At 33.6% G+C, this 205,353-nt stretch overlaps 1 protein-coding gene and 1 long non-coding RNA gene across 2 annotated transcripts; both read left to right on the forward strand.

The window, feature by feature from the left end:
* The first annotated feature begins 45,108 nt into the window (after positions 1 to 45,108).
* Positions 45,109 to 155,710, forward strand: LOC118181520 (annulin-like). Its single transcript, XM_035350687.2, has 17 exons — positions 45,109 to 45,265; positions 67,086 to 67,423; positions 116,809 to 117,033; positions 122,817 to 122,953; positions 124,558 to 124,702; positions 125,407 to 125,525; positions 126,689 to 126,799; positions 127,828 to 128,002; positions 128,857 to 128,995; positions 131,742 to 131,848; positions 134,677 to 134,842; positions 136,971 to 137,050; positions 139,254 to 139,399; positions 143,625 to 143,772; positions 148,742 to 148,902; positions 149,906 to 150,045; positions 154,347 to 155,710. The coding sequence occupies exons 2-17, from the start codon at positions 67,279 to 67,281 to the stop codon at positions 154,534 to 154,536; spliced, it is 2,334 nt and encodes a 777-aa protein (XP_035206578.1). The 5' UTR covers positions 45,109 to 45,265; positions 67,086 to 67,278; the 3' UTR covers positions 154,537 to 155,710.
* A 25,658-nt stretch (positions 155,711 to 181,368) lies between these two features.
* LOC146993739 (uncharacterized) lies at positions 181,369 to 201,242 on the forward strand. The gene is made up of 4 exons (XR_015038272.1): positions 181,369 to 181,484; positions 182,660 to 182,769; positions 198,711 to 198,753; positions 200,885 to 201,242. It is a non-coding gene; the product is annotated as an uncharacterized LOC146993739 (long non-coding RNA).
* The last annotated feature ends 4,111 nt before the right edge of the window (positions 201,243 to 205,353 follow it).

The following is a 205,353-nucleotide window of genomic DNA, read 5'->3' on the forward strand; positions in this document are numbered from 1 at the left end:
TTCACGAATTTTTTCAGCTACTTCGTATTTGGCTGCTGTTCGTCAAGGACTGGTTTTCTTACATAAGCAGACTGCATCCTAAAACTGCTTCACCCACCGTTCGATGTTCTGACGATGCGATGGTTCTTAACTGACGATAAACAATGATATTTTGGCGCACTCAAAAACACAGTACATTTTCTTATTATTATACTAACACTTATTTTAAGAAGGTGATCAAATGGATGAAATTGCCTTAAAATAGTTTTTCGAAGTTCTTTTTCTTTCCGCTGGACATAAAACAGAATGTATTTTAAATGTATTTTATTCTCAGCAAGAGCTTGGGATATTTTTATCCAATGCAAGAACTAGCAGGAGCTAAGCAGTATAATATCTGGTTAGAACATGTATCATATGATTATCTGATTAAACACTAATACAGTTCGGATACTTATGTGTCTGCTTATAGATATTTGCCGCGGCCTAAGGTACAGGATAATTAGCACAGGCTTCAGTGTGTCTGGCGCAAATAACCATTTAGATTATGTGGAAAAAACTCAACCAACCAACCACTTTCCTCCAGAATTCGTAATTTAGACTTAATTTAAGTAAAATTCGCACATTTTTTATGATTTACTTTTAGAATTGTATGTTTAAATATTTTTTGTATTATAACCTCTCTAAAATTTTTACCATCATCTTAAAGTAGATGTATTTCTAACCCTACCTGCAAAAAATTATAGTTTTTTATTCAAAATTTACGAAGATATACGTGAATTTATTTATTGGCGAGTTTTGAAATTTGGCATATTTGTTTAAAATGATAATGACATCAAATATGGTTTAGGCACTTTGTTAAAATTATTTGAAAGAAGGAACGATGTTTCTTTTTTCCACTCCTGCATAACGGAAGGGAAAGGAAAATAGGTTGCCATATAATAAGTTCGCCAAGTGAATTATTCTTGGCGTAAATTGAAAAAATTGCGCCAAGATAAATTATTGAATTTCTCCGTAAATTTCGCACCAAATGTTACAAAATTTAATATTTAGGCATAATTTCAGTCTTAGAATCGAAATATGGGAAAAAGTGGGTATGCTATTTCAGAAAAAGTCCGATTTTGTGTCAAAATACCTATGTTAGAACAATGCTATATATAAATCTAATATATATCCTACGTCGCGCTTTCAAGACATGAAAAACGCAATTTGAATTTCGTCAATCGGCCAAATAGAACGAGACATATAGAACTGCCCCCCTCTTTTTTGCGCAGTGTTCAAGAATATAAAATTTTAATATTTTTTCTACATCATCAATCAAACTGTGCAAAATCTTTCCTTTCTAAAATAGCAAAGAAAACTAACATTTAAGTAGCAACTTATTCTACGTAGAATCATGCAGTTTGAGAGAAAATTCTTTTGGTTTCACTTCATTAACTGTAGAGTTTATTAAAATATTTCTTAAAAATAATGAGTTCTATAAGCGTTATTTATATAACTATGCAAAGAAATATGTGTACATCCTACTATACGATATAATGGGCATATGTCTGTTTCAGAGTTTTCTAAAGAACAAGATTTAATTCTTTGTGTTTCTAACGATGTTTCTGCAATCGCAGTCCACTTGAGCTTTTAGGTCACGAACTCATTAGGTCAAGGACAAAGTTAAAGCATCCACTTTCCGTACAGCAACGCCTAAGTTTCCATTAAGAAGGCGCTTTCTTTAACAAGCGCGCATTGAATTGCAACAATACGAATACTCCGGTCCAGGAAATGAAAATAAATGTGATTTCAGATCGATAACCCGTTATTTTAAAATTACATTGAGAATGAAATTATCAAACATTGCTCCCGAAATGTATTTCAGGAATATATGTTGCTCTGCTTTACTTTATTTTACATTATTTTTCAAGGTGTAGAAAAGTCGGGAAAAATTTCAAAATTATTTCTTTAAGTTAATCTCCATAAAACTATTCTCCTTTGAAAGAAAAAGTTTGATACAATAACGAATCTTCTAGATCCTTTTAGTTTGCCTGATAGTTATCTCGAGTCTAGAAACAAATCCTGTTAAGGAAGCTTTGATTTCAGTCCGCGCTTTTGAATAGTCAAGTTAAACGAAGATTTAAATAACAATTCTCAGGCCCCCGAGCGGTAAAGTCCCCGAACACTGGTAGTTCGGTCCGAGGTTCGAATCTCATGAACGAGCCGGTTTCCCTTGGAAAGTCCTCCAAGAAGGCACCCCTCTTCCGTGTAGTACCTTAAGGCGGAACACATAAATAATAATAATAATAATATACATAACAATTCTCTTCACAAAAAAAAAAAAAAAAAACCTGATGAATAAAAACAACAAAATCTGATTTCTTTGTGTTTCTGTTTCAGTCTATTGTAGCCGTGCGGTAAAGTCGCAGAACACAAGTAGAACGGTTCAAATCCCAGCGAATGGGCTGGCTGCATGGGAGCTTTCGTAGTTTTCCCCATATGTAACGTGTAGTCGAGCCAGTTACCCTTAGAAAATTCTCCATGAAAGTTCTCCAGTCTTTATTCAGACAACCCTCGTGTGCTTTGCCATATTCAAATAAACCAACCCAGACATGTTGCTTCATGTCCTGTTATGTTTCTGACATCTAGTAGTCCGTCTGGAAATTTATATATTTTCAATGCATTTTAAAACTCTTTCTTTCTCTATAAACACAAAATTTATTGTTTCATTTTAAAATCTGCCAGTGATGTTCTTTTACAGGAAGTGAACCCGCATTCATGCAAAATAACATTATTTGTCTAATTTCATACACATTTGGATTAAATGCTACAGCATTTGTACATCTTCAAAGACTTAAAAAACTTAAATATTTATACATTATTCCACATTCTTGACAGTTTAGCTAACATTCCAAAGTAGTGATGTTAACATATTGTTATTTTATTTTTCGATCACTATGCTGGTTAATGCTGAATCTCTAAATTATACTTTTGTAACTATAAGAACTACTAAATTACTCTTGCTCACAACTTCTCACGGGTGTTCAAGTTTGGAACATCAGCGTGATCTACTTCAAATGTTATTCGTCTTTAACGTAAATATGAGATATTTTGACAGCAGCTAAGAATGATAGTATGTATCCATAGTGATAGTGATTCCTGCAATTTCTTCAACGTGATTTTCAGTTTTGAAATATTTGCAACTGGATGGCTCTGAAAACCAGATGGCAATATATGTTACTGCTTTTTATTTGTAAGCACAAAAAGGCGTAATATCAAACATCTTTTAATTTCTCAAATGGTATATCTTTCTTTGCATCATTTTCCGTTTTGGATAAAAATAATAACTTTATGATTTCTGGAGATTTTACATTATTTCCGAAGCAGAAAGCAATTGCTTAGAAAAAGTGTCCACTTCCTTACGTTCTTCAGATCAGAGCATGGCCTTAAAACTCTCAATTTCGAGTCTGTATATAGCAATGTAACCTCGTGCTATAGCTTAGATACTTCTATTCTCTATTAGCAGATTTGTATTTCTGAATATATTTAGTTTTAAATTTGTACCTTTTGACTGCAAAAATGCCTCTTGAAGACTTATACAATTTGTTTTCATTTAAGTTCCTCGAACATAAATTAACACACTGATGTGCCTAAACGATATTGAAGTACATTCAGAGACATTTAAAATATTCCATGGCTGTTATACAAAAAATATCTGATGTGTACACCACGCGATATTCGTACAGCATGTAATATATATTTTTTTCTGCACATACACATTTTTGGATGCACTTCATTTAACCTTGTTTCCTCGAATTTTATTAGAGTTATATTTTTCGTTTAATCAATTCAGTTCTCACGTTGTGACAAGGCAAAAATACATAAAACTCAAAACATCTTCATTAAATATTGCAATACACAGAAACCTAAACTACAATTACAGTTTTAAAAAATCAATTTTTACAATTAAAATCATTCAATTTCTACGCTAAATCAGGCAGTTCCGCCAAAGGGTAGGAAGACAAATTTTTTGGTGCGCAAAATTGAAAGTCACCTGTCTGTCCCACTGGGCAAAAACACACTGAATTTGGTGCACCAACTTATATAATTCACTATTTTACTAAGCGTCTCAAAAAAGCAAATGACGCCTTCATTAGGCTTAGCGCCACTCAGACATTTATATTGTTGATAATTCTACAACTACTGCAGGCAGATTAACAAAAATCGTAAAAACCTTAATCAGAACATAAGAACAACATAATTCAACCAATTTTAAAGCAAAAAAGGCACAATTCCCCAACTTTAAAGGAAAAAAAAATATTGAGCTCACTGATCTGGGTAACAGAGGGTGAGCATACATACACTGGTGTGCAAAAATTAAGGACGAGACTGTTTTTTCAATATAACTTTGTACAAAAGCTTTCCAAATCAACACATTTAATACCGTAAGATCCCCAATACGTAAGGACATGAGTAATGTAAGCAACACTTACTAAAAGAGAAATCAGAGGGATAAAAAGAAGCTTTATTGAAAAAGGAGCATGGAGCGCAATGCGACTGAAGGCCGAAACATCCCTGTGATGGGTGTCCAGCAAGAAACATCCGGTCTTTAATAGGGGATATGATCTCCCCTGACTGCTAGGCAGGTTTCACAGCGTCTGCCCATGCTGAGAATGAGGGTGTCAATGAGTTGTTGAGGCATTGCTGCCCATTCGTCTTGCAGCGCCAATCGAAGCTCCGGAATCGTTACTGGTGGTAAGGTACGAGCTGCCAAGCGTCTGCCTAGAAAATCCCATACATGCTCGATGGGATTGAGATCCGGAGATCGTGCCGGCCAATCCATACGTTCAATATCCTCACTCTCTAAGAGCTGTTCGGCAGCTACTGTGCTATGACATGGTGCATTGTCGTCCATGAAAAGGAACTGCGGACCCATAGCGCCTCTAAAAAGACGCACATATGGAAGAAGAATCTCGTTACAATAACGGGTCTCGTTGACTGAACCTGCGTCGAAGATGTGAAGGTCTGTACGATTACCAAGCATGATGCCTCCCCAAACGAGAACACTGCCACCTCCATACCTGTCCCTTTCAATGATGTTCAAGGGATGATTGCGGCTTCCCCGCTCTCTCCAGATGAGTATCCGATGAGAATCGCTACTCAGACTGAATCTGCTGAGACTGAATCATCCGTAAAGAGTACTCGTCCCCATTCATTGTCTCTCCAATTCCGGTGTTCCCGGCACCACAGAGAATGCCTTCTCCGATGGGCAGGCGTTAGAGGTACACACCGTACAGGGCGTCGTGCAAACAGACCACCACCGTGCAGTCTTCTGGCCACGGTAAAACGCGATATCGGTGTCTAGCGATTTCTGTGTCGTGTGTCTAGCGATTTCTCCCGCTGTCTGCCGCCTGTTTCTTCTGGCCTGTAAAGCAATATACCGGTCATCTGCGGGTGTGGTTCCTCGTGGACAACCACTACTAAACCCCCCGATAGCTGTTCCTGTAGTTTGAAATTGTCTCCAAAGTCGTGAAACGATGCTGTGAGCAATTCCGAACTCTGCAGCCACACTTGTCACATTGCGGCCTTCCTCCAACTTCCCTATGATTCGACCTCGGGTAAAAGCATCCAGATGTCGTCTAACAGATTGATTATTCGCCATTTCTCGCTGAGGCAGCAACTCGGTGTGATTTTAACTGCTATACGGCGTGCAATCTCTTTGCCAGAAATACTGATCTAACACCGACAACATGCTTTATACTACTCAGACACTCCCCCATTACGTCTACCTGCATATCTGCGCATGTGCTACCGTACATCACCTTACTTAATCTCCTGATTGGTCTTTCTGTTCGCTCTGCCTTTTCGTTCAGCTGATATGCTAATTTTTCGACTTCGTCCTTAATTTTTGCACACCAGTGTATGTTTGGTGCGGCCGATTACAACGAAACAGGGAGATGCACAACTGCATGTTATAGCAGATAATATAAAAATTTTAGAGCTGTCGTTCTACGACAGCTCGTTTTTGAGTTGTGCCAGATACATACATATGTAAGTACGTACGTACAGATGTCACTAAAAAATCTCTTTAAAATTTCAAGATGTCTCGGTAAATGTTATTATGTAAACCTCCAATTTCATAGACTTGATTACACAAACCTCAACCCACCTACAAGGTCAATTGCAGGCATATAAACTTCATTAAAATTATCTTTTTATGATATCAAAACAATATACCGGATATTCCCTGGTCTTATCTAGTTTTCTATAATCAGCTGTGAATCTCCACTGCCTTTTAACCCGTTCATCAACGGTGATTTTATTTTTGTGTATTACTATGAAATATTAAGATTTATCTGCGCTTTACTTTTCTTGCGTATCATCTCACATTACCTTTTTATGTTGCTGAGTGAGTTTACTAATTTTTTTCCCTCCTAACAAACTCATTCTTAATACTCACCAAAACGGAAAAAAATTCTATTTTCTTCGGAAATTTCATTAGACAAAAAACTTGGAAAATTTTGCCGTTTGCAAAATAAATTTTGTTTGATCTTAGTCAATGTTTTGCTTACTATTATGCAATTTTGACTTTTGTCATTTCCAAGCCGCTAGTTCATTTTCCAGAATTTTAACCTAAATCAAATTATTATTGTTCTGCAGTTATCACCACTGGTAGGTTTACGCAGTTCACAAAAGAGCCTGTTTTACATACTCCACAGCTGTATTAGATGAAATTATTTGACATTATTTCCGCCACGAATAGCGCCACCTCTGGAATACCGGCCCAGCGTGCAGAACCACTACACCACGAAGGCACGCTCGGAAACTGCGAAAAAACCTTATATGTTAAAGACATAATTTAAATTAATAGCTTGTAAGTATGAAACCCGTTATTTAGTAAAAAAAAAAGCATGGTCTATATTCTAGCTTCAAAATAGTATGTGGAAGAGAAGCACATTGATATCAGGTTTTAAATTAAGAGCAATTAACCTTACTCTGACAGTCCTTTAGAAAAACTATACTTATAAAAACCCAGGTATAAGGTAAAAGTACTTTGCTCTGTGGGCAGGAAGTAAGGTCATTTAAATGTGCTATAAAGACAGCGAGTGTAATCTGATTCCCATTTGTCAAAATTAAACAGGTCTAAAGTTCGTATTACGAACTCAAATCTTACGTCAGGCAAGGAGGAGAAATAAATTAATGTTAATCTTCTATAACTAATTATTTTACTCGTGTTTTCACTTCATTTCCACTGAAATCATATATCGGATCTCTTCCCACGTCCTTCGATATCCATCAAATTCAGTTGACGATATTAATTCCGATCCTGTTTCACTTAAAAGTATTAACTTGTTATTCCTTTGACTTTTCTGTATTGCTTGACAGATAGCCCCCATTGACAGTATTGCCTGTGCCCGTTTCATTACTTTACTTATTTTACTACCTATTTAATTGCTCACCAGCGGCAGAGCGGTAAAGTCGCTTAACACTGGTAGTTCCAACCTGGGTTCGATTCCAGGTGAACGGCTGGCTGCATGCACGTTTTCATGGATTTCTCCGTGTGTAACGTGTATACGAGCCAGTTTTCTTTAGAAATTCCTCCATGAAGGCATCCCCCCTTAGGTAGATAGCCCTATGTGCTTTGCTATAGTCAACTAAAATCAAAACCTGTTTAATAAGGTATTTCCTACCTACAGTGTATTGAGTGTAGAAAGTCCGAAGTTTGTAGTGCTACATTGCATTCAGGAATTGAATACTACTGTAGGTAACTGCTGTTTTGCTTTTAAGAGTACATAAGCAGGAGATGCGCATGGCCAAATTTTCCTGTTTAGTTGTTTTTCCAGCGATGTTCGAGGAGGATATAAATTCTCATTCTGTTCTTATGCTGGTGATACAGCTGGCGATTATTAAATCACTGAAGACCGAACTCATTCTAGTCCGCCCACCAGCGGCCGAGCGGTAACATCGCTGAACACTGGTAGTTCGATCCGAGGTTCGAATCCCGCGAACGGGCTGGCTGCATGGGAGTTTTCGTGGTTTTCCTCATGTGTAACGTGTATACGAGCCAGTTTCCCTTAAACAGTCCTCCACGAAGGCATCCCTCCCTTAAGGGAGATAGCCCTCGAGTGCTTTGCGATAATCTAATAAACCAAACCAAACCATTCATTCTAGCCCGGTTTTAGCAAAGTTGCAATATACTGAAGAGAGGTCGAAAAGATAAACATCATTACTCAGAAATCTAAAGCATGGTAGGAAAAGGCTGGTCGCCATGAACAACTTTCTCGAATACAAAGAATTAAATTCACCTAACTTGGAGTTAATTTTAACTTGCAGTTTACTTAGACTTCATTCATCAGTGGGGTTCGAAGCATATGTTACTGCTAGTAAAATAGGACATAGCTGGATAGAGTTTCCCAATTCAATATTCTTCGCATGTGATGATTATTGACGGATATTTCTGAAACTTTTAGATGTTAAACTAACATTTTGAGGAGTATTGAATGTATTCTGTGGTTTCTATGGAACAAACTTATCTACTGTCTACTAAATACTTCAAAATTAGCACAGCGTGAAAATTTTTATTGCGAAAATCAACGCGACATTCTGCTTCAAAGCTACTGTTATTGAATTTATATATTACTTTGATGCTTTCAGGTACGGAATTCTGATAAATACTTTTGCTCAAAGACCATATACTATTCATCTCCTCAAGGACAGTCTTTTGGTCTTCTTACAATAATTCATGGTCAAATTCAGATTTTCTGTTTGTATATATTATCATACACTTTTACTCTGCATTTTGTACACTTGTTGTTGTGCCTTATGAGGTGAAATACTCCTTATTTGCCAGACTTTTCAAGCCTAAAAAAATATATTGCTTGAGGTTACAAATACCTCATAAAATAAAAAGCTGAACTTTTGTTTAGAAAGACGAATTTCGAAGTTCGAGTTTCATTAGTAGAAGAACGAATTTAATCTTAAGCATGCTGAATGCACATCGAATTTGTTTTAATCTCTTGACTGTTGCAATGTTCTATAATTATACAGGAACTCACGTAAGTGCGCAAAAGAGAGACACGCTGTTAATCTAGAGACTTAACTGCTTCTATTTTGGGTTAAGATTCTTTTCAATTGCCAGACACTTTCAAAGTCTTATCCTCATTTTGATCTCAACAATAGTAATTAGCGATCTGATCTTTTAAAATCGCACTTTCTCCTTGCTCAGTTGCCAGGATATTTATTTTTCCCTTTATCCTTTGGAAAGCGTTCTTTGTTCCAAAGTTAGACAATTTTATGCCTGAAGTGTTTTATACGTGTGTTTCACTTTGCTGAAACAGATCCCTTTGACAGATTTAAAGAAATATTTTTCTAATGACTAAAGCCTTATAGAATACAAGAAAATTAAAATAGCAGTAGCCCTTTGGTACTTAATTTTTATTTGGTATACCACTTCTGTATTCTAAAAACAGTAAGCAGTGCGTCATTTCGAGACTAATCCATGTCATTTATTGTTATCTTGTCAATAAATGTCATGGAAGAATGGTTGCCAGAGCCTCAAAGAGGCTGGACTTCAACTTCCACCCCAGTTTTGAGGCAGAGAACCCCGGAAGGGTTGTCCGAGGGTCTCCCATCCTTCTCCCCTTCCACCAAAACCACACACCCATGCCTTTTCTGGGATTCGAACCCTGGCCCTTCGATTCAGTAGGCTTCCGTAACCATCATACCGTCTGGGCGGAATAAATGTCATATGCCATATGATTCTTGCGTAACGCTGGTGATATAAATAGAATCAAATGCACTGAAAACCGAAACTAACTCATTCTGAAATAAGATTTCATCCTGAAAACAACTGCACTTGCTTTGTACATTTCGGCTTAGCCGGACTGCTGCCTTCTGCTCTCTTCTTACTGCAAAGCTAACAAAATTGTAAACATTCTTAAATAGGCCTAGTTGTTTGTGACCGAAACATGTTTCTAAAATACAGATAAATATTTAATCTTCCTCGGCTGCCAGTTTTCTATTCGCTATGGATCAACAATTCAGCATTCTACTCCATCAGCATATTCTGCAATGCCATTACAATAAAAGTCTGCTTTATTACATATACATGTAAGTTCATATCTGAGTCTTGATATACAAGTTTATTCTGGTAAATGTGTGAACTGCAGTACAGTTTGAACATCATTAACGAACAAAATCCTCTCTTTGTTGAGGTTTGATTTCAAATGAAAAAAACTAAAGTTAGTTTGACTCCAAAAACGCCTTTAATTCTATACTTCCAATTTTGCATTATACTCCGTTACATTACTGTATAAAGGCATTTCTCATTCACGTGGCCTAGCAAATTTCAAGCAGTAAAAAGTGTTGCCATTCCATGTTGTAAAAAGTCTAATTTAAATTTAAGAATAAAACTATGCATTGCTTAAAAATTGAGTTATTTACTAGCAATTTATGTATTTCTTAATAGTTAAAATATCTTTTTTATGTTTAATAATGCAGGGTGGTTCTAAATTACTTTTACAAATTGAGAGGGGTGATAGTACTCATACAGATGAGAAATAATTACCGTAGAACATAGGGTTGCATTCCGCTCTGAGAGGCAGAAAAGAAGAATAGGAGAGTTCTAATCTGAACTTACAACAGTGTTGGGAGAGCAAATGAACCAGACCAAATGTTGCACAATCAGTTTAGTGGCAAACTCATAGAGCGTGCACAAAACGGACAAAACCGAAAACTTGGCGTGCGAATGTTAATTCGAGCTCAGACTTTGATTGCAAACACTCAAATGCACATCTTTGTTTGGCAAGGTCTCAACCTCGCAAACGATTGCAACAAGTTAATTATGTAATCAAAGGCTGAATATTATGAACTAACTCCAACGTCCGCTGCATGCCAAGATTAGAATGAAAAGCTCATGCTGCGTTCCTGCTGTCAGAACTTCGTATACCAGAGAAGGGCGCTTCAGGTAGAATGAGCGCAGCAGAGTGTCCAGGAAGACAGGATAGGAGATGGCTAAGAAAGAAACAACCGCTACCTTGATATCGATATCAAGGTAGTTTTTCCGCCCAATAGGATAATTTCCCTCTAATAATTTAGATAACTAACTTGTTGCAAGCATTTACGAAGTTGAGGCCTTGCCAACCAAAGTTGTGCATTTGAATGTTAGCCATCAAAGTCTCAGATCTAATTAACACTCGAACACCAAGTTTTCGGTTTTCTCCGTTTTGTGCACGCTCTATGAGTTTGCCACTAAACTGATTGTGCAACATTTGGTCTGGTTCATTTGCTCTCCCAACACTGTTGTAAGTTCAGATTAGAACTCTCCTATTCTTCTTTTCTGCCTCTCAGAGCGGAATGCAACCCTATGTTCTACGGTAATTATTTCTCATCTGTATGAGTACTATCACCCCTCTCAATTTGTAAAAGTAATTTAGAATCACCCTGTATATATGTAAGACAAAATTCCTTAAGCCTGTTTTTTTAATTTGGTTATTTCTCTTTTTTATCTGAAAACTATAATATCCTTAAAATATATTGCTTTAAAATGCGTCATTTCAAAATTCATCCTTGTTATATAATTCTTATATAACGCCCACGATGCGTGTACTTACATTAAAATCCGCGAATCAAAATATTAAATTACTGACAAGAATAAAGCAGAACCATTACTTTAATATTCCTAATCTAATATGATGCATATATTGTGATCTATGCATTTCTTCTTCGCTTTTCTGTGAAGCTCAAACTTCGTCGCAGCTTCGCTGTTCTCAGCGAAGGATATAATTCTGAGAATGGGAAGGAAACACCAGCGTCTGGTAGTGCTTGAATATGTTTGTCTAAAAACTTTAGCCTATAAAAATAGGTATGTATTTTGCTTTTTTACCGCAATCCCGTTTTCTCCTTCGAACTGTTCTTAAATTCAAAGGACATCACCTCATTAATATCTGGCCCTCGTTTAAGCAAAAGAAAAAATGATAATAAATAAATTAAAAAGAACTCTAGGACAGAAATATTCGAACTGGTTTACTTAAAGCGCTTTGTTAAGACCCAGCAACTTCGAAGAACTCATTCTGCAAATTAATTTATCTTAAGAGTGAAGAAGAAGATAAAGTAGGCGATCTAACCACTTAAAACACGGCAGTATTATTTCATCAGAAGTCGGGTGCATCAGGCTTTTGCCATGTGCGAAGGTCAAACGGGTATCCGACCAGCGATATTATCTAGCGTGTCTGGGCTTCGGTTTATGAGTCATCGATTAGTAGTCATGAAGTATGGTAGAACTCGTGACGTGTTTTTGCCAGAAACTGTCGAGTGATATTCTTCAAAAATCTTTGATTTAAAAATAGGTTGCTTTTAATAGTTCAGTAAGGTGTCTTTCACCAAAATGGCTTAAACGGCTTAACGAGAATTTTAACTGATTTTTTTTATTATTATTTTGTTTACACCATGCGAAAAGAAGCAAAAATTCACTTTCCTTACTCATGCATATAATAATATCAAAAGCTACTAAAAGTCTGGTCCACAAGTCCCACCATATATATTAGAATACTTTTCTAATTAACGTGAACACAAATATTAAATGCAAGTTATTTTATCAGATAAATTTTCCTTACTCATGCATATAATAATATCTAAAGTTATTAAAAATCTGGTCTACATATATATTAAAGTCCCATCATATATATTAAAGTACTTTTCTAATTAATATAAACAGAAATATTAAATGCAAGATTTTTTATCAGATAATTCTGTTTCTAACACACTGCTGGCCATTAAAACTGCTATGCGATGATGGAAACGCACAATATATCTGAAATTTGCAAAAATACGCAAACGATTAGTATTTCGCATATTATATGCAATGACACCTCGAAATAGGGTTAGGTTAGGCTATTTGAATGCAGCAAAGCACGTAGGGGTTGTCTGCGTATGAGAAGGATGCCTTCGTGGAAGGTTTTCTACGAGAAACTCGCTTATATTCAAGTTACATACGGAGAAAATCACAAATATCAGCCATGCAGTCAGCTTGTTTGTCTGGGAACGAACGTGGGCCGAACTTCCAGTATTCAGCGGGTTTAACCGCTTAGCCAATGCTAGGGCCTCATCTCAAACCAGTATGAAAAGGAAATGTGGATTTATCATTTGAAATCGAGTTGACTGTTTACTATTTATTTATTTTGCAATGTTTATGTTATTTTCGTAATTAAATACGCATGCTTATGGCTAAAGGTTTCGAAAATATAGCGCGCGTAAGGACTTTTATAGACATGTTGCATATTCACATTCAGAAGAAAATGAATTATAAAATATAAATCATGTTATGCATAGTCTTGAGTAGCCATTGCTCTGATTCTTTTGAGAGTTCTAGTTTGTACATGTCTTGATGATGTATTTAATAAAAAAAAATGGGGGAAAGTAATTCCCGTTAAGATATCATTCACTCTTGTTTTAATTCGGTAATGGTCATTAATAGGAAAATCCTTTTTTAATCCCCCAAATAATCATAAGTAATCAATTTTCCTTGACTTGAGCAAGCCGCTCTTATTTTCTTGTCCAAATGCATGCTGTTTTCTCCATAAATCTAAAGTTTCAGTTAATTTTTTTCACTTGTGAAGTGAAAAAGAATTGATTTTCCTTAAAAATTCCATCACGAAAGTATCACTTTCGTTTAGTTCTAGAGTGCTTTGCTACAATCCAAATAATGTAATCCATTCGATCGCTCTTTTTTTTTTTTTTTTTCCTTCAAAGAGTCAACAACACAGCAATAACAACACTGTGTGGATGGCTGGCGGCAAGTTTTCCCTTCTTATTCTGTATAATGATGATTAGTACATTTGTGAGGCAGCGTAATACTTACTGCATTTTAAACTCAAAACATATTTATTACAATGACGAGAAGGTCCTTTACAAATATGTATAATTCATGGATAGCATAGTATTGAAGTGAACAGGCGAGGACACTGCAGAAGAAAGTAAATATCGGTCCTGTAGTAAGAATTTGGCTAATATACATTACGTTTACGGATGAAAACAGGGAAGACACATGTACCGAGTGCGCTGTCCAAGCAGTCATCTGCGAAATCATACATTCCTTGAACAATTGTGCCGAAGTTTAAGTGAAATTGGAGCTTTCTGAGCAAGCAGTCCCATCAATCGGCAACTTACTGAATGCCCTTCTGCCATAGAGGAAGCTGTGGTGCAGGAAATCGAGAGGACTAGTTATGTTAAACTGCTCTGATATCAGGTAAGTTTTTTTTTTTTTTTTTTTCAGTTTAAGGTAGTACAGTTTCCTTCATGGCAGATGTGCATGTACGTTGTCGACCAGTGTATCCGCTTTCTTGGATATCTCCAGCCTCACTTTATAATGCAATAAAATTGTCCAAACCATGGATGGATTGGCAGGCGTTTGTTAGAGAAGCGCTCTCGGTATATGTCTTGTCTCGCGGGCTTGTCCGTTTCCATTCATGACACTATAAATGGACTACATATCGGCCAGTTCGCGTTACTGAACTGATGCATCATTTTACAATATACTCGCCTGAAGTGATTCAGCTCTCCGCTCTCATATATGCCTGTGATCATCGCCCTCCGGCAGTGGCTGGTCATGGTTTCGGACACAACTTCCTACGAAGGATTTGCTCGATATGGTCTAACATATGAGCACCTAAAGTTTGTAAGCGACTTTTTTGGGACACCCTGCATAATTTTAGCCCCAAAAACGCAGTACATAAATAGCAGTTAAATCAGTTTGATACAGTATTACATTAAAATGCCTTGAATATTTTTATGTACTAAAATACGAAACCTATGGAAAAGTTTAAGAGGCTTCTAAATAAACAGGGTTTAACTTTTTCAAGTATAAAATAAAAGACTAAGTGAAAAAAAGTAGAAAATGTTTGTTTGGTAAGGAAATTTTTAAATAGTTTGGCAAATAATAAAAAAATTATATAAATGTATATTTATTCATAAAACTAAAATATAAATAAAAAATGAAGAGCTAATTAAATGGGAGAAAATGCAAATAAATAATTTAATATATTAAAATATATCAAGAAAGAAATAATAATTATAAAAAGAAGTTAAGTATCTTATAAACAAAACTGAAAATACATGGGTAGGGACATACAGAAATATTAAATTAATTTTCTAAATAATATTTTTATCTTCCTTTTAAAATGTATTTTAAAATATTATCTTTCAAATTATTCCATTAAATTCTTTTACCTATTATGCTTATCATCAAGCGTTTTGTTTTCAAAGTCGTAAAAAATGAACATATTTTCCTCTTGAAGTACTCTTTTTTTTTAAATCAACAATGCGTTGCGAATTATAGTTACTGAACATTATTTTTTATAATTATAACTATTTTTTATACAAAAATCAATTATCTGCATTCATTTTTTTGTGTTTGGATAAAGTTTTAATACACTTTCTTATAAATTTCGATATACAATTCACCAACAAAAAACTGCAACTCTGCAAGTGACAATCCATAGTCTTTTAGCACTATCTTTACCATTTTTGTGTCTGAAGTGTGCGACCGATTATCTCTCCAAAATACCATTTTGTTTCCTCAGTTCTTAGAAACACTCAATATGACAGAGACAAAGAATGGAGATTTCCATGGAAAAAAATATAAAATAAAGCCCACTCGAGAGTTTTCTCCGGAAAATTAGTGATTCCCACGAACGTGTGTCGCGAATTGCGATTCCGTTCGTCTGCGTTTCGCGTTCCTTGACTTGATGGCAGCAATTGTTCTCGATGTCAGTTGTCATATCTATGATGCAGTTTATGGAGTGCGTTGCACTCACTAAGAATTCAAATTCGAAATTTTGAGGAAATTTCCGGCAAAGATTTTAGCTGCTAAAACATTACAGAATATTTGTGAGTATATGCTATTATTCTGCACTTCGTTGTAACTCATGTGTAATCATTCGTGCTTAAACGAAGGAGCTTAACACATTTATTATTTAAATAAGACAAACGCAAGAAAATATTTAGATAGTCATAATCTTCGTTTAATCCAAAATAACATTTTCAAGTCTTTAACTAACTAAATTTTTTTTAACAAATTGCATTACCTTGACAAACTTCATGCATAATTGCTGGCATTAGGCTTCAATATTGCAGGTAAACATTCTTGATTGATTTATCCTATTTTTCCTATTTATTATTTAGGATTTTCACTATCTTCACGCAGACAGAAAATACCATTTTCGGAAATTTCTTCTACGATTGGCACTGTATTTACATTATATAACAAATACCACAGTAGTGTAATATGTCTCCTTTTACGAAAACCCGCTTTCCTCCAGCTCGCTTTTATGAAAAATTTATATTATTATATTCTTAAATTTCAGGAATATTTTTTTCTTATGCAATGATTGAAAAGAACTATGAATTTAATGGAGAAAGAGCATGCATATTTGGGAAGTTTTACAGGATGTTTTAATTACCTTATAAGGTATTTCTCCCGCCTTCTTAATATGCCTTTGGGGTGTGGTGGTCTGCACGTTGGGCGTGTATTCCAGAGGTCCGCGGTTCGATTCCCGGCAAAGGCGCTGCTCATTTTTCGTCTTGGCTGCTTCCAAAAATACCTAATGTCTCTATAGCCTCAAATAACTGTGTGAGGACCGCCCAGACGGTATAGTGGCTAGGGCAGGTAAACCGCTGAGTTGGCTTCCTTGATATATCCATGCAGAATTGGTTACCAACCCAGCGGAAGTTAACCAATAGCTGCCAGGACGCAGCCCTGGGCAGCCCCCGCAGAGCAGACGACCTTAATTAAATACAAAAAAAAAAAAAAAAAAAGAAATATACATATGCATATAAGGTCTTTGAAGAAGAGTACAATCAAAATATATACATGCATATAAATAACAACACAGATACCGATATATACACACATTTACATATATATTCCGAAGCAAATAAAAGTATACATACTCGCACGCATTGTCATATATAGATCTATTCACATACTTTATCATGATAATCAAAGTTTACATGAAGCGTACTATCCGTAGTATAGATTAGGTACCATAAAAAAGATAATTAACATGTACGGATACAGCATTCAGATATAGTGCAAAATTTGTGTATAAAAACCTGCCTCTGCATAAATACAAAATTACATATTGAACTGATATATTACATACTCTGTTACTGACATATTGAAGTGATTGAAATAATGCTGAAGCTATACTAAAACAAACACAAGTACCATATGCATGTAGTTCTAACGTGCATACTGCTATGCTTTGCAGCATAGCAGTATGCAGAGAGCAATCTCTCTGCAGGTTAATAAATCTGCCACTTCAAGAAGAGTTAACGCCATACTGAAGGTACGATGTCTAGAACTGAGAGAACTATGCTTAGAAATGGCGTTGTTAGAATCTAACGTGTGTTAGATACGATACAAGTTTGTACTTTATGGCTACGATCTTCGAAAGTCAGAAGAGTAATTTCTAATACAAGTTAATTATTGTTTTTAATTGCCACTTGGGCAAATCTGCTACTTTGTGGATTCCGGAACCAATTTGGCCAGAATCTGACTCCTGACTGAAGCTGTAAAGCGCTGTGTCTGGGCAGGAGAACAGCATGATTTGTGTGTGCTGTGTTTTGGGTAGGAGAACAACACAGAAAATGGTCTGGATGACCTTCCTCTCCACATTCACAGTTGCCATCCTCTCTTAAGCCAAAGCGGCAGAGATATGAAGGAAAGGTTCCCGTGACCAGTGAGGAAATACGTCATGTAATTACTATTGGTTTGGATTGTTGTCTTGACCTCGGGAATGAGATTGTATACTCGTCTCCCTGTGGGGCTTGCTCCCAGCATTCTTGCCACATTCTTAGGAGCTGATGGAATGTCCTGCTCTTTAGGTTCGAAACTGAAGGTCGGGACTTCTCGTAAAGTGGATGAGTTCACTGCTTCCTTTGCGAGAAGATCTAATATCTCGTTGGCTTCTATGCTCGTGTGAGTGGCTAGGGGAGCCTACTGCAATACCGAAGGGCCCGGGTTCGAATCCCGGAGAAGGTATCCATGTTTGTAAATGTATAGTGTCTGTGCGGCATGGCGGCACTCTAAATATGCGGCCACATGAAATTCCTCCCAAGAGGTTGTGGTAGGGTAAGAGGGATGAGAGACTTCCCCCCCGACCAGTCTTCCCGTGATGCTCTCCATAAAATATTAGAGGCGAAACTGAGTGAAGTCACCTGTATGGTGTTGAATGCTCTTGCCAACGACAGGCGCAATTTTGCATTCCTTGCCATGATGGATTTCGTGGGATTGTTCTGATGTTTCTATCAGACAAGTGACATAAGTCACAACACAACAAAACAGCTATACACTAGAGGAAATTTCTCAATCTAAGTGATAAGCATTTGTATAATTCCAAATCTTTCACATCAGATACAGAAGTTGTAGGTATTATAACGATGTCATAGTTACAAAGTGCTATCTTTTCTCACCTATAATTTAGTCTCCTGCATTATTTATAAATCGTATTAGTACCCCACAAACTGACACTAGCTCTAAGACTTTGCACTCACGACGTACTCATGATCTTTTAAGTTTTTAGATGTGAAGCTAGGCTAGGTTCATTGATTAAGTATTATCACTTAACCAGTTTTCAGGACCATCGTCGCGTATATGCTACAATTCCACTCCTACCAGCCCAGCCTCCCGTATACGCGACGCAACGATTCTGCTCCTACGAGCCCAGCGTCGCGTATACGCGACATTAAAACGGAACAATTTATTTGAATTTTTTAAAGGCAATAAGTGGAGCTAAGTGGTAATTGTTTTCACATAGGTTGACGACATTTGACCTTCATGTACTGGCATTAGTTTCTGTTTTGTGCTTCTGGTTTTGAAAGATTTATTGAAATAAGCACACTGAAAATCACGTCTCTTTATAAGTTCGCCTGTGAGTTAAAGGGGCACAAGCGTTTTTGTTTATTTCATTAGGATTTTTCTTGTTCTATTTATTTTTGAAACTAAACATTAGCTTTCTTGGTTTCTTGGTTAATTAAAAAGTAACATTACAACATTATTACAGAAGGGGAAAGACTATGAGCTTTCTCGACGCGTAATGCGTCTTGCTCACATTTCTCAGGAAACAGCCAGCGTTTTTGTTTCTCTTCCTCGATTTAATAGTTCATTATATATAATGCCCTGAATGGTCATTTTATATAATGACACAGGCATTATATTTTGGTATATAATGTATTTACTTTACATATAATGTAATTATATATAATGTATAGATTGACATGATCAGTAACGTATATCCCGCCAGTGGGGGGTCTTTCCTTGATCACTTTCCTGTCATCGTGGACGCTGTTTTCGATTTAGAAAAACAGGAAGTTTTCTAATATAAACCTGACGTCACATAGGGCTTGAAGATGAAATATTTCTGAGTGTCTTTTGAAGAAGTTTTGGGACATGTGTTGGGGGTTATATTCAGTTTCATTCGTTAGCCATTGCTAAGAGACCTTACTTAAAAACTTAAAATTTTGTCCAAAATCACCGGACACTCCCCCTTTCTGTCTAACTGGAAGACAGTTTCCGAAAATTTACGTTGACGGAAAAGGTAATAAAAGTAGAAGAAGATACGTTGTGTGCGCTAAAACTAAGGAAACACGAAAGCAAACAACGTATTTTGAGTGCGAGATATGCAGTGTAGGACTGTGTGTCGATCCTTGTTTTGAATTATTTCACACACAGCAGAATTTTTAAATTTGAATTTAATTACCTAGTGGTAATTCTTTAGGTTTTTTTTTTTTTTTTAATTTCTTATTTGTAATTTTTTTAATGTTTATAGTAAATATTTCTGTGTGTATATTAATGATTTTAGTATTTTGCCTGTTTAATTTTACTTCTACTAATGTGATATCCTTTATATTAATACACATTGAAAACAAGTACATTAAATACTCAACTTCAAAAATTGAAGTCATAATATCAAAATGCTGATTTTATACGATTTTTTTTTTTTTTTTTTTTTTTTTTTTTTTTTTTTGTAAAATTAGCATTATTCTTAACTGCTGCAAATGCGCGGGCCGGTGGCGACGATCCATTTCAGCGAGTCCGGTCCCGTGACTGCGCTTCGTTCTCCCGACGCTGGGCCTTAAGGGGTTAAATCAGAGGTACTTTCATGAAGGACTTTCTAAGGGGAACGAACTTTTATTTATGTAATTAACCTTTCCCTGTAATCTGATCCTGGGACATAACCAAAAGTATTTAGCCGCCTCATTCGCTCAATAATTTGCACATTTAGAAGATGAAACTACATGGCATGCGCCGATCAGATGGGAAAGCGATTAGTGACTCTCACCGCTTTACCGAACTGCCCGGATTCGTATCGGCATCATCTGGGACCGTAGTTTAACTTGGATCCTCCATCTCCAACATCTACGCAGCAAAACAAATGCAATAGCTCTCACATCAAGGCAGTTTCAATCCACCAACTGGGGACAAAACCCGTACATTACCAAAATCTTTTATCAAACAGTAGTCGAGTGCATCGTCTTTTACGCTGCAGCCATCTGGTCCACATCCATGCAAGGACACAAACAAAAGCAACTTCAGATTATACAACGTCCCTTCGCCCTTATGATGTGCAAGGGCTACCGCACTTACAGCCACAAATGCTGCTATTGTCTTGGAAGGCATTCCACCTCTACACTTGCGAGCGGAGCAAGAGAGCACACTTACAAGAATTCTAGAGCTCCGCAGGGATGCCAATTTCCACGGTACCACCTACAGCCCTGCGACGTATGAACGCCCCAGCACAGCTCCTCACTTACATCCTGGTCCCAAACGAATCGGCATGCACATAACTGTCTCTACCAGCCAACCTCTTATGATCCCCGCAAATGCCGACACATATTACACAGATGGATCCAAAACCGAAAACGGCGTCGGCAGCGCTTAAGTACTCTCCCACCACAACCAACAGATCTCCAGCTAGAAAGGCCAACTCCACGAACATAATAGTGTCTTGGAAGCCGAAACACTAGCCATCCACAAAGCACTAAAGCAAACTACAAGAATCACACAGCATCCCATTTAGATCTGCTCCGACAGCCAACCATCTCTCCATGCCATCCTGAATCACCGCCACACATCACCAGTAATTACGGGCATACAAAGTCAACTTTACCACAGCGTACGAGGGCACAGAGGGCAACGAGGCGCAGACTTCCTGACAAAGGAAACTGCCAACAGAACCGATGCCTATCCAGAGAACATCCCAGCTCCGCCGTCTAATCTAAAATCAATATTGCATCAAGCAGTCCTCAAAGAGTGGCAACATGAATTGAACATAAGTGAAACAGGTCGCCGTACCTATATCTTCCTTCCAAAAGTGTCAACGGCCCGTCTCATTGCAACCTCACAACTCACAAGATATATAACTGGACACAGCCCCTTCCCTTCATATTACTTCAGACACCATATCTCCAACACGGACACTTGCATCTGCGGCCGAGGAGGAACACCTGATCATTACATCTGCCACTGCCCACTGACAACCTTAACGCATATTAAGCATCCCACAACAATAACTGAGGCCTTCCAGCGCTACGTTATTAGCACTAAGCCAACAACAACACAAATCTGCAAAACTATCGTCGCATTAACCTCCATCTGCCAAGATGTGTGCCAGCCATACTAAACCCTCGCCAGTTTCCCAGTAACAGCCCACCACATGATCTATATGAGCAACCAAAGAGCATCGACTTCAAACATTTTAGGTTCCATGAAACTACATGCAGTTGTCAAAGGATGCAGTACCTGCACTCCACTGTCACAACTACTACAAACTACAATTGTGCTACTGTGCAAACTACGATCTGTGTTTACCGAAATCACGAACTATGCAAATGCGCAAACTGCGAAACTGCAGTGTGTGTAAATGTGCATTCTCCTGTACTAAAATTGCCGCTATTTGCATCACTACAACCGCAGGCAGCTGCACTCTCCTGTTTCTTCCGTCAAAATTTTCGCAACGATCTGTGTGAACTGCGTGCTTATAAGTGCACGTTCGCGAGCTTTCAAGCAATTGTAAACTACGTGCAAATTATGAACAACACGCGCAAACATGGAATTATTGGCGACTATACACATGTGCAAACTGTTTACCTATGTGAACTACGCAACCGTGGACAACCAAATGTGCAAAACGCTTGTGTAATCTACGCCCTACGAACTCCTAGGATAGAACTCAACATACTGTGCGCCGCATGCTAGTTGAGGTCATTATCCTAGCAGCTTAGCTCCACACATGCTTTAATTATATTTCTTTTCATGTTTTAATTCTTGCTCTTGCTTTTTTTTAATTCTGCAACATTTTTGTTTCCTTACCACATTTGTTCAGTCAAAGTCTCTCCAAAATCTGTAAAACAAAACACGAGCGCCGTTGTTTGGCCATGTACAGCCTTTTTCGTGTCTCAATAAACTCCCGACGCAGCCTCCTGGAAGTTCCAGGGAATTGTTGCCGCTAGATAGGGGAGGGCGTGGGACATACGCCTGTTTACCTATGTTAAACACCAGGCATCCCCGTCCTTCGTAACTGTAACCTGTTTTTCTCTTCATAGGAAACAACGGTTGTCCACATATTAAGTGCCTCAATAATAAAGAGACCACCGCTTCCGGCTTTAGTAGTAGCCGGCCATTATTTCTTTAAAAATAATACATAGCGATAACATTTGGTCTGAGCATCCTTTCATTTGAAAAGTGATTGGACATGAAAGTAAAATGAACGCAAAATCCAAGATTGAGGTTCATACATTCAATTGCTTCATGAGAGCTGGTTTTCATAATAAGCTCATTCTTGTTGCATTTAGCATAATTCGAAGAACATTGTTTTGTGATTACGGGTCCGTAGCAGATAGAATGCACACAGAACCGAAGACAGCTTGATAAAATTTATTTTACTAAACTAAACATTTTGCACAAAAAATCCCGTGGGGAGAATACCCTGGTAGGGGGCCTTCTCAGCGTCGTGTAGTAGAAGTACCTTCCATTTCCTCGAAATCACTGGAAAGGCCTATACTGTTTTAAAGTTATATATGAAGGCCAGATGTGATTACAGTTACATATAGGGATCAATTACAGTTATTCAGCTACAGTATCAATTAGTTACACAATGTCCGGATGTCGTCAAATGGTCGTCAGGCTTGGCAACTTTTGGAGATATCTTACCAATTCAGCGAGATAACCGTTTGCCTCAAAATTAATTACATTTGGCCCTGTAATCTTATTTTTCCGGCCGAGTTTCGACTCTTAAAATTTTCATGTTACATTATAGAAAAGTTACTACAATTTTAAACATCACTAAAATTATTTATATGTATAGCAAAATTTGTAACAACATATTTAATGCTTATAAATTTAATATGTAGTTCTTTATCAAATACCTATATTAAATACTAAATTTGAGAAGTTTTGCGTTACTTCCTAACATATTTTTTACTGAAGTCTCTTCAGAGCTCCAAGTAAAGCAACTTTTCTGGTGTATCAATTTTAACCAAAATCTAAGAAGTTGATCCCATTAATATAAAAATCTTAATCTTAAAACTGAAAAGATTTGGATTATATTTTAATACAGTTTTTCCTTAAAAACTGTCATGGACTTCAATTAAACTGCTACTTCTGGTTGTCCATTAAAGATTATGATGTGCTTCTTGTTAAGTATCACTTAATGGTTGTTCAGTTTTGCCCAAAATGTAATCAACTCTTTATATGAATGTAGAAAGCTTAAATTCAGAAAATATATATTTTTAAAGTTTCATATAAGAATTATTGTAAGCGAAAACGTCCTCACACACATTTACACAGACAGATACTATTCTCAAAATAATAAAAACATGTTGTAGGGACACCAATTCGTGTTTATTTATCTAAAACTCACAATCGAATTTTTGGACCGAAAACAATGCATTTCTTACCTGTGTGCATACGATCGCGAGAGGTAGCAAAAAAATAGGCATTTATAATTGCACATTCATTACATAGGCATCACACAGACACTGAGCTGCTTCAGTGCAGTGCATGATTGTTAAAATGAAAATAGAAACCTCTTAGGAAAAAAAATAAATGATTAATAAAAAAATAATGATTAAAAAAAATAATGATTAAAAAAAATAAGATTGCACATAAATCTAAGCAGCTTTCGGTTTTCAAAATGGTGATTCACCGCCGCCTGCTGCCAGTGTTACAAGAAGTCATGAAAGTCTCGGATTAGCGGATGTGATGCTGACAGGAAGAAAGAATTGAGCGAAAATGAAACATTATTTCGCGAGAAGAAGCGGAAATACTTCCACGTGCACTTAATAGACGTTGCATTTACTTGTTCATTTGCTAATCTTGATTCTGAATGATGCGAAAAATTGTTACACAGTATTAGTATTACGTTTTCCTTTTCGCAAATTGATGATAAATAATTCGCAAAATCTCGTGCTTCGAGGATTTCCGCTGGATATCCAAAGGCAAAAATGTTGAATGGCTGTATGATAGCACGACGGCACCATTTTTTTTTTTTTTTTGTGTGTGTGTGTGGAATACCTGTCGATCAGTTCTTTGGTACCACATTAAGATTTTTAGGGTTTTACTTGTGTAGATGATTAAAGCAATGTCCTTCAGGTCCTACTGCCCTGACAAGCCAGTTATCGTTCCAGTCTATTAAGGTGACAAAAAGTCCTAGGAATGTTAAAATAAAGCTGGCACAAGTAATTAATAATGAGCTTTTAACGTCGGCTAGAAAAGAAATACAGACGTAACGAAAAAAATCCCTTCTGGATCCATTTTACCGTCCGTTTTGAAAAAGAAAAAAAAAAAAAAAAAGAGAAAAAAGAACAGTCCTGTATTTTGTTCGTACGTACAGATGTCATGCAAAAAATCGTTAAAATGGATTCCAAAGCGGTCAAAGTGGATATTTTCATTGAAATATGATACCTGAAATTTTTCACGATGACAATACTTCCTTTACTTCGTACAAGGACGTATAAATAGCAGTGGTGAAGAACTCAACGATGAAGCGATTTTTACTTCCAAAAGCAAAACTGTATTCAATGTTTTAGGTTTTTCTGTATTTTACAATTTTTAATGATGTTTCGAGTTTTTATGTATTTTTGCCTTGCCACGAAGTGAGAATTGAATTGATAGAATGAAAAATATATCTCTAACGAAATTCGAGGAAATAAGGTTAAGTGAAATGCAGCAAAATAATGTATATAATCTAGGCCGTCCGAGGAGGTCATGCGGTGTTCACATCAGATTTTTAAAATTAAATATTAACAGTAAATAGTAATATGATTGAATATCTATTAATAGTAGTGAATGGAATTCATTCTTTTAAATAAACTTGTTGTTATAAATGATTACAAATACAAATCTAATTTTTAAAATTAAAAACTAGTTCTTACAACACTATAGTTTATAACACCAAAACATGATTCTTGTTTGACTTCTGACTAAGACTTTTATTTGTTCGAAGTTAAAAAGTTATTATTTTACTTGCGATTCTAGAAAATCGCCTATTTAACTTATAATATTAGAAAAAAAAATTATTCGTCTTACGGAACACAATCAAAATTTAAAAAAAATATTATATTTATCACTACTGAAGTATTTACACTTTCTCACGCTGCACACAAACCTCGCAGTTTGGAAAAAGAAAAGACGCTTATAAGTGCACAGTAAAAGGCAATGTAACTTTGTGAAAGCACGGTATAATTATGTTGGCAAATGTATTTTTGAAGGATAGCCATACATTAAAAAAGCCCTTTTTTATATTATAATGACTTACGCTTGAATGATATATTCTTCCAGGAAATTCAGCCTGAGTTTAGTGACAAACCAACCTCTGTGATGATACAATGAAAACCACATTTTCCGGAATGTTTCCTTCTATTCTGTTTTTGGATGACTTCCAACATTTTCATAAGCCTCATTTAAGAGTTATTTTTTATGACGTTACGCCACATGTGCGTAACATAGTAGATACTGTTTATCACTCGTCCCTTCCCAACTTAAGAAAAGGAGAATCTCTCGAAGGGAAAGAACCTTTATTTTTAAACTAATTACACCTAAATATGCTTAGAATGGAGCACCGAGCAAGTGACTGACATTCTTTTCCTCAGAGGCTTTCTACTCGTTAGAATCTCTGAACTCGTAAAAATTATCATCTCATCTTAGCTGAAAATTTTCTAATTCACTAGTTTAAAATTTCATCATACTTCTGGCTCGTTAATGCTTTTACTCTCCTAATAACATATTAACACCTTTACTTACTTTTATTTTATTACTTTGCATAATTTTTATTTTATTTTTAATGGATTTACTTTTGCATTTTGCGCAGAATTTTTTGTTTTGTTTTGATTTTTGCATTTTGCCCTCACATTATTTTTCATATTTCCATTTTTCATATCAGGCATTGTTATTTCCATAGAAATATCTTCATTTTTAGATTTGGAGCACTTTTGAAACAGTCGTAATTACAAAAGCTTTCTCTGTGCATAACATTCTTAAGTCAATATGACTTATACCCTTTCTATCGTTTTTACTGCGTAACGTACACAGGTATAGGTAAAAGCATGGGGGACACCAGCGATGTACCATGGGTCAGCTGGTAGTGCCTTCCACAGAAATCGCACCGGGATAGAGACGCATTTGATCGCCCCGAAATTTACATAACGCATAGGTCATGGGAGACACGTTATTGATAACAGAGCAGCACGTATGCAAATCGGTAGCACCTTCCGAAGAAAAGAGAAAGTCTCTGTTAAATATCGAAGAAGGATGGACCGCGCTTTCTTGCCTGTTTAATACACAGACGGCCTATGTTATATCTCATCAAGCAATGCCACCAGGATTCCAACTTTGCAAGAGGACTGCTTTAGCCCCACCACCACCTATGGCGGGCTCTAGACATTTTTAGCCGTTGGCCACTATTAACCCCTTCGAGCCGGGTAGCGAAAACGCGCGCTTATCGCTGAGGCCGGCAGTGTCTTACGCGAGCGTCTCTCCAGGGCCGGGGGCTTTTTTGCTACTAAGCCTAAATCCATGAAATTTCCGAAGTATCAACGCATTGTTTAATAATGCTCTATAGAGTATTTAAACGGCTTATGCTTTATAAATATTTTTATATATATACTTTAATTACCTTATTTCTTGTTTAAATGCATATTTTACACATTTTATTTTAATTACTCACCATTTTATGAATTTTAACATTATACATCTGAAAACTAAATATATTACTTAAAATTCTCTTTTCGTATGAAAAATTTGAAAACAGGGATCTACACACAGTCCTACGTTACATTCCTTGCACTCGTAATAACTCATTTGCCGTTTTGGAGGATTTTTCCGGGAATGTGAACAAACGAAGCATCGTCGTCTCATTTTCTTATCAGTCTCTTCTGAACAAAGTTTTGGAAAATGTCTTTCAGTTAATCTTTCAGAATCAATATCAGAATATCAGAATTTCAGAATCAATATCTGAAATATTTTGCATCATTTCTGCTATTTCATGCTCTGTTAAACATTTTCGACGCTTCGACATTGCAACGGTAAAAACAAAGAATTCACGTCTAACAAGATCTAATTATTTTCTAAAAACTGAACTGCAAACCGAAATACTCAACGCTTTAGAGCAAATAAAACTTCTCTACTTACAGTAAACAACTACCACGTGCGAATAAAGTGCGATTTAAAGAGACGTCATAAATCACGCCATTAGGAAACATTTATTTCCCCGTTTGTTTATATAATCAAAAACACGTGTATGTGAGTCATGCTTCTCTCATTTCGAGTAGAAGGTCTAATTTACATGTATCTGAAACCATATGGACATACAGTGCCATCTTGTGGCAGAAATTATAGTTTGAAAAGCGTTCCAAAGTACTGGCACAAATACGTGACAGTCGGTAGAGAACGAAACAATCCTCTGGCACGCCTGCGTGTCGGCCGGTAGGTAAGTGTGTTCGTTGCTGGCACGTATACGTGACAGTCGGCGCGAAGGGGAGCCGGAAGCGGTGGTCTCTTTGTGGAAGCACCTAATAGGTGGGCCACCGTTACCTCTTATGAAGAGACGGACAAATTACACCCATAACTATCGCCGGGACTCGAAATTGAGTCACAGTCACTAACCACTCTCCCGCTTGGGCGGCGCAAGAGGACTGTATTATGCCGAAACTGCTTTTTACGAAATTAATACTCTTGTTGAAATGAATACGAGAGTAGTAATGCAAGAATGAAACTAGTGGATCGAGGAAGGATGAAAGAACTGGCATGGAGGTCCTAACACCAACAACCTGACGTCGAAGGTCACATCACTGATGCAAAGGTTTTGACTGTATTATGCCGAAACTGCTTTTTACGAAATTAATACTCTTGTTGAAACGAATATGAGAGTAGTAATGCAAGAATGAAACTAGTGGATCGAGGAAGCATGAAAGAACTGGCATGGAGGTCCTAACACCAACAACCTGATGTGAAGGGTCACATCACTGATGCAGAGGTTTGACAACTTGTGCGCGTCGCTACTAAAAATCATGAAGCCACAAAACAAATCAAAGCTAAAGAATGTAGATGTGTTGCCCAGAAACCAAACTCCTTGCCTATGGTTCGACTTCTTGTGCAACAACGGGAATTTTAGCAAGATTCGCGGTCTGCACCTATATGCAGACAACAAATGCCTGTAACTGCAGTTGTGCCTAAACACAGCGCATAGAGGAATCATGATGACAAACTTAGTGAGTCAGGGATTATACGTACTGGTCTGGCATTTGGCCGTATGGTATATAACATGTTTTTGGATACCAGTCCTTCTCGTGCTTACTAAGCCAAGCTTGCCAGTATGAAGGTGGCAAACGCAAATTTCATGTTAAACAGGTCAATGTTAATAAAGTAAAGCTAATAAAATAATCTCTTACAGTTTGCATATTTGCGTAATGCGGTTTCGCATACATGCGTCATCTCTAATTGTTTCATTTAATTTGCCCAAAACTATACTTTCATTTATCCTCGTTTTAACATGCATTCATCAGCGCTGAATGTTTGCTGACATCAGCTCTGGCCAGAAGAAGTCATCAATAATTTTAAAGGATTTCCATCCATTGAAAACGAAGAAATTGTCTGAAATGCAAAAGCAGTTGCAAGCGAAGAATTTGCAGATGTAGAAGAAGCCAGAGAATTAATTACGAAATGGCGTTTTCGGTTTTGGTTTATGTGATTGAAAAGATGTCTTCGTGGAGGGCTTTTCAAGAAGAAACTGGCTCGTATACACATTAACCATAGAGAAAACCAACGAAAACGCCCATGCACTCTCTAATTTTGCAGTGGAAATTGACCCAAAGGAAGAAAGACAAAAACATTTTATGGAAGCCATCTCTGCCCTCCTTGCTGCAAAAGCGCTGCTTTAGTCATTGTCCCAAGCAAGAGTCAACAGTTTTTAAAAATGTAATTTTGTAGAATTTGACTTTCTTTGGTAACATAAATTAGTAACAGACCATAAAAGACTTGAAGCGAATTATTGCTTGATTTTAAGTGACAACAGAGATAATGTAATATCTCATGTTTACATAATAGCAACCACTTGTAACTAACAACTATTATAAGTAACAATCAAATTCAAAAGTTGAACTAAGCCTAGTAGTCAAAGACTACACAACTGATTTTAAATTCTAAGTTCACTCAAAATTTCTAAGCGGCGTAAAATTTAAATGACGGCAGCAATAACGCAAAGCCGAATGAGTTCAGTCTCATCAGGCATATGCCAAGTCTTAGTAACATCATCTGGCAAGTCCTAGTAACGTGGCCTCTAGAGGCAGAAACACGCTCTGCCCAACAATTCAAAAACATCAGCTTAAATACTCTCTAACTCATTTACATCTCTGTCATTATCCTTTAATTTGGGCTACCAGAGTATTAATGACGTAACCCCCGGCATTTCCTCAAAAGTTGTTAATCTAGCAGTAACAACTGGAAATCCAAATTACACCTTTCTCTAGATTACGAAGGTTACTTTAAATATGCCCATACCCAAAAAGTTGGAAATGATTGACGTAAAGACTACATAGGAAATCGATTAATAGTATGAAAACTTTATTTCAGTTAATATATTATATTTATGTTAATTCTTTCCTGCACCTTCTATTTCTTCCATCATCCATCAACAGAATGCAAATTAGGTTGATATTAAATAGACAGTAATTTCATAGTTTAAAGAGAGAACTGTATCAACTCGTCAGAAATCAGCTTATTCTCTAATATGTTCGCCTGTGTACCATTCTGTTTCATAGTTAATGATTTTGAATTTGTTACGGTGTAAAAGCTGCGGTAGCTTCAGAAGTTAAGTAAGCGCTGAAGTTATCTTCTTTTTTATATATTTCAATCTTGGAATTTCTAAGCCTCCGAAAATGGCTACACTCTGCAGAATTTTAGTTGTTCTAATTTAGACTTCTAGGAAGTGCGAAGACGACAATTAATTTAAAGCATAGGAAAATAAGCAGGTGTAGTACAGATGTCAGGCAAAAAAACTTTACTTCGTACAAGGAAGTAAAAAAGTATACGAGCTGTAATAGTAAAATTATCAAACTAAAAGCATGAAAACCTTGACCGGAACATAAGAACCAAAGTTAGTAATACATAAATTGTTACTTAAAGCTTAGATATTTTTCTCAGTTTATGTTCTCAGTTAGTTAGTGTCTTTTATTATAAAGCTTAGTTTCTTTGAATATAAAAATATTAAATGGATGTTCACTTTTTGATTTCATGCAATTTATAAGAACTAGCAATCGCTTTATGCAGTGCACTGAAACTTTTTTTCACATCAAGATCAACATCAAAGAAAGCTTCCGTAGTGTGTTCAACTAAAATAAAAAACTAGCATAACTAAAATAAAAATCAGATTTAATCTTAACTAAAATAAAAATCAACTAAATCTACTACAACTAAAATAAAAATCAGATTTAATCTTAAAAATTAAACGAATTATTACGATACGTATTTATGTATAAAATGAAACACATCAATTAAAGCAAAATTATTCAGAACTCCGTTTAATGCAAATACGGTATGAACGATAATCAGTTAACGCATCTAAATGAAATATTATTCTCATTTTAAGCTAATGATTATTCAAGAAACGCGTTTTTTCCCCCGCTAAACGAATTTGTTTACCATCAGTCTGCGGCATCTGCGGCAGTCCTCAATGTAATACAAAAATTACTTCCTTAGTTTCAATAACGCAATAGATAACTAAATGTGTTTTTAAATATCACAGGTGAGCAAAAGAATTAATGAACCGGATAAATCTTGCTTGATTTTTTTTTTTTTTTTTTTTCGAATTCTTCAGCAGGAATGGTGTCCTTAAACAAGAAGAGCAGCAAGCATGTAAAGAAGAAGAAGATAAGGAACACGAGGAAAAAACAGATTGTTTTGACTAAGAAATTACAAGATTACAAGCAGTAATAACAAGCTTGAAACTTGAAATAACAATAAGATAAGATTGAAAGGTAGCTCAAAATTGCAGTCTTATTTAATAACATTAAAATCTTGAGCTAGTTTTTTATTTTAGTTGAACACACTACGGAAGCTTTCTTTGATGTTGATCTTGATGTGAAAAAAGTTTCAGTGCACTGCATAAAGCGATTGCTAGTTCTTATAAATTGCATGAAATCAAAAAGTGAACATCCATTTAATATTTTTATATTCAAAGAAACTAAGCTTTATAATAAAAGACACTAACTAACTGAGAACATAAACTGAGAAAAATATCTAAGCTTTAAGTAACAATTTATGTATTACTAACTTTGGTTCTTATGTTCCGGTCAAGGTTTTCATGCTTTTAGTTTGATAATTTTACTATTACAGCTCGTATACTTTTTTACTTCCTTGTACGAAGTAAAGTTTTTTTGCTTGACATCTGTACTTACGGAAAGAATAAAAGACTCTTTCCTTCAAAACGCACTGTAAAGTGGATTTAAAATGTATTCAGAAAATATTTCTTTCGTGACGCCTATATGTACCTATGTATCTCATATAACTAATTAAACGAGCGGCCGTAGCATGTTGAAATTTTGTACATTTTAACATGTAATTGTGCGCCTTCTTTTTCGTTGCAATCGAGAGCACCATACGTGTATCTATCTATCCAGCTCTCTTTCTCTCTCTACATATATAAACATATATTACGGTGAAACACCGAAATCTGGAAAATGTCGACTTTCACCGGTGAATGTCAACATTCACGTAGTCGCTTGGTGTATGTCCGAAATATTTTCCAAATACTTTTATTTCTGACTTACACCGGTCAATGTCGACATTCACCATGTACTAATGGTGAATGTTGAACATATAGCATTATTACATTTTCTTCTCCTTAATTCAGTCGTGAATAAACGCACTTGAAATAAGAACTTAAGAGCATGAGAACCTAAAACACACAATACATTCAAAATGAGAAAGGAAAATAATCGAAGTTAAAAACTTACTAAACAATGTGATTCAAATCTTATTTATTGCATAAACTATTATGACACTTTGAATTGCACAAGAGGCCCTTGCTTTTAAAATTGTATTTATTTGTGGAACACTTTCTTTTGCAATGACAGCGTGTACATATACTCCTCTCTTTTCGACCTACACCAAAGTATATCTGTGATGGTCGACATACACCGGTGAGGGTCCGAATGTACAAGAATGTAATGCAATATTCCATCTTTCACAGACGTATTTGGTGAATGTTGACATTCTCCGGTGAAAGTCGACATTCTCCAATTTCGGTCTTTCACGGTAACATATATATATATATGTATATATCTACATATTATATGCATATATGTATATATATATACACCCACTCTGTTACTCGGCTCGGTGAACTCAGTTTTCTTATGCTTATATGTTTATAAATTGTGCATTTTTTGCTTTAAAAGTGATTGAATAATGTTGTTCTTATGTTCCGGTCAAGATTTTTCATGCTTTTAGTGAATCTGCATGCAGTAATTATAGAATTATCAACAATTTAAAAGTGGTGCTAAGCCTAACAAGGCTACCATTTGTTTACATTTGAAACTCTTAGTAAAATAGTCAATACCTACAAACTATAATTTTAGTTGTAAAAATATTTTTTTGAACTCCATTTAATGTTTTAGGTTTTCTGTATTTTATAATTTTTCATGAAGATGTTTTGAGTTTTTACGTATTTTTGTCTTACTGCGAAGAGAGAACTGGACACAGTAAATGAGAAATATCTCTCTAATGAAATTCTAACAAATAAGTTAAAATGAATTGCAGCAGAAGATGGCGCAATTTAACAAGCCGTAAAAGGAAGTTATTTGGTGTCCACATCAGAAATTTTTAATTTACTCTTATGAGAGATATATAATTATAAAGTTATATTATTTACTACATTGCTGTTACTACTGTATTAAAGAGCATTTACATTATTTTGGTAAAAATATCAGGATTTTTATCAGAGTCTGAATCGTGAAAAATTAGCAGTGCCCTCAAGTGGGATTCGAAACCTTCGCTTCCCGATTGCTAGGTGGACGTGGTTAGCAATTACACCCCGTGGGTAGACAATGAGATCGGACTACATGCCTTGCAATATAAAGCTAATTTCTTTCGCTTTATATTATACTACCCTAATAAATTTTTATGTAGTTAACTGTTTGCCGATTTTTTATGCACTGTTTTTCAAACGAACTGCAGCCGGGAACGGTCTATTAAACGGTTTTCTCGTAGTCTAGTCTAAGACACGCGTAGTAAACTTATATGAAACTATAAAATCGGATCTTGTAGGAAAAAATATTTTTCATAGCTGGACAGGCTGAAGAAAAATTTCAAATATCTTTGAATCGTATATTAATGTTACCGACAGCCATGCAAGTAAGTTTCTGATTTGCAAACAATACATTTTAATAGCAAATTATATGGATTTCAAATTTACATATCTAAAAATTCTAAAATTTGAAATTTTTCTTCAGCGTAATTGAAAATTTATGTAAGCATTAAAATTGATATCGTTTACCATTCGATTTCACAAAAATTCAAAATTAAAATATCTGAGAATCGTATACAAATGTTACCGACAACTACGCAAGTAAGTTTCTGATTTCCAAAAGATACATTTTAATAGAAAATTTAACGGATTTCAAATTTCCATTTGTAAAAATTCTAAAATTTGAAATTTTTCTAAACCGTATTTCAAAATTTATGTAAGCATTAAAACTGATATCATTCCCAATTCGATTTCACAACAGAAAGTAGTTTAAATTACATAATTTTGGCAATGTTTTTGCTCACTATTTTGCATATATACAGCTAAACTACCTTCGAAAACATCTTAATGCACAGAAGAAGAATAATGAAAATGAAGTGTCATGAAAGATAAGATGCAACTTATTAACTGGAGCTTGCCTCTATGGGCACATAAATAGTATATGGAGATAGAGAAAGGAAAAGAAAAAGAGATCGTAGGTATATCTTGCAAGCATCCACAAATATGTACAGATTTTAGTTCAAAAATAATGAAATTAAACTGATCAACTTTCGAAACTCTTATCGTAATCAAATTTTGTGGTGAAATTGTTTTTTGCGAATTACACTTTCATCCATTACATGCTCATAATTTAAGCACTTCCTGTTCATTCCATACCTTTTCCCAATGTAAAGTGCGCTGCAGCCCTAGAGGTCGCTGACAGATCATCTTTTAAATCAAGTTCGTTAAATGACAAACAGGATGGAAATAACCGCTTCTACAGTACATAGAACAAAGCACCTGGCGTCTGTTCTGTGTGCGTTGTCGACAGATGAACCGGTGACAGAAGTAGAGTTTGCATCAGGCGGTGAACGGACTGAAATTTCCACAAAAGCTAAGCACTCCTGTCATGTGCAAAAGTCATTTTTTCTGAGAAGAATGAGCGTTGATTGCTAAGAGTCTAGGTATTCTCCGAACATATTGAATTTGACATCATTTGAAACGCTAAAGGGAAAATATTTGCAGACTTCTGAGATGCGTCATAGGCCTTCTAAATTCACCCTCTTAAAATTTATTAGTTACGCTATATGTGCATATTTATATCAATGATAAAATTTACTTGAAGGACCCATACAGTAGCAAAAGGCAAAAAAAAAAAAAAAAAAAAAAAAAAATTTAAATATAAAAACTGTCAGACGTTCTCCTCCTCATTTTATAACGAAAAGTAAAGTAAATAATTTATTTTGGTTATTATGTTGTTGTCGTTATCGTGCCAATGCTAAAGTCTTTTCAAATAGTGCCATGGGTGAAGATGACAGCCCTGGCAATCCGTAAATTTTATCATCGTCGAGGTTCGGTCTCTTACAGAAGACCCACAATTTTTAACAATTCCGCAAGGAAGGCCGGACAATAAAAAATATATGCAATTTGTCAGTCCTGTTGTCCGGGCAATTATCACTTCTATAGGTTTTCTTGCCCTCGCTGTCAAGTTTCAATCCTCTGTAATGGCCAGTTAAGTCGGACAATGGTTTTAGCTGTAAGTCGATCTCCATTGATGTTATGGAGCTGGTGCTTTATCGAAATTGAATGTTCCTTCGATCTGTATTTGGTCATGTCATTTGCGTCCGTGAGGGTGACATTTACGTTATAATTACTATTGAAATTTTGAGCCTCTTTTGCCAGTTTATCTGCGTTTTCGTTACCTAAGATGTTGGCGTGCATTTGATATTCTCTACCATTCTTATAAACATTAATACATACCCTAAATTTATTATAATATTTATTATAATTTATAGACACATTAGGTTATTTCGGAAACAGGAGAGATGAAAAATGAGCAACGCCTTCCCCGGGACTCGAACCACGGGCCTCTCGAGTACGCGCCGACCGTGCTGACCACTACACTACGAAGGTATGCTAAAAAGGCGGGAGAAATACCTTATAAATTTATTATAAAATGACCCATGAGACTTTTCTCCTGTATAAAGGATGTTTTTCCAGTTGCTTCTTTTAAGGCAGAATTATAAGTATGTGTATGGAGAAAACTCATAACGGGAAAACTTCGTTTACTTTTCTGTAAAACAATATTTTAATATATTTGTTAAGATAATCTCATAAAATTGTTACGACCTTCTAGACAGAAAATAAAGGACCAATGCTCATAAAAGAAAATGGTTCTTATTTAAACGCTTATTCCTTCGTATGTCTACGTCAAACGCGATACATTCCTTCGTGATGATGTGTCGCGTGTAAAAGAACGCAACGGATCTGTAATCAAAAATATTTAAATAGCTTTGTTCTTCTCTATCTCTGATATCAGATGGATAAAACCAGATGGCCAAAAATTACTGCACTGTCTGCGTGTGATAATTGGGCTGGCGGTAGGGGTTCCGCGCGGAATGCCGTCAAATTTCAAGGGCGCCCACTTAGTTACGGGATCTGCAGATGGAACGCCGCCGCGCCGCCGCGAAAGAAAAATGGATTGGTAGCTGGCTGAGCACGTGTGTAAACAGTGAAGCAGTGACAGGGCATTCGGTGACTATTTCCTCTCGAACGTCAACATTGCTGGAAAAGAACGTAATTGAACACGGGAAACGGAGTAGGAAATAAAAAAATGGATGTTGTCAGTTTCTCCCCCCCCCAGCGTAACGGGAAAGAATGAGCAGTATTTGCGTAATTTATGAGATACTATACAATTGTAATTTTTTACATGAATTCGAATTAACCAGCAAGCTACCACAGAGAGGAATATGAGAAATGTTATAGCGTCACAGAAAAAAATAATAAATTTTAAATCATCGTAGGAACAAAGAGTACTGGAAAAGTTCACTGGACAGATTTTTGACGGTAGAAACATCCTTAACCAAATCATTCCAAATTTGTCTTGATTGTTACGTTAAGTTGCGCTACCATGTATTTAGCATCCATATACCTTGACGAACAATGTTGTCATTCCTCGAAGCATTGCATATTGTCATATCGATGTCCTCCAACGCCATAGTTAGGGATGTCCTTGTTAGATTGTCCTTTTTAACAATTTTTTCAAATTTACTACACTGCTCTGTACGATGACCGATGTCTGTCACAATTTTTTCAAATTTACTACACTGCTCTGTACGATGACCGATGTCTGTAATAATTTTTTCAAATTTACTACACTGCTCTGAACGATGACCGATGTCTGTCACAATTTTTTCAAATTTACTACACTGCTCTGTACGATGACCGATGTCTGTAACCATTTTTTCAAATTTGCTACACTGCTCTGTACGATGACCGATGTCTATAACAATTATTGATATCCTTTGGTTTAATTTTGATGTTAAAATCACACTCAGCTAAATCTTTTCAAAACATTTCCCCTTTTACCTTACGTTACAGTTTCGTTGCGTTATGGTACCTTGCATTTATGATCCTTTGCGACTTGTCAAGTTTGCTGTGCTGCTGCGTGAAACATAATAACTGTAAATACCTTATTCTCTAAGAGCTAGTTCTGAAAATTTTGTCATTTCAAAACTAGTTATTTGAGCGTCTAAATTAAAGCGTAATATCATTAATGCATTTTTCAAATTTGATCAATCTATAAGTGCTAAAAAATAAGTAGATAAAATAATAAACGCATTTCTGTATTGTAAATATACTAATTTACTATTCCGCCCCTCAACTGTGAAACAGTAAATCATTTGTGACCATTTTATATCTAATTAATAAGCTGTTTAATTGATATATTTTAGATATACTAGTTTATAACATGTCTAGGTGGATTTTATCTGTTATAAATACGATAAAAACCATGCTATAACTTAGCCACTAGTTTTAAAATCCAAAGGAACTTTTATAAATGATACGCTTTAAAATAAAATAATTTTAACGAGCTTTCTTTTTAGATTATGAAATTTTGCATTAATAGTTACAGAACACTTAATTAAAATAATACATTATTTATTAAACGTTACATATAGCTTTTTTAAAAGGCATATTCTAAAAGACGATGTATCAAAGATCTATTTTCAGAATGTAATTCTGAAAAAATCGCTTATATGCATTTAAAATAAAGAGAATTTCAACGTTAAAGACATAAAGTAAAAACAATTACTAAACGTCTTTGCTAATGTGAAGGCTGTTGGAGTTTGGTACCACCCGAACGTCTTGAATTCAAATTCATTATAACGCATGAACGTTTTGATAGTTCCATCTTTATGCAGTAGGAGTTCTTAAAAGCCATTGACCAAAGGTCCTCTCGGCAGACTGACAATCACAAAAAAGTATAGTAGGTCCTCACCTTCTACTCCTCAGGGATTTTTCTTAATCACAAATTGGGTGATATAAGTCGGCTTGACCTCACAGACATTAAAGTAGTACATCCATTGATCCCCCAATGATTGCTCAAAAGACCATTCATAGACTTCAGATATGAGTTAGCAACAACAATAACATACACATATATCATATATATATATATCAGCTCTTTCGTTTTACTTTCTTGTACGAATTAAAACATGTATTATAATAGAGAAATATTTCGGGTACCATATTTCAACGGAAATATCCATTTTGACCGTTCCCGAATCCATTTGGACTATTTTTTTCATGATGTCTTTACGTGCGGATAGAATAAAGAACTGTTTTTCCCAAAACGATTGTAAAATGAATATTTTCGTGACATTTGTGCGTACGAGCATACGTACATATGTATGTATGTAGCTCGCATAACTCATAAACGATAGCCGTATAGCGTTAAAATTTTGTATATGGGACTACTACAGCATCTAACTGTGCATCAGCATACCCATTCTCTTACCCGGCTTAAAAGTCCGTACCCGGCCTTTATTTTATTAATTGTTGGTCATAGTCATATAATTTCAGTTATAGAAGCGTTTTAAATGACAAAAGCATGCCTATTTTGGCGAGGTCAAATTTAAAAAATAAATAAATTAATTAATAGTTTTCGGAAACTAACGAAATCTAACTTTTAATGCGATCTCATAGTTGTTACATTCACAATTGGAAACGTTTTATACTCGTTATGAAAAAATAAAATTAGAAAAAATTACCACAAAAGTTAAAAGCAATATTTAATTTCAAAATTTGCAATTTTTATGTCATTTTCAACTTTTCTTTAGGGATTGGTTAAGTTTGATTTAAAGATGTAAGTTCAGCAAAAAATGCGTGTAATTTAATAGGCTATACAGTACATGAAGTGAATACATTGAAGTACATGCAGTTACTTCCAAGTAGAATAGTCATTCAAGACTTTTCAACTTGATAAAAAAGAGCAAATAAAAGTTTAAAAGTTCAGCATTTTCTTAGCTTAAAGATAACAAATCGTTTACTGAAAATAAAAACTGTAAAGTACGCAGTCTTTGTTGTAAAAGAGCTTCAGAGAAAAAGTGTAGTTGAGATAGAGTCACCTCCAGGACATGCCATTGACCTCAGGTGCAACCTGATTCGAAACGATTGAAATATTCATCAAATGATATTCCCTGAAATTCAGTTACTTGAGTCTGCCTCTCGTGGCAGAGATCACGGACATCATGTCTGGGAATTTTCAATTTTAAATTACGAAACATTATGAACAAGGATCGTTTTGCTTCAATCGACACACTTTCCCGAAATAGAACACTTGTCTTTGATTTAAAGTACAGGCGTATTCGACACTAACGTCGTGCAATAGATAACAGCTACACTTAACTTCGGAAAAAAAGGGCTGATAGAATATTTTTTTAAACAATATCGTAGACCAAGTGTTTAATTAGTTAAATATTTTAATTTAAAATGTAACGGAAATCTTTCTTTTCAGTCTCGAATTTTATTAAATTAATTGAAATAATTTTCATAATATAATACTTAATACAATGTTCTGCATCGGGTTTTACTTCCTACACATAAAATATTTAGTATTAAAATTGTTACGACACATTTTCCATTAAGAAAGAAAAAATTAAAGCAACAGAAATGAATAATTCTTAGCCACATGGTATCTTTAGTGTAGTCTTCAGATTGTAGTAGCATTTTAGAAGAGTTATGATGTTCTTTACGAGCAAAAACTAAATCCAAACTCATAACATTAATCCGTGTTGTGGATACAAAATTCTTGTAGTGGTTTGAGTTCAATGCTGATTTTAATATGTAGAGATTCTTTTTCTCGGCTACAATTATTACAGAAAATCAGTGTTTTCAGAGAAACCTGCAGTTGAAATTCGGGTTATTTTTAAGACCATGGGAGACATTCATTTTGCTTTAAGTTCGTGAACACTGGAAATTTCAGAAATGAAAAAGCTGATGACTCTAGCAAAGCTAGCCGAGAAACGTCACATTAAATCTCCGCGTTTCTGTTTCTCACTGGAAGCACTTTATCGAAATGATGCTATCGATATATACAATAGAGAATGCCTGGCCTCACCAAAAGCACAATGGACCAAGAGTTTTTTTTTTTTTTCCTATAAATTTCACATAATAAAAGTTGGTTAGTTTTCGACAGATTTTAAAGGAACTCAATTTTTATATGGACATGATAATTTTGAGAGCTATTTAAAGCGATCTGGACTTGCTTCAAGTGATTTGTGCATCTTCGGTAGCGGCGATGAAGATGCTAAGCATATTTTTCTTCAGTGTATTCATCATGTCCAGCAGAGGAAGATACTTCAAGCAACTTCTGAAACACCTGTCTGTATCTTGGCCACCATAATCGTTCAAATGGTTTCAACAGCGGACGAAATGGATATTTTCGTTTAAATGCGACACTCGACAATTATCGAAATTACTTTACATCGCACAAGAAAGTAAAAAAATCATTCAAAAGATACCGAAACCCCAAGATGAAAAGCATTTGAAAAATAGCATTTCAGAAGCAGCACGTGTCTAATGCCGTTATGGTAGAGTTTGCAATGATATTGTTGACCACGTTTTAATAGCAATTCCTATTCTTGAAAAAGAGCAGCTCAGAACTCGGAAATATGGGAACTGGTACTTAGGAGTCACATTACCTCTTCCTAACATGTACTTTTATCTACGAGATTCAAGAAAGAAATAAAAAGCAGTTTTTAACCCTGCACTTTTACAACACAATAAATTTCTATTTTTCAACTAAATGCGGCAAAGATTTAAACTTCAAAAGGTTTGAATCGTTCATACAGTTCAGAGTGGTTTGGTTTATTTGTTTATGGCAAAGCACTCGAGGACTATCTGCCTAAAGAAGGAATGCCTTCAAGGAGGCTGTCTATGAGAAACTGGTTCGTATACACGTTTACACACCGGGAAAACCATAGAAACGTCCATGCAGCCAGCCCATCTGCACAGACTAAACTACCACTGTATAGTCTGTCTATCATAAGAAAAGCTCTCGCCAGTTAGTCTGCAGCTGTTTGTTGCAATAAAAACGAGCCTTGACTCATTTTCCGTAGGGGTGTCTTGGAGATTTACTTTTCAGTTTGCGATCTTGGCACATTTAAAGGTGAATTAGTAACCCTTGGTTCGCATCTATTTGAAATATACTAACCCTGTTGCTATAGCAACCACCACCCTCCAGACACTGTGGCGGAAACTGTTCTTCTCGTAGACAGATAGTACAGCGAATTTACCGCTCGGCGGCTGGTGGACCCATACGCTTCAAAAATAGCTACATTTAGAAATTTTCATCGAAATGTTTCCAACAGGGGGTAAAGACTATTGCAGTCACGACAAGATTTATTACGTCTTGATTTAAACACTTTCGCTACACATAACAAGATGAGGCTAAATTATATTTTTGTAAATTTAACATATATACAAAAAATAAAAAAAAAATAAAAAATTCAGTTATCTGTAAAATACATTTTAAATAATTTAACGATGAAAATTCCTCTATACTTACTCAGATACAGTGGAAAAAACATCGTATTTTCCATTTATCAAAAAGAATGCAGTTTCTAACAAAAAAGTTCAAAGAAGAGTTCACTTTGAAAATCGAAACTATCTTCATTATTGCAGATTCCGAAATTTTAAACACTACATTTTATGTTTTCAATTGTGCATATTTTTAAGAATGAACACAAAATATTACAGTATTTCTTATATAGACATAAATTTTATTCAGTATATCATAAGTAATAAAAGAGCATTAAATTACCTAAAATTTTAAATGCATTTAATTAAATTTTTCATGCGTTAAGTTCTTCAAATCAATAATTTCCTTGCAAATAAATTCAATTTATTCATGAATTACTGTATGTTTCTTATATCATGTAAGAACAAAATCACTGTAACTGGTGTCAATGAAACCAGAAGTATTAGGTGAATTAATTAAAAAAAGCGTTTTATTTAGAATCATTTTAATTCTTATTCACTGTAATTTTAATGGCAAAATGTTGCGTCAGAAAAATGATAATTCTTTTAAAACAAGCACATTTCTGTGTACTATAATTTTCGTTGAAATAAAATGCAATAAAAGAAGAAATATATTTTGTCACTTGTATTACATTGAACACATATTTGGTTCGCAAAAGTGCACTCCGATTATACTGATTTTTCGATTATCTGGAAACATTATGAATAAAATTAATACAGATGTTTAAAATTGAATACACAGATATTTTTGAAAATGTTTTAAGAAATCACTCCTATCACAGACTTTTTAACGACGAAAGAATTTTCAAAACGATATAACTGAAATTTCGTATTTTTAAAATGTTAAAATAAAATAAAATATATCATGAAATAATCTTCATTAAAAGCACGAATCTCAAATAAAATATTTCTTTGACTGTTAGTGTAAAACGAAACGTAATTTCCGTTATATATGATAATTCCTGTCGGAGAAACTTGACCTCACTCCAACGCTGCTGAGAAAGAACCGTCAAAGATTATGAGTCAAAAATCTTCCGGGAAAATCAACTGACGAAGAAGCTATTTAGCAACCATATTAAACCCTTTATCGTAATTATTGTGAACGTATCCTAAGACTTTTAGTCGATACTTAACCAATGACGTATATGGAATTCGTACCAAGAAACTTTTCACACTGCCGAGGCTTAAAAGATTTCCGTCGCCAAATGTTTTCGCCAATTTGGCTTTCTTTGCAAAATTCAGTAAAAATGCTTAAATCAGTTATGGTAATGTGAATCTCTCTTTACTTTTGTTTCGAATACTTAAGTATATGATAATTATGAAGGGGGGAAACGCGCATTTAAAAATGACCTTTTAATCGTGAGATGTATGCTTACGACTTACAATGATCGTGAAACACAGCCTTCAGATAATTTCATCGTGAAATACAGACAGTTGCAGAATTGCAGAATCCAGGTGGACATTTACTTTATAAATGTATATATGTAGAACCATTAGAATATTTTTTTGGAGAAGAAGACATGAAAAATATGCAGTGCCCTCCTCTGGACTCTCCCCTGGACCTTCCCCTGGACCTGGACCTCAAGAATACACGCCGAGTGGGCTACCGTTACACTACGAAAGCATGCATAAAAGGAAGGAGAACAATTTCATACATACTTCCCCTTTAGCGGACCCAGTCGCCAAATCTGGTGATGAAGAATCATTATTCACCACCTTTTAGTTCGGGGCTACTGTAGAGTTATTAAGAATTTTTGAAACAGGATACATGAAAAATGAGCAGTGCCTTCGCCGAGACTCGAACCTGGACCTTTCGAATATGCGCGGAGTGTGCTGCCGTTACACCACAAAGGCATGCAGAAAGGAGGGAGAAAATACTTTATGTATCGATGCATACGTGATGCAATCCTAAATAATATTCAAAATGGTAAAAATGCTTTAAACAAGTCAAGTAACGTAAGAATATCGCACATAGTTATTAAGAATAATGTAAATCAAAATAACAGGATGTAAAATATTGTTGCTTACACTGTACTGTTATGTAGTGAAACAATTTTTGTAAAGATTTAGGCAAAATTGAAACAGCTATCATTTTGAATCTGTAGATGGGTGTAGGTTCAGGTACAACTGAGTTGACACAGATATAGTTCCTCCCAATTTTGATGAAGGATATCTCCGAGGTAGCCCGAGGGTCTCTCATTACTCTTCTCTTTCCACCAACTCGAGGGATCTTTCGGGTCGCCCTGTATTTTTGTAAGATAACTTACAAACATCTACGCCTTCTTCGAGATTCGAACTCGATCCCAAATACACAACAACCAGGAAGAGTAATCAATGTAATGATCAGGAAGGGTCTACAGAAGGTCTCGCTAACAATTATAAGTTGAATAATTTGATTGTAAAAATTCGAGTATGAACTACAAGCACCTTTAATAGTGCGATGCTCTGAAAAAAAAAAAAAAAAGTTTCTGAATGGAATCGTAACCTATGGATTCTTAACTTCTTGTATTTTTCACCCATTGCCAGAAAATGCAGAGCTTTAAAATGATAGATAAGCAACAGTTATCGGAGGAATGACCTTATATCAGAGGGAGGTCGAAGTGTCACCCGTCGATGAGGCCTGCGAAACTTAAAATTTGGCAAATCACTCACACGTCTGGAGCCTATTAGCAACTTGTATTTTTGTCCTTAAAATCCGAATGTGTGATTTCTGTGAGATATGAAAGAAAATATGACTGAAGTTTTAAAAAACTGGATATTTAGTATTATTTTCACTCTTAGACGCTCTTGAAAATGCGCTGCTATTTCATTTTTCAGTGACCAGAAGTAAGAGGACCATTTTCTGTCTTTATTTGGGAAACTTACAAACTTGGATAGCTTATTGCAGTTTTCTTTTCAAGAATTATGTCACTGTTTTGTTTTGCAGTGACAACTAAACGTCATTTTAATATTCTCGGGAACTGTCCAGAGAAGTAAATAGGAGTAAAAGATTATTCACAACCGTGCAAAAGCAATAAAAACTTTTGGGGAGTCCTTGTAAAGCAATGCAAACACTACACTGTGTAGAAAGAAAAATCTAGTAACAAAGTGAAACGATTGTACGCGAATTCTTCTATGCTAAATAAAATAAAATTATTTAGTAAAATTTTAATTTGGTACTTAGAATAATTTGGACTACATCGCCAATAAAATTTTAATTTAGTACTTAGAATAAGTAGCCAAGTTGAGCGATAAAAAAATTTATATGGTAGTCTGATCGTAAACCCACTCTCATCCGCTGAAAGATGGAATGCCCGGATGATTTTGCAAAGCCTACCTTCCTCTCCCGCCTCTCCTACTCATTCTTTTTATTTCTTTATTTGCAAAAAAGCTGCGCGCAGTCGAAACATTCACGCTCGTGAACGTCCGGCGAAAGTTGCGTTAGCGGCGTTCCAAATCATTGAGCAAAAGGGATACTCTCTCAAACATCGCTCTCGCGCATCTCAAAGGTAAGATCTCTTTTTTTTTATAACTTATTTTTTATCCTGTTTTGAACAAATCCTTTGCGATTTTTTATTATATTAATTTTGTAACGTGTTGAACGCATATTTCTGTTTGTAACTTCTAAAAAGTTGCCAGATTTCAATACATTCCTTTTCTATCACGTAAGAAAGTGTCAGGATGTGTTGCACTGATAATTATTTCTTATAAATTTTATATGTCTCTGGATACTCTTCCTAGAAAGAAAAGGAAAAATATAAATTTATCCGTGAAATTTTAAAACGGTATCACAAAATTATTCAGGTGAAAAAGTTACAAAGAAATTTGAAGCGAAATATGCAACTTTTTTAATTTCTCTTTAAAAGGGCTTTTGAAAAATTTTAATTTATGCTTGAAATTTTAAAAAAGATTTATTAAATTATTTAAGTGAAACATTGACCCAAAAAGGAATTTATTCGTGAAATAACTTGTTCTTCGTAAATTTAACATTTTAAAATAAAAAATTTAATAGTCTAATTCTTGTAAAATAATTAATAAGGCACTTAAACTGTATTCACTATTTTTAAAGCAAGCTATGATTGTATAGGTGAGGAGATAAATAATTAAGTTTTCAGGATTTTATGCATATCCAAACATTTTCGCAGGGAGGAAGTGATTTAATAAAAAGGTTTAATCTGAAAGCTTTTAGATTTTATATTACGCACAAAGGGACTTTTTTTTTTTTTTTTTTTTTTTTTTTTTTTTCCCAAGGGGAATTGAAAACGGGATTTGGAAAGTATTACAGACATTCGAAGTTATTCGATGAAAAATAACCGTTAGACATTGTAACGTGTTTGCGTTGCTACGCCGCCAACATAATACCAGTAAGAAATGTAAAGAAACCACGCTGATAAAATATCCGTGCTTGATGATGCACGTGATATTAATGTTAATGGAACGCTTTGAAATCGTTGAGTTTGTTAATCGAAAATTCGGGAAAGTTTTACAAAATATGGAATAGATAATAAAAAAAAATTCCAAATTTGGGCTTCCAGATGCCCATATTCAAGTGGAGGACTACGTTATTCAGAATTTGATTATGTCTAGGTACCGTTGTTTTTTCGCAGTTCGAGAAAAGTACAAACATTCATCCAGATTCTTCATTATTTAATTTCTTTAAATATAATACAGGGCTGTAATATTTGGGGGCAATAATTTGAAAAATGAAACGCCGTTCTATAGTGAACCAACGCAAAGAGCCAAAACGAAATTAATAGCCCTTCCGGCTTAAAATGATATTTTTTAAATCTGTGGAAACGAATGTCTATCACTAAATTCGCTTTTTTTTTTTTTTTTTTTTTTTTTTTAAGCTTAGTTTATTTGAGTTATACTATCGCATTTTTGAATCTGCTGAAATCAGAATTACCTATTAGTTTATTTGAATCTATATTTGAATCTGATGAAATCAGAACTACCTATGTTTCGTTGCTAATGGTATTTCTAATATAATATTCCATACAAGCTAGTTTTTATAAAATATACCTTGCCCATTTCTGTATTCCCGATACCTGACAAACAGCAAAATGTAAAAGAAATAGATTTTTGCCTTTCTTTGTATATTAATTAATTGTAAATATATCCACCGTAAGCAAGGGAATTTTTTTTTATTCTGATTGTATCTTCAGAAGTTTTTAAATGATACTCTCGTGCCTGCTTTCCGTTCTGATGTATGTTCGAGAAAGTTTTAATTTTGCGTCCATTCAGTCAGACCCTGCAATATAAAATATTTCAATTCTAAATAATTGTTTACGGTAATTTTACATCTCGCAATAAATTTAAATACATACAGAAAATTTGAATGCGTAATAAAAATTTTAAAAATTATATATTTATTTTGGTAAATGCTAATTAGTTTCAGATAGCCATTGGAATATTGTAATACTAAATCGCTCCAGTTGTCAGTCTCAACACGTGACAAATTTTATATCTGATTATGAACTAAATTTCAAAAGAGGATTTTCTTTCAAATTTTATGAGTTAGTTGGAGAGAAAGATATCTTAGTGAAAATATATTTTCTCCTTATATTCGCTGATAAGATTTAAGTGTAAAAATTGACCAAATACCATTAGTGTGGGTATTATGTGCCATTAAAAATCTTATCGTGAAATAAATTGCCGAGGATGTTTTCCTTGTTAAGAAGTTATCTTTTGTGGAGTGCCATTCCGTTTTATTTTGTCTGTGAAAGAATCTTTCATTATATGATGCTTATTTGATATTGTGATGTTTTAGGTAAGCTGCATAGAGTTTTTATAACGAAAATGAGTTTCCCGCACGTTTTTTAATTGAATGTAATCAGATTCCATGAACAAATTTAATTGCAATTATTGATCCGGATAGAACTTTTGGAACTTTCATCTTTATATACTTTTACCTTTGTACCTTTTTACTACCTTAAAATAATTTCGGAAACTTAAGGTTAAATGGATAAAAGTCATTATAGTTGCTAATCTCTTTGTGTAAATGCGATTATTTAAAGTATAATTTTGATCATTTAAAACAGAAAGTTGTTGTAAATGTTTTTTTGGGGGGGAGGTTGAAAATCTTATCCTGCGAATTTGTTTATTTTTTTAATTTGGAATTTTCTGTGTTAAAAAGAAAGCATGTAAAACAAAAAGGTATAGTCAACCCTTTTTGTACCTACTGCCCACTTTATAGGTAGTAAACTTTCGTTGCCGCCAAGCGATTGCTTCACAGTAACTTAAGGGGTATCAGCAACCCCTATACCGACAATGTTAAATTGGCCATTTTCGATGTACCTATTCTCAAAATCTGCTGTAGATACACTCTTGAAATTTTTGGGTAATTAAAATATACCTATCTTATTATGCTGAAATGAGCTTTTGAAACATTTTGAATTTTAGAGTAATTTACAGAATATTTTGTTAAGCATAGTAAAATTTAGCACTTTCCTAACATACAAATTTTTTTAAATTGTTTTTCTTAGTTTATCACAAAAAGCTCATTTCAATAAATGTTAGGAAACCTAATAAATAAACCATAAAACTTTTAGATACCTGTAGGAGTAGTTCCTGAGAAAAGGTACATCGAGTATAAAAAAATCGCGTTTGGAGAAAAACGCTTTTTTACGTACAATTCCTCATGGGTCAAAACATTCAAATGATGAATTAAAACTAGATTTTTCACAGTTCTAATTTTCATAGAGATTAAAGAATTGTATTTTCAGAAAGATAAAAGTGTAGAAAATTCGAAAATGCAAAAATCCGAAATCACAATTTTTTGAAGATTTTTGGGTTCTAACATCCCTTAATTTAGCGGTAGTGTTTTCAGTGGAGGTGCGGTAATAAAATATATTGTTAAATTTAACATTTATTTATACTTTACGTATATTTATAATTAACAGAAAATTTTATTTAAATATAACAAATGCGTATAAATATATGGACACAGGAGAGCACATCGTGGGAGCTACGGTCAGGAAGCGAACTAAACTTTCAAGTGTACGTTTATATATGGTATACATTCATGTATGTGTGAGTGTGTTTCGATCTTCCTTGGTCTTCATCATCGAATAAAAATCTCTATTGCCCGCTGTGAAGTTTAACCGCCCACTGATAAGGACCAGGTTGACTGTCCCTGACGTAAAGCATACCTTTTTTAAGCAAAAGTTCGGTTTCCTTTTATCTCTTTCTGCTTGATTTTTGCATGTAAGACGAATGAATTGTCGGAAATACTTTCACAAAATGTAATTGTGAATAATATCCTTTAAAAAATGTTTCCTTTTAAAACTGAAAATGATATTTTACCTAAATGTATCCGGAGACGAACGCGTAACTCAAATACATTAAAATTAATATCTGTTGTTTTGTTAAAAAACTATTTTCTTTAATTTTCTTCAAAGTACTAAATTGTATGTTTGTATTTTCGAATCAGATGTTTTATTTGATAATATAATTTGTAGGAAACGGAGTATTTCGTTAAATTTTTAATGAATCATAATTAAAGACCTCTGTTTCTCAGTTTCTGTATTGTTTTAAGTGCCAGTGAATAATGAAATTTTTATAAAAAGAGGATTTCAAGATTATTTTATTATTATTTAAAAAATTTTTACGACTTATTATTTTTTTTCTTGTTATTGTTGTGACTAATCTCGCTTGTCTGATATCAAATCAAGCCCACGTAATCTATCCTGGCATGGAGACAAGATTGGGCGACAGCCTTGAACACCGTACAGGTGAGCGTACGACTTTGCTCAGTTCCACACACAGTTTTGTAGGAGAGCACCCCGGAGGAAAGGGTCCCAGGATCTTTCACCTGTTCCCGCTATTATCAAACTCTCGAGAGAACTTTCGGCTCGCGCATGTTTTGAGTGCCCCTATGCCGCACAGACACTGTGCATTTACAAATATCCATACCTTTTCCGGGATTCGAACTCGAATCTTTCAGCAGTGCAGTCAGATCAATAACCACTCTCTCCTTTGGGTGGCCATTATTATTTTAGATATATTAATGGTAAATTGAGTGCTGTTTAAAATGCGTAGATTAATAAATAATTTGCGTGAAGCTATCTCCCTGCTTTTGCTTTAAAAATTGCTTTCATGTGAAAATGGTGTATATAATTTTTAAAAGAAATAAGCAGCTAAGAGGACAAAAACACACTATGTTGGAGAAATTTGAAATGTATTTTTATGAAATTTTTATTTTATGAAATTTACTATTAAAAGCAAATTAATTATTTGCTTTTAATAGTAAATTTATAATAAAATTAATATTAAAATTTATTTATATTAAATTTATTTATGTAATTTATCATTTACTATTAAAAGCAAATATTCAATCAAGATCATATTTAAAAAAATATTTTTAATGAGATTTAGTTCTGCGTGCATTATACTCAGAATTATTAAGCATCTCAAAGTCTGCTTAATTCGTTCCACGGCAAAACAGAATGTAATGCTTTCTGAAGTGAATATTTGTTGCAAGTTTCGGGCGTTAGAAATCCAATGAAATAAATGCACTGCTACATCTTGAATAATTCTGTATTTTCTTTACCAAGTACGTGCTTAACACACGGCGTTCATTCCGGATGAAATAAATATTATGAAAGAAATTTATAGTGCTTAGTTTTACCTTATTCAACAACTCATTGAAAATGTAATAATTCATAATATGTAGTTTTTGAGGTAATAGTTTTTAAACAGTAGTCTTATTATAAATTATGAGCTTAAACCTGTTCCAAGTATTAAACTGAAATCTGAGCACCAAGATCAAACTGCAATTGGACGTTAGTACCATGTCGATTAGTCGAGCTATGCATCGCATAAACTTGACGTACAAGTTCAATGGCATGATCTGACTCAGATAACGACAGACGTGTTCAAACCTGCACGAGTCTGCTCGAATATCAACGCAAGGACTAAATTCTGGACCATATCATCACCTGTGATGAAAAGTAGATTTATTTCAAAAACATAAGCCAAAAAGGGGTTTGGTTTGCGTCCTGTCAGCCCGTCGGCAGCGTCACAAAGAGCAATTTGACTAACGAAAAGATCATGCTTTGTATCTGGTGGGATTTCCGTGGTATTCCGTGCTATCAAGGAAAACGTCGATTAGAGTTCCGACGCGAAAAGGTAATGTTCCATCAAAATAATGCAAAACCACATGTGTCTGCATTCACCAGCTGGAGTCTGTACGGACTGGATTGGGATCTTTTGTCACACCCAACATGTAGCCCCGACATCGCTCTTTCGAACTTCTACCTTTTTTTTTTTAAACCTGCAGCTACATCGTGCTGATGCTATAATCCATTCTGCACAGGACGTCCGAAATGAGGTTGATCTATTCTTGAACCCGCGGCCACCAAGTTTATTGGCCGAAAGCTTTGAATAACAACCAAACCGTTGGCAGAATTTCATAGATTATTACATGCACTAAAGGTACTACTTTCAAGTTTTCCCCCCTATTTTTATTAAGAACGTTTTTTGGCGGAAAAATTTCGTTATATTTAAAAATCGTTATATTTAAAAATGTTTAAGAGAATGAAGCCTGCACTTCTCATATAACATTTTATAAATTACGCAATCTTGCAGGTAAGATACTGAAATATTTTGCAATAGCTGTTAATTTTAATTAGTTCCTTATCAAATGTTTTTAAACATTTTTAAAAATAAATAGTACTTTTAATTGCATTGGACACTTACATTCCACATATTTCAAGGTCTGTTACTCTGTTGATACCAAACAAACCATCAAGAATATCAATGTACTTCCGGTTTCTTTTTTGATGCTTTGCAACAGATTGTACACCGTTGCTACTGAAATAGCTGAATGGAAAGAATATTAAATAACGTATGAGTAATTCTGCTATAAGTAAAAATGATTCTCGTTGTTTTAAAAGAGAAACCTCTAAAAATTCATATAGAAAAACTCAGAATATAAATTTCAATACATTTTAAAAATTTGTGATTTATAATGGTAATGCGGATATAATTATCAAAAGCCGATTTTTTTAAAGCTACATAAAGTTCTGTTTTATTAGTATGCCATTTTAGCTTTTGTCATGATCATTACGAAATTCTGCCCTTGCGGTAAATGAAATGTGTGAAGAATATGTAATTGATATTGTCTACATCTTTATTGCGAATACATAATTTTCTCGTTCTGGGAAATATATGCATATTTTCGGTAAAAGTTACGAACTACGATAGCAATTTTAGAAATCTTGTCACGTTTCTGTGCAAGTATGAATCAAGCAACGTGCTAAAGCAATAACATACAGACTGCCTTTCAAAATTCACTGACATAAGACTTACCGATAGTCACGTTCTAAATGCTTACCCTAACAAATTATCGTGCTGCTACTGAAATAGCTGAATGGAAAGAATATTAAATAAGGTATGAGTAATTCTGCTATAAGTAAAAATGATTCTCGTTGTTTTAAAAGAGAAACCTCTAAAAATTCATATAGAAAAACTCAGAATATAAATTTCAATACATTTTAAAAATTTGTGATTTATAATGGTAATGCGGATATAATTATCAAAAGCCGATTTTTTTAAAGCTACATAAAGTTCTGTTTTATTAGTATGCCATTTTATTTCTCTTGCCTTCCAGCATGGCTTTCGTATTGTAACGGTAGCACACTCGGCGCGTAATCGAGAGGTCCCGGTTCGAGTCCCGGTGAGGGCATTGCTGATCTCCTGCGTTAAAGTAACCTAATGTCTTTACAGTGATGCCCGAACTAAAAGGGTGATGGCCAATAATGCGTCACCACTAGAATTTGGTGACTTGGTCCTCTAATCCCCAGGACCAAGTCACCAAATCCTACTGGTGACGCAGTATTGGCCTTTTAAAAGGGGGAAGCTTATAGGGTATTTTCTCCCTCCTCCCGTATGCCGTCGTGGTGTAATTGGAAGCATATTCGACGCGTATTCGAGAGGTCCAGGGTTGGTGTCCCGACGAGGGTATTGTACATTTTTGACATACCCTGCTTCAAAAAAGTCTAATGACTCTACAAATAAAAACATATTTTAGTACATTACAAGTTCCTTATTTTCATATGTGTGCTTACATTTTATGGACTTGAATCGAACAGATTTATTTTATTGTTCTTCGTACGTTTATATCAAAACCCTGGTTTAAATTCTTGGTACTCTTTTGTTATCTTGACCAGATTCAGAAATCTATGTATGTGTGCACATGTGCGTGTAGGTACGTGCGTATATGCGTGTGTATACACAAACACATATATAGGTACGTACATGCATACATGAACACATCCATGTTCACTTTTCAAATTGCTGCCAAAAAATATTATCGCCTGGGTTATATTTAAAGAAATTTAAAATGAGGAAACTCCATAAATGTATGTATGTTTCTTGCATTGGGATAAAACAACGGTACCTATAGCCATCAAATTTTGAATAACGTAATCTTCTACCAAATATGGTTATTTGGAAGCTGGAAGCCCAAGTTTGGAATTTGAAATTTGTTTTATTATCAATTTCATATTTTGTAACACTTTAACGAATTTTTTATCAACAAACTCAACGATTTCAAAGCGAGCAATGGCAACACTCTACGGGGAAAAAAGTAAGGTGTGTCGGGAATTCTAAAGATATACTTGTTTTAAAATTATTTTGCAATATTGCTGTTGAATTGAATTTTATGGTTTAAGTGCAAAGAACATGATATTTAATAAATAAATGTAACACACAAAACGTTAAAGAAATGCCCCTTTGGGAGTAATGTAAAATCTGAAAGCTTTCAGATTTTTTAAAATTTTATTTATTGTTGCTATAGATATATTTAAAGACTTAACGATTGATTGATTTTTCTCTTGTTACCAATGTTTTAACTTTGGAAACATTATATACAATTCATACATTTTTCGCGTCTTCTTTCTATGTAGATGTTAACGGATTTTCCCTTTCCAATGAATAATATTGCTTATTTTACACTTACATATTTTAATACTATACATTTTGTAACATTTTTGTATTAATTTTAAAATTTCTCTTAGCAAGGCTCAAAAACGTCAAGCCACAGCTTCTTTGCAAGCGACATTTTGAAAAAAGATTATTCAAATTAACAGATAATAAGCTCTTGCTAGAAATTTTGATTACAAAACGTTTGCTTTTTTTAAAAAAAATTCTGTATCGAAATCGTTCTAAAATTATGTAAGCACCTCATGTAGCAATTTAGCATATTTTTACTTCAATGATAAAAGCATATCCGTTGTTCTTCATTTTTAACATAAAATAATTACTGCATTGGAATGAAATGCACTGCTAAAAATGTCTTTATGCCAGTTCATCAAGATTCTAATTATTGGTAGGAAAGATGTATAAAATTCTTTCAACATTTATAAATAGTTTTAAACTTTAATTACAATTTTCCTTTTTCCCGATTTTTATTTATTTCTGTCGTATAAAAAAGAATAAAAAGCTTAAAAATTTAGAAGCTTCAAGTATGCAGATGCAATGGATATTTAAGATTGCATAAATCCAAGGATTTAAAATTTTTGATGTGCTTCATTCTCTTAGGCTTACCACTCTGTAAAGCATGATTTTGCACCTTGCGAGAAGCTTCTTTTCTAGAAAAGGTCTCTGGAAGTTTCATCCCGGACGTAGAATATGTTTTACGCAGGATAAAAGAAAGTATTTTCTTCTTTGGAAGCCAATATTTTTTGGAGCGTGTTTGAAGAGGCTTCGAGTCATTAAGAAAATTCATCACTGTGATACAAATACATCACTGAAGAATTCTAAGCGGTTGATTTTTTTTTAAATTTTACAATTTTAACAAATATTGAAGTAAATTTAAAATTTATAATCCTGATAAAGGTATTCTTCTAGGTAATTAATGTCATGGTATAAGGGGAAACTCTTGCCAGGTGTCATAAAATTTCCATTGATTTTCTAGACTCTAGTGCATAAAACTTAACTTTCCATTGCTAATTAGTGAAACGAAATTAATTCATTTCAAAACTGTATATGATAATATTTTGATGTTTTATAGTAATAGTAAATTTTATTAAGATTAAGCCATTAACTATATGAAATGTGCTCTAAAATTATGAACCTCAACTGGAAAATTTCTTGCATATGAATCTATGTAACGGTTGAGTATAAATATAAATAAGCTATAAATTTTCGGAAACATTTTTTGAATTATGATCTATAAAATTTTTATTATTGCCTTAAACTAGATGTTTTTCTAGGTATACCTTCAAACAAAATAGGGATTTTTATTAAAAATTGGCCAAGATATACGAGAATTTATATATTGGGGCGTTTTGAAATGTGGCATTTTATTAAAAGCGATAATAACGCCAAATGTAGTTAACACACTTTATTAAAATTATTTGAAAGAATGAATGATGCATCTTTTCTTCTTCTCGTGCAGAACAAAATGGAAAGAAAAATACGTACCATAAATTAAGAATTTCGCCAAGTGAATTATTCTTGGCGCAAACTAAAAAACGTGCGCCAAGATAAATTTTTTAATTTGGCGGCAAGTTTACAACAAAATTTTACAAAATTTAATATTCGAGCATAATTTGAGTTGTAGAATCGAAATATGGAAAAACCATCGGTATGTAATTTTTGAAATGATCAGTTTTGTGTCAAAGTACCTATGCTAAAACAAAGCTATATATAAATCTAATATATGTCCCGAATCGCGTTTTCGAGACATGAAAATTGAAAATTAAATTTCGTCAATTTTCCCAAAAGAACGAGATATATAGAATTGTCCCCCATTTTGTGTGCGAATGTAAACAATTACTCATTTTTATTTTTAAATAATTAAATTTCGGCTTTAGGGTCACGTGACAGGGCTATCAAATTATTACGCCTTTCTTTCAGCTGCTGAATTTGAATAAATAAACTTCAAAATTCTTTGGGAGCCGTAACGTCTAGTTCTTCATCCTTTTTCATTAGGCGAAGCTTTTGAACATGTAACTTAGTTCATCAGTATAGAACAACAATTTGCTAGCTTCTCAATATTTCATGAAAAATTCTTTTGATTATCAGTTAGTTTAATTTTTGGTTGTGAAAAAATTCAAACCTCTTCAAGTCACAGTCTTGAATTCTGGTGCAGATGTTTGAGTCTAATGTCAGTTAAAATAGACAATTTATGGAAAACTTGGATGTATTTTACATTTTTTCTTAGAAATTACCTATTGTTTTCAGAAATTGTTCGGTCGAATATTCCAGATTAGTGTATTACAAATGACAAGGAAATCTTAAGTAAGAGGTTAAATTTCACATTGTCTGTCATTAAAGTTATTCGGCAGAGAAGTATGCTTAAGATACTTTCCTTCCTTGTCAGAGGCAGTAAACCCATTCCTAGTTGTTTGTGATGTAATATATGCTTCGCGGAGCAAAAGAAAAATTTCCTATATTCACTTTAATGGAAGCATTCCCAACACTTTGCTTGCATCGACCCTTTTCTAAATTCTTTATCGAGCTTCGACCTCCTTAACATTTTTCGCTATAATATACAGCATACAACATATGAGCCTTGAAAGTTGTCTAATTCCATTTTATATTATCTGCAGATATTTAAGGTTTTGTATTTGAGTGATTTGAAAAATATGAGTATACATTAATATACAAATTACATTACATTTAATGAGTATACATTTTATGTTTTTTTAAGTATTAAATTGATCTTAAGTTTATAATGCAGTCATTTTTGAAGTATTACTTAAAAGAAATTTATACTTTTGGATGACCTCAAATGGACTTACGCCGCTTTCAAAATTAACAAAAGATGACAATTATACATTTATGAATAAAATAAATAAAAGGGCTTTATTACAATATTTCTTCAGGTGATGCCATTTAAATAACTTTGTATATTTTTTCTTAATGGCCGACGCTTGATTTAATAACCATTAGACATGCGCCACGACAAGGGCCGAAAGGGGTGGCCATTTTTTTAATGGATGCATCTTATAGGTGGCCACCGTTGGGAGGGACAGTTACAACCATGCCTTATCCGGGATTCTAGGTCGGGCCCACGGCTGTCAGGGTCACTAACCACTGTAACGGCTGGGCGGCAATAACTTTATATTAATATATGCCATTTTTAATTTTTATTATTATTGGAAAGTTTTTTAAAATGGTCATGATGTATTTAAGGAATAAAAGATAATATATATCCATCATATCCTAGAATGTTTTGGCTGTGATGGACCTAGTATTTTAAACATATAAAAAAATGGGAGATAAATCTAGTATTTTAAACTCCGCATTTCCATCAAATAAAGTTTATATCACATTGCAAACATATCTTGCCACATATCTTCAGCCAATTTGCCTCTTCACCATTAGTATCTTTTCGTCTTTTTAGAATTTCTTCTAATGGTTTCGTCGAATAAAATCATCTCGTTTCGTGTGCAATAAACTTTTTATGATTTCCACATTAGTGTATGATGGTGTAATAATCTGCAGAAATATACAGTATATATTTTTTTTTCTTATGGACGTCTTGATAGTTCCAAAATCAGCCTCATTTAGTGATAAGAATATCCAGTACTAAAATTACAACGAACATTTTTATGCTGTAGAGTCATTATGTTATTTGAAGCAGCAATCGTGAAAAATGTGCAATGCTCGCACCGATATTCGAACCTGGACCTCTCAAATACGTGGCGAGTGTGCTACCGGTACACCTCGAAGGCATGCCAGAAGGAGGGCGAAAATACCTTGTATACTCCCCTTTTTAAAGGGCGACTGGGGATTAGGGGAAACAATCGCCAAATCTTGGTGTGACAAATTATTGCCCACCACCTTTTAATTCGGGGAACCACTGTAGATTCGTTAGGGTATTTGAAGCAGGAATCATGAAAAATGTGCAATGCTATGGCTAGGACTCGAACCTGAACCTCTCGAATACGCACCGAGAGTGCTACCGTTACACCACGAAAGCCTGCTGGAAGGAGGGAGGAAATACCTTATAATATCATTAACAGCGTTGCCACACATATGAAGCAGAGAAATTATGTAGCATAATTTTTTAACTAAATATTATGTCTTTGCAGAAAGTGTACTTAACCACTTTCAAAGTAATCATATTTGTAATTTCATTAACTACGTAAATTTATATTGGCGAAATGATGAAAATTTTGAAGGACATTTTTTTTGGCGGGAAGGGGGGCGGATAATAAAATACTCTTAGCAGATTGCAGTCATTGTTACCGCAACTAACTTTTTGTCAAAAATGTCAATGTCATAATACATATAATTGCGCATAAATAAATTAAACATAACAATTAGAATGAGAATATGAATAAACTTTTTGAAAAAAAAATAGTTTATTAAATATATAGTTTATTATTTTTGGGTTATTATTATTATTAATTTTACAAATAAAAACAAGCTTCGAAAACAAAATTGCGGCTTCCAATTGCACAAAAGTTCAATTATAATCAATATGACGCAATATTTTAATATTTGGCATAAAACTGCTTAACTTAATTTTTCAAAATATACAACCTGTTTCTTATCATCGATAATAAGTTGACTTGGCTAAAGCCTGCTTCCATAAAGAGGGAAAAAGTCAATAACGTTGGCTCAATAACAGGTTTTATTTTAAGATATTTCTCTTCAATGATTTTTATATTCGAAAATTTAGCATACTCATTTGCTCAGAGTAACACTTGATTTCGTATTATGTACCTTTATATCAAAGAACTTTTTATCAGTTTTATCACTAAATTTTTTGTACTCAGTGGGATATTGATTATGCTGATGCATTTTCGGCTATCGACTGTTATCCTGATATAAATGATAATTATTGGAAATTAACTCAATTACCTGTTTAGTCGCAGTAAAAAGATTTAAAAAAGCTCATTGTTTATGAAATCGATTTAACTTCTGGGCAGGTATTAAAGTTTTCACAGGTGTGTGTGCATACTTGTTTCACCTCCAGCTCCAGATATACGTTAAAGTTACGAATAAATTCCTTGAAAAGCTAAATTAATGACTAATCTATGACGCGCAGAAGCTGCCTACATATTTCCTTAAACGAAGCCACGACGCATATATTTTGTGATAGCTTTCCGTGTATGCATGGTTGTGGAATCGTAAAAGTGCGCATTTTTATTTTTATTTTTCTCTCCATAGCGTTCCAGCACGACGGCAACCATGACATTGGGTTGCCATCTCTCGTGCACTTGGCGCCGGAGCGCACTTGATCATATGTTTTGTATATTGTTCTCGGAATGTTGGCTCAGGTGTGTCGTCTTCGGGTGGATGGAAAACACAGATACACCTGGCGTCGATCCCCGGGAATATATTTCGTTTGTTTGGATAATTCTAGAATAGTTGTATCATTTTATCATAAGACTGTTGAGAAATTTTTTTCGTTATCAACTGTATATCAATATAATTTTTTTAAGGTTTATCAAGTGATAAGGTAATTTTTTATGACAGACAAATCTTCATCATTGTGATGTAAATTTAAATAAAAATCTGAACGTTCTTACATTTGAGTATTTTAAAGTCATCTGCTATTTTTGCTTCTGTTTCTTAATTGTTGTTAAGTCACTATATTTTCATTGAAAATTAAAATGCTTCCATGCGCTCAATAAAAATTTATTATTAGTAAATACAGGGTGTGCAAAATGAAAGAACCCTATTTCAAAGCTGCCTACAGGCCGAAATCAGTTGCCAGAAAATTGTGAAATTTTGTGGTGGTCTTAACAAAGGGATGGGAATATCTTTCAGTGGAAAAAAAAATTAGTTACAAATATCGCAACTAGAGGGCATTATTATAATAAATTACACATTTAGCCACACCTTTATAATAGTTTATAGTTTCACAAAACGTTTCACATGGTGGCCATCATTTTCATCTACCATTTCAGATCGCAAGATGACATGTTCCACAGTTGAACGATCTGTGTGCTGGGAAATACTGAGCACGTAGCTTGAAATGCTGGGATCGGATAAAGTTCTTGGATTGTCATAACGTACCTATGTTTCAATTGCCCCTGAAACCAAAAATCGCATTGATTGGAATATGAGGGTCAGGGAGGCCACCATTGCGAAAGTGCCGGCTGATGACACATCTTGTAAATTGACTTTAAGAACATTCGCAACACACCGTCCAATGTGTGGAGCAGCTCCTTCTTACGTAAAGATAGCGCGTCCGAGCAACACCTCCTAGAACTGGTGTTGGTCCAAGGCACTGACGTGCTTGCAGAGCCGAAACAATTTCATTCCCTAACAGCGATGCATATCGTTGTCCGGTTAACGAGCCTGTTACTAGACTCGTAGAACTTAATTCCTCGAAGAAGTATGGGACGAGAAGAAAAGAGACATAAAATCCACACCATACCATCACTTTTGGTGAATGCAACGGAACCTTTAGGTCGCGGATTCTCTGGTTTCCTAATTCGGCTATTGTGAATATTCACTGCACCATTCAAATGAAGATGCGCTTTGTCTGCCGAAAACATATTTAAAGGCTATTCTAAATCGACTTTCAAGACGATCCAGAAACGGAAGGTGGAACGAAAGACGAGTTTCAAAATCATATGGAAGCAACCGCTGTCCCAATGAACGTTTATAACAATATATCGGAGGATATACCACAAGATCTTATGAGACAGTCGAAAGTGGCCTATCCAAGTCCTCTTCTACATACTGGACATTGGTGCTAGCCTTAAAGTTTAAAACTATGTCCTCTGCTACCTGAAGCGCAATCTCCTGTACTGCTTTTGCAGACACGGTCTGCTTTCTCTTCCATGACGAACAGGGAAAGACCATATTTCTTCAGATTTATTTCGTTTACACTTTCCTAAGATTTTTTAACCAGTCGTTGAACCTCTTCGATCCTCTTCAAAATCCGAAATTTCTGTGTAGCAGCTACTGCAGAATTACTGTTTCGGTTAAACAATTTTGCTAACAAAGAGCTGTCTCCTAAACTTAACGTCATTGTGAGCAACAAGCACATTGAAAACAGTATTCTTATTGTTATCGGTATCGTTATGCATGCTTTACCCTGTCGACGCATGGATTCACGGACCCGTTCAAAATGGGCAAGCGTGTCACGGACAAGTCACGCTGCTTTCACGATCCTGGCGACGAGATCCATGTCCAATGTTACTGTCGTCTCCTACGGCATGGACTTGATGTATCCCCACAGGTAGAAATCCAGAAAAATCAGGTGGAAGAAGAATCATGGTGGCTATGCGACTGGTTCGCATCTGCCAATCCAGCGATCAGGATATGTCCTATCGAGGTATTCGCGCATACTGCTGCTAAAATATGCAGGCGCTCCATCATGTTGAAACCAAATGCTTCGGCGTGTAGCTGATGGAACGTCACCATCAGATCTAGCAACGCTCTTTATAAAAAAGGTGAGGTAGGTTTTCCTATCTAGGCGTTGAGGTAAGGGCCAATTAACATGCCAAGGATAATACTAGTCCAACCATTCATGGTGCAATGCTTTTGACGTCTATGGGTACGTTGGGTTTTCATGCGCTCACACGTGCTTGTTGTGCAGGTTCAGGACACCGTTCCATGTAAAAGAGGCTTCATCGGAAAGCAAAATCTACTATGGAAAATCCGTTTGTGCAGTTACCAGCTTGCGAGAGCAAATCGTTGGAGTAATCGTTATCGTACAATCCCTGCACTGTTTGGACGTGGTAGGAGTATAGCGTGTCCTCGTGAAGTATGTGCATAACGATGGAACGATGCACAAATAAAACGCATTCGGTTGCTCAGAGACTTGTTTGCGGATTCTTCTCAAATTCCTGTAACACAGCTTCCTCTACGAAAGGTGTATAGTGCGTTCTTGACCGATGTGGTTACTTACTTGGAAAGATCCTGCTCCACACAATCTGCGATGCAATTGTCCAAACAAAGCGCCACTTGGCTGACGTCTGTTTTCGAAGCACTCAAGTTCATCCGTACCGAGCCTCTTCCATTTCCATCCGCTACACATATCCAAGTATACACATATCGCATAGCGTCCAATACTGAGTTAGTAAACCGATTCAACTTCCTGCTGCAACGGCCTCGCCTAAATGATCACGTTTACCGCTCTTGCATAAGCCTGAGAACATTGCCTCTAGCTGTCACCGTTCGCATTATCGGACACGAGTTTACATGTAAATCTTGTTTGTAATGGTATGACAGACCGGCATGAAAAGTTTGGTGACTACCTTTTGAGACACCCTGTATAGCAAGCTACTATGGCGGTATCATCTCGACATTAAAATATCGAAAGGTATATTAGCTTCCTGCTATCCAATACACAAAAATTCTGTTGGATAGCAATGGAACATTAATATAAGGAATGCGAAATCTTCCTTGGTACCGTATTCATTGCAAAGCATTGCAGAATAAAAAAATAGGTTATGAACGTGTGCTAGGAAAATTGAAAACATTAATAACAGAAGTTCAGCTGGACTTAAGCTAACTGACTTTTATGTGTAATTTTATGCATCTGTCTTCTCTTTTAAGCGTATAGTTAATTTAATTATCGGTAAATTTATTTATCCGTATTCATCATACTACTACAAAAAAAAAATCTCTTCATTCTTTGTTAAAATTCTTACAATTCTAAATTGCCTCTTGTCCTTAAAATTTATCCCAATTTGCAATTATTTCATTTCGTCTATCAAGGTTAATCAGAGATAAACTCCTTTGAGTAATTCAATAATTTTAGCTCTGCGAATTATAGTGCAGATAAAATAATAATTCTTAATTATAAACAATGCCGTCATGAAGTTTTCTCTTTAACATAAGTGTCTTCAAGAACCTACCCTATACCCTACAAGGAAACAAGGTTACGCTAGAAGTATAAATAAGAAATAAACGATAAAATCATTTTGCTCTCTCCTACGCTTGCAACCCTTCTCAAAGGAGTTGCTGGTGTCGGTGTAGTTTTTGTTCTTGTTTCATCGTCTGGTTGACATTAAAACAAAAGTAATCACCGGCACTGAAATGTTATGTACTACGGAAACGGAGTAAATGTGATGCAATTTAAATTTATGAACAATTCCAGAAAAAGGAAATGTGTAGGAATCGATTACATCAGCTAATAAGCGGTGTAATTAGTAAACCGCCATGGTGATGGAATTATTTAACTTTAATGCATCTATAGAATCTTATATTCTTCAGAATGCTCCATATATTTCCCTGTTCTTCAGAACGTAACATTTACATTGATAATAAAGAAAAATCAAGAAAATTGTTATTGATTTACATCCAAAATAAGCAGTAAATGAGTGAATTGGTTAATTATTATATGTATTTCGCGTTTCTTGTCATCTAGGTTTACCATTTAAATCTATATCATGATTACTATTGATATCTACCAAGCTGTATCTCTGATTATAGATGCAGTCCATTTTAAATTGGTGTCAAATAATAGGTGGTAAAGCATTGATATTCTACTAAAACGTGCAGATAAAAACATAAATTTTAATTGCCGAAAGCATTCCATTACGTATTGATTGATGTAAAGACACGTGTTATACCAAATTATATTACTAAGAGGGCGGAGGACTTAATAATTATTACTAATTCAAAACTTCAAAGCACATTATCAGAGTTTCCAGAAAACTCTTCGAAAGCTATCGAAAGGAATAAATTTTTCAAGGGAACTAGCAAACAAGCCCGCCAGATGAACGGGCTACAATCAAAACAAAATTTATAAGTCCTATGTGCACCTGAAAAGAAAATGCATAAAAACATTTCAATATGATTGAAATCAGATCACTCTTTAAAAGTAACAACCAATTCCTAAATAATTTTTTGTTGCCAAGCCAGGAAACAAAAACTTTTGACATATCAAAAACAAAGAGATGAAACTTTTTAACTATTAATATAATTGATGGATTTTTTCATTCTCATTTATAAGCTTCATTGGCAATCACCCATTATATGCAATTTTTAAAGCTTTTTGTGGCAACAGTGAAGCTCAAATAATATGTGGTTTTTTTCCTTGTTGTCAAAATTTTTAAAAACATCGCAGTAAACATGCTTTACTGCAATAAGGAAAATGCTGCAGAAATATACTTTAAAACAATCGTGAATACATAAATATTTTACGTATTCAGCATTATTTTAGAGTATTTATGTGCATAATTCATTTTATGTACATAAGTATTTTATGTATTCATAAAATAATGCTAAATAATTATTATTTCTTTATATGTCGAAAACAATCAAGCTTTTGACCTGTCTTTTTTAACTACTTGTTGTTGTAGTATGTTACAGAGATAAAAATGGCGGAATATATAGTTTCAAATGTTTAAATGTTAGCGGATCCTGTTTAGTAATGCTAGTGAAAACTATTGCATTGGCTTATGAAACAGAATGAGACTAAACTTGAAAAAAGCGAAGATAATTTTTCTAAAACTATCGATTAATCATCTAGAGAATAAAACGGAAGTCGTTTTTATGCTCTAGTTTACATATGAATAGGCACTTCGGTTAACTACGGCGTTGTTATGACCGCGGCGATTGACGCAATGCAATAATTTTAACAGAGAATAAATATTTTGAAACCCTGATAAACGAAAGGACAGCTGTTTTATGCAAAAAGTTAATAAGAACTGGTGATCATTTCAGTAGGCAATACCAGTCTAGACCCAAGACTTTAAAGACCCAACTTGGCTCTTGGCTTTAGACCAGAGAGTCCTGGACCCAACGTGGCTTTGACCCAGAGAGTCCTGGAACAACATGGCTTTGAGCTAGAGAGTCCTGGAACAGCGTCCTGCCTCTAATCTAGATAGTGAGATACAGGATTAAGTGCGGCTGCTAATCCTTGTGCATATGCAGCAATAAATGCTTGCTTAGAATTTTATTGCCCAGTCTGTAAAAAAGAACATCCTCCCGAAATCTTCCGCTATATTTCGCTGGAGATTAGAACTTCGACATCAGAAATCTTACTGGCTTAGAGTATACTCTGAGGGATCACGTTCAATCGATTCGCCTGCAAGTTTTTTTTCCTTTCTGTACTATTACATCCAAACAGCTGTATCAGCTCTTTGCGATGCTCACCTTTTCCTAGAGCAAAACACAAATATCCTTCGGATATTCTAACCTAACATTTTGTTAATTATTTGAAGTACCTACTACCTTTACTGATCCAACATTTTTCACATTGCTGGTCTATTTTCATTCGTTTCATCTTTCTTCGCCTACTGGTGGCGGCTAAGTGAAATATCCCATTCTACCATTTTGATTCTTCATATTTTCCTTTTGTTGTTCCAGACATTCTTTTATTTGATGCAGAGTAAAAGCACGCTGTCGCGCGCTGTCACTCTCTTTCCATTCGACACAAGCAAATGGCAGTATTTTGCGAATTATTCGCATTTTATATTCCTGTCGGACATTTTGGAACTGCTCTTGATGGTGAGATAGCTGCTGTTAAGGAGCTACAACAACTTCTGAGTAGAAATTTGACTTTTGTTAAAGCTGTGAAACCGTCTGACTCGAAGGCAGCTATTCAGGCTATAGTTTCTAATGCTGCAACTACGTCTTTAGATGTATTTCAGTGTAGAATTTATTTGGGAAAGCTCGAAAGGAAACAAATACACGTAACCCTCCAGTGGATCCCGGCCCGCCGCTGAGAGGACGGTAATGAACAAGCCGATCTATTAGCTAAGAAGGAATCCATGATTTCACAGATGATTTTATCGGAAGGGATAAATAACGAATGGCGACTTTCCGGAACTTTTTTTCTTGTATTCCAAAAATCCAGCAAACTTAAAGAATTGCAAAGTGATTCTACTAAGAAATTCAGAATTCTAATTTGAATTTCTTAGTAGAATCACTTTGCAGTTGATATGTTTTTCCTGAAAATTCTAACGAAAAACAATGTGAAATTTATTTATATATGCAAATAATCTAAGAATTGTAGTAGAAACTAAAGCATAACAAGAAAAAATATCTGAAGTTTGCGATTTATTCGATATTTGCAGAAAAATGAAGAAATCTTTGAAAAAAATCTTGAAATTTTCTTGCCGCAGTAAAATTTCTGCCCGACAGATATACAATTGTTCGAAATGTTTACGTCGTCTAATTTCATAATGTGTGCAAACAGAATAAGAGGTCTTTTTTAATTTATAAATATTGTTTTGATTTAATAGATAAAATAATTGTGCGATGTTCCAAATAATTGTATATGTTCCAAGTATGATGATATATTCCAAATAATTATCGAGCTGTCGCCCAGGCGGTATAGTGGAAGTCCTCTACGGTAGCGAAGTGCCCGGGTTCGATTCCCGGAGAAGACATGGATGTTTGTAAATGTATAGTGTCGGTGCGGCATGGCGGCACTCTAAATATGCGGCGAGCCGAAAGTCCTCTCGTGTGACCCCTGGGGTGCTCTCTCTGAAAATTAGAATGTGGACAAGTCAACAACAACAATTATCAAGCTACCTAAAATATACCGATTTTGTGTTATTTCTAATCATACACTACTTAGCACTACGTCTAGATTTTCTTTGGATTATCTAAAAGGTAAGACCTTTTTCTAACCATTTTATGTGCTCCTTCCTAGATCCGCGATATTGTGGTAAAAGAATTAAGATCTTAGCACGTGATACAGATTGGAATCAAAAGTGGTTTTCGGTTTTGGTTTATTTAATTATAGCAAAGCACACTAGGGTTATCTGCCTAAGGGGAGGGATGCCTTCGTGAAGGGTTTTCTAAGGAAAACTGGCTCGTATACACTTTACACATGGGAAAAACCACGAAAAAGCCCTTGCAGCCAGGCCGTTTTCGGGATTCGAACCTCGGACCGAAACCAGTGTTCAGCGATTTTACCGCTCGGCCGCTGGTGGGAGGAATTAAAAGTGAGCTATTAGACAAAAAATATTACCACATATTACCATCTGCTAAAATCAGATGTTTAACGTTTAGTTAAAATTTTGATAAAAGGAAACATATAGCCATTCGTCATTTATATGTTGCTGTACTATTTTAATTATTATTATCAGATGTAATCCTATCTGCAGATAAAAGTTAACATTCTGTTTTCAGATAACAATGAAATTACTCTGTGACCCGCAATTGTTTCTACTAACGTCAGTCATCGTACCTATTCAAATACCGCTACCTCGGGATATACCTTTAATAAGTACATGTTTTTTTAACTTTTTTCATCTAGAATACTAGAGAATCAGACAATGATATTTGTCTTTAAACTATTAAATTTTTTCTCTTGTCTCGAAAAGGTTTGTGGAGAGGGCCATCACGGATGGTTGAACTATAAACACACAACGGACCACATGTTATTATCGTCTTAACTGTGTCCTTGGCCTAGTCCTCTAACCTCTGATCCTACACTCTCTCTTTCAGAAAGCAACAACCAGAAGACGCCTGGAGCTTCATCAACGATCGCAGAGGCTGAATCCAAGCACTTGCTCGACTGGTTCGACAACAACCACCAGACAGCATTTTCAGTTATAACTCGGACACATTTTATTTTTTCTTTCCGCTCTGTGAGTGCCGGCAAGTGATCACCACCCTGTAGCGAAAGATCGGGGTGAAGATGGGCAAGTGCTATTCCTGTTTCCGCGCCCAGTTTACGCCCCATGCCCAGGGTGGGAAGACCCAGGGGCTGCCCCTCACACCCAGAAAGCCCAGCAAGCCTGAGGTCCCAGGACTTCCTCGGCCTCCAAGCGTCGATAGTGAGAGTAAGCTTTATTTCTATTTATTTTTATATGAAGACAAATGTTATGTACTTTTATTTATTTTTCAGGGTTTCCATACATATTTGAAATGATTAAACGTTTTAAAATAAACTACCAATAGCACTGATAATTTTAAACTGTCATACTTATTACCTTGTTCTCTCTTGATCATATATTATTGGAAATCCAAACCACGTGACTAATCTCTTAGTCTAGTCTAGACTCCGTTTCGTAAACAAACTGTACAAGGAAGTAATACAAACTCCAATTAAGGAGCTAACGACGTTTGAGAGTTATGATTAAATTGAAGGTTAATAAAAGTGGGAATATAGTGCTTAAAGGGTCATATTTCGGTCGGTGTATTAGAGCTAAACAGTGAAATGTGAATTTTTTGGAGTTTGAAATTTTTTCGTATTTGGTAACATGTTTGTAATGCTGTTGTATGAACGGAAAGTACAAAAAAAAAAAAATCATTTTATGGCTCGAGAAGTTAATGCTGGTTTTAACAGTCTTAAATACAGTTACTTGAATTTTTTTTTTATTGTTTTTCTTTGTCAAGAATTGAAAATAGTCTAAAGAGCAGTACTTTCATCTTTTATGTTAGTTGTTTGCTTGAATAGCTGCAATATGAGCCACCTAATATTTCTGGTATAAGTCATTTTTTCCTTTATGCATTAGTTTTTAATGTAAAATTTGTGTTTCAATTTTAATTTTATGTACAGACATTTTATATGTTAAATTATTGTCGTCCTCTCAAATTTTTAATCCTGCATTATGCAAGTTTTTCTTATCTGACTTAAAAACTGAGATAAAAGCTCAAAACTTCTTTTGATCACAGAAACTCCAAATACATGCTTATCAATAATTAAACAAGAACATAATACTAAAGAGATTAAACATTTAGTTCACACATTGTTTCATTTAAGCCTGCCAGCTAAGCTGATAAGATTACTGAATCCTAGCAGTACTGTCCCAAGTTCGGTTATTGGTTAGATAAAGGTGACATAAACGTTTGTGACTTTCAAGGTATGATATAAATTCAAGCTAATTTTTTTCGGAAGTCATTCCACAGATGACAGATAAGCCTCAAATGAAATGTCATAATCAGAAATGAAAAATGAATTCTAATGAGATATATTATCGAGTTATCGTTGCGAAAGCTATAAATCATAAATAAATGGCAGTTTACGTAGCATAGAAACTGTTACCTGAAAAAGCTAAAGATACTGGAGTAAAATCTTTTACGGGGAATGATCGATCATTAAAGGCTTTTTACAGTATTTAAAAAATTGCAAAAGTGCAAAAGAGCGCAAAGATAAGCAGAAATTTAACAATGATATTTATTAATGCGCATATAATTTATGCGCATATAAATATAGAGTATGACATTGCCTTATGGTCTATACCTCTATTTAGCACAGCATCTTGATATGTCGGGCCATGCTGCAAATTACATTTTCCAGTGTGCGAAAGAGCAAACTTTCCCACAAATGCAACAAAACTCAACTGTGTCTTTATGCTTCGGGCGGCAACGTGAGCAACCAGCAACCACTGTTAATCCATCTTACGGAGATTTTTTTAATGGCCGGTCGCTTTATTTAATAGCCATTAATTACCCTTGCGCCACTCCAAAGCCGGAAAAGGTGGCCATTTCATTAAGGAAGCACCTAATAGGTGGCCAGCGTTGCCTCCTATGAAGGGAACGGACAGTTACAGCCATGTCTTCTCCGGAATTCGACCCCGGGCCCAGCAGTCAGGGTCTAACCACTATACCATCTGGGCGGCATCTTATGGAGATTAAATGGGATTTTAGATCTTGCAAATTGTAGAAGCGGAATCAGATTTTCCATACTATAGCTCTTCAGTCTTTAAACTCACTTGATACTATGCATTATCATTTAGAGCAGAGACCATAGCCTTCAGCTTCATGAAAGAACGAGACGATATTGTTTATATAGTTTCTCTCAATATATTCTGACATTCATGCTGTTGTTCCGAGCCATGTAGCACACTGTAGCCATTGGAAAAGATGCCTGCCCATATTATTACTTTGGATGGCATATACGGCATATGCGGATTCATTAGATGTTGCTTTTTTTATTTTCTTGAAATTATTGGTAAACTGCAGAGAAACATTAGATGCGTAGTTTAACTGCTTGTTCTTCAATTTAACACTGTCTGAATTTACAGTCATTTAGTTTTGACCAAAGGCCCCCAAAAGTGTACGGGCCCGTATTTTGTCAAATTCATTGTTACTCTTGAGAGGGTTGCTGTAGCTAATGGTTCCATAGTATTACTCTTGCTGTACGGTGGAACGGAGGTAAATTCGACATTAAGTATATCTGTGCACTGCTCTGCGCTGCAGGTAGTTTGGAATAAAGTGATTGATAACATTCGAAGAAAAAAATAATCTATCTGATTGCAGTTCTGACATTAATGTCAAAAATTTTAGAAACATTAAACTAAAATCATAAAACTTTAATTTTCTTTCAAAAATATGCTTACCTACCTTTGTTTTCGAAAGTATTCTTCATATAAGAAATAATGAGCTTAAACTTTAATATCTCCTTTTTTAAGTAGAAAACTAAAGAAAGAAAATTCTTGGGACCATTCCGAGATTGCTAGCAAAATCATTTGCAATAAATATCATGTACCCGTTTATAAAATTATTTTGAACAGAACGACAGACAACATTTAGAAAAATGTCTTTTCAACCATTTAAACAGTTTTTGTTGTGGAAAAAAAAAACAGAATAATAAGAGAATTAAAAATAAAAGGAGACTGGAGAAACCATCAAAATTATCACAAATATCAAAATCATAGAATCACAAATATCAAAATCATAGAATCACAAATATCAAAATCATAGAATCACAAATATCAAAATCATAGAATATCAAAATCATAGAATTATCACAAATATCAACATCATAGAATTATCACAAATATCAACATCATAGAATTATCACAAATATCAAAATCATAGAAGACCTTGTTCAGACCTCATGAATTGTATAGAACAGCTTATAGATCAAAATTCGTTAGAGTAGATATATAATAAAACGACTGCAATGAAAGTATTGAGAAAAAGAGTTCAGTGTTTTCTTATCACGGTGAAGCGCATCAGTATGAAAAGAATAGTAAACGTTTTCTTCTCGAAATCTGCAACAAATAATAAAGCTGAGGGAGGGGGAAATAAGTGTGAGAGAAAATGGCAGAAACTAATTCAACACCTTCGATTGAGCTTGTTAACCTCTAACACGGGAAAGAGCAAGAAAAAAATAGAATTAAAAATAGAATTAACTACAAAAGTATAACATTCTAGATTACTAGTTATGACTGGGAGTCGTATTCAATCTACAGAAACCATATCTAAAGTTTATTTATGGTTACTAAAGTATTGTAGCTATAGTGAAACTTTAAAATAAAATTTTAAACACTTAGCAGAAAAATTTAGCATGTAAAATAATTTTAGATATATTGCTTTTAAACACATTGCTATTGCGAATCTAGCTGCTATTTTTAATTGCGCTAAAATAACTATATCACCTATCTCTTTTATGTCCAAATTTGAAACCCATCTAATATTTGAAATTCATCTAACATATTTTGCAGGAGATACTATAGAATGCAAAATAAGAAATGCAAAATACTTCTTGAAAGACGACTACTCACGTTACTTGTCTGAGATTGGTGTGGCAAAATCAGACTAGAAGCTGAAAAAAATCTGTTTGAATCCTTGTCGAAAATATTAAACCGTATTTGAAAAGCTAAAATTGCTTTAATAAAATTGTGGAGATTCATTTAATTTATCTAACAGTTAATTTTTATTTTAAAGCAACTTCCCTTTGATCCTCATTCTCAACCCACGCTTTCTTGCCAGATTGTTAATAAGCTCGCACGCGTGTATTCAAATGAATTAGAAAGAAATATTTATAGGAAGGTTTTTCGAAGGTGGTTTTACAGTGTGTTATGCCTGCTTGAATCCACGTTGCTGTTGCTATCTTGAATTACTAGCGAATGGATTTCTGTGGCGTTGAGTGTTTCTAGCCAATAAGCTTGTTTACGCCGACTTTTACGAGTCAGAGCCTTCCTGCGCGTTAAATTATCATATGAGACGTTAGGCTACATTTAAATTTAAGTTCATCATTATCTGTCTGAGTTAAGCTTTGTTTGAGTTGTTGGCTTTTGTGTGCTCCCAAATAAACTTATAATGGGTAAATAAGGGGTTCTTTACACCTTTCTTTGGACTTGTTATACTTAAGACTTCAGGATAATTCTTCACACAGGATTATTATTATCCTCAAGGATAATTCTTGAGGACAATTCTTGAGAATTTTTTGTTATGTTTATTTGATAGTACAAAGAGTGTCTAAATCCTTTTCGTGGGCACATTTTGTCTCTAACAGGAATTTTCATATTTAATTTCAGTTTATCCTGTTACTGTTTTTGTGAAATGTGTATAAAAGTACCAAATACCTAAAAAAAATTCAATGTCAGTTATTAAAAAAATTTGTTGTAATTGTTAATTGTCTTATCTTTAGCAAAGGCATTAATGTCTTATTACTTCTGTGTAATATCCTATTTTTTACATAGAATAAATTTTCTCACGTAACACGAGCTAAATATTATACACGAAAAGTTATACTGTTTCTTATTTAAGCCTAGAGGTTGTCAAAAATTTGTCAGATTTCTTCGTATGCACTTATTCAAAAACAGTAATAATTTAAGTAGCCGTAATTTACAATATTTATAATTACTTCGTGCAAAGCGATTTAAAATTACAAGCTTCACTCTCGCCGTGTATTTCTATCACCGGTCCTTTCAGATTTATTTCAAATTAATTCTAAGTTCAAGTTTGTAGTTTGGTTGTGAAGTTCTAACAATGCAAATACAATTTGAATTTTTAAATCGCAAGAGCATCAAATGTTCTAATTTAGCTAATAATTTATTGTGACTGCATATTCCTTTTCAGAAATCATCCACAAAGAAGAAAATATTAAATCGCTAACGAAACTTTTCGCCTTTACCAACAAAAATTCTTCCTGAAAGAATAGTTTGCATAACCTGATCGCTGCATACCCTCCTACGGTGTACCCACCTAAAATGCAATGCAGATACTTTTATTAGGTTCTTTCTAACTTCGAGAAACCGGATGAAAGAGAAAAAAAACAGAGCCGCAGCTACAACTTATAGTTACTTTTTTTCTACGCTTGAAATGACTACTGCTCACTAACATAGCCCTGTCCTAGAAACTAGGTTTTAAAGATAAAAATGGCACATACTTACTTTGGGTTTATACCGCAAACATTGCTGTTCAACGTATAAGCAGCTGTTGCTGCATAATGTGACATCCTTTGCAGTAATCTTTTTAACGAGATTAATTTTGAAGGTGGAATTCTTAACGGAAATGTTACTTTAAAGAAACAATTGTGCTTATTAATGGAGGATAAGGAAATGGAAGCATTACTTTATAGGAAATAACTTTTGTTAAAAGTAGTTAAATGTATCTAAACTTCACAGAAGGATAAGTAGTGAAAACGAAAGCGTACTGAAAACACAGTTGCTGTATTTTGGATGGAAAAATATTTTTTTCACGCGGATAAGATACCTATATCCATTGAGATTTTTTTTTAATTTTCAGGCTACCAACATTCTATTTATTCAAACTTTTCAGGCTAAGAATGTTCTATTTATCAACTTTTCAGGTTAAAAACATTCTATTTATTAACTATTTGTAAACATTTATTAATATTCTAATTTTTCAGGCTAAGAACATTGTCTTTATTAACGAATTATTAACATATGTTAAAACTAAAACTCTCCAGACTAAGAACATTCTATTTATTAACTGTTTATGAACCTTCTAATTTTTCAGGCTAAGGATATTCTATTTATTATCTATTTAACATTTTAACTTTTTAGGCTAAGAAACTGTTGATTGTAGTATATGTATTTGCATATTCATTGTAATTTTACAAACTTAATAGTCACTTCTGAATAATCTTGTTCATTCTGGTTTGTAGTGCTTGTAAATATGTTAACTATTATATTTAAACCTAAATCATACTGTAAAACTTTAAGGTAAATGTACCAATCGTGGGCCACCTAAGGACATTCAGTCAGTTATCATGCAAACGTTAGAGAATTCTAGCATTAGTGCATCTTTTTAAAAGTTTCTAAACTTTAACTTTTCATAACTATCACATTAAATCTCAAACATAATTATATAAAAAATTTAAATCTTTTAACTTTTTTTCGCGTGGAGGCTACTAATGGGCATGTCAAAATTCTGAAGCACGTATAGTGTGTCCACCATTGGTCATCTGAAATGCATAAGATTTGAAACACGCAAAGTTGCATTTCGCATGTTATTAATTTTCATTAGTATATTTGCTAAATTATATAAAAAAATAATTAAAGCCATATTTGGCTACATTACAAATTATTTTACAAGATATTTTCAGGATTGAGTGAGTTTCAAAATTACGTTATCTATATATTTTATGTTACAACTAATTTTTTATAAAAAGATCAGTTAGAAATAGGGTCAGTTTTAATGCCTAGCAGGCATCAAAGATATATTATTTGGTGATATTTATTCTGAAGTGAGGTTGCTCTACTGTGAAAGGATATCTGAAATTTTCATGCGAAAATCATTATTTTCCGTGTTTTTTTATTATTTTATTTATTTACTTTTGAATACCAAACTATACTTTTCATGTAGTTTTCCTGTAAATTCCTGTATTTGTATAATTGATTATAAGAATGATACATGACCATTGATACATGAATTCTTCCCCCTCAGCTCCAAACACTTTCAAAAGAGGATACCGTTTCCTCCCCGTTTATCCCTAAGTTCATCGAAAAGCCTCATTTTTCAGATATGGAAACTTCTAATGAGAGAGGTGGAAAAAGGCGAAACATATCTGGTTCTCGTTCTTCTTCTTTCCTTTTCCTTCTTCTTCTTTTCTATTATTCCTTCAGCTTTTCTTCATCAGTTTCGCAGCTTTCATATTCTTAATATTGTATTTTTTTCCTCATAACATTGAAGCATTTGAGAAGTCATGAGTATGGGAAGCTCCTCTCGCTGTCTACTCGCTGTATTCTTATCATCTTCTACTTCAGGCCATAGAAGAGTTTTCTTGAAAAGAGAGGATACAGTTTTGGGTGGTTCAGCAAAGACAGTGTTCAGTGATATTGCGTACACTGCATTGTATTCCTTCTAGAATTGCGGATCCTCGTCAACATATTCATTGACATTTTCTTTATGCTTCGAATAAGTAGGTTCAACTGATTTTTCACTGGAAAACTGTAGGATTAAATCAAAATTAATGATCTAAATTTATTCAACTAGAGCAACAAAATTTCAAACATATTTAACTTTATACCACATTATCCCGTCAAGTTTTCTAACTGTAGTGGCAGCAAAAGAGAATTCTAATTAAAATTTTAATCAGTCGTACAAATGTGTTTACCTTTTTTCACCGCGATCTTTCCCTAATCTAGGATTTAAAAATAAAGCACTCTTATAACAGTTTAAAGCCCTCTATGGATTACATAAAGCAGTTTCAAGTTTCCTGTTGTTGTTCTTTTGTTACTAATCTTAGTTGTCTGATGTAATCAGCACAAGCTCACGAAATATTGCCGTATCAAAGGAATACAAGATTGCGTGTGTCTCTGGCCAGAGCCTTCAGCGCCATTTAGGTAACAGTTCGACTTTATGCTTCGTTCTGCCCCTGTTTTGAATGACAACACTCCGAGAGCGGATCTGAAAGTCTCCCAACATCAGCCTCTCCAGAAAACTTTCGGCTCGTTGCATGTTTTGAGCACCTTCCATGCCTTACAGACACTTGACATTTACAAACATCCATGCACTCTCCAGGTTTCGAACCCGGGCTCTTCGGTACGGCAGTCAGCGTCGCTAATTACTTTCCCGTCCGGGCGGATCACGTTTATTGTATTTTAAATAAGCATCAACGTGTAGAAATTAGCCTTTATGGGGGGAGAAGGGACAATCTTGATCTGACTGTAGTCAAATTTCGAATCTTTCTGCGTTTCTTTAGAACTGAGCCTATTATTATTATTATTATTAATACTAGAACAATAGAAATAATAATCGAGAAGTGCACCTGTCCTCGAAATTAATAAAATATTCTCTTTATGCGTTTTGTGCATTTTGAGCTTCTTAACATATAAAATATTAAATATACATTAAGATAGAAATAGGTCATTTTAGAATAAATGTAAATAATATATACATTTAGAGAAAAAATTCTTGAGTGAAGCTTTATCTCTTAACAGAAGAAGTAAGAATATACCAAAAACGTTCTTTCGTTAAACAACTTCTAATTCTTAAATTATCAAGCTAAGATTGTGCTTTTCAAAAATTGCAGATAAAGGTATCACCTAATCAATTGTTATTGTATTACCTTGTTTATGTATTTATAATATTTGACATAAAAAGGTAAGGCAATGCACAATATGTATTTTAATAGGCAGTTATATTTATTTAGATTGATATGCAAGGCCATGTAAATTTCCTTACATATTACGCAAATACGTAGCCTATAAACAATTGCAGTGGCATAGGTATATAAAATTGTTGTTCTTTGTTTATACTATAAGTCATCGCCCGGTAAGTAATTTTATTATTTTGTCGCTTTACGTTAATAAAATTAATGCTTTAATTCTGTGGAGTTTTACTTGATCTGAAACTGGTAATTAGTCTAATAACTCCAACAGACGTGAAGCAAATTATCGCAGTAACTGCAAGTCGTGAGACTGTGTTAAATATTTTTTTATTTAAATAGAATTTATAACATAAACGCTTTCTCTTGTGAAAATAATAGCTACAGCTCAGGTTAATCCAACTAAACAGAATAGTCGAATTTAAGTTAAGAACAATAGTCAAAGACTGTACAAATTAATATTACTCGAAGCTGGCTCAGTAATTTTTTCATTCGTTTTTGATCGTTTTTTGGTGTTTTTCATTCGTTTTTGATCGTTTTTTAGTGTTTTTCATTAGATTTTGATCGTTTTTTGGTGTTTTTACATTCGCTTTTTGGTGTTTTTTTCATTCGATTTTTGGTAGTTTTTTATTCGATTTTTGGTATTTTTTCATTCGTTCTTGATCGTTTTTTTTGGTGCTTTTTTCATTCGATTTTTGGCCGATTTTTAGTGTTTTTCATTCGATTTTGATCGTTTTTTGGTGTTTTTACATTTGTTTTTTGGTGTTTTTTTATTCGATTTTTGGTGTTTTTTCAAAATCAAAATATCGGCAGCGGTAAGAACGCGAAGCCGAGTTATTGCAACTATCAGAACAGGCAGGAAACTAACGCGTAGAGTGGCAGACCGAAACACGCTCTATCTCAAAATTCAAAAACCTCATTTTAAATACTGACTATTTCATTTGCACTCTGGTGAGGAAAATGGAAAGTAAATGTTATAGTATAGGCTGTTTGATAATTATCGCATAATAACATGTTTATACTATTCATTATTTCATTTCCGTAATTAAGTATTGTTGCAAATATTAATTTAGGAAATTACTAATTTAATTATTCACAAAAAGCCGCAAAATAAAAATATATATATACTATTTTCTTCAATTTTGTTTATTTCGTTATCAGTGAATTTTATTTGTACGACTTAACTTTATAAGTAACATTCCACGATAAATTACTCCAATGTACTTCTTATTATAATTTTAATTATCATTCAATAACATTGTGAAATTATTTCAACTCTTTATTGTACCATCAGTGTCACTCAATGGTGTTACGAAATTTCTTCACCTCATTTACTGTAGCCGCACCATTCACTGGTGTTGCAAAATTATATCGAGACGTTTACTTAATAAAAAACACACATTATCGGTTTGAAAACTCTGCGTTATAAATATAATCAATGTAAGAATTAGATCAATTCTTATGTTGGAAATCTACAAATTGGTTACAGAATAAGACAGAAATTCTGAAACGCCTTCTTGCCGTTAACGATAAGTTCTCTTGTTTTCGTAATGTTACGTTATTTTTTTTCTGCCGGCAGTTGTTACGTTATTTTCTTCGTTCATGTTCGTACGGGGTTCGTGAGGATTTGGAGTGAATAACGGAGACAGCACTTGATGAAGTATCGAAACACACTTTATTTACCAATATTAATCAGGACAGCTCCAAAGTCACTTTTTACAGTTGTCGAACTGTTATAAACACGCTGACACGATCAACGACACAGCTTTCAGGATATTAAGCTATCGCGATGGAGACAGCTTCACTGCAAAGCACCAGAGTACAGCTCCCGACTCTGCCCGGTCGTTCTCGGAACTCCACGTACTCTCGAGATTCTCCACGCTACAATTCGCGATGCACTCGACGACACGCAGAGCGTAGCTCCTGACTCTTCGGTTCAGTCGTTCCCGGAGCTCAACACACTCTCTCGACGATGCACTAACCGCGATACACTAAGAGACTCTTCGATGTACTCGACTACCAACTCGGCGCTAGACTTCGAGACGCTCGCTCAATGACTGACTATCAGCTCACTAGACGAGGCGCACACTCGATAACGATCTCTCTCCGCGTATCAGAATGGTTTATATAGCTTTTGGCTGGTGTTCGAGAACATTCTGGGCTAAACCGGTAAGAATTCGTTCCAGAAGGTTCTCCATCCATCCATGGCTATAGCCAATTTTGTCGCAAATGGGCGATCTCTCGCCAAATGTGGCAACTTTGCTTTCCTTGCTATTTTATGGCAACCTAAAACTGCTTTGCGGGGAAGCCATCTTACCGCGCCTGTACATTTCGTAGCAGTAAATTGGTTACAGAATAAGAGGGAAATTCTGAAATGGCTTCTCGTCATTAACAATAAAGTCTGTTGTTTCTGTAAATTGTTCTTAGAATAAGACTGAAATTCTGAAATGGCTTCTTGTTGTTAACTATAAGCTCTCATCTTGTTTATGAGCAAAACATTTGAAAAGCAAAATTTTATGCTAGAGTGATATCAGATATTAAGTAACGCTTTTTTTTAATGTAACATCTGGCAGCAAGATGTCAAGTTAATATTATGCAACCAAGTAATGTTATGTGAATACCCCTCCCCCCAAAAATAAATAATTCAGTTAAATATTTTTGAATTTTAGAAATGCAGTTCTTTTATAAACATTCATAAGACGATTTTCTATATAGAAATTTAGTTACGTTGTGCAGAAATCTACACGAAAATAACGCGTAAGAGAATTCTTTTTGCATTCTTTTACACACCACATGGCCAAGAACATATTTTTGAACGTGAAGTAGTGACGTTACAAGCCTTCCGCTTCTAAAATAATGCTTCGTCTGCTTCTTTGCTTTCAGTTAGCAGCTAGTTTTATAACCCATTTCTTCTGCGTCCTCTTTGCGATCTGTTCCGCTGAGAGACGGAATGGTATCTTCTACTTTTCAGGCATAACTTTTTTTTTCGGCTCTTAATTTTCTTGCGTTTTGAATAGAGATAATTGGCGTAGACTTTGCAAAACAAAAGCACGTTTTTAAACGTCAGATGACGAATTAGTCTTTACTATTAAAATCAAACATCCTGATTTCAATATTCTGCACCTTAAAATTATAATTTTTTTCTGAATTTCGTTTACATGTCTTAACAACAAATTTCATTCCATAATCAGGAAATCATACTCTCACTCAGTAAATTAGCTTTAGATTAAATAAGAAAATAGATCTAACTATTTTTACCCTTTCCGACAGATCAGTATGTAGCACATAAAGTCTTTGAATTTGCATGTGGTCGAGTGGTTGAAACCGCTGAATAAGGCGAATAATAAGTTGGTTTCATGTGTGTATTGTGTGCTTTTCCCCGTGTATAACGTGAATATGAGCTGTCTTACTTTTGTAAGCCCTACACGTAGCCATCCCATCTCTTGTACAGATAGTCCTAGTATGAAGTGTCTTATCCAAATCATCTAACATAACCTTTCAACTTTCGGAGTTTTGTCTCGTATTCTTAATATTTTTTTCCATGATTTGTTGACAAATAATAGATAAATTCTCTTGAAATAATAGATAAATCCTCATTAAGAGTAGTTTTCTCTCAAAATAAGTGTGTCTGTCCAATGTAGCGGATGAGACCACGGAATGCTGGTGCTTCTTCTCACATTCGATTCTCAACCCATAAAAGGGCTGACTGCTTACATTTTAGTGTTTAACTTCTTATAAAATGTAAATACAAGTAGATTAAACCCCCTCGCCGCCGCTGAAGCTTTTTTTCTTGATAGAAACCTCGCTAATTTTGCTGTTACTCTTAAACTAACTAGAGCTATGTTGGTGCTCTCAGCTAGTAACAGTTCACCACTGTATTTATGCAAGATATAATTTAAATAAAAATGTTATTGTTTAGCAATACTAGGTATGAATTTTACTGCAGAGTGAATTCCAAGATTTCTTTAAACAACATGCTTGTAATAGTTGAAATTGTGGTATATCTAGCCGCGTTATAACCGAGGAGTACTCTATCTTTTCATTTCATGGAAGATAAATTGCATATGCCACTTTAGAATTTTCATCTCTGCTCCTATAAATGTACTCGACGTCTCTAAAAATTCATTTAAAAAAGTGATTTTGACACTACTTTACTCATTTTAATTTTCTTCTGAAGTTTAGTGAAAACGATGTTTGTGTCTGTGAATTTCTTTCATTCCTTTGAACAACACAGCTCTGAATTTTGCGTTCGCAATATAAATGTCCACTGTTGCTAACTTTTTATTTCGTTTCATTGCCATCCCATTCCTTTTCTTTTTTCCCACGCACTCGTGTACCCCATTTCCCCCTTTTCCAAATGATTCATTCACGGAATCTTCTGTGAAAGGAAGCCGCTATTCTCTTTCTTTACTTTTCCTTCCTTTTCTCCTCTACACCCACTTGCCACTTCTTGCATCTGACCTGTTAAAATTCATCATCTAGACAGAGTGTAAATGAATCGAGAAATATGTCACCAGATACAGAGTCACGTGATGAACAGAATTTGCTAATGTTTTAAATGCCGCGATTAAAATTATTTAGCCAATCAGTACGAAATCCATTTCGTTCCTTCTTCTGGAATTGGTGAGAGTCTCACGAGTCACCCCGGATTCCATTTTATGTAATTAGGAGCTGGAATTCCATTTGTCCTTCTGTACCTATTAAAAAGGTCTCTTTGCAGTTTTTAAACGATGCTATCATCTTAATACTACTAGAGATTCTTATATAGTTCTTCTTTCTTTCTCTCAATGATGGTCCATCAACACTTAATTTAAATAGGATCAACACTTATGGCTTAGAAATTTATATTTTCTCGTAATTCGCAATGTGTTTTGCATTGTGCTTCCAAAGTGATAATATCGCTTTGCAGGTATTTCTATGCAAATAAATTAGTGTGGAGAATCCGTAAAGTACGAAAATCTTTCTGTTATTGCTGTGTAGCTTGTGTGTCCCTTGTATTAAGTAAGAAAGTTTACTCGACATCTTAAAGTCAGATTCTTGACATGAATATCACGATGTTACTGTTACGACTGGATATTTTTGCCCACCCCGCTTAGTGTAAAGAAGTGCGCAGCTGCAAATGCGTGTTGCTGTAATATCCTTCGTAGCATTTATTGTCTAGTGAACACTTTAAGCTATTCATTAATAAATAAAAAGTCATATATAACTATTCAAATTATTAACTTTTTAGTGAAAGTTTTCTAATTTTATGAATACTTTTCTATAGTCTGTTATTTTAAGATAGTCACTTGAAAGTCATAACTACTTTATCCTCATTTACGATCGTAAAGTATGTTGTCATCGCAGGGGATTACAGCGAATGAATGGATTCGACCTTTTTTCCGCAACAGTCGTTTCCATGGTTATGAGTCATGGCTTGGGAAAACAAATGGCCTTGAAGTGCTTGTTGTATCTTACCAGACTCTGATGTAACGCTTTGTTAATCGTAATCATTGTTCTCAGATTCGCTTCTGATAAGTTAGTAATTTATGGCTTGTGACATCAAAGTTACATCAAATAAACGAATCATGCGCATATAGCTAGAAAACTGTTGAGCATAATGTTTCTTACTATTCTAAGTCAAATTCCTTACCTAAGAAGGGAAAGCTTTTTAAAAGTCTTTCGAAATCTATAATGCTGCATTTCTTTCAGAACTACATTATAAATTATTACACTTTTGCTGTTAGTTCGTATCCAGTGATTATACCATATTATAAAAGCCCACAATTAATTTGCTATAATCTTGAAAAATGAGCAACGCCATCGCCGGGAATCGAACTACGGACCTCTGGAATACGCGCCCAGCGTGCAGAACACCACACCACGAAGGCATGCCAAGAAGGTGGGAGAAATACCTTATAACTTCATTTATTAATTTTTAGGTATATTCGCCGTATAAGGCGCAACCTTTCCATTACGAAGAAACTTAAAAGATAAATGTGAGATGCTGTTATCTTTCGAAGTCATTCATTCGAAGATTTTTTTCCCACGCGTTCGAACAATGGTATACTGAATTTACAAGAGATAAGGGGTAATAAGCGTGTGGAAGGAATGTTTGACAGAAATTCTGCAAAGAGGATTGGTGCTTGTATTCAACGTAATTGTGCACAAGAATGTTATTCTTGAGTATCGAGGAAAAGGGGACAGGATTTGGGGTATGAATGCCCTTCCGAACCAAAGGAATTCGCGGAATTAGGAGTGAGATATTTTCTCTGTCTATAATTATTTGAAGCCGTGATTTTGAAGCGAACATCGAAGGCTTTAGTAAATCGAATTTACTTTAGTTGAAAATACAATTGATCCAGTGTTCCTTTTGATATTAAAAATAGCTCCTGGCAAACGAGATAACACAGCGTTAGTTTCAAATGCAAATTCATTCAGTTTGCGAAAGAAAATGGAAATCATGTTGCAGAAAGGATGCTTGTTGGCATTGATCAAAGATGGAACGGATGACAGTTTATTTATTTGTGGATCAGAGTAACAATGAAGGGGAAGATAGATTAGAATTCGATAATGTGCCTGAAGCTATAATGGCAAACAAATGTGACGAAATTTCATGTTATGTGATAGCGAAATTTTTTAAGTTCATAAGGTATGTCATGTCTTTTAAAAAAACAGCAATTAGGAAGATGTAAAAAATCAAATTTCTGTATGCTGATTTTTTACTTATTTTTAATCTATCATTTTTTTATCCGACGTATAAAGCACACCTGTAAATTTAGATCTTACGTTTTGTATTAAAAGTGCGTGTTATACACCGAAATATACGGTATGTATTATTGAAAGTAGTGTATAAGTTTTAAATCAAACAATTTGTAATTTTCGTCATAAACCGTTCTTTTCATCAGTGTCTATATGAAGCAAATTATTACCTCGTATTAATCATGTGTATCAGATTTTGGCTCATTATTTAAATCTTAGACGCATTTGAATTCCAAAGTTGGAAATTAAAAGTGCAGTCATTTTTTTTCATCGTTGTCCGTGTGTTGCAACCATACGCCGTGTAATTTGAGTCAATATTATAATAATTACTTTCTTTATAGTAGCAAATGTTTCTGTTTCAATTATGACGTGAGCTAAAAGTAATAAGTGGATGGAAATTTAAAATGTAAACGCCGTTACATTTGCTTGAAAAAGAAAAAAGGAAGAATGAAGAAGAAGCAAAGAGACCAGACGAACTTAGCTGCTGTTTGCTTGTAAAGATGGAGTCTTAATTACCTTATCCTTGTAAAAAAGAGGTTTCGGTTGAAGGAATTTAATGTCAAATTTAATAACTTTTTCATTTGTTCGTCATTGAACTTGAGAGGTTTAAAAAAATAAAGAAAAAAAAAAAAAAAAAAAAGACTCATGTCTATTTTCAACCATCATCAGACAGTTGGAAATGGGAAGATTTGCGCACCAAATTACTGCTGCAGTGATAACATAATTGTCGTAATTTTGTTCTCAGTCGCTTGTTGAGAAGCAAGGCCATTTGGGAACAATATCTTTAATAAATTTCAGGTAGCATTAGATGGGGTTTTTTTCACTTACAGGAAGAAATTTAATAAGCACATTACATTGCTAGCGGGCATTTATAACTGCAAGATATTAATTCCTGAATTCCATTTCTTTTAAACACCATAGCGGGAGAATTTTAATATACATTTGTCTAAATGCTGTATTTCCATTTGAACGTACGGATTATCTGCTTACTGATGACACCTGCTTAAATAATTAATTATGTATTTAAATTAGACTTCTGTAATAGTATGAAAATTCCACTCAAGCAAATTAAGTTCGAAAAAATAACTGATATTATCTTAGAAAAACTTACTAAATAACTGACGCGCATGAAGAACTGCAGGAGGGCTTGGTTCCGTATGTCCTTGCAAAACGCTTATTTTTCAATTAATTTTCGCTTGCGTCTGATAAGATGTAAAAATAAAATCCCTCTTCGCATAAACTGATTATGATTTCATTATGGATCACTATAATGATTATAACTACTTGCGAATTCATTGACAGGAAAGTAAAATTTAGTAAAAGCCTTCATTAAAATTTTAAAAATCATTTTCTCAATATGATATTCTTAAAATATGTTTCTAAAAGAATATCTTCTGAACGCTTTTATAGAATCTTTTAAAATCAAAGCAAATGTAGAACTAACTAAGAACATTTTTTCAAAAGTTAGTAAACATTTAACATGGACCATTAAATTCCCTCTAGAAAATTATGGAATGAGGCATTCAGAGCTTCTGCTTAGTTTGAAAATACAGGTTCAGCCGCCTTCTTTTTACTTCCTTGTACGAAGTAAACAAGGAAGTAATGCAATCGCGAAAAATTTCGGATGTCATATTTCCACGAAAATATCAATTTCAACTGCCCTCGAAACCATTTAAACGATGTTTTTGCGTGACATCTATACGTACGGACAGAATAACAGACTGTTTTGCCAAAAAGTATTGCAATATAGATTTAAAATGCATTCAAAAAAGTTTTTTTTTTTACGTTTGTATGTACTTACGTACGTACATATGTATCACATAACTCAAAAAGGAGTAGCCTCTGACCGTTGAAATTTTGTATGTGGGACTGCTGTAACATGTTGTTATGCACTTCCCTTTTTGCTTGAAATCGAGGACGCCAATAGTATATAAACATTTATATATAATATATATAATAATTTATAATAAGAAAACTTTCCGTATACCATCTCCAAGGAACACAAATTCAATTTAAAACATGAATGAAAAAAATTTTTAATCATAATTTAAATTAGTATTTTAAATAGTAATTTCAACTTTTTGTATATATATACTATTTAAAATACTAATTGAAATTCTGACTAAAAATTTTTTTCATTCATGGTTTTAAATTGAATTTGTGTTCCTTCGAGATGGTATATGGAAAGATTTGAATTATTAGTTTATTACTTTGCAGCTTTAGCGCAAGTCATAGGTCTTTTTAATTTACTTTTAATTACTTTATTTTGAATTTATAAACATTTATATATATACATATATATATACCAACTTCGGTGAGCTCAGTTTTTTTATTCTTATATGTTGGTAATTTTTTTTGGTGCAGTTTTTACTTTAAAAATAATTGAATTGTGCTGTTGGTTAAGATTTTTATGCCTTTACTTAATTTGCATACAATAATTGTAGAATTATCAGCAATTTAAAAGTTGTTTAAGTGCCCTTAAGCCTAACGAAACCGTCATTTGTTTACATTTGAAACTCTAAGTAGACTAGTGAATTAAGTCATTTTCTGCATTTTAGTGTCTTTTTGTGGAGGGGCCAAAAGTAAACTTTCAGTTTTGTGCGCTGAAAGGTGTGCCTTCTTGCACGCATGCCGAATTGCTTGTTTTTGTGCAAAAACTCTTATTTTAATTGTAAAAAATGTTTTTAACGGTATTTTTTTTTTTTAAGTTTTGATGTATTTTTGCTTTGCCGCGTAATGAGAACTGAATTAGTTGAATGAGAAATTTATCTGCAATGAAATTCGAGGAAATACATTTAAATGAAATGCAGCAAAAATATATAATAGGGCGTACAAAGAAGTCATGGAGTGTCTACGTCAGATTTTTTTTTAAAACGCATCAGTTGGATATGAATTCAGCTAATTTTTCCAAAAATTTTAATTCATTTGCCATTTTTTTTAATTAGAATTAGAAATATTTGATTGTCGAAGAAAACGCGAAGAATTAAGTTCTAACCTGGAATTTCTTTCAATGTTCGGAAGATTCGAGGATTCGAATGTCCATCTCTATTGATAACCTACTGCAAAACTCTCGCTTTCATACCACGAACAAAATTCGTCACAATGAGTTTATGTTCGACTTCTTTCGAGTATTATTTTGTGTTGCTTTCCTCTGGTATTGCAAGCTACATAACAATTCAAAATGCCCCTTTTTGCATTTAGACATGTTTCAAAACGTATAATGTTTTAACGATCGCATTCCTTATAGCACATTACTATTTACCTAAATGCAATTATGTTGTTGTTTAGTGCGGTAAATATGAATCTAGTTTTACAGCAGCAAATTTTAAATCGTTTATTTCCTGCTGCCTGTGGAATTATTAGATGTTTTAAAAGTTGAAATGACTGATCATTTCTCCTCGCACGCGTGTAATTGATGCGCTAAAAATTCAGCGTTATGATTCCCAATCATTTTACGGTCATCACAGCCTATTTAAATACAGCCTTTTACATGAAATGAATAATTAACTGAAATGTAGGTCCGCGCCATATCCGAATCAGGCTTGTGTAAACTGCTCTATTACCATTTAGGATGTAAACCAGTAGCTTTTTAAGTTATATGTTCTGGATAGACCAGATGACTAAATCTGTGGCGTAAAGTTACCATGTGTCATGAAGGAAACCGCAAAAAATTTACTTGGGTTCACAAAATTAACAATGATCAGTGATATCATAGTTTAACCGCAATGTGACCTACACCCAATTTAAGCATGAAATTTATTATCTGTATATTAATGATGCTGAGCTAGTACGTTACTCAGAGTATCAAGTTTTGATTGCATATCCACCTTAAAAAAAAAAAAAAATAATAACGGTAGACTCACTCTCTCTCTCTTTTAGTTTCAAAAAGTGCTGGTGTTTATTGCGTAGGATTTCTAACGGAAGTGAGAGGATGTTATAGAACAAATAAAACAAACAAAAGATTTTACACGCACATATATTTTATTTTTTATTTATTACTTTTATTTATTCAAAATGACTCTGCGTAAAATTTGTAGATGATACGAGGTATAAGATACATAATTTAAGGTGTCTGCAATTATATTCCTAGTAGATGTTCAATCTATAAATGAATTGCCGAGTGTACTTGTATAGTTACTTGGTACCATATGGAGATTAAAATCATATTTCATAAAATCAAATACCTTTTCTTTTCGTTTGACGTCTACATTGAAATCTGCCATCATAATAATAGGAACATCTGTATCTACAGTTACAGTTACAGTAACAAGTATATGGAGTACTACGACATCGTCATTGACAAAAATGGTATAGCCCGCATATACTAACTAACTAGAGAAACTGCACCCCCCCCAGTCTGCATCTACAGTAAACTCTTCATCGATTAATAAGTCTCTGAACACTGGTAGTTCGGTCCGAGGTTCGAATCCCGCGAACGAGATGGCAGCATGGGCGTTTTCGCGGTTTTCCCTATGTATAACGTGTATACGAGCCAGTTTCCTTTAGAAAGTCCTCCCCGAAGGCACTCCTCCCCTTAGGCAGATAGCCCTCGAGGCTTTGCCATAATCACACACTCATCGATTAATAAAGTAGTCTCAGAATATTTCATCAATATACTAAACAAGAGCATCTTCAAAAATCTCCTCAACTAACAGTTGGATGAATATGTACGGATGCTAGAATGAATCTTGATTGTCCATTAATACTTGCATCAACCCTGTAAATATCGCCTGCTTCTGAATCCTGTATCTTCCTCACACTTTTTGTCTAAAGTAAATGTCGAGGAACCTAATGAACTGTAAGCTGTTATAGCTGAGTTCAAATAACTAAAGGCGTAGATTCAAGAAGGGTTAACTACCCTTTTATTTTACTCAAAATAAGATGAACAGTTGGCCTCTTTCTCGGGCTTACAACAAAGCCTCCACTAGGGCTTAAACTCAGAATGAGAAATAAGACCTAAATTAGAACTAACTAAGAGACTTAGCCGAAGCTAACACAATTATCTAACTTAATTGTCCAGTGACGTAGCTGGGGTGGGACAAAGGGGGGGATATTTGTCCCCGGGCGCAGCATCCAGAGGGCGCTGAATTAATGTTACAAAATTTAGAATGAAAGGTTTACCATTCTTGGCCCATAGAAAGGGTCCCAAAATCTCCATTTGTTCCCAGCTCTGGAAACCCTAGCTATGGCTCTGTAGTTGTCCCTTAATTCCGTTGAGGTAGAATTGTGGAGTTCCTGTAATAACACCACGTACTTCCACATCAGGAGAGTAAAAGATGTACAGAGTTGGAGAAAAGAGAAAAGAAAGGTAGATGGGAAATAAAAGGAAAGCCAATATGGCTGTGAGGGGGTAAGGAAGTTGTGAGATGCCTCAAAATGAGAGGGGAAGGTAGCTGAGAGAAATCATAGTTAGGAGGGAAAAAGATAAAGAATCAAGTTTGCGCAATGGTGCGAAGTCATAAAGTAAAAGAGAAGATAGGCTGAGCTGGGCCAATCCCAAGCTCATGAAAAGAAAATAAGGAGAAAAAGCAGGAAACTTGCATAAGTAGTTTGCTTAAGTCCTCAGCCAAGTTAATCAAATCTGAGTAGCTTTGACTCCTTCAATGAATTTTTCAGCTGTAGATTTTACTTCAAACTATATATGCCCCTAGCGTAACAGCTTCAAGAGAGATTTAACCCGAAGGCAAGGACGGGCTACTCAGGATTCCTAGCTCTCTTTCACGAAGTAAGTTGAACCTTCTTTAAATACTTCTTCTAACTCATTTGCATTTAGCGCGATTCTAAAACCTCATTCTGGTAGGGAGTTATAAGCGGAGACAAGAATTGATAGGAAAGCACTTTAAAATTAAAATAACTGTTATGAAATTAAAATATACCTTACACGCTGCTTATCAGTAAATTCTGTTGGTACACAATCTGCTACTCTCTTTAATGTTTTACAAATCGAAACACCACTAGCTCGGTGAAATAATATAAAATACGCAGACGCTGACTGTCTACCAAGCGACCTTGCCACTCACACGCGGTCGTAGATGCTGATGGAGCTTCACTAAAACGTCGATATTTTTGACTCGTTACTATGCATTTACCCTTTGTCCTATTTAATTTGTGGGTATTTGCTAATGTGTGGGTCTTTCCACCATTTAATAATGTATTTAGATTGGATATATGTAGTTTCGATGATATAAGGATTCCCGCACACCTCAAATAGAGTCTTAATTTTTGCTCTCCGATCAGACGATTATGGAGAAACGTAATCCTACGTTAAAAAAGTTTGTTTCCGCGTAGGAGGACAATAAAACAGTAGAAAATTTATTATTGTATAAAAGCTTAGTGTTAGTGCACATCTTCTTCACAACTTTTTCTATATTTTTAAGCAATCTTTATAAATTATTCAGCTGTACCAAATCAATTGCCCATCTACATGATCTGGACTACCGATACGCATTTCTGCATATAATTGTAACCCGGTATAATATGGTTATGCATTCTGGTTTGAATAATCGCGTTGAAATTAGTAATACAAAAATTAATCGGTTTTATCAAACAGAAAGCTTCTTCACGAAGACAATCAGAATGGCTCGTTAGTAATGCAAAAATTAATCGATTTTATCAAACAGAAAGCTTCTTCAGGAACACAATCAGAATGGCTCGTTAGTAATGCAAAAATTAATCGATTTTATCAAACAGAAAGCTTCTTCAGGAACACAATCAGAATGGCTCGTTAGTAATGCAAAAATTAATCGATTTTATCAAACAGAAAGCTTCTTCACGAACACAATCAGAATGGCTCGTTAGTAATGCAAATTTAATCGATTTTATCAAACAGAAAGCTTCTTCACGAACACAATCAGAATGGCTCGTTAGTAATGCAAAAATTAATTGATTTTATCAAACAGAAAGCTTCTTCACGAACACAATCAGAATGGCTCGTTAGTAATGCAAAAATTAATCGATTTTATCAAACAGAAAGCTTCTTCACGAACACAATCAGAATGGCTCGTTAGTAATGCAAAAATTAATCGATTTTATCAAACAGAAAGCTTCTTCACGAACACAATCAGAATGGTTCCTTAGTAATGCAGAAATTAATCGATTTTATCAAACAGGAAGCTTCTTCACGAAGACAAACAGAATGGCTCGCTATTGATCAAACAAATTACTTAAATAAGGAAATAGAAAAGCAGTTACTTTTAACTTTTTAAGTACATTTCATAAGTAGCAGTCACAATTTAATGTCTCCGTAAAAGTTGTTCAGACTTAACTTTATTTACCATTAAAAAAATTCGTTCAGACTTAACTTTATTTACCATTAAAAAAATTCGTTCAGACTTATCTTTCTTTGCTTGCCATTAAAAAAAAGTGGTAAATCAACAAATCAGGAAAACGCATGTAGGTCACGTTTGCGAAGGTCATGTGCTGTATAAATACAGGTGATTTTTCTCATGCCTCTGAAACATGTGCGGTAACCAAAGGGAGAGGAGGGAGAGAGAAAGTTTCTAAGATGTAATTAACGAGTGACGCTTGAGACGTAAAATAAAAAGCGTTTTATTTGTGATGGCGTAGATCTTGTTGCTTCTTACATAGAACTGAGTTAAGCCTTTATCTTCATATCAAGAATCGTCTGAAAATGACAGTAAAATTTTCTAGCTACATATAAAAACTCTGGCTAAATCTTATACAGGGGGGAAATATTGCACATGTGTGAGGATAATATACTGATATAAAAATTTAAAAAAAAAAAAGTCTGAAAGGCTTTAGATTTTAACAATCGCCCGGAAGGGTTTGTTAAGGTTTTTAACTCTCTCACTGAGCTTGCAGTCTACCAGTCTGCTGTTACACTCACTCCTATTAACCCCCCTTTTTCCCCTTATTATTACTAAGCGTCATTTTCTTCGCACTTACGCCATACACAATTCAACAGGAAAATTACAAAAATTTTAACAAGAGCATAGCAGTATATATTTAGAATTCCCGTTGCATCGTAAGTACTGACATACATTTTTTCAGTCTTTTCTCTGTTTATCATATCAATGCTCAGTTTTCTTACTAATATATGGCTTTACAAAACATTTTTGTCTTTTTATTATTAATGTTTAATGTGTTTATTTATTAAATATTCCGTTCTTGGCGCTTAATGTCACAGCAAATATCCATTTTGTCAGTTCCCAAATCATTTGGACATTTTTTTGCGTGACGTGTGTATGTGCAAACAAAATAAAGAACTGTTTATTTTCAAAATGGATTGTTTCTTTCCAAAACCGAATTGAAAACGATCACTATACCGTCTGGGCGCGAGAACACAGAAAAACATAAAAACACCAAATACAGTTAAAACAGTTTAAAAAATATTACGATTAAAATTAGAGTTTCTACCCAAAAACAAGCAATTCCGCATGCGGACAAGAAAGTAGATTTTTCGGTATACAAAACTGAAAGTTTGCTTTTGATCCCACTCGGCAGACCCTGAAGGTGCAGAAACTGACGTAATTTCACTATTACACTGAGAGTTTTCAAATGTAAACAAGTTTTTCGTTAGGCTTAGTGGCTCTTTAACAGCTTTTAAAATGTTGATACTTCTACAGCTCCTTCAGATTGACTAAACGCCTAAAACCCTTAACCGGAACACAAGAACAACTTAATTAAATCACTTTTAAGGCAAAAAATGCACAATTTACCAAAATATAAGAATAAAAAAAACTGAGCTCACTAAGGCGGGTAATAGAGTGGGTATGCATTTATGTAAATATGTAAGATAAAAATGTATGAATCAGAATTATAATATAACTATAAACATTAATTCTTCCTCTCTATTCTAAAATCGTAATAACTTATCTGCATTGCGTCATTCAAATTAATCATGCGATCTTACGTAACCATTTATTCCAGATGCCTCTTGACGACCAATCATCGAATTATAAACCAAAACTTTTCTCTTCGCGTGCTTCCATCTTTCATAACGACGCACTTCAGCTTTTGCCCTCTACCCTGCTAAGATGTAATTTCGCTGGCTTGCTTTCTATCTTAACAATATATAAAAATGTAAATCTTGTGTGGAAAGGCACGACTAGTGCCAAGTGATCTGTGGCCACATATGTCAATTGGAAATAAAAATGGAATTAAAATCGCTTCTACTGCCAAGTTTTATTTACGAAGTCAACACATTAGCTTACGACGCAATCAGATTACTTCCTCTTCAATATAGGATAACTACGCATCTACAGTGCTCCGTCTTTTCCTTTGCTCTTATTATGACATATATATATATATTTTTTTTAGTGCCGCCGATTGCATTTTTTTTTTTTTTTTTTTTTTTTTTGTGCCGCCGATTTTTGTGCCGCCGATTTTTTTTGTGCCGATTTTTTTGTGCCGCCGCCAGCCTAAAAAGAGAGCTGCACAACTAGATTTTATAGCAGTCCCATATACAAAATTTCAACGTTCTGAGGCTATTCGTTCTTGAGTTATGCGATACATACGTACATATCTCTTCTGAATCCATTTTAAATATATTTTTCAATCTGTTTTGGAAAAAAGAGTCATTTATTCTGTTCGTACATACATACGTCACGCAAAAACATCGTTTAAATGGATTTCAGAGCACTCAAAATGGATATTTTTGTTGAAATGTGATACCCGAAATCTTTGGCGATTACCGTACTTCCTTTACTTCGTATAAGGAAGTGAAAAAGAAACTGATTTTGGACATTAAGCAAAATCTAACTTTTAATGTGGTCTTCCTGATCCTATACTTGTGTTTGTGAAAGTTTTATACTCGTCATGAAAAAATAAAAATTTAAAAAGTTTGACTCCCGCACAAAAAAAAAAAAAAAAAAAAAAAAAAAAAATGATTTGGATATTTCATTTCAAAATTTGCCATTCTTGGTGTCATTTTCAACTTCCCTTAAGGGATTGTTAAAATAATTCGGGGAAATAAATTTAAATGAAGTGCATCAAAAATGTGTAGAATTTAATATGCCATGCAAAGGAGATATGTGATGTCCACATCAAATTTTTTTATACTCTAGAAGGCTCATATTGTAAGAAAATAGTAATTAACATATAAGGTATTTCTCCCGCCTTCTTAGCGAATTTTCGTGGTGTAGTGGTCTGCACGCTCAGCGTAATTGAGAGGTACGCGGTTCTATTCTCGACGAAGGCGTTGCTAATTTTTCATCTTGCCTGCTTCCAAAAAAATACCTAATGTCTCTTCAAATATTTTATTATTGCCATAAATGCTATTCCTCTTTTTTTTTTTTTTTTTTTTTTTTTCTTATTTATTTTTCATCATTAGACAAATTTTCGGATTTGATTTTTATGTGAAAATGGTACAAAATACTTAAGTATCTTAAAGCGAAGTAAAAAATCCTCTTTATCCGGTATCACTTTAACCGGCCGTATTTGCATAAAGACTTAATCATATTAACGTTGCTCATTCTGGGAAAAATTACTGTAAATGCACTGCACTCAGAAATTTTAACATTCAATTCTAAGTTAATAATTAATGAATATTAAATCGTCTAGAAAATAAAGTAAAACAAAATACTAGCACCGCTAATCATTGTCTTAAAATGTGTCGAGTATCTGCTTTGATATCAAAAATCTTTGTATAAGACACAGAGATTATTTTTAGCTCTTCTAACATCATCATTTTCAAGTTATCTGAGATCAGAATACAAAGATTGCGCATTGACCTAAATATTTGTCACTTGGAATTTCTGCCAATAAGCCTTATACAAATTAAGTTAGAATATTTATCATCTACGTGAAATCAGAGTAAATTACGTCATCTTAGATTAGAGATCGCCAACTTCTGTTTTCATTATTATCCCTTTCAAAGGATCTTTGCCCCCTCTGTTCTTCTGTGGTTTTACTTCATAAAAATGCATTTAAGACACCAAAAACATTTTTAACATTCAAAATGGCAGTAAATAACAATATGTTACGGTGAATGACATTAACTAGGTTCTTTATTTCTCTGATGTCATTTATGTGAATCATGTAGTGTATCTATGATAACAATAGAAACGTTGATAAGCTGATTGGTTGGTTTTACTCTCTTTTCATCATCATCTATGGCTTGACAACACAGGGTTGGCCAAGACCTTCCGAATTAGATGTTTCCTACCATCCCCTCTTGCATCCACATTCCTCCAATTCTTAGTTTTAAGGACTAAACAATCCTTCTCTGAAGCATTCTATTCATCGAAGTCTATATCTTCCTCTTCTTCTTGTGTTGCGTGGTCTACTGGGAAAAAAAATGTAATGAACAACATCCGGCTCTTTGAACATTCGGTATTATTCGGTATTGCGTCTTCTACGCCAGGTGCCATTTTCCTAAATTCCTCCAAAAACGCTTCTTAGCACCTTGTGTTCAAGAGTCCCCAATGTCCTTACTTGTTCACCGGCCATATCTTTTCATTATTATTCTTGCATATTTTGTTATCTTTACAGAACTTCGTCTTGAAAGAACTCTAAAGACTAAAAGTGACTATCACTGTGTCTTTGAAAGTACTACAAAGAAAGTGTCTGAAAGAAGTGTACAGAAGGTGTATAATACCTTTTTATTTAACTCATAAAAGTTTAACAGAAGGCACTGTTCATGCTTACTGAAACAGCTAGCATTTGTGGGTTAAATCAAAAGAAAACGAGGTGAATCTTTACATTATGGTAACTTGGCGATTTTTTGGCGAACATTTGGCGACCAACCCTGCTACAGCAACCTGCTAGTTTTGTTTTGGACGCCATTTTGTTTTCACGAAGTAAAGGCTTTTTTTTTTTTTTTTTTTTTTTTTTTTTTTTTTTAACTTAACATTTTTTCCAACAATCTGCTAGCCGAATTACGCTTATACTAGAACTTTTATGGAACTAAAATGCTTAATCATGACGAAGATTAGGGGCGAAATTGAGAGAAGTTCAGAATCGCAAACTGCTTGCCGCGTTTTTAAGAATTCCACATACACGGTATCCATGTACACGTCGACCTATTTTCACTTAAAAAATCATCCCAGAATTGCACAGCAATGGCATTGCGCACACTCTTGACTTTATCTATGTACACATCGACCTAATTTCACTTAAAAAAAGTCAAAGAAAATTGACAAAAATCCAATTCTTCTGGGCGATTCTGCACTTTAGCAGCGAAATTGTTCCTAAGTGCTTATTAGCGATGATCGGAATTTTCCGGAAAATATCACATTACATGTCTCATGATCTCTCATTTCTCTGAGACAAAATAATCAGTGATTCGAACTGTGTACTTCTCAGATTATTGCTGAAGTCCTAGCTAGTAACCTTTATCGCCTTACCAAAATGTCGCCAAACTACCTGTTACCATATTCTAAAGATTAGCCGAAAACGAATTTTAAATTATGATTTAGTTAACTTAAGTTAGCAGAAACAGACCCAAAACGCGCAAGTTGGCTCTGACCTAAATCGGCGTGACAAGCCTAGTGGCGAGAATAACGCAGCGCCGCAGATATACTGTCGTCAAGAGAATCATTCAGCAAACGTGGTCTTGAGCAGGTGGAACACGCTCTAACTCTGCCTTTTGAAACCTTCCTTTATCTTTTTTCCTCATTTGAATGCATGCGAAGTAGAAATTTGTATTCTGGCAGGAAAATGGAAATCGGAAAAAACAGCAAGGGATATTAATATAAAATAACTGTTTAGTAAATAAATCTTTATATCTTTAAAAAATATATCAGTATTAGAGTAAATTAAATTGAAGATGTCTGAACAGCGATTTTTCAAAAAAAATTCTAATAAAATAATACATAATTTTTTTATGAAATTAATGGCATTCATAAAACTATTCCCGACGAGAGAGCATACGGAAATTTATACAAGAAATAAATAAATTAACAGCTGAAACAGCTATTAATATACCAACAACAAATTGTACAATGCACTGAAAAATTGTAGTGATGTAGATACCATTTATCAGAAAACAGACGCTGGAAGAGAATTTCAGAAGTGAAGAAACTTCCGATGTTCTCTAAAGGTGATATATTTATATCACCTTTAGAGAGCCTTGATTGGCTCAGCTACTAAACTCCCTACCATAAATAGTTGGTCAGTTAAAATTAAAACTTGCATTACATACTTTTAGGATATTCTTTGATTTTTCTAGATTTATATTATTTAAATATTTTACTATTAAAGATAGCAGCTTGGCACTCAACTTTACTTACATTAGCGCCATCTATATAATTTGCAGAACACACTTACATCACTTAGGAAATACTTTTGCAGTCCCCAACGCTTATATGGTAGGTAAGTTAGTATTAAAACTTACTATTTAGTTGCTTTTAAGTATTTTTTAAGTATTTTTTATGTAGTATTTGAGTATTTTCTAGGTATGTAATTATTTTTAAGTATATATTTGTTTTTATAAATTATGAATTAGTTCTTTTTAGTTACTTATAGGTTTATATTAATTTGTCTAGTCCCTTTTTAGTTTCTTTTTGCTTAATATGCATATTCGTGTCAGGGAGGTTTCTGTAAACAAGGGTTTCTAAAATGTACTGGTTTCTAAATTAATTTTTCTGGAAAATTAAATTTTTAAAAAAGTTTAATTTAATACTAAACACCTCATTGCTTATTTCTCAAAATACTTCATTATTGGTATTTTTCTTTAGACCTTTAATTTTAATTGCTAATTACTCAAGGTACCACTTAGTTGGTATTTCTTTTTGGACATTCTGCACTACGCTTGGTTTTGACTTTTACCCTTGCTTGCATGAATGACGAAACACGAATGATTGAAGAGTTAGGTTAGGAGGCAACTTCCCCTTGATAAGTCTGCCTCCTGCCTGCTCAACAGTCATTCACTTATGCATTTTTAAAAAATTTTTAGATTAATTTTAATTTGCTAAATTGGTGAATTTATTTTCATGTTTTGTTTTTGCACTTGATTTACTTATGCTATCTTAAATTAAATGATATTGTAGATTAGTTCGAAAATTAATTCTTTCAAATGTTTGCACATTATTTTAACTTTAAATTTGCTTTTTTACGTATATACATGTTTGTTAAAATTTAACCTTTAGAGATGATATATTCTCTAAGTGATATATTTGCGTTCATACTACGTTCAGAGCTAGTGCAGACAAACAGATGACTGTTAAAGCGACGGCGTTTACGATCGAAGAAATTCCGAAAATACTTTCTGATCTCATCGACTTGCTGATTACCAGTCAAAACATATATTTTAAGTGACTAGCGAGGATGTTTTTGAAAAGTTGCCAAGTAGAATGCATATCCATCTCAGAAAAAAGCCTAATTACAAACTTTGTACAAATAAAACAAATCCTATCTTCAAACAAACGCCGTCTTTTGTGATTGTAAATATTAACTCTTCTTAGCTTAGTGTAGTGCTAACACGCCAGAAAATTAAAATATTGATTTTTCCTTTCGGAACAGTATGAAAAAAAAATTGCCTTTCCCAATTAGGTTCATAACTGTACTTCTTGTAATTAAGCTAATGAAAATATTTTTTCAGACTTTTTGTAATTGCTAAGGAAAAATATTTCCGCATATAGCTGCGTCTGGTGAAGAAGAAAAAATGACTCATTTAGCTATTATATTTGGTATGAACAAAATGCTACAACATGTCTGTGGAATGTTTTATCATAGAATTATTATAAAAAAGATTTTGTTTCGTTACTGCTCATTAATTTTAGCTCTGAAGGTACAAATAGTGGCTTTAGTGATTAATTTCCTGTTCGCAAAGAAAAAATGATTGAAGTATACACAGTAATACCTGCAAAGCCTTAGCAATACTAATTACAAATATCAGTTTTTTTTTTTTTTTTTTTTTTTTTTTTTTTTGTTGTTGTTGTTTTTGTTTATTTCAAATAGCCCAACTGGGCTATTAGTCTCGAAACGAGATTTTATATTGAATCACTATAAACGCTGTATCACATTTCCAACTGTTGCCACCAAATTTTATCGACCTGTATTATTTTTAAAGAAATTAAATAATGAAGAATCTGCCCGAATGTATGAATAACGTAGTCCTCTACCCAAATATGAGCACCTGGAAAGCCTAATTTTTAATTTCGAATTGGTTTTATTATCTATTTCATATTTTGTAAAACTTAACTAATTTTTGATTAACAAACTCAGGATTTGAAAGCGAGCAGTGGCAATACTGTACGGGAAATGGTGATTTTACACTGGAATTGAACTTTACACGGAGTAAGTGCAAAGATGGTGATATTTAATAAATAAAGTTAATGAACAAAACATAAATAATAAAGAGACGAAAAACACTTTTTCTAGCCATCTTACTGAGAAAACTGAACACTTAGTGGATGAACTGAGAAAAGAGTGAAAAACATATAAAAATCCAAGCCAACACTTGACGTTGCATGGTAAATTCTAAATTTTATAAAATAAAAATTTTATGAGTTTCAAATTTCGTTTTCCTTAAAACTATTTTTATCCTTCTAATAAAATTTAGATACACAGTTTATCATGAGATAGAATTATAGCGTTGAAAAACATTTTTCTTAGATGTTTTTTTGACCAGACATAATTTAAAACTTAAGGTAGAAAGCAAAGATTTTTATTAAGAAAGTGTAAATTCCTGGTATTAATGCAGGAGAAAAACTAATATTTTAAAATATATTTAAATGACATAAATAACAAAAAAAAAAACAAAAAAAAAAAAAAAAAGGAAAAAATAATTTAAAAAAAATCAAATCTGGAAGCTTTCAGATTTTATGTTACGCCCAAAGGTGCGTTTTATTAGGATTCTGTGTGTTATCTTTATTTATTAACTATCATGTTCTTCCTACTTAAAACCCTCTAAACAGCATAGCCGTATGTATACGGCCTAGAATATTTATTGTGATATCTGTAAGAAAGTATATATATGTGCATAATAAAATATGTCAACGAAATTAAGGCAATATATCAAAAGAAAACAAATCCAGGTATGAAATACCAGGAGAGTTTGTGCATTAAAATCAAAAAAGTAATTTGTTCTCGTAGTAGTTTTGGGAAATTTGTGCTTTCTTAGCGAAATCCCTGGCCGCCCAGAGGGTTAAACTATATAAAATTCAATTCAACAGCAATATCACAAAATATTTAAAAACGGCATGAACAACTAATACCTTTAGAATTATTCGTGGCTCAATTCAATTTTCAGTTATGTTTGTTAAATATAACGTTTCGTATATTATGTACCGTTTTCTTAAAAATCTCGTCTGCAGATCTCATTTAAGGGGACGGTGGACTTAGCTAAAAATTAACCAAAATATTGAATTTGATTTTTTACTCTCGTCATATTCCATATGCGTAACTACATCATATGCAAAAAACCGAATTCAAATATTCTAATTTTTAAAGAAGATGCAAGCATTTAAAATGTGTAAACAATGTAAACTTTGCCCTTTAAATTTTGCAGAAAATGTAAAATTAATGTATTTCAACAGTTATAATTTAAAGGCTAGAAATGTCAGTATTGACAACTAGTAATGAATTTAACTTTGGTTATGTAAATGCTATACGCGTAAAGCAGGGGGGGAAACTCGTTTTCCCTATTCGTTGCAAAAAAGCGGGATCAATGTTGCTTGAGCCAAAGCAAAAAAAGTTTAAAGATTAAGTTAATTAATTAATTAAGTTTAAAGATTAAAGCAAAAAGATTAAGTTTACCTGCTTGGAAAAAAAAAAGAAATAGTAAAAAATATTGTAAAGTATTAAAAGGTAATGTAAATGTGACAAATGAAGGTAAAACATAGGGTACGGGTGAATTTAAAAAGTTTCATTGGATATAATGCATAAATTGTTTCTTCCTATAACTTCGAATCACGTACCATATGCGATATGTTAATATTTGTCATATTTAATATTATGAGGTTAAAAATAGTTAAATGATACGAAAATTTAATCTAGTGTTTACAAATTCATACTTAAAGTTAATTTTCTGTTTCTCATGACTATGTATTAAAGGTAAGTTTGGAGAAAATCTTTAAATTCGGTTTTCACAAAACACATTTTTTCGCAGTTCGTATGTCTTGAAAATGCTCCATGCGAATCATTTTTTGTTCAAAATGAACAATATATTGACAGAAACTATCTTGTTATATGTTACAGTAGAATTGCGTATGCATTTATGGATATGAGGTTATTAAGAACTTTAAACTTGTGATAATGTTTAACAAAAGGTGAAATTTTTCCGAAAACTGGGTTTAAATTCACAAAAATCCTTTTTAAAACGTTTTGATCCATTATATTGAATAGCGGATACACAAAAACTTGTGTAAAATCTTTATAACTAACTTAAAGGAAAGTTTAGGAAGAAATATTGAAAATTAGAGCGCAAGGAACATTTTTAATCTTTAACTAAAATAATTAATTATTTTTTTTAATTTAAAATAAATTGAAATTTTGAACATATATTTTATAAACTGATGTTATAATATGTATATGTGTAAAATTTCTTGTTGAAAACACAAAAACTTAAAAAACTAATTTTTAAAGCGAGAAAATTAAAAATATGTATTTTAAGCGAGAAAATTAAAAATATGTAAATTACTTTTCTCCATATAATTGAGATTTGCCCATGAATTCACTGTGTTTCAAGGATTTCAACTGAGCTTGCAATGCTCAGAAAAAACTGGTATATGATTTCCCCTTTCTTCTGTTGCACGTTCTATTGAATATGACACCTCTTTAAATCTCCTCTTTCATTCTTGTCCATTTATCCTGCACTAATTCAAGTGTTTTGACAGGATAAGACGCTCTCGATTTCTAGACTGCGACATGTGTCTGCAATTTTATGAGCAGTCTGGTTGTTTTATTAGTTGACATCGTACACGAAGATTAAAAGTTTTACTCGTAGATTTAAAATCTCAGCGGACATCTGTTTTCCCCCCTTAATTATTCTTTTATTGCTTTTATTATTTTTCAATTTTATCCTTCGTGCCCTCTCCGTCAACGTTATTTATTTATCTTCCGATGTTCAAATGGGGAATATTTAAGAAAATTCTTTAAATAAATTATTTTTCACGGAGATTCTTATTTTTTTATTCATTTATTTTTTCATTTACTGTTTCTGATTTCTTTATAATTCGTAACTTAGAAACCTAGACATTTAAAAAATCTATTAAATATTCATAGTATTGATGAAATTCAAATGGATAATTTTTTTATGTACAGTGTGAATGAATCATCAGTTGAACAGTGCATGGGAACTATATGAAAAATATTGTGGAATGAGAATATACCAAAGCAATATTTAGGATTTCCGGATTTCCCTCTCTTATAGCTGTATTTCTCACCTAAAAATAGGAAAATAGGAAAAAACAATTTTTAAAAATAAAGCTATTCTTCTTTATTTCATGTTCTGATTTTGAATGCTTCAATTTTTTTATATTACTTGTTTCTTTGGTGCTATAACTTATTTATATAAGCCACGTGGTATATTTTGTGGAATACGAAGAGCTGGAATTAACGTTAAAAAAATTTGATTTTACAATACCGCAATTTCAAACGTAGGCGGTTGCCTGGAGTGCTGACTTTTAAAGTTTGTCATCTAAATCGATATTAAAAGAGACGACTAAATAAAAGCGAAATTTGCTTAAGCTATATGGAGCCTCAAATAGGGCGTCGAAAATACTGTAGCCGAGCATAAATTGAATGGTAGATTTTCATAAACCTTATGCTGTAAATGCATATCACGTTCCAGTTAGCATATTGCTTCTAATAAGAAATACAGTTTGCATTCAAAATAAAAAATATATTATTAAACATTACAATAATAATTATTCACTCATAGAAGCTTTGAAAGTTCTGTATGCGCCATTTCAGATATCGGAGCAGTTCGAAGTATTAGAAATGAAATGCCAACTATATTAGCTATTTAAATGGGGTTTTGTTTTCCTTTACCTTTAGCTTTGGTATCTGAATTATTATTATGCCGAGACATTCCTATTGTCTTTTAGTCTGCAATTTTTTTTTTCAGATTTACTTATTAAATTTGTATTTTTGATGTAACTATGAATATGAATTTGTTTTTACTTGTTTTCTTGATGAATGGGATGCTTTAATGAATATCAAAATCCTTAAAGTGACGGAGTAAGTCTTTGTGGGAGGTAATGTTAAAAAATAAGGTCACATAAGTTACAGGCTTGGCCTTCTACGTTGCCATGTAAGTGGGTTGTGATAATTAACTATTCACTATGAAAGGCTAAATTATGTTGCAGAGATAAAAATTTGTTTTTTAACTTTTCTGCTACTTATTACATCACTTTAAGGTATACATCTGATGTATCTGGATTGAAAGAATAAACTAAACTAACCCCCCTCCCCCGATATTCCTTCAGATAACACAATTTTTACTGAAATAATAGAAAACTGCGTCATCATGATTTTTCAACAGAACTTTAGGGAGTATCATTCAGTTTGCATTAGTATATACCATTTAGTGTACTCTATGGATGTTCTCTTGAAAATCAACTGTTTTTTTTTTTTTTTTTTTTTTTTTTTTTTTTTTTTTTTTTTATATAATTTTTTTCGTATTAACATCAAATGAAATACTATTTCCCGTATGAATGTTTCTTTTTGTACAATAATTAAGTATATTAAATCAACTGTATTATCGGAACAATATAGCACTTATTCCACACTCAAACAAAGCACATCGTCCAAGTCGCATTTTCAAGTTTCATCCCTTAAATATTACCGAACAGCTTACGTAACAGAATCTGGCTTGATAACTGAGATTTTTTACCCCTTTAAGTCCTCCCCCCCGGGGGTCGACGTAGAGAATTCTGCGAAGCTACTGGCTAGGATCTGTACCTAGGCAGTCTCGGCCACGGGGGTATAAAATTTATGAACTTGGTGGTTCTGAAGGCTCTGGGAAAGGTCACTTATTGGCCGGCCTCGGAGTCTGGCACATCCTAGCGCGGCGTGGTGCTAGTAACCCGTGGGGATTCCCCCCGGGGTCGCTGGGTAATGTCCCGCCGCGACGGGCTCGCCCGAGCGACTGGCAGGAGCAATTGACGACCGGTGCTGCCTGGTGACGTATCCAGGTGGTGCGCGGCTCTGCTAGAGGGTAATAGTGGAGGTTGAACCTCCACGACGTGCCCGAAGGCAGAGTCGACCTGTAGTGAGCTAGTTCTTGGAACGGGGAAGCCCAAAACCTGTATTACCCTGTATTACCCCTTTAAGTCCAATATTAGGGCTGCAGTTGTAAATTAGAATAGGTGAGCAGCAAATATTTATAGTGACCTTTAAGTATCCGAACTACTTGGCCTCTAAGCACATCCGGGCCCATTAGTGTTTAAGTATCTCAGATCTTGACCACTGGTGGTTTCATCCGGATTCGAACCAGTGAACGGGATGGCATGATGGGCGTCATCATAATTTTGATTAAGGTCATTATACTATAAGGTTTACTCTTGTGTGACGTCGCTGATTCCTAGTCTGCTGCAAAACAGCTACTTAATTTGTATCCTAGTTTCTTCCACATGTGTAAGGAAGTGACGTCAGCATTAGGAAGAACCTAATGCTTCTTCTCACCTTGGTTTACCGTTTGTCTACTGACCTTGACTATATAATAATATTAAAATGTTCGTTAAGCACATTCCATCGGTTTGACACTAGACGGACTGGGTCCCAGCTGAGAGGCCTCCCCATAAATTTGCAGGGTGGGGGCGGCCAGTCGGAATTCCTCAAGAGGATAGATGTTAACGATTGATACCGCCTTGGAGCTCTTATTCTGAGAAAGCAAACTTTTACAGTTTTCTCTATTACCATTGCTACCCCTGGGCGCAAGGGGCCACTACTCTCGGCCTCAAGGTTTCCCAGTGGCGGCGAACTGGCACGCCTGGAGATCTGACTGGTCGTCAAAAATGCTACCCACCAGCACTGCGCGGAAAGCCTGAAGCCATATTGGCTTTCTCGAACCCACTCAGACTGGGCGGATGACGTTTCGTCTCAAGGTATCTCCCAGCTAGGCAAGTAAAACCACCAGGCTTGTGATTTTATGCCCCGGTGGCCAAGACTGCCAAGAGACAGATCAGAGCCAGTAACTTCACAGGTTTCTCTACGTCGACCCCGGAAGGTGTAACTTTTACTATATGTAAAACTATATGTAACGACTATATGTAACGACTATATGTAACGTTATTACTATTCAATTTAGGAAATCTTCCATTCGCCGAAGATATTCTTTCTCAGGACAGACAGCCCAGATGCTTTCCTGCAGTATTTTTTAGAACAATAATATATCTGGATATTTTCCAAACAACTGAGTAATCCGTTTTCTGGGAATAAATTACTTAGTTATTTCAATATACGACGGGAGATTTTTTATTCCGTTTATCGTATTTTATTTCGATTACAATCATGAGGAATAAATATTGCAGAAAAAATGTGCGATTTTTTTCGACAAAATTGGATGTTAAATATATTTTTTAATTACCTAAATACAACATCCAATCTGTTTCCACTAAACTGAAAAGAATACTATAATTTACGTACTTTTAGCATAAGAACCTTTATCACTATGTTAAGTGTGCGAAGTATGAAACGGATAAATGGAAAACAGATAAATTTTCATTTTCCAGAAAAAAGACAAGTTTGTTTGTCCATATTATCGATATTGTTTGTTTGATATTGTGGGTAATCTTGTTTCTGCAAATGCGATAAGAGAGATATAATTTTGTCTTTCAATCTAAGTAAAAAAAAAATCATATAGGAACTGTAATATACAGTAGAACAACAAATCGCATTAGATATCGAAACGCAGAAATGTTTACTTTTTTCTTTCTAAATAAATAGAACTTAAGCTTACCTGATATTTTTTTCTGGTCTCTTCACTTTGGGCTTATCGAAGTTCGATTGATGTAGATTTTTTTATTGTTAATAAAACTAGAATTGATATTTTTAAATAATGGCAAATTCCGAATAAGCGAAAAGGTATTTCTTTCTTAAAAGTAAGTCTTTCATCTTCGTTCTAAAAAGAACCTCAAAAAGTTAAAACACGTTTCGAAACTAAATGCATTAACTTCGTTAAGAATTCTTAAAACTATTACACGCTCCGTGTTCGTTACAAATGTACATCTAGAAATGTTTCATATAATTAATAAGACTTCAAAAACTTTAAAGTCTATAAAATTTAATATGACTCTTACTGTTACTTACGTAGAAAACTGAACAAAAAAGTGTAAAACTCTATAGTGTTTGCTTTTGATGAGTTTAGCATTCTTCAAAAATATAAATGCGCAGTTAATTACAAAGCAGTTCTTGAAAATATTTGACAATTTCGTTGTACTTTGGGAAAAATGCAAAAAATATCGCAAAGAAAAACTTACAAAATATAGAAAAACGTAATAGAAAGATAAATATGAGACGTAACTAAAGGAATGATAAAAGTTAGCAACAGCCAATAAGGTTGCTCTTTCTTCCATCAGCATTTTGAATAAAGATTTCGATGTGGAAAATTTACATGCAAATTTGCACAAAAGCTGAAAGGATCTTATACCGTTATACACTGGTGTGTAAAATGAATAGCATTTCCGAATTATGTCTATCTTTACGAAGAGCATTCAACCAAGGTTACTAACTAAGCTGCCGAAGAATTATGCAGATATTCAGAATACGCATGCGTACACGTGCATATCTGCGGAGCTATGATTCTGGAGAGGATATAAGCGCGCGAGGGGTTTTCGGCCCTTCGTGTGCTCATACTCCTTCACGACATTCGTCATGTTCCTCAAGAGTTGGGTAAATTTTATAAGGTATCGGGCAAAATGAAGTAGCCTCGAATGCGTGGATGACGGAATGAGTTGGAGAATTGTCGATAGATCAGCGCTCAGCTATATGTGTTTAGCTGAGATTTCATCTTAAGGCTCAGGAATAATTTCTGGCAACCCAAACTGATCGCGAGAAAGACACTAAAGTTCATTAACGTTGAATACCTGGTTAATAAAAAATAAATTAATATTCTACACATTCTTTTAATTTAAAACAGTTTGATATTTTTAACATAACCAGTGTGACAATTAGAGGTAATTTCATAAAAGGATTAATTCAATAATTCCATATGATGTAAATAAAGCAACAATCAGTTGATTTATTTCACTGGGTGTTTGCATTTAGGCATATGCATTGAAATAATTTTTTACATAGTTATATTAATTCAGCCTATTCGTTAAGAGACATTCTTTGGTAGTTCTATTTTTATGTCTCTGCTTTGATTTATAAGAATATATGTAAGGTATTGATTACTACAGCTAAAAATACTTTTCGATATTCGTAATATATATAGCTAGTTAATCAGTTACGTAAAATTTTATAAAATATAATATATATAATTTCTTTTGTAATTATTAATACCTCTTAAGATTTGTTTCTGTAAATGCGTCAGTATAGTGTAATGAAACTTTTTATTCAACCTCGCTCATCATTAATATTTAAGTTCGCTTTATTTTTTTTTTTAATATTTGTAGTCGTTTTAACTTTTTTAAGTGATCGAATCCAGTTTGAAACAAATTAATTGCTCATCAACGTTTCAAGGCCCACCAGCGGCCGAGCGGTAAAGTCGCTGAACACTGGTAGTTCGGTCCGAGGTTCGAATCCCGCGAACGGGCTGGCTGCGTGGGCGTTTTCGTCGTTTTCCCCATGTGTAACGTGTATACGAGCCAGTTTCCCTTAGAAAGTCTATCCCTCCTCTTAGGCAGATATCCCTCCTCTTAGGCAGATAGCCCTCGAGGCTTTGCCGTAATTAAATAACCTAACTTAACATCAACGTTTCAAATGTGCTGCTTTGTATATGACATTTGCATTCCAGAGTTTTAAAGTACATTTTACACATTTTGTAATTATATTTATAACAAACAATCAGATCTGTGTGAAGTAGTTGTTAGTTCTACCTGAAGCCATTCTTATATTTAACATAAAAAATATCCTAACTCATGCGGCAATTTCTTTAAAGTCATATACTGTTTAAAAGTCTGTGGACTGTTGCGTTGAAAGATGCAGCAAATTTCTTCAGCAATAGAATCTCGTGAATTAATTAAAGTATCATAATCTAAGTATCCAGTCTAAATAAAGTATCATTTGCACAGTTGAAAATTATGATCGGAAGAAATTGTTTTACCTTGTATAATATTATTTGCTTTTATGTTCAAATACAGCAACTCCAGTTGCCTAGTTGTCAGAGCTCCACAACACGGGCAGTTAAAAAATAACTCATTGTTAATCTCGGTAATAATAACAGAGCAAAGAATAAAAACGGCGAATCCTGTTTGGTGATCGTTCAAGGCTAAACTGTTTGGTCTTTTCGCAAATGGTTCTTCAGTTATGTCCTGGCAAGGTCGTGCAGAAGCCAACTATACGACTCACACCTGTGATGTGGGGTCGACAAGTTAAAATATTCCGACGGTTATGATTTTTCTTTTATCCGATACTTAAAGGGAAAAAGAGTAAAAGTGCAAGGGGATGTTGCAAAATTGTGTGATTTCATTGAAGATCTACCTTCTATTCTGTGTTAAACATAACTGACGCCATTCGATTAATTTTTCTTTTATCCGATACTTAAAGGGGAAAAGAGTAAATTGCAAGGGGATGTTGCAAAATTGTGTGATTTCATTGAAGATCTACCTTCCATTCTGTGTTAAACATAACTGACGCCATTCGTTAAGAATTTAAATATTCAAGAACGATGCAAATACATTCACTCAGGTAAACCGTCTGTAACTGTGGGGCCTCAAAATGTAAAATGCATATGTTTATAAGAAAATGCTGATTAATTCCTCACACAAGTAAAATTCATGTAAATTTATACATATGAACTGTTATTTTAATGCTTATTGGTAGAAATACAGATAGAAAATGCTTTCTTGATATCGGATTAAATTCGAAGAACCTCAAATTTGTTTTTAGCCGCAATTAGCTATACACTGAAGACTGAATCATTTAAACATCTAATACTATATTTGAAATGGTTGATACATTTTGGTATAATGGGTAAATAATGTATTATTGTTAGATACTAGTGTTCAAAAATCTTAATCCAAGTTTATGACTAAAAAAAGCTCATTTGTTGATACCTCAGCTAATGAATTGTTTAATTTAGGTCATGTCTGTCTGCTGAAAATTTAAAGGAAATTTAATTTTACACCCTTTGACAATTAGACACTTGGAATATGTAGATTCTTAATGTGCGTGCTCCATATACTTCGGTACTCTGTATAGGGTTGGAAGCGATGATCTGATGGCTCGTATAACAGTATTATTATGACAGAATATGACAGAAATATGCATCAGCACTGTTAAACTGCCGGCCATCCAAAAGGCAGCACCATGAAGGAAAGCATTCAAACAGCGTTAAACTTGGACCATGTGTATACCGCGATGGAATATGCAAATGTTTAAATTTCAGCACGCACATCTTACAAACCATATAAAGGGTGGAAAGATTACCGTTTCGAATAACGTGAATTGTTCTGTGAAATGTTTTGTGTGTGTAGCTTCGGAGATTGCGGATTATCCTCCCGGGAAATCGGTCATCGTGTTGAACGTAGACAAGCAACAGTTATGTGAATATGAAATCGGTGAATGCAGGAGGGAAAAAGCTGCTGGACAAAAGCAATTGCAACCGCCTCATCCCACCACTCCATAGGAATATAAGTATATTGTGATCATGGCACTGATGAAGCGTACTGCCTCGTCCACAACCATATCACAACGAATGTATTCTGGAACACAACAGTCGGTGTCTGCACGAAATATTCGACGTCGTTTACAGTACAATGGACTGTCCTCTAGGCGTCCATTGTTTTTCTTATATTTAAATCACAGGCGTTCGCATTTGCAATGGTACCCTGAAGATAGAGATGGACATCTGAATGGCATGCCACTGTGTTTTCGGATGAACTACTCTTCTGCCTGTAGCACAGGGTGTCCCACTCGAAAGAGTCCCCAGGAAAAGTGGGATAAAAATCTTCTAACAGAAGGGAATGAAACTAAATTTTTACATAACATGCCTTTATATTTTAGAAATAAAAGTGCATTAGAAGAGGTTTTGGAAGTGACCTCCTCCCATCTGTATACACATTTCAACACAGTTTTGCATTTTCGTGGATGTTGCTTCGAGATTACACGTGGTAAAGTGATGAGGCGTGGTTTCACTTGTCAGGGTACGTGAACTAACGAAACACCCGTTTATGGAATAGTAACAACCAGCATACAGCCGTCATTCACAGAAGATGGGTGTGTTTTGTGCATTACCACAGCGACGCATCACGGCGCCAATATTTTTTACATTATTATCACCAGTGAAGTGTACCAGGCACTTCTTCATGAATTTGTGAACAAGCTGGATGATGAGGAGCTGACTTACTGGAGTTTGGCTTACCGGCAAGATGGGGCAACATGTCACACATCTGTAGCGAATAAGAACGCGGGGAATTACTTTTTCCACTTTTCCAGACTTGATCTCTCTTGAGAGTTTCCTATGGGGTCGTCTTAAAGGTAATGCGTACAAGCACAAATCACGCGCATCGACGATTCGCGTCAGAACGTCCGTCGTGAAATCCAAGGAGTGACTCCCAATAATCTGGCAGCAACATAAGCGAACATGCAGCGCCATGTTTAACTGTGTGAACTGGTAGGGAGAGATCACTTCCAGCACCCCTTCTAATGCACTTTCAGACATAAAGGTATTGTCATGTAAAAATAAACATAAAGGTATTTTTCGAACATAAAGGTATTGTCATGTAAAAATTTGATTTCCTTCCCCTTTATTATAAGATATTTTTATCACACTTTTCCCGAGGCCTCTTTCGACTAAGACACCCTGTAGTGTGAGTGAGATCCCTGAGACGATGGTTGGATTGGAGCTTGGAAACAGCGTGGAGAAAGGCTGCTAGACTGTTGGGTTATGCATCATTATAGTGGTTACGCATCCAATATGATGATGTAGGGTATTGGATCCCGCTTCTGCACACCCTAGTACGTTATCAGTAACTTATCAGTCAACGCTGTATCTCTGAGGTTTTACACCCTGTTCTCTTACCTTCAGGGATTTCTACGGCCACACTTCGACAGGACAATGCGCTGCCGCATGTTCCACAGAGTGCTCAAGCTTACTTCTTAGTCCACCATCGCATTGTTACCATGGCCGTCCCGCTCTTCAGATCTTTCGCCCATCGGATATATCTAGCCAATGTTTGGAGAACATCTAGCCTGACATGCCGCATCCACGGATACACCAGATGAACTTTGGCTACTTGTGGAGGCAGCATGGGCTTCCATTCCCCAACAACACATCCCGAGCCTCTTTCACTATATGCCGCGGCGTATAAGAACGGTTATTGACAAAGGAATCAGTAGTTATTTCTGATTTGCTCGTCGTCCTCACCTCAAAGAAGGCAGTATTCCAAAGGAATTAACATTGATACTATCTGCAATCTCTAAAATAAGTTTGGCTTTGTTAGCTCTTCTCCTTCTTCTTGTTGCATTTTGGATGGCCAGCAATGTATAAATAAGAAAAAATATACTGCAATCTATTGAAACTTATTCACATCTTCAAAATTGCATTAGAAAGGCGATTTTCATTACAATAAATTGCTCTCTGTCGAAAAAACTTCACTCAAAATAGTAACAAAGCGATAACTTAATTTGTTGAATTTCACTCTAAGCTGCTGGATAGAGTGGAGCTGGATAACATATACTTTGGATTTAATGTATTCTTACAGAAAGAAGTCTTATGTTATTAGATTGTGAGATTCAAAGCGATCGAGAAATATGGTTTGAGAAATAAGCCTACTTATGTTTGCAATAAGTAGCTAAGACTGTACTGCTTATACTAACGAATGACATCAGTCACGTCATTGAGCTGCTTCAAACGAAATTTTCATTTACGAGCGCAATATTTCATGAATTGCAACGAAAACCGTCATTCTAAAGTAAATGTTAAGGCTTGCTCTAATAATTCAGTAAGCTGCACAAAATTTTTTCCCGGTTTCTGACAATACTAATATGTATTTCTGTTACCATTCGTCGTGAACTTCGATGAAAACTATGATATATACTTTGCATGAAAACTGTGACTTCCTCGCAAAGAATCCTATGCTAGAGTGATTTCTGTTTGACGTTCATATACTTACCTTCTTCATCTTTTAGCAGAATAAATACTGAAAAAAATCAAATAATAATATTTCCTGCCTCTAATTTGCCGGTAATACAAAATACTGAGTTAAAAAATACGTAAATCTAAACTTACCATTCATTAATACTCCATTGTCTCTTCAAATTAGTTCAAAATTAAACAATTTGAACTGAAATTTACAGGTTTTTCTAACAGTCTCCTTTAAACAGTCTCCTTTTCTAACAGTCTCCTTTCTAACAGTCCAGATTTAAGTCTCCTTTAAAAATTTGATTTAACGACTGTCCGATGATATGCTTTTTTACCAATGTGTGATAGTGATATGTTGAAAAAAACTACTCAGCTCTTCTTTATGATACATTAATTATAAAGAATAGTTGACTAGTTTATAGATTTATGTTGATACTACTAGATAGATAGTATTAACTAGGTACTACACTAGATAGATTCACGATGCATTAATCTTTCGTTCTTAATTATCAGTCAAAATTCACATTCACATAATTATCAGTCAAAATGCAATAATTTTATTATCTCACGGTAATAATTTAAGGAATTAGCGGATTAGACAGGAAGTTATGAGGAAAACGGTTAACACAGGAAGATCCATGGTTCAGAACCTGGGGAAGGCACAGCTCATTTTTCAAGTTTCTTGCTTTAAACACCCTGGCACAATAACACCCTATAAAACTACAGTGAAAGATATCACCTCGATTTGGTCGACTGAGTTTCGTGCTTCTCCCCATCGCTTTCTAAATGTAAGGAATTATCGTATTCCCCTGTTCATGCTATCATATGTAAAGTTTTCCCACGTTCAGCCTGCAACTGAAAGATCCGCAGCTCGAATGCTGCGAAGGTTGATGTTTTTACACGCTTCCTAGCTGCATAAAATATTGTTACGAAATGTACAACCGCGGTAGGATAGCTTCCCCGCAAAGTAGATTTAGGGTTGCCAGAAAATGGCAGGAAGATAGGGTTGCCACATTTGGCGAGATATCGCCGCACCCAGTTCTGTAACAATATAAATTATCTCTTCATTCATGTATAATTCTGTCATTTGTGATTCTAATACAGCTCCTTTTCCGTAAGCACACTAATTATTTTTTGACTGAAGAGCATATATTCATGACTAGCGATTATAAACATCACTGCATTTGAGCGTGTAATAATATTACTAATTAATAAAATATCCTTCTTTAATTTTACTTCTGAAATTCAATTCTCATTGATGATTTGAACATAGCATTGTTTCCGTAAGGGCCAATAATTGTCTATTTGACTGAATAGCGCATATTCAAGATTAACATGCTATGAATTTTCGTTACGAACGTAACTGTTTTCGAAAATTATTAATTTCCAATTTATTTACCTTGAAATATGCATTTAAACTTCACGAATAAATATTCATTCCCCTTATTTCAAAAGCAAATCAATCTAAAATCATCATACATTCTGGTAAAACCCTGGCGTTATAAAAAACCAATAAAAGAGATCATTTTGTGCCTTATAAATATTCATCAGCCTGCTGAATTTCTATTGTTTTTCTCGTTGCTTTACCTCCACAACGAGCTACCATTTAAAATTGCCCGAACGTGATAAAAGATTTGTCAAGGACAATAATAAACTCCCAACAAGAATCATCACGCATAAAATACTTCTAGTATAAAACCAAAATTCTTGCATTTGAATGGTTTTCATTTCTGGGAATAAAATTTCTCCTTCCCTCAAATCCTGCCCAGTAGCTTTATGTATGTATGGTAATGTAATGAATTTAGTAGATACAGGAAATTCACTGCGCATTCCTGCATTATTTTTAAGATATTCAATCTTCCTCAATGTCTGATGTTTGGATTATTTAAAAGTACATTAAATTTTACTTGTTAGTCTTCATTCCAAGTTAAATTCTGTTTTAGATACTTCTAAATTAAAGGTTCTCAAATGAGGGGAATTCTTTTTGGAAGAGAGTTTTATGGTTTCATGAGGGGGATCAGTCTTTTATTTACCTGTTAAGTATTTAATTTCAGCTTATGAACATAAAAATCTATTTTTATCGAAGTTTTTGATCTGTACCAACATTTTCCATTTTTTCTCTTTGCTTAGTTTATAAAACACATTAAAAATAGCATAAGTTTAAATAAATGTGTATGTATTTTACGAGATTTGCAAAAGAGGAGGCGATGAATGACCGTCTAGCAATGGTGAAAGGCATATTCACAGTATAAAACCGTTTCTTATACTGCTTGCTCCGATTGGTTAACACAGGAAACGTAGAGTTACAGAATCTTTGGCGACTTTTGCTTCATCGCCTTTGCTATTTTTATATGAGCGTGGTGTAGTGAAAAGCGCAGAAACAGCAGCTCGGCGGTACGGAGTACGGAATTCATTCGCAGGTTTTTTAGTTCGTGGGTTCTGTCCCCGCTAATGAGTTTTACAAACTCCGCCGTGCGCGGACTTTTTTTTATCCTCACTTTGTTAAATGACTTTATCATTATTGGTCTTTTCGCCTTCGGGTGCGGTGTTAAAAATTGAACACCTTTATTTTCTCTGTTTTTGTTAATGCTAATTTATTCTTATTTTTATTTACTGGTTTGTACTCTTTGTAATAGGTTCCAGTGGCAAGATTACGATCCAAAATCCCGAAAAGCGTTAAACTGAAATAGCGCATAACGGAATAAAATATAATTTTAATTATACTTACTCGTAATTTAAGTAAAAAGAATAGGTATCCTACGCCCTTAAATGTTTATTGAATGTTTTCATTTGGTTTATTTTTTTAATATTCCTTTATTTGTATCAATTAATGTGCTATGGAAATATACACAACAGACTCTTTATAACAGAAATGACGGAAAAGTACATATGCCATTTCCACGTAAACACTTTTTCTTGCAAAACAATTATCGTACTTTTAACAGTTTAAATTCATTCTTTAACCAAATACAAATAAACTATTAATAAGACCATTTTTGAGGGTTATTTAAAATATATTCCACACAATCCCCCTTAGCTTTCATTCATAAAATTAAAAAAGATCAAATGTTTAATAATTAGGCTGTTTTTTCTCGCTTTACTGAAAGCCCACAAGGTATGTTTGGCGTTAATTACCAAGCCTACAAGGCGATAACTCGCCATTCCAAATATCACCGCCACGTAGATGTTTCATCCAATGAGAGCAGACCATAGAAGGAATGGTCTGTAAGCTTTGCGAATATATTGATGAAAGCGTAACAGGAGTCAAAAAAGGTTGAGAACTTGCTATGGTAGCCGTGTAAGTGAGCGGTAAAAACCGTTGAATGCTGGTAATTCGGTCCGGGGTTCGAGTTCCGGCAAATGGGCTGGCTGGCGTGGGCGTTTTCGTAGTTTTGCTTATGTGTAACGTGGATACGAGTCAGTTTTCCTTAAAAAACCTTCCACCGGGCATCCTTCCCTCTCCGTTTAGCGCCTAAGGGCGAAGCACGTAGTACGTTTAAGAAAAAAAAAAAAAAAAAAAACTACTGTTGTAAATTGTTTTCAGTTTGCTTGATTTCATCATTTATAGCCAGTTTCGTATTCATTCGATTACTTACACTACAGGAAATGCACATTTAACTATTTGCCTACTACTACAAATAGTTGTCAATTTACTACAAATAGTGTTGTGACGTATCTCACTTCCCTGACCGTGACGTCATAACAAGACCATGGAATTCGTCACAGCAAGAAGAGCAGCATTGCGCCTGTCGTTGGCAAAGCCTTGAACTCCATACAGATGAGAGTACGACTTCACTCATTTTCGCCCCCAAGTTTGAAAGAGAGCACCCCGGGAGGATGGTTCCGAAAGTCTTCTGCCACCAACTTCTCGAGAGGCATTTCGGCTCGTCGCATATTTAGAGTGACCCCATACCGCACTACACATTTACAAATATCCAGGGATTCGAACCCGGGCCCTTCGATATTGCAATAAGCTCACCTAACCACTGTACCGTTTGGACGACTCTGAGAATAGTTGTAACATACTACTACGAACAGTTGTAAATTTCACATATTTTATTAGAATTTTCGTCAAGTGCACTTTTAATTTTAAAAAATTTATTTTGCGTTTTTTAAGGGAACGGACTCAGAAGCCTTTTGATTAAATATGTCATAATGATTGGCACATTTATAAAGCGGAAAGTCTATTAGAATGCTTACTACTTGAATGCTCAGTATATCTGTCTGTCTTTTCAATAAAAAATTATATCGAATAATTTCAAGTTTGGGGGCAAATCATTAAATACATAAATTGCCAGTTCTAAATGTTATTCTCATCTTCCTTCATAAAATACTTGCCTTATTTTTTTTCTGTTCCATTCTTTTCACCAAATCATATAAAATATGAAACTTCTTATCATATAAACTACTAAACTTTCATTTTAACACTGAAGCCCATTTATTCATTTTTTACATTGAAGAATTACTGAAATTTTATAGCTCTATTTATATATATTTCAAAACTGAATAAATTATTATTCTCTGAGTCAGTATTCTGAGAAAATACTGACGATTCTTTCATAAAAACTCTTATATTTTTCGCTCTTATAAAATTTAAAGCTATTTTCACACAATTAATCTCCTATTCAGTCATTATTATCTCGAATTCTATGATGGTATATTCTAAAGAATTTTGAGTTCTAGATTGGATTTGATTCAAATAACCTGGAAATTGTTAAAGGCTAGATGTGATTACTATTAATTTCTTAACGAGGTACCGTCACAGGCACTATTAGGTTAATTTAATACAATGGCGGCGTATTTTAAAAGCTTGATGGGATTTTTCTCTGTTGTAGTTCCTGTATCAGGTTTTACCATTATCAGTCATTACCGCCTCTCTGCCCGTATAGTGGTTAGTAATACTGACTGCCGTAGTAATGGGCCTATGTTCGAATCTCGGAAAATGCATGAATGCTTATAAGCGTATAGTGTTTGTACGAAAAGGGTCATTTAAAATACGCGGTAGGATGAAAGTCCTCTGAAGATGTTAATGGGAGAGGAAAAGGAGATAGGGAGAACCTCTGACGGTCCCCGGGTAAGTTTCTCCCTCAAAATTAGGGCAGAAGTGAACAGTTAGTTCGGCAAGACTACATCTTCTCGACCAATACTGAAATTCTGGTGTCCATCTCACTTCTACTGTATTCTGTATAAGAATTACCTTGTTGTTTTTGTTGACTAATGCTCACTTGTCTGTCGAATGGTTTCCCAAGCCCACGAAATTCCTCGTGGCAAGGAGCGCAAGATTACGCCTGCCGTTGGCAACAGCCTTGAACACCTTACAGGTGACAGTACGACTTGGCTCAATTCCGCCCCCAGTTTTGATGGAAAGCATCCCAGGGAGGACGGGTTTCCCTGGGTTGCGAGATTTGTTACTATTTGAATAAAATTTACTCAGATAGGACTTACAGATCAGATGTAGGTATGACTTACAAGTTAGAATCAGAAGAAGGTGTACTGTGAAGGTTTTAATCCTCTGTGCGGATTTTTAAAGGTGAGCTCCATGTGAGACTATGAATCGATGAAACCAAATACTCAGCTTTTGTTTCTATTCTGTGGGCACAGATTGTGTTTTTGCTATTTTGATTGGTCAGGCCTAACTGCCTTTCCATAATTTTAATTGTTGATCTTAAACCTGTTGATTAATTTCTTAAACCTGTTGATTAATTTCTTTCTTTCTGTTGATTTTCCATAATTTTAATTGTAGATCTTGAACCTGTTGATTAAGTCTGGATTTAACTTAAATATAAATAACATCTACGGCAGAAATATCAAGTAGTCAATGATAGAGAGACGTACTAAGAATTAGATAGAAAAGCAAGGTATTTCATTTTTAGATTTTGGGAATAGCCCACTTGATTTTATCTTCTTTTGCTTTCAGATTAGTTGCAGTTGATTTATTATAGTTCTCATATTCATAATAAGAACATGTTACTTCCTATGCAAGCCATTTAGTGATATTATTAATTTTGTTGCATGGGATAAATAATAAATATATTATATGAATTGGGGAGAAAAAACTAACTCTATTTTTTCTTTCTGTCCAGTATCTCCTGACAAAGCAAGCGAAGATGCAGTGCTGATTGTCCAAAGCATCGATTTTCAAATAGATGAAAATGTTAGTTCCCATTTCACTGGCGATTATGACATCGTTCAGTCCGAAAACAACGCCCTGGTTCTTCGCAGAGGGTTTCCTTTCAAGCTGGGAGTCACTTTCAACCGTGCCTTCGACAAAGAAAAAGATGTGGTTTGTCTCGTCTTCACTGCCAAAGGTATGTTATTGCCATCAACAGAATAGAATAGATATCGTCAGACTTACTCCATTTATTAATATTTTTTCTCGAATTATTTAATTCCATGTGTATAAACTATAATCATTTACAAGGTATATAAACTTGAAGACACTGATTTCTTATTTTTTTAATATCATTTTATGCTACATAATTTTTCTTTTGTTCTTTTTTTTTTAAAGCCCAAAAGTGTTATTAGTCTCGAATTAGGATTTTGCGTTGGTTCACTATAAATGGCGTATCTTTTTTCAAACTGTTGCCATCAAATATTACTGCTCTGTAAAAGAAATTAAATAACGAAAAATCGTCATGTATGCATTGCTGCGTGAGTACAGGTTCGTAATAGATTGAATGCAGGAACTTTCCACAAAAATCGTCGTACAACTCTTCACAGTATCACAGAATCAGTAGCTGCACTTCAAACTATTAAGAACGCTAAACGCAACGCAATGCAAAGCGCATCTAAAGAGCGAAGCTAACCTGGAGGTATCTTAGTACTCCGAACTCACGCTGAACTAACAACTGAGAACAGACGCTCTCTCCAATCTCACAGTTTTCAATCGGTCACTGATGTATTTCTAGTACTTTCTGCTTCTTGAAATTACTGGAACGGATACGAGGGCCGAATACGGTTACGGTTACACATAGCATCAAATACATTTGTTCAATTACAACATACAGGGAAAAAACAAATTGTTGCCGAATGGTTGTCAAGTTTGGCGACTTTAGTCGATTGCTCCTCAAATTTGGCGACAAAAATTCTGAACTAACAACTCACAACAACTGAAAGCAATGCTGTCTCCGGTATTACACAGTTTTCACCCGGCCGCCGAGTTATTTCTAGTTCTTTCTGCTTCCCGAAATTACTGAAAGGCATATGAAGGCAGAATTACTGTTACAGCTAATGAAGTGGTCTCTTACATTTATTCAATTGCACTACCTATTACGGTCATAGAGGAACCGGACCAAAATGTCGCCAATGGACGCCGAGCTTGGAAACTTTTGGCGATTTCTCCAAAATTTCGCGACAAAAATTAGAATGAAGAATATTCCCAGCTTGGCGATATCTTGCCAAATTAGTGAGTAGTGAGATAGCCATTTACTCAATGTTAAATATACTGGCCCCTGTATTCTTTTTTTTTTTTTTTTTTTTTTCAAGCATAGCGTCGTCTCTCTAGATTTTTCATGTTACATTATACAGAAAAATGCAACAATTTTATTTATAATTGCACTAAAATCCAGGGCTGTTGAGTCAGTAGGGAAAATGACCGACTTCTGGAATTTTAATGACTCCGACTCCCTCATATATGTTGTATATATATATATATGTGTGTGTGCGTGTGTGTGTAAACATATATACATGAGTTACAGCTTATTTTTTTAATATAAAAGGAGTAATAGATGCTACAGAAAAAAAATTGATGGCATAGCAAATTATTTATATTAATTAGCATTTATTATGAAATGGAAAAACTGGCATTAGTTATTTCTAAGAAACAGTATATCTTCGGCAAGATTTTCTTTGTTGGAAGGCCATTAGATCCGATTTGATGAACTTCAGAGCCGAGAAGTCTTTCCACACTAACTTGGGTAGGTGGAAGAGCTGTTACTGTTAGGGCTACTTCTTTTAACATTTCAGGATAGATTTTTATAAGTTCTAAAAGAGGTGACTTGCAAGCGCAATTATATTTTTTCTATTTCTTCAAAAGCCGTGTAGAAATCTTGTTTGTATTTTATAATTTTTATATCTAAAAGCACTTTTTTTTTATTTTCATTCGCTTTGCCTTAGCCTTTCCAATATTATCCAAAAATATTTCTCAAAATCTAATTCATCAATGGAAAAATATGGTAGAGACTCAATTGCAATGTCTGCAGTTTGACTATCCTGATTCGAATTCTCCAATTGTTGTTAGAATAATTTCATTCTTAATGAAAGTTCATAGATGACTTCTTTGCCTTTTTAATTCGTTCGTCATCCAAGAAAATTCGGTGTTTCGGATCTCCATATATTAAACCCAGCAAGATCTCATTGTTTAGCAAACTAGTTTCTCTTTTCTTCATTGAAGAAATGATTCCTTCTACAATAAACCCTCCATTTCAGAAAGAACAAACATCCCATTCTCACCTCCTGTCAATTCTTCTCATTGCATATTTTTTGTAGCTATATACGGTATAGAAAGAAGAGTTTCCAATTCTGCAAGATCATTCCACGGTCTTTCTATTAGTGAAACATTAGTCATCTCATTAAAAAGTTCTTAATTCTGAAAACCTCTTTTTCATCAAATATGTGCTTCCTTATCGCATTTGCTTGATCAATAATTGCTCCTTTTCCTGCTCGCTTCCTAAGAATGGCATCAATTTTGGGAGTTCTTGTTGTTATTGCTGCTTACCTAAATTTACCAGTTAGTTTTGTAACTAAATGAATCAGTTTAATCACTAATGGCAAATATCACATCCATCCTACTCCCTTATATTTATTTATTAAACAATAAAATAGAAAATAACTATTTATTAATGTATACAGTCCATAAATAAAACTAATAACTCAGCTTATTAATTTTTTTAATTCATTTTAATTTCATTTCAAATTCAAACGGTCCAGCGGAAATTGGGAGTCGACTTGTTTTTAGCGACTCCAGCTCCGACTGCTTTTACCCCAAAATCTGCCTCACTCCGATTCCGACTCCACAGCCCTGGTAAAATCATCTATCTATGTACAAAATTTGTAACAGTATGTATGTTCCTCGCACTCTAAAAGAAAAGGGAGTACCTAGAGCCATCAAATTTTGATAAACGTGGTCCTCCATCCAAACATGTGCAGCTGAAACCTCAAATTTTAAATTTCGAATTTGTTTTATTATTTATTTCATATTCCATAAACCTTTAATAAACTTTTTATTAACAAGCTCAACAATTTGAAAATGAGCGGCAGCAACACTGTTTGAAATAAAGTATTTTTGTCTACAGCGCGCGCGCGAGACTTCTATCAGAAATCCTAAAGAAAATTTTAAATGCAAAAAACGTGATATCTGATAAATAAAATTAACACATAAAAAGTTGATCATGAAATAACAAAAAAATTCTATCCGTCTTACTAAAAAAAACTGAATATTAATATGATCAACAGGGAAAAGAAGAAATCTATACCAACACTTAACTATGCACCTAGAATTCTAAGTATATGCTGCTATGCAGCTTTTAAAAATTTTGTGATTTTTTTATTGAATTGTATATGGCGTACGAAACAAAATGATGCTTATTAAATCTAAGAAATGTGGGTTAGCAGGAGGAAGGACGAGAACAGACTATATAGTGACTTTATAGTGACTATAACAGACTTTATAGTAGACTGCGAGCTCAGCGAGAGCGTAAAAAACCTCGACAAAGCCTGTTGGACGACGGTTAAAATCTGATATATTTAAGGTTTTTTTAAATTATTATTATTTTTTTTACATTTTTATCCGTATGTCTCTTATAGAAATTAATATAATTTAATTTAATATAAATTAAAAACATATATGAATAGGTCTACTAATGTAACTATACTCTAAAATTCAAAGAACAGTTGCTGTTATTATTACAAATTCTGGTACTTTTCCATTTTGCTGGCGCAAGCGATAAAGTCTCCAAAAATGGTACAAACCATGCCAAACGGAATATCCTCGCTGGTAACCTTTTACGCTTCATTTTCAAAACAAATCGCAGCCGTTTATTATCATATTGACTGTTTCTTTTAATACTGGCATACAATTACATAGAAGTTTTACCAGATAGTTCAATTTTATGCCCTAAGACCATTCGCAGTAATTAAGTCAATTAGAATGCAATCACACCGCTCACCCGATGACGAAAACATAGAAAAGGCAAAATCAAGAGTTAAATTCATCATTTCTAATGAGAATGCACTAGCGAAGTAAAGCACTACGGTTTTACATAATTTCTGAGTAAGCTATTCGTACGAATTGAAATAGTTCTTGAACTTAAACTTGTATTCCAAATTAAGATTTAACTTGAAATTAATGTAGATAATTACTGAGAGAATTAGATTTTTGTAGCGTAGTCTAAGTGAGATGAGATCACTTTTGGGATCACGTGATATGAAACGGCGAATCAGGATGTTGCACCATGAAAACATAGTAAATTCTTAAATTATTGTCTTTTTACAAATTTATTGTCTTTATTTATTGTCTTTTTACAAAATTTTAAGCGCTATTAAAATGTTTATGCCTTCAAAATAAAAATTTCATAGAAGTAACATTTGTTAACATTTTTTATGTGTATACTGTGTGTTATCGCCAATAAAGTCTGCTTGGCGAGACTTGCACCGGCGAAACGGAAAAGTACCCAAATTCTATTCATTTTATTTACTCAAAGTACTGTACTATTTATTCATACTTTATATACATTTACCATAAATCAGAAACTTCTGAATGTTCTGAATTCTGTAAACGCAAGGGTACGTTAGGAGGATATTTATACCAGTAAATACGGTATTCATATGCAGATTTCCTGTACTAAAGTTTTTAAACCAATTACTATTATTCTTTTCCTTGTGAATGAAGCTAAGTTTTTGCTAGTTATAATTACAAATTACAGAATAATTCTGCCTTTGTACAAAATATTCCCGGCAACATTTTCCTTTTTAATGAAAATCGGGGTTCACAGATCAAGCTACTTTTATAACGGTGTTAAATGTGGGCATATTATAAGTTAAAGCCCTTTTCGCAGTTTTCAACAAATATAAGTTGAAGCCCTTTTCGCTGTTGTCAACAAAGAAATTCTCACGGGACCTGAATTTTTTCCTGGGAACGGACTAACTTCAGTATTTAAAAATGACTTAATGATATATGTCTCTGATAATCTCTGCGCAATGGAAACGAAGTTCCATTGTTAAAACATGTTTAATTTGAGGATTAATCAAGTGAACTCTCTACGAAAAATATAAAACTAAGATTTAAAAAAATTAAGAACAAATTAGGAACAAGATTAGAAGCGTATAAGATGATTAAAGGCCATATTTTTCAAAAATTGTATTAAATTATTCATATAACAGAACGATGTCTGCTACAATCCGACGTATAACAGGACCAATATAGCAGAATAAAGATCTACAGAAATGAGCTGTTCCGTCTTCGATGAGACAATACGCAAATTTATTGTACATATTATCCGTCCTGTCTAAGTTTAACCATTATACTGATCAGATCTAAAAAATGCCCAGTCCACAGATATCGTTATCGTTACCTAAATGCTTACCGATTCTGTATAGCTTCGTTTTTAATTAACTGACCTATTCTGTCTGGTGCAGACGGATATAAATATAGAGAGAAAGAGAAATCATAATGGAAAATTCGAGATTGTATGCATATATGTATCATGAAAGAAGTTGTCTGTTTTCATAGATTGTCAAAGCTAGAATTTCTGTCAAAAACTAATAATAAAAAATTTCATTATTTCTCTTTTCTTTTGTGTTATAAATTAGTACTGTAGAAACATGTTTAAGAAAAAAATAAAACAAATAAGTAGATTAAACAGAAAAACAAAACAAAAGAGAAATTTTATTGCCTGGATTACCTTACTTATCCAGTTACATGAGTAAATGACCAAGTAGTAATTTCGATTTCATATGTATACATCCCAAAATATATTTTCATGTTCTCCTTTTATTCGAATTAATTTTAATTTTCAGATCCTGTTTTATTAATATTTAATTTCAAATTTGATATATATATATGTAATGATAATTATATTTTATACTGCTGCAGATGCTTCCACACCATCTTATTCTCAAGGCACCATGATTTTCTGCCCTGTTGTTCCATGTGATAATTCAGTGCTGCCATCTGATGGATGGCAATGCAAGCTTCTGTCTGGCGCAGAAGAGAGCTCTGTTGTGCTGGAGGTAATAATTACGTTAATTAATGACTAAATTTTCTCTGTTTAATTAAACATTATGAGATATATAATTGTATATCTTTCATAAATTATTGTTCTGTGTGATCGTATAAAGGGTTTGGGTTTAAATAATTTCAGAAAAACAGGGTAATTTTTTCTTTCACTTAAAATATGGATAGAAATAATGTTATGAAAGTAATGAATAACGATCTCCTCTGTTTAATCAGTTGTTTAAATAAATCTTATTCTTTTATAGAATGTCAGAAAATGACTGCAGTATTTAGTGAGGTATGTTGAATAGTGTAAATGTAAGACAGATTTTCTAAAAATTTGTAAGAATTATTATTTAAATTAATCAGTTATTTATGATTTCAGCCTTTACTATAACTTGTGCGAGTTAGAAAGTATTTATGCTGCTGTTTTTGGATTGTACGAGAAAGCGTGTTTCTGCCGCTCACGGGTACGTTGCGTAATTCCTGCCAGCTCGGATAACTTTGTAATTATTCGGCTTCGAATTTTGTTGCCGACGTTTAAATTGATTCGCCGATTAGAGTTCTTGAGCCAGCTTAGATTTAAATTTAGTTATGCACTGTTCGATTACTAGTCTACGTTTTAAATTTGAATTTGAGTGTTACTTCAGTTACATAGCCACAAGTAGTGATTGATTCTGTTAGCATAAAAGCATTTATGTTTAAAATTCTGTTTTAATAAAAAGTTTTTTTTTTAACCTTTTCAAATCTTTGGTTACTTCAGACACATCGATATTCCACTTTATGTCTGTTAGGAGCTTAGAACTAGTTTATGCTCCCCAAACAAGCCAAACTCTGTAAGTTATCGTGCGGCAGCGGGAAGTATACGAATTTTGGCAACGTAGAGTTAAATAAAATGCCGCCATTTTCTGGTATTTCAAAATTAATAGAGAGCATTATTTAACTCGATTATGGCCTCAATATGTGTTGTTTGAATTTTGAGAGTATAGCCATGGAACCTTGGGTTATTTTTTGTTTATTAATTAAATAACAAGCGCAGATGAAAGATAATATTTCTTTGAATTTAAAATTAATTCTGCAGTATTTATAAAATTCAACTGTAAAAAATAAATAAATTTCCTTAGAGGCAAGAACAATTCATTCTGAAAAAGTCAACAGCCTTTTAGCTGCATTTCAGTCGACTTCAGTTACACTACTTCCGTGTATCAATTTTAGTGTGAAATACAAATTTCGTTGTTTTATATTTGCACACATCACACTTTTCATCTATTCTACAGCTATTTTTTAAGACTATAAAAAGTAATTACTATAATGTAAATGATAATACAGGATATTTTTTAATGTTGTAACTCCTTTTGACTATCCGAAAAAAAAAAAAAAAACCCTGTCCTAGTGTGGCATTTAAAACCTGTCCTAATGTGACATTTTTTTACAACTAAATCTTCTAAATATTTCTGTGCACATTATTCACGAAATGCATAGAAATGTTCGTATTTTTACACAGGTAGATATCTTTTTTATTGCAAAGTTTTTATTTCATTTATTATTGCAGTAGTCTCATTTTTTATTCCCAATAGTTAATTTAGTTAATTTTATACTTGTTTCTTTCCTACCAATGCAGGTGACAACCACACCTAACTGTATCGTAGGTGAATGGATCTTAGAAATTGACACCAAAGTTAAAAAAGAAAGAGAAGAACAAGCTAAAAGCCTGAGGTACACATCAAAGAAACCCATTTTCCTTCTTTTCAATCCTTGGTGTAAACGTAAGTTACACTTCTGATACCATGATTATTTCTTTTACATAAACTGATTCGTTTATCCTTGCTTTGGAATACTATCAAACTTTATTCCCTTTATCTCATTTTTCATATTTAAGTATGATGCGCAGACGAGAAGTGTAATGACTGAATAATAAAATATATTTTAATGAAACAACCATAATTTATGTAAGCAGGATCAAGGAAAGTACTTTTCTTAAAATTTACTATACGTTTCAAAACTACGTCACGAATATTTTAAGTTTCTGATCTACAGAAACGCGTTTAAAAGATTGAAACTTTGCCAGAATATCTGAATTATGACATCTGCATAATGATTTTCAATGCGTCTTCCTCTTCTCTAAATGGACCTCTCCCAGTTTTGGCATACGTAAAATATTGAAAATCTATGTAAGATTTATACTGAAGTTAAAATAGCAAAAATCACAGATAGAAAAACTCGATAATTTTAGCCCGTTGTTTTGTAACCCACAAAAAGAAAAAAATAATTGTATCTAAAAATAAAAAGTTATTTGTGTTTAACATTGGTAGGTCTTATTTGGCTCACCCTGTATTAGAAGCTTTCTCGTTCAAGTTTCTATGGCATTTTTTTTTTTTTTTTTTTTTTTTTTTTTTTTTTTTTTAGTAAGCAAAGGATTATTCCTTTTAGTTGATAAAGAAATAATCGCAAAAATTATTTTTTATTACAGAGGATACAGTGTACATGAGTGATAGTGAACATAGGAAGGAATATGTTTTGAATGAATCAGGTTTAATTTGGAGAGGAACCAATAACAGACATCGTCCTTGTGTGTGGAATTATGGACAGGTAGGTGTATACAAGTTATTAATGTACTTTTCACGTTATTAGCATTACAGTCAAGGGTTCAGTGTATTTATTTTTAGTAGGCCAATTGAACGAGTTCGATATTTTCTATATTCCTCGGGTTAAATCTGTCCGTAACTGGGTTATTATTCGGCAAAAATTTACAACAGAGGGCCGCTTGATATTTTTGGGAACGCCAAGAATGGCGCCAGAAGGCTAAGTTTCCAACATGGTTGTTACGCCGAAAATACATGTTACCAAATTAACAAAAGTGCTCACCTCGTGTGTTCTTGACTACGTCTCATCGTCATCGTCGGCACATACATAATGCAAATCAAATAGTTCCGGAATTGATCCTGCTGCTCCTAATCGCGGTATTGGTGAGGCAGGAATACAAAATGTCATCCGACGACTGCCGAAGAGCCCGCTTGCGAAACTATCGCTTAATGTGGCTCCCCATGCCCTCAATGGTATTGGTATGAGGGTCAGTTCGAGCACCTGTCTTGCGACAGACTCACTCATAGCCATCCGATTGATCCACAAGCTCGAGAAGACACATATCTGTGTACAAACTTGACATTCAATAGCGAGAACTAATTAAAACTTCATTCGTACACCAATCAGTTATAACTTTCTTATTGTTTCGTCCTAAATCAATTAAAAAATAGCATTTATCTTGCCAGATATACTTCATGGAAGTGACAGGATCAACGATTAATTAGACCCAGCCAGCGAACAAAACCCAAAGGTCAATTAACGGCAATTAAAATTCTAATAATTCAAAGCAGGTGATACGTGTACTACAAATCACTTAGTCCTCGATAACTAAACTAAGAAGTTCCAATCAGATTAAACTTATGAAAAACTTTAGCAGGTAGCAATAAAATAGTTGCCATAACGTTGGGTAAACAGAATAGATTCTGGGTTACCAGAAAACCGGCAGCAGCGTCTGTATTTGGCGCCAAATCAAAAGGCATCCTTTTCTATACTAGAACCTATAACTCCTTTTGTTAGATAGAATTACTGCTTCCAATTTGAACAAATGGATAATTTGTTTCTAGGCGATGATTTTTATGGTAGTTGAAGTAATCTTTTTGCCATCTTATTATGTATTGTAGATAGCACTTAATTATCATTTTCCTTAAATTTCTTTCTTTTATTTGCAGTTTGAAGAAAACGTCTTGCAGTGTTCCTGTTACCTTCTTGGGCACATTGCAAAACTTTCCATCGTAGCTAGAGCAGATCCGGTGAAGGTTGTTCGGCATATTTCAGCTGTGGTACTTATTTTTTATTTCAATTTTGAATTTGAAAAAAAAAACTTAATTCATTCATTAGAAAACTATTAATGACATTTTAAACAAATCTTTTCTTTGAATGCATTTAATAACGAAATGTGTGCGCATTTATTTTTCTAAGTGAGATCATCCAATTAGAGGGAAATGGAATAACCTACTCTAAGAGAAAGCTGGCAGTGCTGATCAATAGACTATTGAAAAATTAAAAAAAAAAAAAAGAAAAAAGAAAAAAGAAAAAGAAAAAAAAGAAAAAAAGAAAACTTTGAATCGTATAGAGACATACATGTAATTCCACATACAACATGTAATACAGTGTCCTAGAATTCGCTTCAAAGATACAAGCCCTCCTTTTGTGGTCAGCTGATACTCAGTTACCTTTTCTGTAACATGTTAATGATGATACGCTATTACCCTATGTTACGTTATGATACGTCAGTTACCCTTTCTCCGTTTTGCTGTTTCTGTTAAAAGTGAGTTTTCATACTTCAGATTAGAATTGAAAAGGCATCTTAATACATCTGGAATGTATGCCATTAGTCTGATACGTTATTAGTCTGATACGTTATATCTACTTAAACATTTCCTCTTTATGAAGTCATTTTAGATTATATCTTTAAAACATGATAAATGTTTCACATTCATTGCTTGTTTCTGCATATCAAAACGTTATTTCATGCATATTTCTTATCTTTCACTTTTATTTTATTTATTCATTCATTTATTTATTGTTCTTATTGAAATACTAATTAAGAAATTCGTGTGCTAAATTGTGTTCGAATCACAAGGTTAAAAACCGCTGCAAAGTGTTTTGCCTGATTTTGTAGATGCGATCTTAGTAATGCCTGACTTTGTAGATGCAACTTTTTTTACTTTTCTTAGGTTTTTTAATATCATTGAATTTGCATTATCGGAGTATTTTGTCACCACTTCTTTTTTGAGTGTTTCCACCGACTTCATATTTCTGATAGCGAAATATATTTTCCATACTGTATATTAATTTTTCCATATAGGTTAATTCTCCAGACGACAACGGTGTATTAGTTGGCAACTGGTCAGGTGATTATGGTGGTGGACAGGCACCCACCCAGTGGAGTGGAAGTGTTGCCATTCTCCAGCAGTACTATAAAACTAAAAAACCTGTGAAATACGGCCAATGCTGGGTGTTTTCTGGCGTTGTAACTACAGGTATTTATAAATGCATATTTTTGCACCTTTTTAGTTACATTTCAAACAAAACTGCATGCAATTTATTTCTCAAGTTGTAGAGTCATTAGGTTGATTGGAAGCAGAAAAGATGAAAAATAGCAACCGCCTTCGCCGCGAATCGAACCACGTACCTCTGGAATACCGGCCCAGCGTGCAGAACCACTACACCACGAAGGCACGCTAGAGAAGTGGGAGAAACACCTTATATACTCCCCTTTTTTAAAGAGCGACTAGGGTTTTAAGGGACCTAGTCGCCAAATCCTGGGTGCGGAGAATCATCATCCACAACCCTTTTAGTTCGGACGCCACTTGTAGAGACATTAGGATTTCTTTGGAAGCCAGAGATATGAAAAATTAGCAACCGCCTTCGCCGGGAATCGAACCGCGGACCTCTGGAACACCGGCCCAGCGTGCAGAACCACCACACCACGAAGGCACGCTAGGGAAGCGGGAGAAATACCTTATAAAGTCATAAATTATGCGTTAACTTAAGACATCGTAGCCATCTTGTAAATTTATTTACTAATAACGTAATGTTAATACGTTATTAGTAATTAGCCTGTGATTATTATTAGTAGCCTGTGATTTTGAACCCAGGAACTACTTTCCTTGCGGCTAAGTACTTTATGGCTTAGCTTCTAAATCTTATAGCTATTTTCAAATTATTTTTATTTCCCGAATTTTTGCCCTTGCTATGATTTACATCAACGTCCTAAATGGCAATATAATTGTGCAAAATTTTCCTTTTTTTTTTCATTCATCTGTTAAATCTTTATCATCAGAAGAGACGTAATAAATATATATTTATCTCTATAATCTTTCATTTATTTCAGTATGTCGAGCCTTGGGTATTCCTGCACGTTCTGTGACCAATTTTGCATCTGCTCATGATACTCATAATAGTCTTACCATTGATTATTTCTATGACGAGGATGGAGAACCGATAGAGAATCTTAATATAGACTCTGTGTGGTGAGTACTACAAAACTTGATTTATTACGGGTTGGTTTTAATCATTTAAATGACGTCTGCATATCATTTATAATTTTGAAATCCTATGAAAGCAAATACTTTTGCACCTTGTGGTGCCATAGTGCTCTAAAAGTATCCAAACAAAATTCTAATTTAGATTTACAGCATGTGATTTTTGCCATTATAGCTTATTAATGTCAGATCTTAGAAGCTAGAAGTTGGGTGTATAAAAATTTCGCGCTCGTCAAAGAAAATGAAGAAACATTCTTTAAAGGAAATAAAAATATGAATAAACAAAACAATTCTGAAAGGTTTCAGATTTTAACGGTCGCTTAAAAGGGTTTCTTAAAGTTTTTTACGCTCTTCCTGAGCTCATAGTCTACCAGTCTGCTGTTACACTCCTACTAACCTTTTTTTTTTTTTTTTTTTTTTTTTTTTTTTTTTTTTTCCCCTTTTTAGCTTTATTATTAAGCATAATTTTCCTGGCACTGAAGCCATATACAATTCAACAGCAAAATTAAAAAAAATTTAAAAGCAGCATAGCAGTATACGTTTAGAATTCCTGATGGAATGTCAAGTGTTGGCATGCATTTTTTTCTAGAATTTTCTCAATTCATCATATCAGTGGCCACTTTTCTTACTAAGATAGATGGCTTTAGAAATTTTTTTGTCTTTTCTTTTTATTATTCGTTGTGTGCTTACTTTATTGTGCCACATAAAATTCTATTCAACAGCAAAATCACAAAATATTGAAAAACAGCATATCTTTAGAATTCTCTCGGGAGAATTCTCTCGCTTCCTGGGGATAAAAGTGTTTTATTCCGAACAGTGTTGCCATTGCTCGCTTTAAAATCCTAGAGTTTGTTAATCAAAAATTCGCTAAGTTTTGCCAAAATATGAAATGGATAATAAAAGCAAATTCAAAATCTCTTTTGGTCTAATAAATAAATAAAAATATCATATTTACTGTTCACTTTAATATCGATCTCTTGTTTTCAAAATCTTGCTAAATATCTGGACCCAAAACCCGTGTGAATTGCGTATTTCTCATTATTCAGCTGAGTTTTGAAGCCAGTCGCTTTATGTTGCATGTCGTTTGTCCCATGTTTTATGTGGAATTTTTCTTAATAAATAAATATACTGGGCATCTTCATATGTTTACAACAGTTTGAAAAAAAAGCTAACAGATAAATCACATGACACACAAATACAAAACATTTTGTGTATGATGAATGCTTAGTGTATGTAGGCTTATTTCAATTTTCAGGAACAGACCTAAGTATGAACCACATCTGCGGAAAATTACGAGCAGTGCACTTACTTATAATAATTTCGAAGTCCTATCATGTTGCTAGCATTTTGGTGAGTTCGGATATTGTAAGCTTCTGCTCTGTACGCTTTTCTTGTTGAATAAATATCAATCCAAGAAATTGTGTTTTACTGTAAATTATGATCTCCAGAAGTTCGCTTACTTTTAATCTTGTTTTTTCGTGTTTAATTCATCATTATATTAAATACATTTAATTTGAATGGAATATTTCCTTTTTAATTTAAAGGTATATTTGTTGATTAGCAATAACATACAATAATATATTGTATAAAATATTTAAATCGCTATGATAATTGTATACTTACCAGAATTCGATATTGAAGAATTCTCCAACTCAGTGTTATCTGTGAAATTATTGCCTGTGAGAATACGTACTGTAACGCTAGACAGTCTGGTGATTGACTGTTATACCTTTTCATTAGAACCACCGGAAGCGTTTTTGAATAAAATCATGAAAGTGTAACGTCAAGAAAAGTATCCTTTCCATTAGATTACTCTTGCGTCGAATCTTCTGTATGGTGATACCTGAATTCCTTTGTAACAGTAGGCAAATAGATAGTTACAGGTTATTTTTAACTGTCCATATGCACTCTTTATTGATGTATTTCTTGTTTTCTTTTAACATTTGTCATTCCATTTCCGCTGAAGAATGCAAATTATTATTCATTTGTCAGATTTTCTTTGTTTCTCAGATAGTACTTTACCATTTATTGGAGACAGGGCTTAATTTCTAAAAGAAGAGTGCCGGAGCCCTATGGAAGACCTTCAGGAAAGAGCAACAAGAGTGAATAAATAAATAAAATTACTGTTAAAATCATTAATAATTTAAAAATTAAATAGTTAATGATTATCAAATTAATTAATAATTATTTAATTCATATAAATAATCATTGTATTAATTATTATTTAATTTATAATTATTATTTATTAAATTATTAATTTATTATTATTTATTTATTAAAATAATTAAATACTTACCGTTTAAAGTAATTAAATAATTAAAATTAAATAAATTGTAAAGGGATAAAATTTAATTAGCGATTTTTAATATAATTTTATTGCTAAAAATAAAACTTTCGAGATCAAATTTGGACTGACATTGCTGTTTCCAGTTGCATAAAAGAAGTGCCGAAGCCTTCTATTTAGGGCTCCGGTGCGCTTTAGCTAGAATTAGAATTTATCCCAAAAACTAAGAAGCCACCGGAGCCGGGCTCCGGCACAATTTATGCTCCGACTGGAGACAAATAGAAGCTTCTTATAAGATGTGGTTTTGCTGACTGATAGATATGTTTTCTTTCTCTGGATTTACCTTTGCCGTTTTCATCGTTCGAGTAATCTACTTTAAGTTTATTGTACTTTAATTCTGTTATGTTCTTGCAGATAAAGTGAGACTAAAATTTTCGAAATTATTTCTAGGAATTTCCATGTGTGGAACGAAGTTTGGATGGAAAGGCCAGATCTGGAGCCTGGTGGTTACTCTGGATGGCAAGCTATTGATGCTACACCCCAAGAAGAATCTGATGGTATGAGTTTACATACTATTCAAGGCGTTAGTATTTTTAATCAATGTGATTGTTTTTAAGTGGAGAAGAAATGTTTACGTTAATGTTTATGGTGAGTAGAACAGAAAATTTATTAACGTATTTAAGGAGCAAAGGAAGTAAGACGTAATTATTTGTAAATTTCATCGAGATTCATTAGCGAGATGTCGAAAATAATCTATGTAGATGTAATAAATCATAGAGTCATTCATCTCATCATTGTTTAAATCACCACATAGTAAGTGATAACAATATCGCGATAAAAGTGTTTTTTAAACATTTGTGTCTGTCATCTCTGGACTAATAAATATGAACTTAAAGTAACACCGAATGAAACAAGGTGAAACAATGCAATCGAATGCTCTTGTTTCTCATAAAATGGAAAGCGAATTGCCTAAATGACGAATCTAGAAAATACTAACAATGAACTCGGCTTGTGGTGCAATTAGACTTTAATGTGAAAATATGCGATGCTGCCATTGTCAAAATTATAGTTGGCTAATTAACTAAATATATAATTAAATTGAAAAGAAGTAATATAGTTGCAGGTAATGAGTTGCTTTGTTATATCGAATTCAAATTCCGAATATCTCATTTCTTGAAAACTGAAATATCGCATTGAGTAATTTCACTTATCGTATTCTTTTTTATTATTATTACATTATTAATATTATTTGAATAAATACATAAATGCAAATTTGTCATTATAGCTTAATATGTAAAGGGTATTTTAGTTCTGGAAGGGAATTTTTGGTTAAATTGCACAATTTCAATACAACGAATTAAATAATAATAATAATAATTGTACTAATGCTTCCAGATGATTTTGTTCTCCCTTGGAGATGGTGAAGATAGTGCTATTGGGAGATGATTATTGATTTGAATAATGAAATGTCTCTATACAAGACGTTTGAAATATGTTTTAAAACAAAACACTAAAGCGTGATATTTTGGTTTATTAAAGCTATTATATCAATAAAATTATGAACTGAGTTCGAAAATAAGTAGCGAATAATATACCCAAAAAAGGCAAAAACTTTAAAAAATAAAATCTTAAACTTAATTTTCTGAAATACTGCAAGTGAATAATTTTTCAAAATACCGGAAGTGAATTTCAAATTTCAAGCGAGGGGCGGGATTTGTGCAGTTATTTTAAAAGTTATCACTAGTACGTCTATATTTTTCTTTCAAAATCTTTCGAGACATAATACCAGTAACGCCTTTTACCTTTTGTTTTATAAACATCTTAACTTAAAGTTAAAAACTTAAGATGTGCGAAATTTAAAATAAAAAATTTCCCATGCCATATACTCCGAAAAGGTAATAAAGGTGATATCAAATATACGTACATAGTCCAGTCACATTAATATGATCAGTACTTACTTTCGACATCAACGTGATATAACCAATCACAAAAGGAAGGTGGCAGCACATTGCAATGGAGGTACATAAAGGGTGTTCCAAAGAAAAGCATCACAATCGTTGGAGTAATGCAGAAAAGGAACGATTTATCTGACGTTCAAAAGGGCATGATCATTGGCTTTCGGGCCAAGGATGGAATCATTTCCAAAATGGCTAATTTTGTAAACTGTTCCCGTGCCGCCGTTGTAAAAGTATACCGTGATTGGCAAAATGGCTTTATTCAAAAATCAGCGACGTGGCAAACGTAGTGCACCAGGGGGGTAGATGACAGAGGTGAACGACGACTGCGGAGATGCGTTCGAGCGAATGGGCGTGCAACCTATGCTGACTGCAGTTCATCGGCGACGAAGGTGGAATTTGCGCATCATTATCGCAACTGGACCTCCACTGAGTGGCGTTAGATAGCTCTTTCCGATGAATCACATTTTATGCTCCATCGGACAGATGGGCATTGGCGTATACGGCGTGAAACGTTGGAAAACAAACACCTTGCAACAATTTCCTGAAGGGTCCAAGCTGAAAGGAGCATTATGGTCTGGGGAATGTTTTCGTGGCCTTCTCTGGGTGCATTCAACTCTGTGGAAGGCACGATGGATCAACAGATATCCGCATCTGTTCTTGCAGACCATCTCTACCCCTACATGCGAATTGTTTTTCCCTCAGAATGATGGCATCTACCAGCAGGGCAATGCGAAATGTTATACAGCTCGTATTATACGTGCGGGGTTCGAAAAGCACCAGGATGAATGTACCGTACTCTCTGGCCATCAAACTTCCTGGGATTAAATCCAATTGGAAATCTGTGGGACAACCTCGATCGGATTGCTCGTGCCATGGATCTTCAGCCGCGTAACCTAGTGCAGCCGGCCACTGCACTGGAGTTGACATGGCTCAACATCCTAGGGAACACTTTCAGGAACTCTCTTCCTGCACGTCTTGCAGTGGTCCGCTCTGAGAAAGGTAGTTATTCTAACTTTTCACAAATGGACACATTAAGGTGACTGCACTGTGTAATTAAATAAGCAAATACAGATGAAAGTTAAATGTAAAAAGAAAGAAACTATCTTGGTGCAACTCTAACGATGATTTGTCATCATTACTAGCAAGGCACTTCTGGAATTAAGGTTGTTTGATAGCGAAATTGCACATACTGATAGGGCCATGCATATTTGATGGTCTCCACTGAAACAGGGATCTATTATCTTAAAAAAAAATAGAGAAAAATATTAGAATTATCAATAATGATGCTATAATTATCAATATTAACACAAAAATAGCAGAATCTGGAATATCAGTTTAAAAAAAGTAATAATAAAAGATTTTTTACAGTCTCACACTACAAATTATGTTGTTTTACTTTTTTACAGAATAACGTTTCATTCTTTTAGGTCAGTATCGTTGCGGGCCTTGCAGTGTGGCTGCCATTAAACGTGGTGAGATCCAGAAAGCTTACGACGCTCCTTTCCTTTTTGCCGAAGTAAATGCTGACAAAGTGTATTGGAGATTCCACGGCAAGAATCAGCCACTGAAGCTCATAAAAAGACAGACAGAAACGTAAGTATATTTACGGTAGTGTCCACCATATTTTTGTCTGGTGCATCTTAGAAGCTATATGGGCTGTCAGAGTTCAGAAAAGCGAAAGTGAACTATATCCGAGCCAAGAATTAGAACCACGTGTCTTCAATTTGCCAGGTGAATATGTTAATCATTTACACGAGAACTGCAACGGGAGATGAAATAATTCTTTGCATTTTCCCCACTTAAAAGTGACTGTATCTCGTACCTTTCCCAGGTCGGCCAAATCTAATTGGTCACGCGTTGTCTTTAAATAAAGCTAGATGAATATGATGATCACTTACAGCATGAAAGAGCGTGAGAGGAAAATTTAATCTAATATAGCATTGTTTATCAAATCAATGAAAATGTATTATATAAAAAGTGTCGCGCTTTATTGGTACATTTTTGAACGAAAATTTTCTTTATTGAAAACTAATTTTAATCAAGTGCATATTGACGATTATTATCTATGATCTTTTGCCATTTTTCGGGTAGCTTCATAATTCCATCGGTGTAGAACTTCTGTGGTTTATCGTCGGAAAACTTGGGCAAGGGATTTTCAGCGGCTCTTCGGTCGGCCAATTTTTCACCATCAAGTAAGTTTTGCAGACACCGAAGAAAATGGTAGTCAGACGTTCTAGGTTTGGGCTACATGGTAGATGCATCAAAACTTCCCAACCAAGTTCCGTCAATTTATTCCAAGTCATCAAATATGTCTCCCTTTAGGACTCCCTTTCTAAACTTTTAGAACACAACTCCCTTTCTTTTGGCCAATTCTGGTCGCTCTTTCTGTATTGCTTCGTTCAAACGGTCGAGTTGTGCACAGTACAGTGCCGAATTGATGGTTTCGCCAGGTTGCAATTTATGGGGCACCCAAACATTGAGCTTCTTTTTTGTAACCTGCTCTTTTCAAATGATTCAAAACTGACATGTGGTTGATGTTTAGAGACTCTGCTATTTCCTGACAGCTTACGTGCCGGAATTGCTCCACCAGTTGCAAAATTTCATCGACTTTTGCAGTGACTGACCGACCAGAGCGAGATGCATCTTTGATATCGAAATTTCCGGAACGGAATCGAACAAACCACTCCTGGGTCCTTCGTTCACTCACAGCATTCTCACCATACACTTCACAAATTTTTCGGCATGTTTCTACAGCCTTTTTACCTTTTTTATAGTAAGAAAGCATCACATAACGTATTTCTTCGGATATTTCGCTCATATTCAAATCAGTTTAACATTTTATACAAGCAACGAATTAAAAAAACTATTTTCTCAGACAATGGAAGCTTAATGTCACCTTTTAAGTACATGTTCCTTTGAGACAATCAAGTGAGTTGTCTCAAACCATCACCATCAACACCATCTAGTGGCAAAAAAACGCGGAGACCTTTTATATAACCCAATATTTTCATGTATGAAAATATAATTGTTTTACCGACAGCATTACTGCTTTCCTCACTTATAATTTTAAAATTATCCCGTTCCCTCGAAAAGTTTCCACAAAGACAACTATGCTTAATTCTTTTTCTTAAGATGGTGCTTTGTATTATTGGTTATCCATGTTACTAAAGTAATCGTTCTCAACTTTTACTATATTCATACATTTAGAAAATATCTGATGTGCATGCATATTCTATATAAAAGTAACAAAATGGTATTATTCTAAAAAAATATATCACATAATTCGGAACCTGTGACAGGACAATAAGTCACTCTTGTCACAACTTCTGATATTCCACGTACCTCTCGGAGATTCATTAACTTCAAATTACAAATCCTTTTGTTAAATTATAAACTTATACATATATATATTTACCGAGAGCTTTACAATATAAGTGTTCAGATGTCGTAGTTTATTATAATCCGGTAGTATTATTTTATGCTATATATTATGGTATATATTTATGGTTTTGCATTATTATAATCCGGTAGCGTTATTTTTATGGGTCTATGTCATGTTCGTATCATACAAAACATGAATTAAAATATAAACATTCGGAAAATACAATCACAAAGAGTAGAAAGTAAGTTAGAATTATGCTACTCAAAACTTTTGTTTCGGGATTTATATAACTTATGTATTTATATTATCCGATTTTAATACTTCAGTTTTCTTTTTCAGAATTGGCCAGTATATAAGTACCAAAGCTATCGGATCTTATGACAGAGAAGATATTACTAATGAATACAAGTACAGCGAACGTAAGTAAAGTATACAAAGAGTCGATATTCGGTTTATAAATTCAGACTGTAAGCTATAATACTAAGGAAACTAGTTCTTACCGACTGTCTAATATTATTTAAAATGCATTTAACTTGATTTGCATCCTATAACTACATAGAAAAGCAGATAAAATCGCCAACATTTGGAAGTTCTGTTCTTGTTTTTGTTCTCAAGTCAAATGAACCGTCTTAACAACGAGACTACAAGATAATGTAAGCAAATTCACCTCGATTTAGCCGGAAAGTTTCAGTTAATTTATATATACTGTTGTTATGAATTTACTCCGGCTCCTTTGCAAGGTAGTTTAAACACAAAGTAAAGATCCAATTGTTATTTAGATTCAAACTTAAAAGTTAATATGCATGTAGAATAAAGTTTAAACTATCACAAAACATACTAGAAAAAATACTACAAAAACATCATGTTTTTTAACATACTTTCACCTTTTTCTTTTTTCTTTATTAGTATTTCATACATATTGTGTTTTTACATTATAAATAACAATTGGATCTTTACTTTGTGTTTAAACTACCTTGCAAAGGAACCGCAGTATCACTTTAGCTCATAGGCAATAGCTTGAAGAATTTACTTTTCAATATTATTTCAAATTTTGCAGCTCAATGCGCAACATTCTTGACCTCACAGGTCCTTTCAAGTTTAGTTAGTTTGCCTTTCTTCCATTATATATATACATAGACACCCCCAAATATATTTATATATTTGGGGGTGTATATATATATATATATATATATATATATATATATATATATTTGGGGGTGTAACGTAACATGAAAATTCAAAGAAGCGAAGTTTTGCCGAAAACGTAAGAATACAGAAGCAAGTCTATAACATTGACTAAATGGGTATCTCACTAAATTGGCGAGATATCGCCAAGCTGACGACGGTTTTTGAGAGTACTGTTTGTTGCCGAGTTTGACAAGAAATCGCCAAAAGTCACGAAACTTGACGAACATTCGGCAACATTTTGGTCCGGTCCCTGTATGTCTGTAACTGTTATTGTGATTGAAGAAATATAATTAATCTAGATACGTAGCTGTAACCGTATCCGGCCCTCATATGCCTTCCAAAATTTCGAGAAGTGGGAGGTACTAGAAATCTCTCCGCTGGCGGGGTAAAAACTGCATAAGACTAAGAAGAGCAGCCCTTCTGAATAGTTGTTGTTTAGCTTAGCTTGATTTCGGAGTATTTAAAAATCTCCGTGGGAGCTTTGCTCTTTAGATGAGCTTGGCAGGGTGAGTTCGGAGTATTTTCGTGTGAGCTTAGCTCTTTAGATGCGCTTTGCATTAGGTTGTGTTTAACGTTCTTAGTAGTTTGAAGTGTAAGTACTGATTGTAATATGATACTGTGAAGAGTAGTACGAGTATTTTTGTGGAGAGTTTCCAGAACTCTAAAAAGTTTCTTTTGGTAAAATAAATTTCATCAAGCTATCATCGGTTCTGTGTGCATTCAATCTATTAGGAACCCATACACATTCAACTTTATTATATTTATACTTTATATATATATATACTATGTTGAATACGTCTGTTAAAATTTTGAAAATTAGAAAAAGAAAAAAGTGATTTTCGCTATCAACGAGCTATTTGACAGACTAAAGAGTATGAAATAGGCTCTTTTTTTTTTTTTTTTTTTTTTTTTTTTTTTTTTTTTTTTTTTAGTAACAACATAATAAAAGTCTGAAAACAATTAGCTTTTTACATTATATGCAGTTTTGTAATTACGCTGTGTACAAATCCTCCAACTGATAGTCATCCAACTTATACCGCCTTCTAGGGTTTAGGAACAAATTATCATATCCCTATCAGTTAAATGATTTAGAGTGAGTATTTAACGCCTGCCCTTTTAAGACAATGGTTAATAAATCGATTAGGTATTAGATTATTTTTGAGAATTTTAATAAGGAACAAAATTTCGCGTTGTAGATTTATTGTATCTGTGCAAATATTTTTAATACGTTGTATTTGATTTAATATTGTATTACTAATAACTTTTTTGGAGATGTTGGAAGTAACTTTTTTGAAGATGTTGGATATAATCAGTATTTCTTTAGTAAATAAATTATTATTTATGTACTATAATATTTAAACTATACATTTTTCAGTAAATTTTAATATAATTGTTTTTTTTTTTTTTTTTTTTTTTTTTTTTAATTTTCTACAGAGAGTGCCGAAGAGAGAGAAGTTATGCTGCGTGCCTTGCGACAGTGTGGCAATGTGTTCTCTCGCTATTACTTAAACGATGAATTTGAAGATGTACAATTTGATTTGCAACTCCTGGACGACATAGTTATCGGATCCCCCTTCAGTGTAAGTATCGTTACGGTTTTTGTGTTGAATTATCTATTTTTAAATAGAATTGTTATTAAATTGTTTTATTTCCCCGCGCAATACTGCACGCGACTTATTTGAAGAGAAAGCTACGCCGAAAACATGAAAAATACAGGTGCACGCGCGTTTAATAAATAGATATCTGGTAATTGTACGCTTTTGCTTTTCGAGAAAAATCGAGAAAATACCAGAATGCGCTCGTGCGTGCTTTAAAAAGCTTATAAAAGGAGAAAAACATCTCAATTCAGTAGTTGTTTTATGAGTTTGTTTAGAAAACTTGTTGTTTACTGTAGCAAATTCGCGGTGAAACCGGATTAGCTTTCTCTATTTGAATTAGTTCTATTGAACGTTTTGGTATTTTAAAAGATACCTTCTGTCAGATATTGCAATATTGTACGAATATCTGAGGAAATTTAAGCATTTTGTTTTATTTGTTGTGATAATAATAAATTTTATTCACTTTTTATCGGACTTGGGCATTCAATTTATTACGAACCCGTACGCACGCAACAGTATTCTACTTCAAGCTTCACATTTCTAACATATTTTCCGTTTGATCATAGTACGTAAAACGTTTTGACTAAAAATTCCTCGTATATATTCACTAAATATTAGGTAGAGAGAAAACAAAATGTGTAAAAGGGATTTTATCTATTCAAAATATTACCTAAAATAGTATGATCTCTAACCTCCTAAGTTAATATAATTTATCGGGTAACAGTTTGAAAAATTATTTATGTAAAGTCACTTATATTTTGCACACTTTCAAGAAGAAATCAAATCAGAAATTGTAGGAAAATATCTTTCGTTAAAACTAAAGAAGTTTTATTTCTCTGTAGAAAATATTTATCTGCCATAGATAGGAAAATAAAAGGCAGTGAAAATTAAATTTTTTAATTAAAACTGGAAAGAGATAATTGGCAATATAAAAGCTATGAGCAAAAACAAAAAAACTAATAATTAAAGGTTAAACAGGAAATAGAATTCAAAATAATTCAGTAGTACTGATTTCTACCCTTACAAAAGTAAAACATCCTTCAGAAGCCTTTCGTATGCCGAAATAATGATTACTTTTAATCCATTTTTAAAGACAGGCGGTAAAGATAATTTTAAAAGCAACTTTTAAACCCTTAAGTAACATTAAAATAACAACAAATCAGTAACAAGGCATAAGAGACCGCAAATGCCATCTCCATACAAGGACTAAAGTAGAGAATATTTTATATACCAGTAAGTTTGCGGCTCCGTGTAAATAAAAGATCTATAAAGACTATTCTAAATCTATAAACATTTATCTAAGTAATGATAAGTGTTAAGAAATGGCAAAATTCAGCAAAAGAATTCGAAGCTTAGGATACATTTGCAGGCAAAATCGTGCTATAGGTCATTTTCGGTGAAGACAGAAGGACTTGTGTATAAACGTGATGGCAAAATCAGCGGAGAAACCCGGAAATTGCAATTTTTCAAGAAGTTTTCACGTTGGCGAACTTGAAAATGATAAAATCTTGTTGTATACATGTTTGCTTTGCTCTAGAAAATGCATTAGAATAATAAAATCGATTCACGGGCCCGTCTTTGAAATTAAACAGGATCTGGAAACTAAATTAAACCATGTTTCAAAGTCCGTTGGCTGAAGAAACAATAGACAGAAATATTGGAAATATACCCTACTCTGTGTTGAAATTTCTAGAATTAAGAAATGCAGTGGAACCTCGAGATGCAAGTTTAATTCGTTCTAGCATTGAGCTCGTATCTAGAAACAAACTTCGCCATTGGAAATAATGGAAGTCCAGTTAATCTGTTCCGCAACCCCCAAAAATATCAACATAAAAATCAATTTTTATAATAAATAACACTGCTAACCGTAGTTTACCTGTATGATAGCTTCCGACACCGACCTTTTAACTGCTTCTCGTTAATCCCCGCCAACAACAGCTTCTCAGCATCTTCTAGGAGTTTTGGACGGTGCTTAGAAGTAACGGTAACTCTTTTGGCTACATCAAATTTCTTAATTCCTTTCTGCTTCTTCAGAATAGTGTAAATCGTTGATGTCGAAAGGCCGTAAGTCTTCGCCAATTCCGTCACTCTTATACTATCTGTGATTTCTTTCTTAATTTCAACAGGCATGGCTTCCTTATTTTTCTTTGCAGCACTATATGAGGCAACAATCTTCCTGGCAAATCAAAGGATCACAAGCTCAGAAACACCTAGATCAAACAATAGAAAGTGATCTGGACAGGGGATTCCTCGAGTAGAGCCCCGGATCGGGAAATGGCGCCATGCATACCAACAGCCTGGCTCATTGCTCGGTACTCGAGTCAGTGCTCGTATTTAGAGACAAATGTTTCGCTCATACTTTCCTCGTATCTCGAATTGCTCGTATATAGAGGTGCTCGTATCTCGAGGGCAACAATCTCTGTCGGTTAAAATTACAATCTAAAAGGGTATCTTAACCGAAAATTTTTTGGATCTACTGACTTAAACATTGGCAAACATCCTCTAACTCATTTCCACATCCGTGGTTATTGTTTCTTGCATTTGTAAAAATATATTTTCCATATTCTTTCAATTAACTCTTCCCGTAAAAAAACACAGCAATATACATATTTCAGATAAAGTTTGGGCTGCTCTTTATTTTCAAGTTGCAGACCAAGCGTGTTTGTCTTTACCTGTAAAGAAAATTCATGCTTGATGAGTGCGATAAACCAAAAACTGTTTCACAATCCACAAGTCATTCTGGATCGATGTACTCGTATTAGCCACATTGACTGTAGACAACAGAAAAACTAGATTGCTGAGTCATACTTTGTCCGATCTAATTGCCTTGTATGTATTTAAGAATCTCAAGGACTTTTTTTTAAGATTATATAGTAGTAATAGTTTATTATATCTGTATGTTTACTGTATCTAATATGTAGTATATAGTAGTAATAGTTTATTATATCTGTATGTTTACTGTATCTGTATGTACTTATTTCTGTATGTTATATCTGTATGTTTACAGAGTTTATTATATCTGTATGTTATTTTTCATGGAAGAGACTTGACCTTCTCATTATTATCGCAAACCATCTTACACGTGTTTTATATCATTTCTGAATGACTCCGCTCGATAGACAGTCTGATAGAGTTACGGTTATTATATCTGTACCTTTCAGCTAAGCAGAGTTTTATATCTCACCATATGGATGTTTGATAATGAGGAAGAATTGCTAAGTTGACCTGATTCAATAACATGAACTAGCAACGGATTGCTAACATTTTAACAGCGAGCAATATGACATCTTCAATCTCTAACTGTAGATTTGCAAGATGAAGGGCTAGCTATTTCTGATTAATCTTACCTGAGAAACATATCTTGAAGCTTTGCTGCTAGCATGTAAACAAACGTTGGGCTACGACGCTAACTAGAAATTTATCTTGCTATAAATCTGAAAATAATTACTTAAATTGTAAATACTTCTTAAACAATTAAATATATGTATTATTACGTTACATATCGAAAACTGTTCCCTCATCAGTAACCGTTCAAAGTTGGTGTAAATTAGATGAGCATTAGAAAGATTCACGTGAAATTCAGCTTGCTGGGGCGAAATTATATTAGCTACGTGTATTATATCGTTATCTCAATTTCCTATTTGTAAACTTGTAGAGTCATTAGGATTGTTGAAGCAAGAGACGTGAAAAATGAGCATTGCCCTCGCCGGGAGTCGAATTTGGACCTCTCGAATACGCGCCGAGTGTGCTAACCGTGACACCAGGAAGGCATGCTAAAAGGAGGGAGAAAATACGTTACATATTCACCCTTTTAAAGGACTACTGGGGATTAGGAGACCCAATCGCCAAATCCTGGTGGTGAAGAATCATCATCCGCGGCGACATGCAGAAAGGAGGGAGAAAATACCTTATAAACTTCAATGCACTCAAGAAATGTTTCACGAAGTTATCCTTCCTACAACAAAAACCTCGTATGCTTCATAGCAACTAGTTACATACGTAGCATTCTGCAGATTAAGAAGATTTTTTTTTTTTTTTTTTTTTTTTTTTTTTTTCAATTTTTAACTGGAGTACCTTTTGTAAATTTTGATATGAGGAGAAAATGGGTGAATTGAATTTACCCATGTGTACTATAAATAACTGAAATACTGTTTTCCTTAGGTTTTCAATGGGAATTATCCTCTTCTACAGGTTAATTATTTTTCAGGTTAAACTGATGATAAAGAACAAAGGTTTAGAGAAGAAAACTTATACAGTTAAAGGTGTTCTTGCTGTGCACACTACATTTTACACTGGGCAACTTAAAAACGCTGTTAAAAAGGAAAAATTTGAAATTAAGATTGCAGACGAAACAGGTAACATTTCAAAACATTTTCATTGAAATTAATCAAACGATATGTTTATTTCTTACTTTATTCTAATTTATGTTTTTAAATGTAAGTTCAGCTAATACTTTTGCTTGAATTTACAAATATGGAATATTTGCTTTCATTGTACTTATGATTCCATTCCCCTTTTTTTATATTTAATTTTGTATAAGTTCATCTGAAAAATTTGAAAAACTGTAGTGCTTTTTGATTAATAACAACAAAACTGTTGTTCAAACGTAGATATTTAATTAAAAATCTTGCATTTGGAATATCCAGAAATGCTTCAAATGATTCACTAATAAATAATTTATAACAATTTGAAACATTACTTTTGTCTTATGAATAGCATAAATTATGAATTTCTGCTGCCATACTTTTATTAATAGTCGAAAGAATGTTATTATTTTCCTAAAAAGTTTTAGACCTCTGTAAGTAATGATCAGGAGTTACTGAGAATCAGTGAGGCCGAAAATACTTCATTTATATTCCGTATGAAAATGCGTTGCTTATTAGCGCAATAAAGCGATAGAAAAATCGTCCTTTTATGTAATATTTTCGAGCATGTATTATTTTTATCCTTTATTATAATGAATAAAATACGTTTCTAACTCCATAAAATATATCAATAACAAAACTTCTTACTCTGTTGTTGTTGTTCTGACTTATCTCACTTGTCTGACAGCAATATTAGAACAAGCTCACGAAATTCATCGTGGCTAGGATTACACCTGTCCTTGGCAAGAGCCTCGAATACCATACAGGTGATAGTGCGTCTTCGCTCAGTACCGCAGTTAGGCTCCCTTAACCACCATACCGTCTGTGCGGCTCTTGTGTAAATTTGACTCACCAGCAGCCGAGCGGTACGGTCGCCGAACATTGTGAGTTTGGTCCGGAGTTCGAATTCCGGTGAACGGACTGGCTGTATGGGCGTTTTATGATTTTCCCCATGTGTAACGTATATACCAGCCAGTTTCCCTTAGGAAGTCCTTCACGAAGGCATTCTTTCCCTTAGGCAGATAGCCCTCGAGTGCTTAGCCAGAGTTAAATAAACTAAACTAAACTAAAGCAAAATAGGCTTGTGTAAATCTTTTATGCAATATCGTATATCCAAAAACGTCTAACTATCATAATCAAAGTTTTGCAGTTTATACAGATATAAACTAATAATGACTGTACGAGTTAACAGTCAATACATCATCGGAAATGAAGTCCTCTTTAAGTCAGGACCTTAAAGATCTTAAATCAATGCATAATCGAAAATGAAGCGCGAAAACACTAGTACAAGAAACAAAAAGAAGATGATGAAATTTTATTCAACTTATTTGATAATAAATGCTTACAGAAGCGATCTCTAGCCGTAATACAAACCTCACACCATTGGCGCATTGACTATCGTAGATCCCGAAGATATCAAGCCTCTTGCAGATCCTAGCTGCAATGGAAGATAGCCTAGCAGTGATTATCTTGAACGTAATGAGTGAAAGTCATGTAGGCTGGTCACTACAAGTGTTCTTCATAAGGAGGAAATCTATACATGACAAATCTGGTTGTTATTGTTGCTCATCTCCAAAGACTAGCAGTGCCAAATCAGGTCCATGACATTGTGCACCCTTAAGAAATCCAGAACCAGAAAGGATTGCCAGTAAGATCCTGCCTAGATTGCCGCAGTCAAGCAAGAATATGTTCAGGCGAAGTTTGCTTAGAACAAAATTTGGTGCAGAATTCAAAACACTTGGAACCCTCAAAAAATGTCAAAGATCTAAGATGCCCACTGAACAAGCAGGTGAGGGTGGTTTGATCTTGCCTGTTGCAATCAAATGATTACTCTGATACCAGAGGTTCACCGGTAGAACAAGACAAGAAGTTTTATTATTGCACTTAATCATGGAAAAAAGCCCATATAAGTGATAACACAGAAGGTACCAAGGCAGCTACAAATCCGGTGATCATTATGAATAGGCGGTAAGACTAGCTTGACAAGTCCATCGGCTCTCGATAGAAGCATTCAAACTAACAACGCACCTTCCTGCTGAAATACGCTGGCATTCTATAATTTTGATACTGTACTCAAGGTTGGGCGGCTTCTGGAGTATACAACAACTTTTCCCACAAGACTTCTCTTAGAAAAATGTGGTAGCATCTCTTGTCGAGTTAGTTGGGTAGGAATATAAAGCAAAAAAGTTCTTCATTCCTGATAATAGCCCAGGCTTTCTCAGAGAATCTTCACTGGCCAACATATTGCCTTCTTGCGTGTGGACTGGCATTCTCCAATCATTAGCAGAGTAACTCCATTCCGAAAAAAAAATCATTTTCATCCTAAACAGCTAATGGGCAGGGGGACAAATTCTGCAAGAAGATAATTCTCAACTTTCCGTCTGTATAAATGTGCGGAATGTAAGTATTCCCTTTATAACAATGCCTAAGTTAGAATATGCTTTTTTTTATCTCAGGTGTTATCACACACATGCAGGACCAGCATCATACCTGCTGACATCGAATAATCCCGTTTCACAAAATTGTCGATGCAAACGCTACACCACTTGCTTTGTGCCTTAACAGAAATTTGCCTTGGATATCTTAGATTCCTAGGTAACCTATGTACTGTACATGCTTGGCAGCTGCAAACGTATGGATTCTTGAATGTTCATATTAACGAATGCCTTATAACCATGATGTAAGAATTCGTGAAATATGTTCCATTAAGGATCCAAAAACATTCGCTTATAAGAACTATCAGAATGCCCTATCTTGCATTTTCCTTCTACAGTTCATACCAGGCTCTGCAGCATTTTTATGTCGCACATAATTAAATATGTTGGCGTCCCGTATATTTTAAACAGGTTAACAATGCAAAGAAAGTATTCTTTTTACTTAGTTGTCACTTGTGAGAACGCCTTACCTGGCGTCCTCCAAATAATTTCGCTGTAGAATAATTTTGCTGTAGGGTTTACATAAACGCTTTTGCATCGCAGATCCTGTACATTCTTCTACATTCAGTTTTCATGAAAACGAAATATATAACTGTAGTTTTCAAGAATCCGTTGTATTCTTTTCTCCTAACATGTTTCATTTAATTTTAAAAAACAAGTGAGAAACTTTAAATAAAATGTTTATCATTTTTAAAATTAATTTTTATTAGGCACAGAGATACATACCAAGATGTAAGGAATAATGTTCAAAATGAAATTTACATTTCGTTCAGTTAAATTTAGAAACACATAAATTTGCTGAGGCTTTAAAAAGTTATGCAGTATTTCTTGGTTGTATCATTGACATAAAAAATACAAAAAGCAAATCAGACGCAAATAATTAATTGTAATTTATTTTTCAAAAATAAACTATATCAGTTGTATAAAACATAATAAAAACTTTCATTCTATTTAAGAAAGAGTAAGTTCAAAAAATTAATAATAATGCCCTTATGACACATATAGTTTATTTTTTATTTGTTATATTTATTCATTCAAAATGACCCTATGTAAAATTGGACGATGATATGAGAAATAAGGTACATAATCTAAAATGTCTGCAGTTATATTCGTATTCAATCTTAAATCTATAAGTATTTAGTCTTAAATCTATAAAGAATTGCCGTCTGTTCTTGAATAGTTACTTGATACAATATTGAGATTAAAATGATGTTTCATAAAATCAAATGTCTTTTTATTTAGTTTGATGTCTATAACGAAATCTCCCATCATAATAATAGGAACATATGTATCTACAGCAAACTCTTTATCAATCAATAAAGTAATCTCAGAATAGTTCATCAATGTACCAAACAAGAACATCTTCAAATCTATTGAATTTTAACAGTTGGATGAATATATATATGGATACTAGAATAAATATTGACTGTCTATTAACATGTATATCAACCATATAAATGTAGAATCGGTATTTACTGTCTAGGAATATGGTGTTTATAAACTTACTTCCGATGTGGCTGTCTAGGGGCTAATAAACTAGTCCGATTTACAAATAACTTGGATATTTAATGAAACATGAATAGTTGCTACAAACTACAAAGTAATTACATACGTAGAAGGAAATAGATGAATTTACATAGATGATATATACAGATGAAGAGAATCGACTGTCTTTTACAAGTAAACATCTTTCAGTCGCGTCATCGTCTTAATGGCGGAATCGTCTGCCTTCTATCATCGGAAAAGTAAAAGATTTTCTCCCACAGCTTGTCGCGTCATCCGATTATAATGAACGATGCCAACCCACATAAATATCACCTGCTTCAATTTCTATTGTGTGTCTGCTAAACTCATCAAATTTCCGTAAATCGCAACATCACTAGATTGGCGAAATAAAACAAATACAGCAAACACCACCCGGATACACTGACAGTCTACGCGGGACTGTCTACCACATGATCTTGCCACTCAAGCGCGAGTGGCAAGATCGCATGCTCAGCTTTGACTTCATGAAAATTCCTCTATATGTGACGCGCTGCTATGCGTACACCCGTCGTCCAATTTAAAAATTTTTCTTAACTTTGCAAATGTGCTCCTTCATCTATCTAATGATGTATTTAGATTGATTATAAGATTTGTAGTTTCCAAGATATAAGTATTCGGGGACACCTGAAATAGCGTCTTAATTTTTTCTTTCTTTTAGACCATTATGAAAACGTAATCATACGTTAAAAAATAGATTGCTCATCATTTTAATACGTAAGTTATATGAAAATCTAATAAATTTTAATTATCTCACGTTACTAAACTGGGAAAAGTCTTCATGAAATTTAAAGCTGAAGTTTCGTTTTATGTATAAGTGTTGTAGTTGCAACGTTTTATTTCAAAATCGTAAGATTGTTTTCACAATTCGTCCACAGTAAGAAACTGCATTTGTAAGCTTATTACAAGATCTTTTCTTTTATTCATCGTAGTCTTACAGATATCCGTTTCGGCCTACAGAAAAATTAATTTTCTTTTTTCAGAAAAGGAAGTAACGATGAAAGTGTCGTATGATGAATATGAGAAACAAATAGTTGATCAGGCCGCTTTTAACATGATTGCCATGGCTCAGGTTGAAGAAACTGGATTCGATTATTTTGCACAAGATGACTTCAGAGTCAGGAAACCGGACGTTAAAATAGAGGTTTGATTTTGTACTTTTTAATTCTTTCTTTGCGATCTTAAAAAAGTTAAAAGACTAGGTTTTGTAACTTAATTCAGTTTTCTTTAGAAAGCTGATAAATACTATTATTTTTATTATTTTCTTTTTTCTCTTAATCAAATTGAAAAAAAAAATAGTTTATGAGTCTATTGTATCAATATTGATGGAGCTTTTTGTAAAACATTATTAGATAATTTGTTGAAACTTTCATGGAACTTGAATCTTTATACATAAGGAAATACTTCAAAGAAATTTTGTTAATTACTAGTTTATTATCAGTTTCTACTTACTAATGGGCCTTCTTTTTAGTTTCTACTTACCAATGGGCCTTTTTTTTATGGGGAAATCGAAGCTATTGCTGTGTCTATTCAACAACCGTCGATTCGCACCCACTCTTTTGTAAAAACAGTCATATTGTCAGATCCCAAAAGGACGCTTTAAGCCTTCCTGAATAATCAAAATAGTTCCCAAGTATCTTAGACTATAGGCCTTTGCGTAAGGCGATGGCACACAGAATTTCATTGCAATGGATTCCTACTCACTGGGGAATTATAAGAAACGAAAAAGCTGATACATTGGCTAAGAAAGGAACTTTGATAATAACTGACCGGACATGGCTGTTTGCGAGACTACCTCTATAGAATTGGAGTGATGGATTCTCCAAACTGTATTTTGTGTGATTCCAATCAGGCCATGATTTTTTAGCATTTAAATAATTGTATTGCACTTTCTCGATATGAGAACATTGTTAAAAAGTACTGGAGAGGCCGTGAACTATTGGCTTAAGCGGCTAATGTTTGGCATTTGTAAAATAAATAAATCTATTACGAGCTTTCCTTCTTGTACTTTCCTGAGTACAAAAAGTGTTTTAAATTTATTTCAATAAATTATTTATGCAATAGCTAAATTAACTGTTTGCATTTTCAGCCCCTACTAACCGTTGTTCCGTTTTCTTTTTCTTGATGTCTTGTATGTACACTTTCAGGTCGAAGGCGATCCAGTGCAAGGACAAGAAGTTAAAGTAATCGCAAAACTTAAAAATCCTCTTCCAAAACCTTTGAAAAAAGGTTACTTTACCATTGAAGGGCCTGGTTTATGTCAGCCTCTCAAATTACGTCTGAAAGGGTAAGATATCTTTTTTTTTTTTTTTTCCATTAAAATTTCACATGCAAAATTTTAAAACATTGAAAGGTATTAAATTTGTTTTCCAAGCACAGAAAAGGCTTTCTGTAATATTCCTTGAGTTTTAAGCTTTGTGCCCGTAAAATATATTGAAAATTTTTTAATTTTCAGTATTCTGATGGGTGTCTGAATCCAGTGAATAATTTCTCAAAAAATAACATTTCCTTAGTCTGACAACAGTCAAGAGATAGATTGAAAGCAAACTAAATTCGAAACTAATATTACTTGAAATTTCTGTAATGAATATACTATATTTCCTAATTCTAATAATTAAGATATGAGTTGTTTCGCTTTATTTTATTTATATCATTTTTAATTTCAATTAGAATCTTTTGACTTATTTCATTGTTAATCTCTTCTAAATAAAAATTTCAGCTGTCCTTTTGTAGTTTACATGTCATTTTCCCCCCTTAAACATAGATTTTATCTTGACAAATCTTTGATGTTTCTAATATTTCAACAATTTTTGCAAAATCGTATTTTCACAGAATCATGTATTCTACATATTTGACGTGTGTATTTTATTTGGAGTTTTCTTATACCACATTTGTACTTATTTTTAAAAAACGAATTGGAATTAACCCACCAATGGCCGAGCGGTAAAATCGTTGAACACTAGCAGTTCCGTCCTGAGTTCGATTCTTGGCAAACGGGCTGGCTACGTAGGCGTTTTCATGGTTTTCCCCATGTGTAACGTATATACGAGCTAGTTCCCTTAGAAACACTCCACGAAGGCATCTGTCTCTTCCTGTTCTGTCAAAGCTGCCAATATATACCTCAATTCGAATGAAAAGATTTTATTACATGCATAGTATTGCTGCCTTCGTTATATGAAGTATCATATACTTTTCTTAAAAAATTGAATTTCCCTTCTTTCTCACCTGCTCATATGGTATATTATCTTTAAAAATTATCATCTTAAAGTATATGAATTTTCTAATAAGAAATCCCAGAGACAGAATTTTTTAAATAGAAGCATCCAAATGGGAAAACTGTTCACTTATATGTACTTTGGCAATTTCGTTTTTATTGCCTTTTGTCTGAGTCAAACGTTTTAATCTATTGTTTAATCTTTTAGTTTACAATTCTGTCTTCTAATTTAAATATTTCAAAATTAAAACACGCTTTCAGAGCTAAGTAATCTTTTTACTAATTTTTGGTGAGTTTTCAACTTTTGAATTTTGCTAAATATTTGACTGAAAAACACTTAAAATGTTGGCCTTCAGAACATGCGTATTCTTTGGTATAAGAAAAGGAAACTATGCTTGTTTCTGAAATGGAATATTTGGTTTCATCGCATTTCTTCGATTCTAGGACGTCGTCGACAATAACGCATAGTAACGCACGTATCCCTTAATATCTCTACCGCAACAAGAGAGAAGGCTTTGAATGGAAGGACAAGAAAGAAATAAAGTTTCATACTATGTCAAGGCATATTTCTACCTTGTTGTAAGATGTACTCCGTTTCACATATAAGACGGGACATATAAAAACAGGATAATTCTAATATTACTTGAAACAGTAGAATTTTCAAAATTAGTGATTTTCCCGAATTACCACTTTAAAAGTTATCAACTACCCGCTTCTAAACTAAATAGGGAGTTACTAGAGAATTCCCTTGAGAAACTCCCCAATCACAATGTTCTTCAGCCCACTGCTGTAGTGCCTAGCTTAGCCTCTATAGTGCTAGAAATTTAATAGACTTTTTTTTATGCAATAAAAATACAGTATAACCACTGAGGATTGTATCTTTTTCAATAAGTGCTGCTTGTGTATTACGGATGTTATAAATGAAAGTACTAAACATTCCAAAATATGTGCAACACATTTTGCGTGCATATATGTGTAAGATAAAAAATACGTAAATCAAAATTATAATTTAAATTAACCTCTTAATTCTCCCTTTTTATTGTAAAAATCGTAATAACTTCTGTGGATTGCGTCATTTCTATATTAATCTATGTCACAAAGCTTGCGTAACGCTAATGACGTAGTTATTTCGGATTCTATACTCTTGGAACTGAAACCTTAAACCAAATCCTTTCTGTTAACAAACTGCCATATTGGATAAATGCGCAGTTATCTTGCAGCTCTGTTGCTGCTTGGACGCTGTTTCATTTTGCTGTGTATTGTCGTGCTGCTAACTATGTCGTTGTTTAAAATATAATACTCTATATAAAATTGTGGTGTGCGTATTGCGCTCAGGATCATGTGTAATAAAAAATATAGTTTCGATAGTAAGTACATTTAACATTGAGGTAAATTGCTATCTCGCCAATGCCAAACTGTCGATTGTTTTGGCAGCTGATTTGACTTGCCAAATTTGGCGAGAAATCGATATACTTGTTGACTATTTGGCGACATTTGGTCCTATTCCTATGAAACTGTAACTGGTATCTCTATGAAACTGTAACTGATCCTGCCCTATGTAACTGTAGCTGTGTATGCTTTCTAGCAGTTTCGAAAAATCGAAGATGCTAGAAATTTCTTAGCGGACGGGGAAAAATTATACTGGAGAAAGCATCAGCCTTTCAAATGAATTCTGAGTTTAGCTGAGAGTATTTTAGGTATTGAGACATCACTGTGCAAGCCTTACGCATTTGAAGCTTTGTATTTCCTTGTGTTCAACATCCTTAGTCGTTTGAAGTGGTAACTACTGATTGTGCCCTTTCATACTGAGAAGAGCTGTATGAATACTTTTGTGGGAAAAGTTTCAGAACTGTAAAATGTTTTTAGAAAAATTAATTTCAACGGGCTGTAGTCGGTTCTGCTTGCAGTCAATCCATTATGAACCTGTACGCGCGTAAAAATATAAAAATTTATTGTTGCGTCATCAGTTTGTTGTTGGACGTCAGAAATTCTTTCATCGATTTCTTATTCCGCGACAGACCCTCTTTCTTGAATGTCTTCCAATTTTGTCTTCAAACGTGTCTATTCTGATTTCTATAGCTTCGAATTTGTTTTCCATTATGCAGGTAATTTCTCTTTTTATTTCCTCTTGACCTGAACAGCTTTCATCTCTACTTTAAATAAATCTTGGTTCGCTTCCATCTCTTCTTTAATAGAGTTGACGGTCCCTTCTATACTTTCTTGGAATGCAGCAAAGGCAGTCACCAGTTGTCTTAATAGGTATACTTCAAACTACTAAGAACGTTAAAACATAATACAATGCAAAGCACATCTAAAAGGCGAAGCTTTCAATACTTCGATGTCGCTCGGAGCTAACAACTCACAACAACAACTGAGAGCAGATGCTCTTTCCACTCTGATATAGTTTTCACCCAACGCCGAGATATTTATAGTACTTTTTACTTCTCGAAATTACTGGAAGGCATATGAAGGACGAATTACGGTTACAGCTAATTAAGTGATCAATTACATTTATTCAATTGCAATACCTGTTACGGTAACACAGGGAACGGACCAAAATGTAGCCAAATGGTCGCCAAGTTTGTGAATTTTGGAAAATTCTCTCTAAATTTGTCGACAAAAATTAGTGGCCAAAAACCGTTACCAGGTTCTCGATATAGCCATTTACTCAATGTCAAACAGACTTGTTCCTGTATTGCTACATTTCCGGCAAGCATCGAAGCTTTAGATTTTCACGTTACATTATGCAAAAGAAATATTACAAATTCACGTTCAATTTCACCATAAATTATCTATCTATGTACAAAATTCGTAACAATATGTAGTAATTATTTAATATTTAAATATTATTATTATAATTATTGCTACATTTCCTTCATTATTTAATGTATAAATACTTCTACTTTAATTATTACTTTCATAATTATTTAATATTTAAGTACTATTACTTTCTTATCATGCTAGTTTAAACGCTAAATTTATGCTAGATTATTTAACATAGTTTTCACTTTTATTGCTACACATTAGGGTCTGTACTAATTTCTGTGCTATTTCTTTGTTTCACTTTCTCTTTCCTGAAGTGAGGAAAAATTATTTTACGTCATCACATTCTCACTAATGTTGAAATGTGTAGTAATTATAAATTAAGGCAGTACTCGCAGTTTACACATAGCTGCAATCTGTTAATTTATTTCTTTTGATAAAAGCAACCTGATCAAATTCTTATGAAGATTTTTTTCACTATTTAATACCCCCATCTTACAAAATCCTTACATTATAATTGCTGTGTTTTCAAACGAAAAGCTGTTAATTTCTAGAAGGCTGATATTCACAAATACCGATGTTTAATTTGAATGTTATTTGTTAATTTGCAGGGATGTCGCTCCAGATTCTACTGCTGAAGGTACTTGCAAAATTTGCCCAAAGACTTCTGGAGAGAAGAACATTGCAGCCAAATTTTGGTCGAGAGAACTAGATGATGTGGATGGCTATCTCGTGATACACGTGAAACCGAAACCAGAGGATGAGATCGTGAAACCAGCTGACAATGACTTAACCAATTGAAATTTATTTAGTAAGGATTGAATCCATCACTTGTGGAATCCTTGACAGAAGAAGTACACTGCGTTAAGTGGTTCTGTGAATCTCATTGCTTCTATGATTAATAAACACTGCCTTGCATACCTTGATTCTAGCTAATGCAAGCAAAAAGTGAATAAACGTGATGTCTACTTTAAAGTGCCTTGTAATTTTTTTTGAAAAGGAGTAAATGAGTTATTGAACTTCTGACACCTGACTGGAGGTTAAGATATGGATTTTTATACTTCTTCTTCCACGTGTTTAACTGCAACTGTCTACAGTTTTTCAAGTGTTCTTTAACTGCATGTATTTGAAGATTCTTGTGTCCCATTAACTGTATTCTTACGGATGAAAAATTGAAAAGTGCCTTTAAAGTGTGTGTTTTATATATATACCAATATTTTAAACTGGTGTAAATAATGTTTTGCTTTTTTTATCTCTAATGCCATATTTTTTAAATTTTTTTATGAATTTTTTTTATTATACTTTTGAAATACATACAAAAGATTGAAATACAGAAAATATTATTATCTGATATTAGATTCCTGTCGCTGATCAACGAATGTAAATTCTCATCCAAACTGCATTGAAATAATAATTGAAATGACTAAGACTATTTAATAGCCTTATATTTAATCAGTGATAGTTTTTGAACTGATATTACTTTATATTCCGGTATTTTTCTGTAGTATTGCTGTAGGCATATTCATTCTCTATCATATTATACTGGTGAAAATAAATCAATCTATGAATCATTAATTATCCTGTTCCGCTTAGCATAAAGCACTATGAGAAACTGATACTGAAACCGATTCTATATTTATATTTGTAAGTAACAGCCTGAATTTTTATTAAAGTGTGTATGTTAAGAATAAATTTCAAAAAACTTAAGCAATAATGATTTCAAATACAATAGGTTGTATACTTGGTATCGTCTAATAAAAGAAGACTGCATTATCCGATACTTAGTTAATTTAATCTATGTATATGAGCTTTGACTTGATTGTTTTCGTATTCGAAGTTTAAATGTGTACGTATATATATTTGCATACTTTGTTTTGGAGTCAAAGCATTTTGGTGCTTCTATTCCTCTTTTGTATAATTATTCTGTTCAATGTTTAATGTTTAAATTATCTGAAATTAAAGCGTCTGAAATGTTGTTATCTGGTTTTGAATTAATTTTACATTCATATTTTAGTATAGTATACGATTTACCGCTTTTAGTGAACTATTTATTTCATAGATGGCGCCACTAAAATGCTATTTTCAAATATGAAAATAAATGCGAATAAAATGAAAATTATACCATTAATTGATTTAATAGCCGATTAAATTTTTAATTCCATTAAATTTTAATTTCTTCCAATTTTTACAAAGCTAAAGTGGTCCTTAAAAAAAGCATTACATCGTCCGACATTACGAATGTCGTGCAACGTAGCCAAAAAATAAGCTTCACTTTTTTTTAACCGATCTCCAACTATGCTTCTGAGAGTTTTTGGAATGTGGAATTATTTGTGTAGTGATACTCCTCAGGTTATGTAGAATCTGGTTCTCAACCTTTTTTGTCCCATGCACCCCTTTCACCATTGCTTGAAGCTCCTTCCGAAAACTATCTCTGTCTCACTCTCTCTCTCTATCTATATATAATTACAAAATAATTCTCTTCAAAACAAAACACAAACATGCCTAGTCATTTTCGTGCATTAAGTTGCAGAACAATTATCATTAAAGACATAAATTAAGAAATTTAGAACTAAAATTTCACAAAGACTAGAAATTGAAATTCATAATTAATAAATTTGAAATAAACATATAAATACAACAATTAATTTAAAATGTTAAAACCAAAATATTTCAAACAAGCTAAACCCCTTTTCAAAAACCATGAAATTTTTTACCATGAAAGTAAATTAAGCAAAAACAGAAGAGAAATTCAATCAATCTCAGTGTCACTTCATCGGGGGGGGAAGAGCTTTGAAATTAATTGAAATCTCTCTTCTACAAAAATCCTTGCTTTTCTGTATCCAGAATTTAGCTGATGAACCATTTCAATGTATTTAAATTATAAGTATAATAGTTCACCCGAAAATTCTGCCCCTTCCCCAAAGCAAGGAAAAAGCAAAGTAAATTCTAATTCGAAACATCTGAAAAAAGAGAACTCCATCTCTTTAAATGAATTGAAAACGAAAGTGAAAAAAAAAAAAAAGTCTTCAGTGAATTTTTTAAAAATTTAAATGTCAACTTTTAAACAAATAATCCAGTGAATTAAGTAGTTGATAAACCTATTTAGAACCTAAAAAACGAAATTAACAACTCTCCTCACTCTCAATAGACTAAATTTGAAATGCAATACAGAAACATGCAATACAGAAATATTTTGGTTTTACATTTTAAATTAATTGTCGCATTTATGTCGCATATATATATATATATATAAACTTAAAATTCAGAAAATAGAAGTAATAGATTATACTACCCTGGGAAAATACTATAAATTGAATTAAAAGTATCCTGTAAGTTAATGCAAAGAAGATTTTTTTAAATATTTGAAATAGTTTTAATAAATTATTAGTTAAAAAAGGTTTTGAATGTTTTACATACGTAAAAATTCAAATATTTTTAATATTATAATTATTCATAGCTTAATGCTCCAAATCGACTTATCAAGGGGTGATATTTTTAAACATTAAATCTATATGTATATATATAGAGAGAGAGAGATTTATACAATTTTTCAGCATGTTTTGTAACAAAAACAACAACAAAAAAAAAAAAGGAAAAAATGTCCATAAATACCTAAACATGAATAAAAATACTGCTTTATATTCATAAACTAAAACTAAATACTTAGATGAATAAAAAGCTGACTGCAGCTCCCCTCCTGTTACTATGAAGTTCCCCTCAATGGGGTAATTCCTGTCTGGTTGAGAACCTGCTTTTGTTTTAAAGTCTTTCATTACGATTCAGTTGTTTGAGTATTAGTGCCATTTGTAAGATCAAAAGGTACTAAAAGAAATGATTAAAACAACAAGCAATATTAATGGTACCATCTTAATATATAAATAATTAATCGAAAGCGATAGATCATACTACATCGTTGTCCATATCTTATTGTAACATTCTTCCTTCGCAGCTATTTAAGTATATTTAATCATTTCAGGATGGATTTACGTTAAACTGAAAAATGAACTAGTATGTAAAGTTTATAAATTATACTGCATTTAATTTTTCATAATAGTATTTTACGAAATCTTAAAAAATCCTTACTAAAACTGATGTATGTGTTTTGTTAAATTTATAATAATTTTGTCTTTTTAAATTAATATGGAAATTGTTACATTGACTACTATTTTATTCATTAGTTATATCTATTCAGCTGATGATAGTTTTTGTGATACACTTATATTTTTAAGACTTTTAATACCATTATAAATATAACGATTATAAAATCTATAAATGTTCATACTTAAATATAATATGTAATATCTTCCATGATTTATGTGGTGCATATTAGATCCGACAGAAAGAAATATAGTTTGCCCTTATGCTTTGATATTCATATTTGTACTTTATGGCTCATTACATCAATTCATTCGTGTCTTATTGAATTTATTTTTATTAAACATTTAAAAATAATATTGCCTAGATTTCTTTCACAGCTAATTCACTCTTTCGTACATTAAAAATGAGGTACTAGTTGATACCAGATAAATGTTGAAGAATGTAAACCATATTGGATTTCTTATCGGCAAATCGGCCTGCTGGTACCAAAATGGTATCAAGTTTTCTGTAGTATTTTTTATCTCATATTAGTATAGCTAAATGTGAGTAACTATAAGAGACCTGATTATCAGTTTTTACTTCCTTATAAGAAGTAAAGGAAGTACTGTAGTCGCGAAAAATTTCCGGTGTCATATTTCAACGAAAATAGCCATTTTGACTATTCTCGAATCCATTTGAATGAAGCATTGGGCAAAGTAGCGTGAGAACCACTGTTCTACATTCCATTCCCCATATAATTAAATTATTCACTTCCAGAACTACGTCTATGGAAACAAACTAAAACAAATTTAATCAGTTTTGCCAATGCAAGAAAAGTATTTCTGCTTTTCACCTTCTGTCAATCTGAATACTTTGGCCCAAAAGTTCAGAACATCAGTTTCTTCTATAAGGTGTTTTCTCCCTTCTTTCTGCATGCCTTCGTGGTGTAACGACAGCACACTCGGTAATCGAGAGGGGTCCAGCTCCGACAGACGGCGAAGGCACTGCTCATTTTTCATGTCTCCAGCTTTAAAATAACTTAATGACTGTACAGTGGTGCCTGAACTAAAAAAGGTGATGGATGATTATTCTTCACCACCAGGATTTGGCGACTGGGTCCCCCAATCCCCAGTCGCCCTTTAAAAGGGAGAGTATATAAGGTATTTTCTCCCTCCTTCCTGCATGTCTTCGTGGTGTAACAGTAGCACAGTCGGAGCGCATTCGAGAGGTCCAGGTTCCATTCCCGGCCAGGGCACTGCTCATTTTTCATGCCTCCTACTTCAAAATATCCTAATAACTCTACACTTTTATTTTCTTCCTTTCTGTGTATTTCATTAACCATTTAACTGCTTAAGACGTTTTCATAGTTTCCTTTAAAAATGCTTTAGACGTGTTTACACGAATTTGAAATCGCTCGAAAAATGTTTAAGACGTGTATACACGAAGCCCAAATTTCGCCAAAATTGCTTAAGACGTGTATACACGAAGCCCAAATTTCGCCCAAATTGCTTAAGACGTGTTTAGACGATGCGATCTGGTCTTCTTTTCCCTACCTTTCTGCAGACGGCTGTCAGTTGACACAAAGCTCTTAATAGGGTGTGAAGTCTGTTTGAAAAGAACACTTTAGGGAAGAGTTCTGAGAGTTAAGTATAGCAGGTGTGCGTTATCTTTCTCACGACTGCAAGCTTGTAAATGAAGATAAATTGTTTTACAACAGTTTGCCTTGTGGTTATTTACGCAAGTGAAAGTCAAACAGAATCGCTCGTTGTTACAATACATTACCGAAATTTAGAAGAAACAGAAAAAAATAATAACTGTAACGTAAGACGTACTTTTTAATAAATCATATATTATACAATTAAATATTTTATTTTAGCATTAAAAGTTGATTACAATTTCTGATTCGTCAAGAATAGGAAAAAATGTAAAATGCTGCAAATATCTATCTTGTTTGGCCTCGTATTTCAAGTGCCGATGTTTTAATCGTATATTCTTCCTTTTTACACTTTGAAATAGGAAAACTGTGCTTTCAGCATGCCTGATTTTTCTACTCGTATATGTGGCTGTGTGTTCCTTATAAAAGCGAACTGACATATAAAAATTTCTTGGATGTCGAAAGGAAGATATTCTACTCGAAAACTACAATTAAATCGAATAAATTCATATGCCGCAGGAATTTCTAGAAATATTTGTTTTTAAAAATTTTATTATTAAGATTTGAAAATCGAGGGAAAAAATATGTATTTCTTGGAACGTTTTTGGAAAGAAATCTACCGATATAAAATCGCTTAAAATTAATAGTGTAAGTTCAGTAAAACAGTTAATGTATGAAGGGTTACATATACTGAGCACAAAAATTAGTCAGAGGAACAATTAGCTAACGAATTAAATTAATTACATTAAAAAAATTTCGTTAGAAAATAACCTCTCCAAATATCAGTGCTGATAGCAGCACTACGAATGAAAGTTATTAAATTCCTAACTTATAAATCCGTTGGTACTCAATAATTATGTACTACCAGCGGACGATCAGTAAACATCGCTGAACACTGGTAATTCGGATTCGAATCCGCGAAAGGGCTGGCTGCAAGGGCGTTTTTGTGATTTTCCCGACGTGTAACGTGTATACGAGCCAGTATCCCTTAGAAAGTTCTCCACGATGGCATCCCTCCTCTTAGACAGATAGCCCTCGAGGCTTTGCCGTAATCACATAAAACCAAACCAAATTAAAAACCAATAACTATGTGTTCGCGATTACTTTGCAAAGATTTTTTATAAAGATACAACAAAAGCCCACAGCGACCTAGTAGAAAATGGCAGTTTGATTGCTGCCTATATTTAACGTGAATATAATCCAATCTCATTTAAAAAGTCCTTCACGAAGACGTGCTCTGACTACGAGTCCTCGCTTGGGATTACGTTTGGACTGTTAGATTAATGACAAAGCTCGCAAAGGGCGATCTGTTTAAAGATGGTATGCTTTCGTGAAAGACCTTCTAAGGGAAACTATCTCGTACTGGTGTTACATATAGGTAAATTCACGAAAACGCAGATGTGGTGAGCCAGTCCACAGGGGTTTCAATCCAGGTCAAACTAGCATATAGTCCTTGCGTATTTTGTCATTAGTTAAATAAAATAAAATACAATGTCGCGAAAGTCACTTTATGCTATTGAAATGGCAATAACTTCGTATTATACAGGGTATCATTTTGCCTTTGTTATGAGATTTTGATCTTTTCCGTTATCCAAGATAGCCCACAATGGAATACTGGTAGTTCTATCCGGGGTTCGAATCCCGGCGAAAGAGCTAGCTACATGGATGCTTTCCTGTCTTTCTCATGTGTAACGTGTACACAAGCCGGCTCCCCTTAGAAGTCCTCCACGAAGGCATCCTTCCTCTTATGTAAATGGCCCACCAGCGGCCGAGCGGTAAAGTCGCTGAACACTGGTAGTTCGGTCCGAGGTTCGAATCCCGCGAACGGGCTGGCTGCGTGGGCGTTTTCGTCGTTTTCCCCATGTGTAACGTGTATACGAGCCAGTTTCCCTTAGAAAAGCCTCCACGAAGGCATCCCTCCTCTTAGACTGATAGCCCTCGTGTGCTTTGCCATAATTAAATACACCTACACCTACAACTACACCTCTTATGTAAATAACCCCCGAGTGTTTGCCATAATCAATTAAACCAAACGATTACAGCATAACATGCTTAAAATGCTTTGTGTTTAAAAGTTTATGCATCAAAGTTGATCCCCGTTAAATGAAATATGCTGTTCCTTTCTTTTTCTTTGCTTTTATAGCAATGGTCTTGTTTTCAGAATATGAAATGTCACTGAAACATTTTTAATAATGTCTCATTCTGTTTCGTTTTTTGTTTAATGAAAAAATGAATTTAAGTAACAAATTTCTTATGTTTAGAAACATTTTACCATCATCGAAATGAGTTGCTGTCGAAATGCATTTTCTTACTAGCGCATATATTTGTAAAGAGGAAATTGTTTCGCGCGTGTTATCCTATAACTGATAAGATCAAGAGAAATTTCTATAGGGAAATAGAGTTATTAATTTTAAATAAAAAAAATAAAGTTATTTGTAAATTAAATGTATTTTGAGGTAAGAGTTATCAGGTTCAATCGTTCTTCTCACCTTCTTCGGAAACATACAATGACCTGACTAGAACAGAGAGCTTACTAAAGCTATGTTCACTAATTGTAGTAAGTAGACAGGATACAGACGAAGGGTATACAAAACTTTGTTTTTCTTTATATACAATGACTTCCGTACTTCGGAATACAATGACCCTCCACTCGGGGTCTAACGTAAAAGATATTAAAATAAAACTAAACTCAAATTTAACTTTAGAATAATACACGTGTAAGATTGGCCTTATAATAACAGGAAGCGTATGTAGCACAGAGACTGTGAACACTACAATACGTTTAATTTATCAAGAGGATTAAAACCTCTGGCCTGGAAGGCAAATAGCAACTGCGTAACTTCTAAGGTAAGCGGCCTGCTTCGAACTCACGGCTTCCTCTCTCACTCTTGGCAAAAAGGCCACACTTAAATACTTGGCGTTCGCCAGACAACTTTGCATAAACTCCTTCACGCTTATAATTCTGGCCGGAAGTATAAAATAAGAAGTGATAGTAAAGATTTAAAATAAAATAAACGTTAGTAAAACTTAAGATCCTTACAGAGTAAAAATATGAGATATGCGATGAATTTAAAATAACGATGTATATAATAAGGATTTTGCCGACAGACATTCACCGCGAAATTTGCTAAAATTTTCTATATGTAGAATTAATGTATATTCCGTTTAGTATTTGAATTCAGTGATATAACACCTCACTTTATCAGTGTAATTATGTGTTATATCGAGATTTAGTTATGTCCGATACAAGCATTTTATTTTTGTTTTATGAATCTGGTTCGTTTACTGATATTATGTTTATTAAATACGATTTATCAGGTTTTCAAATTCTATCAGAGCCCACCAATGGCCCACTTAGCTAAGATTGATACTAACTCCTCTCCGCTGATTACTACTAACTCCTCTCGCACTGAAACCAAAAAGAATAAATTGGCTGCGTGGTTGGGTTTCATAGTTTTTCCCATGGATATGAGTAAATTTTACTTAGAAAGTCTACTACGGCGACTTGTGTATCCTTAGACAGACAGATCTCGTTTGCTTTGCCATATTCAAATAATCGGACAAAAATTGACAACAAAGGCTAATAAATACATATACCGAAATAAAATAAATTTAAACGCGTATTACAAAAATAAAATAAATGCATATAACGTAAAAAGTGATATCACAACAAATTTTTAATTATTTTTCATACACTAATTCCTGAATTGCATTATTTTCAAATTTTATTTCATTTTTATGTATGTATTAATGTAAATTTTATATGTTCGAAAGTGCGATTGTTTAGTAAATTAAGACAACTTAGTAAATTAGGCATTAAATAAATCTGATTTGAAAATACATGCACTTAAGTGAGATTTTCGTAACTTAAAAAACATTACTCGCAAAATAATCTCTAAGAAAATATAATAATATTTTATGTTCCTACTTGATTCTGTGAAAAACAATTTAAAATAGCTTATTACTTTTTTTTTTTTTTTTTTTTTTTCTATATCGAAAACAACTTGATTTTTTTTTTTTTTTTAAATCTTGCTGTCAGACCGAAAGTATTTAGAAGTATAAAAGTGGTCCTTTTGAACACATGTTTCTGCGGTATTTTTTTACAGACATACATTTTTTACAGACAACAGATAAGAGGCCAACCCTTGATGTAGGCATTGACAGATTTCACCACCAAAAGGCCTTTCCTCTAACATAGCGGACGCCACTTTTATCTTCTTTGTAATGTAGTATAACTAAAGACGTTGGCCCTGTTTGTTCGAATAGCTTCTGAGAACCGTTCGCATTTGAATGCGTCGGAGCTTGAGTGACTGAAAAACTACTTGTTCCCAATGCTATCAGTCAGACACCAATAAAAATCTGTTGTCCGTATTTCTACTCTCTCTCTGTGTGAGTTCTTCAAATCCAGGAAAGGGTAAAAAATGTCGAGTAACAAAACCTATTACAGAATATGGGTTATACATTTTTTTTTTAAATTTTAGCTACTATTTTTAGCGAAATTCCTTCAATGAATTTGGAATGGGTATTTTCGTGGTTTTTCCCATGTGTAACGTGTATAAGAGCCAGTTTACCTGAGAAAGTCCTCCACCAAGGCATCCCTTTCCTTAGGCAGATAGCCCTTGAGGCTTTTCCGTAATTAAATAACCTACCAACCTAACCTACCTTCAATGAATTTAGCGACTTTTTAGCTGCTTTTGCAGGTGTATCTAGCGACATTTGAATGTGAGAGTTTGCATCCATGGATATGCTGCTGTTTTCAATAATAGCACCAACTGGAATTCTCTTTCCTTTTGAATTAGAAACATATACTATTGTAGCTGTTAATAACAGTTTTCTCCGTGTCAATAGGCAAGCTGATGGATTTTTATGAGAACCATCTGCATTCTTGTTTATAACTGCAACACTGAAAGTTTCCGTTTTTGTTTTGTCTAACTGTTGACCGATGGCAGCATTGCTGAGTAAGCGATGATTATTATGTTTACAATAATTAAAAATTGGCGGCATAAGACTTTCAGTTTATTGATATTGCTTTGTGTTTTCCGCTATGTTCTTGCTTTTCGTGAAGTTCCTTTCCAGTGATATGGAAATGTGAATTTTCTGCACAAGAAGGTAAGATTTTTGTACTTTTCATATAATTTTTCAATGTGAGCGAGATATGTGTATCAGAGAGATGTTAATAGTGTTTTAATTGTTACTCATAATCAAGGCGTAGCCTGAATTTCCATAAAGTCATGCTGCTGAACACCAAATGTTTCGATAATTATATTAACAAATGAAAATTAGAATTACATGTATTGGAAAAATGAATATTGTTTTTGCGTATTAATAGATATTGTTTTAATATACTAGCGTATTAATACATATTATTTTTAAGGTCTGATTTAAGGGTTTTTTAATTCTTATTAGTGGTCCGCCAAATATAAAATTATATATGTAGTGGTCCGTGAAGTTCTAAGGGTTGACGACCACTATTCTAGATTATAAAAAGAGTGATTCGGATTCAAGGGAAATGAGGAGACTTCCCATGTTTATTTTAGCTTTTCTAACAAGTTTATTAATATTTTCCTTTTCCTTTACACTTGGTTTCGAAGCCGGATGACCAAAATCAAAGGTTTGACAATGACCATTCTCCCCGTCAGATGGCGTACCATTCTACCTCCCTGATTTATTTACTGTTTCTGACTTTGGGGTTTTAGCATTCAAAATTATTATCGTTTGATTTTATATTCTCTGTTTTAATCTAGAAGCAGTCGCCTTAAACTGCGACTGTGGTCAGAGCATTTTCGCTGAGCAGCAGGCAGCTTCCTGTCTTTTGCTATAACAGATAGCTTTGATCATTCTGACAGTGACTTAATTCGTCGCTGATATGTCATGGCTTCTTTCTGTAAAATGAAATGTAATAAATGTTTGTGTCATACGTATTGTTTGTAATCTAGTGTGTGACTCATGATTGACTTTAGAGCAGTCGGCACTGCTCTAAAGGTAAATGAGATTTATTCACAATTCCGAGTTTGGACATTTCTGACAGAGCATTTACTTTCAGCAGGTTCTCTGCGGATGTATAACAGTGTTGCAACGGGCTGATCTCAATGCAACAATAAATAGAGGCTTGGGTAGACTTTTTGCCTGATGAACTACATACATGAAACAATAAATTGATTCCAAATAACAAAAGGAAGGAAAAAAAACCGAAAGCTTTCAGAGTTTATATTACGCCCATGGGGGTGTTTTTTTAATGTTTTGCCTGTTACCTTTATTTATTAAATATCATGTTCCTCGCACTTAACTCATAAAATTGAATTCAACAGCGATATCGCAAAACAATTTTAAAATGAGCATTTCTTTAAAATTTCCGATACACAGTCTTGCGCGCTGGAGATAAAAATGTTTTTTTTTTTTTTTTTTTTTTTTTTTTTTTTTCGTCCAGTGTTACCGTTTTGAATCTTTGGGTTTGTTAATCAAAAATTCGTTTAAAGTGTTACAAAATAGGAAACTGATAACAAAACAAATTCCAAATTAGGCCTTCCAGATGCCCATATTCGGTGGAGGATTACGTGATTCAAAATTTGATGGCTCTAGCCACCGCTGTTTGATAGCAGTGAGAGACACATACGCACATTTATGCAGATTCTTCATTATTTAATTTCTTAAAATATAATTGGACATTTCTGACAGAGAATTTATAGTTCTCTGCGGATGTATAACAGTGTTGCATAGGGCTGATCTAGATGCAACAATAAATATAGGCTTGGCTATAATTTTTTGCCTGATGCACTACACATATGAAGCAACAGGCATAAGCACAACGAACTACACAACAATGGCAACAATTTGAAAAGTGAAATGGACGTTTAAGTTTTCGACGCAAAAGGCTAAAATGAAATTAATAGCCCTTCTGGGCTAATGCTCTTTGAAGTAAAAATCCTTTAATTACTATAATTAAAACGTATTTACGTGTATTGATTTGTAACAAGTATTGTGTTTTTAAAATGTATTAGGTTATGATCTGTCTTTTGTATTTACAATGATAATATGTAACATGTAATTATATTAAGCATTATGTAACAATATGTAATATGTTTTGTGTAATTTAATATATTTAGTAAGTTTTATATGAAATAAGAAATATTGTATGTATTTGAACGAGTCAAGTATATCTTTGTGTGTATCTCTCATTTGCATTAATAACTAGGTTTTGAATAGAAATGTAATAATTGCGCTTAGAATTACTTTAATTTAGCGATCGACTTTCTTCGTTTATCTCTTCATATATCTGGCGCGAACTTTCCATATTTACAATATGTTCTATCTTACTGCTAAATATTCTTGTTTGAATCTGTGCATAATCAAATTTTGTTTTGGCTTATATGAACCAGTGAATATTTGGAATGACTTACCTACGAAATAATACAATTGTACTTTTAATAATTGTAACATCTGATTTCTTATAAACGTTATGACATTTTTTTTTATTCAAAAGCAACAGCATAAAGTGTACAGCACGTGCTTAGTTGTATCTGAAGTAATCTTTTGTTCAACGTTATGAATGCATGTCTCTCAATATTATGCTGTCTGTTCTTGTGTAGATTAACATATAATTGTACTCATAGTTTTTCTCCTGGCACATTTATGGCCAAGTATGGAAACATAATGTTTGTTCTATATTGTGTATATCTGGTATGATCTTCTTTAACTCATTGTTACAATTATATGACAACTGTTAATTGTACTGGAATCAACAAACATCTTGATTGAACTTTTGGATTTTATTACTATGATTTAGTACAAATTCCAGTACATCTGACTTATATGACTTGAATTTTGCATGAACTGCACAATACTTTGCTTTGGACAAAACATTTAGTACTGGTTTATGGAACATAAAATATGTTCATTTACACTTAAATTTGGACTGTAGAGATCAGACTTGATTCTTTCATGACTATATACTTCATTTCAATAGCGTGCAGATTCTGAACGGGGTGTTGATCCTTACTGTTCATTTACTTGTGTTTTTCTATTATATATGACTGACATTTATCTATGATCTTCTACTTTAAACGTTTTGCATTTATTGTTACCATGTTTGTTACTGTAGGCGACTCTCAATTCCTGTCTTAACTATTCTGGAAAATCTTAACATAGTAATTTCAGTTGTATTTCTTCAACGTACGAAATATATACAATTAACTCTGTATATTGTACAAATGTAAACTTTGAAATTTGACTTTGACATTTTAGTGCCCGACTGATCTGGTTTGGCCCCGACCTAAGGTTGTGGCCAGTAGATAGTAGATGGTTTTACCTCTGAGTAACATATTCCGTTTGTTGCCTTTAGGCTAACTTGGGTCGGAAGTTGGTCAGTAGGTCAGTGTAGTGTCGCCGCAGTATTCCTGCTCCAGTGTCAACGAAGTTAAAGGTACAACAACAACAACAACAATTTTTGGCTTCCCTGTCCCGTGAACTAAATCACACTACAGGTCTACTCCCCCTTTAGGCACGTCGTGGAGGTTCAACCTCCACTATTACCCTCCAAGGGAGCAGCGCACCACCTGGATACTACACCAGGCAGAACCGGTCATCAGGTTGCTCCTGCCAGTCGCTTGGGCGAGCCCGTCGCAGCGGGACATTACCCAGCGAACCCGGGGGAAAACCCCCGGGGTACTAGTACCACGCCGCGCTAGGACGTGCCAGACTCCGAGGCCGGCCAATAAGTGACCTTTCCCAGAGCCTTCAGAACCACCAAGTTCATAAATTTTATACCTCCGTGGCCGAGACTGCCTAGGTACAGATCCTAGCCAGTAGCTTCGCAGAGTTCTCTACGTCGACCCCGGGGGGGAAGTTAAAGGTACCAATGGTTAAATCGTAACATACGTCCAGAATGTGTAAGCTGGGCAACACTGCTTCTGGAATCCAGGCACAGATGATGATGCAGTGGCAACTGGACGTGTAGGTGGCTTCGAAGTGGGTGTCACTGAAGCATACATCTTGAAAGTTTCTAGTGCAAAAATAAAGGCCAGTTTAAGACGATCAAGGCATGTAGTCAGATTTCCGACATCACAGTGCAATCATTAATAGTAATCACAGTGCAATTCATTTTCTATGGGGGAAGAGAAAAAGATCTTCCTCAAATTAATCATTCATAAAAATGACCACTACAATCTTTATCCACCAAAACCGTAAATTATATTTTATAATCTGAAGACTAAAATATAACCATTTGTGAATGGAATCCAAAGTGTAGTTTATAGCATATTATCCCACAAACTTAAAAATTTGTACAAAAATGTTATAAACATTGCACAAAAACATAAGCATTTCCACTTCCGTTACAAGGCATAAATATTTATATTTGAAATGGCCAACCTTACCGACATCTAGCAATCCCGGATTATGTTTACAGATGTTGCCTACATTATAGCTATTCGTCATTGAACGTTTAAAAAGTCTCCCATTTTAGTTTTAATACTTAACATAAATAATTTTCTACTCAATATGCAGGAAAACCACAAGGATTGCAAATAACTGTTTCAAATTTAATAAAATCAAAATACATGGAAAGATGTAAATGGTAACTATAAGGCAAATGTATACATAATAAAAACCTAGAAAACCAGTGAAAATTTCACTGGCATTTTATGCAAACTACGCCTAAAGATACTTTTCTGAGTCTGCGGACGTTGATATTTGTTCTCAGTGTAATTTTATTTAACAAATGTTTCGTAGTCTTATTCGTACGCTGTGTAGCGGCTAAAGTAAGTTCTGACGTCACACTGTTGATATATTCATTTTTGTGACGTTTTGCGTACTTCTCTGTTGCTACCTCCTAACCCTCATGAAGATTATTTGTAATGCTGTCGTATCTGTCTGGCGAAGGGGGCAGATGTGTTTTAGAATTGTCTCTAAATTTGTCTTTTCTTAATGTTTTTACTCGGAATTATAGAAAGTTCGAATTTTAACTTTTAAATATTTTTGAGCATTATTGTTCTCCAATAGATGTACAAAAATAAAATCCTTTGTTTATATCTTCTAAGAATTAAAAATATTCTTTTACGGATTAAACTGAAATTCTGTGTTCAAGGTAAGATGTTTTCCTTCCTTTTCCTTCATTTATATTAGCTTTTTTTGTTCATCATTTATGATCTTAACCTTTTTTTAACTTTTTGTATGCATATGGTTCCTTTCCCCATATCGTCCGCACTCCCGCTACATTCCTGGGAGGCCAAAGTGATAAGAATGCAGGTTCTTGGCAAATATCGTAGTTCGATGAACTTCGGTTTTACCTACAAGAAAAGGAAAGGGAAAATTTTTCTGCTCCTTGAAATTAGTAATGCGTATGAATGAATAGACGACTTTTCTTTTACTTATTCACTTAGTTTTGTTGCAATAATTTCAGTACTTATAAACTTAGATTTTTAAATTTAATCCCTCATGCAGGGATAATTGTTTGCTCTGTCAAAATCAGTACCGTTCCTGAAGCTTAAGTTGAGCATTCATGATTTCAGAGTCGTAGCTAGGGTTTTCAGCGCCCAGGGACAACTGAAGATTTCGCGCCCCCTACTGCTTGCCAAGGATGGAAAACATTTAATTCTAAAATGTCGTAACATCAGTTTGTCGCCCCTTGGATCCTGCGTCCGGGGACAGATCCTCTCTTGCCCCCCTCTAGCTACGCCCCTGCATGATTTATTGCCAGGAGTCTTATTATCGTAATTATAATTATCATTATTTATTTTTTCCCTTCTATATGAATGTTGAAGTCCTACGTGGAAGTATTTCAGTTAGTTTTTCTCGCTCGTAATATGAATTTTTGTAAGATGATTGTTGATTAATTTGTAATGGTGATTTACTCCAATAATTTAGTTCTTTTATTTGAAGCTACACTGTGCTTTCTAGCTAAATGCTTTATACTTTGTACGTAGCTGTATATGGATCTCTCTCTCCTTTTTCTGGGCTAATGTGGTCTCGCATTGTGTATAGATATATCTGCTTTTGTCTACTGTTTTGTTTCCTGGCGGAAGTTGATTGTTACTCCCTTGAAGTTGGAAAGGATTAGATCTTCGAAACCGATCATTTCATGGGAGGAGACCCGGGTTCGATATGGACCTTCTGAGAGTAGTGCAGCTGCCAGGACAGTGACGCTCTACTTTCAGTCATCTATCAGTCTTCACAGACTGATAGATGATAGCGAGTCACCGTATAATCGGTGGTTGGTTCAGGCTTGCAGGGACCATATTGGTACTGTCATGTTTTGCCTTTTGATGTGGGGATGTTACGTGATCAGATATCGAAGGTTGTCCGGGGGTGGTGCCCCCAGTCCACTCTCGCAGTGGCTAATCGCACCAACGGTGCGAATAGCTAAGAGGCTATTCACACCACCTACGCTCGCGCATGCGCACAATCAGCCCAGGTACCAGCATTCTACGCCGATTTCCATAAGGCAGGCAGTATCTAGAGCGAAGGTTGTTAACCCTAATTCAGCAATAGAAAGGGTTGTTAATAGTTCACCAACAAGATAATAATTTGCAAGTAATAATTATCAGTTACAAACACGAGGTCAATCTATATACATGATAATGTTCAGGAAATGATTAGATAAAATATGGATTTAATGATGGTTCTAATTGCAAGCTAGGACGTGTAATTAGTTAAAAAATGTTTAATGTATTGGCAAAAAAGCTACAGAAATTACTTAAATTCTTTTATTTAATAGAGGAATTTTGATGCAAACTTAGACCCTAATCTTATAGTATAGGACTGTCAGAATTCTTCAATAAGAAAACTTACTGAACATTATAATATTCTTATACATTCATCACTTTTTCAGTATCCACACATGATTATAGGTTCAAATGCCATATTTCAAAATCAAAGTTATTTATGAAATAAAACATTGTAAAATCAGATAACTCATTTGTATGTACAAATTTTTAAGAGTAATCTCTTACATTAATTTATTTCTGTCTTTTAAATTACAGCCTATTATTTATTTAAATTTATTGCACTTGGTTTTAATTTAAATTGCACTTGGGTTTTTCGTCTGGCTTTAGTGGTCATTCCTTACTTCTATGTTGCTGTCCACTCTTGCAGCATCGCTCAGGATTTGAGCAGAGATGCTGCGAATGTCCGTACTTTTGACATCTGTAGCACTGGATCACTCGTCTTCTGGGGGCAAACTTCAAAATCTTGACGTTTACAGTTAACATGTCCATGGATTGCATGTCCTTCCTTCGTTTTATTTGTTCGTGTTTGTACTAATATTTCAAAGTTCTTTGAAATACATTTTGTGTCCTGAAAATGTCAAGTATTTCAATAAAAAAATAAACAGGCATACAAAATTGTTAATAACCAGTATTATATGATTAATTATTCATTTTATAGTTGATTTAATCGCATTTAACTTATTTCATGTCTAAATTTTCTACACAGAAATCCTCTGGCTAATTTTTATTATCTTTTCTCAGATGAAAATTTTCAAAGAGGAATGAATTAAAGTCATGATTGCGCAAAACACATCTTTTAAGCTAAATATATTCTAAAAAGTACAAAAAATGTAAAGAAGATTTGGTCTCCCCTTTCAAATCAGTCATTTAACTATTCCAACCGCTCAGGAAAACGATAAACACTGCGAACATAAAAATCGAAATAGAGTGAATGAATAAGCGGCAATTAGTAGCCTCTGCTACTTTAACCGTCTCTGTTGGAGATATGCCCTAAGGCGTTGAGAGGAATTAGTAAATTTGGGTGATTTACAACGAACCGATAAAGGTGAAGCTGTAACACGTGAGTTGGACAAATTGATTAAGGAGGAGGGGGTTCAAGCATCTGGTCGTTAATTCTTCATTGACCGCCATACAAGCTGTGATGTTTCTTCACTAGTCGAAGAAAGATGATTCGTCGAGGCCAGTCACGTGGGGGGTCACCAACCGAAGTACTGACTCCGAGCTCTGCTGCTGGAAACAGGGTAACCTATGTGTTGGAAAGAGTAAAGAAATCGTAAAAATAGAAAAATTTCCTTATTTTGTTTCTAAGCTGATGATTACTCTTCACTTTCAGCAAACCTCATCAGTGTCATGGTTGCTTTGAACCCGGCAGTAAACTTTTCAGCCGTGATTTTTGCAGCGCAGATCTTCTCAACATGTTCGACTATACTGTTCAGAAAATTTTTGATTTTAGGATCTTGAATCCAGTCTACGATTTCCTTGTAATCTTTAGGTGGGGGGTTCCAATTTCTTCTTTACTCTATCACTGTTGAGGGGTTTCATCTGGAATTTTCTGCTGTCTTCCTCTGCTTTGATGAATTTCGGAAAATCTGCATGAGTAGGGATCTTGGCTGCTGGCTTCGTCTGCTGTTTCTTTGCTTCATAGCGCTTCTTGTACACGGCGCAACCCCTGCAGGAACTTACATGCTGTAGTGAGCAGAAATTGCACTTGGGTTTTTTGTCTGGCTTTAGTGGTCATTCCTTACTTCTATGTTGGTGCCCACTCTTGCAGCATCGCTCAGGATTTGAGCAGAGATGCTGCGAATGTCCGTACTCTTGACATATGTAGCACTGGATCACTCGTCTTTTGGGGGCAAACTTCAAAATCTTGACGTTTACACTTAACATGTCCATGGATTGCACGTCCTTCCTTCGTTTTATTCAGCTCCAATAGGACTATCGGAAGTTTCTCAATAGTATCCCCTCTACGTCTCGTAAACTGTTTAACTTTGCTTATCGGAAATTTTCATCTCTTCAGATCAGCCTGTATAACTTCAGATCAGACAGGGACTATGGGCGCTTACGTCCCCCACCTTTCTTTTTTGCAGAAATATTTGCAGGGGCATTGTTATTTGGTTAACTTTTGCCGTGAGCTGGTATCTGTTTCTTTCATCGTCGATGGCAAACCTTTGAGTACTACCTTAATTGGTTTCTCACCGAACAACTGGAAGGTATGGAATGGTATACTTCTTTTTTGTAGGGCTAAGGTAGCTTACCTATAATCATGCACATATTTTGTGTTAACGTATAACAATTTCGTCTTCATATCGGCTTCAAATTCTTCACTGCAGGTGTTGATAAGAATTTCGTGAATTTTCGGCCAATCCACTTCGCTCTGCTGGAAAACTATTGGGGGTGGAGTTTCCTCTTTATCGGGTCCTCCTTCTTCTTCCATATTTTCTACTTCCCTCAGCTGTTTAACCCTTAGCCTGTCGAGTGATTTTCTGCAAATCCCTTTAAAACTGTCGCTAGTTTTGGGCCGAACTTCCCGTAAAATGTCGCGAAAATAACCCTAAACTTCTGAAAATTGTCAGGCAGTTCTTTTGTTATTTCCCATCCCTCCCAGAATTTTACTTCAATGATTCCGATAAGTGAGATTGATTACTAGATATTGTACCGTAGATGTCAGCTGTCAACAGAATTGCAAAAGATCTTGAATTGATCTTGATTCTCGGTGATGACCGTCTCAATGCCGCAGGGTACAGCTGCGAAACTTAAAAGTTTACTTCCCTAAGACAATCTTATTTTCAAATAAATTGGTTTTAAAATTTACCCGGTTAAATTTTTAATTATTACGTATTTTTAACCTAAGTAACCTAAATCTGTATGTCACTGATTATCACCTGAATTTCAATGCTGACTGATTAAACTGCTATCCAGGGCCGGCGGAAGCGGGCCTGCAAGGCCTTTTTTGCAGGCGGGCGCTGACCAAGAGAGGGGCGCCGACTAGCCGACCGACACTGAGCTGTTTTTTTAATGCAAAAGAATTTGCACTTACCAGGGAAGAAAAATAAATGTACCTTAAATGCTACACAGGACAGGGACTATGGGCGCTTGCATCCCCCACCTTTCTTTTTTGCAGAAATATTTGCAGGGGCATTGTTATTTGGTTAACTTTTGCCGTGAGCTGGTATCTGTTTGTTTTGTTTTCGGTGCTGTTGTGGGGTTGCACAAATGGGTTGACATAGCTGGTGTTTGGGGAGAGAGAAGTTTCCGGGTCATTGCAAACGAAGCACTTGGAAAGCATCTAAGTTTCACCCATTTCACAGGTCAAACTTTTCCTTGTCGTTTGTTAGAAAGATGCTAAATCTTCAGCAACTGCTCGAAAACGTTATCATAAAGGTTATTGTTTTAGTTTCTTATTAGCTCCATTTTTTTTACTTTTTATCTTTGTTTAACAGATGTTATGATTTATTTTAAAAGAAAGATTTTTAGATATTTAATAATTAGAATTGAATTAATTTTAAGTGTTTTCTCACCGTGCTTTTCCATTACCTCTTTTTTTTTTCTTACCGTGCAGTTGAGGTTTAGCTGTGCACCGGAGGCTTAAATCACACCGCATGGGTTTCCCCTCGAGTCTCATCACATAAGACTGAAAAACGTCTCACTAAATTTTCCATTTTTTTTTTTTTCTTCTTTTTTCTCAAAACCAGTACTTTAATGTCCAGGATTGGCGACGCTGCTTCATTATCCTTTATGCATTCATTTGCAATTATAAACTCCTGCTGAAAATCAATTTAACATCTTTATTTAACAGATGTTATGATTTATTTTAAAAGAAAGATTAGATATTTAATAATTAGAATTGAATTTTAAAATTTAAATTTCAGTATGAAATTTTGATTACATGGAAACATAGAAGAAATCATCCGATGCGCAAAATCCTAAATACAAGGCTGAAAATAATGCTGCTCTTCAGAAGCAGGCAGACGCAATGCATCATTTCATAAAGGAGACGAAGATTACTGCGGACGTAAATGATGTTCATATTTAATCAGGAGGAGAATCGTCCACAAAAGAATACACATCATTCAGCCAAAGAACATCAGCTACATTGGATGACGTTATTGAAAGGACTGATGAAACTATAATGGAAGAAAATTATGATCCAAGCATAGAATTAAATGAATATTTAAAGATTATCCAGATAATTCGATGGAAGAGGCTGGCATAAGTGATAATTCCTTGCTTTATATTGATTTTGATGATTCTATAAAGTGGCCAACTCTTAGAAACAAAGTGAGAAGGATTTGTCTGAAATGCGGCCTATTCAAAGGAAAGGTTTAATGTATGCGAAAAGTAGTAATGGACGTAAATTTAGTGATGACATATTACAACAGAAAAATGGAAAACGGAGAATTAGTTCCCCTTACATGGCTACTATATTCCATAAATATAAATTCTGTTTTTTGCTTCTGTTGCAAGATATTTGCATCGATTGACAGTAGTATCCTCCTAAAAGGCTACAATGGTTGAATAAATGTATCTAAAGCCCAGAAAAGGAATGAGACTAGTTGAGCACATAATGAAAAATTTCTTAAAAGGGAAAGAAATTGAGAAAAATTAAAAAACTAAAGCAGCAATTGATTCCCAAATACAAGAGATGTACGAAAATGAAACAAAAAAAGGGGGTGGAATTTGGTTAAATGTATTAAGAAGCTCATCTGATATGCTGTACCAAAAAGACAACGGGAACTTCTTAAAATTAGTGGATTTGTGTGCAAATTTCGATCTAGTTATGGAACTTCACGTAGATAGAGTATTATGACCTAAAGGTAGCAACAGTTCATTATCTAAGGAAAGATAGTCAAAACAGAATGCTGCAAATTATTGACAATAGTCTAAGAGAAAATCTTACTATCTCTTCGAAAAGCGAAGTATTAATCTATAATTTTAGATTGCACTCTCGATATTAGTAAAACTGAACAGATGAGTCTTGTCATACATTTTGTCTACTGCAGTGATGGAGTGGCAGAAATCAAGGATTATTCTTAGGCTTTCTTAAAGTTGATGATTCTGCAGGTAACGGCCTATGTGAGACAGTAATAGAAATGTTGAAAATGTGGAACATTTTCCTTGATGTTGTGGGAGGCCAGGAATATGACAACTGAGCAAATAATGAAAGGGAAAAAATAGGTCTTAAAAACAATAGCTTAAAAATAAATCTTAATGCTTTTTATGTTTCTGGTGCCACTCATAGCTTAAATTTAATTATTAACGATGCAGCAAAGGTTGCAGATACAGTTAGTTTGTAGAGTTCCTCACTTTGTAATTCTAAGTTACAGGTGGAAGTGAAGAATATTAAAAACTGATAAGCGAATAATCGCTTGAGTTCGTGTGACAAGAAACAACAAGATAGAAGGGTAAGCTAACCCTTTATTATTCTAACTAAAGTTTAACAAAACTCCGTCTTGGGAGTGTACAATAAAGCCGACACTTGGGCTTGAACTTAAGAAACTAAGAATTAAACTAAACTAATCTTAACTAAAGAGATATAGCCGAAGATATCAAAATTCTAACAGAGTTGGTCCCTTAACGTTAATAGACTGCGAAGCCATCAAGGGCCTAAAGTACGGCCGAGCGTGATAATAGCTTACGAGAGAGTAGCCTAAAAAGACGGACGCGTGCAGGCAGAATGCCTGGTATCTCTCTCTCTAAGACCTTAGGTCTTAACTTCGCAGTTAAATACCGCTCTTCCTCATTATGTATTCAGACGTGATTCTAAAACTACGTTCTGGCCGGAAGTAGTAAGTTGAAGTTAAGAATCGATAGGAAACGAACTTTAACTGAAAATTTAACTGTTAATAAAATTAACATAATCCTTACAAGTTTTTTTTTTTTTCGACAATTTAAGAATTATGCAATTTATTTTTTCTTCTGGCGATGAGCAGTTCTTTAAAAAAAAAAAAACATTTTCTGTTTAACATTAAAGCCCCTCTCAAACACTTGATGGGAAAGCAAAATTGAAGTCATTCTATCTTTAAGATATCAACTAGGAGAAATCTATGACGCTCATTTTGAAATATCCGAAGGTGAATGGTTTTCAAAAGAAGTGCAACATGCAGCACAAAGTCTGTGTGCCAAAATCAATGATTATAAATTTATTTGTTCCTTGATACTTTGCCACGATTTGCGTAACAGAATTAATCCTGGCAGCAAACAATTGCAAGCAAAGGGGTTGAGTGTTACACTAGCCTTAAAGACAGTAAGTAAGATAAAAGCATTCATTGAAGAATATAGAATTACAAAAGTATTCTCGAGAAAGCCAAAGAACTTAGTGAAAAAGCGGATGGCGAGCAATAGTTTAAAACTGTTAAAGAAGTCCTACGAAAGAAAAATAAATGTCACTTTGATTACGAACATTCTGATGAAGACCCTTAATCTCCATAGAAGAGAACTTTAGGGGAAATGTCTTTTTTTAGAATTTTGGATATTGCTTGGGCATCATTAAATGAAAGGTTTTATGCAATCAGTGGCGTAGCTAGGATTCCAGCGCCCGGGGAAACTGATGGATTTGCGCCCCTTTCTGTGTGCGAAGAATGGAAAATTTTTCATTAAAAAAATTCGTAGCATCAATTTGGCGCCGTCTGGATGCTGCGCCCAGGTGTCTGGATAAACCAGGTGTCCCTTCCGCTGCGCCCAGGTGTCCCCGCCGTCTGGATGCTGCGCCCAGGGCGTCCCCTCGTGCCCCACTCTAGCTACGCCACTGTAGGCAATGAAAAAATCACTGAGATAATTTTAGTTTCCTGGGTAATTTATCAGAAATTGATAATGCAAATTTGAAAATAAAATGCAGTAAATTAGAAAACTTGTTACAGTGTGGTGACAATAAAGATATTAACACAGACCTTTATGACGAAATAGTAGCTTTGAAAGATATTTTTACAACCAGTGTGAATGACACATTCGATATTCTGAACTTAATTGTGTCAAAGAATTTGTGCTTCCCGAACTTGAAGATCATACTGAGAATACTACTTAGCATTCCTGTTAGTGTTCCTAGTAGCAAAAGATCATTCTCCAAATTAAAATTGATCAAGACATATTTATGGTGAAATATATCGCAAGAAAGACTCATAAATTTAGCTTGATTGCCACTGAAAATGAAATCTGTTAAGAGATAAGATGCAAAAGAAATTATAGAAAAGTTTGTAAATATGATATTCAGAAAAATAAATTATTCTCGTTAAATTGTTAAAAAAATTTCAACAAATGCTTTCTTCAAAACATCCTTCTCCTATATAGAAATTTAAAAAAAAAGTCGGGGGCGAGGACTTCAGCTATTTTGCAGGCGGGCGCCGGATAACCTTGCGCCGGCGCTGCTGCTATCACTAAATTCTATTCTGACAAATATCTCTTTCATTCCTTCTGAGATATTGCTGAAACATTTTGTGTTATTTCCGATTTTCTGTCTGTATTTTTGTCATTAATTAAAAATCTTTAAAACTCTCAACATTTTCCCATATTCTTCAACTGCATGCAAATAATAATTATTTAAATAATTTCTTTTTGCCCTAATTATTACGTAGTTTTAAGAGTAATAAACGGATTTTTTTGGGTGTTATTTAAGGGTGATAATATTAATATTAAATTTGCATTTTACTATTTTATATACATTCAAGATATTCAGAAAGGGAATTATAACCTGAAACTGTTTTCAGTGTATCATAAATTTATTGACTCAATTTAAAAATTATTGCTTTCCTGTCCAAGAAACACTAGCAAACTTTATCTGAAATAGGAAAGATGAGACATATTAATAACAAACAAATCAATTAATTTGGAAGTCAAAGAACAAAAATCAGCGTTATATTTTCAAATTTTCACAGGACTAGTTTCGATGGTTTTACCGAACCATCATCCTCAGCTGCAAAAGCGGAAATGAACGAGAGAAGATATAATGAAAATTAGATTGTGAAAATTTGAAAATATAACGCTGATTTTTGTTGTTTGACTTCCAAATTAATATTTGTTCGGCGTGTTATTGTATCTTAATTAAACAAAGCAATGTTGTTACTCATTAGCTTACAATATAATTTATTCAGTATGGTATTTTTGTAAAGAAAGAGTGTTGCTGTACATTTTGCAAAGTATAAATAAGCATTGCATTTAATAATTATAACAGTTATTAATTATTTAATAATTGATCTTAAGAATATGAATAATTAAATATTTTTTCAGAGATATATTTTCCGGCGATATTTTTTTCCTAGGGATCCCAGCATACATTTTTGAAGCATTATGCTCTAAATAAATGTCTTGTTTGAACATACGAGCATTAATTATTGATAATTAATCGTAGCATTAATTATTGACGAAAATACCTTACTAGGGAGGATATTTAAACAAAAATTTTTATTAGAATAGATATTTTCGCTATTTTAATACTACTAATATTATACAAACAGTAATTTAAGTTCACTATAGTTGAGTGAATAAGATTGTTGGATGTTGGTAGTTTGTTGTTGGCAACCGAACAGTTTAGCTGTTTGGTGTCTTTATGATTTTCCCCAAGCGTAAATTGAGTTCAAGTCAATTTTATTTAGAGAATTACCCCCGAAGGTGTTCTCTTAAAACAGATAACCCGTGACTTCTTAAAAACTGTAAAATATAATCTAATAAAAATCTAAAATATAATCATATTTTCCGTTATACGATAACACGAACAAAATGATTTCCTGTACAAAAACATATGATCAGCCCCAGGCAGTACGTCTCCAAAAATATACGTATAATTTTGGTGAAATAAGGGTATGGTATTTTTTGCACGTTACTTTTACGAAATTTATACGAATGAAAAAGGCTGTTGACTCTTGATCGTTATTTTCCACAAATTATTTTTACGAAAATTATACGAATCCGAATGTACTGATAAAACTACCGCCATGATGGTATATTTTATTCGTCACTTTTACGCATATTATACGAATCCGAATGTTCTGAAAGAAACTACTGCCTTTATGGTATATTTCATTCGCCACTTTTACGGATATTATACGAAGTCTAAAAAGATTGAAAATGAAGTTTATTAATTCAAAATATTTAGTGTATTTCTGGCATTTCACTTTGTTTTCCTTGTCCACGAACATGAAAAAAGGGGCATTCATATTTGAGGCTAAATTTTTTCTATAAATTTTAACATGTGAGCTAAATCTTTACGTGCATTTTTACAAAAAATTATATTTTCTTAATTCAAACATCTTCAAAATAACTTATTTATTTTCTTATATCAAATTTGTTATTTTTATTCATATCAACACTTACATTAATTTACACAATTTAATTTCTTTTATGAAAATCCTATTACCCATTTAACTGGAATAAGCTGTATATTAAATTTGTGTACTTACTGAGTTTGGTATAATACTCGCCTTATTTTATTTAGCAAATGTGGGCAATTAAATTGGAATAAGACTAGCAAATCTTTCATGTCGAGGAATAGAATAATAAATACAGCAGAAGATGCTCGAAAACGTTTAACTTCTTGAACAATAGTTTAATGTAGACCAAAGTATCATTAATTATAATCAAAGATATACTAATATTTTTATTTAATAATAATAATAATAACTCTACGAAATTGCAAGCTGAATCCTGATATTTTACATATTTTTCAGTTCCTTTAATCTTTGTTATAAAAATCATATGAGGCTAATTTTTTTTATTTTGTTTAATGTACGGAAAAAATGATATAGCGATTTTAGTAATTTTTATATGAGGAAAAAATTAATAAATAATGTAAATAAATCATTATATTATATTTTATATTTTTCCTGAAACAGTTAAAGACATTCTTAATATGGAGATCTACAGAATAAGTACAAGGGTCCAGTTAAATGAACTCAAAATTTGCATAGTTAATTTTACGCTAACTTTTAAAAATTAACCGGATTTACGATTATACACTGAGCATGCGCATACACAGACATTTCTATTTTTCGTAGAAAAATTTAATTATTACCTTAATACAGAGATGCTGTGAATATGAATTTATATAATGCAAAAGTAAGTTTATTTCATATGCTAATTTAGACGCTTTCTTAATATGTTTAATTATAAAGAAAAAAAAAGCGTTGCAATTCTTGTTCACTGACCAATGGCAAAGCAGACACTTTCTACTTCCGGTTGTGGCGGGATATTTGTGAAGTCAGCAAGAAAAGAATGGTTCGAAAAGAATGGTAAAGTCGCAAAGAATACTGTTTGTTCGTGGATTGGCGTTTGTGACTGAATCCATCGAAGTTACTAATTATTTGAAGAAAGTAAGTGAATATTTTATATTTTCAGTGTTTAATACTCGTACTTTCTTAACCTTTATAAAATTTTATAAATAGCGTCTGTGTAGAAAATGTGATTTTCCATGTGTTGTTCTTTTGTGTACGTGCCTAATGATTCATTTTTAGGATTTGGTACTGTTAAATTTTGCACTAGTGTTTCTTACTGTTTGTGTCACTGCTTTTTGTATGTGTCTCACCTTTTTATAGTTATATTATTTTTACTCAAACGTTTTAATATTTATCTTAAAGCATACCGTAATTAAGCAGGAAATAGCTTTTAATGGAAAAAGAAAGGCAATATTAACATGACTAATTGTTCAGAAATCTGTTATGGAAATGTTATCTACCTTATGCCAAAAAATAAAGCGTGTAACTTTCATTTATTTATGAAATTCAAAATTTTTTATTTGCTTAGTGTTTTCCCTAAAAATAATTTAATTTCTTATTTTTGAATTTAGTTTTATAAATTTGCTTTAATATATAATCTTTAACTCAAAGATATTGTGTTATTAAAAAAGGAAATTTTATGCTATAGAAACACAGGTACTTTGTTCCAAATCTGTGTTAATTTTTTTATATATATATACTGAATATTTATGCACTTGTAATTACTGAAATATATCAGTAACAATTATCAGGGTTACCATATTCTGGCGCACGTACGCTCACTTCCGATGTAAACAAATCCGCAATTTCGCCAAGTGCCGGTTATGGAAACATCCCCTAACCTTTCATGAATAATAAATAAGTCCTAAGTCCTTTCATGAATGCATTTCTTTTTTGTTTGTTTGATCTTGTTGTTTTAAAAGATCTGCCATAGTTAAAGAAAATAAAGTAAGAATGCTTTACTTTCAGTTTTGAATAAATTTATTACTATTTACTGCAGCTTCAAGTTTCTCTAAACATAATTTTTGAAGTCAAAACTTGATAGTTATGTTGATTATTAGACTTGCATGAAAAAATTTATTGAAAAATTAGTATTTGATCTGAAATGCCTTAAATTATTTGAATTATATTTTACTAAATCATGTGTTTTGATATAACTAGATAGTTAAAAAAAATTTAAATTGTAAATGTGTTGAAATGCTTATATAAAACCAAGAAATTGTTTATATTTTTGTTGCTTTTTCCCTTGTAAATTAATTATATATATATTACAGTCTGAGGAGTCAGCACCCTGCTGAATTGTAGTAAACGAGACGTCCAATCTACTAGACCATCAAAGATGCAGATTTGGATTTTCTATTTCATAGTTATTGAAATCATAATGGTATGTTTGTTTAAATTAGTACTCTTTAAGAATGTGATACAAATAAATTCTGATAAGCTAAGAAATGATTTATTTTCTATTAATTATGAACTGTAAATAATGTAACCAATTTTCTTCATAGTATTTACTAAACATTTTTTTTTAAAAAAGGGAGGTAGTCTTATTTATACAATTCTTGCAGAGATACCAAGAAATAAAACATTTCAGGAATTTTCACTCAGTATATCTTGATGTGTAAAATCGTGTTGTTCAATGCCATATTACTTTTTCACAGGAAAGTAATTTTATTGATCTAACATCTGCATAAATCAAACTTATTTAACCCACCGGGCGGCTCGCATTCAAATCTATTTACGTCTCGAAAACTGCTGTAAAAATTAACCATGTTTACAATTTTTTTTTCATTTAGAGTGAACCAAAATTGTCCTGAAAACGGCCTTTGATAGATTTTCTTTCCCCCTCCTTGTAGGGCGATCAACAAGTCGTTTCACTTAAGTGATGGTTTCCTACTGTCCTTTGATTACTGCCTAGAGGCGATTAAGTAGATGGGCTGCTTTTACCCTTACGGAGGAAGGAACACGTTTTGTGTCCATGCTTTGGTTAGACGAAAAAAGATATTTTTTTCTGGAAATCCAAAACAGAAAAGGAAGTTTTGTATTGCCTTGTTACTAATTTTATGCATATTACTAATCTTAATTGCTTATCAGAGCCGTGCCAAGATATTTTTTCACCTGAGGCAGAAAGGTCAATGCGCGTCCATATAAATAGAAAAATAGCTACACTTGTATTAAGCAAAAGTAATTGTATTAAATCAAAATGTCATAATTCTTATAGCATAATTATACCATAATTCTTAAAGTACTTTTTAATCGTAGTTTTATAAATTCAGAGAAATAATGTAGCCAATTATTTATAATTTTCAAATGAAAACTTTAAAAAATTCGTTTTTGATAAATAAGAAATAACACTGAAATGCATATTGCATTAATTTCCAGGTTTTCTTGCAATTTTTTTGGTTTGTTTTATTGATTTAAGTTTGACGAAGCATATTTTCCCTAATAATTAAAGTAATTTTCGAATTCGTATGGCCAATTTGGCGCCTCTTCTAGTGATTCACATGAGCCCGGCTTTGTTGCTTTTTAAGTATAAATGTTATTGATTTTTATTGCGTTTCGGTATTTTAATGTACGTTTATAGAATGTTAATTTGTTGGTTGATCTTCACATTATGGTAACTTGGCGATTTTTTGGCGAAAATTTGGCAACCAACTCTCCTACAGCAACCCTCTATTTTTTTTCCCCGCCACCATTTTGTCTTCACAAAGTAAAGACATGTTTCTTTTCTTTTTATCTACTGAACACTTCTTCCAACAATCTACTAGCCGAATTACAGTTATGCAAGAAATTTTATCAAACAAAACTGCTTAATCATGACAAATATTCACTGCAAAATTGGGAAAAAGTGCACAATACCATCCTCCTTACGCATTTTTAAAATAACACATACACATAAACCATGTACACGCCGACTTATTTTTACTTAAAAAAACATCCCAGAATTGCACAAAAACGGCATTGCGCACACTCTTCACTATATCCATGTACACTGCTTTTTTCTCATAAATCAGAAAAATTTCACAAAAATACATGACAATTTTCTCAATCTTTAAACCCGGTAAAAAGAACATATATGAAATTACATGATCGCGAAAAAGTATTTACCCTTTACAAATATGAACATTTCCACATATAAAATATCCAAAAACTTTTACCTCTAAATCATCTATTACATTATACACGTCACCAACGAATTCGTACATGAAGCATTACAAATATTTAGTATCAAATATTTATATTATTTCCATGCATGTTTATTTCAACTTAAATGTATACCAAATTCCTACAAGCATAAAATTCACAAAATAACTATCATTTCATTAAAATATCACTGAACCATGTACACGTCGACTTATTGTTACTTAAAAAAACATCCCAGAATTGAACAAAAATGGCGTTGCGCACACTCTTCACTATATCCATGTACACTGCTTTTTTCTCATAAATTAAAAAAATTTCACGAAAATACATGACAATTTTCTCAATCTTTAAACCCGGTAAAAAGAACGTATATGAAATTACATGATCGCGAAAAAGTATTTACCCTTTCCAAATATGAACATTTCCACATATAAAATAAATAAAATATCCAAAAACTTTTACCTCTAAATCATTTATTACATTATACACGTCACCACCGAATTCATACATGAAGCATTACAAATATTTAGTATCAAATATTTAAATTATTTCCATGCACGTTTATTTCAACTTAAACGTATACCAAATTCCTACAAGCATAAAATTCACAAAATAACTATCATTTCATTAAAATATAATTAAATTCAAAAACACTACTTAAAATGTAAATGAGCACATACATTAAATTAATAAAAATTACCTTACAATCCTAATTACTTTAAACTAAATCATTGCTAATAACAATTTTCCCAATAATACCAAATTCCTTTCCACCTTACATTTACAACAATGCATAAAAATAATATCCTCAAGTAATTAAAAATACTAACTTACCTAATCTCCTTCAGAATCTTGATTACGTGGCGGATACACTTTTCTTCCTTCTGTATCAGAATCTTTAAAATCATACTTATCTTTCAAAGCAAGATACCAGGTAAAATAAATAACATAATAAAACACCTTTATTTCTCTCTCGCACAACCTTAAAAAAAACATTTTTTACTATCCTTTTCAATACCACTAAATACCCATTTCGAATTCACTTTACTTACGGCCATGGGATCCAAAAATTCACAAACACTATTTCACACAACACAGAATAAAGCCAAATACAAAATTCCCAGATTTTTCCCGATTAAAGAACAGTAATTCGTCCATTAATATCACATGACATATCCCATGATCTCTCATTTCCCTCACACAAAATAATGCGTAATCAGAACTGAATACTACTCACATTCTTAACAAAGTCTAACTAACCTAATCTTCTTCCGAATCTTCCTTACATGGTGGATACACTTTTATTATGGATTCAATAAAATTACTCTCAACGATTTTTTTTCCGAATTTGATAAAAAAAAAAATTCTCTTTATCACATCTACAATTCACTTTAGACAGCGCCATACAATCCCAAAATTATTCAACCCTACTTCACACAACACACAATGAAGCTTAATACAAAATAATATACATCCACAGATACTTGTCCAAATTCCCCCCTTTTCCGATTAAAGAACCGTAATTCGTCCATTAATATCACATGACATATCCCATGATCTCTCATTTCCCCCACACAAAATAATGCGTAATCGGAACTGAGCACTGCTCACATTATTACCAAAGTCCCAGGTAGTAACCTTTATCGCCTCCAAAATGTCGCCAAACTACCAGTTATCATATTGTAAAGATCAACCAGTTTGTTTTTATATGCATATTTCAGTAATATAATCTTACGACTAGTGAGACAGTGTAGTTTAACTAATTTTCTGCTTTTGATTCATGTTATCGAGCTTTAACGCTAAGAAAAAATTTATAAGAGACTTAAAATACCTAATTCCTATTGAAAGCTACATGCAATTGATAATTAAATTACTATTAAAATAACAAACACATGCTCAGTGTCAGTCATTTCGACATAATGTTTGTAATTCATTTTACCACAAATTTATTTCGTTTATCTTGTTTCATATTTATAAAAGGGGACTTTACCTTTATCGCATTTATTGGTTGATAGAAGTTATGAAATATTGAATCTTTTGAAATAAATTTCAGTCATAATAACCTTATTAAAAATTTTCTACATATAGACAAGATGTCACAGATACCTCTCAGTTTCCGAACTAAATTACATGGTACTGAAATTCGGTGCATTTTCATATGATTATTTTTGACAGAAAGAGTTACCTTACGTAAATCACAAAAGAACATTGTTTTAATTCTTAATTAAATATAGCACTTGTATTAAATTGCTAAAATTCATTGTTAGGAAAATCTTGCTCTAAAAAATTAGACACTTTTACCTTTCAAAGTGGAATTTTTGTGGTTTTCTCCGTGCATAATGTGGGCGCGAGTAAGATTTTCTTAGATTGTTCTCCACGGAGGCATTCCTCCCTTTAGGCAGATAGCTCTCACGTGCTTTGAAGGAAAAATAAAGCAAACCAAAACAAAAGCTTCAAAATTGGTGTTTAACATTTTTTTTGGGTTCAAATGCGCAAATTACTTAGAGATCTCAATTCACATTATCAAATGTTATTATTTAAATAAACAAAAGCAAGCTGAGGATTTCCATTTAAATTGTTTGTTTTAAAATAAAAAATAAGAACAGTAAGTTTTGAATAAATCTTGTCAACATCAAGCAGGGATAGGAACATGCCAATGTAAAATTTAATATTAGGCCAAAAAGAAACGCTTTGACGTAGATTTTGAATAAAACTTAATCAAATTCGCAGGTAGTCAGAGACAGGCCTTTCTTCAGTAGAGAGAAAAAAAATGTTTCTGAAGTATTTGTGTATTTATTACATAAATGTTTTAATGCTTCCATAGCACTGCTAATCGATAAAATTTATTTGATGAAAAGTATGAAGTTTGCTTTTAAAATTCCGATTTTTCAACCTTTTTCAGTGACATACGGGGCATCGAAAAACGCGTCTGGCCAGGAGGCAGATTAATGGCTGAAAAATTCTTAGAATTTAAAGAGGCATCGAACAAGAAAATTTAGGGATGGCGAAATTCTAAGAATTTGGCACTTGACAACGGCAAAAGTTTTAGAATGTAGAGTGCTACAGAATTTAGGCAGGAATAAATATTTTAAATTTATAGAACATCGGTCAATAGAATTAAGATCCCACAGCGAGACTCCCACTGAGAAACAAATCGACCTGCTTCTCGATTATGCGGATGGACGCAGATTAACTTCCGAAAGCTCAGTGAAGCAAGAGCTATACATAATGCAGTTATTTACGATTTCTGCTATAATAAACTGAAATTTAATATAATAATTTAACACTATATATCAGTTGACGAAAACATGATGATACTTTTGAGAAATTTTCTTTAATTCCCCAGTACACTAAAAAAAAAAAGTGCAATAGATTATATAATGATATTACTAACAAAATGATGCCGATGACGCATTGAATTTTTATCTTTTTATTAATCTAAATAAATATGTCATTGAGTTTTCCATAATAGTTTTGCAAATTAAAAATGTTTAATAATATAATATGAGATTATGGTATTATTGGTATGGTACTATTCAAGGCAAAGCACACGAGGGTTATCTGCCTAAATGGAGGGATGCCTTCGTGGAGGACTTTATAAGGGAAACTGGCTCGTATAATACGTTACACATGGGGAAAACCACGAAAACGACCATGCAGCCAGCCCGTTCGCGGGATTCGAACCTCGGACCGAACTACCAGTGTTCAGCGTCTTTATCGGTCGGCCGCTGGTGGGTAATATGTGATTATGAAAGCTGTGTAAATGAAGAAAATTCTTGCACATTCGTCAGGCAGCACACACGATGGGCACCTGCTTGAGGAAAAGGATGCGTTTGTAAATGACTTTTTCAGGGAAACTGGTTTGGTATATTCAACCTAAAATTCACCAAAATACCAAGCAACGAATGCATTCGCCGGAATTCAAACTTAAGCAAAACTACCAGTGTTCAGTTGCAAAAGAGAGTTAACAACATAAACAGGCAACATGTCTGAAATTAGTATTTATTGCATCCAACAGTTTTCTGATATAATTTAATGGAATATCACTGTAAAAGAATGGGAATCTTTTTTTTCTTTTTTTTTTCCTTTCGTAAGGAGATTTTTTTCCGCTTTGTTTTCAACATTTGGTTGAAATGCAAATTAAATAAATATTTACAAATGCAGAATATTGGATAGTCATTGATGATTTCGAGATTCAGTTTCTGAAATCCATTTCATGTGCCATTTCCTTAAAAAGGTGATACTAAAACCAACTTTCGAGGAGTAAAATGATTACTAGAAAAGAGTTTCCGATTTCTTTCATTCTTTTATTCCCATTATAAATTTATCCCGTAGTTCTTAGAACATTCTTCTATTCGTAAGTGATGATTTGCTTTCCGAGAAAATTTTCTGAAAGGAATAAATTACTTAGTCTTCAAACCATGGGAAAATCTTGCCATCGCCGGTACTTAATTCCCTTCATTTACTGAGATAACCTGCTTTGTTATAAGTATGGTACTGTCTGTCTAGGGTAAGAACACCTCCCGCCACGGTGTCTGGCGGGTGGTGGTCGCTATAGCAACAGGGCTAGTATATTTCAAATAGGGACGAACCAAGGGTTGCTTTATTGTTATTTTATTTTTGGCGACTGTTGGCTGAAGGGAAAAGAGTTTATCATTCGTCTTCTTGGTTTCATTCCAGCTGCACGCATCTTTTCTTAAGCCTTATATTATTATTATTAGCTATTTTTATTCTCGTTGTTATATCTTTTGTACTGGTATTTGTTCAAATTTGCTTCTATTTAGCTTGATTTTCATAGTGCTTTGTTAATCGCCAATTTTTTAAAATGCCCTTCCAGTTTAAGAAAGGTCAACCTTTAAAGTCTCAGGCACGTCAAATCGTGTACAATGTCGCAGAATTTTGCGCTTCTGAAGCTTCGGCGAACTCTTTAGTAGTTCCTCTTCCTCAAGTTTTGAAGAGAACGTCGCAAGCTACTGGAGTATCGGAGTATACAATTAAAAAAATTAAGCGCGAAGTATCAACAATGGGGGAAGATCAACTTCTAAATACGCCTGGAAAGAAACGTAAAAGCCCTGCTAATCATAAGTGCGAAATTGACGATTTTGACAAATGCGTTATACGGCAGACTATACAAGACTTTTACATCAAAGAAAAGAAAGTGCCATCTGTGCGGAAATTATTGCCTGTCTTGAGGCAAAAAATAGACTTCCCGTGGCAAAAAGACTCATTGTGCAAAGTTTTGCGTTCGATGAATTTTCGCTGGAAGAAATGTGTTAACAAAAGAAAAATTCTTATCGAAAGACCTCGCATTGTATTTTGGAGGAACAATTATTTACGCGAAATGAGGAAACTCGGAGCAAGTGGACGCCACATCGTTTACAACGATGAAACATGGATTGACAGCAATTTAACTTTTAAGAAATGTTTGCAGCATGATACGGTTTTGGGCGCACAGATAAATGTCAGTTCCAAAAATAGACTGATTGTTGTCCATGCTGGAATAAATCCAGGTGCCCAACTTATTTATAAAGCATCAGCTCAAAGCGGGGATTACCATGGGCAAATGAAATATGGAAATTTTGAAAAATGGGTGTTGGAAAAGCTTCTTCCAAATTTACGACCTCAAAGTGTGGTATGCATGGATAATGCCCCGTATCACACAAAAATTGAAGATCCGACACCCACGAAATATGCTACAAAGCAAACAATGGTAAATTGGCTGATGAAGAAGACGATATGCTGCGATCCCAAAATGCGAAAAGCAGAACTGTTCAGCTTAATAGAATGCAATCGTCCTAAAAAAGTAATATATAAAATTGACAACATCATAAAGGAAAATGGGCATCATGTTGTGCTTCTCCCTCCTTACCACTGTGATCTAAACGCAATTGAATACGTTTGGTCATCAGTTAAAAGACTGATCAGGGAAAGGAATGTGACTGGGGACTTAAGCTTGGAAAATTTGAAAAATTTAACACAAAAAGCTTTGGATGAAGTCACTTCTCAAGAATGGCAGGCGCACTGCAACCACGTAGAAAAACTTGAAAATTATTATTGGGACAAGGACGAACTTTTAGAAGAGATAGTGGATGGATTAATAATTCAAACTGGCAGCAGCGATTCTGATTCAGAAGAAACGGAATCTTGCGACAGTGACTCGGATGACTTTTCAGATTTTATACCTCTATAAAAGTCCTCCACGAAGGCATCCCTCTTCTTCATCTGATAGCTTTGTCAAGTTGTGAGGATATTTCTAGGTTCAATATTTTCTTTGCCACTATGTAAATGAAAGATTACCAAAAGTGGGCAACAATGAGCCTTCGGCAGAGGCGAAACCCCCCCTGTGGATAATAAAGAACACTGAATGGTTGCTTCATTTCCCATTACTGTGTTCTTGGGGACCCACAAGCCATGGTATAATTTGCTTAAAAAATAATTTTTAATCTTTAATTGAAATTAAATAAGTTTTGTTTTATTATGAAAATATTAATACAAAATTATATTAATGCAACAATGCTCACTGCAGTTATAAAAGCCAAATTTTGTATAATTATATAAATTTCGTATAATTTTAAATATAAAATAGGTAACTGAATAATTTAAGAAACCTAATATAATTTTGTTCTGATTTTAACATTTTATTATGTTACAAGCTATTACAGTGTCTATAAAAAGCAGCATGATGCATAAATGGGCGCTGGTAATTAAGAGGCCCAGCAGCGGCCGATCGGTAAAGTCACTGAACACTTGTAGTTCGGTCTCAGGTTTGAATCCCGTGAACGGGCTGGCTGCATGGGTGTTTTCCCCATGTGTAACGTGTATACGAGGCAGTTTTCCTTAGCAAGCCCTCCACGAAGGCATCCCTCCTCTTAGGCATTTAACCCTGGAGGCTTTCTGTAATCATATAAACCAACCCAAACCACTGGTAATTAAGTAAAAAACAGTTTTGATTTTAATTTACCTTCGCTTCCTTTCGTCATTAAATTGACCACCTTTTGGTTTAGTTCGAAGGTATGGGAAAAGAAGAAATGTTCACAAAAAGTATTTATTGAGAGCATTTTTCTTCAAAAATAAGCACGGATTTCCCTACAAGTTATTTTGATATATTTTTACTCATTGTACATCTAGAAGGATGGCAAATTCAGTGACTTGTACCTCACACGGCAAAATCAAAGACCGTTTCTTAACTGCAAAAACTTTATTTACGCCATCAATTTTCATTTTCGGAAATTGAATGTTGGGGTCGACGCAAAGGGTCAACGAGCATTTTACTTGAAACTAAAACAAAATGTGAATATCGCCAAATCATCTTTAAATATGCCAAGGTGGCAAACTGAGAAGTAAATCTTCAAGACACCCCTACGAAAAATGGGTCACGGCTCGTTTCTACGGCAACAGACAGCCGCAGACAAACTGGCGAGAGCTGTTCTTACCGTAGACAGACAGTACTTGTTTTCTGATTTTTACTGAATTTGCATGCTCAAAGCTATCTAAATAAAGAAACACTATTGTGAATATCAGGGTATGAGTACATATATGAAAGAGATATATATTTTTCAGAATTCCCCTATGGGCTGTTTATTCTGAGGGCAGAAAGAGGGAAAAAGCTTGCATACATCGCCATTCCCGGAAACTAGACAGTACAGAAAACATTACTAGACAGTCCGGTTTACCAAACAATAGAGTTTATCTGATTCCTAGTTGTAAAAGCTGACAGTTATAAATTGTTATGTTCATGGCGACCTTCAGAAGACATCAAATTACTTCAAAAGTTCCGCTGCTATAAATTTTCAGACTGCAATTTTGTTCCTTTAAATTTTCGAAAATACCTATTTTTTAAGTATTTTTCGGTACTTATATTAATATTGATACAAATAATATAGAAAGCACCAAACGTACAAAACCAAATTGAAATACATCATATATGATGTATTTCAATTTGTCCTTAGTATTTTCTCACATATAGTATTAACACTTTGTCTACACGTTTCTAATGTTTCACCATAGTAAGTCTTCTCTTTCCGAATGTATTCAGTTCCTTTTCGCTTTCATTTTCTGCTTCTTTTTTTTTTAAATTTTATTTATTTATTTATTTAATGTTACCATATCCTGAGTTTTACTCTAGCTATTAGCTAGAGTAGCTACTAGGTAGCATTCTTTATAGTGCATTCATTATATTCATATAGCTACTAGCTAGCATTCATTATAGTACAAAAACTAATATAGCTTGTCAATATCAACACATTTTTATCTTCAATAAAATCGACTAATTCGATTGATGCTGTAAAAATTACAATTTAATACTTTAGCTAATTATTCTGATTATAGTGATTTAAATTCGATTTTAGGCAACATATGCATTCTTTCAGAAAACGCAATATATTGAGCACCGCTGTTACAAGTAAATACTGTACATTCAACCATTTCATAATATGTAAATGTAGCATAACTTCTTTTCGGGTGCTTGCACTGAGAGTCTCCTTCAAGTAAACCTTAATGGAACTTTATTTCTTGAAAATTTAGATGTATTATAAAAGCCTCAGAATTATTTCTATTGCAAACATTTATGAATTATGCAGAAAAATATATAAGAAAAACATCAATGAGAAACTATTATCGAATATACATTTCATGACAGTAGTAAAACATTTTTTCAGTACCGACGGTATTAAAAAGCTCAATATTGTGATAAGCTAAATAAAATAAAACGGTATTAAAAGTTTAATATTGTGATAAGTAAAAGTATACTAATCTATAACACTCATTTGATATTTTTGCCATTAGAACTATAATGTAATTCTAACCGTTAAAGTAACATTTTATTTGTATTAACTAGAATTATATTTGTAATTTCAATTAAATTTATCAGTACTCGTTGTTTCCTGCACCTTGAGGGAGACGCATTATTATTATTATTTTTTTTTTCTATTATATAAAATACTGTCCTCAGAAAAAAATGTCTCTAGACATGATTCTGTCTCCAAAATCAATGGATGAGGTGAACAGAAATAATCTTGGAACAGCCTTTGGGCAAGTGCTGCGAGTATGCGAAATGTAAGACTGTAATTAAACTTCGACCATCCTGGAGACTACACTTTCTTAGAATATTGCCATTTGACAAATTATAAGACTTTCCATTTATCTTTAAAGTTTAAGCTATCTGTTATTGACTGAGAAAAGCTGGTAATTCATTGTAGTTACTTTGTAGTTAAAACTACAACTAATGCAGTTATAATTGTAATTGTGCCGCCCAGATGGTATAGTGGTTAGGGAACCCTGAGTGCGATACCGAAGGGCCTGGGTTCGAATCCCGGAGAAGGCATGGCTTTAACTCTTCGTCCTTTCATAGGAGGCGATGGTGGCCCACATATTAGATGCCTCCATAATAAAGTGACTGCAACTTCTGGCCTTGTATAGACTAATGGACTGTGTTGCACTGTAACTGTTCCCAATCTGCCATTCGGGAAAAAATAATAATTGTAATACGATTGTTCGAATTACAATGTAACTTCAAAAGCAATTAGATTTTTCGCTCAGCAGAGTAATAAGTCGTCTTTTGAATACTACTAGTTCAAATCGGATGCCTATTTTGCCAAACAATCTAAATGTTTAGATAGCTCCGCGGATTTCCTTATGTGTAACATGAATACAAATCATTTTATTTTAGAAAGTTCTCTATGAGTACATCGTTCTTCTTAAACGTTTCGTTGCATTCAATTAAATAAAGATTTTTTCCTGCTTTTATTAACGGGTGATGTGAACATGAGCCAGTTTCCCTTAGAAAGTCCTCCACAGAAGCATCTTTGCAGTCTTTACCGTAATCTAAATAATATGACAATCACAGGTGCATAAGAAAATTGTACTTTTATTTGTTCTTACGTGAAACAATGATGGAAAATAGTTCATGCAAGTACTTTCACTTGTAACTGAATAATGCATTTTAACTATTTATGGAAAATGTGTGTTATGTTGAATAAAAGACCAATTCGTAATTTTTTTTTTTCCAATGGCAGGTAGTAGCCGTTTATAGACATTGATCACTATAAAGGCCGGTCATGTTATTAAGGAGGGAACTAATACGTGGGCCACCGTTGCCACCTATGAAGAGGACGAACAAATTACATTCATGCCCTATCCGGGATTCGAACCCAGGCTCTTCGGTACGGCAACCAGAGTCACGAACCGCTTTACTGTCTGAGCGGTAATTCATAATAAATGGATTTAGTAAAATGTCTAATACACACAGCAATTAAGCATACTGATTGCTGATCAGAATCCTTTTTTACCAGCTAAAGCAATAGGTTGAATAAAATTATGAGACTTAGTTTAGCCCTTGATAATCTCCTTTCTGAAAAGAAGAGGATAAATGTAATTTTTATGATTTATTTCTTGTGTAATGTAAACAAGACAAGCGTCCCGTAACAAATCCTTTGCGAAAACATCCCTTTGCACTGGCATAAACTCTTTGCTTGCTTTCCCTTAATTTTGTAATTTAAGTTCACATGTATATCGAAGATCATAAACATACATATTTGCCTACTAACGTTATGTGCATTTCGGTCTATATAAAATATTTCCTTTAAATAAACTCCTATTTATGCTGGTACCACAAACTACAATATATGTAAGATGATTCAGAAGACATGACAGAAAATATTAATATTTTTCTTATAGGTGATTATCCCGTTGTATTATTTAAAAACTCATTATCTAAAATGCAGAAACATTTCGAATATAATATTATTGACTATAATTTTCAAATATTATCACGATTTCCTTAGCCTATGTCACTGAAATTATAAGGGGCAGTTGTTTTTCTGATTAAATAGTTACAATCATTTTAATTAAGAGGTCATTACAATTACATTGTAATTTTTATTAGATTATATAATTACAGTTATACTGTTTATTCAATTAGATTTCACAATTAAAATGCAATTATAATTAAAATGCATTTGAGTAAATTGTATATGTAATTAAAAATTGTTACATTGTAATTACAAGATAATTACATAATATTATTCAAATTACTATGTGTTTTCAATTGCATTCTGCAATTACATTTGCAATTAAGATCATTATTTTCCTGGGCTACGTAACTGCTTTTATCAGAAACAATTGCTATCCTAATTACATTATTATAATTACTTACTGGAGTTACAATGACAGTGTAATTGTAATTAGATTATATGATTGCAGTTGCATTGAATATGAAATTGGATTTCACAAATATTGAGCAATTGTAATTTAAATGAAATTACGTAAATTGTAATTAAAAAAACAGCTACTTTTTAACTATAACTACTTAGTAATTGCATAATTTTATTACAATTGCATACTACACTTAGAATTACAATTATGATCATAATTTCACTATGTTAAGTAATTCTAATTATCAGAGACAATTACTTTCATAATTACGTAGTTATAATTACCTACTGCAATTGCAGTTAAAATTACGTTGTAATTAGCTAATATTACCTTAGTTGTGATTAGATGCAATAAAATAAAATTTGTAATTGTAATTAGATTATATAATTATAATGTTTGTGATTATCATTGCATTGTAATTGTAAGACTTGAGAATTAAAATGCAATTGCATACATTATTGTTGCATTTAAAAAGTACTTACTTTCTAATTGTAATTGCGAAGCTAATTACAATTGCAATATAATTGAAATCACATATTTCAAAATATTGTTGCAGTTTCTTGCAATTTTAATTTTAATTCCAATTACATTTTGCCAAACTGCATCTAAAATTTGGAGAATAATTAGGCTGGAAAATGAAAATTCTCTTTACGAACATAAACATTTAAGTTTACTATAGCTGGTATAAGCACAGAACAGCTGGAAGTTTTGAACGAGCTATTTATTCCGAGCTGTTATTCAAAACCTAACGATAAAACCCATTTGCCCCTAGCAAATAGATAGTTTCCTCTCCTCAATTACCTCCCGCAGAGAAAAATTATCACCTGTCAGTTTACATTAAGAGCAGAGAGGGGAGGGCACTCTGAGACAGGCCGTATATATGCTGCTTTGCCGTTTCGTGCCAAAATTTAAGTTTACGTATATATGCTGCCTTGCCGCCATGAGGACCAAAATATTTGGACGCATATATGCTGCCTTGCCGCTATGAGAGCCATTATTTTCGAACGCATATATACGGCCTTGCCGGCTGGAGGGTTAAGAATGATTACAGTTTCTAAGCTAACTTAAAATTTTCAGATTTAGAAAATGTATGTTTAATGTAGCATTAGTTTTCCATGGAATAGAAAAGGTTTTCAAAATGTTCAGTTGTTAGAGGGAAATAATATAAATGAGATTGTCCTGATACAGTTTCAGCTGGAAATGAAACTGAATTTTCGGATAGTGAAGATTTCATTTAAGAATTCTAATAAAACTGATTAATGTAAATCCTCTGCATTTAAAAATTCTAATAAAACTGATTAATGTAAATCCTCTGCATTTAAAAATTCTAATAAAACTTGATTAATGTAAATCCTCTGCATTTAAAAATTCTAATAAAACTTGATTAATGTAAATCCTCTGCATTTAAAAATTCTAATAAAACTTGATTAATGTAAATCCTCTGCATTTAAAAATTCTAATAAAACTGATTAATGTAAATCCTCTGCATTTAAGAATTCTAATAAAACTGATTAATGTAAATCCTATGATTCATGTAGGTATTCTTCTGTTATCAGGACCAGATTCAGAAATGTGTGTTTATATGCATGCATTTTTAAATGTAGGTGCTCGTGTGTGCATGTATATTTTCTTTATGTATGTATGTGTATACTTATACACATATATGCACATACATGCATATACACATGCTTACATATCTACGGTGGAACCCTGAGATACGAGTTTAATTCGTTCCAGCATTCAACTGGTATAGCGAATTTCTTGTATCTAGAAACAAGCTTCCCCATTGAAAATAATGGAAATTCAGTTAACCCGTTCCACACCCCAAAAAATATCAACATTTTAATATCAAGTCAATTTTTCCTAATAAATAACACTGGTAAATATAGTATAACAATAGTTTAACTTTGTTACCAACATTTTAACTCCTTCTCATTAATCCACACCAACAACAGCTTCTCAACATCTAGGAGTACTTTTATGGTGCTTGGAAGAAACAATAATTCCTTTGGCTACATCAGGTTTCTTAATTTCTTCCTGCTTCTTCAGAATAGTATAGATTTTCGATGTTGAAAGGCCGCAAGTCTTCGCCAATTCCGTCACCATGCTTATGTTTATCTATAATTTCTTTCTTGATATTGATGGCCATGGCCTCCTTATTTTTCTTTGCAGCACTATCTGAGGCAACAATTTCTTGCGAGGCATCTTGAAATAATTATTTTCACGTTAAATGTCAAAACAATTAACTTACAAGTGCACAAACACGTATATAAAAGAACACTGAGTGATCTGTCGAAGGGATTCCCCGAGTTGAGCCGGATAGGGAAATGGCGCCACCCGTACCAACAGCCTGGCTCATTGCTCGTTACTCGAATTAATGCTCGTATTTTGCTCATACTTTCCTCGTATCTCGAGGTTTCATTTGTACGTTTCTGATTTCCATTGTACATTTCTGAATCCCGTCCTAATAACAGAGGAGTACCTTTGCCAGCGTTGCAACAGAGCTAGAATGAATTATTGTGTTAAATATGTGGAAAATGCATGCTTAAAGTACTGTTATTTTCTAAAAATATTCTGTATGTCTATTTTTTACAAGAAGAAAAAATAGCTAAAAGCTGTTAATTTACTCATATTTATTAGTCCAAAAGGGCTTTGTCCCTAAAGAACTATTGTTTTTGTTTTGCATTGGTTCACTATAAATATCTGTTTCACTTTTCAAACTGTTCCTACCAAATGTTAGAGTCCCTAGTGTGGGATTAATACTCTATATCTTAGTGCCCTCTATAACCTATGTTAGGGTTAACCTGTATAACCTACAAGGATTGCCAGTTTAGGCGAGATATCTAGGTAGTCATCATAATACGTATCTTATTTTTTATTATTTTTTAATTAAATTGAAAGTAATAAACTAGTTTTCAAGAATGGAGTTAAACTAGATTTGCATTCAACTCTGGTTTATTGTGTTAATGATGTTTTGCTGTAACAAATATGAATTTTTTGTTTAAGTATAATAATTTAAAATGTTTTTTCTAGAGAATGAAGTACTGCCACTAAGGTAAAGGTGCTAACTTGCAAGGTAATTTTCTATTCTACATTAACTCAATCTTTATGTCCTGTTACAGATATATTGGCAGAAATAATGAAAACCTGACACTCAAAAAGAAAAATAATAACGTTGAATGTAGTATATTAGATGGTTAACTGCGGTTTGGCAGCTCATTAATAATCTTACGCATATTGAGTACGAATAACTTTGACAATTACCGGTATTTTCAATAGTATAAAATTAGGCAAGAAAGCAGCTTTAGCTTAGCACCGATTTTAAATACAACTCTCTTACCAATATTGGTTTGACGAAGGTAAAATATAATTGAATTTAATAAGTTGGAAATACTGTCTGTCTTTCCATGAGTTAAAAAATAATTTCAAATAAAATTTCTTTTTTCAGTTTTTCATGTTATTTGTTTAATGTTATTGTAATCTGATTTATCATATTTAGTCACATATTCCATCCCTCTTTGCACTATAGTATATAATTCAAAGGACTTATCAGTTTCAGCAATATTTTTTTTACCAGTATACATTTTTACCATAACTCTGTTTCTAAATCATATCCTGAAAAATTAAAGAGTAAAGTACACAAAGAAGGAAAATATGCAAGTAAATAATGGCATTTAGTGTTGTTTATGTGTCTAATATTTGTACTAGATTTAAAAGTTATAAAATTCTATTAGCTTTTTTAAATTGAGATGCTTCTTTGCACCCAAATGGTTAAAGCCCTAGTGTGACTTTGGTACTTTGATCTAACTTCTATTCCTAATAAATAATCCAGCTGTATACAGTTTACTCAATTTCTGCCATGTGTAAGGTAAACAATATTAGCTTTTTTTAAATATATCTTTTACAACTATTCCATCAGGTAGATTTCTTTCATATTTTGCCTTAATTGAGTCATCCTGCTAATTAAGAATTTATTAAAGTTAATATGTTAAGTTTTTGTGTGTATAATTCATTTTAAGTATGTGCAAGCAAATGCATACATTAACAGTTTTGTAGAATTATGTTTTGGGTATCAAATTCAGAAATTTTGGGGCTGTTTTTAGAAGATTTATTAATGATTTATACTATTATTGATTATTAATATTGGTAAAAAAATTCTGTGGCTTTTATATGAGAGTATATATTTTAAAATAGCTGCATGATATGGTAGAGGTAAAAAGCTTCATGTGGCTCATAAATTAATATTATGTGGGAATTTTTCATTTATTTAATAAAGAAAATATTCAAGCCACAATTAAAATTTTTTCACTGGATTATTTGCATACAAAGTTTGCAGCAAATATTTCCTGACACAGAAGTGACAATTTTTATTTTGCCAAGACAGGAAATTTAGTTAGTGTAAGCAGTAACTCTATTTTGAGATGTTAAACAGGAAGGCAAATTTTTGAATTTAAATTGATTTTTGAAGGAAGACTTCATTTAGTCTTGCTATCATTCTACGTGGCTCTTAACTTTTTCATGGTATTTATAATTTTATTGTTATTCAGCTTTTTGTTTGCTTAGAATGCACATGAATGTAGACTTGAAATATTTTATATTGCAAACTGAGATGCCATTGTTATCATAATTAAAGATTTTTGCTCTGATTTTGGAGGAATTTACTGATAATACTTTTGATTGTGTATTGGTTTCTGGTTTATTGAAATGTGTAAAATAGCCTGTTAATGCATATACGTATGTTAGTGACATGTATATGTTTATGAAGTATTCTGTTATATGTATATAGTGTTGTGCTTAGTTTTCTGCTTACTCTTTATTTAAGAAAAAGTTATCTGTAAGAAAGCGAATATTCTTTACTATATGTAGGAGTAAAATTGAAAAGGCTAATGCAATATAATTAATACAAAATTAAGTTTTTTCTCATGTACTTAAATACAAACATAGCCATTAAAGACTTTCTCAACCTTGCAGTTCTAAACAAATCTTAAGTATTTTTTACTTGAAATTATAGGCATATTGTGTAAGGTATATAATTGAAGCTTACTGTGTGATAGTATGAAATTAAATTTTTAATTACTGAAATGTAAATTTTTAAATATGAAATACTCAGTGCATTTTATATGAATCTTTTAATACTTCAACTATATTTAAAAACTGAAAACATCTGAAGTGTGAAATTATTACAGATTTTTCTTTTTCTTGTTTAGGAGCTGTTCTCAAAACATTGGGTGACAAAGAATTCACTTTTACTAAAATCGAGCAGGATATTAAAGACAGCGAACTATAGAACAAATATGGTGAAGCTGCATGAAGTCTATGTTGAATTTTATTATTGAAAAAAATATGCTCTTCAGATTTAATGTTAGTTTTTATAGTTTAACAGTAATTGCAGTTTTTGAATACCTGTAAAATAAACCTAATTCTTAAATTAATTTCATGTGTATTTCTTTTGCAAGTATTACAGTTCATAATACTTCAAACAACTTGAAATTTTATATTTGTTAATATGTGGGATATGTTCATAATAATTTTATAATTTAAATAACTCATTGTCATCATATGAGCATAATCTAAAATGCACAGCATTTGACAACAAATTAATAAAAAATTAGCCAACTTCTAATTGCTTTCTTTTGTCCAGTTGCCTCTTTTTAAATCATTTAATACCATAAAGCTATTTGATGAAAAAAAAATAATTGGTATGTCCACATCAACATGTACATTTATAATGATGTTATAGAAAAGTCATGAGATAAATATTTAAAAACTTAAATATTCCTAAACAAATTAACTTTTTAAAATTTTATCTGGTATATAAGATAAAATAAAGAACATATTTAGGTAATTTTGAATTTGCATATTTTTATGAACTTATTTATGAAATTAAGTTACATTGTAAAAGGGAACTTTTTAAAAATACCTCAATAAAACATTTCTTTTGTAGAGGTGAACTTTTAGTACTGATCTAATATATTTGTAAGATTTTAAACTGAAAAAGAGAACAATAATAGATTACAATACATTGCAAGATTGACTGATAAATGTAAAATTTTTACATATCATAATTATGTGTGTAATTAAAACAGAAGTTACTCGATTAACTTGCATGCAAATTAATATTTTCTTTAACATGTTTGGGATAAACTGAATTTTAATAAATAAATATGTATAGATTTGTGTATTATCTGAAGATATGAATGAAATATTTGTGACATTAAACATTCATCTTCAAGGAAAATAACAAAGTCAACTTGGTAAACTATTGGAAAAGGTAAGTTTTCTACAATTTCCTGGTCTATATTTAACAATTTTAAAATTTAGCACACTCATTCAAATAATCTAAACGTATGATGTTTTCTTTTGTGCTACATTCGTTTACTGAATTTGTTAATTAACTATATTGTACTTTAGATCGAAATTAACGTAGATATTCCCTGTATTTTACGGTACAAAAACTTATATATTTGATAATAATTGACCTAAATCTTCCCTATGTTTTCCTTGCATATACGAATGACTTTGGTAAAAATTTAGTCCGATGTCTTCTCCTCTTTACTGTGTATAAGTGCACATTTTTGGTAAAAAATTTGCATAAATCTCCAATTACCTATTTACTGCATTTTTTGTAAAATGTGCTTATTTTAATCTCTTATTTTTTATATAAATCTATGCAAAAATGTTCTGCATATTATGATTAAAAGATAAAATTAATATCAAATTTTTACATATCCACCTTTTAGGTATGTACAGCAATATGGAATATATATAACTGGAAAATTTAAATGCAAAAAAAATTTCTATTCAAAAATTACATAACACTAAAAGGCTGAAAATCACTTTTAATATTTCATTTCAAAGTGACTACAAAATATGCAATAAATTTTGTAAACCTGAGTTCTATGTTTTAGATCAATTAATGCTATCATTCATTTACATGGCATAAGAAATGTCCTTCAGAAAAGCAAATAATTTATTTAAAGTGTTATTTAGTAATGATGAATTTAGTAAACAAAAATGCAAATGAACGATGGCATTAATTGATTTAAAACACAGAATTGATGTTTACTAAATTTATTGCATATTTTGTAGTCACTTTGAAATGAAATATTAAAAGTCATTTTCAGCCTTTAAGTGTTACGTAATTTTTTAATAGAAATTTTTTTTTTTTTTTTTTTTTTTTTTTTTTTTTTTTTTTTTTTTTTTTCATTTACTAGTGCATTTAAATTTTCCAGTTATATATATTCCATATTGCTGTACATAACTAAAAGGCAGATATGTAAGAATTTGATATAAAAATTATTTTACCTTTTAATCATAGCATACAGAAAGTTTTTGCATAGATTTAAATAAAAAATATGAGATTAAAATAAGTACATTTTATGAAAAATGCAGTGAAAAGGTAATTGGAGATTTATGCAAATTTTTTACCAAAAAATGTGCATTTATACACAGTAAAGTGGAGAATACATCGGATTAAATTTTTACCAGTTATTCGCATATGCAAAGAAAACATAGGGAAGATTTAGGTCAATTACTATCAAATATATACGTTTTTGTACCGTAAATTACGGGGATATCTACCTTAATTTTTACCTAATATATACGTTTATATACAGTAAAAAATCGGGGAAATTTACGTATATTATACGTAAAAGTTGCGAATGAACAGTAGTCTCTCGCGTAAATATACCTAAATTTTACGTAAAAGTTACGTATAGTATAACGTAAAAATATACGTAAATATTTAGTAATTGCCACTGGACACTTTTTATGATATTTTTACGTTCAACTTGAACGTTTTTATACGAAAGGCCATTCGTAAATTGCATGTATTTTTCTCGTGCAACTTACGGATGCATGCTGCCTGGGGCGCTGTTATTGCCCGCCATTTAATTAAATGCATCCATCTTATTCCTTACAATTAATTTTCCTTCTTCAAAGAAAGTTTGCTTTCAGTAAAATGTACTATTTACAATGTACCATTTTATTTTGCTCGTTTTTTATGCAAATATCCAAATTCAGATAGATATTGCGTAAGTTCAGAAAGCCAACTAGTCTCCAAGCGGTAAGATAGCTGAGCACAGGTAAATTCCGCAGCTGCATGGGAGGTTTAGGAGTTTTTCAGAAGTGGAATTGTGAATTAACAGTTTGTTTTCCTTAAAAAAATCTACCACGAAGACTTGCTTTCCCTTAGATAAATAGGTCCTGTGTGCTTTATCATAATCCAAAATCTTAAACGTAAAAACCTTTTCTCATAGCCGATGATGACGATAAAATATTTTCTATCTGATGTGTCAATCTAACATAATTGTATATTTCCAACGAAAACTTTTTGGCTCATGTTACCCTACAATGAAAAAAAGATTCAAATTGGTTTTTAGCAAAAGCAGTATAAGAATTTCTTTTCTTAATATCCAACCGAAGAGCTGAGGGGACGTACAATGATTAACATGCAATGGGTGCCTAGAATTATTTTGCTTTACATACAGTTTCCTTATATATGTAAAACAAAATAAATTTTCACCCATTCCAAGATTTCAAGAACACACAGAGAAATATCTATAACAAAGTTTATTGTTGTTTGATAGCTTCGGGAACAATAAGTCTTCCAACTCAAGCTTCTAGCTATTCAAATACGAACGCTTCTCAGAAGCCATTTGGACCGCATCTGCTTTGTTAAAGAAAAACTTCTGGGGGGTGAAATCATCCACTTCATCGGGTTTTTCAAACAAAGCATTCAGTGGTCTTGTTACTACCTGCTGACCTAGAGAAATCCCCCAGAAACTTTTGTTCGAAAAAAACGAGTTTTGTATTTTTAAAAATTTCCAGTCTGACAGCAAGATTTTGGTATTTTTCATATGTAGAGGAAAAAGAAACAAATTTAATTTTAATGAAGAAAAAAATTAATAAGCTTATTTAAATTGTTTTACACAGCACCGAGTAAGGAGACGAAATTTAATTTTCTTTATAAATATTTTTCTCAGACAATACTTTACGTGTAGTGTTTTTCAAGTTACGAGAATAGCGCGTTAGTGGATGTATTTTCAAATCAGATTTATTTAATTAATATATGTGGATATGCTGAACAAGTACACTTTCGCACATATAAACTGTATATTAGTACATACATAAAAATGAAATAAAATTTGAAAACAAATAAAAATGCAATTTAAAAACTACTGCATTAAAAATTTGTTTTTAACTCATTTTTTTCCCCCCGTTATATACATTTACTTCAGTTTTGTTATATGCATTTACTTAATTTTATTTTGTTATATGCATCTGTTAGTCTTTTTGAAAAAAAAATTAGATTATTTGAGTATGGCATAGAAATGAGATCTATCAACCGAAAGGAAATGGATGTCTCCATGGACGACTTTCTAAGTAAAACATACTCATGTTCATGCTACACATATGGGGAATCACAAAACCCAACCATGCAACCAGTTCGTTTTTTGGGGTTCGAATATGAATCGAACTAGCGGTAATCAGAAATCTTAGCCAGGAGGCCATTCATTGGGTTTGACAGATTTGGAAACCTAATAAATAGTATTTAATAAATATAATATTATTAAACGAATCGGATTTATATAAACAAAAGAAAATTGTTATATCGAACACAACTAAATCTCGATATAATTTTCAGTGATAAACTAATCTGTAATAACACTGATAA

Source organism: Stegodyphus dumicola, chromosome 12 (genome assembly GCF_044657685.1).
Source record: "Stegodyphus dumicola isolate Sdum_Otavi_A_Nest chromosome 12, ASM4465768v1".
In the NCBI taxonomy this organism is placed as follows: Eukaryota; Metazoa; Arthropoda; class Arachnida; order Araneae; family Eresidae; genus Stegodyphus; species Stegodyphus dumicola.

Bases quoted from the DNA above. Each gene is read 5' to 3' on its own strand.
- LOC118181520 (XM_035350687.2), top strand. From the start codon at position 67,279: ATGGGCAAGTGCTATTCCTGTTTCCGCGCCCAGTTTACGCCCCATGCC. The intron at 125,526-126,688 runs GTAGGTGTATAC...TTTTATTTGCAG, and splicing joins GTGTGTGGAATTATGGACAG to TTTGAAGAAAACGTCTTGCA. The intron at 137,051-139,253 runs GTAAGTAAAGTA...AATTTTCTACAG, and splicing joins TGAATACAAGTACAGCGAAC to AGAGTGCCGAAGAGAGAGAA.